Source organism: Cygnus olor, chromosome 3 (genome assembly GCF_009769625.2).
Source record: "Cygnus olor isolate bCygOlo1 chromosome 3, bCygOlo1.pri.v2, whole genome shotgun sequence".
In the NCBI taxonomy this organism is placed as follows: domain Eukaryota; kingdom Metazoa; phylum Chordata; class Aves; order Anseriformes; family Anatidae; genus Cygnus; species Cygnus olor.
Genome location: NC_049171.1, coordinates 75,441,565 through 75,729,922, shown reverse-complemented (window position 1 = coordinate 75,729,922; position 288,358 = coordinate 75,441,565). Strand labels below are relative to the sequence as shown.

Below are 288,358 nucleotides of genomic sequence, written 5' to 3'. Positions count from 1 at the left end.
GTAGAACTAGAGCACATCAGGGATTGCAAGGACTAACCAGTTCCTTAACAACACCTTGGGTTTAGTGACAATCTCAGCATAAGACCACTCATAATAATATCCCAGATCAATTGAGAAACAATGGAAATGTGCCTGGTCTTCAAGCTTAGTTTCTGTTCTGAACAAGAAATTGTTGGAAGCATTTTGAAGGATACAAAAAAAAAAAAAAAAAAGGAAAAAGGAAAATATGCAGTGTTCAAAACAATCTTTACAATGCATGTTGGTTGTGCTATAGCAAACCAATATGTAACTCCAATTAGGACTGAGAAAACTCCTGCCTGAGAGCCAGAAACACCCCAATTCCGTATCTATTTGCAGACTGCAGAGAGCTTCAATACTGACATCTCGTCCTAGTACATTTTGGCCCCATTTCTTGAAGATATGTAGGGTGATGGAAGACGCATATAGACATCAGTGAGTTAAGTGCCTAACATTCTGATGCGTGTTTCTTTCTGTCCACAGTTTTCAGTACCAGGACTTTGTCAAATGGTCTCCAAAATTTCCTGTAGCACTCCTGTGAGGCAGAAACGTCAAGTATAGCTACGATGTTTTTAACCAGTGCAAAATCAATACATAAAAGGGCAAGTATTTTGGTCATACATTGCTATCAGTGACAGAACTAGGACAATAGTCCAATGCATGCGGATGAGAAGAACTCATTTTGATTTCCGGAGGGCAAGGACCAAGGTGCCTCCCTCAGCCTCCTAGCTCACCTGCCATGAGGAAGGTGATTTCGTGATTACACAATTCTTCTGATGGGAATGAAAACTGAATAACAGTGCTCTCTGTAATAAGGACTCAAATGAAACAACAAATGCATGCTTGAAAGACAAAAAATTCAAAGATACTCTTAAAACAACCTTATGACGCAGAAATAATAAAAAGTGAATATAAAGCATATAACCTTAAGTCTGCACATGTCCTTATCAGAATGGCAGCAGGAGGACTTCTGCATCAGTTATCTGGCTCCCTGAAAATGAAGCTGATGAGAAACTTCCTGACCTGCTCTAGTGAGACCCAATCCTGCTTCCCTTGAGGTTATACAAAGCTCCCATTACTTCCAGTGGGAACAGCTTAGCAGTCCTAGTGGCGTGAATGGATGCATTATAATGTCAGTAATAACAAATGTCATGCACATTCCATGATTAGCTAGAAAAATGATGCTAGGGTTAAATAGGCATGTCTCATTCAGATGCATGTCACCGAGCTGGACCCATCACCTAGGTACTGGATGCCATCTCTCCCTTTTTCTCCTTCTCCTATTGCTAAACATGCTAATCCTACGCAGCAACCAAACATCATTATTGCAGGCTTGTCCAAAAATTATGCAGAGACAATTAGCCTCATTGAAAAAGGTATCAAAGACCTCACAGTATCATTCATCTGTCCCTCGGTGCGCACGCACACACACAGGCATCCAAGGGACTTTAAACATAGCTAAAGACAGTGTTTTCATTAGTTCACTGTGAATAGCAGTGACTTCATGCATTAAAAACTCTGCACCTCCCCCTGTGGTGTAACGCCTGTGCCCCGAGATGAATGGCTTCGCTGCAGCTTTTTGTCCTGAAAGGCTAGGAGGGAGATGCTCACCAGCCCCAAGGGAGACTGCAGCTGAACATGCCCTATTACGATCTTGCTGGCAGCATCAATTGATTGCAAAAAGCAGGTGATTGCATCCCCACCAAAATAAACACGGGGATAAAGGGAACTGAGAGGAATGCTGCTGGTTTAGCTTCTCTAGGGTATAAGTAGTCAGCGACAGTAAGGGTTTGTACTTCCAGACTGTTTTATTAACATGAACAGCCACAGTGCTCCTGAGAAGTACAAATGTCATCCTTTGTCTTCCTCCTTCATGCTATACATGTAAAAATGAGGTGTGTTTGACCACAGGATTCCCAAATATAACTCTCAGCATCCAGGTGGCATGTGGGAAAAGAAAGACTAAAAGGGTCACAAGTGGATGCAGGAAGCATCTAGATGTTTGCAGGAAATTGTGTAAGTAGTCTGTTGTGGCTATAAGGTTTCTACAGGGGGGTCTATACGAAATGGTATTATTAGAAGAGAGTTTCTTGTTTGAAAAATGCTTTAAATCTATTTTTTTTATCAGTTTTCATGACCACAATGAATATATCCTCACCTACTTTGGTTATTTTCTTGTTTGCAAGCATTCAGTGCATACTTATTATGAATACATGCTGTGATACGGTCATGAGGGAATACCTGAACCACTACAGAGCCTTCCTGTAGTGAATCAACCTACTGAATGAGACACTAAAATTGCTTCACACTTTATCTTACAGAGAACTTATCAGAGATGTGAAAAAAAACACAACTCTGGAAAATGATGATGATGGCAACTTCAGCTGGGAGACTTGGCAGAGCAGCCACAGGTCAACCAAGCTGTGGAAGCGGAGCACTGGGATCAGCCGACGGCTCTGTGCGATCCTATTGAAGAGCCTCTGGGCCCAAAAGCATGCTCACTTTTTACAGCTCTAGGGGCTATTACTGCTCCCCGAAAGCACTTCTCTGGGACCACCAAGGCTGCAACAATTTCAGCACTGCTCTCCTCAGACCAGGGTCTTTCAGTGGATGTGTCAACAGCCTGCTCCAAAAGAGATGGCCATGTAGAGAAGCGCAGCCATTCTAAAACGTCAGCTCTTAGGTTCGCTTGAAAATATGAACTGACACTTTCCTAAGTCCTTCATTAAAAACATTTACACACTGAAATAATTTACAGAGTACTGATGTCCCCTTAGCAGCCCTATGGAAAATCATTGTTATACCAGATAGGTACATTTTCACATTGGGCTGCTTTTTAAGAGTGAATTAATCCAGACCGGAGCACCCAGTGGCTGTGCACAGCCTTTAGGAATCTGCAGCTGTTAATAATTAAACTACGAACCATTTCCTAAAGGTGGTGCTGCAGTCAAAACACAATCCATAGGTAGGCAGCAGAAACCAAGGCAGAGCCACTGCTCTTCTAATAAAGAATGATTACTGCCTCCAAGCATAATGCTTTTGACAGGCTGGTCTAAACTCTTGTCGGGGTCACAAGGTTAATCTCGTAGCAGCCACAGGCCCCCTCACTGCTGAGCGTGAACAATATGGTTAACATTTTTGGAACGGAGTTAAATTTCTTTGTCATTCCTAGCCCACACCTGACAGAAGCAGCCCTCTTCTCTGCTTTCATAACCTGCCATCTGGAAGATACCAAATTCTTATCTGGCCCGTTGATCTTTTCTTCAGCCACTGAGAATGTTTCCCACCGCCGACCAAAAGACCAGAAAACAGAGTTTACCCACCTGAAATAAACTCTGAGCTTTCCTGGGGCTAATTCCTTCAGATCCTAACGTGGCTGCAAAACACAGGAATGTGTGACACAGCAGAGAGCTCTCAATGCCAGCAGCATTCCTCAGGCTCATCACCACAGCCATCACAGCTCTGTTCCTGGGCTACTGAGTAAATGCAAATAAATCTTGACAGTGTTTTTTTTGCTCACTATCTCACTGTATTTGGCTTCATTCATCAGTTTATCCTCGTGTAAGACTAAGGGTAGGTTAATACAGGATGGATGATGCCATTTAGCTTTTGTCCCAACAAAGAAGAGATTGCACTTTGCTTGAGCACCTACAGTGACCATGCAATATTTACCTTTGGTAAATTAGTATCGACACAGCTGCTGACAATTTCACTAAGGGATCTGCCTGTCCTCAAGAAGACTTGTGTCCCACAACTCTGCAGATAAAAATATTCAGACTCCAAGTCCTATCTACAGCCCCAAGTCTTATCCAAACATACACAAGGCTTACCATTCCTTCTTGGACTCAGGCAAGCTTCTTCCTATCCCCCAAATTCTAGTCAGGAACTTGAAGGTGTCATGCTCAGGGTTTCATGTCCAAACCCCTCTCTCAACTTACCTATGATTAACCAAGAAACTACAATTTTTCATTGCGAGCAGTGCAGATCAAATACTTAAGGCCCAGATCAACAAACACTGAGGTCTTATTTACATGCCCAAATGCATTCAAATCATTGATGTCAGATGCCTACGCAGGAATACACACCTGGGCTATTGAGAGCTATTTATGCTGCCAAATTTTAGGTGAGGCAACCTGTATGGTCAGTCACAGAAGGGAGACAGGCCTTCCAAGGCCAGCTAGAGGTAGGATTTTCAGTTTCCTTCTCAAACTGGTTGATGTGCCCCATCCTGGGGAAGGGGAATGTAAGCTGGGGAAAGGCAGGTGTAGATAAAGACCCAAAACTCTTCCAGAAGAGAAGAGACAGGGCACAAAAAGTCTGAGGACCCCACCCTCACCCCCCCAAGCAGCATCTCTGTTGGCTCCATTAGGAACATGACAGACTAATCTCCTAATTGCAGTTACCCTGGCTACCCCACTCCCTCTCTCCTGCTTCACATCAGATGCAGCAAACATGCAACTGCCCAGAGATATCAGCCTTCTATTTCAGTGGGTTAGGTGCCATTTCATATTTTATCAAGCCTAATTAACAGCGGGTTTCCGCTGAAAGGTTGTTTGCCACTGCAACATCTCCAGCTGCAGGGTCCTTTCTGTCCCTCCCCATATCCTGACAGGCAGTTACCTTCAAGGAAGGTGCTCTGATTCATCTGGCCCATAGTAAGAGAAACAGCTCGCTTTTTCCACAGGATTAGTCTTCTGGGGTTGGCCAAATGGATCGATTCACCCTGCAGCTGTACAGTCACTAGACTGCACTCCAAAGCAGCAGAAACATATGGCAGAGAGAGGAAGAGGAGCAGAGCATTCCTTTTGGTTGGACCAGCTTAGCTGTAAGCTGAAACCAAACCGTAAATTAGGTGCCTAAACACAGATGGGGGAATTTGCCCACTTGTCACCCAGGATCAATGCTTAGCCCACACGGTCAGCATCAAGCCACACTGTCTGCTTGCCTCCTCAGCAGGTCATGATAACCCTGCTTTTAGGTGATGCGTGGGCAACATGAGAGAGCACTCTTTGCCATGGGCATCACCGGTATATTGGTGCCAGTGATGTTCCCTGCCACCTCTGGGACATACGACATGCTTGGATGCATGCACATAGATTATGCATGAAGTAAAATGGGTGGATCAAGCCTACGTTATTTTGGAAAGACTATTTTCTGTTTCACAGAGGTGAGCTTGTGGGGGAAGACCTAAATAGCCAGATAGCAAAAATGCTGTAAGTATCTGAGAGTACTTTTCACCTGTTAGGGCAGGGACTGGCTTTCTGCACTGGACACGTGATTAAGAGTGTGACAAAGGGACCTCTATTTACTTCAAAGTACTTACCCTACTTATTTTTACCACTGTAGAACTGCAATGCAGTAAATCAAAAACTTTATGTATGCTGATGCACACAACTGGCACATGTCAGATAGTTGGAAATCAATACCTATTTCTAATTATCTTGTAATTCTTTGCAACGTAAAAAGTGATGAAAAGAAAGTATTTGTCATCTCAAAGCAAGCCAAACAACAGAAAAAAGAAATGGGGTGGGCATTATAATGTGCTATGTACCTTACTACGGCATTTCTCAATGGCCTGAGAAAGAAGAGCCCACAGCCTAAGATACCTGGCTAAAAGTGCTTTGGTGGCTGCTGAAACAAGCTCTTTCACCAGCTTGCTTACCTGCTTATGTCTACCCTGGCCAAATGCTACATCCAGGGCAGTGCCCAGAGCCCACTGACTTACCTGGGAATGAGACTTTCCCCTCAAGGAGCTCTTTTCCACACTAGCTGGGCTTCCTCCTGCTAGAACTCAGCTTTATCCCTGGAGATGGCAAGAGATAATTCTAAAAATTGCTTTCATTGCTAGGAGATGAGTATTTTCTTTGTCATTTTAATGGAAGGAATAGAACCAGCTATTTTAAAAAGTAGGACTCATTTCTTCATGGGATCATTTCCAAGAGGCTGTGGACATTTTCCTTTGGAGAGAACAATGAAAAAAAAAAAGCAAAAAAAAAAGCCAAACACACACACACACACACAAAAAAAAAAAAAAAAAAAAAAAAAAAAAAAAAAAAACACAAAACCAGCTAAAAACTCAACCCTTAATTTTGAACCAGAAGATTGAAAGCAATCACTATCAGTAACAGTTTTTATGAGACATAACTGATATCGACATAAAATTAGAGAACACCTTACCCTTTCAAGTTTCTAAGTACATTTTGGAAGCAATTGTAAGTGAACCAGGCTGACTTGGGTTTCTCATCTTTACTTGATGTATGATGACAAAAGGAGATAACCTTGGTATAGATAGCATGATTTATTCATAACTGAAGACAGTGAGACATGTTTGCAGTCATTGCAGATGAGGAACCCCTGTGTGCAAGTTTTTTATTACTTTAGGCTTTTTTCCACTTCCCACTCTTCATCTCCAGCTTTTACCTTGTCTTTGCGTGACTCGAAGTACCGTCCCTTCTAAAGGACAGAAACCAATCCCACCAAGGATTATGTTTCACAGCCACATTCTTTATTTACAAGGGGTTTTCAGTGCTCGAGACCTTTTTATAAGATACCTCAGTTGTTTTAATAACTTGATGAAATGTTTATAATGTGATGAAATTGTTTTCAATTCATAAATACTTTAACAAGGAGAGTTGCAGCAGACATGTTAACACCTCCAGGCAGCCCCTAAAACTATTGCAGTTTGGTGAAATGTGAGTATATTTCTTGATAAAAGCTTTCAATCAGCTCTGATTTTTTTCCAGGAACAAGTCATTTTTTCTTCCTTGAGCGTGACAGGTTGAAACATTCATTTCCAAGTTAATGGTTTTGTCTGGGCACTAAGGGACACATCACCCCCTCCAGAGTCAAGGCAAAACCACAAGTATGCAGGGCTGCTATTACAGGCAACCAAGCCTCTGACCAGCGAGGTGTTAGTGGTGAAGGACAGAGGCAGAGCCCAGGAGAGGGGGAAGAGAAGCAGGAGGAGGCTGCTGGAGGCTTGTGCAGCACCTTTAACTCCAACCCCACTTTCAGAGGTGAAAGCAAAGACTGTCTCACCCCCCACCCTGGGACACCCACCCAGCTGCTCTGAAAGCGCTCACCAGCCATGAGGGGAGGCCCAGTTACTTCTTTGACTCATTTACTTCAAAATACACTCTCTGGGAACTGATGCCGTATCTAGGACACTTCTCCTGATGTCATGTCCCCTATGAGCAGATATCACATAACTGTTTGCCATGATCCCCAGCTTTGCACAGGAGCTGGGATTTCATCCAAACCCCTTGCTCACCACACAGGTAATGTGATGAGGAAGGCAGTGGGACCTAGGCACCTTAGAAATTTTATCCTGCACATGCTGAGGAGAACAAGAATATTTAAGGAATGTATCTGTACAGTAGAAGATAACTTCTTGTGACTTACAATAGGGTTTTAAGTCAGGTAGAGGCAATGCCTTTTCTTCATGTTTTGCCTCGAGCAATACAAAAATTAGAAACATGCTTTAGCCAGATACTAAATTTGACCTACATTTGTAGTGACACTTGTAAATTCAAATTGTTTCACTCTAAGATCTTCACTTACTAGAACATAACCGACTTCTAATTGTTATTTTTACAACCCTTTGTTTACGGATTTCACTGTTTATTTCCTGCCTTATTATATTCCACTCCTGCTGTCTAATGTCAAAGCTCTTGCTGCTTTGACAGAGCATACCAGGGCTAATGCATAACTCATGCGTTTACTAAATGGGCAGGAGGGAAAAACAGATGAGCAAGAGCATGGTAAGCACTTGACTGTAATTATCTGTGAATAGGCTTAGGTTAGCAGCGATAATGGTAGAAATAGATTTTACACGTCAGGCTGAATTCATCCTGTGGGTAATTCAAATTGTGCCATTACTTCATGGAAATATTCAGCCTAAATGCAGCCCTCTCCCCTCCCCCTTCTCATAATCCATTTCTTATTTAAGGAGCAGGATGACACAGCCCATAAGGGAATTTATTCTCTTCCCTTAAATTTACAGTGCAGTATCCTCATTGTTGGTTTTCTCCCCGCTTTTTTCCAGTGTTTTCTCATCCAGGCTCGGGATTTCCCAAGGTGGGGGAATCTGAAATGCTGCCTGGCGGCAGGAGGTAGAGAAAGGCCAGGGCATTTGCAAGCGGTGGCCTCTGTTCAGACAATTGTTTCCTGCACGTAGGACTTTGGAGCTTGTGGAGCTGCTCCCAGGCACGTTTACCTCGTGATGCACTGCAGGCCCCCTCCCCACTCCCCCACCAGAAACACCAGCTCTCCTTTGTGTGAAGCCACAAGGCGCTCCGCAGGCAAGATCGCATCAGCCAAGATTACATTTCTTCCACATCCCGATTTGCTGAGGGGTGAATCTGAGGGAACACATAAACGCGTTCTCAAAAAATGGGAAAGGACAATGCTTTTGGCATGAAAAAAAAAAACACGGTTATTTTATAGAAGAATCCTTACTAGTTCTGCTGCCTCTAACATTACTCTAACACTTTGTAATTGCAGGCACTCCAATCATTTGATCTAGAAAAGAACACAGAAATGCAGATGAATATAATGAAAATGTAAAACAGATATTCAGTTGAAAAATAAAACCTGTATTTGATATATATATATATATAAGCTTAAGCAGAGAAAATAGTTCCAAATTATTTCAAAAGTCAACTAGTTTTTGTAACTAAAACCTTGCTGTTCCCATTAGCTAGTGGTGCTATTTTTTTTCTTTTGCATTAAAAATATTTAAGTTAGAGAGAAAAAGGGAAGAAATAGAGAACAATAGTATAGAAATAATTCCAAATAGAGCAAAAATAAGTACATAGCTGAGAGAATATAAAAGCAAAAGCAAAGCCCATGTGAAACACATCATCTGTGTATCATCAGATACAGCAGAGGCCATTACTCCTCTGTGAAGTGTGGCTTTGGCAGGATTGTCCTTAGGGGCTGAGAGGAAAACTTGCACGGAATAGAAAGCTGGAGAGATTTTTTTTCCTTAAGCAGTAAATGGACAACCTAAGGTATATATTTGCCATGCAAAAGATGTATAATTAATGTTGTGATCAAAGTCTAGCACTAACACAATAAGCACTAAGAATCCTTGGCCAGGGAATTAACAGCACTCGTGGTTTTGAAGTTAATGTAACTAAAACTTCGCAATTCAAACTGCAGCACGTGGTCAGGTAAGTCAACTCCTCCTGTGCCAGTACTGTATCAAACACAGAAAAACCCTGTTGGGGAAGAACTGCTACAGATCATTATATTTTATGTAATGTAAGGGAAGTGGCATTACTGTGACCCCAAATGGGAACTCACACCAACACCTTATGCACTTTGTGTGTGTTTAGCTACAGATAACACCTCGATGTTGACTGGGTCCTACCAGAGAGGTGATTTAAACTCCTCATGGCCAGCAGCCATGTCACCACTAGCTGTGATCTCAGGAGGCTGCGTAATGAACACAGGTCTGGGCCTGCATGCAGCTTGGGTTAGGAAACCTTGAAAGGAAGCACAAGAGGCAGCAGGAAAGGGCTCTGGGAATTTGGTCAGAGCTAGGATAAAATCATGAGCCTATAATGATATTAATGTATTGGGATTACTGAAGGACACTATTTCTCTGTTCTGCTTTAGAACTAAAATGAGGCTTGTGATCATTTAAGTAGATGCAGTCCCATGGAGACTCTGTCAAGGCTAAGAGTTACAGTCCCTGTGCTGTAGGGCCAAATGAACCCTTACGATTTATGAACCCATCCTGCCTACCCAGATTGCCCACATGGTTCCCAAAGTTTTGCAGCGTTAGGTTGCACTGGTGAGCAGCTGCTCTCTTACTGCCTGAAGGTGTCTCTGTTTCGATGGCAAACCTCACAACGACGAAGGACACCGGGATCCTCTGGGATTAAAGACTGGATGCACACTGCTTGTAAAACACCAGGTACAGTAAGGTATAATACAAAGTTGTTTCCCACTTCCTCGCAGTCACATGGCACATCCCTGGCACAGGAGCCACTCCTGAACTGCCCACAAGCAGTTTTTAGCTCTAGAGTCTTACCTTGGCCTTGCCTGCAGCATCATGTGGGTGATGCTCATCATACAGTGCGTTTGGTTCTTATTTAATGTAAACTGACATCTCAAAAATTATCAATTATAACTATACATTATGCACAGCTTATGGTATAATAATGACTAATTATAACTAATAATACAAATACTGTTATTAGCAGGTAAGCCACCGTGCAATTTTATTAGTGTTTCTTGTTTGCATGCTATTATAGATACATGTGATATTTTAAAGTTGAAAAAAAAACATAATTCCCTGTCCCAGAGGTCAAAAGTAAACTTGGTTTTGCAATGTTAATCATAAAAGCCCTAGTATGATGAATTGTCCCACTGATGCCATCAGTGATTTTCTAGGAATGAGGAAAGCCAGCAAAATCAAGCTCTATTATGCGCTGAAACCATCACAAAATAAGATTTTGCCTCAGCATGTATGCTAACAGAGAACAGATTATTATCATCTCATGTGTAATATCTATGATGTCTGTGTACACAATGACAAATATATACAAATAATTATTGCCACTGCAAGAGTTGCGTTATGCTTGGAAAGTCTCAATAACATGCAGCAGGGACCTGACTGATTTAAATGGAGGGTGCAGAGTACCGGGAGCAGCCTTTCATGCAAGAAAGTCAAGTAATTTTTTAAAAGGCTCCCCGTCAGTTCACTGCAGCCACTGCTAGTTCAAATTTTCTTTAGGATTCATTTCATGCCCTCTTTTCTGTTAATAACCCAGAGATCAATCCTCTCTCTAATGAATAGCTGACCTATTCTTCTTTGATTTGCCATTGATTTCTTCTGCTTACTTCCCAACACTTTGCCTGTTGATTAAATGCTAGACATAAGAATGCCTCGAATTTCTGACTTCTGAGTCATCCTCTCATGACTTGAACAGCTTGAAGCCAGCTTCAGCTCCCAGAGATCATTAGTGAAAACTCCTTTGTTTCTAGACACTACAAACAAGTTTCTTCCTGAGCCTCAGTGCTGCTCATGAGCTAGAAAATAAACTGTAGTAACAAAACTATTTCCTATGTGCATTTTTTAGATTATTGTAACAAGAGGAAAAGGATTCTTTTCCATGACCATGAAGGCAAACCCCAGCTTTCCCTTTTACACTGTGAAATCCTTTCATCTACATGCAGTGCAGATGAGACCATGAGCAAAGACATATGCTTATGCAAACTTTTACTTTTGCATGGAGTCCCTATGACTTCAGTGAGACTCTGCATGAGACACACATTTACAAAAGGAGCTCTACTTTCTGAATGAAGATACCAGTTTATTAGCACTCTCCTACAAATCCCCCCTCTGGCTTCCCCATTACAGAGCAAGCTGGATGAACTTGCTTATCTGCACTGCAGGTAGGAGAGCTGGAGTCGACACGTTCAGAAGACGAAGCGGCATCTCTTTGGAACACAGATATCTCCAGTCTCCAACACTTTGATGTCTCCTTCAAAAACAAACAGGCTAATGCTATCTCCATTTTCCTGCAGCTCTGATGTTTCTCAAAATGCTGCTTGTTTTCTCTAGGGTGACACACCAAGTCTGCCAATCCTAGGGGACCAGCTATGCAGGATAATTACTAGACTTCTAATTATAGTCCCATACCTGACATATTCTAACATATTCCATTCTGTCCATAGCTAGCCTAGCAGTCACAGCCGACCTAAGCTTTCCTTGCCCTCCTCAGGTTCTGCAGGAAGGAAACTCAGCTGTGAGAGCCCTGGGGTCCCTGAGGGAGCGATGAGGACCGTGGGTTAACGTGACATGCCATGAAGCACAGCCCTGCCTCAGCAGGCGAGGCGCAGTCCTTTGCTCCCGCTAAAGGATCCTGTCACAGACAGATGAACTAGGACTTTGTAAGCGAGCATAATGTTTTCTTTGATCCAAGCCCAGAAGCATGCGGCAACTGTTGAGAGCTGTTTGATCACATTTCCCGTTCTGAGCTAGCTGACAGAAAGCCCTACCAGCACCGGAGTGCCATGCTGGCTTTGCTGCAAGCTTCACGCGTTGTATTGGTCAGGTTATATAAGAACAAGTTCAACAGCAGAGCCTAAATTTAGGCAACGGATTCCCTGCCCTTACATTCAATTCTGAAATCCGTGCTGGAAAGCAAGTGAGGAGACGTAGGCGATGACATTAAAAGATGCTGACTCCAGCCTGATGGGATCGCTCCCTGAGGCCATCTAATCACCAGCACGATAGACTACTCTTCCAGCCAAAAAGCTGGGATTTTCTCTCCTTTTAGTGAGTTGGATCAGCTTAGCACTCTGCAGTGCTCCAGAGCTGGCACAAGGAAGGTGCTGTAGCCATGAAGAAAGGGAGAGAAGGAGGCAGAGGGCTGAAGGAGTAACAGGAAGGGACACCGAGACATCTGTGTGTGTGCAGAGGGGAGCTGTTACACCGGCCCATGGAACCGCACACTAGGCTCCTCAGAACAGTCAAGACGCTGGAAGGACGACTGTATCAGCCTCAGCTTAACCACAGCACAGGGCATGGGGATGTAAACTTGGTCACTGGGCCACCTCCGTCCATCTCGGACCCACGGTCCCTGAGCCATGAAGCGAGGCGCCCCCACTTCTGCTGGGGTAACAAATAAAGCCACCAGCATTTTCGCTCAGAAGGCCGCTGCGGGAAGAGAAAGGGCTGGTGATGAGACGTTCCCCGAGCTCCCTGTGCAGCCCCGTTATTAGAATCCAGCAGGGAAGAGGTAGAGGCAAGCTGCCACCTGTGCGCCTCCCCCACCTCTCCCCTCAACGCCCGCTGAGGGGAGTAACCGCCGCGGCCCCAACGCCTCCCCCAGCCTCAGCACCGCCCGCGGCGAGGCGCGCGGATTGACAGCGCCACCCACCAACCAGAGAGGTCACCGCGGCCGCGTCCCGCCCACTGCCCGCCCCTCTCCGCCAATCCCCTGACGCAACCGCCAGGTGGGCGTGCGGGCCGCCTCTCCACGTGGGCGCCACGGCCAGGGCGAGCAGGGCGGGGCGGGATGACCACGCCCCCTCCCCCACAGCCCCGCCCCCGATCGCGGTAGCCCCGCCCCTAACTGGGCTCCCCGGAGGGGCAGCGCCGCTCGGCTCGGCTCGGCCCGGCTCGGCCCTGCCCGGCTCCCGGCGGTGCCGTCCCGCGGTGAGTGGGGCACAGCGCCGGGCACAGGGGCGGCCTGCAGGGCCCGGGGTGGGGCGGGGGAACGGGGTCCGGGGCTGGGGGGGGAGTTTTGGTACTGGGGTGTGAGCGGTGGTGAGTAGAGGTAGCGATTGTTTCCTAGAGGGAGTGAGCCGACAGGAAGGGGTTGGCATGGGTTTGTCGGCTTTAAATCGTTTTGTGGTGGTAGAGAAGTTTTGTTTTCTTTGTGCCGTGCCGTTTGGGCAAGACTTGCCTATATTGCATATATATGCTTCTACCTATACTGCATATATACGCGATTGCCTATAGTGCATATATGTGCTATTGCCTATATCGCATATGTGCGCATTACCTATATAGCATATACGTGCTTTCGCCTGTATTGCATATATACATCTAATAAAGCCGATGGTGCTTTGAAGCTCCAGCACCTCTCCGTCCCAGCCCCGCCGGTGAGCAGCGTGGCCCCAGCGGCTGTTAGCTCCTGTGGTTGCGGAGCTGCCCCGCTGTTTGCCCCGCTCGGGGTGCTGGAGATCACCCGCGTGCCTCCTGTACTCCCCGGTTACGGCTCTTCGTGGGCTGCTGTACCCTAATTCTTGGCAGCGGGGTTAGTAGCTGAGCGTGGACAAGCCGTGGGCTTGGTGCAGAAGAAGTCCTGTTACTAGGAGGAGCTGCTGCTTGGAGAACGGCAGGAGGAAGGTCTTTTCCTTAAGCCATTTCTTACGCTTGCTTTGTCTTTTCCATCTCTCTTTCCTCTTTTTGCAAAATTCAGCATCGCCACAAAAAGGGACTGTTCTCTGTAAATCCGTTTTCATTCCGTTTCTTTTTTGGGTCCTGCCTTTGGTTTTCCCCATCCATTTGCCGCAGGTAACTTTTGGCAGTAGCGTGTGCTCTCTGAAGCCGCGTCTGCTCTTAAAGACCCCGCTGCTTGTGTTAATTCTGTCCAGGTATTGGCAGATCGGTGTTTTCACACTTGTAATAGAAGCAAGCTGTGCCACAGGCAGTTTTACCTGTCCTTTCTGGAAATCCCTCCATCTCACGTACTCAGAGTGGAGAGGAGTACTGATTTAGGACCAGCTGCACTTTTTAGTGGGAAAAAAGTTGGAGGCAGACTGATGGGGAACTGACTGAAGTTGGTCTGAGTGTTTAGATTGTGATTCCAGTGCCATGAGACGAGCAGAGGGCTTTCTCCTTCCTGTGGAGAAGTAGGCTTTCTCTCTCTCTCTCTCTCTCTCTCTCTCTTTTTACCTAGTTGTTACTTGGTACTAAGGCTATTCCTGTTCACAAGAGCTATTTACATAATATATTGCTAAAAACATGTCTGTTCTTATTCACCCTGCAATTCCAGGTATTGCCTGTGAAGTTATAATGATGTCTTCTTTTAAATAGTTCGCAGTCTGTTTACTTCTAGAACTGGTAAAAGATCTTGGTGAGAACTTCTTTTGCAGAGCTGTCAAAAAAATATCTTGGGTGGTGAGTGGTCTGTTCAATTCAGCCCTACCCTGCTCAAATGTAAAAATATGAGCATGGTGGAACACTTTCTGCACAGGCAGTCTTGCAGAAGCGTCTGTCAGCTGTTTAACAGATTAAACAAGAGTTTAAATAATAGGTTAAGCAAGTGTTTAATAAACTTGCTTGGGGGAAAAAAAAAAAACAGACACACAAAACACCTTTATAGCCTTAGTAGACTTGAAAAAGGAGTATGCTCTTGGTTAGAGAAATAGCTGATAGGCTTTTGGGTCCTGAGACCTCACCTGTTTCCAAGTAGCATGATAGAAGATGCTTTTCTCCTGAGACTCCAGTAAAGAGATCAGGTCTCACTGCTTGGTGCTCTCCCTGCACTTCTTAAACATCCTGACAGTTGCAGGAGCAGGGAAAGCAGCCTGCTCTTCTTGTTATAAAGCCCTTGCCGTAGCTCTCCGCCTGTGCTTTCCCTCTCCTGTTCCGCATCAATACAAAGGATGAGCAGTCTGTAGTAAAGAAAGATTTCACTACTTGGCAGAAGTGCACAGGGAGAGCAACCCAAAGTATCTCCTGTTGTTCTCCTTCGCTCTGAGGCACCAGACCGTGCCTGACACTTTCTTTACTGCACTCCTGGCTCTGCCTGCATATGCCCGTGAATGAGCTTTCTGCAAGGATCTGTTTCGAAAGAGTTGTGCCCCTGTGTTTGCATGGTGGTGAGCTTGCTGTGATTGAATGGCTGTTCAAACAATTATTTTTCCTTAATCTTGGAAAGATCTCATGTGATACTGCCTTGGTCATGCAAGTTTGCACTTCTGCATGGGCTCACTTGGCAGTGCCTTCGTGTTGTGTCACAGACACTGAGGCTGGTTTGCGTGCTGTCCTGTATTTCACTGGTTCTTTCCTATGCTTCCGCATTTGCATGAGCCAGTTGATTCTCTTAGTTGCTACTCACTCATAAACTTTAATTAGTGTGCTTGATGTATGAAGCCTGAGGAAGTCCTGCAAGTGACTCTTAATTGGTAAAAGGAGTCCAGTTATGGACTGTGCAGAAATAAACAAATTCATCGTAATAAGAAACTTCACATTGGCAGTCAGATGTGATGGGTAAATGCTATTTTTACATTGCCAATCAATGAGGAGGCAGGATCAGTTGATCCATTGCTCTTTCTGATGTTGTCAGGAGAACGTCCTTCCAGGAAAAAGGCATGCTGAAAAGGAGGTGCTTGCTCTTGCTGCAGATGTTTCGACATTGTTTCAAACGTATATTGCTAAGTTTTGCATATATTTGCTAAGACAATGCATTTTAAAAGGCTGCATACCTTTGTGTACAAAAACTGGAAGGTGCACACTTGGACGTGATGGGAAAGCTTAGTCCTTTTTGCCTGGAGGCTGTAATGCTCATTGTTTCTCTCAAAGACTCCTGAATTCAGTTCTGGTTTCAGGGAAGGATTAAACCCAAATGATTCATGCTGGGCTGTCCTCATGGGGAGTAAACTGCTGAGTTGCTTTTTTCATCCCAGGGGACAGCCAGGAGGAAGCATGGCAGCCATCCTGCGGGGTCCAGCCTGCACAGCCTTCTCACTTCGACGTGCTGCTGGAGCACGTCCTCTGGTGCTCTGTCCTCACCTGAGCCTTCTTCCTCTCCCTGGGGACTGACTTGCAGTAGTAAGGTCTGATGTGTGCCCCCAAACATGTGCCACTTGGCTTCCAAAGAACACAGCATCAGGATGTAGGAAAGCTGGCTCTGAGCAGAAGGGCTAGAGCAGCCCACGAAGTAGCATAGTAGCGTGGTCCCAGCTTAGGAGTGGGGAATTTGGGGAGAGCCCTTCTTCCCGAGCATTCTGGCTATGGTGTGGGAGGCGCAGCGCAAAAAAGAAGAGTTACAAACCCAAGAGTGCACTTCATACTCTAGCAATCACTCGTACTGCTCAACTTGAGGCAGGGAGCTTCACAGCATGCAGGTGGAGTGTGGGCAGTCATGCCTAACTAAGAGCTGTGTCTAATCCTGCAATGGGGACACAGGACAAAGCATTTTCCTCTCTATTGTTAAAGCTCAGTGTTGTTGGAGAGTGCTGTTTGTACAGGAAGAAAAGAAAAAGGATGTTGGTTGGCATCTAAGCCCGATGCTTCGCAACTTCCCCATCCCTCCCAAAAGGTATGTGGTGAGGACATACCTGCGAGGACTCCACAGCCCTGCAGTTTTGGAGGCATCTGCCACTGCTGCTTTGGAAAATGCAAAGGTGGGAGCTGGGCCCGCATCCTGACCCTGCAAGAGGATTGTAGTTGCATCTAACAGATGTTGCTAGCAGGTGCAGAAGGCCTGCTGCAGTTGCATCTCCCAGATCTGTGAGTGAGCGTGGCTTGCTGCCCAAAGGCAGGCTTCTTTCCAGGCAGCTGCCTGTCTGTCTTGCTGCGCGGCTGGGTTGAGTAGAGCTCCCTAAGCTGGTTGTGAAACTGCAGTCTGAGCCTTGTTGTCTTACGAGCCTGAGACATCCCTGGGTAATATCTGGAAAATGTTAGGAAGAGTCTTAAAATTTCTGGATGGTTCTTGACAGGACTCTGTAGGGCCAGTCTGCTCCAGTTTCATTAGGAAGATGCTCAATATTCATTTTCTGTCGGCTGTAGCAAAACCAGCTTTCCCATGATGTTTTATTGTAATAAGCCTTGCAAAGTGTGTTTCCAGTTTACGTTCCAGCATGTTTTTGAGAGAAACAGAGAATTACGTGTGCTTTTTTTCTTGATGAGAGGATTTTGTTCTGCTTTGAGTTGGCAGCCCACTGCTCTTTCATCCATTTGCTTTATCCCCTACAAGTGTGGCAATGGCAGTCCAGGAGGCTGAAATCAGGATTAGGACCCAATTCACAGTTGGCTTCGGGCTGATGCAAAATGGAGCTGCACTTGTAACACAGGTTCATGCAGAACCACAAATCGGTCCAAGTGCACGGGTTAGTCCTTTCATACAGGCTCAACCTGGGGACCTGAAGTCACAAAGAAGAGGCTAGTGCTGCTTTTTGTAACTCTTTCTTTCCCCCAAAACAGAGAAAGGTGGGTTTGAAACTTACCTACCCGTGGAAGTCCGGAAGGGGGGAAATGAACGAGTAAGCAGGAAAGCTCCTGCATCGCTTCCTTCCCCAGAGGACTCAATTTCTTGCTGCTGCTGCTGCTAGCTCCAGCAATTCCTGCTTCTACCAAACTAATGCTAGGGTTCTGCTCTGGTGCTGGGAGGCAGCTTGTGGGGCTGCGGAGAGCGGAGGGGAAGATTAGGGTTCTTCCTAATTAGTTTTTACGGCCATGTTTGAGCTGTTTAATCAGAGGAGTCTTGAAATTAATGAGAGGCTTATTGTCCAGAGCTCTGGTACATGTGTGTTTAGGTAAAATCAAATCAAAATAAACAGTGCTAAATAAACTGGGCTGTCACTCCAGGCACTAATAAGACTCCTGACTGATACCAGAAGAATACAAATAAATAGAGTCTTTCACTGTTTCATTGATAGGCTGCAGGGCCTTTGACCAAGCAATTACATCTCAAAATGCACTTCTCCAGGAGCGAAAACCTGAAGTGATGTTTTTATTTCAAAATCATACAAACAACAAAAAAACCTGTAGAGTGTCCCAGAGGCCGATGATTGACTTCAGCTTTTATTAATTCATCTGCGGTGCATTTGCCGGAGCTTTTAGGGTTTAATTGAGGTTAAGAGGTTGGAATCTGCGGTAAACAAAAGAATGGCATATGGGCAGTCTGAAATTGTGGATGTTTAAGTAAGAGCATTCCTTCTGGCCACTTGTTTTCGTTGGGCAGTTATTCTTGGCTCACAACTTTTTTTTTTTTAAAGTGTAAACATGCAGCGCTAGCGAGTTAATGATTCATTATGTTTTATCGCATTCTGGCATACCTCTGAAGAGAAAGCTGATTTAGGCTTGTGTTTGACCTCCCCCTTCAGATTAAGGACATTGCTTCTTTAACGTCTTACCTGCTGTTGAGGGGTTGATGAGCTCATTTGTTTTAAAACATGAAAAGAAAAACACCTTCTCCCTATCCTTTCTTACATCCCTTCTCCCATGAGCTACAGTTGTTACTGTAAAAAATCAAGTGGACAAAGCAAGTGCAAGGCTATAGGAAAAGCTTTCCTGAAGCCTTCTTTATTAGAGGCTGTGAGGAAATGGGATTCAGTTTCCTGAGTTATCCACAGCAAAATATCTGTGTGTGTTAATTACGGTTACTTTTAATTTTTCTGATTTTTGTTACAGGCTGCACAAATGTCTTTGTTGGGTGCGTTCTCTCCTTGCGAGTGAGAACGTGTGCCACAGTGCAGTGGCTTGACAATTATAACAAACCTCCTTTTGCTGGAAAGCCTGAGCTCATACTCTGACATCTTTATGCTATCCATAAAGTTTATGGAGCATATGACATCAGCTGACAATAATAACAGTGACCTGTCATGCTCAAGTCATTCTGCAGACGTCTGTTATTTATATACAGCTGTTAATAGTGTGTAGCCTGAAACGCAGGAGAGCTCATCGGTACAATCATATCAGTAAGAGAAGATAAATGAGAGATTTTTCTCTTAATATTTCATTGACTGGAAGCTTTTACCTGTCCCCATCCACAAAGTCAAATGTTTCTTTCTTGCGTGCTTATAATTTAGAGCAATCTTTTTTAAAAAATTATTTCCTGTTTAATTTTGATGATAAGTAATAATAATAATATGATCCTTTAATAACTCCCCCTCATTTTGTTAATACAGTAAATGTAATTTTTGTATGCTTATATAGAACCTCTCCTACGAGACAGAAAGAACTTATTAAAAAAAATGGCTTTGTTAAGAAGCATTGTATATGTCAGCTCAAGGAAACAGGTGCATGGAGCAGCTTTTACACTTGCAGAAGGTCTCTTACAGGCCTTGCATTTGATTTAAAAACAAAACAGAAAACCTGTAATGTTTAAGCTGGCTGTGCAGCGACCGCCGGCAGAAAGGTGGCAACAGGTAGCTGGGGGGAACTCCACCTAACCTCGCCTAACAGGGAGGAGATGTTGGCTGCTGCGCTTCTGGTTGCGAGCTGAATTGCCCTCTCGTATTTCTGTGATTATCGTAGCTTCAGCTCTAAGGTGCTTGTGCAGCTCCCCGGCTGCTGCGTTTTTGTCTGAAACTGAAGATCACCAAGCTGTGCCGCTTGGGCTCGGCTGTGGGAAGGAAGCAAAGGCTGTGAAGCAGCAGTTCAGCCCTGGGAGTTGATGAGCTCAGGTACGAGGGCAGCGGTGTCCCAGGGAGCAGGGCTGGGGAGAGGGGAGGATGGTTCAGATGAAGTCCTCTGTGCTGACAGCTTTCCGAAACCTCCTCTTTTGGTGACAGCGAGGAGGCGTTCTCCCAGCTGACGAAGGTGGTGCTCCCTCTCCCTCATGGGCTTTTTCGGGCAGCAGCTTGTGGTGTCATCTGTTTTATTGCTTCTGTACGTCTCCATCTCGTTTCGGGTTTGTTATTCTGAGGAGACCTGATTGCTTTATGGTCCCCTGTGTGACTCCCAGGCTATGTGAAGGTTGGCTCAGCCCGTTTTGCTCCGCAGCGCCATTAGAAACGTCAGCGGTGGCCTTGTAAAGTGGGTGAGCCGGGAGGTGGGGACATGCAGCAGGTGCCACCAGGGTTTGGCCTCCCAACACAACACAACTGCCTGCGGCCAGCAATGGGACTGAGCTGCGCCGGCAGGGTCTGTGGCGAGCACCCTGTGCCTGCAGCCTCAGGGTCCTCGGGCAGCATGGAGCTGACGCTTTCACCTTCCCGGCAGGTGCGTGGGATGAAGGGAGCCTGACGGCCATCCGAGGAGGAGAGGAGCCACCGCGAGCTGCCCGCCATGAGCAGGGCGCTGCTGGCCGGCAGGATGCAGCCCGAGGGCCGCAGCGTCTGCGTCTTCCTGCCCGACCGGGAGCAGCTCAGCCTGACCGTGGGGGTGAGTGGCTCTCGAGGGGTGCCGGGAGGCCTCGCTTCAGGCTGGGGCTGGTTGTGTCAGCTTGTCTTGTTCCTCCGAAGCCTGCTGGTGCTGGTCTGCTGACCCAAAGGCTATTAGCTAGTTTGATATAATCTGCACTCCATTTTTTATTTGAGTGGCTGCGAAAGAATGGGGTTACTTAAAACTTCTGAGGTGGGGGATCCCCTCTGCTCTTTCTGCTGTTATTCTTTTTTTAGCTCTCACCAAGTGTTTTTGCCATAAATGATAATCTGGGGTTTTTAAAATTGAACCTGAAACGCCCTGATGACTTAGCAAGCACACCTAATATACACCATTTGCTCTGGCCTTTCAGCTGTTTCTGGCTTTGCTAGCCTGTTGGTGTCTTTCAAAGACTCTACGGCAGTGTCAACAGCCACCAAGGTTCTTTTTTTTCCCCCCTCCTTTAAGTACTTGTACACACAAAAACCACAGGTAAGCCGCTTTCGTTTCTTTGATCGTCGCTTCGAATGCATGAGCGCGTGTGTGCGGGAGGAGCCGGGCCGGCTGGCTGCCCTGCACGGCCCCGTGCTCACCGCCGGGCTCGCAGCCTCCCTGTGTAACGCCGGCTGCTCCTTCCCCTATCGGAAACCCAGCCGGCAGACACGCTTCGTGCTCAGGTGACGGAGCCCAGCGTGTGCAGGCGCTCGCGTGTGGGCTGCTGAGGTTTTCGCTGTGTTTTGTGTTTGTTTTCCCCTGGGATGGGGAGGGGAGAAGAAGACAGGTGAGGCGAGCCACTGTTTTAAGCACTTGACTTGAAAAAAGGTTTCTGAAAGCATGCGTGCTAATCTTCAAAATCCACGTAGGAATTTTCCTGCTGCTGTGCCTAAAAGCGGCATCGCTAACAGAAACAGCCACAAGGGCTGGACAGAACAGGTCTTTAACAACAAAACCTGTGGCTCTTTGCTTCTATGTCATCAGTTCAAATCCAGCCCACCTACTGCCTCAAAGATGACAGCAATCTGTTGGCTTTTATGCAAGCCACAAAACGATGATTTAATTGTTATTGCAGGCAGGTGTGCAGGACAGGGGTAAAGGTCTGTAGAGACTGACCCTAAATCTCACCTTTTTATAGCCTTTATCAGCAAGGCTGAAGATGGGAGATAGCAGAGCCTGCCCTGCCTCTGTTGTGGTGCAGACCTGCATGCAGAAGAGCAGCATGTGACCAGGGCTGATGCTATTGCCGTTTGGTTTGGCTTGGCATGAGATGAGCAGTAGCTGCACTGTAGATGCCCTGAACTCTTTCTGGTCTCATTCCCCCAGTTCTGGCCCCAATATGTGTCCCTGGCAGGCACTTTAAGTGCCACATTGCACATCTGGCCCATAAGGGGACATGATAGCTGTAGGGTTGCCCAGGCTCCAGGATCTTGGGGCCATTGTCCAGCTGCAGCAGGGGCATGGCTAGTCAAGAGGTCTTGTCCCCAGTTTCTGCCTCCTGCAAGAGCTTGCTGTTCATGCTCACCTGGGCAGGCGGCTATAACTATACCCTATATTTAAAATGTGACTGTGAAGTGCCCCAGGCTGCAGCAGCTTAATAAGCTTAAGAAATGTTCTTTTGCATTGGGCTCCGTGGGAATGGAGAGAAGGTGCAATGTCCCTGTTCCCACCTGCCCTCCTGCAGTCCCTGCAGAGAGCTAAGGGTCCTTGAGTATTGCTCCCCTTTCTGTGGAGGTATCTGTGGCACCACATCCATCAATAGACCTTTTAAAGATGTTTTCCTTCATCATTTCTGCTGCTTCTTGCTTCAGCGACTATAAAGTTGTGAAAATACGTATGTGGAGATACCTGGGTGTGAAAGAGAATAGCTGTCTGGGTCAAAACATGAGTCCTCAAAACACAGTTGTGTCCTAGTTGCATAGAGAGTGAAACACAACCTCTTACAACTGGGCAAGTCACCAAATCCAGCTTTTCATTTGGCTTCGGTTTTTACCGCTACGCCCCTTCACAACAACAACAAAAATAAAGATTTCACAGCTGGTAAGGTCTTTTTAAAGGAACATCAAGGCAATTTTCTAGTAATATTAGTAGAACCAAAATTTAATTAGCACAACCACAGATGATAGTCTGTGCATTTATTAGAATAATAATGCCACTACTTAGGATTTCCAAAGCCTTTTAACCTCCTCAGTGTGGAATGCAAATATTAAATCAGCTTGCAGCTCAGTGAGGTAGGTAGGAATCGTTATCTTACCAGCAGAATAAATTATAGATCCTTTCCCTGATAAGAAAAGGGTTTATGCACATAATTCCTTTCTCCCCCTCTCATATAAATTCCATCCTTCCAGATAAGAGTTTTCCTATATGTGTTTTATGTGGTTGCATGTAGATAGAAGCCCGTTCTTTAAAATGGATTCATTTTATGCTCTCCACAGATACCAACTGACATTGAAGGGAGAAGAGTAGGAGACATTTTAGTCTGTTCCCCCACCATTAGATGTGTCTTAATTTTAGTGTCCACTGTGCTGGTTGTATAGGCCAACTTGAGGGGATGGTGGGGAGGAACACTGTTTTCTAAATATTGTTTATCAGTTAAGATAACTGGAGCAATATCCAGTTTGTTCAATTTTCTTTCTCAGTGTTCTGTCTTCTCTTTGATAGTTTAGAACCCACTGATTAATATTAACTAGCTTTTGTGACTGCTTCAATAACACTTCTCAAACTCTTCTTCACTGGTAACAGCTGAATTAAGGACAGAGACCTAGAATAGCAGGGGTCAAAATGCGTCATGAGAGGAGCAGGGCAAGCAGCTGCCCCACCAGTGCTGAGGCAGCTCCGAAGCACCCACAGCAGACATTGCCTCTTGCCTAGCTGGCGGAGGAGAGATGGGAGTATGAGTAGAAACTTGGGAGGAGAGGAAGTCTGGCGTGGTCAGTGTGCTGGGGGTGGCAGGCATAGGTCTGAAATATTCCAGTTGTTTTGTGAGCAGCAGAGATGGTGTTTTACAGTATATAGGTGAAGAAAATAGAGGTGGGTAACCAACATGTATGAATACTTGCATGCAGAATAACTCTGGAGTAGCACACGTAACCTCATACACATCTTTACTTTGGACTAAATTTCATGTGTAAAGAAGCTCTGAGTCTGACATGGAGCAAAGCTGAGTATCAGGCCTGTCAGGGGAAGGAGTGATTCACAGCGTGTTTGGGATGGAGCTTGGCACACAAACCACATGCAAAGGGAGGAAAGGCCAAAGAATTGCAAAAACGAAAAATGCAAAGGGAAATGTTGGTTGTTTTGAGTAGAGGGGAATGCAGGAGGAGGGAACCGAGACTGCAAGTGTAATCAGTATTGCATAGCTCTGAAGATTGGGAGTAAAACTGGATACAGAAGGAAAGTGCCAAAAGGAGAATGGATGAGGTGGTAGCTCACATACCTGCTGTGCAAGAAACCTGATTAAAATGCTGCTCTTGAGATGCGTGTCACAAAATGTTCCAGTGTTCGTCTCACAGAACTGAGTATTTTACAGCAGGTTTTTCTTCCCTGCCTTCCCTTAGGTGTGAAGGCATGTCACTTACAAAACACAGCTGTTCATACAGACTTACATAGTCCTGCGCTGCTGGTGACTGCTGTATGCACGCAGTCATTCTGGCTACAGGTAGCTCACCTCTTGGCCCTTCCCAGACAGGAGAGCATGCAGAGAGCTTGCCTTTTTAAGAAAGGAGGTACATCTCTGTGCCAGGTACATCTGCGTGTTGTTGGCAGCTGAGCAAATGCTGCTTCTAGGTGTGAGACTGTACCCTTACGGTTTTGGGTCTTACAGAATTGTGCGTTATCACCTCCCCTCCCAGAGCACATGTTGGGCGCACACGTGCAGGTTTCAAAGCTCTGGGTAAAGCAATAGTGAGTGGCTGGTGATGCATCATCAAGAAGAAGTAGGAAAAAAACAGTACTTAAATGACCTCCAGTTTCCCATTGTCCGTATTTAGTGACATGGTACGTCCTGGGGCAGGGAGGAGAGCGCAGCCTGTTTGTGGGGAGCATGGCCTGCCAGCCTTAAAAGGGCTTGAAGAATTATGGTGGCAGTGCTGGTGATTACATTTCAGGCAAGTTGAGAAATCAAATTCTGCCGTTTTCTTTGCTGCTGTGAAGGTACCTTCCCACCTGAGGAAGGCAGCTCCTGCTGCTCAGCATTGTCCAGCAGCAGCACAGCAAAACTCAGAGGTCATGGCTCACCCTGCTGCAGCCTGGGCTGCACTCATGTTGTCTGCCTCTGCGCTGGTTTGCTCTCTGCAGCTGCTCTGCAGCAAAACTTCTTCCCCCACGCCTCTGAGGGTTGGAGATTTTGGGGGATTTTGTTAGTCTGGGCTGCGCTCCTGAAGTGATACGATGGGGCAAGGGGAAACGAGGCTGGAGGTGGGAGGACACGCAACGGGGGAGTTTTCCAGTGGCTGCACACAGCCAGGTCTGTGCATGCAGGTAGCCTGCATCACCTCCCTGCTGCGGGAGCTTGTGCTCCCAGCAGCCCTGATAGGAAGGGGCATTCAGTAGCTGTGCCGTAGAGCCACGGGTCTTTACTGGTGACAGCTTCTGCAAATGAAGATGTTAATTGCTGTGTGACCAGAAGGCAGCAGGGGACGTTCTGGGTGGGGTACAGAGCAACCGCATTGGTACCCCACAAGGTATTTCTGCTCAATGTAGAAATGTAGTTTTGGGTTTGTCTATGTGTTTTTGTTTTTAGTTCTCCTGAATGAAAGTTTTTTTGTTTCTCTTAACCGCTGAAAAAATATTTCTACAAGAGAGCAGTGTTTTCATTTCTCTGATTAGAAACATGCTTTCTGTGAGAGCACCTGCAAGCTGCCTGGTAGATAACTGCACAAAACTGGTGCCTCAGAAGTGGTCCAAGGTCTCCTTATACAAAACTGCTAATAAATAGGAGACTTTAATTCATGTCTTACAGGGCTGATCCGCTTTGCAGTATAAAGGAATGAGAATAACACGTTGGTAATTATCTTGTGATAAAAATAATACTGAAAACAAATCTTGTTCTGTGGGGGTTCTTTTGCTATGGTACCCAAAAACTTGTTGGCCAATGTAAGGAAGGAGAATTGGTCCATCCAGGTGTGTGAGCCATCTGTAACGCTGGATTGGTTATTTCTTTCAGGTCAAAGCCACTGGACAGGAGCTCTTTCAGCAAGTTTGTGATTTAGTGAAGATTAAAGAGCCTCACTTCTTTGGCCTCAGCATTGTTAAAAGTAAGCAAACTCAATGCACAGAGCAAATGACTTGGCAAACTTCCACAGGGCCCGCTTGTGTGTATTTACAGTGTGTGCATATACACACACTGGCCGTGCCTGCGGGGAATTCGATTGTAATAAGGTCACAAAGTATGTAGATTACGGGCAGGCTTCTCGGCACTCTTTTGATCTTTGGTATGCGGGCAGACAAATTGGGAGAAGGGGGTCCTTTTGTTCTCCTCCTTTGTTCTTCTGTGCTACCTCTTTGTGGGGTTTTCTTTCTCTCCTGTAGCTAAGTTGCTAGCCAGCATGTTTGTCACTGTTTGAATTCAAAACTGTCAGTAGTTGAGCAGGAGGTGAATTTTAAAGGGACTTTGGGGCTGAAAGTGTTACTTCTCTCCTGAAGCCACATGCAAAGAATGTGCAAAGAATAGGGGGAGGAAACTTGAATGGTTTGAGGATACTGACTGCATGGAGGGGAGGGATTGTGGTTTTGAAATATCATGTGGTAAATGTGAAATGTGTTAGTCCATGAGTTGAAGTCCAGTCTGCTTGGTCCTATGTCTTGTATTGACCAGGGGATGGTGTAAGATGAAGCCATAAAGGAGCAAACCGATAGGAGGTATTACATTTCAAGACTGGTGTGTTTATCAGCTCCTCCCCACCCGCAGACATCCTAGAAAATAGTAATGGGTCTGTTGTCCTCCTTATTCTGACTTCCCACATTTCCAAAATGTGAACGGCCTTCATGGAATGGACTTCTCTTCCCCCCAAATTTTTTCTCAAGTGTTTCAGTATTTACTACTGCATCTCTAGATGCTATCAGTGAAATGGGAATAACTCTTTGAGTCCTTCTAAATGAGGTTTCTTTTGCCTGCTTATGAGTACATGGGAGAAAACTTTTTTGAGTTTACTTCTCTCGTTTTCCTTTGTTCTTTCTCTAAAAACTTTTTTCTGAGCATAGCACTGAAGCTAAGATAGGATTAAGCTGTTTATCTCCATAAGGTTTGGAGAGTCTCCAAGAGACTCCATCTACATAACTAAACCAGTAGGTGACAAATTTATCTGTGGATTTAAACCAGTGCAATTTTTATTCCTCTTCCAGTAAGGAAGACCTGAATGCTCTTAGCCTTTTTTTCACAAACCGACTGTGTTCCTGTGAGTCCCCCTGCCTTCCAGGCAGCCCTGTGTAGCACTCAAGAGAATATTGCCTATAGCTTTAAACATAGACAATCTTTCTTGCTTCTGAAAAACACCTTCCTTTTTAGGGGAGCTAATTCTTCCCAATGCTCTTAGCAAAATGACAAGGGAAAGGGTTACAGGAGCCCTATAGCCTGAACTGACCTCTCCCTTTTTGTTTTCTTGTCTATTCCTCACTCCTGTTTGATGTAGTTCAGTTAGTAAAGCTGTTTGATTGAAGGCTCTGTGTGCTAACCCTGGCATCTCCTCCACCCCAACAGGTGTCAAGATTTTGGATGAGGAGTAGAATTGTTTGTTTGTTCCTTTGTTTAAAAAACTGTTGTCTGGCTTTTTGGGGCCAGACAGCAGGAGGGAGAGAAGTATCAGCAGTGAGTTTCTCAGTCTGAATGGCCACAGCCACCTGGAAAGCTGCAGCCCACTGTTGAGAGAGGGAGCAACCGTGGTCTGTTTGCTACTGCTCACCTCTGTTACCTGCCGTCAGTCCACGGAAGTCTAGTAACCGGCTGACTGGAGTCTTGTGGGAGAGGGGTGTTTTGTTTTTTTTTTTTAAATCACTTATTTAAGTAGCTCCAGGCTTATTACTTAGAGCTGTAGCAAAGGAACTCTTTTGTTTTCCTTTCCCCAACTTGATTTCCACCCCCCCCCCCCCCCCCCCGCCCCCTTCTGACCAACAGACTGGTGACAATCTCTGCTGCTGCCAGTGCAGCTCTAAAATGCCATTTTAAAGAAACTACTGCCCTGTTTTAATAAGGGCACGTTTCACACCTTCCTAGTGTCTATTTTTGGCAGCCTGATACTGCCGCATGCAGAACAAGGTATTCTAATCCACCTGCATCTCTTCCCTTGCTGCTAATTTGTCAACAAAACCCTGACTGTCAGCAGTGGCAAGAGAATGAAAATTAAGGGATTTCTCCAGAACTGTAACCAATCACCCGTTGTGGATTATCTGGATTAGGAGCCCATTTGACCTGTAGATGTTGTACGGATACGCTAATGCTCGGTTGGGCCTGTAGTATGCGTGTGAGGGGAGAGGTTGACCTCCTAAATCATAAACAGAAGTTTAATCCCCAAGTGTGGCAAAAACGAAAATAGCACCGCTAAGCACTGTGAAAACTGCAAGCCATAAGTACTGTGAGATCTAAACTCTAGGTCTTGGAGCATGTCTTCCAGCATTCCTTGCTTAAAGGATACGAAGGGGAGGCTCTCCTTCGCTTGTGACTGTTACAAATCCTGAGGGCAAGCTTCAGGATTTAAGGCAACAGTAATAGTGAGGGACGGGGTTTTTCACTTCTTTTGCCCTTGTGCTTCTTTTTTATTCTCAAGATGAAAAGCAATTCAGCGAACTGTAAAGGGGAGAAAAACACTTCCATTTGTAAGAAGAGTTTTTATTCCTCTGAAAATTACGTTCATGAGCATGTGTTACTGGGAAGCCACACCGGCATGAAGCTTGGGACATGTTGCTCTTCTAGTTTTGCCACAGATCATCAAGCAGGCTATACCTTGTGTTCTGCTGCTTTTTTTTGGTATTTTGCTCAGTGAAAGACCCTGCAGTCCATTCAGGGTTCGTGCTGGCTCCATAGGCTTCAGCAGCTGGGTCTTGTATTGCAGCTCCTCCTGCAGGGTCAATCTTATCTCGTTGCCCTGCAGGAATTTTCCCTCCTGTTATCAGAAGGTGTTTGCAGCACCACAATTCAATCTTCCGAAACAAAACTGATTGTCAGCAGACGAAGAACAGCCAGGGTCTCCTTTGTTGTTATAACCTGAATCCCTGCAATCCTAAATCTTGGGCTTCTCTTAGGAGCAGACCTTGCTTGACCCAAGCAGATAGAAGTCTTCGACTGGGAAGGAGCAAGCACTCAACTCCTGCACCTTGCCGCTGTGTCTATCACTGTGCTCGTACCAGTTTGTCAGGCTGGCTTCAAACAAAACCAAATCCCTTTGCTTCAGCTCCCTTGCCTCAAGGATCATCCTTCAGTTATTACAGCTCTGACTTTGCCAGACCCGGGGAGGCATGCCTCGCAGTCCTCGCTGCTTGTGTGCTTAGCAAGGAGCTTGGTGGTTAACGCTATCAGGACTTCTCTGACTCCAGTTAGCTCTTCTGCTTCTGTGTATCCTCCAGTAATGAAGTTCATTGACAAAATCTGCTGTTGTGTTATATTATGTGGGTATCTGGTATACCAAGATGCCTCTTAAGAAGGCAGATGACAGCAGAAGTTCTCCAAAGTACTCTCAAATGATTTCTGCAGCCCAGTCCTTCCCCACTATCCCTGCTTCTGCCACTCTTCCCTCAAATACCTGCTGGGATAGTTGTATTTCCTTTATGAATTGTTCTATTCCATAACTGAATAAGATACAGCTGATAATGATTACTTCAATACCTAAAACAAGAGTTGCTTGTAAATGTGTGCAGAAACATGCCACCTAGGGGGAAATGTAGGTGTTCAGGTCTTCAAAAATTTATATAATGCTCCCTGGAAGTGCTTCCATAGTCTTTTCCTGGGAAAGCATTCTCTTGCCTACGGCTGGTGGCAGTTATATCTCCTTCATCCATCGATACCTCATCCAGCACGGTGCTCTCCTGTCTGAGGATTGCAAGTGGCTTGTTTGTTCCTGGGTGAGGAGTGCTGGGAATGGTTCTGCAGCTCTTCTTGTGCACTAGACTCACCTGTGATGCTGCCAAAAGTCCAGAGAGCGTTGCCTGGACATGCTTTGTTGCTAGTTGTAAGATGTCAACATAAAATTCCTGCAGAACTTGCCCTTTGTCAGGAATGACTGGGCCACTGTCTCAGTCTTCAGATCTCAGCAGTTCTTAACAGCCACACTATCCTGGACTTCTTGATAATGCCTCCTCTTATTCTTCTGTATGTCTCAGGTAAGCGACCGCAGCTACCTCCCTTGCTTTGTTCCCAGCCTCTGTTGTGACTCTTCCCTTCTTCTCTTGGTGTCCGTGTACTTGCCAGCTAAAGCCAGAAATGCAAGGTCATCCAAACCAAGTTCTTCTGCTAATCGACCAGGCATTGAAGAGTGGACAAGGTTTCTTCCTGTTGGCTTGAAAGATGACAGGAGCATTGAGAAGTTCTGCAAAGGTGGTCAGAGCAGATGCCGTACGAGCGTTGACGTTCCCAGGCCACCAGAACTTGAAAGCTTGCAGAGCTTTCCTCTCAAAAGGAGTATGTGGACCTCTTTTGTTTAATAAAAAAAAAAATAATTAAAAAATCCACATTCTGGTATTCAGGGAAGTTAACAGGTTACGTGAGATCTGTGGCGTGTGCTGAGAGGTCTTTTTGCTTCGCGTGTGTGTGTTTGGTTTTTTTGTTTGTTTACCTCAGCTCTTTTCTAACCATCTTTCCCACTACCAGCTCTCCCCATCATCCCTCTATCTGCTCCCTTTCAAGGGAGCAATGGAGTTGCCATGAGGCTTCTTGCAGCATCTGGGGGAAATTAAGTGCTATAGCCAAGGACTGTTCCCCTCCCACCTTCCTTTAAGGCAGGAAATGCCTTCTCTGTGGAAGCTCAGCTTTGCACTAATTCAGATTTTATTTGAATCCTAATCTCCCGGACGGTCTAAATATTTATAATATTAAAATGTGCTTGATTCAACCAAGGGACTTAATCAGAGAATCACAGGAGGGTTGAGGTTGGAGGGGACGTCTGAAGATCATCTAGTCCAACCCCATAACAAGGAGGGTCACGTAGAGCACATTGCACAGGATCACATCCAGGCGGGTTTGGATATCTCCACAGTAGGGTGTTAAAACTTTGCTGGGTTTCACATGTTGATGTGATTTTATTTTTGCCTTCAAGGAACTATATATGAACTTAATTTAGAGTTTTGATTTCTACATATAGGAATGGGTTGTTTGGTAATAAAGTACTCTTCATTTTAGTAGATAAAGATATAATAAGATCAAGAAGCTGTTAAGCAAAGCTAGACAATTAAAACTAGAAATAAAACACTTAACAGCAGTATTGTTTAGCCTTTAGAACAATTTCCGAAGTGTTCTGTGAATTCCCTGCTTTATATGCTTTGTAAAAAATACCTTGTTTAGTTCAAACAAGAGATAAATAAGAGAAGATGTGCAGTGCTTCTTACATCAGAGAACCTTACTCCAAAATAGTGCATTCCTGATTTCAAGTCATTTAATTAACGTTCAGTTTACTGCTTATGACCTTAATATTTGGGGGAGGTCTATAGCAAACACTACAACAGGAACGTGCTAACACTTAATTGCCACCAGGTAAGAAGGATACAAGTTTCAGGGTGGGACGGGGAAGGGTGTTTCAGAGAGGCTATTTTCCATTTGTAGTTCAACTTCAAACAATGTATATAAGCACGTGTGTTATTTTGAGAGCAACCCTCTCGACTTCGGTCTGTACGCTACGTACATAAAGGCTGGCACAGAACAATATGCTTGAGAAACTATACATTTTAGTATATTCATGGTACTTCCTGGAACTAAAATTGTGTTTCTCGACTTCATCATCATATATATGGTGTAAAAGAAAAAAAGCAATCTCTAAATGCATCATTTAAGTGTGCCTGATTTCCTTTAATCCAGCTAGATTTTGTATTTGTTTTCCCTTACATCACTAATTCAATGATCTCCTCTGGCACACTTTGACCATCTATAATTTCTTCAGTACTCACTTTGTAACCTGGAAGGCCCTCGTTATGAACAAAGCAGAATTGTGAGCAAATGAATGGTGATCCAGGTCACAGCTGATTTTATTAAAATGAAGTCAGTAAAAGTCACTGAAGGTCATATCATGAGACCCTTATTTAGATTTTACTCAAGCAAAATTCCAGTTTCTATAGACTTCAAGCACAGCTTGCCTGTAGAAAACTTTACTCTAGGTTGAATAGTTTGTCCTGAAGTAAAGAACTGCCACTTCCTGGTAGTAGGGACACAGAAATTAAATGGGTACATTACTTAAATATTAGTGGGACATTCCTGGCTGCCAAGTGGGCCTGAGCTCTCCCTCTTGGTAGGATGGCTGTATGACCTTCCTCTGGAATGTCTCTGTGCTCCTAGCCCAAAACAGGCCCATGAGGACAACAGATAACTGGCATTCACCCTTACTTGGGAACTTAGCCTTCATTTAAAAACAAAACCAACAAAAAGAGGCTCTGGTCAATATGAAATAAAGGCTTTTAAAGTAATGGTGGCTCAGAATTGATTTGACCACGTACTACAGTCAAAATCTTCTATTCCTGTTTTCCCTGCAGTGTGAATGAATGATGCCTGTTGTACATCTGCATAACTTACTGAAACTGTCACTTTATACTGATTGGAGACCTGGCCCATTAATTTTTTTATTTATTTTTATTTATTTACAACAATTTATGTCTGGTATTTGCTTAAGTATGTAAATATGCTAATTTTGCAGAGTAGGAGCACTTGAACTTTGCATTTCTGGTGCCTGCTTAATTTGGAGAGAGATTGTTATGGCACAAATTTTCCATTTCATTTGGGGGTGCTTGAAAGCTGAATTGGAGAGAAATGTGTAAGTTGCATTGCTGCAAGCCTCTTAAGAGAAGCTGGTGTGATGTTTTTAAGCTCACTGCCAGAGACAAGAGTGATGGGTGTGGCGCTGGTAGATGCTGGTGGATGTCTGCATGATTGTACATGTGCTTCTGAGCCAGCCTCTGGGGTGGCTGCCATTCAGCTAAGGCTAGCGAAGCAAGGATGCTTTGTACCTGCTGAGCATCTGGCCCTGGTTGGATCCATGGGTCGGACAAGCTCTGCCCTAGAAGGGCGACCATCTGTGCACATCCACAGGGTCCCTTCTCTTTTAGAGAAGCTCTTTTTCAAGCCAGAGCCAGTTTCAGCATCAAAGACCTCTGGGTTTCACCAGCGATCCAGTGTAAGGAAAAACCCCGCAACCCGCATAGTGCTGGGGAGGGAAATGCCTCTTTGTTTTCGTAGAGGGAGGCTTACCCCGCAGGTTGGCATTCCACCAATATTAACTTCATTAAAGCAGGAATGCGGCGCTGCATTCTTGCAGGGAGGGAGGAGCGGGAGGGCCCTGGGCTGGGCTGGGGAGGAGTGGGACCACCAGGGAGAGCTGGTGCGTGCATGGGGTGTCCTCCTCCTTCAGCCTGGCCTCTTCCTGGGGCTTGTGCGTGCCTCTTGGTAACTCTGCTGGTGACCCGAAGTTCTCCTGCTTGGTGGCTGGGCCCTCTTGGGGTTGTCTCTCTAATCTAATTAATAAGACAGATGAGCAGGGGCTGTGGGGAACAGGTAACTAAAGTCTCTACTGGGGTGGGACTGGCTAGGACTATTAGGAACCTTCTCAAGGCAGCATTACCTGATCTTAATAGACTTAGAAACAGGGGTGGCTGGGGCCAACATACACCTCCCAGAGGCCCCATATCATGCATGTATAAGTGAAGGGGCAGGTACAAGGTGCAGTCTTTGTAATGCTCAATCATCTTCCTCTCCATCTCAAAATTGCAGAGAAACTCCTGTATCGCCTACTGTGCTGTAGCACTAACTCTCACCACTAAAACCTTCTGCATTTCTGTCCAGCAGTTTTAACAGTGCTGTTAAGTATGGTGTTGTATGCATACGTGACACATCAAGCAAAGAAGTAAATAGAAACATTATTATGTTAAAATTACAGCAGTAATAGGTACGATGCAGAGGGAAACATGACTCGTTTGGGATTGTCCTCTTCGTGTCCCATGTTGCTAATACTTAACACAAACCTTCCTATTAATGTGGCTGTTGACCAGTTCTGGCCAGCACCAGGTCTGGATTCTTTCTTCTGAGGAGGGAGCTGAAGGAGATGGTGATAGGGGTTGTTTTGGTTGTGTTTGTGTGATTTTTATTTTTTTTTTAATATTGCAAAAGAGAAGTATTTGGTGCTGATCTGTAAGGATCTTGAATGTTCTGGGAAGATGGCTGTGGTGTAGCTCGGATATATATAGATCATATATATATATATCAATATATATATCATATACATCGATACCTGCTGCAATGCTGTCTGGTGCCGGTCCTCCATTGGCAATATAGGTACAAGTGCAGGCCCTCATTTGGCTCTAAACTTCCGTTGGGGAAAATTCACCTCTCATGGTCCTCCTTTTTGTTTGACATCAGAAAACCAAAGCCTGGAAGTCAGGGCTGGCCTTCAGGAGCAGAAGGGAGTTTTATTAAATTTATTATTTTTCTTCCTCCCCCCTTCTTTTTTCCTGCTCCTTTCATGTTTGTAAGGAACAAGTTCTTCAGCTTGGCACTTCTGTCACTTGTCAAAACACTTTTCTGGGCAAGACCAAGGAGTGGATTGACTAGTCAAGGTGAATGTGCTCAGCTGGCATTGCTGCTGAAACGCTCATCAGGTCTTTTTTTAAGAGACTTGAGAAGGCTAAGGAAAAAAAATGGGATTTAATAATTGGTAAGTAGCCTTACAAAGTATCGGCTATGAAAACAGCACAAAGCTCTTCCAAGATGATGCACTGCTTAGACTATCTTTTGTTCTTCCTCCTACTCGTCCAGGTGGAGAGCAAGGCATAGGCCAGGTTTTCCTTCCTTTCATTCATCTTTTTGCTCTGTGAAAGAAGTTGGGTGTGAGCAGGAGACACCACAATTTTTAAAGTGAGCATTTGGGTTTGATCCTCCTTTTCCTCCTCCTCCTCCTCCTTTCAGAGCATCCCATTCATATGCAAAGGATAAAACCTGTCAAATACCTGGCCCTGTCCACTAGTAATAAAACAAAAAACCTAGTCCACTAAACTGACAGCATGATTAGCTTGGTAAGATTATATTTATTTTCCGTAAATGTCTCTTTGCTTCATAAAGCAAGGATTCTGCATTTTTGGCTAAGGTGTTTGGGAAATTCCAGCTCAGCATCTCTAGATTTAAGGCATAGCCAAGCTTCTTTCCATACTGTCTGGAGCAGCACATGTACTGAGAGTCCCAGTGCCCTCTCTTTTCCCTGTTCTGTCTGCTCCCTGGTCAGCTTTTGTGTTACGGGGTATTGGTTGGAAACAGTTAGGGTAGTCATATAAGTACTTTGTGAGTAAGAACTTCTACTTCAACATGAAATGCTTTTCTCTCTTGTCTTTCAGATAATGAGTATGTTTTCATTGACCTGGAGCAGAAGCTTAGCAAATACTTCTCAAAGGAATGGAAGAAAGAGACCAACAAAGTAAGAGAGGTGTTTAATTTCAGAGACTATGGCTTTGGTGTTGGGCTACTCACTAAAATGAAAGCTCTTAAGCTAAGGTCCGTAAAGCATTTCTTGAAGGTGGTCTGCAGAGTGCTGTCCAGCAGCAAGATGCTGTGACTTGTGTATGGTTGATGCAATTAAAAGAGCTAAAACAAACTCCTATACAACTTTATTTGAGCAATAGTAACAACATGGTTGCTGCTTAATTGCTGCAGGAGAGAAGGTCAGTTGGTCAGTCTTCCTTTTGAAGATAGGCTAGCCTGGGAAAAGTCTGGAGACCTCACTGCTATACGTAAGCAGAAAAACCTAGAATTACCTTGTTGTGGCTTGAACCCTGCCCCAGCTGAAGTGAGGGAGAGGGCCGGAGCCATGACTTTCAGAATATACATGAAAGGACAGTGGAAAGAGAGGAAAGATTGGTTTGAGAAGAGCCTTAGTTCTTTGAGGCTAGCCAGCCTTGTCAAGGGAGGGAAAAACTGCAAGAAATAAAGACGAGCCTGTGTAACTGTCTAGCACTGGTCATTTAGAGACACGATAATGCCTGTTCGAGTTTGTTATTACTGAAGGAGCTGCAGACTAGAATAAAGTGTAATGTATAACTACGTCCTGATATCTTAATTGGTGTGTTATAACTTTTTCCACTTTCCTCAAGGGTTTTCTTTTGCAGAGTAGGCACGCTTGCTGGTTCTGCTGTGTATAGAACTTTGCAGGTTCCTAGTAAGATTTGAGGATCCCTTACCTAATACCATTTCTCCCAAATAAGCGCGGGTTACTTTGGAGGCAACCCCGAGCCACGCGGAGAGCTGTCTGTCCCCGCAGTGAGGGTTTTCCAAGGCAGCTGTTTCACATAGCTCTGGCCACCTCAGTATGGGGTGTACTTTGTGAGTGCTGTGAGGCTGGATTCTTGAAACGCTTCTTAAGTCTGGGTAAATGTTGAGTCACAAAAGTCTCAAAAAATTGCAAAAGGCTAAATGAGTTGCCATTGGCAGTACTGAAGCCTAAGACGAGTTAGACTGTTGGACTGGGATAGGAGACAGGAATTAAATTCCTATGAAGAGGCTTCAGGTGGAAAGCCTCATCCTGTTGATTAAAATAGCGTGACTCTGGACAAGATCCAGGAAAAAAAAAAAGGTAAACATTTGCTTGATGATCAAGAAGTTGCTGTCGGTATCAGATGCGCCATGCACAGTGAGATGGGTCTGGGCAGCAAAGCCCTGGAACTGTCTCTGTGAGCAGAGTTACCTGTACAAACGTTAGAAGTGAGCGTCAAAGAAGAAAAGATGAGAGAACGAGCTAATAAGATCAGATGTTCCTTCTTCTCCCTCTCCTCCTGTTTAAGCAAGCCTGTAAGTCTGAAGGGGAGGCTGTAGTTAAAACAAGAGAACCCTTGCTGGCTCTCTTCGAACAGACATCTCAGACGGGAAGCAGACAGCAGTGTCTCCCTTTGCTCCCCGGCTGCAGGAAGCTGCGAACAGCTAAACACGAGCCCTGCCAGACAAAAGGCAAGGAGTTAATATCGGGCTGGTGCGCCCCGGCTTCAGGCAGCACGGGCTGGCTGAGCAGCTCCTGCAGCACTGCGTGTGTCCCCGCTGTCTGATGTGGTGCGGAGCTGGGCTGCGTGGTTAACTCCGGGTGTGTGCTGGGAGGGCTGCAGCGGTACCAGCGTGGCGTGTTGCCCGCTGCCTGCCTGGCACGCCGGGGAAGGCCACGTTAAACGTGCTGCGTTCAGCACTAATGCGTCCAGGGTGCTGCCAGGTGCTGAGCTGGGTAACTTGAGCCAGGCTGGGCATCCCCAGACTGATCTGGGGCTCTTTTATACCTGGCTTATCCACCCGTCCAAACTCTTCAGCTCTCCCTGGGATGTTTTGCCTTTCAGCCTGTTTAAATGTTTTATGGTGCCTCACTGATGTGAGCCTTGGTGATAGTCAGATCCTCCCCAAAACTGATGAAGAGCTAAGATTAGCAAACGAAAAGCAGTATGGGGGGGGCAAGCTTGAGAGAAGAGGATGTTACAAGGTGGCAAGAGGAATTTTGAATGCTGAACGTTATTTAACAAATCTTCTCTCTCTGCTCTAGGGAACAGAGAAATTCAGCCCTCCTTTTGTTGCATTCTTTAGAGTACAATACTATGTAGAAAATGGAAGGGTAATAAGGTAAGTTCACTTCTCTGGTAGTGCTTTGTGTTTCCTTATTAACACTTCTTAAAAACTCAGCTTACATTTTTGTTTTGTTTTTGTAAGAAGTACACAGATTTCCTCAACGACCAGAGCATATTTTCCCCCTGTATCACATTCCTTATCCCTAGGTCCCTGGGAGGATGGTAACTGCTTTCCCATCTGTGTTTAGAGAGCAGGTTGAATTACAGCAGTGTGGAAATATGGTTAACAGCCTTCGTTTGCATCTTTTGGTTGTATGAAAAGCATCAGATGAATATCCAAAAAATAGGTATTTATACTCCAGAGCACATGCTAGCAGTTCTGGTTCAGGTTTTTGTATCTGCACAGTGCTCTGTGCAGTCTGCTCCTGGAAATGGACTTTTGTAATAGGACAAAAGAAATGACTTCATAAGTTAAAGAGTTTTGCATTTGAGTGTGATCCATTCACGTGGAATATGGGCTGCACTCAAAACACAGCCACACTGGCTGCATGGTAGAGAACAAAGGATGAGGTAGTTGAAAATGAACAACTGACAGAATTAATTTGCATCAGCACTGCTGGCGTGGCTGTGACCCCAGGGCAAGCCAAGAGCTGGGATAATTCAAGTAGATTAAAATCTTTACTTAATTTTTTGGCATTTGTTCTCGTCTTGAACAAAGCTTTTTTTTTTTTTCTCCCCTCTTCTTCCTCCCCCCACCCTATCCTCTCTTTTTGAATGCAGGCGAGTCTTCTGGAGTCTGTTTGGCTGTTCAGTGTTTTTTGTTTAATTTTGCTTTTAGGTACAAAGATTGCATAGCATTCTTCCAGCCCCTATGTACATATCCTTTAGCATCACATGCAACTTTGTCTTGCACTAGTAATTTAATTGGACAGGTTTGTGGAGCTATGTAGAGGTAGTTACGGGGCTCCTTCAAACTACATGCATGTTTTTATGAGCAGACTGTAGCGTTCAGCACTTTGTACATACATGTCAGCAGCCTGCTTCCCTTCAGCTCTTACAAGGGTGTGTGTACACGTTGTCGGTGATACAAATACCTTATCAGACTGTGACTGTTTAGCAGTTTGAGGAAGAACACTAAAACAAGCCCAGGGCTCCTGCGTCTTTTGATCTACCTTGCAGGGAATTAGCAGTTGAAAAGCACCTTAAGCCTAAGGCAAGGTGAAATGAAAAAGCAGTGCCAGGTTTAGAGGGGAAAGGAGGACAGGTGTGCAAGAAGCAGGACTGAGATTCAAGGGAGTTGATTCTCTTGACTGCTACAGGCTTTCCAGAAACACAGAAGCGCTTGATGTAGTCAGTCTCCAAAACAGGTGTGATATGATTTTTCTTTCATCTACCCTCTGCCCTAACTTCTTAGATCTCGTGCTCCTCAAGATAGAGACTATTGTTTCCCATGTCTGTACAATGCTTTGTGTGAGAAGACCTTGATCTTGGCTTGGGGTTTCCCACAGGCACTTAACTGTGTCATGGTGGCATGGGCAGACATCAGGGATGCCAGAGTTTAAGCCCTTCTCTCGCAAGGAAGATGCATTTGAGAGGCCCTATATTATCCTGACCTTTCTTCTTTTCCTCACACAAATCTGCCTTTGTGTCTTGCAGTGACAAGGTGGCAAGGCAGCTTTACTACTGTCATCTCAAAGAGCAAGTGCTCATGTCTCGGTGCAACCACAAAGAAGAGATCTACTTCCTGCTGGCTGCCTACAGCTTGCAGGCAGACTTGGGCAACTACAGGGAAGAGGTCCATACTGGGAAATATTTTGAACCTCAGGCATATTTCCCGCAATGGGTAAGTTTGAGAGGATCTTTCTGTCAACAAACTGCATGCAGCAGGAGCTATGTCAAGCTGGTACCTAGCTGCAGCCACACAACTTCCCCAGCTCCTGCTGACCTGCAAAGATCTGAAAGATCTGCACAACCTAAGCTCTACGGAAAACCTCTGGGCCGCAATCCCAAGTATATGGCTCTTTGGTCCAAGCTCTGCAATGCTTACTTCTGGGATGGAGAGATCCAGACCCCAAGGAGTAGTAACTGATGTGCAGTGCCTCTGGTTCCTGCTTTGTCATTCATTTGAGGCTGAACTGTAGTTAGAGAAGAGGGAAGGGCCTCGAAATGGTTTTACATCCTTATTTGTAAGCATGTGTATGTTGACTTGTGCCCTCCAAGACCTACAAATGGCTTGGAACGCCAAGAGTTGCTTTTATTGTTGAATGAAGGCAAATTAGCTGAGGAACAAGAGTTTGGGGAAAAAAAAAAAGTCTGTCAGAGCTGGTTACCTGCAGGGAGTTCTTCTCTTGTGGCAAAATGGTCAAGAAAACTGTTTTAAGCACTTCAGCATCCAGAACAATAGAAAAAGAAGCTAGCTATGTTATGGACACGTCCTTTGTTGATACTTGCTGGGGCAGGATGTTTCCCAGGACCTGGACGTAGTCTCCTCTGCAGCCTGATTGAGGTCTGTCACCTGCTTTGGGGATAATGTTCAGAGCAGTGGCAGGGGTTGTGTGAGGGAGTCAAGGCTGGCAGAGTCTGTAGGCACGAGTCCTAGCCTGCCTGCCGTGCAGTGCAGAAGCGCTCCTTTCTCTGCCCGAAGGTCTTCGTCCCATGCCCTTCCTTGCTACGGGGCACCTGGCACAAGGTAGCTAACAAAGGGCTGGAAAAATTGAGTCTGGTGCGTGCAGTTTATGGGGCAGTTAAGTCTTATCGTAGACCATTGCTCATCTGGCAAACATTGCAAAGGCCAAGGCAAAGCCTGGCTCACCTGCGTTGAGCCACAGCCCCAAGCAAGTATGTGGTGGGGTGATTTATCACTACAAAGAGCAAAACCTGGCAGTCACAGGGACGCCTCTCTCCCTGCCCCTGGGCTGCTGTGGGGGAGATACTCCTCCGCCAACATGTCCTTCTGCAACACGTGCTGGAGATCGTTGTTGGAGATCATTTGGCCAAGAGCTGCCCCAAGCCTCCTGCTAGTGAGGAGAGGCAGTGCTGCCCCAGGGTGAGCAACCCGGCTTTGAACTGTGGAGCTGAACTTCTTTCTGCTGATGTTGCACAGCTGATGGCATCGATGTTGTTCTTCCCTGAGCCCAGCCTTCCTCGCGGGAGGGCAGCTTATTTGGCACAGCATGCAAGGAGAGCAGAGGTGTTACCCGAGAGAGTAAACAAGGGGCTTAATTTAAAATGGAAGTGGGAATTGGGTGATGGGGTCTGGTTGTTTCGGGGCAGGACAGGCTGCTTCTGAAAGGATGTTCACAGGTAGCTGGTGGGGTCTTGTATTAAGCACCCTGAATGGCAGGGGATTTTGTGAAGTGAATTCAGCCAACACTCCTCTTATTTGTCACTGCTGCTCACAGCCTGGAAGGGGCCAGTCTGGCTGGGCTGCCCTGTGGTGTTGTACGGAGAGAACATGTGGCCAAGCACCGGAACTGGGCACTCACAGGGCAAGAGTGAAAAAAGGTCCAGTGCAGGTTTCTCTACTGCTTAGCAAAGCTGCATGCCTGCCAACCACTCCAGACAGACACAAAATACCTTGAGATAGTGTTACCCTCCCCTTTGACGATGGAAATGCTAAGTAAGCCTAATGTGTAGTTTCTGGTCTTTAAAGTAAAAACAAAGCAGAACACACACAAAAAAAAGAAACCACACCAAAAAAACCCCACAACCATCTAGCATTTCTGCAGCGTTGGGAGATGTTGCTGCTGATTGTGTTGGCATGCAGAGCTGTATTTGTTATCTGCCCATAAGCATTTAGGGATGCCAAGAGTTAGGGAAACTAATTCCAGCACTTGAGAATGAAAAGAGCTGACACGAGCTCTGCAGTCTCTGTTATGATTTTGCCATCTACGATCTCTTGGGAGACATCGGTATCATCGGAGCTGTTTTAAATGCTTATCCTCCAGGGGGGTAGAGGTGAACCTGGACTAACTTCTTGGGAGAATGCATGAACCTCCTCCACCTCCAATCTTGGCTTTGCTGTTGATCACAGCTGCCTCTCGTGGGCTTCACTTGAAGAGTTGCTGACTTGTTTATTTTCCTTGTGGTTTAGATAATTGCAAAGAGGGGGAGTGACTACATCTTGAAACATGCCCCAGAGATGCACCGAGAACAGCAAGGCCTGAGTGCAAAGGAAGCTGTGCTGAAGTTCATCAAGGAGTCCTGCTTGTTGGAAGATGTGCCTGTCCACTTCTACAGGCTGCAGAAGGTTAAACAAAGAGCTTATTTTAAACATCTTTCTCCTCTTTAATTGGGTGTACTGTTTCGTTTTTCACTTTCTGTCTAGTTGAAGAACAGTTGCCTCTGATTTGGAGAGGACAAACAAGTCTAAAATTTCCAGGCTGTGAGACCTGTCCCCATAAACAAATTTGCTTCCAATTTACTGGTGTAGCTGGAACATTGTTTTGTTCCTCAGCCAACAAACTGGCCACAGGGATGGCAAAACTTAATTTTTGCTTTGTCCCTGCCTGTCAGTGTACTCACACCAGGGAAATCACTGAGAAGCTGCATTTTGGTGCAGCCCATTGAAATGGCGACAGGAGGTCAGTCAGCTTTCACACAGACACCACGTAGTAACTGAAGGTGACACTGAGCCATCCCACCTTTCTTAACCCCCTTCAACACCATTGGAGTGCTGGGTATTTTTTTGGCTGTATTGTTTTTGGATTCCTTGATTGTTGCTTGTCCCTGAGTCTTTGCCTTTCCACCCAAGCCTGCTTTAACCAGATTTGCTTCACTTTGATGTGCTAAGAGTGTAGTCTAGAAATAGGACTGAAGAGAAGTTTTGTATTCCACCTAGGCGAGTGAAACCTGCTCTAGCAATTAGGAATTTCATGAACTTCTTTTCCGAATGGAGATACTCTACCTTGTCAGACTCATGATTAAACTTCTTGACTGTTTGTGCTCGGTCAGAATTCAGTCTGGAAGGTTTCTGCCTCCTTTGACCAAACATGGCAGCTCTAGTTACTGCAGAAACACAGAGAAGAGCCTTGCATTTTCCGAAGGATAAATTCCAGTTTGGTTTCCAGTCTAGGGTTAGTTTCAGTCTTTAACAAACTAGCTGCTACCCCTACCTCTGCTCTGTCCTCTCTGTTTTGATTCTAATGCTGTTAATGATGCAGTCATAAGCGGGTTGGTCACACTCGAACGCCATAAGAAATCCAGCTGGCAAGACATGGTATAATTTATATCTGAAGGCAGTGGGGCTGTGAAATTGGTTGCCCTTAATATCCAAACTTGCGTCTGACTTGACTCCACAATGTGCTCTTCTTCCTGCTGCATGACACAAGGGATCTCGTGGCGAGGCATCCTCCTCCTAGGTGACTCCTGGGCCACAAAGCTCCTGATCAAGTACACAGCGGTGCCAGGCAAAGGTGTTGGTGCATGAAATTTCAATAGCAGTCACTTCTGTCTTGCTCCCTCCTTGTGGCTGCTGCTGGGGTTGGGGACTCTGAAAGAAAACAGGCAGTGCTGAGCACCATATCCCTCCTCCAGACCAGCACTGATTTATTAAAGCGCTTTGCCTTTAGGAGGCAGAAAGCATTTCTTAGTGACTTTCAGCTGGAGTTCTGCTGGACATGGGTGTTAACAGAGGGGCAGAGGGTGAGGTAAATGTGACAGTGTGAGGCTTGTATCTTGACAAGCCAGGTGAGAAAGTCTTGGAGTGAAGTTTGAGCTCCATGACTCTAGAAATTTTTACCCAACAATTTTCTTCCTCCTCCTCCTCCTAGTAAGAAAAGTCTGTGTTCCCCTCTGACTCTGCCATGCCAGTAGAGAGATTGAGTGAACTGGTTCTGGATAGTTTGGGGATTTTTGGTTTTCAGTCTTTAAGCAAAGGAATCTCCTAATTAGAGAGGGATTATGTGGTATGAAGGTAGAGCATGAGGAAAAACAAGGCAACTTTCCAGTTCAGCCTTAAGCACTTAAAACTGTTCGCAACACTGAGATGAAAAGGTTAGGAGGAAAGTCCTGCAACTTTGGGCATTGATTAGCTCCCTCCTGGCAAATGTAAACCTGCAGTCCAGCACGTCCCAGGGTGAGAACAGCTGTGCTGTGGTAAGGAGAAGGGACAGACATCACTTCTGTTTTGGGCTCTCTGTCACCTGGAGAGTGAGAGACGTGAATGTTTGTGCAAACAGCAGAGATGGCGTGTGGTAGTAAGAGTCTGTTACAAATTGCCTCTGAGAACAGTAATGGTCTGTGCCCTCAAATCACTTAAGCTGCAGGATTCCCTCTCTGGGGCTGTTTGGGGTATGTGCTGCTGGTGAAAAGCTGGAGACTTCCAGCACAAGGGGATTTGTAGGTGTTTCTGATCTCAGAATTTTTCAGGGATCAACAAGACAAGATGCTTGTTAGAAACAATAAAAAGCAAATGAGCTGATGGCATCTGTCTGATGAGCAGTCCTGCTACCTCTCTTGCAGTAGGTGCCAGAACAAGAGTATGGTCTTTGTAGATTAACCTTTGACTCCAGGCTCTTCTGTCCTTTTAGGATAAGAAGGAGGATCGCCCAACAGTTATCCTGGGCCTGACCCTTAGAGGAATGCACATCTATCAGGTAACAGACTGCCATGAAGCCTTCTGGTGTAGCATTAACTCTGCCTGTCCTCCCCCCACCAGCACTCCTCTGCCTCCCCTGTGAGCAGCAGGCTCCGCATATCTTGCATTCTTGGTTGTTTGCAAATTCTTTGCACATCGCTGACTCCACCCTGTACCTGCCAGTTCCTGTGTCACCCCGAGTTTGATGTGTTGCAGGAGGTGAACCATGTTCGTCAGCTCCTCTACGACTTTCCCTGGTCGCACATCGGGAAGCTGGCGTTTCTGGTGAGTGTGACAGAACGGATGCCATCTGGCAGCGAGCTGCCCACCTGGGACCTGGCGAGCTGTCGGCCTGCCCAAATTGCCATGTCAAGTCCTGTAACTCATACGCACAAGACCGCGGCTACCTCAGTTAGCCACGTGGCCAAAAACATGTTCTTGCTCGCTCACTGGCATCTCTCCTCTTTATGCAGGGGAAAAAATTTGAGATCCAGCCAGACGGTTTGCCCTCTGCACGGAAACTAGTTTACTACACAGGTTGCCCCTTCAGGTCACGGCACTTGCTGCAGCTCCTCAGCAACAGCCACCGGCTCTTTCTGAATATCCAGCCAGTGTTGAAGCAGATCCAAAAACTGGAGGAGGCTGAAGGTATGTGGCAGAAGAGCAGGTGGCTTTGGTAAGGGGAAAAGTACACACAGTATGTTAGGCTCTGCTGTTGCTTCACAGTGGCTGCTCTCTAACTAACTAATGGTGTTTCTGCCTTATTGGGTAGACGGTGATGAAATAGAAGTGTTAGATTTGTTTCAAGTTCATTACTGGAAAGTGTTTATGGTTTCTGCCTTGCCTAGACTGTGATCAGAAAATATTGTATATCAGATATCATCAGTACTGGGAAAGCCTCTCCCTTTAAGAGGAGGTCCTTGCTGTCTGTGCTCTCAAGTTGTGCACGTTTGACACACACTTCTGAAAGGAAGTAGTTTTGAATAGAAAGCTTCCCATTGGGATAGTATTTTCTTGTGTTCAAGCAGCAGTCAAAATTATGAGCCTCTGTCTTAAGTCTTTAGTGCCTCTTTACTGTATGGTGTATGCAATTTAGTCTGTAGCATCCAACAGTTAAGGGTTTGTTTCTGGCACCTGCAGCTCCTGTCTGAGAGCAGATCAAAACTCCTAGAATTTGTCCTTTCTGATGGTGGGATCCACTCCATGTCCATCTTGTCAACTCCAAGGAGTTTACATCCATCTCTGAAGTGGTGGCCCATGGTTGCGTGGAATCAGTGTACGAGGCAAGGTGGCCATTGGTTTCATCCACCTTGGTTATTTCTGTCTTTTCCTTCAGTGGGGTTATAGAAGTGGCCTTGAGCTGTCTGGGAACAACTAGTGCCATGTGCCAGCAACCTTTACAAAGGCTCACTAACCAAGTGCATGTGGGCAAAAGGCTCAGATTGCTTTCACAAAGCTTTTGCATTCTTCAAAGTCCCTTTTTGGTGACCCTTTGTAGTTTACTATTTGGTCAGATAGCAACATGGCAGTACTTGTGATAATTGCAACTAAACAGGTTCAGTATTAAAAATGTTGCCAAAAAATATCTGGAGTCAAATTGAGATCTACCACTTCTCTTGGTGTATATCCTGCCACCTGATTAGCTGCTATTTGTTTTTCCTGTTTGGTAGTGGCCTTCTTAGAGGCTAGCTCATGTGAGCACTCGCTTCTCCTGGCCTTGTCCTTCAAAGAACAGATTTCCGTCTTCTCAGAAGGCTGAGGCGTGGCAGACAGCAAGGCTTCCTTGGACTTGCGCTTCCTTAGAGCTGCTGCCCTGTCCTTGTTGGCATTTTGAAATCCTGTTCCTTGCCAGACACTGTCAGGAAAGCTCTGCTAACATTTTATTGCCTGCAATTCAGCGCTTAAATAAACATCTTACAACATTGTGGTGATACCTGGGGACGTGATTCAGGTGCCCAGACACAAGTGTTTGAAGTGCCCTGGTGCATCCCCCCTGCCTTTTAGCTTCCACTTCAGGGTGGGACAGATTTCTTCTAAATCGTTTTGTATCTCCTAGCTTCTTGTGCATTTCTTGTCCACCTTCAGCGTGCTTCTTTTCGGGTAACAGAAAAGCCATGGGAGAAATCCTTAATAAATGCCAGCCATGGAGATCCCGTTCTTAGCTGTCTCCACACATTGGTGACTCTCTTGAGAGAAAAATGATGTATTCTGTTTTAAAGACTGAACACTTAGGTTAGGTAAGGAATTCCTGCTTTTTTGCATTTCCTTCCTTCTGGAAGACAGTATTTTCTGTATCATAACCGCCTCTAGCCGCTTGTCCTAATTCAGCAGATACTGGTTTTACTGTAAGGATGACGGTAGTTCTGTTACAACCAGCCGGGGACCCCAATGTCTGTTGAATAAGCAGAACACAAAACTGTCTCTTCATTTATTCGTTCAGTAGCTGCAGCCATTGTTTCTTCACCCTCAGGTTGTGCCAGTCCCAGAACTTACCAGTTTTGTTACCCTTCCTTCCGTCTTGCTTAAAGTTTCCCCCGCTTTCTCTCCTCATTCTTCCTCAGAGAAGAAGCGCTACCGGGAGTCCTATATCAGCGACACTCTGGACATGGACCTGGACCCGTGCGACAAGAACTCGCGCGGCAGCGGGAGCAGCGTGGGCAGCCGGAGGGATAACCGCCTCTCGCGCCAGTCCACGGGGAGCCACGGCAGCTCTCACACCTCGGGCATTGAGGCTGACTCGAGGCACCGAGTGTCAGTGGAAATGTCGGTGGATGAGCCCTTCGGCATCGACCGAGTGCACAGGAAAGAGAAATCCTGCAGCTCAACCATCAGCTACGGTAGCTCTGGCATTGACAGTGGCAGTAAAGGGAGGGCTGAAGATGACTCTCAGGATGATGGTAAGGGATTTGGAGATGCAGAGCAACTTCTAAGCCTGCTTCTGCTCTCTGCAGGAGAACGGAGTGCAAGAAAACGTGAAGCAACTCGGAGCAGAAGTGTAATGCTAACCCTTCTCCTGCCACTCTTTTCCTCCTAGATCTTGAGCTGGCAGTAGATGAGCCAGAGGAGGTGCCTGTAGATGAGCCTTTAGAGAGAGACCAGTTAGAGGAGACCACTGTGGAAGAATCTGTTGAATCTCTTCCTCTGGATGCTGCTAGCTGCCAAGGTGAGATGGCTTTCTGCTACTGTTGAGTGCTTTTCTTGAGGCTGTAACATCAGGAAGATGTTTGGGCAGTAATCCGAGAGATCTAAGAAAGCTGTGTCTTCTTCCAAACGAAGTGCTAGTGCTACTTACTGTCCTACCGCAGCAGTATTTGAAGTCAGCTCCTCTAGAGGTTAAAGGCCAGCACCTTACATTGTACAGTATTACTTTCCCCTTTGCTCCTCAAGGTCTCCCCTTTCCCAGTTTAGCAAGTTACTGTGTTTATACTCAGTTAACGACAAAAAGATAACTGAGGCAAACCTTTTGTAGTGAAGGATTTAAAATCTTGTATACCACAAGACAGCCAAGGGGTTCAACCACAGATTAATGGGCAAGTTGCAGGAATTAATAGTTTAAATTTTGTGGCTTATGTTACGGGGAATGCTAGACAACGGGTTCATGCAGAAGCTGTCTGGCCTTAAGACATACAGGCTTCGTAGCAAATCAAGATGGGCAAATATGGGACAAGTAGGTGAAAAGCTGTTTTCTTGTGAGCTTTTAAACGTTGCTTCTTAGGGACAAAAAGGGGTATTTGTGAGCAAAACTCTCAGAACATTGAGGGTGCTTAGTGATGTATGCTCATATTTGTAGGATAGCACTGTCTGAATGTAGCCTGTGAGAACAACTTCCCTTTTCTGCCAATAAAAACTCAAACCTGTAACACTTCTTATTTCCTCCTCCTTTGCAGCTGTAAATCAGGAGTCACTGTCTGTGGTGCAAGTCACACTAATAAAAATGAGAGGTCAAAGTGTGGAGTCCCTTCATCAGGTAAGGAGTGGTGCTTGGTAGGAAGGTCTGTGTGTGGGCGTTGAACCAAAGTCTAGTGTAATGGAGACAGCTGTAAATCAGGTGAACTTGATAGGTCTGTATTTGACTGATTGAAATGGTGTAACTGAAAGCAGCTGTTGGCCAATGACCCCTGTTGGGAGTAGGATGAGAGCAACATTTGGGTCCAGAAAAGTACAGAGAGGTTTGGAGCGACCAGTGTGGAAATCTTGCAAGCCAGCTATCATCTGCCTTAGGCTTCCAGACAGGAAATGGAAAATAAACCACTTGCAAATTTTCAGCACAACGTAGAGCCAAGACCATCCATGCAGTTTGGATGTGGGTTGCAAACTTGATCATCTTCCTGCTCCTGAAGCCAGAAGGAGCTCACATCAGAGCAAAACCAGATGCTCAAGCTCTAATAGCTATCATTTGTGTGATTATACTATGTGTATGCTGAAGTCTTTGTTGTCAACATTTTATTTTCATTCAACCCTTGAGAAAAGACAACTATATATGGTAAAATATGTCATATCATAAGTTGGACTTTGGAAAAAGCTTATTTTGTCTTTTTAAGGCCGAACAATATCTTTTTGAGTTTGTATCCACAGGGGTGGAAATGTTTAGTTTCTTTATGTAAAAAAAAAAAAAAAAAAGCCTCTGCCTCTAGTTTTCTTTCTTGATCCACATTAGCCTTATCTGCTAAAAGAATTTTAAAAATCTATTCATCCTTTTGCCCTATACTCCTAGATTTTTTTCTGAACAAGGACTTCAATCACTTTAAGACTTTTTTTCACTTCTCATGCTTCTTACTGGACCCAGTCAAAAATGATAAGGAATTTTCACTTATCAGCAAAGTACTCTGTTAAGTGCTGTAAGAGGTGGAAAAAATAACCAAGCTTTTATTTCTAAAGCTGAACGCTGTGCAGTACAAATCATAAAGTAATTATTTCTGAATTTGAGTTGAATGACTTAAGACAGTAAGGCAAAGAGCAGGTATCTTGTTTAAAGTACTGGTTTTATGTTAATGCTTTCACCAACACACGCTTAGGACGTTAATTGATTGGGAGGCATCTGTTTTATAAGAGTGTTTCTGATCAGCACAGGACTGCTTAAGCAATTAAGAGACATCTCTTCCCCCTGATGGCACTTGTACACATCAAATACTGTGTTTGCTTAGTGTTGGATGGACCATGCGGCGTATGCCTGTTTCTGAGAGCACAGCTGAGCCAACACGGATTTCCTCAGGGTAGTTTTCTAATTCCCATCCAGTGTAGGTGAGAGACTTAGTACTGGGAGGCACTCCTCTGTGTTGCTAACAGAAGTGTCTCGGCTTAATATTAAAATTAGCATGTAGAAGCTGATTATCAAGACAGAGAGCAAGAAAAAACAGGTGGGGAAGTTGGAAATGTCTTGGATGGTCAGTAATGCCTCTCTAGAGGCCACATCACAACAGCTTGTGTAGCATGACACCTTTCTCTGGGAATTACTGCTGTTTTGTTGCTCTTGTCGTCTTCATTTCTGAGCAGTGTTATGTAGACTAAAGTGTATGTTGCACTTAGTGAATTTTGGATACTAACCCATTAATTTGCATGGTTGCTCTCAACTTTCCTTTCAGCTCCTGAGACTTCAAGTAGCCTCATCTTGGTGTGTTCAAACAGTTGGGGTACTTTTTTAATGCACGTATTAGCAGAACCATGCAGTCAGTGTAAGTGTCAGGTTGTTCAGATGTTGTTAATACCTGTCCGGTGTTTTGTCCATTGTACTTGATGCAGAGGACATGGTGCGTAGAGATTAGGATCTGGTGCAGTGAGGCAGGGTGGCAGAACACACTTGTAATTTCTTAATACTTCATAGCTTCTTCATTAAGCCAATATCCTTCAGAAGGCTGGTGGGGCTGTTTGAAGGAGTGGAAGAACAATTTGGAAAATTTGAAGCATGCGTAGCCAGCATCCTTAGGCAGTGTCTGAGCTCATTATTGTTATTCACGTGCATCTTACTGAACTGGCAGGTCAAATCGCCCAAAGGCAGGAGCTGCACGGACCAGCACAGCCAGAGTTTGGATGACATCCGCCTTTACCAGCACCGGCACCCGCCACTGAGTGCCACGCTATCTTCGGACACGTCCCACAGCTACACGTTCGGCTGCAGCCTGGAGGATAAGCTGTCTATCTACGGCTGCGTTTATTCCACAGCGGACTGCAAAACCAAGTCTGCCCTTTACGGGAAGCGATCCATGAACTGCCTCTCCTTGGATCTGCTGGGAGAGGACCAGCTGCCAGAGGAGTTCGTGGTGTAATGAGATTGGAGCTCTTCCATACCAGGAAACAGCACGCCATGGAAATATATACCTCATTAACGCGTGTGATGTCACTGGGTCTTGTAGGAGATTGAGCAGCTTTGTTACTCAACTCCGTAATCAGTAAGTGGCATCGCTTCTGCAGACCTGACTACGGGGCAAATCAGCTGGAGTGTAGCACTTAATGTTGGCGTTGGGAGGGTCTGTTAAGCAGAAAATGGAAGTGGGCTGCACCATTAGTAGGGACCAAAAAAAACACCAAAACAACCCAAAACTGGACCAAAATTGATACTGAGCTGGTGAAACAAACCTTGTGTCTGAATTCATTTATCAGAAAGATATTTACAAGGTCCATGACTGTTTAGCTTCCTGCTTTTCTCTTGTGGTCCATTTATGTTAATGCTACTATACAAATAGTTTGGTTGTCTTGAGCTTGTGCTGCTGCAACACTGCCAGCAGCTGTCAGGCCAGGATATACTCTGAGCGTATTTGGATGTCTGTGTATGGAAAAGTCTAGCCTTTTCTGATTGTAATGCACAGAAGTTGCCTGTTTGCTTTACTGGGAGCAAAACTTGCTCTGCCACGAGTTTTTCTTGTTTTGTTTTTTTGTTGTTGTTGTTTTGTTTTGATGTAAGCATCCAGCCAAATACAATGTAGGTTCTGTGTTTTATTTTATTTTATTTTTTAATGCAACAAATGGAACTGTCTGTCAGCTGTCTCTACTACTGCCATGGTATAGACTGGTAAATAAATCCCTATATCCTTGGGAGAGAGAGGGGGGAAGGGATGAAACAAACAGACATCTGTGAGCGTACAGAGGACAAATAAGAGCACTAAATGACTGGCTCTTGAAGACAGGAGTGTGACTGGAGAATTTGTCCGGGCATGATCACCCCTTAAGTTGAATCATACTTTTTATGTTGTTCTTTTCTTTATTTTTCATAAAACTATTCCTTAGAATTTTTTACTCTGCGTTGGGGGGCAAGTGTGGACTGGAGAAAGTCGCTTTGGATAGGCAAAGTTCCTAGTGGCTGTGTTCAACTTTGTCCTGCATGGGTCATGCAGGTGTGCGTGAGCGATGCTGTAGGGCCTGTGATGATGGAGGCACGGGGGAGATCGAACCGGGGGTATTTTATTGGGTGATTTTGAGTCCCGTGGAGCTGGCCATGCTGGCGCTTGCCAGGAAAATAGCTGTAATTATGCTGTTTGATTAAGGCGTTTGTCTGGTGTGGAAAACACCCTGCTGCCCTGTTACATCCAAATAAATGTATAGTTTTTTGATTTCCTTCCCTGTCTTCCCCCGCTGTTAGTACCCCCTCCCCATCAATTCCCAACATTTGGGAAGCTTGTACTTAGATCCATGCGTAACCTGCTTTGGACAGCAGGTGGACACTAACTGGTTTTTATGGCAAACTAGAAGCCGAATGATGCTGTTGTGCTGATTGGGGACGTATGTTGTACAGTGTTGATCAATCAGAAGATGAAGATGGCTGCTTTGGGAAAGGAAGGAGGTCAGACCACAACGAGGGAGGGCTCAAGCTGCTGCTTTGACAGGCTTAGCAGTTGTCTGGTGAATTGCATTCCTGTACACTATCAAAATAGCAAATCTGTGGTCTGTCATCTCAGTGTTTCTATGCAAGCGAATGCGGTGTAGAGACAACATCAGGCTACCAGATGCACCTGTATTTGCTGAAGTGACATCAGTGGCTGTACATCCTCGTAGACGAATCTAGCACGAACTGTTAGCCGTATGTTTAAATGAATGAATGATGGATACAACTCACTGTAACCACAGCTTAATTGACTGTGCCCTCTTTGATCATGCTGTTCTTTCTTCTCTTAATGAACAATTATGTGTGTTCACCGTAGCCTTTTTTCCATCCTTCCAAGCAAAGCCAAAATACCTTTAGAGTACCTGAAGCATATTTACAGTATCTAAAAAAAGCTCTCCTAAGTGGACCTAAATGGTGAAAGGACATCCGGCTGCTTGTGAACAGTCCAGTCAAGACTTCTCTGATACCTGGGACCTATGTGGCCATAAGCTGTGGGAGATGGGCACCTCCAAGAAAAATGGCTCTAAAATTCAGCAGGTATCATTATTTGGAAAGGTGTCACAAAACAGGCATGTGTTCCATGTGCTCGTATCCATGCACATTTGTCTCAAAGACAATCACAGTCATACCTGCCTCAGCCTGACCAGTTTACTGAAGTGTTTATTAACCATTAAGCAGCTTGGTATTTTCCTTTCACAGCTACCAAACATTAACTAGAACTGGTGAAATGCTGCAGTCCTGGTGTTACTGGTTCACAAAATATACCAGTGCCTGACAGCAATGTAATCAGCTCTTGCATGAGTCTCCGTTGCCTTGTATCTACATGGGGGTTCCCTGTATTTATTCATGGCTAGTGGGTAAGGCAAACGCTCCAAGTCTGTCGTCATTCAGTGGTCTATGCAGCTTCCCCCAGCACTGTAAGTTACAAATGTGTATGATGGGGAGATTTTTTTTGTGTGTGTAGACTGAGAATGAATCAATGAATACCTTACAAGCACTGTGAATATCTATTATGCAAGTTTTTGTATTCATATGAAAAAAATGTTCCTGCTAGTAGTAGATTTTTTTTTTGTCTTTCTTTTATTATTTTGGTTTGATTAGATTGGTAGAGGGTAACATGTAAGCATTTACCAGCTGATGTTAGAAACTAGCTGCCAATATTTGTATATATTTGTAATATACTCGTGGTATAATCACTCTATTTTAATGGTAAAAGTTTCTCCTTTCTATGAAAGGAATTTCTTGTTTAAAAAAAAAAGTATACGTACACCTGCAATAAAGTATTGACAGAAAAAGGTAGTTGTATATATATATTTCTTTCCTTCCAAGAGGTGGATGTCAGTAGTGTCTTCCATTTGAGATAGATAGATAGGTTGTGGAAATGAACATGCTGCTGGACAGTAACCCATGCATGAGCTCAGCTTCCAGTGGAAAACCATAAACATTGCAGTCACTGGAACAACTCCTTTTCTTCCCTGCCAGCCTCGGCAGCAAGTTGCCAGAGGGGCCTCTGTCATACCTTGAGGACCCAGTCCAGCCGGTTGGAGTCAGCTGGAGCACTGATGGGGGCTGAATCTAAGTAATGAGACACGGGACACATTAAGCTGCTCGCAGTGGTTGGTTGAGAAAACAGCGTGTGTACAACTCCCAAGGGTGTAGAGAGCTCCTGTCAGCATCCCCCTGGGGGCTGCATCTGGGGACGAGCACACCAGCACATGTGATGCAAAGCGCTGCCGAAGAGCTCTGCTGTAAGTCACCTAACCTGCTGGCCTAGTGTCTGGCGTGGGTAAAGGAAAGTTTTTCTTTTCTTGGGATAAAAAATCTCTGAAGGAGTGCCCCAGTATAGCTATTCACATCTCTTCTCGAAGGAGCTTGCTGGCTGGAGTTTATGTGCAAATTCTTTTTCTCCTTTTCCCCGGCTATGTTATAGACTGCTAAAGCTAGTTTTTTTTTTTGTTTGTTTGTTTTTGTTTTTGTTTAAAAAAGGTATTTTTTTAAATGTGCTTCAATAGTATAGTGTTGCCCCTAGTCTTGCAACTTTTCCCCTTTGTACTTCACACCCCTGTTGAGGACATGCTATGTATCTACTTCATATGTACTCCAGGACAAGAGGCTTGCACAACTTTGGTTAAGGGGTTGGTAATAGAGTTTTTTATGGAGGTAAACTTAAATAATAGTCAAATATTAAGCAACCTGACTCACAAGGGCTTTGTCGTTTCTCTGTTGCTTTGCTGGACAAGTAATGGAGTGGTAGCACCTTTTTGCCTGCTAACATGGATGCTGCTGCCTGGAATATATATGAGAGCCGGTCTGTGAAGACAGGACTTCTCATGGCACCAGCAAATCCCACATGCAGGAGGAATGAAGCGACACGGCAAGGGATGGGGACGCTTTGGTGCAGAACCCAATGGGTGCTGAGGCACGCCGAGCGCAGGAGATCCTCGGAGGTAAGGTCTGAGGACGTTTAAGCAAAGCGTGTTGTGCTAAGGCTGACTGAGGGGGAGTTTTGGGCTGAGTGAGAGCAGTGAGCTCCGGGAAGCTAAAGGTGTTGCGAGAGACGGAGCACTTTGGAGCAAGAAGCGATGCCCCCGGTACAGCGGAGCCGAGACACGCGGCCATGACGGAGCCGGGCCCATGGCCGGGGCCGGGCCGCCCCCTCCCGGCCGAGGCGGCGCCGTGAGGCGGCAGCGCCGGGCCCGGGCGCGGGGCGGCGCCCGAGGAGCGCGGCGGGGGCAGCCCGGGGCCAGGGCGGAGCCCAGCGCCTGAGGGGGGCTGGCGGCGCCGCACCGTGCTGCGCTGCCCCCTCGGCCGGGCCCCGAGCCTGGCTCTGGAAGTGATGTTTAGCCTTCCTGGTAGACTGCTGTTGAAGAGCATAGCTGTGGGATTTTAAAACTCCACTTGATTTTTATTCCTGGAAATACTTGCCCCACGTTTTTATTTTAAATCTCAAACAGATTTATACCAACCCTTATTTTTCCAGTGAGATAACTGGATGCAGCATGTGCTACAGGTCCTAAGTCTCAGCCTCCCATGAGGAAAACGCCACTGAGTACTGGGGAGACAGCGGTCGTTCCCTGTTCCTTACCAGGTGCAGGCTCCAGTGCCCTCCCTGCTGGGCCACCTCAGGCCCGAGTGTCACACCTGTGTCCAAAAGCATCCCCTCCCAGGGAGGGATCACACGCAGGAGCATCCATCCTTGGCCCTGAAGCTCAGCCCAGGGTTGTGCTGCTGGGACGCCTCCCGGTTCCCTTTGCTGCAACTGCTGCAGGCACCGGTGTGGTGAGGATGCGCTGGTCTGTGCCTGGGTGATGAGGATCTGTGAGCAAAACCACACGCTGTAGGAAGCCAGGTGTTTTTCTGTCCTCGGTGCGTAATTTGGCACCCAGGGATGACAGTGAGACGGCTCTTTGCCTGCTGCTGTGGCATCCGCGCTTACCCACCACTGGAAGTAAGAGGCAGTGCAGTTTGTTGTTGTTCCTGGCCAAGGTATTGAAATCTTTCTTGTTTGGCCTGTGGGTTGCGCTCCTATATTTACCATTAAATTGCTTGCTGTAGCTGTGTGTGGGAGCTTTACCCCAGGTCTGATGGCAGGAAGCAGGAGCTGCGGATAGACTCCACACAGCCTCTGCTGAAGCGGCTCCTGAGCGCTCTGCATTGCGGGGCCAGCAGCACTGGCAGTGCCCCATCCCCTGCTCTGAGTATTGCTGGGGCCACGAGGGGTTTTCTGCCCAGATGATCTGTCTACGGCTAATGCAGACGTTCTGCTCAGGGTCTTTCTAGCCAGCCGTGAACAGAGGGCTGCCATAATCCTGCTTTTAAAGTGCTGATGCACTGAGATGTGTTTAGAGAACACCCAGAAGCCCAATATATGTGTATATTTTTGGATGTCAAGAACCAAACTCACACTTAGGGAATACCTTGAGGTCACGTGTGTGAGCACCAGGAGTTTGTCTCTCACCTCTGGAGAGCTGCAGTCCCCACCTGGCTTTGTGCATGTGCGTTCAGCTGGCCCTGTCCTGCAGCAGTAGCTGAGCAGCAGGATTTGCTGTGGGAGCAGCTGGATGTAGTTTTGCTTAACGTTTGCACTACCAATAATAGAGAGGGCACAAAACTTTTCAGTCTGCTTCAAAACAAACCACTTTGAGAGCCAAAGCAGAATTACTGCTGAAAAACATAGGGTGGGGGCGAGCATGTGAAGGGAGAGCCCTGCAGCCATCCTGCTGGCTTTTTTTCTGGTCCTGCAGCCCAACAAAGAGTAGGAGCTCATGCGGGTGACTTTCCATGGACGTTGCCAGAGCTCTGGGTGAGCTTTCAGACAACCCCACGCCTTTAAGGGTAGCAAGCTTTAAGAAAGCCCCAAAGCTGCTGCCCCAGATGCTGCTACCACCGCTCTGGCCCAGCTTCATTGCTGCAGTCCCTCAGCCTCCGAGCAGCTTCGGTAATACCAGGCAGATGCCCACACGGCTCCAAGTGCAATTTCTCATCCAGAGAACACACAGATAAAACACAGAGCATAGTGGCAGTGGGGAGAGCTGCTTCAGAGGTAACACCCTGGGCCTGGAGGAGCTCGAGGTTTGCTGGTGGCCCTGAGCTGCGCCCCACTGCCCAGGGGCAGGAAGGGCTCCTGGCCACTTGGCAGATGGCTTGGCACAGCTGGAAGCAGGTCCAGGGGGCGGGTGCCACAGATGAGCACAATCAATGCGGAGGAAACCATCTCTCCTCTGCGGAGAAGAGCTGGGGAAAGGTGGAGGTCCTTGCAGACCCACCAGCAGGTGAGTCACCAGCGGCTTCTGGCGGTGTGGCCCAGTGGGTGAGCTGCCCGGGGGCCATGGCTTGCTAAGGGCAATCCTGTCACATCCATCCCGTCCCGTCCTGTCCCTTCCCATGTGCTGTTGTGCCTGGTTGTGTCCATGGCAGTCCCAGCTGGGCCCGACCAGCAGTGCTCTGAGGGAGCGGCTCCTGCGTGTGGGCCCCAGTGCTGGACGGGGGTTAGTGGCCGTGTCGGTGGTGTATGTAATTTAATGGCGTGCTACAGACAGCCACACATCCCCAGACAACAGGTCTCTGCCAATCTTCTGCGTACACACCTCGTCCTGCCCAGGAAGCCAGTGTTTTGGGGTCACCGTGTGCTGTGATGGCATCCCGGGGTTGTGATGTTTTGGTGTGACAGGATTTCTGCGACTGGGGTAGAAAGGATTACCTCAAACCTGTCCATACTGGAAAAAAATGTTGGCCTATGGCTTGTGCTCCATGTCCAGAAAGTGGCTGTTGTGAGTTGCTTCATGGAGTATCTGCAAGTCCTCTCTCCTTGTTCGGGGGGAAATGCAGGACCTGGTACTGCTGAAGGTGCGGGTACAGCTTGCTGTGGTCAGGCATTGCCATCTCTTCCTGCCCCTTGACATGAGGGAGGAAATATCTTCTGCCTTTTGGACCTTCAAAGCCTCTGCCATGGCTTCCAGAGCTTTTTATAGCGGTGTTTTTTTTTTTTTTTCCTTTCTTTTTTTTTTCTTCTTTGTTTAGAAGAGGGAAGAAACCATTTAGTGCAGTCCAGAGGAAAATGAGAGGGAATAACATGCCTCTGGTGCTTGCCTCTAAGTGAACTGCTGGGCACTGGCTCAGCCCTGCCAGGGCAGTAATTTCATGTTGCAGAAAAAGGGCGAGAGGGGACACGTGTTGGAGGAGGTGCTGGCAAGCATGAAGCCAGAGGAGCTGGGGGAACAAGCGGCTGATAACTTGGCTTCACTTTGGCTCCGCAGGGAGATAAGAAGAGGGCTAATTTTCCGCCTGCAGTCTGTGGACGGGCTGTGCAGATCTCTCATTCCTGGAGTTTGGTAACTAACCATGGCCTGGGTTTTTCCCCTGTTGTTTCTTATCAAGGCTGTTGCTAAATACTTGTTGTTATAGCTGGAGCTCTGCAGTTCTCCTCTTGTTGTGGTGTTTAGGCCCTGGTGTTTGCGCTGTTAGTACTGACATGCGGACGTCTTTGGGCATTTCAGCATTGCAGCAGGACTTCTGAGGCTAATCTCCAAGTTTTTAGGGATGTCATACTGCACACACACGAGGTGGATTTGGGGCACTACAGCAAGTTATTCAAGTCTTGTGTTTGGGACTCCTCTTCCAAATACTTTGTCTGATCCGTCTCAGACTGCTGGGTGTGGGGAAAGGGATCATCGGTAAAAAGTGCAGGTGGAAAGGATTCATATCATGAGGTAAGGAGGCTGTTAAACAGCCTGTATAAAACCTCGTCCAAGAGCTCAGGGAGGGATTTGCAATAGAGCACAGCGGTGCGTTATCGGCTGGTTTTAGCACTCCCTGCGTTGCCCACACGGTTCCTGCGACATGCGAGGCTCCTGCCGAAACCAGGCAGGTGCTGCGGTGCCCTGCAGCTGGTGGCCTTCCCTCTCACTGCCCCCCGGCACCCTGCACCGTGCTCGCCCCTAAACGTCACCAAAGACCAGCCGGGCGCAGTTTTAGGGCGCTGATTGTTTGGACACATTGCCAACCTCAGTCAAGACCGCTGGCACCGTGCCTTTTATTAAAGATGAATCCGAATAAACAAAACTGAATGCAGCTGTCTGCTCCCCCCAGGCAGATTTGTACATGAATTCAAAAAAGCTCAACTTCTCTCACAGATTTTGTCTCTCTTATTTAGAAACCGAATACACTGCAAGATTAAAATCTTGCTTTGTTAAAATGGATGTAGGGAAAGGAAAAGATCCTAGGCAACAATTCCCCTCGCTCACGCCCTTCAATTAGATCACCCTCTGCCCTCCTTTGTATGGTGTGTGGCTCGCGTTGCCGTCTGGCTGGGCTATTTTTAATACATTGCTCAAAAGCCACGCGGGGCTTGTGAGAGGCCGGGCTACGTTCGGCCTTCCTGCACCCAGGGCCTGTCTTTCCTCTGTCTGTAGACACTGCTCCTGCTTCCTCTGGTGGCAGAGGGGTCGCAGGCCCGTCGGCTTGTGACTGCTTGCCCACAGCAGGAGCTGAAAGCCTGTCCCAGTAACCCCTTCCTTCTTGCCTGTGCCTTCTGCAGAGGTTTGGAAAAGCTCTTCATCAAATGGAGTCGGCAATGATGACTATTTAATAACAAATTAAACATTTTTGTGACCCTTCCAATGCTAATTATGGTTTTCCTAGCCTGAGCAGCCTCTCTTTGTGGTGTGGCTGCTGCCAAGGCATGAAGCCACACATGGAAATTGAATATATAACATTCAAACTTCAGCATAGGTCGAGGTTTCTTTTCAGACTTGGCCAGAGGTGCTGGCGGGTTTAATTACCGCTTTTATTTATTGATTTCTTTAACCCTGTGATGAGCTGCAGCACTGTTAAGCAATTGTGCTCATTTGCAAATCAAGTCTCTTCCCTGCTCTCTGCTGCTCAGAGCACTCCCAGGTCAGGGGGAAGCTCAGTGGCTTCTTCGCAGAGGGTGTAGGGAGCTGCAGCGTGAATTTACAGCCCGGGGGCCACATGCTCTGCCTGAGGCAGCTCCTGCAGTCAGGTGAGCTGCCCGGCATGAAGCGGACATGAAACCGGTGGCCTGGACTTGCTCTCAGGACCAGGGAGGGGTGCTGAAAGTGGCTGTGTCCCCTTGATCCCTTTCCTTTGATTGCAAGGGGAACCAACAACTGGAGGTGGTGAGTTACATCTGTAAGGATAAATCCAATGTGAGCACCAAACTTCTGGGCTGTATTTTGGACTTGTACCTTGAAAGCCTTTGTCTGGTGCTATGTCTAGACTTCAGCTGACTTTATACGGGTCTGTGTGTCTGCATGTCCATATTCTTTACCCTAGATAAACGCTTGCTGGTATTAGGACCTGGGGACTGGGCCGGCAGACCCCCACTTCCTGCACCCCCATCTCCAGATCTGCAGAAAGTCCTACGAGCTGGACAACCTCCTGCGTGGGGCAAGACGTGAGCTCCAGTTCTTCGTCTCCAACCCAGATCCAGACGTTCTGGTTTTCTGGAGGGCGCTCAGCCGGTGAGTCAGAGGCCGTGCGAGTAGGAGACGAGGAGGTGAGGGCTGCTTCCCTTCACGCCAGGGCATGAGTAGTGGCCTCCCAGCAGCTGCTGAGCTCGTCAGGCTACACACCATTTGCTCCTTGGCCAACTTGATGCTAAACTGAAATGCCGAAATATTCTCAGGGCCAGATTCCCTCGTGTGTCCTGTGGTTTGCATAACGGTTTGAGAAGGGGTGCAGGCAGCTAGCGGCTGTTGCTTGCATAGTTTGCTCAGCTCATCAGCAGGGCAAGGCAAAAGGTAGAATAAATTCTAGAGCAGCATCTGAAGTCCAGTTCAGCGGGTAGCAGCTGTGTGGTGCCTATTTTGCAGCCGGCAAGGGGACAGTGCAAGGTGCGATGCAGAACGCGGGTACCAGAGAAAAGCTATTTTGCCCTTGCAACTTTTGCCCTTCTTTCCCTCAGTTCATCGAAGCTGATGCTGGGATTGAGAAATCAAGTCTCTGTAACCCAGGAAATTCCCAAACCGAAAGTTCTTAGAGCAAAATATTAACAGTGCTGCCCTGCATAGCCTGTACGCTTCACTGCGTAGGCCAGGGAGTAATATGCTACACTGGAAAGGAAAACAGGAATAGGGAATGCTGCATATGCACAATTTGGCAGGGTTTATGTTAATGTAGAAACTTAAACGTTTGGTATTTGCTGATATTTAAAGGTTTTATTTCTCAGCTTTAACAATAGGGATGGCAGTTTTTTCCCTGTCAGACAGATGATAGATAAAGGCCAAGTTTTAGAGAGCAACTCCAGAAAAGCAAGCACAGTTCACAACAAGTTACATGCAACACTGAGGATTTTGCACTAAAAAATATTTGAGGACCTTAGAGATGCTGGTGGATTCAGCTAGCCCTCTCATGTCACTTAACCACTTTCAGAGCTCTAATCCTGGCTGATTTAGTAGCCTTGTCATGGGACTAGGGCAAGCTTGAAGCTGTCTGCTCCTCCATTTCATTTAACAGGCTGACATTCCTCACTCTGACACTTTCTTATCTGAGATTCTTTTAGGGACCGTTCAGCTTTATAAGGTCCCGTGTCCAGATTCGTTTTCTGCTACTGCTGGAATCGGGTAAAGTTGAGGCATTTTTAACCTCATGACATTATTTAGGAAAACAAGTATTATTACAGCTCTCCAAGTTGCAATGCCAATGTTCTGAGCACCAGAGCACCGCATGCAACACAGCAGCTGTTATATATTCAAGGGTGAAATTCCAATAATAGTATGCTATATAATTTCTGGATAAATATTTATGCTTGTGAAGGTTAAGTGACTCGGAGTACTATAAACTCCAGCCTTTTGGGCAGGCCACTGCAACTTAAGCCTTCTTGCAGTGACCTTCTGCTGACCTTTCTCCCAGGCTAGAGGCAGAGTGATTGCTGGAGGTAAAAACTCAAAGTGAATCCTGAGGCCTCTGCTGAGCTATAAAGCAGTGCATAAAACGCATCAGCTGTTATTTGAACGCACCTACTCATCTCAGAATCACTTCTCATCTTGCCTAAGTTTCCCTGACACGTCTGTCCATATAACTTCATTCACAAACCCCGTGCGATGTTGTTTCACTATTGGTGAATGAGTGTAAAAGCCTCTTGAGGATGACAAGCACCCTATCATGAGCTGGGTTCTTGGTGTTTTATTCATCTGATGGATGGGAGGCATGTATTTATGCTTTTAGAGTGTGCAGACAGCTGCAGTGTTGTGGTGTGGTTAACTTCAGCAATGCAACTGAAACAACAAGCAAGACTGCTACTGAAATGGTTGTAGGAGTTAGGTCCCGTTAGCCATTAGGAGCTGTAGTTCTGGGGCCTTCAACACTCATGGAGTGAGCAAACAAACAAAAACAACAGGCAAAGCTGTAGTCATAGTGAACCCAGCAGAGCTGGGATCTGCTCCAACCATTTAACCTGAGTGTGTTTTCAGAAAGCTTTGTGACCCCTCACTTGCTTCCCAAGCTCCATTCCGGAGGGATAGCAGCTATAGCCTTACTCCTTTTTCTCCATCTCGCTAGTGCTGTTATTTCATACCTAAAACCAGAGAGCAGAGCTCCATTCAGTACAGCTGATGGGTCCCTTACCCTCCTACCTGTCGACAGTGCGTTGGGAATGACCCCATCGGTGCGAGACAGAAGAGCAAGCCATGATGGTGTGTCTCATTTTAATGTAAGCTGTGAGGAAGTATTTCATTTGCTGCTCTGAAGCACTGGAATGCTATTCAGACTCCTGTCTTCTACTGAGAAAACAGAAGGCAGCCTTGGCCTTTCAAAAGCGAGCCATCCTAAATCAGGGGTCTGTTGACTTAGTTCTACTTACTTGCCTAGAGGAAACACATCACCAAAACCATGCCTTGAAGGAGCTTTCCTAAGAAAGCCTGATTTATTTCTATGAGAGTCCACCATGGCTGGTAGCTGTTGTCAATTCTTGTTATTATCTTTGGAGCTAGAACATTATCAGCAGGTTTATGGCTTACTAATGCCATGTTGAGGATTGTTTATTTTATCTGGCAGTTGATATCTAAAAGAATGGCTTTAGGACAACGATATACATTTCAGCCTGAGGAACTCATTAATAATAATTTAATCCATGGGAGTCTTAGGTTTTATTTTGCTTTACTCTGCACTGGGAGATTTTTTTTCTTGATCTGACCTCTCTGAACTTGCCGAGCACGAGTTCCAAATCCGAGAGACTGCAGAGATTCTGTCAAGTACTTCTGGTCAGGAGAGATGCACAGCATCAGCAGCAGTTTCGCATCACCTCCTGGAAGCAGGAAAAAGCCCAAACACGCTCATTTATCTCGTTATTTTCCGTAAGTTATGCGCCAGTAATGTACTGATGTACATAGCGACCAGCATAGGCTGCCAGTGCTTTTATGAAGCAGAAGACAACATGAAGAAGGCTACTGAAAACAGGCAACTCCTTAAAATGAAGCCTATGTCTAGCAATATGATGCTTGTTTCAGTAGGACAAACACTTGTAATGTAGATTTTTTTTCCCTTAGAGCATCATCAGTTAGTCTGCCTGTACCTTAAGGTCTGGACACCTCATTAAGCTTTGTCAAATGCTTGCAAATTCAGGGTCTTCTTTGTGTGACATTTGTTTGTCAACTTTGTGACAAAAAAGCAAAACAGATTTACTAAAGGTTCAGAGAATGATTAAGCAAACAGGGAAATTGCCACTTTCAACTCTTTGTCTAGACAGTGTCAGCCAGCTCATGCACCAGACGAGGTTAAAACCAGGCTCGGTGCCCACACAGCTTAGCTCCTAGACCTGTTTCTTTGGCTTTCCCCTTTCACAGGATGGACGCTAGCACTAGGTGAAATTAGAAGTTCAAGCACAGTGCATAGTCTTTTAGAAACTCTGCAGAGCTATTACCTCAGTCGCTGCCAAAGCTTTGAACTGGAGACTAAAAGCACAAGGACTGATGCTTTCCGGCAGAAGAAGAATGGACTAGTGCGTGGACTGACACCGATCCAACAGTACTGCGGGAATTCCACTTGCTTTAAAATTATTTCTGCATAGAGGAGGAGCTAGAGAGGAAGAGGTGACCCAGATACAAAAAATTGTAGCACAGTACCATGCATATGTTCTGGAGTCTCCCTCCTTTGTCTTACTGCTTCAGGGCCCAGTATTAAGGAACGTGCAAATGCATGACCGCACGCTGTAGTAATAAAGACTGAAGCTTAACTTGAGACTGTACATGAGCTGAAACACCAGTGAAGTGCAATCATTACCCTCCACTGTCCTGTTAGAGATGTGATTATTCTAAATGTATTCATAAACTGAACCTTGGAAAACAGGAGGGCTTTGCCAAATTCAGAACTCTCCCTGTACTCCCAGAGCTGTGTAGTCACACCGCTCCTGCGAACAGAGGCCCACATAGGAGGAGTGTCACTACAGGATCATCCTCTGGTTTTGCACAACAAGGGAGGGGAAAAGATTGGGAAATTACGTCTGTGTTATTAAACAGAAGTCAGAATACTTCCTTACCTACAGAGTCCTGGAGCAGATGCGTGAGTTTGCTGTTTCGATAAGGGACGTGAGATCGCTGCTCCGCTATTGCTGCAAGGACGTCGGCCAGGGCAGACAAGCTGCGGTTAATGAAGGACGTCTCTCTCAGTGCTGCGCCTGTCACTCCAGACATACCTAACACGTTAAGAAAAAGGCAATGGTGAGAGTAAGTAAAGCTGCTTCGACTGTAATCTGTGAGAAATTCTGGTGCTGTATCACACACTTCTGACACGATGTTTTTAAACACAAATTCTGAGCCACGACTTCCAGTCCACCCATGCCACAGGCAAGATGCAGCGGTTGTTTACTGCAGACGCTAACCCATTGTGCAGCGTTTCTGCTCGTCTGAAGGAAGGTTAAAGAAGGTTCAGTGCCTGCAGATGGTTTGAAGTACCTCATGTTGAAGTTGATCTCTCCAGCTGTACAACGCATCTTGGCTCCATATGTATCACAAACAGGGAACTGAGAAAGTAGGAACACTGTAAGGTCGGACAAGACAACACTGCTTTTGAAAACACCAGGCCACGGTGCCTTGGGAGAGAAGACTGGTGTGTTCCACCATTTTTTATAACTGCTAACTGCCCAGCCTGTAACGCTTAGGAAGAACGAGAGTGGCACTGACAGCATTATCTGCAGAAACAGAACTGTACAGCAGCCATACGTGTGAGAGGTTTACGCTCACCAAAGTCTGTAAGATGCTGTTCTTTACGGTATGATTTGTTACAGTTGGTCACACAGGAAAACGATGCCCTTTTACCACCCACCCAGCATGGTGGTATGTAACTAACTACACTGCCCTCAAGCAACACTGCAAAGGGTGTTGTCTGCGCATCAAAGTTGCACCAGTTTACAAAGGCACTGCGATCTCAGCTCATTGATCAGTCTGGATGAGTGTCCAGTTAAGAGTAATTTCTCCTGTCCTTAACTCTACCATTTGGGGATGAGAAACTTACTATTAGCATTTAGCATCATATTATTCAAATTCAGCCTTTCTCCAGGATAGTGGAAGAGCTACACGTGGATCTGCAATCATTTATCACTACCCAGAGTGCAGGATCCATGCTAAGCAGAGCTGATGGTGGGGTCAGAAGGGGCTTGCGGTTTCCTTAACTGCCTTCTGTCCTGCCTCCAGGCAGAAGAAGAGGCTGTACAGAGAGAGGCCATGGATCTTGTTGTCCCTTTAGAGCAGCATTTTCCAAGCTGGGAGAACAAGAGAACTGTTCAAGAGGCAAATGTGGAAAGGTATGGCAAGAGCAAAAATAACCACAGAAGCCTGGGCAGAGAAGGCTGGAGAAATGTGACCGTGGGGCAGGATGGAGCTGGAATGGTAGAGCCTCTTGGCAGAGAGGCACAGAGCAAAACCGTTTGGAAAACCCTGCCACAGGGTGGACAATAATCTGAGCTACGATGCATCTCAGACTGACTGTAGACTTGGGCCTCTGTCTACAGCAATCCCTAGACTGAAGAGGGGCTCCTAAGAGAGTAGCTATCACCGTAAAGCAGAAAACTGCAAATAGGTCAGGGGGGTACGCATTTAAACCACTCATCTCTGTATTTGGTCAGATGAACTTCCCCAAAGCATTTAGCTGCTTTCAAACCGAGCCTGAGTTTGCTAAAAAAGCATCACTTAGCTTGGAACTGGTGTAAGTGATCAGGACGGCTGTGAAACTAGCAAGCCAAAGTGCAGATGTACATCTTAAACGAGCGTGATGGCTGCTGTACTTCTGCTCACTTAGATTTGTCTACATTTAAAAACAATTACGAGTTAATAGCTGCCCTCGCTTTTATCAGAGTAAGTCTGGCATCTTCAAATCTCTACCAGTGCAGCCAGTGGCAGAGGTTAGTCTACCACATGTGCTGGACCACATCTAATGCTGATGAAAGTGAGCCTGCCGAGCCCCAAACCAAGTAAATGTTTGTCCTGCTTGAACTGAGAGAAGAAGAACCCACACAATATTGCTCAATTACATGTTTACCAAACAATTTCCAGTACTCAGAGCAAATGAAAAAATAATGTATTATATTAGGCTTTTCTGTAGAACAAAAGTTTAACAGTGAGGAACAGCAAGAATTCTTGGCAGTAATGTAAAGGACTCTTTCATAATACTAGTTCAGTTTTCAAAACATTATTTCTGGAATGGTACGTTTGGCTGCATGGCTTTTCTTGGTAAGAAAGCTTTAGGAAATAATCAAGTTTCTGAAATTATTGTGTGCACAGAGGAAGGGGGAGGAAGAAAAAGCTTTGAAGAAACAACAAAAGCAATATTATCTTTTCAACACTAACTTCCTTCTTCCTTTAAGACTTTCTCTACACTAAGGCAGAAAAATAGTGATATCAATTATTACAGATATATGTAATATTTAAATAATTTCTGCACTTTAAACATTCCTGTACAAAGACATGGTAATTTTCAGAGTAGAAAAACAGGCCTAATAAAACCAATCTGCACCAATAATATACTTACGACAGGGGTAACTGCCCTGGGCTTATTTCGGGCTTATGCAGTCAGCTTTTCTGTTAAACTGTATCAGTGTAAAACTGGAACAATCGGGCCTCAAAACTTTGTTATTTCAGGATCTGTGTTTAAACCACCCCTGCGTGAAAGCAGGGTAGCACATATTTCTACACGAAGAGCTCAATGTAAATATTTTAATCCACGTGTGGGAGGATCCATGCCCATCATTCCTAACAGCTTTGTCAGAAACGGACGCGTTTGCTTACCGACACACTCGCTACCCGCCAGATCCACCAGCTGCAGTCTGGTTTTAACTTGCTTCAGTTTCTCAGTTGCTTCAAGCTGTGCGGGGGAAGAGGCTCTGGAAGAAGAGGTGGATCTATTCTCTCTTGTTTTTTGTGGATAGGTGCAGGAAAACTCTTTATTTAGTCTCTGATTGATTTGTTCATCTTCCCATGAAGTACCTGGTTAATGGGAAAAACAAACGACAGCTTCATATTGGCACTGGAAATCGAGATGGGGAAAGAAGCGGGGCATCAATGGGGGAAGTACGATATCAGGCTATTCTAACTAAAGCATTATATGAGTCAGAGTCAATGGCATGGGCAGGCTGAAGAGCTTTTTATATCTTATTTAAGGTTTTCCTTATCAAACAGACTATACCAGTTGGTAACAAGACTTGGTGTAGGTTGTATTGTATACAATATCCTCACTGTTTGCACTTCAATGCGGAAGACAAGGAACAGGAGTCCATTATGGACTTTAAAGAGGCACTTTTTCATGTTTTAGACTGACTGCAAACAAAGTGTGATTTTGGATGCTTGGGAGCAGTAAGTTCTGAAATCTGTTTCTCAGCATTTGAAACATTCTCTGCTGGTGCTCTGGGGGGAAGAAAAGAAAAAAGGAAAAAGTCCATCCTGTCTCTTCTGTTCTGTCTTTTGCTTTAGTTCCCTCTGGACCTCCTTCAGCCATCATATCCCAACTGCTGCATCTTCATATCCTTCCTCTTCCTTAGCAGCAGCATCTGGCTTCCTCTGTCTGCCGGGAAGGAGGAGGAAGACAGGTTCTCTGGAAAAGCTGCTGTGACATCAGCTTAGCAAGAATGTGTGCAAAATGGCTTTCCCTAAACAGTTTTTTTTCCTTCATCGTTTTTTCATCTGCCCCCCCCCTCTCTTTTGTGAGGAAAGACAGATAAGAAAAAAAGGCACACCCTCTGCTATAGGTAATAGAGACAAGAGACTCTCTCGAGGACTTAAGAGTCTAGTTGCAATAACAGAAAGTTCACAGCTACAAAACTTACTTAAATAAAAAAAAAAAAACACACTTAAAAAGGAGACTGAACTGGGTTGTAGAGCTCTGTACCTCTCCAGCTCGGCTGTTGCTAACACCCAAGCTAGCTGTTCACTCTGTAGATTGGGCAGCTGTGTTGGTTTACACAAAATAAATGGCTTCAGGACAACCGGTGTAAAAATAAGTGTTCTCAGTCCTCTTCAGTTTGAGATGAAGAAGAAAACTAACTCCTCTCCTCAAACAATAGATATTACTGAAACAAAATGTTAGAAGACCTTCATCAAACCTGAAAAAGTGATTGCTTGTCAACCTGGCTTTCAGTGGAGAACTCATCAGAGGCTTTTTATTTAGTGACTTAGATCTCCAGTTTTGAGATATTTGACAATTGCACCTGGATTGTAAATCAGGAATTGCTCCTTATAAATAGACAGAATGCAGTGTCAAACTGCTGCAGAGATCCCATTTGCAATGCTGCTTTCCTCCCCTGTGTTGCTCACCTTGCACTATAAGCTGAAAGCCTGAGTCTGCATTCACCTCGAACCAGAGGTGTCTAAGGAGTTTTGTTGCCAGACGACACAGTGTAGTAGGGTGACAGCAATTAGAAAGGGCAAAGGGAAGCCTGGACTAGACAAGATTGCTGGTGTGCTAGTGGTGCGAACACTCTGTGTTTTGAACATCTGATTGACAAGAATCTGGAACTGGACAGAGCTAACATCTGGAAAGTTAGAGCTGCAACATCTGAAGTAACTGTGTCTTTTGGCAAGGGCCATAGGTAAGCAAGGGTACTATTTGTTCTGTTTTGCTAATATTGTCGGTTTAATTTCCGATAGCAATCTAGGGGAAAAAATGTTAAATATTTTCCACTTTCTAAAACCATATTGTTGTTGCAGAGTATGAAGGAGACGGACCACAGCACTGGAAACAGAGTCTAATTACAACATAAGCAAAAGAAAACAAAGTTAATCCCCCAAAGCCCAAGTTATTCCTAAAGCAATAAACTGGTAAATCTTGGTGTGGTAATAAAAAGTAGAAATACAGGTTTTGCCGCGCTAAATAGGACAACTATGTTGTCTGTTCCTATCGTGGCCTGTTACTAACAGTTCAAGAGATTCCAAATTTAATGGACATTTTTGCAAGGCAGCAGGTAAAAAATAGTTTTCTCACCAACAGCTTATGCTGATCCCTAAAACACATGGTTAGCTTCACCTCAAACTTTGCATGAATAACGCTAAGTTTGCATGAGTAATATGATACATCATACAAAGTGATTTAACCACTCTATTTGAGCATCTATCTTACTGATACTATTTATTTAATTAGTTGTTTCATGCTATAAAGCTTCAAGAACTCTGTAAGTCAAGAGATGTGAAGTGAAAAGTTTCTATGAAAGCTTCTTAGAAAACCATTAGCATTGAGAAATCAAACTGGTCAGTTATTTAAGAAGGTATTTAGAAGTTAAAGAACTGAGGGAATATATTAAGCATTGGAAAAAGGAAGAAAGACCACTATGAAAATCTCAAAGTCCACAGGCTGTTTTTCAAAAAGAACTGTCTCACAAAGTATTTTAGTAACATCCTACTTACCAAAGTTATCCCCAGAGACAATTGTGGTTATGGTCAACGTAACAACCAGATGAGAACGGGAGGAATGAGCATGCACTAGCGTTGGGTGCCTGACTCGTAGCTGTAGGCCTCTGATAACCAGATGCAAAAATTCAGATGCATTTTCAACAGTCCTAGGAAGTAAAGAAACAAGCAGAAGGTTGAACTGATTCACAGTAAAAATGACACGAGAAAGCTGGCAACTCAGATTGGAATTTGAGCATTTCCACTTCTTGCTCTTCTAACTCCTTGTACTCTTCTTAATTCTACCCCAGAACTAATCTCAGTTTTGAGCTGCACAAGCAGCTGTGGTATAGACCTTTTTCATTGGGAGTTATATAGTCCAAGATGAAAATTCAAGACAAAAGCTGTGATGTAGTATGAAAGTGCTGAGCAAGTGGGCTGCCAGCTTTGCAGGTCTTTAGATACAGTATCTCAGCAACAGGAGGGACTACTCCTTCATGCTTTGGAAAAAAAAAAAAAAAAAGACAGATTTAGACATTCTTGGTGTCTCTGGTCTTAGAGATGTGGAGTTGTCCAGTTTATGTTAAGGTAGCTCTTGCTTTTTCAGAGGTACAGAATTAAGGCAAAAAAACAGGAATTTTAATGGACCTTTAGAAACTGCAGTTCACATTTGGAATTAAATCCAGAATCCTTAGGAAAAGTTGAGTTCCACTGTCCAATGAGCAGGGACTCCAGCACAGCGTCAGAATAGACAGGCATCAGTTTTTGTAGACCATTTTATCTTATCCATTTCATCTTTATCCATTTTATTTTCCAGCTGAAATACTGCAAATATGACCAGCTGTAGGGAAGAAAACCTGATGCAGAGGGTTAAATCAAATGATTAGGCAAAGTAAAAAAGACACTATGATTTTCCCCAGGTTTGCAGTGTTAAAAACAAATGAGGCAAGATTGCCTACCTGCTCCTTTCGCTGCACTGCTTTCTTCAATAATCACTCAAATTGCATCATATAAACATTAGTTTCTAGATGGGGATATAAATTATTAAGACTGCATAGCACAGCCTGGTTACTGAATACTTTGAAACACACCAGAACCCTCAATAACTCTCCTAACAGGCTGCTCACTACAGACCTGGTTCCACATCGCTGCAATCAGCAAAAACAAGCATGTGATAAAAGGCAAGGCCTTCTTGCCTTAGATTTGGCTGTGAAAATCACACTGGGCACAAATATACTTTGTGATATGAAGAGCACTGCTTGAAGAGTTCAAAGTAAAAAAAGAACTATATTCAGATAAAACAATTTGCTCTAAAAATAAAGCATCTGAAGAAGAGAAAAACACTTAGCTACACCATACCTACACACACTTAAGCAGTTCCCTTGGTAAACCAGCAACACTAAACTATGGCTGCAGGAGCTAAATGACCACGACACACTTCAGCCTACCAATCCTACGCCACGAGTGCTGGCATCCTGTGCACTAGCTCTGCCCCTGTGCCCGTGATGTCTCCCTGGTTCAGCTGAGCTGGCAGCAGCAGGGAAGCTGTGGCTCTAGTTCCTACCGTCAGAGAGGGCAGAGCCTCACACTGGGGAATCTGACTGGTGCCTCAAGTCCAAGGTGACAGGTCCTGCCTTCCTGAGTTCTGAGCTGCATCCTCCAGTGGCTGATCAGCCAGGACTGGATGCCCGGAGAGGTGAGCAGCCTTCGTGAGGACGTAGCAACAGGCAGTCGGCTTCTGCAAGCTGCTGTCGCTGTGCACGGGCAAGTGGGCAGTGCTGCAAGCTGCTGTGCTCCGAACAGTTTGCAGAAGATAAGCCTCGGGGCATGCAGTCAGTGCTGGTCACCTACTAGGAAAATACAATTGACTTTGGAGCTGAGCAGCGTCCCCAGCCCAGTGCTGCGTGCCTGTCACAGCAGCTTCTCAGCAGGAGCGATAGTAAGAGCCTCTGCTACTTTATCACGCTCTGCGTACCCCGTGTTCCCGAACCAGACTCTACAAAGAGAAGCCCTGTTGTGGTTAGGTTAAAAATTTGATGCTGAATGTTCTCCAAAGTCAACCAAGTCATAAAAGAAGAAAGAGAGTGAGGTTTTTGTCATTCGGTGGGATGTCCGTGTTAACAGGAAAGAGACTACTGTACTTTAATGGACATACGGAGAAGCCAGTGAGACCCAGCAGGCCAATATATTCTAGATGAAATATTATCACAAATGAGGATGTGTTTTTATTCAAAGCACCATCCGTTTACTTTAGATTTCAGGCAGCTGGGTGGCTTCATTCAATGGTTCCCTTACTTTGTTTGGATTTGCCCTTTCTTATTAACCTTTCTGTGTAATTATTAATATAACTTGTTTATCAATTGGACTTTTTGCTGCTTGCATTGTAATTGAGATACAAGTCCATATGCTTATTTATATATGCATTAGAATTGAGTATTTACCACGTGATTGAGATGTGTTCTTACGAGAACATCATCTTAAGCTTATCTCAAGGCTCCAGGTTCTTTAACCATAAATTAAAATTTAGAGAAATAAACATTGCAGCCATTTTATGAAATAGAAGATGAAATGAAACCTTATTGCTGATTCTAGTTCCTATCTCTGTGGCACAAATCCAGTGATACCTCTCCCTACTCCAAAGCTTAGGAAAAGAGATGGGTCACCTGCTGACTATACAAAGCTCCCTTGGGAAAGGGGGTAGGCTTCTTTCAGGAATGAGTCCAGGACAGCATCTTGAAATACCATAATTAAAAATTATTTGGAGTTTCTGGCAAAGCAAGAAAAAGTATTCAACTTGCATCATACCCACACTATGTGCACCCATTTTCATTTCCCAAGTCATACAGTTCCTTTCTTCTCCAGTCAAATGTGCAAGGCTAGCTCCTTCAAGAAGGATTCAGCACACACAGGTTAGGCTCCACACCAATCACTTCTGCAGGAGTTTTTCATTTTCTTTTCATGTTAACAGAAACGAGACTACTCTGTACTTTAATGGACATATGGAGAAGCCAGTGAGAGTGTATTTTTATCAAGGCTTTATGACAGTATCATGAACCCAGTGAACAAACAACAACTACTCTGCTTATGTGGCTTAAGTCCCACAAGATAAAAATACTGCCCTCAGTACAACAAGTAGAGCTGTAGTCTTAATTCCTTTAGGTCTCCCTTCAATGCCACAACGCATAAATAAGAATCAATCTTACCATATGCCTGCATGCTGGGAAGGTTCAAATGCCAGCATATCAATTCCCACTTTAATGCCTCCAGTTATGAAAACAGAATACTAAACAGTGCAAGATGGGTATTTATATTTAAAGATGACTTTAAATGATCTTTCTAAAGTATTTTTTTAAACCCAATTTGTGTAGAGAAAGCTAACTTTACAGCTGCTTTAAAACCTAAAAAAGAAAAGTACACCCATTTCTACTATAATCTGTAATATTTATCACTTAGTAAGACCAAAGGGAAAGTGCTTTGTGATTGGGACATTACTTCTTTTCCTACAGCTGACAAGACACCCTAGATTCAGCAGCAATGAAATATACAGCTATCTTCAGATATTCTGAGCGTAAAGTACCCGACGCAGAAGTGTGACCAAAACTCATTGTACTGTTAATACTGAAAGAATTTTGACATTTTCAGTCTCATAGACAGCGAGAGCCATCCAGTTTTTCATTTTCCATATGGTAAGAACTCATTGTTTAGAAGCAATCCCTGACATTTAAAATGGAATTTTATGACAGCTGTGCATCACACTGGATCATGATCAGATGATAAAGATCAAATTGTGCACTCACTCATATGTAAGCAATGGAACGTTGCTCTTTCCTTCTCTGGTTGTGACAACATCACGTTTGACGCCAAATACTTTTCCACAACTGTCTTTGGCCAGAAGATCAAAAATTTCATTATTATACACTTCTACAACAGAAACCTCAACCCAGTAACTTCCTGGTGGCTTTTCTGAAATAAGCCTGGAGAATAAAAATAGAAAAAAAAACACAAATGAAGAAAGCTGAAGTCAAACCTCAAGTGGACAATCTGTAAACAAAGAACTATTCTTTAATTGTAATCTAATTAACAATCTGATAAAAGCGCTTATTAAATATCCACAGTCATGACTTTGCCTCACCCACATGCTAATGTTCAGCTGAAAAATCAGAATATACAGTTAAATTATACATGAAGCACTAAGTAAACATTCATTTTCCAAACAGCTGTGCCAGCTTGAATTGTTTTTCTCTACTAACCCCCCACTCTCCTCTAAATTTTTCATACCATTGCTCTGCTGGAGGTTACTGCATTCAAAGCTCAAGGTACGATAAACTCTACCAGAGTGCAGGCAATGAGCAGAGAGAGATGCTAAACTGCCCAGCTAGATCTGTAATGGGTTATCTGTCCACAAGCTCAGAAAATTCATAAATTAATTAGGGGATTTTTTATTCAGGAGAGTATTTACAGTTAGATACAATTATTCTGGTGCAAAGTTGGCTCTTTTGATTTAGTTTACACTCTTCTCCAAAGGAAATAGGCTTAGCTGAAAAAACCTCTAATGACTCTTCTATTATAACATAGCAGCACATCAGTTCAAATCACACACTAGGTTCAACTAAAAAATCTAGTTTTCTAGAGAAAACAGATAGTGGTTAAAAATTCCACTACCATTCTTGGGGACTGGGTTCTATCCTGGATCCTTTTCATCTATTCCAACTGTCAATTTTCACAAAACTTCTAAGAACTTAATTATCATTTGGACTTGCACAACTATGGTTGAAACCTATTCAAAAGTTAAAGGAGCCTGAAAGACAGATGGGCAGATGTACACAGTAAAATTCCATAATTGCATAGCCTTATTTTCTTAGAAAAACAGACTAAGCTAGAGACTAGAAATCTATCGGATCTCTAATATGGATTGGTAGTCAGAGATGCTATAAATATTAACAGTTGTGAAACTGATATCTGTAAAAATAAACACATTACAAACATTATTTCATCCTTTCTATAAAGTTTAAGGTGAAAAGTCTGTAAGCAAGCCTTTACTTGGGTTGATATTACCAGGTTAGTGTTACCTGAACACTTCTTGGGTAGCTCGAGGAATAATTCCAAGTTCTGATTCATCTTCCAAGGCAAATGCAACGTTCTCTTCTAACTGTGGTCCCAACATCGTATATGTCTTTCCACTCCCAGTCTGCCCATAAGCCATAATACACACATTGTACCTGAAAATCAAAAGGGCCTTCATTTATTTTACCATTACCAAATGTGCGTGTAAGCTACCAAGTTAAAACCCAAACAAATTGGGAACACTAAATGAAATAAATATAATAAATATACTGCCCCTGCAGCTTTCTTTCTGGCTATCTAAAAATATGACGGAAATTAAAGTACTGCTTGTAACATCTCCTAAATGTGTTTTTATTTTTTAAGCACATTTGAAGGGCAAGGAACTGACAAAAGCAGGGATGCTTAGCTTGGAATGATTGATGATGTTAGACCGCCTGTCTGCCCAACTTCCAGTTCATGCACTACTCAGCTCCTTGTTTATCAGCTCCTGAACTGCTGCGGTTTACAGTACAGTGTTTTAAAGTAAACCATCACTGGGTTTGATTTGTCTTACGGTGCTGCGCTGCAAACCGCAGCACTAATGTCTTAACAGCTGGGAACAGTAAACTCTTCAGCCCTCACAGTTGTTTCAGGAAGGCTCTTCAGTCAGAACCCTCAGCCACTGGAAAAGATCAGACAGCCCTAACAGTACGAGGCACAAATTTTAAACCAAAGGCATGAGATCAATAAAAGGATGAACATGACTACTCTGCAATAATGGTGGGAGGAACTGCTCTGACATGGACTTGTAGAAGGTGAAAATGTGCAATGTCACTGCAGAGGTACAGGCACCTGTGAAATACAATTCATCATCTTCTGAAGTAGACATGTGAACTCTGAATTTTTTTCTTCTGTACTGGAAAAAAATGAATATACACATATACATATATAAATTTCAGAGCCTTGAGCTCAGGTGTAGAGGGCTGTGACAGTGGCACCTGAATTCAGACATATGAATCCTATCCCCAAGTGTGTTTCTGAGGTAATTGGATCAAACATCACAAGCAAAACAAGTGGGCAGGTATGCTGTGTCCAGCCACAGTACTACTTCGTAGTGAGGATCAAGGCTGCCCTGTGCAGCTGAGGATTAGTCCCTGCTTGGCTGTGTCTACTCTGCAGCAGCTGCCAGCACCTTGGTGTTGAACACAGACCTGTGCCAGCAAAAACTCTTGGAAGACGTGCAGTTATGCTGACAGGACTGCTCCTTCACTGGTCTACCTATCTAGCTTGTTTGTTCGGAGACACAGCATTAGCAGGCTCTCCATGCGCTAGGAGTGCTCTGCAGCATGCTGACATTTCTGCTCGACTAGAGTTGGAAAAATGGGCTTGCTCCTTGTTTGGCAGGAGGTAAAATTTTACTGCTTAAGCTCTAGCTTCACTATGGGCAGACCTGAACAGCTGCTTTTGGTTATCTGATGCTTCTCCTCTTATCAAAAATGTTGTTTCAAGCACATGCCAACAAATTTCAATGAACATCTCATCTAATTGTGTTAAATTTATGGTTTTAGGTCATCAAATACTTATATTGCCACTGCAGAGAAATATGTTTGCAGGTTTTTTTGTTTGTTTGTTTTGTATATTAAATATGCCTAGAAGCAATTCTTTTTGGAGGATTACTAAGAAAGCTTTCTTTCGTTAGAAAGAAATGTGGGCAACACAGCAAATACCTGCATACCCCTTCTGGGGAGCAAAGTCAAAGTTGCAGGCAGTGAACCTACGATAACATCTCCCCACATCTTCAGGAAGCAGAGTATAAACTAGAAGTCTAATCATAGGTATGGTGAGGTAAAGGAGAGAACTGTAATTGAAAATCAAGAGCAGTATAGCCAAATAAAATGTGCTAGAAATTAGAGTTGTAAATCTGAAACAAGGGATTTCCCTAAGTATTGACTGTTGATGTAACTCTGATTGCATTTATATCACTGGAAAAGCTTCCAGTAATTTTGGTAGTCTACGGCTACCTTAACAACAAACGATTTTCAAAGTGCCCCCCCACCCCTCCCCATAGCACACTGGCTGGCCAAGTCATAGTTTCTTGAGACTTCCAGTCCCTCTTCAAATTCAAAAAGAGATCTTTGAAACTAAAAAGGGAGCCAGAAGGTTGCGAGTAGTTGTATTCCTTAGGAAAAACAGAATGGAAGTCTTTTCAGAAGTCTCTGAGCTTTCATACTTTCATATAGTCCAGTATTTAAATTTCCCTTAATCACTTTTTGTTAGAAAGTACACGTGTTGGCCAAAATAGTTCTGACAATATACAGATGATATGATCAAAACAGGCATGGTACTTGTAACCTTGAAGAAAAAGATGCAAATGAGGAATAAAGCCATCGATAACCTCTCCACCAAATCCAAAAGAGTATTTCAGCAAGCCCAAATGAACTTTCACTTGGGTGATTCAACAAAAGGACAAGCAGCAGCAGAAGACTGATTGACATTTATCTAGTTTACTTTGCTGATGTTCTGCTTTCGGCATAGCAGTTTCAAATAGAGCATGAAGCCACTTGTATCATCAGGCTTCTAATTTGAAAATTTCAGATTATGATTCACCTATGTGCCAACATTTCTCTTTTTCCACTCTACTTTGTTAGTTATATTATTGTTTAAAAAAAAACTTATTGTCAAATTATCAATACCTTCATAATATTCCTCTCCTGAGAAGAGTGGGGCTGTTCACTATAGGGAACTTAGCACTAGGAGGAAAATTATCGCTATTAAAGGAAATCAAAAGAGTATAAATGTATTATTCCATAAAATAAATAAATAAGGTTGCTTCTTCAATGTTGTAAAGAAAGCAAATATTTTCTTGGTCCCTTGCTGGACCTGTATTGCTAACTGTAAACTTTGAAGCCTGCTGACCTTCATTTGTTTTGCGTATGGAACAATCTTTTCTCCGTGTGTATTTATACTGAAAAATGAATCGATTAATTAAAAAAGAAAAATAAAGAAAAACAGTGGAACGCTCTTTTCTACTTAAGCTTTAAGTTGTTACAGATCACTTTGGAGACCAGACTAAAACAATCAGGAGCAGCAAAGAAGTTCAAGGTTCAGACTAAGTACGTCTGTTTCACATTTACGATTGGAAGGCTGCTCAGAAACGTGGCTCATATGCACAGCCTCTTCTTCCCTGAAAATCTGCTTCTGTTTAAATGACACTTCTGGAAGAACAAGACAGCTCTTTTGTTTTCAATAACAGAACATTTCCTAAATGAATATAAAAATCCTAACTTTTAGGGCAGGATTCTTTCAGTGTGCCAATTAGAAAGTAGGAAGTCCAGCAGATCAAGGTACAGATCGGGTATGTCCGAATACACATAGGCAACATATCGAGCCAAAGCAAACTTACTTTCATTGCAAAAGGAAAGGTTAGAAAAAAAACAACAGTGGTTATAAGGACTTCTGCAAAATCCTTCAACCTCGTGGTCCCTAGATTGCTCAACTGCAGAAACTGTGGTTACTTATCCTTGGTAAAACAGAACAGTGCCTTATGGGCCATACAGGACTCCCCTTACCCCCGGCAGCCCTTAAGGGCCCTGCTGTGGCATGTGTAAAGGGTTACCAGGGGGTTCCCAATATCCACAGTATCCTGATAGGCATCTGCTAGGCTGCTTTCAAATATCAGTAAGAAAAGGAGACTTGGAAACTCCAACGTGCAGGTTGCCAGGAACTGGGATTCCCACTGTTCAGCTGTGCCACTGTGGATGGAAAGGGGCTGGCTGCCTTTCCCTCCTCAGGGAGCAGAAGGACCATGACAGGTCTACAACAAACACCTATAAGTGAGCAGTATCAGAGCAGGGGTGAGAAGAGAGAGAAAGAAAGGTTAGAAAGGAAGCTTTGCTTAAATCTTAGTTCAAACCTCAAGGCTTATAATAACAGGCACTTCAACGCTTCTTTGCGAGAATAGCTTGAGTTTGCTCTGGTATAAATGAAAAAAAAAGTCACACTTAATGAACTTCAATGCCTAAAAGTAATTACACATATTTGCTGGTGTTTGTAGCTGATCACTTCTGTATTCAAACCAGAATTCTGCTTTAACCCCAATGCCCGAAGGGTGTTAGAACTACAGCTGAGGACGCTCAATTTTGGTTCAACCAAGAAGTGATTATACAACCTCCCATGGCTTGTGCTATGTAAAACAACAGAACAGATGATCACAGAGTGTCCCAGCAGGCATTTTATATATAAATGCACTGCTGGAAAAGATGTATATAAAAGATGTATATATTATATTGTGTATGCAACTGAAAAACATTTATAGAACATAATCTACCAAAACACAGCAAAGAAAAAAAGATAGCATCCTCTATCAGAAGCACTTTTCTTCCAAATTTGTCTGCTGTGCTAAACTTTGGAAAGTGTTTTCAGTGCTTATATGGGGACACAACATTCATTCAGTGTTCGGTAGGAAAAAAAAAAACACAGGAAAATGGAACTGCAAAGTCACAGAACTTGACTGGACAGCCACTACTAAGTAATTCTTTTTCACTGATGGATTTCAGCAGACAATGATCCTTTAGCTTTCTTACCCCCACCTTTTAACTTACCCGTCCAGGAGAGATGTTAGCAAAGGGGCCACGTCTGCAAATACTGTGTCTTGAGACTCAAAAGCACTGTAAACTCTGAGGAGCAAAGTACAATGATTAACTGAAGAAAAAAATATAAGTATGGTGTCATAATACAGGATAACAGACTAGGAAAAATGTAGGCCTATGATATAAAACTTGTGACCTGCTGACATTTCTATGACAGCATTTACAGATTGGGTTTTCAAAGACTTATTTAGCTTGGCAATATGAAGCTGGCATACCAAAACTGCTTCCTGCTGCTCTAAACCTGACTTCCTATGCCAGGAAATTAAAAGGTAATGCGGAAGAGCTGAGCTGCCATGGGAGTCACCACTTTGTTCAGTAGAGGGAAAAAAGCGGTACATTGACAAGTCCCAAAGGTTGTGTAGGAATGTCTGACATGCCTCTGGTCCATTACAGAAAACAACCTTGGAGCGGGAGAGGGGCCAGGATTCACCAAAGAAGTTCTTTTTTTTTTTTTTTTTTTTTTTTTTTTTTTTTTTTTTTTTTTTTTTGTGACGCAGTCCAGAGGACTGGAAAGGAGAATTTCAAGGTTCTCTCCTGCTTTTTTTGGAGTGTCTGCTGCCTGCACTGGAGGGAATGATTTACAGGTGTACACTCGTGGTGCTCTGAGCTAGTTTTAATCCTTTTGTCAGCCTCTCTGGCAGACGGAGTCTTTTCCAGGCAGTACAGATCCATCTTTCTTTCTCCCACATACCAGACTATGAGATATCCCTGCTGCCCGTGTTTGCTTTGTGTCACACTAAGAAAGCAAGTGGTCAAGTTGTGCTTCTCCTTTAGATGTGAAAGAAGACGTACAGAGGCTGCAAATCTGCTCTGGGACTTGTCTCAGAAAAGTCAGTAGCAGAACAGAAATCGGAGGCTCCTGAGGTCAAGTTTAACACTGAAACCACCTTTGTGGGCAGCACCATCTTCAAGTATTTCCATCCTCGCCCCTGCTGAACTACCTTTTCTGAGATAAACATTTCTGACCATGATAACCAGAGGGATGACTTTCTTTTATGTCATGATGTGGATTTCAGACTAATTTTTAAAGTGAATGAAAGACAATTTAACTGACTTATTCCACCTGTTAGAAAAGAGCAATGACAGTATAATGCATGGGCCAAAATAATGTCTAAAACAATTACGTACATGTTTTCAAAATCAAGAAAAAATAAGGTAACAGAGGGCTGTACAAGGAATTTTTTCCTCCAACCCTTTCAAATATAACTTCATAAAACATAAAGCCAAGACCTGAAAATAAGAAATCATCAAAGGCAGGAAATTCTGATCATAAAACATGGGTATCCGGACGCATTCATTGTTTCTCTAGCACATCAAAAAGTAACTTCCCCAAGACTAAGGCCTGTAACAAGTGCTGTTTATAGAAGATGGACAGAATCTGAAACACGAATACCATAACCACCACTTAAGAATCTGAGGTATGAAGAAGAACCTTTGGAAGAAAGCTTCCTTTTCTATTATCTTTCTGTTGTGAATCTGTTTTGGTTGGTTGGTTTGGTTTGGTTTAGTTTGATTAGCTCTCTTTTCCAATAAGTGGCGTGTATTTTCTATAGGCTATAGTAAAATGACTAACTAGAAACAGGAATTTTGGTAGCACCAAAGATTACAAAATGTAGTTACTTCCCTGTGTATACAGTATACTAGTACACTTCGCTAATACATGATACTAAGAGCTTAACTTAGTGAAGAACACCGTTTTTAAGCATTTACTCAAGTCTCCTTGTATGTTTGACCAGGATCTGGCCACTACAGTCTGGAGCCTGCACAAACATAGATTTCATTTTCATGTTCTCCATAAATAAGACTGTACAGAGGGATCACTGATAAACAGATATAGAATTAGACCTAAACCACTTAGTTCAGCATTTTGTTTCTGACAATGGCCAGAAGAAGAAACGAGAAACACCGTGGTGGCTGGAGACAGAATAATTAATCTCTGTCTCATCCTAATCCTTAATAGCTGTAAACTGCCCACCAAGCTGAAATATGAGCTGAATCTCTGCTGGGAAAAAAAAAAAAAAAAAAAAAAAAAAAAAAACTATTAGCATTAGCATTCAAGGTTTTTTTTTTTTGCATCTTGCTGAATTCTTGGCCTGGCATAACATCCTGTGGCAACATGTTCCACAGTCTAATTGTAAGTTGTATGAAAATGTACTCTCTTTAATCAGGAAATGAGCACTTTTCTGGCTTGACAGACAAATACTGCTTGTCTTGCCATTCCGCTGACATGCTGTCATACTAAACTGAGAAACCAACAAATATGCAGAGATGTGGCACAGTTCTTACTGGGACGACACAAGCGCTGAATACTCCATCCTTGCTTTGCATGCATACATGCACATGCTTCAATAAGCTTTACACATCAAATCTTCCAGGCCAATATAAGAGCAAAAACTTTTCCAAACTCTTTTCTCTGCTTCCTTTATCATCTAAAATCAGTGAAACATTCATTAGCACTAACTCCTGAATTTTAACCCACTAGGGCTCTAACTCGCGTTGAAACTATATTTTTTTCTTAACACATCAAAACATCTCCCTCAGAGATATTACACTAAAAAACAAAACAAACAACAACAAAAACAACCACCAAATTTAAAACATATTTAGGGGATAAGAACATTTAAAAATTCTTCAGTTGCTCTTGAGGGCTTTTGTTGTCTACTAAAGCAAACATCGCAACCAACCAACCATGTTTTGTGGTCTTGTTTGCACTGCGAAGCAGTATGGCCATAGCGAACTATGCCAGGTTCAGGTACTGGTAGCAGTTCAAAGGCATGGGGCTCCATGTTACAATAACTACTCCAAATATTTACTCAACTTCCTAAAGGCGTTTTAGCGCCACTACTTTAGCTGCTGTGCTTCAAATACTACCAGGACCCAAATGAAGTAGTTTAAATTTGGCTTCAACTAGTTTATGCTACACTGTAATCACAGCACTGGCTAAAGCAGGGACACACAATTAGCTATCCAAGACCATGAAAGATATAGCAAATCCAGAGAATCTGTTTCTATAAGCTCAGTTATTTTTACCAGAATGAAGACAGATTTGTCCCTGTGTAGTGATTAATGTTAATTTCACCTTGAAAATTTTGAGCTTCTTTTTATTTTGCTAACTGATTCACCAATAAAATTATAAAAGCATAACATGCTGAAAGCTGGAATTTTCTTCCTGAGCTGAAATCAAATATTTTGACATTTATTAGTTCCATAAAACATTGCTAAAAAAATAAACATTTTTGAGTTCATAAGAACCATATGCTCTTCTGTTTATAAAAAAGAGCTGTGCTGGGACACTGAAAAAACATTCCCCAAGAACTGCATTCTTTGGGGGATTTACATTTTTTTAACCCTTTTCCTGATTATCGGGATCTACACCACATGTCCAGAGTCACAGCAGCTTTGGCATCCTGTCTCGATACCATTGTTGCTCTGGAGCTGAATTCCAGCATTATTCTGCATTTATTTCAGCTGGTATGGCTGTGTTAGGTATAGCTAGAGGGTGAAAGGAATTACTTCAAGTAGCTTAGCAAACATGCGAGAAAGATTGCACACCTTGAGAGATCACATATGCCCTGTATCAAGGGAGTCCTGTAACCTATGAGGTGAATAAAGGTTCCCCAAGATTTGCATTATCTCAGGAATTTTCAGTCATTTGGCGGCCTACACAATAGCAGTCCCCAGTCTTCATGAGCAGAAAAAGGCAGCATCTTAGAAAGACACCTCAAAGAAAGGGTGAATAACTGACAATGTTTAACCAACCAACAGCATTTTGGGCTGAAAGAGGCTCAGAACTTAAGTTTAGACCAGGACAAATAATTCAAGTTGGATACATTTGACTTTAAATCAAGTTTGCCTTCAGCAAGGAAGCACGGGATTGTGCTCAAATGTCTTGTTTCCAGAGGGTTTTGAAGCATGGTTCAGGGGAGAAGACATACTGTTTGAGTTATTGCAACGTACGGACATAGCTCAGTAAAGTAAAATTTCCATTTGAAAAAAAGGCATCGGGTAAAATTTTGTATTTTTTGGTTTACAGAGATTTTGTATTAATTTAACTCTTCACTCCTGTTTTCAGAGGTTCAGGTTAGCTCCATTCTGAAAGAACTTGAGGCACCTTTCAGCCTGACTCCCTGCAGTTTCTGTTTTGTGGGCTGAATCCCCAGTGTCTAGTAAGGCACAAACACCAACGAAAACCCTTATCGCAGCTGGTGTATTCAAAATCTCTCGCAACTATATGGGTTCTTTGGCATCTAACAGGGAAAGTACCCACATTACAGCCTTTCTCTCAGGGGAGCGCTAATTTACATGCCACCACTCTATCCAGTTGTCTATTTCCAGCCTACTTTAAGTAGCACGACTGTACATTGAAGCATAATAGTCCTCAGTTTGGCTCCTGGCTCAGTAATGCTTTATGTCTAATGCTGAAGTCATGCAATCCACCTCAGTTCTGCACCTTGAAAGTATGGATGATGTTTTGCTATCTCACAACATGCTGCAAGGAGATGAGGAGTACTCAGACTGTGAGAAGGTTCAAATATGTCTCTAGACAGGTTTCAGACTCAGGCAAATCAGTATTCTTCACTGAGAAGGAGGACTGAGGGTGGCACCTATATCCTGAAGTGCATTATTCTATACTGGAAGGAATGTGAAAACCATATAAGAATAAAAAAATAGTAAATAAAAAAGAACGTTACTTTCTAACCAATGTCTGTGAAAAATTTAACCTTCACTGTACAAATCTTCCAGCAACCAAGACTGCTACACAGGACGACCCACCTTTCAAACTGAAAAGTCTTGTTTATTGATGCATGACCAGGACGGCTACACTTTACCAGAACAGTTTCCTAGGAGAAAAACAAAACACTTACAGTTAATATCATAGTCACGTGTAAAACTGAAATATTTATTTCACTGCAGTGAACTAGCAAGACCGCAAGAAAGGATCTCAGAACTCATTCAGATTATTAAAGAACAACCAACACAAAATGTGTGCATTTATGTTCACAAGAAAGATCCAAACCATTACCAAAACTTTTTATGTGCCTAGAAAAACACAGGCAAGTAAATCCAACCTCCCTAATTACCACCAAAGGTAGAAAAATGGCAAAAGAGCCTTTTTTTATTATGAGGTCAGTGCATTTTCAGATTGCTTTCGTAAACGTTTGTGCCAAGAGCAGAGCAGAAGATGCACATTTCATAGCATATCATGCTATTCCACCCTGTGAGGAAGAACTGCAGTCACACAATTGCTAGATTTTCCATGAGTTTTTAGTAGAAATCACTTTCCATATGGATTATATAGTAGTTTTTTAAGTCGGACAAATGTGTCAGCAGCCCTTTAAAAGCTATTACCCGTAGTAAATTCTATGCTCTTTGCTCCTCATGGCGTGTCTTGCTTAATCGCAGAAAAAAGTAAAGAAAAAATGTGAGAAAAAATTATCATTTCCACATTTCAGATGGAAGCTCCTCAGCACACAAAATGCTTCACTCAATTCAAAGAGGTTTCCTGGCTTAGTAACCTTTGCTTATATTACAGCATTTGATAGGAATGCTGAAGTTTGTACTGCTCTTCCAACAAGTAGCTTAGAGTGCTAAACTGAGGTCCTTCAACCTAGTATTGCCACTGAATGAAGTAGTAAAGAGGTGAGCAACTTATGACAGCATAACAGTATGCCTAGCATGCAGACGGCTAACAAACCCCAAATTTATTCTTTTAAGTTTACAAATATTTCTTCCTCTTTAGGGAAAGCCAGTGTACCATTATCAACCTAATAGCAGCAACACTTGCTATAGAATGAGCTATGTTACCCATTCCAGTACAGGCAAATTTAGCAGCAGTATGGATGTGAGCACGATCCTTTGCTACAAAACGGCCTGACACAGACATTGCGATAGGATCAGTAATTAACAGCCTCTGGAGAAAAAACAACAGCAAACGGGAAAATGATGTAGGGTTATGGAACACCTTTCTGATTCAGATGTCAAATTTACTTGCAGACCAGCTTCCCTAAGGCGAGAAACGGGATAGAAAAAAAATATCTATTTGCATAACATAGAAACATAAGCATTGTTAATAGGCAGAAGTTTCATATGAGCATTTGTCATGACCCTCCCTTCTCAGGAGATCAGTATGGGCTAGGATACCCGCGACAGCTGCTGGCATACAAAATCTCATAAGGTGATCCTGTCAATAGTGCCTGTGAAATCCTTACAGCTGTATCACATGAATACTGAAGAATATTTTTCTTCACCCCAGAGCCACAGAATACTCCTGGTCTGAGTTCTTTTAGGGTAATATGAATCATGCAAATGGCAAACGGATAATTCATAAACATTCACAAACTGTCCTGATACCCAAGTCTGGGGAGCTCTTCAGTAAGTGAAATTCCATAAGGCAAAATACAAAATTTTAAATGAGGCATAAGGAATTGTGGATATAGACATGATCACAAAATTCAGCTGTGATAATTATCATTTCCCAACCCTTGTTATTGCATATCTAGTAAAGGCTATTGCCCCACTTCCCAAGGCTTTTCTCTACAACACAGCCAATGAAAGGGCAACTGTGACTGCTCCTCATCTGCTTCCCTGTCAACTTCAGTGCCACTGGCTGACACAGCACTGAGGCAGACAAGGACAGCCTAAAGGATCCCCTGCGCTGGGTAAGCACCAGGGGAAGAAACCTTCGGATGGGGATGGTCATAAGCACCTGGGGAGTGATAATGTATCCTACTACTATAGCTACATCCACCTGATCTAGTACAAAATTCTCTCTCAAGAAAAGGAGTCTTCCTGTGTTAATTCCTATCTTCCCAGTCCTATCTTGAAAAACCAGCAGAATCTTGCACCTTCCCTGATATTCAGAGCAGCCTCTTTGCCATTCCTTTTTTTCTCCACTACTCACAACTGAAAACCTTTTCAAAACAATTTGAAAGAAATTAGTAACTTGGAAGCAGCCACCTTCTTTTCTCCTGTGCCAAAGGAAGTTGGATTCAAACAACATCACTTCAGGTATTAGGCTAGGGCAGGTGCCTGCCCTAGCTTCGTATCAAATCAAACCGCATAATTTAATCTGAAAATTGCATGTTTAGCCTATCCACAAGCATAACACCTACACTAGTTAAGAGCAAAAGAAACAGGCAATAAATATTGTTTTCCTTTACTTCTGTTAGCTTACTCTAGAGTTACTGCTTTTTGTAAAAAGTCAGTTGTACTTTATCTTCCCTCATGAGCTTCAAAAAAACCCAACCACGATTAAAAAAATTCTATCAAGAAACTAATACAAACATGCAAGGTGTTTGATCAGAACTAGAAAGCATTTTAACCAAATAAATGTCAAGGCAAACCAATAAAGCATTTAAAGGCAGTATTATCTTTTCCAAAATCAGGGAGATAGTATCTTTGCACTTGACAATCTTGAGGGTCTTTTGCAACCTAAGTCATACTATGATCTTGCATGTTTCATTTTATAGTTAAGTCCATGCATACACTTATTTTCCTGGAATATCTCATACAGACTTTTAAACATGAGAATGGGTTAGTATCCTGAAGGTTACCAGTTCGCTGTTACATACAAACTAAAACTCCTAAAACTCATATAATAATGTAAGCAAGCAGAAACTGCTTTGCCTATAAAAATACAAATACGGTAATATATCAGATATCTATATGAAATAATCCCAAACCTAAATATTACCTAATTTCATCTTCATATAATAAAATTTAGCAGGTCAGAAATGGTCAAGGCGTTTTATAGTACAATAAATCATAGAATCACGGCATCCAGAACACTACATCTACTATAACAGATCCCTGCTTTTTATCTCCTGACATATTTACTTGTTCTTAACAGACTCTTCATGAGCTCCATTAGTTTCCTAATTGCATATATATATATATATATATATATATATATATTTGTGTCCACTTTATGCAACAGAGATCAGTCTAATGAAGCTATAATTTTGGAGATTTAAATGCATACCATACTTTAGGTCACTTCAGCAATATTTTATGCGTCATACTATCGAAGAGAATTTGGCTAATACATAAGTAACAGTGAGCAGCTGACTAAGAACCATGATGGCTAAGAAAATTAAAACTCAAGTTAATACTTTGACCTTAGCTCACACGACTATGGCTTTTTAAATTTTATATCTCACTAATGGCCTCAATTAATGCTGGAATGTCATCTGGATTTGCAACCTCAATGCTCATTCTCCTTCTCCTGATGGATGGATCTAAGCCAGGACACTTTAACATGCTTGACTGCTGTTCCACGTAGGCTGTTGTGGTTCAGGAGATACCATATTTCCCTGCTAATGCATTAGTTGGGTTCTAATAATAAAATGAAAAAGGCCTAACGTAATTACAGAAATGGTTACAGTAAATACAAGTGGCTCAAAGGGACTGATTGCAGGAAGTCTGCAAAGGTTTGACTACTGCAAACATACAAGCTCCAGTTCATGGATGACTGCACCAGCAGCAGCTCGGAGCTACTATTACTACAAAGACTCAGGGTGAAATCAGCACAAATCTCCTGCTATTGCACCCATGGGAGATCAAAGCTGGGCACCAGTTGACAAGAAATTACCTAATTCCTTTTCAAACCTATAGTTCCCAGGTCCCATCGTTTCTCTTAAAGACTATCTGTAAATGTGCTCTTGAATTTCACCATCAAATATACTCACATCATCAATGGCATATGCCACTTTTTCTGAGAAGTTTCTTTGCCTGTAAGGGAAAAAAATGCCAATGGGATAAAAAAGGTAGCTTTCAAACCTAAATGTTCCATTTAGCTCAGGAAAGTAAAGGCTCAAAATATCTGTGAACTACACATAGTCTAAATAATACCTTCCAGAATTTCCATTATTATCATACCACATGAACATGCTAACACCACAAGTTATTTGTGAATAATAATAATGAAAAAATACATCAATATGCAATCAAGCAAAATAATCTTCTTAAAAAAATTAGAATAAACCCAATTAAGACTAATTCACATGCAAACCATTATGTTATTTTGAGATTGTAATATGAGCTTGTAACAGGAGGTTTTCCCTTTAGCACATTAAACTGAAAAACATCTTTTTAGGTATTTGGCCCTGATCCTACAAATACAGTCAGAAGTAATTTTGCAACCCTTACTAGTCCAAAAAATGACTTGGATTGCTAAGGGGCATAAATGCATTCAAATCTTCATTCAAGTGTTTTCAAAATCAGCCCTTAGTTTCACAACTAAGTTTTATTTAAATTTCTTTGTGATCTATTAAGAAAAGTTTGTCTTAATAATTATGTATTTAGCCCAGTCCATCCTGTTTCACACCATGATTTGGCACCTAATTGAATACAGCAACACTATTCCACACAGCAACGAAAACAGTGATTTGGTTCCTTCCCAGGTATATCAAGCACAGGTTAATGCAAGTTTCCCCTTCAAGCTCTTTGAAATTGCTGTCTTGTCTAACATTTCATATTATTTTAATTAAAACATTTTTTTTTCCTAAAGATTTGGCAAAAGTGAACAAATTTTAAAACACTCTTTTAGAAGTACCAGCTAGTAAAAGTAAAATAAATGCCCCAAATAGTAATTTTCTGATGGGTCAGATGATGATATTACTGTTTTCTAGCCACCCACCTAGTTTTCCCCTTCTTTCTCCAGTTGTGTATGTTTCAGTTCCTACCTTTTTTCATAGTAGACATCTATGGAGAATTCAGCTTGTTGTGGCACATTCTTGCACTTAATCCCCCTTTTCCTTTTGGTTCTAGGGATGTGTTGACACTTCAGTTACAGTAAGTGTATTATAAACTAGCGATGTAGAGCCAAATTATACTGAAATAGAATTACCAGTGTTTGTGCTGACAGCAAATCCATTCTGCAGCATGACAAAACAACTGAAATGCTGAGTGTTTTTCTCTACCTGTAACTTCTGACAGTTGCTATTACATTACTGTATCCCAGGCTTTGTACCAGATGGTGAATATACTCTACACTGATTGCAGGTGTGTTACTTCTGCCAATCCACAGATAATCCTGGACTGTTAAACAACTACGGACTTCTATTCAGGTGGACACAATTTTAGACTAAGGGATAAGATTGACTAATGCCAATTTAGCAGGAGAAAGAAGAAAGAGTAATTAGTTTTTTACCACTCACGACAGATATAAAAACAGAAAAAAATATAGAACACAATTGTTCTTGTATATATGTGACTATTATTTTCACTTTATATTAATTATGAGTCAGACAAGATATAACACAGCCATAATAAATTACCTATCTTGTGATATTGAATGTTCGTCAGCATTATCAAAAGGTAGAGATGGCCGGATCCTGCAATGGACTCTGATATTTCCTCTCAGCTCCTAGGATTAGATTATTAACATTATTTAACACAAAGTACTGTAGAGGACAAATACACTCATGCAGACATGAATGTGTTTAAGAAAGCAGGCAAATTCGCAGCCTTAGACTTAGACTCTGTGGAGAAAAAAAGATTGTATCAGTATCATTTGCTTTCTCCAACTTTAATTGAGAAAGTATAATCTCTTCAGAGCTCTGAAATGGTATAGTCCTCTCCAGTCTATATGAAAAAGAAAAGACGCCTTCAATGAGCCATTTTCTCCTCTCAATCTCCTTCCTCTTCATTTGAGCTTCTTCACTTATATTAACTCAAGAGCCAAGACTAAACAATGCATTTCTCCTCAGCCAGCCCTCGGGAAGATACAGGATATAAAACAGTTTGTTCTTTTTTCTCTGCACTGTATGTTCATACATGACTAAAATTGATTTTAGTATTGATTTTTCCCTTTAGGCTGCTTCAGACTTTTCCTTATCTAACCTGATGATCATTTCCTCTCATTGTGTATCACTGAAAACAGCTTGCTTGTGGTGAGGTGACTAGTGAACACTGGCATTAACTCCCCACACAGCCTTGGGGAATATCCTCTCAGTAAACTGCAACACAAAGCAGAGTTTGGAAGGTAAGTACTTTTTAACAAAGAAGTTTCTTTTTCCCAGGTAGAAAAATTTAGAAGAATCTTGCTTGAAAGTGGCTTGTCTTTCTAAAAATCAGGTCCTGAATCAGGCAACCCAAAACTAGTCATCTGGGGGATGGGCAGAAAGAGTAAAGTTAAAGAACAAAAAGGAAAAAAAATGAATCTCAAACAAACCATCACTAACATCTGAGCAGGATACAGCTTGATATATTTTCCAAAAAAAAAAAAAGGAAGACAATTTTTCAATTTCAAGTTGATTGCTTTAAGAATTCTGAAACAATTTCAGAGGTATATTTCCAATTAATTGAACCTGAATTGATAAAGCTTGAATTTCACATTGTGGAGGAATTGCTAGAAGAGAAATGGCATTTTCCAGAAGCTACACTTAAAAGTGTATAAATATAAATAATAAAATATTTATATTTATATATATAAATAAAGAAATAATAAATAAATAAATAAAGAAACTCAAATTTTGCTCACTATTCAAAATTTATGATATTCCTTAGGGCAATATAATCCAGGAGTACGTTTAGAAGATGCTTCTGTAAAAAGAACGGACTGTGGCTTACTGTGAGATGAAAGTGCCTCAGCAAAGAAATGCTCCTTATATAGAAAAGTTGAGGGTGAGGAGTGGTAAGTACACTTATAAAGGACAAGTATATTAATTAGTTTCATTGGTGATGAAATTATTGGTATAATTACAACAAAATAAGAAAATGTTCTGTCATTGAAGATACTTACAACTAAGCTGTTATGTAGAACTCTCCTCTTTTCCTTTTCTTTTTCATATCTCTCTGTCACCTCTTGTAGGGACTGCTCAAGATCAAAAGCTTTTATCTGAAACACTGGAAGAAGAAAGCTGTTTCAAAGAACTGACCTCTGTGACTTTACAAAATAAATTTTCCAATAGGAAATATATTTCCTCATGAAATATAAGCATAAAACTTTTTAACTTCTTCCAAACTTAAATTAGGAAGATTAGTTCCTGATTTACCAGACGCATCAGAAAAAAAAATCCTTTTCTTCTCACTATGAAATGTCTATGCACAGTTAAAGATAACTAGCACAGGTACATGTGCATTTTTGAAAAACGATCAAAAAGAGAAGACATTTAAAGGCAATTCAAATGTGAAGCTTACTTAGAATAATGTTATCTGTCAGTGAAGCCTGAAATCTAAGCCTGAAGCAATCTGCTTCTGGATGGGGCTGTCACTTGTGAGGTTTATGCCATATTTGCAGACTATTAGATTCATTAACCTATCATTTATCATCAGTCACATTTACAGCGCTACTAATCCTGTAAACAGCTCTAAGGTTCCCCTTTACGATTGGTACATTCACTTCATGGGTAGGATTTCATAAAAATGATTGATCTTTTGAACCCTAGGAAGTCTCCTTCTGAAAACCGAGGAGAGCAGTAGGGGGCATTATAAAAGCCTTCTACCTTCACAAATGGTTTTATTTCAGCCCAATTACATTAACACTGAGCAGGCCTAAAACAAACATACAGTCCAGAAGGCTCATAATGTGACTGTAAACTTGTGTAAAAAGCAAGCTTTTAGGAACCCCAGTGGGAAATCAATTGCTCCAGATATTAGCAAACAGTTCAAAGATGACAAGCAGCAAGCAGTCAAAACCATGGCCTGAGAGCTGTTAGCAGGATAGCCACCAGCCTGAATGTGTTACCTTACAAAAAAAACCAAAAGACTTAAAATTTCAGCATGTCACATACATGATTTATGTTCTCTGAAGTAGATTAAAAATGAGGTAACTTCAAAGGACATTTGTCTGCACTAGAGATTTCTCAGATGTTGTCTTTATAGTTTCCAAGCTGTTCACCTCCAGCTCATGATGTTCCTTCACAGCGCATGCACACAGGGGAAACATGATGTTAATAGTTGGGGAGCATAAAGCATAAATGCTTTTCTTGCATACTGTATGTGGACTAACATTAGTTTGTCTTCATATGGAGAACCACATGCAAGTCTACAAAAACAAATTGTCAAAGGCGACTCTTTTATTCACTGACTCCAAATCATACAGTATTTTTCAGAATAGGAGGTGGGAATCCATTATTTAAATAAGCTCCGTAAGAAGTATGCTAACTTATAAACTTGCACACACACAAGCTTTCAATTCTTGAAGTCTCTTGTATGAGCAAAGTTAAAGATAAGCAATAGGTGCTAAGAGTACTTACTCCTTTCAGTCTTCAAAGAGAGAAAAAAGATTGTTAGGAAAACAGGCCTGTAACAGAAGAGTATTGGACACTTCTCTCTTATCTGAATTATTGCTATTTATATTTCACTGGGAAAGATGACAATAGCCTGATTTTCAGACAATGACTAAATATTTCTAATGAAGGGACTACCTAATTATTACAGAAAAAAATTTATAGTTTGCTGCATGTCTATTACAGCCTGAAAATTAACCTACTTAAATGTTTTTTCTATAGTTCTCTCATTTTCAGTCTCTACTTTAGGATTAAACTGATAACATATGCTCTCTCTAGAATACACACTTTGGGCTTTTTGTTTAGGAAAGATTATATTTAATTTCAGGACATCAATTCTGACTGTAATATTTAACCTTAAAAACAGAATCTTCATTTGAAACATTTGACAGAGATCTGAAAAATGGCCAAATTAAAAACGTCACCCACCTATGTACCAACACACAATTTTGTTACAGGCAACAAAGCCTCTTCTGGTTATAATTTCATAGAAAAAATGGAAGGTCAGTTCAGTCAACAGGAATTCGCAGGGCTTCATAAGGAATATTCACTATTTATGTACACCACATCAGCTCAAGTGCCAAATCAAACCTCCTATCTGTTCCTTTAGCTCCCTGCTTCAATAAGGGGAACATTCATCTTCATCTAAGGTTAATTTTATATTTTTTCTTTTTCCAATTTTAAAGGTAACTTGTTAAAGCATTTTCTCTACACAGATAATACAGTAATCTACTCCATTTTAATCATAATATAATATCTAACATACAGGGACAAGTCGTGCAACACCTGTCACTGAGCATTCTGTTGTTGCTGTTGATGTGAGTAGCCCCATCAGAATCAAACCAGTCCCCAAATTATTTCAAGTAAGTACAACAGGAGGAAAACGTACCTTTTATATGGCAACACAAAGATATCAGAGAATCACACAGGGACTCTTGATTACAAATTTCTGTATTTGTTGTAAGTTCATCAGCCTCATAAGCTTCAAACAATTAAAGTCCCATGTCACAATCTGGTCTGTGTCGTGTTCTCAGACCTGGTACAAGCACCACCAGAATCAATTAGGTTGGAAGCAGGTGCCAATAGATCCAGGTACAGGACCAATGCACTTAGTACTCAATGATGATGGCAGAGAGTACCAGTGCATTGCAGGGTCTGCTTTATATGTACACATGAATGAGGACCTGAATTCTGAAACAGAATTCAGAATTCTGAAACGGAATTCAGGTAAATTCTGTTAATTACCTAGATAATTCTAGGTAAAGAGTATTCCCTATGGTGTTGTTTTCCACAGACCAGTAAGTGGAACTGGTTTTAATTTCAGAGTAAAATTTTCTCCTAAATATACAGAAATATTAAAAATCTGGTCTGCCCTAAATTCAGATATTATTTTCAGAAAACTCTGAAATCACCTAATTCCTTATTTGGGACAGTCAAAAGTAGGCAAATTTCAGCTAAAGCAACACATTCATTACTGAGCTATTTTAAAATCATCATGATAAGAAGCCTGAGAACTTTGGTTTAAAAATGTTACAGCTGAGCTAACTCAGTAGTCTAGTAGCAGCTGCAAAAAACACAAAAGCTGAACCCAAATTATCGGCCGTATTTCCCTGAGAAAATGCAGGGTTATTTGTACTCTTTCTAACATTTCAGGACTCCCTGATGATCAAACATCAAACAAAACCAAGTGCTTATATCTCAGAATCAAACTCAATCTTTCAATGCTACTAACATTTGCCAATGACATTGTTGATGTTACACGTTTGAAATGTAAGTGCAATGAGCCTTACTTTGCATTGCTTCATTTTGCAGCTGTATCTCTTGGAGTGCTGTCAAAGCTTGGTAAAGATAAGCCTTGCATTGACGCTGAAAGTCTTTTGAAAGCTCAAGAGCAAATGTACGGAGGCTTTTCATGTCTTGCTTAAGCCTCTTAACAGCAAGAAGAAAAAACATGTTATAAAGACACAAAAACAGCCATTAAGGAAGAATCAATATAACCACAATACAAATAACAGGTGAGATATCACAATCAGGAAGAACCCTCTACTTGATGAGAGGAAGTCTTTAGGAGTCTGTCTTTCAGCACAGTTAGAGAAGAATCTTGCAAAATACTCACCAATGTCACATCCTAAAGATTTCAGCAGGACTTTAAGGATCCTTACTATCTTACTCGATATACAAGGACCATCACACAGCTTTGGGTATAACACAATATTGTTCGTATTTCATCAAACAAAAACAAGTTTGTGTGTTCTGTCCACTTAAAAGACATATCCAGAATTAGCAATGTAAAACTGTGATCCATGTACCCCTTACAGCATTCATTTTCAATGCTTTGATCAGGAGGTATATGTTAAAGTTCTCCCTAAGTCGTTTTGTACATGAGCCAGTTCTATGCCTTCCTACGAGAACTGAAGTGTTTTGAAAAGATCAGAAACCTTTATTTTTCATGAAATATTTTCATTATTAATGTAACTCAGAATATTATACATGATGCAACTTGTTTATAATGATGCAACTGTTTATAAGAACAGCTTACATTCACTTAGAAGTCCAAATAAAGTAAAAATAAATGAACTTGATTTTAGGATTAGGACACTTCATGCCATCTTAGTCTTGGAAAGGACACGTAAAGCCATCTGCAAGATGAACTTAACAATACCTTCTCTCGTAGAAACACTGTGATGTTTCATTAGTCAGCCTTGTACAAAAGTGTCACATATTATTCTGTGACATTTTATTTTTCCAGTTTTGGTACTGACTTTGAATTAATTAACTAGTTTCAATGATAAAACAATAAACTAAACTAAAGGGAGAAAATCACTGTAGTTCTCCTTCTCAGAACATAACTGCAAACATTTTTTTATTATTTTTTTAATTACAGGTATAGGAATGCTATTAATTTAGACTTTTATTTGGAGAGCTTTACGCTCTTTTAGCATTCATTGATCTCTGGCTGTAAACCATCACAGCCACTGATATTGTATCACAAGCAGTTCTGCCATTCTAGCTATCCTAAAATATAAAACTCCACTGCAAGACCTACCAAGAAGTATTGCTATAATTAAGCTAAATCCTTTTGCTTGAAAGAAACAGATTTCTTTCCTGATCTATTTTTGCTACCCCAAGCTATTCAGTGCTACCCTGAGAAAAGCTGATGTTTTAAGTATCCCTAAAAGGAACACAGTGTTCTGTGGAGTAACTTAAGGAACATGTACCTCAACAAAGAAAAATATTATTGTACTAGTATTGGGACAACAGTTCCAGTATCTTTGTTGCAAATGAAGACAACCTGACTGAGAGAACAGGGAACTAATCCTGATTCCGAGGTCCTCCAGAACAGAACTCTCGGTGAAATGAATGGAGCTCTCCACTGCTTTTGTTAGGATCTGGCTACCTGGTTAAATGATATCTCAAGTATTGTTTCTTATGGAATGTCTATATGATAGTCATATCAGGGATTCAAGATTTTGACTACTAAAATATCTAGTTCAGGTATTGATACCAGTCTATACATGAGATCCTGGAACTCACAAGCAGCCACTTACCGACTTCCCAGGTAACTTTGCAGTTATTGAAGCAAAATCACTACAAGTTTTAAGCTAACTCAGACACTGCGACACTTGCTGCAAGAACTGCTATGAATACAATAAAGCCATAGATCAGGTTCAAATCTGACCATTTTCTGTTTTACTATATTTCATAAGCATGTATATGTTTATGGCATAGACTATACCTACATTATTATTAAATGTCTTTACCTTTATTGCCTCGTGTAGGTGGGTTACAGCAGAACCTCTCTGCAATTTCTGCTGCTGCCCATGAGCAGAGTAGAGCTGCAAGACTTCATTAGTGCTTCTTCCAGCCAACCATTGATACTGTTTTAAAAAAAAGGAAAAATCACCTAAAAATCACTTCAAAGTGCTCCTGTTTTTTGTTGTGTTTTGCCCCCTTTGTCCCTTTAAACATTGGTAAGTCAATTATCTGATTACACATGATGTCCTAATTACACAATTTCTTCGCTTTTTACATTATTTTTTTCAGGATCATTTCTGTGTAAACTGGCTAACATCACAATATTCTACTTCTATAGGGTGTTAAACCTCAACATGAGACTACTAAAACATGAGAAACATAAGAATACTAAAATGCTTTTGCAATACTTAAAACCCCATACTTGTGCTTGAGGTGGATCTAAGCTAAAACCATGCCTTCACTCACAGAGAAGGGCTGCTTACATAGCTAGCATCCAACTATATTCAACGCAGAAAGCTCTCTCAGAAGACATAAAACAGGATGAAGGGCACACCAGCTAACCGCTAAAGTCCTGAAAGGATGGCGATACACAGCCCCCAGCTTGGTGCTCATTGCTTTAGCTGCCTGCCAACACCGACTCCATCGCATTCAGTAGAGTTGCAATGGTGCAAAACTGCACGTAGCTGGGTCTTCAAAGTAATCAAAGCAGGTTTTTTTTAAGGGAGGTGGAGGAGAATGCTTTCTAGTAATCTAAAATATCCTATTATGAAAAAGCAATTTTTATGGCTAAATTTTTGAGATGTTGAACTCAAAAGAATAACAGAAACAATACAACTTTAAATATGTCCAGGCAAGAACAGAGGGATGAAATCTACGTGGAACACTTGTGAAATTCTGCAATATGACAGAATCTGTATTATATTAAAAACTGCATTTTTGTCATTTATTGACAACCCCGGTACTTAAAATCAGCTGCAACTTCTTCACCTACCTTTCCCAGCAACCAATTGACACCTGTCATTCCTTAACCAGAACTGACAGTCTCCTTCCTTATGTTTGGGATGCTCTTGTCTCTGGCACATACTTATTTCCTAGCTTATTCAGACCATAAATTCTGTGACTGCAGTTCCCTGCTATTTAAATTAACAGAGGACAGAAAAAGCACAATGGCATGAAAGAGGAGTTTGATTTAATTCCAATCACCTGACAATGACAGGAAAAAAGCTAAACAGATTTAATTATATTTGAAGTTTAACTACAGATGACATCTGCAAAAACAACAATATAATATTTGGGAGATGTTAGAATAAAGAAAAATAATATTTTCCAAGAAAAATATTTCACTTGTCTAAACCAACTTTTTCATAGCCTTTTTGTTTGCAAATGCAACTGGAGGCCCTGCACAGCTACATAACATTTTAATGCTAATACAAAAAGTGCTTACATAGAAAAGAAAGAGCAGAAAGAGATTATTTTAAAAGTATTCTTCTCTTTTATTACAGGCTTTAAGCTCCCAGAAATTGAGACAGCTCCTATACTGCTGTTCCTGTGTTCTCTTACTCCGGGGATTTTCAAGCGTCGTGTTACTCAGACACAATATTTATAAATGTGCTTGACAAAAATGCATACAAGCAGTGCACCAGAATTAATATTTTAACCACATATGAAAAATTAAAGGTATGTACAAGCAGTTATAGTACTGAAGTGTTGTCATTAAATGAGCTTAAGTTAACAAAAACCAAATGTATTTTTAACATCTAATATGTTTTCTACCACCTGCATAGGTTCCCCCTGACCATCCTTTTTTTTTTCTCAGCACAGAGGACACAAATGCAATGGTCAATTCTGCCTTCACTGCAGTCAACTTCTCATCCCTCCCACTGTCAGGTTTGGCATTTTTGCAAATGCTGCCATGGTTTTGAGGTTTTCTCCATTAAAATGGCTTTTGCATTCATCAGAATTCTTTGCAGGTCAAAATTTGCAAATCTGGCCTTGGGCATGAGAAGACAAAAAACTGACTATAAATCTTCTTATTATAGCTTTATTATAAACAGAAGTGAAACCAAACTACTTAATAGCATTATCCAAATTGCAGTCTCAGTTCTGCCACCAGACCCATTCTGGCAGACTTGGCTTTATGTGTCTGCAGGATCAGGACCTCGGGAGCTGCAAACAAAAGCAAGGGGTATGCTGGTAGGCAAATGTTTTCAAATAGGCAAAGGTAAGCCTACAGACAAAGAATCTGACTTTTTATGTTCAGTAACAACTCTTATAATATGCTGCTAAGAAAACAATATACAAGGCTGTAGAAAACAGTGGCAGTGCTGTTTATTCATGATTGTCCTGAAGATATAGGCAAGGAAAGGTCTATCGCAGGAGATAACATTTGTATTAGACTGGTGCAACTAACAAACTTCTACACTGCAAATCCTAATTTAGGGCCGTCCTCGTAAGTTTGTCTTCAAAGCTCCGTATCTTGCTTCAGCCAAAATGAATCCAATTAGCTTTTACAAGTAAAGCATGAGACCTCTGCTAACCCCCATCACTACGCCTGAACTCGTCTCAGCTCATTCAGGCAGCTCACCAGCACACCAGAAGGGTTAGCGACGGATAGCTGAAGGCAGCACCTTTTCTTCACCAGCATAACTGGTGAAAAAATGGGAGAAATGGTGCAACATTCACAACCTTATATTCATCTAATTAAGGTCAGTTTTCTTTTAAAAAGAGACTCTTCAGTTAAGGTAAAACTATTTTATGTTAGTGGAGTTCACACTGTCAGATTCCTAGGCCAAATTAGCCAAGTAAAATAAAAATTTTAAGTGTATTTACATAACAACCTGAGTAGAAACATCAGTGCAAGGCTAATTACAATGCATTTCTGCTAATCATTTGACATTGCTTCTGACTGATGGTGATAACACTGGTATGCTCCTCATTTTCTGTAGGTGCTCATATCTTCCAGCACCTTTTGCAATAAACTGAAACAATGCTGTTTTTTTTTTTTTTTTTCCCCCCAGCAGCTACACATTTCATCTGTAATGGAAAAGCTGGGCCATACAGAGATCCAAAGTGTCTGGCTCTGGAGGAAATCTTATGTTATGCATACCTACTGATGGTTTCTGAAGGAAAAAGTCATTTGTGGTTGTGCTGTCCTTGTGTCTGCCCTTCCGCGCCCTTTTGTCAGTTTCAGTCGCCTCTGACAGAGGAAATAGACGTCTCAAAAGGCTGCATTTCTGCAGCACATCCCCACAAGCGATACAGCTCTGGAAGCCTTATGTTTCACCAGCCAGCAGGCACGTGGAGCTCATTCACTGGGCAATGGCAACACGTAGCTCCAGCCAGCACGCAGCCAGACCTGGGTGAGAGGCACCATCTCCTGCTTCTGGCCCAGCAGAAGGGCCAAACAAAAGCAAGAGACGGAGGTGTCACTGAACTGGGGAACGTATGAAGTTGAGAGAAACAGGACCGACTCAATGGGCTTGGAGGGTAGCTGGGGGTGTGCAGGAAGCAGAGGGAGAGGTGCCCCCTGCAGACACATTGAGCTCTTGAAGGGTTCTCCCAGAAACGTAAACGAGAGGTGCAAGCTCTGCAAAGGCTGTGACAATAGCCTGTCAAACAGTAGAAAATTCTTTAGGATAAAGTAGATTAAATGTTTTTCAAAGCTTGATTGCAGGCTAGATGATAAATCTCAGAAGATTTTTGATATGTACACAAAACCTTTCCCTGTACTGGCAGTAAGTACTTTGTGCACATTCCCTTGTGTATAACAGGGACTCCTGATAATGCAGTTAAAAATCAATTAACCATGATGCATGAATCCATGGAAAACAAGGCTTTATTATCTCATACTCAGATAGCTACATCCTACACCTGAAGCACCTTACTGACTAGAAAAAAATCTTCTATTTGTGAGAGTAAGAAAAAAGCTGAAATATTTAAGATTTTTATTAAATATGATAAAGCTGAAAAAAACAACAGAAACATTTTCTCAGAATAAATTACAGTATTCTACTGCATACCTAGCAAAACTCATTTCAGATGTACCGTCTGGATTCTAATCAGGCTTTGAAAACTGTTAAACCCACTTTTATCCACAGGTGTTAACAGACCCACAGGGAGGCCAAGTGGCTTTCCTGAGGTCACACAATCATTTAATGCTTCAGAGCACATTAGAAACTCTTGGCCAGCAGTCTCTGTTGCAACTAAATCTCACAGCTGGCTCTAGTCTAGAGGTATAAATAAATATTCAAAGTTCTCTAGATCTTTGAAGTCTTACCTTTGAAGACACCAAACGTTATCACAGGCTACTGCTTGTTGCAATAATGGTCTAGAAATAATATTTCCTTCTGAAGAAGGATATAAAGAACTGAGGGCATCATTATTGCTGCGTGCTCTGTAATTGACTTCTGCAACAACACTGCCTTTTCTAGACAGCTCTAGCATTAGTGCTATTAAGACATGCAAAAAGGACATCTTCGTCTACACAGAACGAAATACGGCTCCTGTAGTCTACGAACAGTGCTTTTTAAAGCATCATCCAAATTATATCTACAAAGTATTTCTTCAAAATCTACCCCCGTCTTTTAGGCAAACATGTTCACTGTAAGCGGAAAGCAAAATTCTGTATTTCATTCTTGTAGAGTCTGTCCCTCAGTTCACTTTTGCAGATTTAAAACAATGGCAACTATTTAAACGTGTGCCAGCTTCTAGTTACTTAATCAATCAGTCTATTGTTATTGCTACCATTCATGATTAAAATAATACAGAAACACTGAGCCTTAATCTTTTCATAGATTTCCCCCAACAGGAAGATTGCAAAACATGAAAATATGAAGGTTGACTTCAGTGCCTTTTTTCTGTTTCCACAATAATTCTTTCTGGAAAAAACAAAAAATAAATACCTCTGCAAGTTTCAGATGAAGAGCAGCATTTTCAGTTTCCAGGACAACTATTCTTTCTTCTTTGGTCTAAGAAAACAAAAACAAAAACAAACAACGCACCCAAACCCACAAAAGTAAAAATAAAATAAATTTGAGTCTGATGTTACTTCATTATATACTTTTTGTTGTTACATACCATTGTTTCTCAGTCTCCTAAAATCAAACGAATACCAACCCCAAATCTTCCCAGCAAAATAACATTTGTCTACAAGCACATAAAATTAGGATGAACTCTTAATGCTCCTTTATTGTGTATATTTTTGCTCATTTTGCCTGCTTATGTGAGTACGCATATGTAAAAAAATTTTAACTGCTTTTGCTTTACAAATCATCTCCTGACATCCTCCAGATCTATGATCCTTAGTGAAGTGCTCTTTTATTTATTTATAAATAATCACATAAGTTTCCAGTTTCCTACGCTGCGCTGTTAGAGACCTTCCATGGTATAGCAGCAAGCCTATTCTGCACTAGTGGTGTCTGCAGAATTAGCTGGCTCCCCGTCCTGCCCAGCAGCAGGCCGAGGAAGGACGGGCACAGCTCTGAGGCCCAATTTCTAGCCCAGCCCCAGGCGGAGCAGTCCATCCCCCACATCAGACAGCCTGGCAAGTTCCCATTGAATCCTGGAATATCCTGAGCTGGAAGGGACCCACAAGGATCATCAAGTCCAACTCCTGACCCTATACAGGACCACCCAAAAACCAAATCACATTTCTGAGAGTGCTGTCCAAATGCTCCTTGAACTCCATCAGGCTCGGTGCCGTGACCACTGCCCTGGGGAGCCTGTCCCAGTGCCCGACCACCCTCTGGGTGCAGAACCTTTCCCTAACACCCAGCCTGACCCTCCCCTGTCCCAGCTCCATGCCGTTCCCTCGGGTCCTGTCGCTGTCCCCAGAGAGCAGAGCTCAGCGCCTGCCCCTCCGCTCCCCTCATGAGGGATCTGCAGGCCGCCATGAGGCCTCCCCTCAGCCTGCTCTGCTCTGGGCTGGACAAACCAAGGGGCCTCAGCTGCTCCTCAGGCATCGTCCCCTCTAGGCCTTCATCTTTGTAGCCTTCCCTTGGGCACTCTCTGATAGTTTTATGTCCTTTTTACACTGTGGTGCCCAAAACTGCACACAGTGCTCATGGTGAGGCCACACCAGCACAGAGCATAGCAGCACACAGAGCGCACACCTCTACCAGCTAGCAATGCCGTGCCTGATGTATCCCAGGGTACGGTTGGCCCTCCTGGCTGCCAGGGCACACCACTGCCTCATGTTCAACTTGCTGTTGACCAGAACCCCCAGCTCCCTTCCTGCGGGGCTGCTCCCCAGCCTCTCATCCCCCAATGAGTACATACAGCCAGAGCTGCCCTGTCCCAGGCACAGAATCATGCACTTGCTCTTGTTGAACTTCACACAACTGGTGATGAGCCAGACCTCTAACGTTTTATGGTTTCCTGCAAGGCTTCACTGCCCTTGGGAGAGTCAACAGGTCCTTCCATGTCAGTGCCATCTGCACACTTACTCCATATGCCATCAACTCCTGCCTTTACAAAAACCTTGAAGAGAACTGGCCGCAGAGCGGAGCCCAGCAGAACCCCACCAGTGGCTGTCCGACAGCCTGATGCGACCCCATTTACTACAACCTAATTGTAGCCTGACCCAGTCGTTCACCCAAGTCGTTTTTGTCTAGCTGCGTACCCAGCGTTCTGCCCAGAGGGATGCTACATGAAACAGTATCAAAAGCTTTGCTGAAATGTGAACAGACTGCAAGTTTTAACCCTTAGAAATATATGTTTAATAGGTAGGGTAGAAAGAGGAGCAGCAGGCTCGCTGCGGGAGCCAGAGCCATCAGGTCAACCCGAGTAACACCGGCCCCGCCCACCCCACCAGAGCCCCCGCCCACTCGTCCGAAGCCCCGCCCACCTCACAGGAGACCCCGCCCGCTCAGCCCCAAGCCCCGCCCACCCCGAAGCCCCGCCCCTCACCCGCAGGCTGCGCTCCAGCTGCCGGACGCGCTGTGCCCACACGGGCCCCGGGCCGCTCCCGCCGCGCGGCCGCATCGCGCTCGCCGCCGCCCCGCGCCTCGCTCCTCCCCCCGCCCCCCGGGGATTTAAAGCGGCCAATGAGAAAGGCGGCCGGGGCGTCCGCGGCGCTGCCACGGTGACAAGCACCGCCCCTCCGCCGGCGGGCGCTGCGATTGGCCGGGCGGGAACCGTAGCCCCGCGGCTACGGCGGCGACTTGAGTGGCAGCGGGAACCACCAATCGCGGCGCAGGGAGGGCGCTGGAGGGGCGGAGGCAGCCGGGGGAGGCTGAGGAGGCTGCCCCAGGCAGCTCCCCCCTATTGGCGTTGAACAGGCGTTTTTGTTTTTATTTATTTATTTTTTGTTTGAGAAACCCCAACCAGCATCATAATCACGAAGGAATCCCCTTCTGATAGTACCCGTCTCTCACAAGCTCACCCCAACAGCCCTCCTCTCCCCCCTACTGCAGCCTTCTTCCCCCTCTTCTCCCTAACTCCAAGCCACTTTAAAAAGAAAACGTTCCCAACTTGTGCGATATTAAGAACCTTAAATGATGAGTCAGACAGGATTTTTTTTTTTTTTTTTTTTTTTTTTTTTTTTTTTTTTTATCAACAGCAGCTAGTTTTGGAAATATTTTAATAGCCCAGAGGTGTAACTCGATTCTTGCCCTGGAGCTCTGGTTAGTAGATGCCACAGCGGTCACATCAGAACAACCTTGTTTTCCCGATGTAACTCAGCTTCACCGCAGGAGGATGGTCCCTGAACCTTAACGGTTTTCTCCCCTAATCTCTGTTTTTTGGCCACTAGAAGTAAGATTAGAAATGGGGTTCCTGTAGGCCATAAAAAGAGAACATTCATTATCACTGACTTTGAACTAGTGGCCCCAAATCAGACATGCATATACTACGCTTTACTCATTTCTTTGTGCAGACGTGAATGTTGGATAGTACTCAAAGCTCAGTCCCAGCTGTATCAAAAAAAAACAAAACCCTGTGATCTGTGACTCACCCGCACTGCAGCAGTTCTCTTTGGGGATGTTCCTTCTGTATCCAAAGCTCAGGATAAGCTGCTTGACAGGGAACAAAACAGACTGGCAGTGAGATCTAGGCAAGAAACAAACAAAAATCTGCCGTTTGGAAACACTGCAAGGCTGAATGTCAGCATGCTTTTCTACACTGATCCTTTGATCTTTGAAGAGTCTCATTTTTTCCGCAAACTTCTACCAATTTGATTTTGTCTTCTCCCTGCAAAAGAAGAGTCCTACCTTATTAGAGATGCTTCTGGGGAACCAGAGGGCCAGAAATTTCATGGCATTGATTGAATCTACTGCACATTTTACTCTATTAATTCTAACATCAGTGAAACACTACAGCGGATTATAAAAGCTAATAAATTAGCGTTGTGTTGAATACTGCTGATGCATTTCATGTTAACCCCAGTAGTGGAAACAAAACACTAATGGGATCCCAGCTTCAGCATTCTGATATGAATTGTCCATTACACCATTCCCAAAGCAGCAACTACAAACAAAATAGGTAGAAAAACACCCAGAAAAATACTGAGAGAGAAGTTTGCTTTTGTGCCAAACACGGAGATTCTCTGCTGCTTGCCTTCATATTTTCTACTGCCTAAATGACAACACATTTGCCACGTTCAACACAGCCTATCCTTTAAAGCTTCCAAAGACACCATCCACTTCATTTCTCAACCCAATTTTATTTAAATGCCTCTCATTGTTCTATACAGACACACTTGTAGCCAAGGGTTGAAGAGAACTGGCACTAATTGCCTGCACGGGTTCTCCCTAAGTGTTGACAGTACTACTAACATTTAAGTGATCCTAATACTCACAAACCTGTTGGTTGGTTCAATCTCCTGTAGATGAGTACATAGTTTGTCATCATTCCCCCCCAACCCCTGAGATGAAGAACAAGTGAGCTGCACTTAAATCTGTTTTATTACAGTTTGTATAATTTCCCCCCTCCTTTGCTCTTCCATATAAAGTCCTGCTATCATCTTGCATTGTAGAAAATAATTACAAGCAATGTGCAGCCTACAGCTCCCAGGAGTACTATACAGACGGAGGAGGGAGTGAGGAGTAAGGATGAGGATGTTTGACCTCATGAGAGGAAAAGCTACTGAAATTTTATGTCTGAAGAAGAGATTTTTGCAAGAGAATTATCTCACTTTGCTCCAAAAGAAAAAGCTCTTGTAGTAAAAATACAACTAGTTTTACTCTGGTAGTAAGAATGTACTTTTAGAGAACTTCATGTTCTCCATACATTAATGTATTTACACTCAAAACGCATTAGTGAAATTAACCCATCCATGCACACACAATATTCACTGAAGGTGTAAATACTTCATTCCTTAAGCAAGACATTACTTCAGTAGCTGTAAGGCAGTCCTCAACATCCATCTGCTACTAAGAATAAACTGGCTTTCTGCAAGCAGGTGGATTACACGTTGGTCTCCCTAAGCAGTTTATCTGCCACTGCAGCCAGGAAAGAAGTCAGACTGTTTAATCTGTATGACTTTGCCTTCTCCACCACGCAGTCCCTAAGCGACTGTTTGAGACAGTACTATCATTTCACAAAACAAGAGGAAGAACCAAATGTTTGCCTGATCTTATTAGCAAAGTCATGTGAGTTACTATATGAATTTTAAGACTGTTCTTAGTGAAGCTTATTGTTATCACAATTTTTGTTGTAATTTCTCATAATTCAATTAACTAATTGAATTGGGACACGAAGGAGAAAGATCTTGCTTATTCTGCTGCTTGTATACTCATTGCTTGATCTACAAACAACAATCTGTATGATCAAGAAAATGGTTTATTATTTCAGTAAACTGGATACATCTTATGGACTTTGTCAATTTCTTAATTCCTCTCCCTTAAATATCAACAAGGCTATAGTACGAGCAGCACATAAAAGCAATATGTGAATGAGAGGTGCAGAAGGGAGAATATGACACATTTAAGATAGTCTTTGTTGGGAGAGCAGACTTGCCTGTGTATTTAAGTGTCATTTACGCATAGCTGTTGTCATAGGGGTTATAACCAACTAAAATACCAAGAGCTATGCTACTGAGGATGATTCTCCATATCCCTAAGACAAAGCAGGTGCTGCACTGTTCAACAGCATCATATTAGTACACTCACTTTGCAAATCTGACCTCAACTGTGTAAGGCATAGCTCAAAACTTGCAACAGTGAGTTTTCCCACTGAAAATGCATTAGCACTGATGCATACCATACTTTCACCACCACCATCCCATTTAGACTTGTGTTTTTTTGCACGACACGGAACTGGCAATGACTAGTTTCATATTAAAAAAATAAAATAAAGCAGCACTTTCTGCTTTGATTTCCTTGCAACATCCCAAATAGTGCTTTTGGGTTTCTGTTACTCCTATAGCTTCTCCCCTGCCTTTACATACATTCATACTAAAACCCAGAATGTCCTCATAATCAATTTTGAAAACTCCAGCGGCAGACCCCACAAGTCAAAAGATATAGGTACTCACCAGGAAAGTGCTATACAGTGCTCTTGATCCTGGCCACAGCAGCCATTCAGCTACAGCAGCAGGAATCTACAGCATTTCACTGGGGCCTTTTCCTGCTGCCCCCACACCGCAAGCAGAACTTAAACTGTTGGCTCCAGTCAAGAAGCAAGTCATTTAATATTACTAATCCAACAATGGGAGTACCACCATTCTTAAGTCCTTTAATTCAACCTTCATGCAAAACCACACAGTGAATTTGAGTCCACTCCTCCAGCCGTCAGCATCAGACAAAATTTTTTTCAGAGACTTTGTCAGAAAGTTATTCCGTGTTCAAAATAAAGAGATCAAACTTCAACAGAATCCACAGACTGCATAATCGATCCCACCAATACTTACTATTTCATAAGTTGCTGGATAAGCTGGAAAAATCACTTGTTCAGGTCACCGATGCAGGTATTGAACACAAACATTAAAAAGCCACTTTGGTTTATGATAATACGGCTGTAAACGTAGAGTCAAATAACGAACAGTACAAAAAACATTTAATGCAAAGTTAAATACAATACAAACTTTATTAAAAATAGGTTGCAAGTGAAATACAGTAGAAATGGGAAACTACAGCAGTTTTGATGTTTTTCATAATAATGCACAGACAAATATGAAAAGCACTTTTACACATATTCACACTTGACCCGAATGCCCAATAGCGGCCAAATCCACTCAACTGAAGGTTATAGATTTTTTTTTTTGCTAAGCCTTTTTCAGATTCTAGCAGCAACAGTAATTCAGCCACAGCATAAGTTTTTTTTTTTTCCTAAAGAAAAATTTGTCACTGTAAGGCTGCTAGTGTTCTCAAGATAAATTGGGAGAGGCTTGCTTTTCCTGATTAACAGACATAGCAAGCATGCAGATCCTTCATTAACACTTTGAACCAGTTTAATCTTCTACTTCATATTTAACAGGTGAAACGGTAAAAGCACACTTTCAAATAAGAAACCTGAAATACGTAAAAAATATTTACACTCCAATTTTCATTAACTTGCATTTATTTATCATACAACTCTTATTAAAAGTGATTTCTTTCCTAAGGCAGTGAAAGTCTACCCCTTTGTATTTGGAAGTGTGCACAATTCCCTAAATATATATTTATAAGAGAACAATATGATACAGGAAAAAAAATCATCTAAAGCCAGTAAAGGGCTTTGTCAAATAGAAAATTTGTTTGGAATCACAATATATATTGTCTTAACATCACACAATGAGAAAAACTCTGATGAGGTCCTTATTCCCAACATCATCAGCCACATACACATAGCTGAAGACACCGTGGGAGGAAAAAGATTAACAATTTAAAATTAAATAAGGCTATTACAGTGTGAAAAAATAGCTTGAACTGCCAAAAATATTTTCAGTACAACAGTAACAGGATGTTAGTAAAGCCAGCTAGACTAAAGAAGAGCTTACTAGCACTGTTTCTTCAGCATGAGTAGAGATGGTTTGCTGCCAGCAGACCAAGTCTCACCAACATTCCCACTCCCAGCCAGCAGCATCATATATCCAATGCTTCACACTACAGTTTTTTTCTTTAATATGCCAGTTCACTTCTCCATAGGAAAAAAAAAATATTGCTGAACTGCTAATAGCAGACTGATCAATACCATTCTATTTCTAGTTTTTTAGTAACTTCTAATCTACCTTTCTCGGAAAACATACCTATCTGTTCTTCTAACCTTGGAACTGGAATTCCTTGTTCTTAACATGTTACTAACATTTTGGTCCTAGGGTCACTAGTGTAGCCTACTATCTATTGCTTATATAATTTTTAATGAAACAAATACCCCAGGTTTTTCTCCTTTTCACATTTTCAAACATTTGAAGCACATGTAATGGGGATGCATCAACATACAGACTTTTCCATAACTACACATAAACTCCTACACAACCAGTTTAGACCCAACAAAGATGTAAGAGTAAAAACGTTTGATTCCAAGGCTTTACCTACAGAATGTGTGTTATTCCAATACTAAATAACGCTAAGATCTGTGTCGATACGCTGATCATTGTATGAACACCATACAGTATGTAAAACTTGCATATAAAGTCTTAAGGTGGCCCAGATATTGTTGCCTTAACTAACAACCTAAAATACTAATTTCTAGTGCACAGTTTAGTTTAGGCAGTTCAAGCTATTCTCACTCTCTCTGCTCAGCAGCTAAAACAAAAGTGTGTCTGTAAAACACCAGGAAACAGAACTTATCTTTGACAAGTGCTACTTGGTCTGGTGCACAAGAACTTAACCCCCCAAAACAGAAAAGAAAAGAAAAAAAAAAAGTTACCTTCACGTGATTCATATCTTTAAAATTTTACAGTGCTTTCATTGTATAAGCCACAAGCTCCTGGCAAAGTAATCAGTTTTCTTGCTATTGCAACATCTCTAAATCTTAATTAACAGTCTTAGATATAGAGGAATCAATGTCACTCCTTTCAGAAAATATTCATTTTCTGTTCATTAGTAGTGCCCCTCATCTCAATCCCTCAATTCAGAGATCTTCAGTTACATCTGATAAGGTGCTTTAATCTTATTTTGTGTTCAACTCATTTTCCAGTTCCATTAGTTTCCTAGAAGCTTTTACTTTATTGGATACATCTTGACCCTGTGAAAAAAGTCGCTGGCGTTCCCTGAACGTCAAGTTTTCTGGTGCTCCAGGTAAATCTGTATCTTGACTAGAAAGGGGAAAAAAATCATCGTTGTAATTCTCATTTACAATATCGTTAAATATAGTACTTCTCAGTGACATGTATTGACTGGTAGCTTTTTTGACTACAGCAAAAGAGGCTTAGTTTAGCATGCTGCAAGGTTTTGTTCCCCACACATACCTTTAATTTTGACATTGGGCAGTCATTTAGACAAATTATCAGAAGCAGCTCATGGCCATTTCTGGCACGTAAACAGGAATGTTATTACTTGTCAATTTTCACAGTGAAGTACAGGTGCCACAAAGGCTCTGTCTATGTTAGCATACTAGCAAGCTTTCCTACAGCAGCACGTGCCTAGGAAAAAGCACTGGAATATAAAGCTCTTATGGATGTTTACTTCGTTGTAGCACTGAAATTTGCTGTTGTAAAGTAGTACTTCAGATCATCTAAAAACTTGTGCAGACCTTACTTGCATTTCATTATAACCCAAGACACTCCACAGACAGCTGCAGAAGTCTTCAATAGCCCCCAGAGAAATGACAACAACCGAAAGTACTGCAGAAGTTAGCCACATCCCATGAATAAAAGTTAACACTTAACAGACTCCTGCATGTCACCTTTTAGATCTTTTGTCTCTTGGATCCCGATAAACTTCATGGGCCCCAACAGTTGCTCCTGTAGATCCAGTGTATGAATTTATTCCTTGTGAAAAAGGAAGTTGAAGGACAGCAGTTACAACATAGAAGTTTTATACTGTATTTCTTCAAAAAGGTGCAGTGCTTCTTTTAAGAAATCATCTCAATCTGGACTCAGAAATTAAATTTACAGGGTCATCTGACTTGTAGAATGTTTTAAAAACAATACTACTGAATTCCACCCCCTCAAAACAGCTGTAACTTTTTATTCCTGATTTTATTTAAGTCAGAACACATTTTGTCTAGATTATCCAGCACATACCTAATCATGGTCTTTATCCTATTACGGTTTACAGCAAAACAGACATTAAAAGTTCAAAGAGACTGATGGAAAGAGCAACACACTTCACTGTCCTGTAACAAGCTCTACAGGACATAAGTTAGTTGCAGCTGCTCTTTCTAAGAAGCTAAAAGTAAGCCATGATTAGTATATAGCATCTTTACAATTCAGCAATCAGAACTTTCGTCTCTTTAGTCTGATTGCATTAGCTGTATCACTCAGAAGATGCTCCCCCCTCCTTTTTTTAAAAAAAATTTCAAGTAAGTATCTTTCAGCACTGCACCTTTAGTTTAAGTTGATATAACTAACACACAGGTTTTGCACATTACATTAATTCTTTTTAAAGGCCACAAGACAAAACCTTTTCTTTCCAATCAAAAAGTTTACTAATTTAATCTGCATTCAAGACCATATTTTCAACGACTGTAAGGAAAGGAGTGAAAAATAAGTGCCAGATTTGTCTTCAGACAGTTCTGGTCTCAAATATTGTACGTGTTATGTCTTGTGAACCTTCTTTCATACAGAAAGAAATGTTTGCTTCTTCCACTGGTGTATGTAACTTCTTACAAATAAGCAATAAAAGAAAAGAGGAAGCTGGAAGACAGGTAAATTTAGCTAGCGTGTTGTTAGCTAAACATTATTCACCACAAATTTGTAGCAGATCAAATCATAATAGGTACACGAGGTGTATGAAGGCATTTTTTTTTCCCTTTCAGACGTGGGTCTTATATGCATCCATTCAATACCACCCTTCCCTACTTTGAAAAGTGGATCCACAGGTTGTGGTTCACACATCCACCTACTTTCTGACAGTAGTTTTGATTTTGGTGTTGGCTTTTTTTTTGGTTAGTTGACAGAGCCAATGGTTTTAAGCAACCCAGTGGAAGAAGGTTACAAGAGCAAAATTTGCAGAAGCGTGGTTTACTAGAGTTAGCATTCAGAACAGAGAAAAGCCATAAAGGACAGGAATGTAACAAGAGTCAGTGAGATGGGAGATGGTAAACTGCACAGTGAATTCTGCATTTTGTGCAAACGGCTTTGTACGTTACGCAGGCAGTCTTCATAGAAGCTTGAGCAATCAGGTGAAGTTAACCTGTTCTCATGGCTATTTTAAAAATTATGAAATAAGAGTATTCAGAATTAGTTGTATGGTTTATGAATTAGGTTATTATAGGTGAAGCATCATACTACAGTTCTCCTTAATTGTTACCAAAAACCTAACCAAGTCTTTGCAGATTGTCCTTCTGATTGTTTTCCAGGAAAAAACGAACACACGAAAACATCACCGAACATTTCACTTTCCTGAGATTCATTTTTCCATAAAAGTTCACGGAAAGCAGGATTGGGGAATGCAATTAAATATGAAATGGCATTCTGTGTTGTGGATGATGGAAAGCAGCAAGAGTGGTGGTGACAGCTAGTGATGGATGGCTCTATAGTTACTTAATTTATTACATGTACAGCCTTCAAAGTGCCAAACTAGGAAGGGAAGAAAGGGCCTTTGGAAGCCTGTGTTGTGACAGAAGGCACATTTTACTCAAGTCTGTTTCAAGTAAGAATTTCTAGAAAAAGAAAGTAATTTGAAAGAAGAAAAATTCAGTATAGACATCCAGCACAGAAGTTCCACTTCAGAAGCCTGTTTCAGCATATCCTTAAAGGCAAGCTGGCAATACGGCCACAGTTTTTTAAAGAGAACCTGTATGCTCTGTATGTTTCTCTTCGTTCTTTAATTTTAACTCCTTAATTCTGTGCCATATAAGGAGTTCAAAAGCTAAACTACTTCTAATATAAAACAAAGATATGAGATCACTGGCTATGGGTTTATCAGTAGGCTTGCATGCATTATAGGTACGTGGAACTGAATTATCTGCATCTGTAATGTACACATGGCAGATACTATACAGTGTGTCTACTTATGGTCCTGTTTTATGACAACACACTGAAAAGCAAAACTTTTCCTCACTTTCTTTTAAAACTTGGAACTCCTGATAAAGCAAGAGACGAGTGACTGATGGGCTTCTGGAATCCATAGGGACTCGTACATCAAGAGGTCTCACAGGCAATACCAGGGTAATTTTTGTTTTTCTTCCCTCTTTAAATGAGTAACAGTATGAACGTTTTTTTATGTAACTTGGGTGCTGTACTGACCCCAACCAGTGAAACTGGTAAGCATCAACTGTATCAGTTGGGCAGTAAGTAGAGCTGAGCTAAACTACAGATGTTTCATGAATATTAAAGCTACAAAATGCTGTGCAGAGCCTCCCTTTGATACTGGAAACAGTCTGCATCAGAAGCAAATTTGTCCTGTGAAGGACAAGATACCTTGCTGGAAAATAACTTGAGCCTCAGTTGAAAAGGATGCAAGCAGGAAGCTGAGAGCATTGTATATTTGTATAGTCTCATACATATCCTAAATCATATTCATACACTACTGTAGCTGGATTAGAAATGCTTCTGATAAATGGAACCTATTTTGCAGCTAGCAAGCTCCCTATGACCAGAGAATACCATCTCTCTGATTGAAGTAGTTAAGTACTTTTCACAATGCATTTGGTGGCCAAAAAGGTAAACAGGGATGTGCCATACATAGGCTTCCACATTTGTCACCGAGACTCCAATCTAGTCAGCAAGACAGTCATTGAGCTAGAAGCCAGCATAAGCACCTCCCTTTGCTTTCTTGGGTGACTTACTACCCTTTCTACCCTTTTTTTTAGAAGCATGATTGGACATGCTGGGAATTGGTTGTGAAGACAGCTATTTAATTTTAACACAAGTGAAAAGATCAAACAAGGAGAACGTCGGGGTATCATTCCCTTCAGAAGAATACAGAAGAAGAAAAATGTAGAGAAAATGCTAGCAGATGACACTAAAGACAAAATCTTATATTCATAACCTGCAGATAGTGTGGGATCCATCCATACACATATTCAAAGAGTAGAGTATGTAAGATTTCTCCTGCAACAGCAGGTTCAAGAAAAATTAACATGGAACTTTATACCGGATCATTGTTGAATTAATGAGCGTAGCTAAACTGATACTGTGCAGATAAAATGTGGTGCTGAAATTAACGGCAACTAGAACTCCACTCGAAATTTAACTCTGTTATGGTTGCCCACTTGGAGTTGTAAGAGAAACATGATGAGGAGGCAAAGAAATAAGGGCGCGGAACGGAAGGGAAGGAGCGAGGCAAAAGGCACTAAGATTAAATTTATCTTTTTGTCCCTCTCTGTAAGAAAATTGCACTGTACAAAACTGAAGTACAGAAATGGTGCTGAATGAATTAAACTTACTGCATGGTCTGTATGTCTCTTGGTGCTTGTACATTTAAGAACCTTATCTAGAAAGGTCATTTTAAAGCCATTTGCACACGCTAATAAGAGATAGAAACCTGGTACCACAACCAAAAGCAGAGGATAGCTCTGTTCACGAGCCCATTAGAAAAAGATTCCTGTGTTCAAGAAAGACATACTTCCAAGATGCCCTGAGTAACCAATGGTCAGTCATACAAAACAAATCACTGAAAGATACAGAGTGAAAGCCAAAACCAACAGTACTTTGGATTGGTTGAGTAACAGTTAAAACAATTTCTAATTCATTGTATGCGAAAGATGAATTTTTACTTTTGAAGAGTTGGGGTAAGGAACAAGGAAATTTGAGAGATCAACACAATTAAAAATTGGAAGATTCGCATTAACATCTGGATTTAAGTTAGATCACCATAGTGAAAATAGTGATTAAGTGAAAAAAATCACAAAGGAAGTGATTCGATCTACAGCACCAGAGTTGAAGACACGAGGATAGTTCTGTAGAGAAGACTGATTTCATAGAGTCTACCTTTAGAGCTGCTGGCATGGATGAAACTCGGTTTGTTTGGTGGGGGCGGGGGCTGGCTTTTTTTGGCAGCAGTACTGTTGGCATTGACTGGAGATGACTGGAATGAGTTGGAAAGAAAGAGGCCATCTGAAACTGGGCGAGGCTGGCGGGAGGGCTGCTGTGGCTTAAGGGTGGCAGGAGGAAAGTCACCATAAGATTTTCTTGTGCCGGAGTACTTATCCTGACCTGCTAGATTGGAATCCTCCTCCTCCTCATCATCATTGTATGCAACAAACTTGGCAGTATAAATCGTGTCAGGGGAGAGGACCTGTGTTTTGAGGTAAGAGGTGTTTCGCTGAGGTGGGGGAGGAGGAGCGTTAGATGAAGGGGTTGGGGATGGGAGTTCATATTCCCGTGGAAGTGGAGGTCTGTACAGACCAGGCTCGTCAGGTTCCAGCAATCTCCGCTCTGCTTCATCATGCTGCCTGCGCCTTTCAGCCTCTAAGCGATTATAATACTCCTCTTCTTGTCGCCTCTGCAAGTCCAGAGGGAAAAAAAACACAGTAAGACAGACATTTCAGCCTAAGGAATTTAAGTTTTCCATCACTGCTACAAACATCTTTTTTGTCTCCTTTTTTGGCAATGAGCAATGCATCCATATGAACTCAAAGAATATTTATTGCTAGGAAAAAAAACACCATTCGTCCTGTAACACAGCATTGCTGTTATTTCTACATTTACTACTGCCTGTGGTAACTAAGGCAATTGCCTAAGTGAACCAAGAGCAACTCCAGCATTTATTACTGAAAATGTAACTACAGTTAATAATGAGTATATTTACTAATGCTGTAAAGAATCTGTGGGAGAGAAAGTAACTAAAATTAGCTACCATCTTAAAAAAGGAACTCTATAATTCTGCTGCAGCCTTATGCAATGTCAATTAATCAGAGTGTTGGAATAGATGGCTCCTAATGAAGCTTTGAGTATGATCAGCTGGAAACCTACTTTCACATAAAAATCCAATTACAAAGAACTTCTTTAAAACAAACATTTTTAAAAAAACACATTTCTAAAAAAAACATGCTAATGATACTTATACAATGCTGCTGACTATTTAAATGGCCGTGAAATATCTCCTATGTGTTTTCCATTTTAAGACTTCTACTGGTTTTAAACTTTATAGCATTTAATTTTGCTCAGTTCTTGCCTAAGCCACATTGTAAATTTATACAATGGTTTATTCTGTAGCTTGTCTGATTATAAATGAAAATGTGTATTTGGACACCATGAGTTAAAAAAAAAGTTGGTAGAAGCATCTTAGTTGAGATCTCAGTGAAAATGCTTTCAAGCATGTTATCCACGTGTCATTTGGTAGCATTGCATCACTGTCAGAAAACGAGACAGGCTGGTTTTGATACATTTTTTCTGCCAGCAAGCTGTTTTTTTTCTTCCTACAGTGTATGTTTACATACTTGAGTCCAGATACACCTTCCTTCCTTCTCACCTATCACCCAAGTGTCAAATGAAGTGCTTTACCTCCTATTTTTGAACAGTAAAGCTTCTCAACTACATGTATGATGTTCTCAAGCAATCTAGAAGCCTGGATTTTTAGAATTTGTTTACACAGTGATTTATCTGCTAAAGTTTTCTTCCTTTCTAGAAACCAATTAAGGAAGTTCTCTCTCCTCCCACAGTTGAAACGGGAAAGATAATATGGAGTACTCATCTCCACTCTATTTCATATTTTTTTCTCTCTAATGCAGTTACTGCAAAAATACTTCAAGTGCCATCTCTGAGACACAGCAAAGCCCAACACCACTAACTCAACCATTATACTACAGAAGTCACATTGGGGCTACAGAAATCCAGGAGATACAATTGATTTGTGCTGTAACTTTTAGAAAAGGCTCTGAAAGTCCTTTTTACTCCTGAAAACCTCCAGCTGGTATGCCTACTGTATTATTTCTGCAATACCACTGACCTGTAGCCACCACAAATGGCACGTTTATTGAATCACCTTGTTTTGTATTGGTAAAATGAAGACATGGGCCAAGACCTTAATTGCTAGGCTAGTGCATTTAACCCCCTGATGGCCCAAACCCGAGCTGTTACTGGCCAGGTAAAAGAGGAGAGGCCTATAAGAACTCCTGCAGCACTCAGGAGACCATAACCTTTTCTTCAGCCTCTCTCCTGGTTCGCTCCTCCTCTTGCTGCCGGCGCTCTTCTTCCTGCCGGGCCCTGTCTTCCGCTTCCCGCTTGCGCATCTCTTCCAGCTGCTGCTGCCGTCTGCGTTCTTCGTCCTGTAACTAACAGAGACAAACTTTTAACTTCCCATCCCTCACGAAGATAAGGTGGTTCAAAAAGCCTTAACACAAGTATTTACATCTAAAAATAACTCAATTCAATAGAAAATGCTGTACTACCGATACAGTAGTTTTCAGCTGTTAAAAGCACGCTTTACTACACTGTTTTCCTTCAAAGTCCCTACAAAAACAAAGGGGGGGGGGGGGGGGGGGGGGGAAGAAATGCACAGAACTACGTAAAAGCAAAAATAGAGACATTTTTAGCATTCATATACGAACCCCTAGCAAAAGACTGATGTGACTCATGCTCCAGACTGCTTCAGCAATCAGTCTCATAGGCACAAAGTGAAATTAAGTACTTGGAAGCAACAGCCCCCAACTCCAGCAGCCAATTGGTTTTTCATTTTGGATTAGTATTTAATCACCGGAAAATCACAACTCATTAGTCAAAGGGTCAATCCATTTAAAGTAACAGGCTCATTCAGCAAGTCTGCAAATAGTCTCAGGAGATAAATAAAATCTCCCACTGTATCTGCAACAGATGTGTTTTGGAAAAAACAGAGAGCAAGGCGAAGAAATCTTGGACTATTCAGATTAAACAGCTCAGAAGAACAAATGTCCAACAGACAATGCTATTTCATGCACGCTTGTGATAAACACTGCGCAGATAAGAGAAGTGAACAAAAATCCAAACTTTGCATGGTTCTCTTAAGCTAACAGCATCTGCTCGTGATGGGTGGGAGTACTCACTGGCACAGTAATATTCAAAAATAGAAACTAACTGGACTGCATGCTGCTTTGCTTCTTACTGTGACATATGTTTTAAAGTATTTTTTTTTCTTTTTCATTAGATCTTTTCTACTGATTGGTATACTTTACTACACGCTTTAATACTGCTATTTCTCCGCTTCTAGATTTGTTTCTACAGTCCAGTTACATTTATACAGAAAGGGCCTTAAGACACAAAGCAATCATGATAGTAAGAGAAATTTAGTTTTAATAAAACTTTTCGAGGACAACTTCCATGTAGTTGTGTCGTCCCCCTGCCCTTTTAATTAAGAAGTGTGCTTTAAAGCATATGAACTTTGTATTAGATACTGTCCCAAGGTTTTCAAATCAATTTTATAATCAGTTCTAAAAAGAACAAATTTTTTTAATTTTACTAACTTTCTAGTAATTATTTACCTCAGCTGTAAGAAAAATGCTACATAGTGATCTTACAATCTTATACAACAGCATTTTGAAAACAACTGCGTATCTATCTTAGAGCAACTATTCAGACTAACCACAGCAAAACCCCCTCCAATTTGAAGTATTAAGAACCACTATGTTTGAGCATGAAAGCTAAAGAACAAAATAATAATTTAATTTGGACAGGAGTCTGGGAAACATATACTCAAGAATGCTACTTCTGAGTAAACTCCTCTTATTCGGAGCTACAACTTTTCTAATTCCTAACTGAAAATCACATAAAGATGAAGCTCAGTATATAATGTAGAGCAAGGAATAAAGTAATTAACCTACTGCCTACTTGTATTAAGACCCTGTCAGTCTTGTTTATTAAAAAGACATTATTTTTGCAGAGGAGATAATAGTGTTGTCAAAAGGAAAGACAGCTACTAATTTGGAAGAGTTCATACAAGAGAAGTAATTTCCTCTAAAAAAAAGCAAAAAACTGCACAGTAGAAAAAATACCACAGAACTCCTTGACTCTGTCCCAGTCCCATTACAGAAAAACTAAACACAGTAATTACTGATCCCCAGTTACTGCGTGGATACCTTGTTGCTTAGTAGCAAATACCCCTATTCAAATGTACTTGAACAAGAAAATATTTCTAAATAAATTAAAGTGGAAGTAGGACTGATTTGTTTTATTTTCTTGTGACCTTAACTAAAGAAAGAAGGGAAAACTGGGCAGGGTGCCATGTGGGAACTGATGTCAACACATGACCATAATAATTGTGGAAGACAACCCATCTGAGTGGGAACATATTCTAAACATAATACCTAGGAAAAAGGCCAGAAATGATATACAAGGCACAAGTGGGAATACAGCAGCTATCACAGAGGGACAGTTCATTTCTTTAACAATTAGTAAACTAGTTTCTGCTTCAGAGCTTTCACAGACCAAGGCAGGGAGCACTGGGATGGCAAGGCGTGCCAGAGAGCTCAAAGATGTGCATTGGTGATTGCATACAACAGCATGCAATCCAAACTGAACTCACACATTTTCAAGATCCCTACACGGCCCTCAACTGAGGGTCAGAGGAGAATAACAGGGAGAGAGAAGTAGAGAGGATTCTGGAGTATCAGAAATGTGAAGATACGCATGGGACTGGCACGCATTCAGCAAGTCTCAGATTCCAAATAAAATGAATTTCTCCAAGCACTGCTTAGAATGCTTTAAATAAAGCTCCAGATGAACTTGTCATAAATAAGTAGGTATAGATGTAAACTGAAGCTGGGTCAGACTTGTTAGTGGCCCAGGGATTTTAAAAACACAACCACTAGGCAAGCTGTCAATTCATGCATTATTGATTCATCTGCTTTTATGTGCCATTTAATTAGCAGAATAGATATCACCAATGCTCATGTCAAACATACAGACAAAAAAGCATTGAGCATTTTGAACTGTACTTGTTTTTCTAAAAAGAAGGAAGTTCTTGAGTATATGAAGTGGCATAGGAGAGATGCAACTATACCCAGTCATGTGAACAGTATGAAAATCAGAAAAAAAATGAAATTCTAAAAAAAAAAAAGAAAAAAAAGAAAAAAGGAGGTATTTGCTGGTTACGGCTTTCAACATAATCTAGTTCAGAACTAGCTTTTTTTTTTTTTTTTTTTTTTTAAAGGCTACATTTACGATCACCATAAATGCTCTGCTGATTCAGGCCACTGATCCATTTGACACAGTATTCCGTGTCTGACAAGGGCAAGGAGAGCTGCACGTGAGCCTGGCCATTTCTGTGATCCATTCCTCTAGTATTTCCCCAGCACTGTAGTAGAGATGTCAGCTGGTACACCCTTGAGTAATCCTCTGATTAGCTACTTACAGGCGTGATGTCTATGCATTTGTCTAATCCCTTTTTAAAGCTGCTGATACTGTCTGCCTTCATAACCTTCTGTAGCAGAAAGGTCCAGAAGTTTACAGCCTGCTTGGCAAAGGACTTTATCTACCTGGTCACAGCTCCACAGACCAAGGCTTAAGCAAAAAGTAAATAAATAAAGGAGCAGTGATAAGAAAAAAATATTGACAGATACTAAGTCTGAAAGATCCATGACTCCTGGCTTGTCCAAAGCATACGTGCTTCACCTCTTTGACACTGATATACCACACAGAGACAAAACTGAACACCTCAGATACATTTACTGAAGTATGCATATTAAAAGTGCTTAATATCCAAATCCGTATTTTGAGCAGTGATATTTAGAGCTTTTTCCAGCACCACAGATTAATTATACTAACAGGACTTGCAAGCATTTACCCTTCTTTCAAGCTAGGGCACTAATTACAGAGAATACACCGTGAAGGTGATATATTTCCAGAGACAGAAAACGTTTTTTTTCCATGTACCCATTTCCACCGAGAGCAATGAAATACAGAATTAACTGAATTCATAGCAGTTACTTACCCAATTTAAAAGCCTGTCATATTTCAGATGACAGAGAATGGTATTAACGAATTGAAATTGAAATTTAAGAAAATAAAATATGCTAACTTAGTAATTGCGTTTTTACATGACCTACTTGGAAATATTAGTTCAGAAGTAATTTCTGAGTTTACGATCCACTTTTACTTTAATGAGAAGATTTTAACACCTGTAAACAGCAGGTTTCAGCATGTGCTGAAAGAGTGTGTTAAGCCATCACAGGGTAGGATGGGAACCTGACAGCCGATATGATAGGCTATGTTAAGTTTGTTATCAACAGAATTTAAATGATCTATATTAGTAGGCTCTCAGGACAGTTTCACTTCAAATCAGAAGGGAATGGTGTTGCTAAAGCTTTTCTAAAGCCTGAAAGGGTGGAAAGAGAAAGGAAGAAATCTTACCTCACAATTTGTTCGTATGAACTGCTTAGTAGATTTTATAAACACAATTACAAAACATCAAATACACAGCTTTATATCAGAGCACTGCTACAACAAACAAACCAAGCCTGCAAGCAGAACATAACATCTAAAAGGAGAGAAACACAGGGAAATGAGTCACCACATCTGGAAACATTCAAATGCATGCGTACAATTAACTTACTGTTAATTGTATCTAAATGATTTTTGAACACCCAAAGATGGCAAATCATCATCCAAAGCACATAGGATGGTTATTAATAATCAGAAATTGAAACATGAAAGAGATATTAAAGGGAAAGAAACATACCAAATCTAGAACAGAGATTGCTGGCACAGCAGTCTGCTGCAGGTAGTAAGAAAGGGGAAAAAAGAGAGATGCACAGTGAAAACAAAGATAGGTTAGACTTGTTCTATTTTAAAAGCATTTTCTTTTATTTGTTAAGTTGGCTGCTTTAGAAAAGGAACTGAATTTGGCAAATTCCTGAAATAAAGAAATGCAAACAATCAAATAATCCATTTTTTTTTTTTTTTAATATCAGTACTGGTTTGACTCATTGGAAACTCAGGTTTTCTCTAGAGATGCTATTTATTGCATCTCTTGTAGTACAGACAGTGAAATGCAACTCAAATGCAAACTTTATGCAGTTCAACTGAAACAAACAGACAACTAGTAGTTTTTAGTTTCAAAATGTTCCAAAATGAAGGAAGACCTTTATGCACAAATAGTATTTTAAATCCAGCACTTGCAGAGAAGACAGTTATTTTATGCAACACAACTGGCTTTCTATTAACGACACAAGACTTTTCTTTTTTTAAGCGTTGCTACAGTAAAACGTTAAAGACTGTGTGTAAAAATGGCAGTTTTATATGGATAATTTTTATGTCTACAGATAACTGCCTATGTGCTACAAGTAACATATTATTAACACAATCAGTTTGCCAATTATACATTTAAACTTTCCTTTCTTCAGTTTCCAAGCTTGAGGTATCTATTGTTTTAACCAGCAATACAGTTAGCCACAAGAAAAAAGGAAAGCAATGCAGACTGCAGCAAACGTGAGAAGAGTAAGTTTAGGAAATCAAGCGGCCAAAACAGTCCTGAACTCAAATCCTACTCAAGCTGATAGCAATTTCTGAATGTCAAAATACACATGCAAACATTTCTCAACAAGTAAAAACCGCTTATCACAGAATTAAGTCAGCTATTCAAGATAAACAGAATACAGTGTATTACAGAGCTAGTTTTTAAGCCTTTCAGAGCATAGCTATTGGTATGCAACTTTGGTATCAGTGCTATTATTCAGAAAAGAGAAACAGATTCTCCTATAGGAATTGCTTCCCAGTAACAACAGATTTAAGAGATTCTGAGAGACAACCACCACCAGTGGAGTGATAAAAGCTTTATCATACTATTCAGTTGCATTACCTCATTAATTATATTATGAGCTTTCACGGTACTGAAGGTAAGGTAAGCAAACCTTTTCAAATACTGATTAAACTGTACACTATGCAAAATCTGGCTACATTTGAGCTGGAGCCCTAGGCAGAGTACACGAGTTGTTACAACACCCCAAAACCACGAGGCTCATACTAACGCTTCCACCCAGCACTGTTAGTGTCACCACTGAGGTGGTGGTAAATGTAGAAGTAACGTCTGCCTCATACTCCAGCCTCTACTTGGAGAGGACCAACATGGTGGAACCTCAGTTCCCTGGAAACAGGAGGTATTCAGTCTTACAGGTACAAGACTATAAATAAGAACTCTGATAGGTAACTCTACCTGAGGAACAAAAAAGAAATAAAACAGGATTTTTTTGTCCCCAATTCTGCTACAGATTTTTGTAATTTCAAATTGTTTTGCTTGAGTTCCTGTAAGCGAATTCCATCCCATATTTAACTTTCTAATCCTGCTCCAGCTACACAGCAAAATCTCTTTATCTAAAGAGAATTTCTACACCCACAACCAGAAAAGTAAATTTGACCGCCGACTTAGATTCTCTAATAGGTAGCTATGGTACTTTCATCACTTAAATGGTAAAGCCACTGTAAGCTAGTGATGGCTCCTATAGCGATTTTAAAAATCAAAGACATTCAAGACAGCTCCATCCTTTACCCTATAAGGACATCAAAATACTCAAACAAATCCAGAGAACCCACTGAGATAAACATTTACTATGCTTTTATCTAGAAAGGATTATCCCCTTTTACCCTTGCTCTTCTTTCTGCCTCCAGTCGCTGCATGATGAGCATAGTATCCACATCGTCGTCCTCCTCTTCATCATCATCTTCATCCTTTTGCTTTGACTCTTGAAGCCGCTTTTGGAACTGCCACTCCAGCATGAGTTTGCGCAGACGGTCATTCTCTTCGGCTGTACGATCAGGCTTGTTCTGAAGGTCCTGAATCTCTTTGCTCAGCATGTCCACGATGTGCATCTGTTGCTGCTTCTCCAGTTTCTCCTTAGCATCACGTTTCCAGGGATCTGGAGAGAGGCTATCGCTGGAGGACAGTTCTTCCTTGCTGATCGTAATGTACTGAAGATCTCTCCGCTCAATAGTCCGAGGCTGCTGCTGTGGCTGCAACTCTCGAATGACTGTTTCTTGAGGCCTCTGCAAAGTTGAAGGTTTTTCTGATTTCACTTGTTGGAGGGAAACAGGAGGAACCACAGGCTGAGCAGGAATTAGGGGCTGAGAGCGCATTTGGCCCAGTTTTCTCTCCTGCTCACGACGCTTCCTTTCTCGTTCTTCTTCCAAGCGTGCCTTTTCCTTTTCATACCACCTCTGATGCTCTTCTCTTTTTTTACGCTCAGCAGCAGCCACCTGGGAAGACGCTTGTGTTCCTATCTGATTTGGCAGAGGAGGGGGAGGCAGAGGCAAATCCATTTGTGGTTCATCAAATTCAGCTGCATAATGCACTGGAGGAGGTGGTGGTGGCGGAGGAAGATCTGTTCTGATGGGCTGGGAAATGGCCACTGGAGTGGGCTGGCTCGTAGCCGGAGTTTTCCAACGGCCAGGTCCACTTTTAGTTAAACAAGAACCAGGCGAAACTGGTTTGGATGAATGGTTCAGGTGTTCTTGGCTAGAGGTGCTGGAATCCACAGATGAATTCATCCACTGATCGCTGTCTGACTTCCGATCAATGTACTCCACGTCCTTCCGTATAACAACTTCCAAACGATTCCTGTCTGGCTGGAAAACTTTATCTCGGAGTTCTTCCTGGGAACGAGCCACGCGCTGGAAAAAATTAAACAAAGCATCTATTTCATGGTCTTTCTATATTAAAACATATTTGAAATCCTAAAAGCCTAAATGGCTCACAAACTGCATTCTTATTGGTGAAGGTAATTGCTTTTAGTGAAGTTCAGCATTTCCATGCCCAGTGAGTTTCCCAAAACCAATAATAAAATACTCTTCTCAGTCCTTTTAGCTCGTACAAATGATAGAAGATTTTGCAACCTCTCAAATGGCTGGAAACCTGGACTGGGAGGAAGGAGGAATGCAAATGGAGCTTAAGCCAAAAACTTCCCCAGCTCTCACAATTTCTCAGGCCTCTCCCTGACACCCCCTCGTACCCCACACAAGAGTCCTGGCAGCTTGCACAGCAGCTCCAGCACACCAGCTCTGCCATTCAGGCTTCAGCTGGCTTGATGAACACTTTTCCTGTTGGGAGGACAAACAAAGACAAGGGAGCCTCTGCCCACCCTCCTCTGTTAATAAGGGAGATGACCCAGCTGGAAGCTCTCACTATGACAGTCATTCATGGGTGTGGAATATCATCACATCCAGTTCTACCTGCATTTGGGGCACAGACTTTGGTCTGTGCTTTTATCACTTTCTTAGTGTGTCAAACACCCAAGTCTTTTTGTATTCAAGCTTGAGGTCTCACTGCACCGTACTACCTCCTGAAAGGGAATACTGGGCCATAAATTAGGCTTATCAAATCTGTTAATGATTTTCTTGAAGCAAATATTCATGCTCTGAATGTTAGGAAGTACTGAGCACTGAACACATAATGTACCAATTATCAACAACCGAGAGAAGACTAACAAAGCAAACTCCTTTTCTTTTTCCCCCATCAGTGACCTTAACTGTGACCTCAAAATAATGCCTTCTTTGAGATGAACAAGTGTATTTTTTATGCTCTATTAGTCCAGCAGATCTGAACACACAGCTATTTGTGTTAGATTTGCTGTAAAGATGCACCTAAGAAAACAGTTTGCTAATGCGTTCAGAACAGAAAACAGGCGTTTCACATCAGTCAGTAGCTTATGGCATCTTTTACAAGCCCAGCTTTCACTGTAAAGATTTAACAGGTTTTATTTATTTATTAGATCTATTTTCCTCTAATGTCAACTTAGAAGTATTGCATGATGGGGAAAAATTGTGTACGCTTCCAATGCTTGTAGGGAGCTAAAAGCTTCCACTTGCTTGCTTTATAAAAACATTTCTTCCATGTTCTCAGCCTTAAGACCATACCTCAAATTCAGCATCTGTCAACAACTTTAACAGATGGGGTTCATCTCATCAGTTTTAACTGCCTCATTTAAGCTACTCACTTAAGCTTGCACCTTAAGCAGGGGAGAGGTGCACGTCCAGATGGCAGCTCATCCCATTAGGGCAGAGATACTACTCTCCTTTGCTTCTACGATGCAGTATCAAAGTAACTTAGATGACACTGCTTTTCAAAAAGTAACAACATACCAAGCCTGGTGTGAGGCTCAGCTTTTATCACAAGTTAGGAACAGCAACAACAATTTCTCTCTCTAAATACGTATTTTTGAGTGATGATGCTGTCTCTGGTGCATTAGGAGGAAAAAAAAAAAGATGACGCAGTGACTGGATTCAGACAACCAAGATTACTCAAATCCATACAGGAAATGAAAAGTCATCATTTACAAAGAATAGAACGTTATCTTTCTTTTGACTTTTATAAAGGTACAGTGATTGTAAATTCATTTTAGGTCAAGAAGTATCTGCATTTTGGTAACAGGGCAGGATCAATGCAAGCAAAAAAAATCATGCAGCTTTAAAGTTTTTTCCTTTTTTATTTTTATTTTTTATCTGAAAAGGGAATGTGTTTCAGTGAAGACCTTGGATAAGTTTCAAAGTACTGTTCTGTTTAATTTTTAATACTTCACTGTCACTTAACCAATGCGCCCTGCAAGCGAAGAGATTTTTCCACATAAACCTTCTTAGAAGGTTTAGTTTACTTTTCAGAAAACCACAAAAACATTTTACAAGATAAACCATACTACTGTCTACTCTCCATTATCCTGAGTAACAGGGACTTAAAATATCCCAGATAACAGGTCTGCATAACTTGATAACACAAATTCTGTGGAGAAAAAAAAAAGGTAAAAAAGTAGGGTTTCTGAACCCAGGTCAGCCTTGGCAGAAGCACAGTTATCCCCTCATCTGTGGTATGGTTTATCCTCAACAGCTCTGAGATCATAGTGAGTTGCTGCAAAAATGCTTTCAGCAAACGGGAAGTGGAAATCAAGCAGTTTCTGCCCCTCCACCCCTCCCTCCACCCTCCTCCTTTCTTACAGTGAAAGAAATAGCTTCTGACCTGCATTGTACTATTGATCGAGTGATTACTTTCTGCCTGGACCTGTGGTTTCTCTTCATAATTTGGCCACTGACTCTGAGCTGGACCCATTCGATCCTGGGACTTTGAAGCTGGGAATGTGAAATATTCCCTAGTATAGGTCTGTGTTGGGATGGGATAAGCTTCAGGTCGTGGAGGCAGAGTCTGTTCCTGAAAAAGGTAGAAAGAACATAAGATAGAATTTTTCTTATCATGCAGATCTCTACAGAATGTTATTCTAAACATGCATTTCCTATAAGTTTTGTTTTGCCTTCCGAGAGCATTATTTGTCTGGAATAACAGATATGGAGGTTTTCCAGTATCAAATATAAACTGTGGTTATGACTAATGTTTTTATGGTCTGAAAACAAGTAGGTAACAGTGGCATAAGCCAAAGAAATTGCAGTGACAGCTTCGTGAACAAAATTTCATGAAAATCACCCAAACTTTTCTCAATCTTTCATTAAGCTTTAACAAGCAAAACCCCCCACCCAGTCACTAGCACCAGCGTTATGCTGAAATACTTAAGTGAGACACTGGTTTGACTCAAGCACACTGATCCTATTGATAGCTTAGGAAAGTTTAATAGCCAGCATTTTGCTTGCCACTTCTGACCTCTGTACAAAGATTTCCAGTCGAGACTGAGGTTATTTTGGTGGTAGTTCCAGATGCATAAGCATTCTTTCCCCCAGGGCTTGGAGGCTGATCTGTTGGAAAGTTAAAGGAAGCATTTATGTGCCTGTTAATATTAATTTACATAACTTAATAAAATAACAGTATTCACAACATAAGTATGATTTTTCGTCTGAATAGCTCTAACAAGAGGCTTGCTCCAAAAACATTGCTACTACATAATTATTTTAAACAATCAATTTTTTTCTTTTTTTTTTTTTAAACAAACAAAACAAAAAAAAACAATCACCCCTTTGGAATTCAACAGTCTTTAAAGTTAGTGGAAGAGGCATCTACCTCTAAAAGAAGGATAATCTTTCTTACTTGCTACATTGGGGCTGGAGCGATGATCGGCTCTGTTCTTCATTAATCTATCATCCCCTGGCAGCTTCTTTGGTTCACTGTACTCTGTCCATGGCAGCTGAGGGCTCTCCGGTGACCCATTTTGCGTGGAGTTGTTATACAGCTCAAAACCTTCACTCTTTGGTCGGGGTTTACCTGAGCCACGGCGGTCAGAAACTGTAACAGTTGATATATATTTTCCCCCTTTCACTTATATTAACTACTGTCTAGCATATTCCTTCCAAGAGTTCCCTTGCATTTAGAAGAAAAAATGAGTTTCTGGTAAAGCAATTATTAAAATCTTTGCTTCTTCAGATATGCAATTCCACTTTTGTATCAATGGTACAGGATTCCTTTGATTTTTATGGCTTCAAAAGAGCTTTTGAAAAGATAAAACAGTATTTGGTAAAGCCAAATGTGCCTTACTAAAACGTCTCTTGCTGACTCATAGAGGCATATGGCAATTGGGATGGTGTTGTAAACTGTGGTAATAAGGATTTATTCTTTTAACCCATTCTTTTCTATTCTATAGTACACATAGAAAAGGACTTCCTTTATAAAAATATTTTATGTAAGACTTGCATGTTAGCTCTGTGAAGTACAATGATAAAAACATAACATTGGAGAAACGCTGAAGAATTTATGATCAGACACACAAACTTGAGAAGATAGGTTTCAGTATTTCTAGTTTAAAAACTAAATAAAACACGTTCCAGGGGTTTCTGTTTTTGTTTTTCTCTCTTTGTAATTACATTACACTCTCTGGTTACAAGGAAGTCATACTCCATGAGGAGGAGGGAAAGAAAAGCTATTGAAGTTATAAAGATGTTTGTATTCGTTATATTTCTTTAATTAAAATAAAAATTATTTCAAAGCCAGGCCTGTACTTAAATTCTTTTTTTTAAAAAGGCACAAATGCAAAACATTTATTAATGATTAGACTAGTATAATTTTAAGCAGTATTTAAAAAATCATATGAACTTTTGATAAGAAAATAAATGCTTCCATTCTATGCAATTAAATTTCGTCTGATTTAATGCTTTAGTAGTATTTGGCAAGTTACTATGAATTATTGTGTTTTCTGCATTCTAAGTCATACAAAAGCTGTTATTCCTATATATAATATTATTATTTTTGTTTCTTTACCTCTTTGCATCATTGGGGATGGCTGATTAAGCAAGGTTGCCAGACCATGGTAAATTGCTCCTTGTTTTGCTACTTCCAGTGTTACTACAGAACCTGTCCTTGTCATAAGTTCTGCTGCCCTGCAATAGAAGTCAGAGCAAATAAAACAAAATCAGGCACTGTATTACATATTTCTCCTTGTCATCATTTTTTAATGTCACAATTCCCTCATATTTGTTCTAGTTACCTTTTGTTTGACAAAACACTATTTTTTCTGACTAATACTTAAAATCAGTTGAAAAAAATAGGAAAACAACAGCTAGAAGCTAGTCTGTTTACTAAACAGACGATACGCTTACATATAAGTATTTCCAGCTTCTGCAGGTAATTGTCAGAAGCCAAAATATTTAAAAATTAGAGCTAAGAACAGCTTGCTAAAAGATACAGCCCAAATGTGTAACATCATCTCTGAGCTGAAAACTCTTGTTACTAAGATAACACAGAGAGAGTCATTTAAAAAGGAAAGAAAAAAACAACAAAGAAGAGAGAAAGCCTAAGGGGGGGGGGTACGGGGGTGGGAAGCCCAAGACCTTTTTCAGTTAACTACTACTCTAGCATTTTTTTTTTCCATGTAAAGACACTGAGTGAAAGCATTCTGTACCTTTCCTGGGACAGGCCCACCAAACTTCGACCATCCACACTGAGCAACTGATCCCCTGCAGCCAGACGACCATCCTAATTACATATTCAAGAAAGAAAAAAAAAAAATCATGCACCAACGCTAACTTGGTGTAAATGAAAACAATTCATTCACACTAGCAAATAAAGGATTTAAAAGTATTTCCAAAGGATTTTTCCACCTCTGAAATTCTGATGTTTAAAACTATTACTAACCACATCTGCAGCACCTCCTTTCACAACAGACTTGACGTATATTCCAAGTTTATCTTGACCAGCACCCTACAGAGAAAAGGATATTATTACATTTATATTTAATCTCTTGAGCATTCCATAAATTTTAATAAAAATTTTTATGGCTAGATAAACCTCTACTTTTTTTTCCTCCCCAAACCAGGAAAACAAAAAGTTATATAGAAGAGAGTTAAGTTCACTTAAAATCAAAAGAAGGCTTTAATATTAGGCCTCTTGAACCTGCAAGCTGGTAGAAGCAAACAATATGTGGTCTTAATGCAAGCTTCAATAATCAAGAAAATATGTCAACTAAAATTTACACTTTAGGAGTTTGTTTTAATCCCCTTCTAATGAGAAATACTTATTTGCACTTTTGTATGCATGCTGTTTGTTTATTTTAGATACCTGTGTATTCTTATATTATGTTCCAAAAGACTGCAGTGTTACCCTTGCTAATACCCAAATCTAACAAGGTAAATTGCAGATTGCCTATTCTGCTTTGAGAATTAATGACCAAAAGGAATAGAAATGCTTTTTACAGGAAAAGTTATTAGGACTGTAAAGGAGCTAGCAAAGAGGAACAAACAGTGCTTCTGCTTTTATAAACAAGTAGATGTTACAACTAGTAAGTATTTCAGAGTTAACAAAACCACTGTTTAAGTCTACTGCAGAACTATACAATTTTGTTCATAAAAATCTGCCTCTAAGTATCCCACTAAATTTTAAAAGGACTTAACACTGAACATATTGCTAGACAGCCAACAGATTTAAGGCGTGAGGACGCGAGCATCTATTCAAGCCATGCTGTTGCATCATCCACGTGCTCCAATTTACAAGACACCACACAAGTCTACGTTAGTATCACAAACCTTTAAATTGTCACTTATAATGTAAGACAATCACTTGTGACTACACTATTTAGCATAGCAAGCCATATCATTTAAACTAATCTGCATGTCACTGTGAAAAACACTACAGAACTACTGTTAAGTTTTCAGAGCACAGATTTTGTTTTCTACAATAACACCCAGGTTGATTTTGTACTGAAAATGCAAATTCCTCATCCTCTCCCCCCCACTTTTCCAACTCTACTTCTTTTGTCAGCAAAAGCATTCATGGCTTTCATCATTATAATGAAATAAAGTAGAAAAGCACAGATTTTCTTCAAAAGCAAGCATTATACTAGATTTTTCTAAGCAGATGAAGGATTACATTTTTATTAATTAAAACTTGAGTTAATTCCAAATGTTTATTCAAAAGCCACAGAACAGGATTTACTTTGAGTCCCACGATTCAAGATTAACATTCTATATGTCCAAATTTTTCAGAACAATTGCATAAGTTGTACATAAAGGGGAAAAAAAAACTTCAATAAAATAACTAAAGAAAAGACATTTTCTGTGTCTAGGAAGAACATAAAGGTAATTAAAATATATATAGATAAATACACTCTTTTTTTTTTTGGAAGGACTCTAAGGAAACATTCAGACAACTGCATATTATTTTTTAACTTTATACCAGAAGAATCAGTTAAAGTTATGAGAAATACAAGTCAGAATACAGCTAGATAAACGCAATGAAAAATGAAAGCCATGCTTCATAAATCTTTTTCCTCAAGCAACCAAGAAGCACATGGAAAATGCTGATCTGGCTGACAGAACATCTAGCCCTCCAAAAAGTATGTGGCAAGATCTCTTACTAGGAATTCTTAAAGAATTTAAAGTTGTCATGGGATAAGATGGAAGTTGTCCATGCACATTAGTAACTAGTTCAACAATGGATAGGAAGTTTTTACTTTTCACAAGGAATGGAAGCTCTCAGAGAAGACCTAAATGAATGTGCTGTTCACCAGGCTCACAAGTTTTTCAGAAAAAAGGGCAAATAATACTATAACTAAATTTGCCGGATAGAAAATGCACCAGTCAAAACCAAGGGCTGGAGAAGAACCACGTGATACTGAGCACTGGAGTAATAGGGGAAAATGCATTTTACTGGTCCAAATGTGAAGTAATGCTTCAACCCTGTAGGGGGGACTGGTCCCCATCAGGGCAATTTTGGCATAAACAGCCCAGAAAAGTTATCACCTCTCCTTATTGGAAAGTGAAGATTAAGATGATTGGCCTCCTTCCTCTGCCTCCAACCACTAAATATACGTAGAGGCATGCTCCTTCTGTTCCAAAGGGTGAAAGAGTCAACAGCAAGAGTCGTCCATCCACCCCCCTTTAAGTTACAACCCCATGGATCACAGTCACATGTAATCGCAGGGATGAAGCAACAGCTTTTCTTGCAGCCAGACTGACCAAGACTGATCAGATATCTCTAAAGCTACCTGGGACTGAAGCTGCTTTATTCAATCCTAGCTTCATCAGCTGCTAGCAAGAATCTCACCCTCTTGGCTCCAGTGAGTCCAAAGATCTGCCTAACACAGTCAAAGATAAGGTGAAAACAGCAAGCTGGTGGAAGAGCACTGCCACTCTAAAAAGTGCACACATTAATCAAGAAATTTGGGGATCACGAGTTTGCTAATCATGACTTACATCATACTGTATCTGTATGTGTCACCTTTCTTATCCTTGACTACGATCGTACACTTTAAATGAAGTTGGAACCTTCTGTTAAAGCCCGTGTTATCTGCACTGTTTTTGCAAATAGTGATTAAGACAATCATTTGCAACTGCACAAATACCCATACAAGAGTTTCTAAACTGGCTTTAACTGTTCAAGAAACATCTTTTTAGTTACTGTTTTCAGAGCAATCGTTATATATCAGCTCAAACGTCTGGGAGCCAACAGAACTATTAGACAAGAGCAAAGAAAACACAAAACACTGTGGTCACTACGCAACTAGAGGTTTCATATTTAGAAAACTGTAATTCTGATTATTCCCTTACAAAAAGGCACCAGCAGAACCACGAGGCTCAGATGATAACAAGAATGATCAGGAACACAGAGTTACTTCCTTGAGAGAACCAAATATGGACTCTATGGACTCCTCAGCTTAGAAACAATCAAGAGAGGAAGCGAAGGTCTATGGAATTACGAATGGCAGACAGGATTATTTATCATCTCTCTAGTCAGGCAAGACAAAACTTTCTTACTCATGCTATCAGGTAGCATATTTTATAAAGTCAACAACTCCTCCTCCCCACCACCCTCAAGGGAAAAAAAACACACCATGAAACCAACAACCTTTTTTCCAAAGGATTTCATAATTCAGTTGGGAAACTGCCAATAGACTGCTGCAGAGGCCAAAGATTCATGGTAAGATCTTCCAAGGGCTTTCAGAAAAAGTAATACAGATGTAATACATGCTGGAAAAAAATCTGAAATTACAGAAAGCTAGAAACTTGGAGGAAACATCTTACATGTGTTCTGTTACACTTTCTGGCTAAATATCTGTTATTAGACACAACTGAAAGATACCAGATCAGATGGATTTTTTCTCCAACTGTTCTTGCACTCTAAACCTTACACTGATTCTTCATGATGTTTCAAGGGAGCTGACATTTTGCTCACTATTCCTTCTTTCCTAAGTGTTCTTTTGAAGCCTATACAGTTTGTCAATCCTTTTCCTGTGTGCCTTTTTTTTTTTTTTTTTTAAGACAAGTTATGAGCAGATGCATTAGCTCCAAGTCACCTACTTAACACAAGGCTAATGAATTTTAAAAGTACAAAAATGATTTTAAAATAAATCTCTATTTATTCAGATTACATAGAACATCTTTAGCGTCTACCACATCTACTCCCAGAGTAGGACAAATACATCTTTTCTTTCCTGTGTACTTTATACACCATTTAGTATGTTTCTAACAAGATGCCTACTATTTTCATTTATGCTTAGGCAGACCTCTTACTAAGCATCATCTAGTTTAACTTATCTTCCTGTGACTTTTCCCCTAAGCTTTATAGTCATTGGAATCCAAATTCTTAATTTCTATTGAAACAGACTTATTTTTGCTCCAGTTCCATCTTCCAGGAGACTGCACATATCTTTTTTGTGTCCTTAACATGTAGTGAGCCATGCATGCTAACCTCCAAAGTGAGCAAAATACTCATATGTACCACGTGAATTTTTCTCCTATCACTTATTGACATTACAGTAGAACAGGTTTCTTTGTAGACTGCTTATTAATCTGTTTTTCTTTTAAAGAAATGTGAAGGTCAGCACAATTAAAATTACTCTTCCATAAACAAAGCAATTATGTGTACCAGTAGCAGTAAAACTGAAAACGTTCTTTCCAGTCCATTTTAGTTTCTCCAATCCTGAATACCAAATGCATGTTTACCTGTAAAGCTGTGAGATGGAACAGAAGAACACAGCTGTAGAGAAGTTAAATGACTGTGGAATGCAATAATGTGGTAAACATAAAGAGATGCTTTTTTCCCTCTCCAGATTAATATGTTGTAACCTACAGCAGACTTCCTCATATATCTATATACAGATGAGAATATATATATATTTTATATATATATATATATATATATATATATATATATATTATATATATATAAAATATATAAAAACAATTGCAATTCCCCAAAACATTTTCAAAAACTAGTTCAGTAAATTGTAGAAGCAACAAAGTAGTTTAATCTACAGTAGTAAACTCTCTAGTGGTACCAATCTGTTTTTACAATCCTTGCAGAAAGTGAATAAACAGCACCTGTTTTGAGAAAAAAAAAATGGAAAATGCTTCCTATAAGTAATAATTTATGGCATTTTTCAAGGTGTACAACTGACAAAATAAAAACTACTGCTTCTTCTTTGCTACTTCCAAATTATCATCTACACTGTTTAGTCACAGTTTTCAGCTGAAAAAGCCATGTATGAAGGGTTGGTAAAATATGAGGGGCTTAACAGAAAGTGAGCACAATCATTATGTCAGAAGTAGTCAACACGAGCCTCACCATAGGTTACAGCATTCCTAAACGGAACTGCATGAGCCCAGTACTCGACTCCGAAAGATCTTTTCTGTTTACTTCTGAACGGTTGCTACTGCTACAATGCATAGCCAAAGCAGACAACCATATGGAAAATGTTTTATATAGAAGCTATTAACCAATGAGAATGAGAAGAACAGTAAGTTGCGGACTGAAGAAAGAGAATTATTACATGGTATTTATGAATTCTGATACCTCAAGTACACTAGACCTAAGCTTCAACATGAGGAACACCTCTACTCCATGCTTTTACAATACAGTTTTACAACCAGTACAAAAGAACAGCCCAGGTCATAAAAAACACATAAAGCACAGCTAAAAAGTTTAAGGCCAGCAGTGTAGCAATATTTACCTGGTTCAGTACTGAACATGCGTTAAATTCACTAAAATGACATTAGCTGGGCACTGACACATAGTGTCAGACCAAAATCCACCGGCCTGCTTGTGCTCTCCGATGCTTCGCGGCAGCTCCCAGGCCTGGCCTGGCCTATCCAAAGGTTAAGTTGACCTGCTTCCCCAACCCCTGCTCCTAAATAAGCACTTAAGTCTTCAACCAAATCACTTTCCTAAAATTGTTTACAGCCCAGCGTAAGACAGATCATAGCCATCAAGAAAGGGGGCTGCCAGGAGGCCTTTGTCCATCAGGGAGGGCTGGTGACATCCTCCCTGCATACAGGGCTGGCATCAGGTAGCCCTTCCACATCAGACCCCGAATAGGGATTTCTACTGTAAGAAACCCAAAAGCCCTCCTTTAAGAAGGAAAATTATCACCAAGAACTGTTCATTTTTAAAATGTCAGAACAGCTCACCCATGTAAAGAGCACACTGTGAACTTGCACTAGGGAAGCGTTCTTTTTAATGAGCAATACAAAACACATCCAATGGAATTTGACCTAACACAGGGTATTTCAGTTTAAACACTGCCCAAACAATTTCCAAATGGGTTAAAATAGCGTGACATAAAATAATCAGGTTTGCTTTGCAGCAACCTCAGACTCCATTGTTCCGTGAACGGCATGATGTTTTAACCCAGCAACTTAAACCGCATCAGATTCCTAAATCCTGCTACTTGTCACCCATTTACTCGTGAAAGAGCTCTGATCAGTGTCTGCAGAGCAACAGTATTCTAGTGGAAGCCAATTTACAAAATGTTTGGGGGGGGAGGACATCACAAAAAAACAAACAAACAAACAAACAAACACACACTAAGCCATATATATGTACCCTGAAAGAGAAAAACTAAACAGGAAGAAAAAAATATATTACAAATGATTGAAATTGATCTTTTTTAACTTTTTTTGAAGCCTGCATGGCAAGCACACTCAAAAGACACTTCCCAAGTTTGCCACAGCCCATCAATTCCCCTCCTAAACATAAAACATTTTAATTACCCTAATTTTAGCAAGGGATACACATGAATAGTGTATTTAGAACAGAAGAAAATACATCCTGTTAAGAAAAAAAAAAATCAAAATACCTTTACTGATGTAATTACACAATGGGATAAATGTCTTTTTTTTTTTCTTCCTCCAGGAACCTTAATTAGCTCTGAGCAAAAACATCAAAAGACTCTTGAAAGTAATCTCCATGCTTGAGCTCACTCATCTTTAAGATGGATGTACACAGCCAACTCAGGTGGGAAACTGAGGAAAACAATTAGGTCCAGTAACCAGACCAAAGCCATGCATTTCCAAGCAACTTAATACCTTCAAGTTTGGTTTTTTATAATCATCTTACACATCTTAAGAAGTAATTTAATACTTTAAGACAGCACAAGTTGAAAGATGTTAACATATTGCACTTGCAAGTCTGGCATGCACTTAAATTTAGTAAGAGTATTAGAATAAGTAATCCTTAATTTGCTGTGACTTACAGGTTGCTGCAGGAATTCTATGACAATGGGGAACATTCTCTTGCATTTAGAAGGAATTTTAATAGATCTTCTAATCCTGCTTGGGAGGTAAAGGCAAACACAGGATACTTCTGCATACAGAAGTCTGCTTAGAATGGTAACTGAGGTCTTTATCCTAAATCTAAATGAAGAAAAGAATGTATGGGAAAAATATTTGTTTAAGTGACAAGACTGCATTGTAAAAAGTAAATAAATAAACGAGTTGTCCTCCAAGAAACAGACCGAGAACAAAAGGAGCTACAAGTCAAAAGAATAAGCAAGAAATGGACACATGAAATGCCACCAATAAATCCAGCAATTAAAAGTCACCAGAAATTCTATTTCCCTTACATCTGTTCTTATTGCATCCGTGTGGTTTACGTTTAGTGCATAACAATACTTAAAGGAGGACAGAAGACAGGTAAGGTTTTAGAAGAGAGGACTAACTTTATTTTTGCCATAGTAGCCCTGTTTCAAAGAGTTCTTATCACAGAAGAAAAACATGTTCAGAAACATAAGATGGTGTCTGAAATTACAACCTGAGGATATGGAGATAATAAAAGCAAGGAAGTAAAACACAGGAAACGCTTCTTGAGTTTATCACTCATTTGGATGCGATTGTTGGGAGCATCACATCAGTACTGTTCGTAGGTTGCGTAGCTCATGAAAATCTAACTCTTCAATAATTTGAAGTTTGCGTTTAATTTCAAATAAAGTGGTACTAATCAGGCCTTAGTTTATTGTTCAGCAACATCCAACTACATTCAACTCTGTCAAACGCACATACCAGAAAAGTTAATTATAACAAGAGAGACTTTTCTTTCTGCTGATTTTTAGTTGAATTGACAATGGACATTCTTAAGTAACTGGGTAGACCCTACATACAAATTGACACTATCTTCTGCATATGAAGTCCACACGAATATCATAAGTCAACTCTCAGACCCTATAAAATACATAAATCGTGTAAATTCAACCCCAAAACACGCTATAAATTTGATTAGAAAAAAAGTGATAAGTCCACGCTGGTACCTACAGATTATTTTGCAAAAATACTTATGAAAACTTCTTAAACCAATTATTTTCCAGCAAGAAATCCTGACCTGTTAAAAGAAGAAACTAAAAATGCAGACTATATACCCAAACCACAAAGTAACACATAAATACTTAAAATAGCAGACAACTTAATGAACAAGAAAATTGCAGCTTATGAGAGAAAAATTAGCAATAGCTATCACTTCATTTGTTTCAGGACAAAATGTTTTATCTTTTCTCTATCACAATGAATCAACAAAACAACAACAAAAAACCAGACCAAGACACATTTACAATACAAAGAGAACAACATCTGAAAATACAACAAAAAAGATTGCAGAGCACACTTAACCAATTTCAACTTCAGTGAGAGCTTTCAGCTCTTCCAAAAAGCTATCTCAATGAACAATGAATTTGGAGAGACAGGGGCCAGCAGAAAATGGTCAGTATCAAAATCTGACCTGAGAAACAACTATTAATTACATGCATACATAATATATATGTTGACATATGAATGACAGACATACGTTTATATGGTTGACTTTCTTTGTTAATTCAGAGAAGAGTAATCCCTAAACATTTCCTATAACATTTAAAGTTCATTAAACTGTAACAAATAGGAATTTTACTAACCTAAAATCTCAAAATTTAAGCTGACTTCACTAGGGCAGACTTACGCTTAGTAAATTAACATAAACTGCACAGACAAATTATTTTTCAAGGAAACATCAAAATAATACAGACTGTTTTTCTACTATTAAACCAACACAATTATGAAGCTCCTTGTTAGAAACATTTCTCAGAAAATATTATTCCTTGATCACTGAATTTCAAGAAAGCATAACCAAATTATTTTCTGTATTATTCAAGCTAGTTTCAGTTTCAGAAGATGACAAACTCTATTGTAATGGGTATGGCATACTGTATTTTCGAGCCTTTTGTTTGTATGACTTTGCATTTTTTCTTCTTTTAATTACTAGAGAGAAAGGAAGTCCACTAATTAAGATACCAGAAAAAGCATGGAAGTAAGCCCTGGGTAAATACTTCTATTTGGAAAATTAAGAAGTAACAAAAACACTGTAAACTGCCATTTATAAATATCTTCTAAATAAGCAGAACAACTGGAAAATGTAAGCTAATATCCCAAGACACATCACCAAAGTAATTTAGTCAAGATTTTACTGAATAAATGAAGAAATAAATTAGTTGACCAGAAGACCATTCTGAAAGGTCTGCAAAAGTAGAAAAGAACAGAAAATTCATGCAACGACAGCAACTTCTCACAAGTTCCAGAACAATTTTGGCATCTGTAGTCAGTGCACTTTCAGTCTCTAGAATGCTGATACAATACACTTAAGTCATTCCATGGATACAAGAGGGAAGGAGGGAGGTGGCAGGGGGGTGAAAAAAAGGCGTTCAAATGCTAGATTTCCACATTAAAAATGCACCTGGAAGGTGAAGAAAAATACCAGCCTTCCAAAATAGCTTTATTTAAGGAATTCCAACTCTTCAAGTCAAACAGGCTGCAAACAGAAAAATCTGCTAATTCACTGGCAGCAGAAGGATGGAAGAAAAAACAAGCTGATACTGAGAAAAGCCAATCATGCATTTAATGCACCAAAAGAAAAATACAAAAATATGCTCAGCTGACTCAGATTTATGTCAGAAAAACTTATGCAAAGATTTTATACATATTGTCCAAATGGACATTTCTCTCTTCTAATCCTGCTATGATTCTCTGCTGGACTACAAAAAATCATATTAATCATATGATTGTGAAAAATCATATCCTTGAAGCCAAAGGACCAAGCTGCATAATGCAACCATTGTAACCCCAGATTTTGAGACAAACTAACCTTTTTTTTTAATTATTATTTTTATTACATCAGCTTATATGTGTCATCTATCAAACAACACAACAGTCCATACTTGTTTTCACATTTAGCATTGCTTTGCAAGCACCTCCTTGGTCTCACAGGATTGTGCTCAGAACATTGCATTTGCTTCAAAACTTACAAGAACTGTAGAAACAGAAGAGGGGGAATTTAAAAAAAGTAATTTTTATGGAGTAATCAGACTGAGTGGTAATGAAAACAATATGAAACTACAGTGACCTGAAAAAAGATGACTACTCTGACATAGCAGAACAGTACAAAACTGTGGATGGACAAGACTACAGGATTAATGAATTAATAAAAATTACAGAATTAAAGCAAATACTTAATAAGAATACATTTTACTGCTAGAGTCGCTATGCCACAAGACAGATGAGTTTTATTAAACTTCCTTGTAAGTAGCGAGCACAGGAAAATTTGGCTCACATAGATCACATCCTCCATACAACTGGAACATAACAAATAGCGCAACAGCATGAACAGTAACATCAGATATAGCCTCCCCAGTGGCAGCACCATACCCAGCCCCCAGACTGGTTATTCAGTCACCACGGAACCATTAAAAGCAGACAGAAATTTCCGCCCCCACCCCCTCCCCATGTTGCACTTGCCAGGATAAGCAGCCACGATGGAATGGTGGAAACAACATGAAGCTGGGGCCCAAAGCCAAGCACCCACGCCACACAGAGACCTACAGCCAGTAGACACCAAGCTGGCCCACCGGTACCCCAGGCTAAAGGCCGATGGGGTGATAATCCCTTAACAGTTAAGCTACTATCCTCCTCCAACTTGATGCTGCACTAGAAGCTCTGGTGGAACAGCAATGAGCTCTACTTTCTGCTAGGTTGGTAATATTCTTGCCGTTTCAGTGGATCTGTAAGGTGACCCAGTTATTTTAATACCCATGACTTGAATTAAAACATGAAAACACACACTTTTCCAGTTGTTAGCAAAATTGTAGTATGAAATAACTAAGGTAAAATTAATGCATCTGTAAAGCATATCTATCTGCAGGTACCGTGCCTAACCAAACCGGTAATTCTCCAGACAACTGACAGTAAGGTCTTGTCATTACTTGTTCTAATCTATCATCTCCCCATACCGGTTTAGATTCATATGCTTTGTTGGAGCAGTTTTATTGGAGTGATGAACAATTTTCAATAAAAACCGCCGGAATCATGTTTGATTAAAGAAAAAAATGCATTTCAATAAAAATATTTTTTTTTTATATTAAACATTTACAAGAAATTCAAGAAAGTCTTCCTAATGACCTTGCAATACCAATTTGAAGATTTGTCTTCAGTACTTGAATATTTAAATATTTGCAAGTATCACATACTTTGTAACATGCAAAAGCAGTCTTGAAGTGTAGGCATCTTTACTCTCCGGTTATAGTTTGGCTGAATCTATTAAAACCCCAAAAAGTTACCAACCTTTTTCAAAGCAGCTTTCAACGCATGTAGCCTCAGCTATCAAGACTACTTGTCAAAACACTCCAGACTGCAACTTTTGTTTGCACAAACCAGATATTTTTTTAAAATTTCCAAGACTTGCTTGGATTTTGCATAATCTTGCAAAAATTAAATTAAAGACTACTTTATTTTAATAACGTAGATTGCACACAGGTACACACACACACTGCTGAACCATTAGGCCCTGGCATCTCTCATAATAGTTCACGGATGACACTGCTTCCCCACGTTGGTCTTTTTCATTGATTTTATGTTTAACTTCAAAAAAACTACAGTTTAAAACAGAATGAAACTCTGCAACTGAAGTGTGTTTAAAGAAAACCATAAACTTCTGCCCCATGACTGAAATCTAGCTATCAGGCCCGAAATCTTTTATCTGCCTACACCCAGAGCAGATTGTACTGATTTTTATCAGGACTAATTCTCTGATTCCAGACTCTAAGTTTACACAGAAGATCTTCGTAAGTTTTTATAAACATCCTTAAAGGCAAGTTTATGCAGCAGAGTCAAGTCTCAGTCTGACCTCCCTGCCACGTAGCTGGTCCAGAAGCACTGAAATAATCCAAGCTTATAAGCACTTTAAAGAATACCAGTTTACTAAAACTATGCAGCCAGTTTACAAATGTACTCTTTGCAAAAAGTAAAAGTTTCTGAACACTCCCTCTCCCTCAAACACTCATTCCCTAAAGCTGAATGCATTTTCTAGTCTGCATCTGGCTGAGAACAAGCATATTTATCTGCTTTATGTACAGAGCATAGCATGCCTACGATTCACTGAGCTACTTGCTGTCAGTCCATAGGCCCGCTCTGTAGCTGCCCAGCCTGCCTGCAGCAAGGGCAACCTTCTTTCCCGTGCAAATCAGAGAAAAAAAAAGTTTGGCAGAGGAAGGGAAGGCCTCTGCTACCTCAAGACCTACTTGGAAGCTTTGAAAACCTGTCACTGTTAGACAAAATATTTTATAGCGTGCTGTACAGTGAAGCAGCTTACTGTCTGTTAGTTGTGGCCACAGCTGCTGTGAGTCGTGCAGTAGCCTGGATTAAAAAGAGTTTTAAAATTGACCCGTGCTTCATATACGTAAACGTCTGCTTTCCCCTCTCAAACTCTCCTCTGTGGTGGTGGGAAAATACCAAACAGTTTCAGAGTTCGACAAAGTACAGTCACAAGCAGAGAAAACATTTCCAATTAAACTAAACGGGAAATGGGGATTCAGCCTGTGGTGAAAATCAACATTATTAGCAGGCAAAGAAATATTGCACAAATGAAAAATACATGACTTACAATTCAGAGAAAAGTTAGACTGCAAGCTGTACAATATAACTGGATTCTGAAGCATCCAACATAACCTAGAAACTTTACATCCACATACCTATAAGCTCTATTTACAAATAGATTCAAAAGGGGTAAATATAAAGGACTGAAGAGATTTGTTGTTCTCTTTACTGGAATAAGGGTTTCCAGTTAAGTGGTTGTCACATTTTGTTTTGTTTTTGTTTCTAAGTAAAAGAACATTTGCAATCAAGATTGACTTGGGTACAAAGCAAGTAAGTAAATGTATCTTTTATCTTCCTAAAGTTTGCTCCTTCCAGGAGACCAAAGAACCTCATATGTTGTATAATGGACTTCCTGAGACAGTCAAAATAGATTATATAGTATTGTATGTAGTCTTGCATGTATGTAGACTTTCTTCATTTTCTTTAAACCAAATTACAGCATTCAGAATCCCCCATAAGACAAATAGATAAACACGGGCAGCAGGCATGCAGACACAAAAAACTGTAACATCGCCTGTGCTAGGCAAGAGTATATGACTTTCTAACATGATTTCTCTTGTACACTGAAAATTGAGGGCTTCCAAAAGATATCTGGATGAAAACCAAAGCAACTAAGTCAACTATTAAAAGTAATTAGCCTAAAGTCATATTCTGAGATCGAAATCAAGCGTGCAACAGTTTCTACCTAACTATACTTTATTTTTGCTCTAATGAAACACAAACAGTAGTAGGTAAAGGCATAAAATTTCATACAATGCCTTCGTAAAAGACTACGTAAGTTTTAGTCAGTGGTCTTCCTTAACCTTTCACTGTTATAAATGCTGCAACTTCAGATTTATATGATATCGCACAAACCCATAAAGGCACGTTTATTTTTTAACAAAAGAAATTAAACACACAAGCCAGTTTGAATCTACTTAGCTTGTGTTTCAAAGGAAAAAAAATCTTTTGCCGAGTTCAAGGAATACATATTGCTTGAGCTCTACTGCCCCAAACAAGAGTTAACTTTTTACTGTATGTTTGCTCTAAATTGTCTCTGAACAGCAGCATGCTAAGGGCTAGTTAGAGTTCAGTACCAGGAGAAGTTGTATTGAACACTCCATGACACTTCCCTGTCGAGGCAACCCAGAACTAATGCCTCAGCTTAATTAGGTCCGCGGACAGAATAAGAATGTCACGGCTGATCTATTTTTAGGGGAAAATAACAATAATTAAAAATATATATAACTGCACAAGTGTGTGTGCACGCATACTTTTTCAAAGTAATGGCTCTTGGCTCTGTAGCTAAGGAGAAATTACAGCAGAAAATATACAGTATATTACTCCACACATATTTGTGCTTCTTCACTTTCAGGTAGATAGATACATCTTAATCCAGTATCAGTGGATACACTATCAGACCCTATTAACAATCTAAATCTCTACCCCAAATCAGAGTATTATTCACACAGGAAAAAGTCAACACAGAATTTAACTTCTTAAAGTCTTCTTCATCGATGGGAGTAGAAAATTTAAAAATAAAATGCTGCGTTAACATGCATTTAAAATACATTTAAATTATTTGAATGCCAGAATGGAACATAGCCTGGTAGCGTAATTCTAGGTAAAGACTATGTGCACCGTAACTTTTGTGGGCTAGCAAGTGCTTGCATATAAGGTGTTAGTACAAGGAAGAATTGGCACTATAATAAATAAAAAAATAAAAGCCACACAAACGAACCCTTTGTTCCAGAAGACATAAAATATAACGTCTAGGTGACCCATTTGCAATATCAATCTAAATATAAACAAGAAAAAACACTCTACTTGAGCAAAGTTGCGGTCTCAACTAGTAAGAAGAAAAATCATGCTGTACTGTCATAAGCTTTAGTTTTTACACAGCATATGAAAACAGTAGCATTAATTCATGCTGGAAGGAAAAGGCAAAGATTTTCCTTAAGTATTTAGGATGTGCAGACACAAGAAGGCTGTTATGAGGGAAGAGTGAAGTGTCTGAAATTCTGTCTTAAAGACCTGGAACATAAGTAAAGAGCTAATAAACAAAAAAAATAAGTGTCATTAACTGTCTGTATTTGCAAGCTTACAGTAGAGAGAATTATGTTATGTATTATGTTATCCGTATTATTTGCAACTAAAACCCTAACTTTCAATTAAAAAAAAGATTTAAAATTAATATTAATATCTTTTCTTCCTATATACATCACCTAACAGGTATTTGTTCAGGAAAATTTCACATTGAAATTGATATTCCTGTTAGTCTCAAACCCTCCTTAAAATTAACACTTTACATTGACTTAAATATAAAATGATGAGGAACTCTTTAGACAGTAAGTCATCTCAGGGCGATTTCATTAAACCTTAAGATCAAACAAGGTTGCCAAATAACACAAACTATTTACAAGTAAGAGCCCACACACTTGTTTTTAGAAAAGTAACCCCTTCCCCACTATAATTATTGATGAACTGTTCCACTCAATATTTGAAATGCTTCTATTAAAAAAGAAACATCACCATCTTATCCCTATTTCAGGAAGTGCTAAGAAAATATTTGATCTGACTCTCTCTTGAAAAACCTTGAAAATATACTCTGGATCTATTTACTGTAGGACAGAGACATTCATACATACTTTAAGGTACATGCATATATTTTAAGGTAACTTTTTCCATTATAGTAAAAAAGGAAGACACAGTAAGAAGCAGAAATGCACTGTATATTTTTAAGAACTCAATCACAGAATATTAATGAATGTAACCAGCATGAGAAGGTAAATCCTCAAAGTCAGCTCTAACACTTGGAAGAACGCTGGAATCCTCTCCCTCGTGCAGCAGCAGTCTGAACAGAATTGAAATGCCTCTAGTCTGTGAATGTGTTAAATATAGGATATCCTAACTGCAATGTATTCACATGTTCTGGTATTTTTAGAAGAGTCTAAAAAGAGTATTAAAAACCTTACATACACTGTTTGGGATGTCCATTTTATTATTCTACTAAGACTTTTAAGTGAAAAACAGGCTTTTAGAGGAATCTGGATTAAAGCCAACTAATACGACAAGTAAACATATCACAGGTCATGCTATTCATGCTCTTCCACAGTAAAACAATAGTTACCACACCTGAAACTTTAAGTATTAATAGCCACTTCCACAAGTTTGAGAAGTGCATATCAAGAACAAGCTAAAAAATTAGTTAAGCTTTTTCTTTCTAGATTTTGGAAAGTTAGCTATTAACATCTGACTATATTTAACTGCATGCTATATTACACTGTTGCTACACGAACAAATCACTACTGGCAGGTTTAAACAAGCAAGAGAGCAGAAAAAGTACAGGGATAGCATTTAAAACTTAAGAGAAAAACAGTCCCGACAGAAACCTGAACAGACTTACCATGGATTCTGTTCTTCCAACAACAGAAAACCACATTTTGATCTCCGGGACTACAGATCCTTGAAAGAAAAAAAACAATTCTCCACTTCTCTTTCAGCCCTCTACAGCAACCACCACTCTAGTCTGCTGGATTTTCCAAGATACCCATCAAGATAACTGAGCTGGATGCTATGACACGGTATAGCATTTATCAACACCAGCTATAACCAATACAATATTCAGACTCTTACGTAATCAGTTATGCCGTTCTGACTTTCATTTGCTTTAGAAGCTTTATTAAACTTTGAAAACTGCTAGAAAAACAAAAAGGGAGCCCTTTTGTAGAAAAGACAAAAAAAATCTCCAAATTAAACAGGAAGTAATGTGCTGGCCCACAGATGGCTACGAAGTCACATGCAAAAGCCCCCAAAAAGCGATATATTTTTAAAGTAAACTGCATGCACACTCTGCTTCCAAATCATCTGGATTTCATAAAAACTTAACCGCAATGTGGTTGGAAGTCAGGCAGCTTTTAACATCAAAACATCTTTCGGGGTTAGAGCAACCAAATTCTGCACACAACCTCAAAAAGCAATACTGTTCCTGATGCCCGACCACTCCTACCTCCTCAATTTCCATATACCCATTACAAAAGCTACTGCTAATAAAGCTACCTGAGTATTACTATAAGAAAACACGCAACACCTATGAAAAGGTAGAACAAGAAGTCACTGTTTCAGGTCATTTAACATGTGAAGTTATAACTTTAAAACCAAACAAAAAAATCTACGTATAAAGCATTCAGTTTAAGAAATGCTGCTAGGTATTTTCCCGACTTAAAACAAAACAACCACACATGAAACTGTTTACAGTGCTCTGGCACCTAACAGTTATTGCATAATGAGACGTGTTTTATCTGGCATGCATGCATACAGCATATATGCTTGCTGCATGGTTGCTCAACTATGCTCTGGGGCTGTCCTGCCTCAGAAAACACCCTTAGAGCAAGCTCAGGTGAACAAGCTGATGTGTAACAATTGTGCTCTCCCTGACATTCCTGGCAGGCCTATAAAACTTCTAATTAAATAAAATATGAGCAGCTGTGAAGTAGAAGTAACACACAAACATTCTGCCTGTCATTAGGTGGAAAGAGGATCAAGCAGGGGGTCTGTCAGTGACATAACGCTGTCATACACTCCTTGACTCACCTTCTTCACCTTCTTGGTTTGCTTTTACATTAATGTCACTGTGTTTGCAATCAATCCACCAGTATCACAAAATGAAACCATCTATGCTAAGAATAAGCAGGTATACAGTATTTCAATGCAAGTTGTGTCACTTCTCTGCTTGTAGGACCTTAGCTTCAACACAATCTTTTTAGATTGCTGCAGGACAGGAGTGACCATCACTTGGTAATTAAGAACATTTAGCATGGAAGGGGTATGGAAGGTATAGTATGCACCTTACCCATTAAAAACTCCTAATTGGCACAGACTTTATTTACCTACTAAATTCTGCAAACTAATAAAAATCCAAAGAATTATCAAAGCATGAATTAGTTAGATGTTTCCTTGAGGATGAGCAGATTACTACAAAAGGGAAACAGTCAAAATTATAGTAGAAAGTAGAAGTTATTTTTCTTTATAGACATCTAGAGATGGGTAAGAAATGCAGATTCTCTGAATACCATTTTAACCATCTTTATACAAAGCCAGAGACAAGTATCAAGAGCCCACAAAGACTTAACATGACAGGCAGGTCTGCAGTGAACATGCGAAGCGTTCTCACAGTGTGCTACTGACAACAACTATTTTGTCACATCCCAGGAAAAAAACAACTGTTTTCCTAGCCACGCTGAATAGTTTCAGAGTTGTATTTCACTGTTTAGGACAGTGCCACCTATTGACCAGCCCCTGCATTTTCTTTTAGTACAGCACTTTTGAAGCACACTGGAAAACAGAAGTTAAACAAAGATAACTGGGTTTGCAGCCTAACTCGGATCCCATGCACGGCATCAGTAACTGCATATTTCTGAAAGCAAGTATGAGCTTTAATTTCTTCAGCTATAAGGTACCTTCATATGAACACGTGACAGCCAACCTTTTAATACTGGAGAAACCTAAATCTATTCTTATACTTGCCTCTCCCTCTCATTTTAGATACTGTCATATTTTAAAAGTTTAGAAAATTTTAAACAATCTATTAAATTTCTTTCCTCAGCAAAGGAGAAAGTGAAAATTTTAATTTTTATGCTGGTAAGAGACACATGACTTGAGATGCGTTGGAATAATTATTAGCAAACATCAACAGGATAATGATAGAAAGGAAAAAATCCACCCATTATTACTAGCTTCTCAGCCACGCTCACTCAATTCTCTAATATATTTTGCCCTGCTCAGCTTGAAAAAAAATAATGCCTTCTTCCTTAGCCTACTGTTTTTAGGAAGCCTGTTACAGGAAAATTGTGCTATTATTTGCTTACAGTTAAGTAGCGTACACCCCTTGAATTAATTGCTTGAAAATAATCCTATTTAATTACCAGTGCAACTTATTTCAACACAATGAAAGACAATTATGTCTAGCCAACAACTTGCTGACTTAAATTAAGCAAAAGTTTCTATTCTACATATGCTAAAAGTAAAGATCTGTCTCTTGCTTATTTAAGATCAAGATTCAAGACATGACCTTTTTAAAAACAGAATTCCAATACGTGGAAGGCATGCAGCACCAAGATGACCTGCAGTCACTGCCTGGCCCACTGGATGTTTCTGCAACTGCACATAAGATGAAGAGTGCTGCTTCCATCACTGATCATGACACAGAGGTATCACGAAATGTGTTAAATAATTTACCAAAACAACAATGAAAAAAACCACTAAATTTCAAATCAAGTTTACACACTGACCAATAGCATTGTTATGTAGTGACAATGGAAGTTCTGAGTGTCAGTTGTTAAAGCAATGTATGGGAGAAGCCAGACAGCTCCAGTGAAAGTGGGAACTCCCCCCCACCACCAATAACCTGCTTTTCTCTACATTAGAAGCTAGATATCACAGTTTAAAATGAAAAAAATTCCACTGCATGTTTTGAAACATTCAACAGAAATGCTGTCAGAAGGCAGTCTGAAGTCCGATACATATTTAGTCTGGCATATCGTAAGATCTACTATTTGCTTCTCAAATTATTAACCTGCTCGATAAAAATAGGAGCAGAATATTGAGTTACATTTGCCAGGTCCCGAGTAGTTTTGTCAGTAATAACTGATTGTTAGCAGAACATACCTGACATCTGGTATTCCTTTACAGAATGTCAGAAATAAGCCTTTAAAAGCCAGTATCACACAAGATTATCATTTCAAGAACTGACTATGAAATGAGCAAAGTTGCAGGGAAAAAATGTAGTGCTGTTTAGAAGTAAGTAACTACATGAAATAACTTAAAAGATGTAAAACAACTAAGTCTTCAGCGCATGTACTAAGCGGCAAGGAAGAATAGATTGTTCTGAAAAGCTTCATGTACTAGCGAAGGCATGTAAAGAAAAACTTGCTCTACCTGTACCTCTATGTACACTACACAATAACAAGAAGGACTTTTGGATACCACAGTTACATAATTCATAGCAAATTTAAAATAGAAAGATTATGCCTCTTGTGCAACCAACTTGATAAGGAAAAGTCAGTCAATTAGTGGAGTCCTCCACCTGGTGGCTGGAGTTGTATGTGCATTCTATATATTACCACCAACAGGAGTACCATACACCCAAGATTCCAGTAAGTCAGGGCAAGAGTTATTATCCCTGCCTCACCAAACTACATAATATGCTGTAGCTCTCTACTATAAAGAAGCAAAACTGATGTCATGTATGCAGCTATATACTGTGCAAAAGATAAGGCCTTGCCTTCATAGCAAAGTAGAGACAAACTTTATTTTAGATATTTTTATCCATTCATCTACTACAAAAATTACTGCACATACTTTATTCTATTTACTGCTTTTCTTAGCCAGATACTTCTGCTGTTTTCAGCAAAAGTGCTAAATAAACTAGTTTATTAATTCAATTTAATAACATTGCCAATTTTTGGCTTAGAAAACTGCCAAATAAACCTGCAGTAGAGCTTTAGACTTAAATGTCATAACTACTACATCCGTATGTTTTTTCTTGCATTATGTCTGTGTATTTTACATAAACATTTCCCAGCTGGTATAAGAGTATGATCAATATGACACGCACGACAAACTCAAGGGAAACAAGTTAACGTTTTCCACGAAAGGTAGATCAACCCCTCCCCCCCCTCCAAGAAAAAAAAAAAACAACACACAAACAAAACACTTTTTTTTCCTCCATAACACTTACACAAACTGACTTCCATACCTTGGCAGCTACAATGCTGAGGCCCATTCCGTTTTGTTTTTTCAATGTTACAGTTATAATTTCAGGTTCTTTCCTCAAAGGCTGAGCCTATCAAACAAGGCAAAAGAAAGAAAATGAAAGATGACAGGAGTTCACATGCACTACCAGGCTATGAAAATTATTGTGCAAAACAGCTAGTCTACAATAAAAACTAAGCTGTTAAAGCAGCAGCACATCTCTAAATCTCATCTCAGATACCATGCCTGAAACTCCATTTTCAAGTTGGAATCCCTTAACGCTTGATAAATATGAATTCACGTTATCAAGTATTGCATCTGTGTTCTGAACACTAACAAAGTTATGAAATCTACCTACTGTTCTCCTCCAATTCAGTAAAGAGATGATTACTGATTCACTATTTGAAATGTTAATGTGTACAAATGTAATGTCTATAAAACATTACAAAATGTTTTCTTTTAATGAAAGCCAAAGTACTGACTCAGTAGGCCACTGTTAAAAAGATGACGGTAATCTACATGGAGCTCAGTTTGTAATACTTTATCTAGAAGATAATTTTGAAAAGATATTAAAGGGCTAATTAGTTTTAATAGCAAAGAGTTGAAGCCTTGAAAGAATGTTCAGAAAATTTTCACTTCTGAAAACTCCGTAAGTCAAATAAAACTCAACCCCCCGCAAACATTTTCAGTAATTTATTTGCATCTTTGCAATATTGCCAGTTCCCTGCTCTCAAAAAGTTGCCAGTCTTATTTAGCTGAAGCATATAAATTTATTCATGTGCAACCTAGTTTGTATTCATATTAAAACCCGCCAAGTGCAAGCTCCACAAGACCCATGAGAAAGTAGAAATAAAGCAAAGGAAATTAATTTAAAAAATATTGACACTGAGTAAGTTCAAATACTACAAAAGCAAGTAGATTTCAAACTGGTAAGATTCTAGCACTCTTGTGCCAAAGTCTGCAGAAGTACAGAATCTGCTTCTACTGTAATCAGGATTTATTCCATTAATTTAAGTAGAAAATGTATTAAACTAAGTCAAAAAAACCCATACACTGGAAAAAGTTAGCCACTGGGAACATAACATCATAATTAGTCTATACCTGATTTTAATTTTTGTCTAACAATAGAAGAAATTCTTCAGTGAAGATCTGAGAAGGACGACCTATCCTAGGCAATACCCCTGACTACCTCACCAACTATAAAAGGGGATGTTTACCCAATGTTTAGATTATGTGGACATGTTGCACCAAGAGGTGGTGTGTGGGCCACCACCATGAACAGACTTACTGTGCTCTCAAACATGGCACATTCAATTAACATATATGCACCAGAGAAGAATGCCTAAATTCTGTTACCTGGACCATCTTAAAGGGTATTGATTTCTGTAGAGGAATTAAATAGTAGCATCTTGCATTTCTTTGTGTAGCTTTTTAAGGCACACTGGCCAGAACTCTACTTTTTCTTAGTTTGAGGAACAGCAAGTACCTAGTACATAACTTCAGATGACTTTTGATTCCACTAGTTCTAAAAAAATGCATTTCTTTAGAGCAACAAAGGGAAGAGGAAGAGCAAATCATTTCAGGACTGATGCATCATCTATAGATTTAGGAGATGCTCTCTTCTGTTTTGGGACTGAGGCCCAAGCACATTCTTCAGGATGCTAGATGACATAATGTCATCTAACAAATGCTGGGTTCTGAACAGAGCAAATGAAGCTTTCAAGTCCCTCTGAATACTGAGGAGTAAGCATTTCTCTTAGAGGGCCTTAGGAAGACAGGTAAATTCCAGTTTACAGTCACATTAACAGTTATTTACAGATACACGTCCATATACACTTTTGCCAGTGTTTAAAAGGAGTTTCTTTGCTGTTTACTCCAAAGTGGTGGGGGAACACAACAAAATCTTATGTGAGAATTCTATCATGCAACAACCTAAAAAAAACCACCACACCTGACTCACAAAAATGTGCAAATAGTTCCTTAAATTTACCAAATCACTCATGAACTACATGTTTAATTAAGCCTGTTCCTCCTGACAAGAATTAAAACTTACCACACGCAACACAATGGCTTACCAAGAAATCACAATTCAATTTTCACCATTATTCCCTGAATTAATACTTACTAGCTCAGCATTCTCATGTGACAGGTGACTTTCATAGTCTGCACCTTCAAAGTATATTGTCCATGTGCCTGGTGACCGTGGATGAGGTATTAGTCTACAAAAACCTGAAGGAGAAAGTAATGTTAACATAGGCTTGGTATTTTGTCAACAGATTAATTAAAATCAAATAGCCTGCCACCAGGAAATAATCAAACAGAAGTATTCATCTTTTTTATATTTCAAAGTATGTGTAATCTTGTATCTTATATGCAATTAGGTGCTTCACTACAATTTTATGAAACCTGCAAAATTTTATACTTCTACAGCTGCTGCTTCTGAGAAACGTTTATTTGAAAACATTAAGAACTCATAAAAAGCTCTCGGGCTGTAAAATACAGCTTCTACCAACAGGAGATGTGAAATATCAAGCCCTCTTGTAGAACATGAGCAGCTATCACTCAGAATAAGACAGCACCATGGAAAGCTTCTGCTTTGCACAGAGTCTAACTAGCCAGTCTAAGCTTAAATTTGGCAGAAGTGAAGCTTTGCCTAGACTTTAATATTCAGTGCAATTCTGCCACTAAAAACAGGGTTTTGTTTACACAGCAATTTCTAGAATAAAAAATAAATAACTACATTAACTGAGAGGCTAGGCTGGTGCTTTGTCCATTGGCAATGTCTGTGTCAGAGACAGAAATTTAAATGAGGCGCTTCAGTCAGGTGATTTCGTTATTTTATTTTTGAAAGTTATCCATTGTTCTCTCCTAAATCAAGGAGGGTGAAAATCCACATTAGTCTGATTACAAACCACATCATCCAAAAAGATGAGCTTCTCCTCTTCACAAAGATCATCTTTCAGCAATTCAGTTTACACTGATTTACTGCAAACCAGTCACTTAGAATAATTTAAGAGATACCTTAAAAGTAAAAATTTGCATATACGCATCAAAAAAGGCCTTGTATGCAATAACTATACAGAGATTTTTAAAGCAAATGAATTATACTTTCTCATTACTTTATTCTGCTAGTCCTCTTCAGTCTCAAGACTATATCCTCTGTAACTCACTTTCCAAACACTCAGTTTCCTAGCAATTGTGGTTTTTTTGTTGTTGTTGTTTTTGTTGTTTTTTTGGGGGGGGTTGTTTGTTTTTAAATGCAAGAATATGGCGTTTCTATAAACTAAGCTGGAACTGACAATTGCAAAACTTCTGTTGGACACAGTAGTTCTGCTTCGTATACAGCTTCCTCTTCTGTTCTGCCTGTCACGATATTTCTGTGGAAGGTTTTGAATAACCGTTTTAAAACAGAAAACTTAAGAAATTATGTAACAAAAAAATGTAATAAAATTGAGTAGCACAAGATAAGCATAGTGGATGAACAAGTTACGATAATTGCCGTGAGTCAGACCCACTACTTTGCTTTCTCAAGTTTGATTTACCCAACCATACTAGCTCTCTCTGCTCCTCATTTGAAATTTGTTTAGACTGCAAATTCCCTAGCCATATATTCTTACAGTGAGATGAACATTAACGAATTATTTTAAGCTTAAGTGTTTTTTAATGTTATATGAAAGCAGTTTACATGTAAAAAATTGCCTAAACTATTTAATTCTCATTAGCTTTAAAAGACTGTTGATATTACTGAAGTATTACAAAATTTACATTTATGTATTTTTTTTTTGCAGTTCTAGCACCAAAATAAAAACTAACAAAACAAAACAAAAACCTTTTGGAGCAAAGGCAAAGCCAAATGTCAGTAGACACTAGTAACTAAGCAGTGCTTTCTCAGAACCTTGAAAGCAAATGAAAGGGATGGGGAAAAAGTATAAGAATTCAAGAACACTGCATAGCTTTTATGGGTTGCAAAATTAGACAATACACTATAAAAAAATCGAAATACACATAAAGAGAAAGTCATTTACAATTAACTAAAATGTATTTTGCATTCTGTGCTCACTACACCAAAAAAGAAACTCATCGTAAAACAGAAGAACTGACCTCTCTGACACAGAGGATCCAAGAATTCTTGTAAACCACTTGGAACATTTCTGACAACATCACAAGAATAGCCATCTTCTGGTAAAAGAAAAGGCAGCTGTAAGTCGGGGTCCTCTTCCAACTGGACTTCTCTGCCATCGCTGCGAGCAAGTTCATCAGCTGTATTTTCTGCAACAGTTACTACATTTTCTATCAGCTCCTGGACAGAGAGTAGAAAGACACTTGTTATAATGAAAATTTAAAATAACCCCTTTAAGGAAAAAATAAAATAAGAAAACATTAAGACTTCATGAAAAGAATCTGGGAAATTGAATATCAGAGATTAAACTTCTTTGGCTCCACTTTGTACACAAAGGATGCTGCACTGCTTTATTTGTCAAATCCCATAGATAGTACAGTTAGCAAATAAAATTCGACAGCATTTGTTTTTATTTCAGTGTTTTCAAAAATTGTGTCACGTTTGTACTTGATAGGACAAGCGCATTTAAAAAACATCTAATCTAGAATGTGCATGTTCAAGAGGCAAGTTGGAATCACAGGCAACTTTAAAATTTTGACAATTTGCTGAGTATACTCTGTAAGACTAAATATATAGGAAAGAAACATATGACTTATGTAAACCGGTATTTTCAGCTCCATCAGGACACACATACCCCATAAAGGGCCAATGGCATATACAGTTGCCTAGTTTGGAAGGTTTATAGAACGAAGTCTTTAATTCTACACGCCCTGTGAGCTCAGTGCAGTACAGAGAACCCCGTTAAGATAGATAACTATTTTTAAAATAACAGTAGAAGCATAGGGACATAGAGTAGAATCACTCAAGGTGCAGCAAGGAGCTGCAGATATTAGATTTGGCACTCAACTGTTCTGCTTAGTATTGCAGAAAGTTCTGTGAAACTGGTATGGTCTTCACGTTGTAGCTACGGTGGTGGCACAGTGTGCAGCAGTCTTCCTACTACATTTCTGAGAGAACTGTAAGATTTCAACAGGGTACCTATCACTAGATTGTATGGATTGATAAGATTAATACAGAAGTTAACAAAAATCAATTTCCTAACAACTTCACAAAAAGGTCCAACCAGCATGCAGTTTCTGTATGCTTCTATTCATCCCAAATTACTCAAGAGTACACAATGAAAAGGCTGCTCTCTCCCACCCTCCCCTCACCCCAACAGTTCCTTTGTTTTTCTGTTACTTTAAATGCCTTAGGCAGGTAAAGACAAGTTTTAACATGAAAGTTTTCAGTTATTACTTTTGCATTGTACAGGAAAAATAAAACAGGCAACTATTAAAGTGATGCAACTCATCATTCTCAAGCACTTGGTGTCTTCAAAGTTATGCGGTTTTCCTTAGGAACCAAGGAATCACCTCTCATTTGACTCATCACTGAATCTAACCGAACGGGAAGAATTAATACCTAAATGTAACTTTACTGCTAGCATTGTTTTTGGAATAGAACTTACCCCTGAGATGTATGGTTTTCCTGGCATTGAGTTGCAATTACTACAATTCATTTACCTGAAGCTGCTACAGATATTCCATGCAGATTACCTAACTGTAAGTATTCGCTTTACTCAAGATTTGTGTGTGATTTCCAGTTTCATTCTACAGTTTCTACTTGACTCCCAAAACCAGCTTGGCAATCGGGTCTTAATCTCATTCCTGTTATGCTATTGCGCCACTCCAAATATGTAAGCCTAGTGTAACAACTTTACTACTTGGGCACAAAGCAGCATACAGTCATGACAAAAACATACATGTGTTCCCATTCGAACGTTCAGTTTCAGCAAATTTCAAGGGGGAAGTCAGATAAATTCAGACTGTCTTTAGGAAGTGCTCTCTGAGAAAAGCTTTTTTTTACTGTAAAAGGTGCTAATTTCTAAAAGGATTACATCAAACTAAAACATGTAAGCATAAATACACTTACATTCCTTTGAGCAGATTCCAAGACATGAAATTTTTCAGATTTGGCAGCAGTAAATCAGGGTTTGAATGTACACGTCTTTTTAATAGCAAGGAACAAAGAAGTACCAAATAGCACTTCATTGCAACAGGGAAAACTAGCCATACTATAATCCTCCTCTGACACTATAATCCTCCTCTACCACAGTTAGTACTGTGGTTCTTTAAGGTCCCTAAAGAACAATAATTAAAAAAGTGGAATTCTACCTGTGTAAACAGGAAATATAAGCTATGTTCTTCAGCAAAAGACTTTCGGGTTTGGTAATCAATATATAAAAATCAACTGTATCCAAACCACAAGTCAAGTAAAGACCTTTAGAACCATTGTATTAGTACCTTTGATTTAATAAAGTGATATATCCACAGTTATTAAAAAATACTCTTTGTACACAATGGATTCAGTTGCATAAAAATTGGATTATCATCACCTTTTTAGACTTTTGATTTCAGTCAGCTGTCCTGTAATCATGTTTTACCTCAAGAATTCTCATTCACATATGATTACACTTCTGCAAGGAACAAAAAACCTCTTTTGACTTTTGTCAAGAAGATTCTTCCCATGGATAAGAGTTGGAATAGTCACTCATCTTAAATAGCAAGATAATAACCAATTCAGAAAGCAACGTATGTATGTGTGTGGGTATATACATATACACACATACAAACATCTACACATAAGAGTTTAAGTTTCATGTATCAATGTATCCAAAGGTGTTGTCCACTGCTTTATGAAAGGATTCAAGGTTCACAGATTTTCATGTTCTACATGTTAAAAAAAAAAAAGGAAAAAAAAGTGTTCCAGCTTCTTTCATTTGATCTCTACAGTCAAAATTTCAGTCTTTGTTCCTTGTGGTTATACACAGAGCTCGCTTTTTGAAGTGGAGTGCTCTTTGTGCCTCTTTTCTACCACCTTACTGGATTTCATCCACAAATTCCGTAAAGTGCAGCTACACCTCCCTGAGTTTGCTCAAGATGTATAGGTGTTACCATACCTTCTGATTTGGTGCCTGAAAGATTTGGTAATATCCTGCTTGAGCTGCAGTGAAGTATACACAAAGTTGGTGGCCAGAAGCATGCCAGTAGCACCAATGCTGCTTACTGTAGACTGCCTGCAGACTGCCTGCTCTGACTCTTTATCTAACAATTCCAAATCAATCAACAACAACAAGATAGCTATTTTCAGCCATGGTGTTTTCACCTAGTCTATGTTCCTCAGGTATGTTAAATAGTGCAGCAAGTGATAGAAGAGACTTACTGTTGGGATAAGTGGTTCATCTGGAGCACAGTGATAATTCTGCAACAAAGCTTGTAGCTGCAGAGAATTCAGCTTAAAGCAAGTACTGTTAATATTTGGAACATCTGCATGTGAGTACTTGTCCATCGTAAGCAACGTGGTTGCCTGAGGGGAAAAAAGTCATAGTAGACAAATCCAAATGAGAATGAAACCTTAAGTCTTGCTTCAGAGTTTTCTTTAGTAAAGAGACCATAAACAAAGCAAGAAGCCAGATTTGCTACAAAAGCAACTTAAATATCCCCCAAACAACCACTAAATACACCTCCTGCACCTGTAAGACAAATGAACACTAAACCTATCGCAAAAGAGGCATACTGATTTTTCCAGGTACTCTTGTCTTTTTCAGTGTTTATTTAACTTAGTGTTATAAACAGAAATAGAACAGCATGTTGGCTAAAATCACCAAGTATCAATTTTACTTATAGTTTTAATATTAATGAGGTTGAACATACATTTTGTATCTTTACATGCTACCCCAACAGTCCAGAATAAACTCATACAAACTATGCTCACCTACATGCTGTTCTCTAGGAACATACAATGGAGAAACATTCTTTTCAAATACAGAATTGTGACAAGTGTTAATCAGAAATACACTCACCTGCACTATTCTGCTTAGGTGGCAATCAGCAGCCAGTTCTAAACCTTGTTTTTCTGCCCAGGCTTCAATATGGCCCAACTGTTGACGAACAATAGCTCCCCAATAATGTGAACACAGCCCTGAATCTGGGGCTGTAACTAGTCTGTTAAAAAGCCACATGTTGATAAAATGAAACAACTGGGAGAAGAGCTGTATAGTCAGCGCAGCATTCACTCTACATCGTCGCAACAGGGACATAGCTCCAGTCAACGTATGCAGCACATCATCTACAGAGATAAAACAAAGCAAGTCAATTCACATACCACGATATACATACAACTGGTTTAGGCCATACATACTTAGACATATGGACACTCAACCCAAGTTAATGAATACTAAGTAGAACCTACATGAGTTTAAGTTACACACACCTTCAGAAATAAATGTATTGCTTCATATCTCTTTAATGGCTTTCAAGATTAAGCAACGTTAAACTGACAGCTGAAATAAATATTTAACTCCTGAAGTGAAAGTAAGTAAAGGCAAGTGACTGACAGGCTAGCTACAACGACATACTCTGATGGACCTATGGCTCAAACTAGGAAGAGGTTGGAGAAATGAAAGCTGAAGGCTGCTTTGGCTGCAGTGCCTGTAAGATGTAGGGGTTCAAAATCCTGACAGAAAAAAAGACAAATAATAGAATTACAGTTCCAGACTTCAGGAGGGAATACTTTGATTCATCTACTCAGATTGGCATGTTCAGGCACGGGAGACTGCCCTGGAGGGCAAAGGGGCCCAAGATAGCTGGCTGATCATTTAGAACCAAAGCACAAGAACAGTCAGTTCTAATGGGCAGAAAATCTAGCAAGCATGGCAGAAAACAAGGAACTCCCAACGGAGCTCAAACACAACAAAGAAATACAAAGGTGGAAGTGGGGATGGGTTACCTGATAGGAATACAGAAACAATGCAAGCATGGCATTTAGAAAGCCAAATACCTGTGAAAATTGAAACTAGCAGCAAAGGATGCAAAGTGCAACAAGAATGGCTTCTATTAAATTCACCAGCAGCTTATTGAAAGCTAAGGAAAATGTGGACCCATTGCTCAGTGGAGCTAAGTACCTAGTAACAGACATAAAAAAAAGAAGCTGAAGTACTTCATTTTATTCTCTTTTTAATTTGTTTAGTTTTCACTAGTAAGGTCCTTTGTGCATAGTAGCAGAGGCTGTGGGCATAGCAGTAGAGGAAGATCAAATAAAGGACTACTTCATCTGACTGGACATGGTAGTTAGCCTACAGGGTCAGACAGGATGCATCTCAAATTGGTGAGGGAACTGGCTGACGTCTTTGCAGAGCTATCATTATTAAAGTACTATGATAATGGAGGAGCATCCTGATGACTGGAAAGATGCATTGCATCCATTTTCACGAAGGGCAAAAATAAGGACCAGGGATCTGCAAGGCCAGCCAGCTTAACTTTAGTCCCTGGGAAGGTTATGAGGTAAATCCTACTACAAGCCGCTTCCAAAGCATACATACGAGGTGTTTTGGAAGAGCTAGCATGGATTTACCAAGGGCAAATTATGCATGACCAACCTGACTGCCTTCAGTGGTAAGATGACTGCCTTAGTAGACAAGGGGACAGCAGTGGATGTTGTTCCTTGCCTTGCCCTTTAGCAAGACTTTTGTCAGATTTTGCCACAGCATCCTAATACTGAAATCATTGAAATAAGACTGGATAAGCAGATGATAACTCAGGTAGAGAAGTGTCTGGATCACTGGACTTGGTGGATTCGTGGTTATATAGTCCAGCATTAATAGTTATTAGTAGCCAGCTATTAAGTGGATTCCTTCATAGATTAAGGCTGGGATTGATACTGTTTAATGACTTAATTAGTGACCTGTGTGACTGGATGGAGTGCATTCTCAGCAAGTTCACATAAGATACCAAGCTGGGGGGAAATATTGACATACTGAAGGGTAGGGTTATTATTCAGAAGGACCTCAAGAGGCTGGAGTAATGAGCTGACAGGAACTTCATGAAGTTCAAAGGCTTCTGGGAAGGTCTATCTGCAACAGCATAGCTGGGCGCCATCTGTATGGAAAGCAGTCTTCCAGAAAATGATGAAGAGAACCTGGTAAACATTAAGTTGAATATCCTGGCCTGGAAGGTGACCAGTTGCATACTAAGCTGTTAAGTTAGCAGCAGTGCAGCCAGCAGAAGGGAGGGAAGTGATCCTTCCTATCCATTCAGCATTTGTGAGACTGCATGGAGCAAAGCATCCAGTTTTAGACTCCCCAGCACAAGGAAGATACTGATTTAATGGAGCAAACTCAGAAGTGAGCCACCAAGATGATTAGGGGGCTGGAAAAAAGGACATAAAAGAGGAAAGGAGAAGTGGATTTGGTTCATTCTGAGGAAAGAGCAGGCTAAGGGCAGAGCTTCCTGCTGTCTTCGCCTGTCTAAAAGGAGGGTTAAGAACTAGACACCTGTGAAAGGTGCACAGTGATAACAGAGCAACAGGCAACAAACAAAAATTGGAGCACTGGAGATTCCAACTAGATATATTAAAAATATTTCCACTATGAGGATGGTCAAATGTTGGAACAGGTTACTCAGATGTTATGGAATCTCCATCCTTGAATGGAGATTGAAAAACTCAGTTGGGCAATACCCTGAACAACCTGATCCAGCTGAATCTGCCTTGAGCATTAGGATAGATTAGATGACATCCAGAAGTTCCCCCTGTGATTTTAAAAGCCAATACAGATCAATCATATGCCATTACTGTCCTTTCCTGTTTGAATCAGTTTGTTATGAATGATAACTCTCTCACAGGTTAGGGCAACTTGTATTTGTCATATCATTGTTAAGAAGAATTCTATTTATTCGTTATTAATTGCATAGTTTAGAATACACAAGAAAAGTTCAAGCAGTCTAACCTATTTTAGGCCTCTGAGGATTATTTTCCTCTGGATCATCAAGGAACGCTGGCATATAGTTATTAAGCTCTGACTGCAGACAATGAACGAGGTACCTGGAAGGGAGGAATGGGGGTAGGGAGGGAAGAAGGGAAAAAAAAGAACATTTAAACATTTACATTTTTTATACGTTTATTATTAATGCTTCTAAATAAGAGATCTGGAAAATTACAAAATTGCTGAAATCAGTCTTAGGTCTGTTACTATAGTGATCCGAGTAATATTTTTTTTAAAGGATACAGAGAAACCAGTTCTCCTGTGACTTTCCTAGAAATACTGGAAGAAGAATTAGATCATCAGGGAACAGACAGCCACTAAAACACAATATTGCTACCACAAATATAAGAGAAGGTCATATGCTACACAAAGAATGCTGTCAGGCCAATCTTTAGGTCTGTAAGATTAAAAAAGTAATTTTCCCCTGAATAGAAATGCACTTTTTCCATTTTAAAATCTACCAAGAAGAGCACTAAACATAATTTGCCTGTTCTGAGCCAATGCACAAGATCCTGAAATGGTCCCAGTCTTCTGTGACAAGAAATCTTTCACTCTTGCATTTCTCTTTCAAACCAGTGAAATGAAAATTTTTAGTATTCTTTCACTTCTAATAATTAAACATTTTCTTTAACACTGCTTTATTGCAAATCATTTATGCATTTTTTTTTTTTTTGTTAAGAACTGAAACTAAAAGGGAATCAAATTTTAATTACATAGACAAAGGAAAATAGTTCATGGATTTCTACTACTCCCCTTTCTGTTTCTGGTAACATTTTCATCTAGAGAACAAAAGGGATGGCAATTTCAACCAACTCTGGTATATGCCAGTTACTGCCATCAAATAACATCTTCACAGCAGACTTCTTTCTTTTCATGATTCTGTTATGCTTCCTTATTTGTCTTCTAAAAATACATTTCACAGCTCTTTTATCCTAAAGTGTAATACATCCATTTGAAATCTTCCATGTTACAGTGCACTTAGGGGAGAATTCACTCACAGCCAAAATTCATAAATACCATTTCTCATCCAGCCTGCTCATGTACAGAGTAAAATACAATGCCATTTCTTTCCAGCCATGGAAGTATTCAGTTAGCTAGACAGTCATTGAAAACAGAAGTAGCAAGACATCAATTAAAAGTGATCTGTGGTGAAGAGGCATAGGTTCATTAACAGTTATTAGTCACTTAGAGATGATATAAAAATGGAAAGACTGTCAAAATAGCTACTTACTATATCTTATTTACCCATAATTCTCCTTTTTTTAAAAAAAATCTGTGCTAGTACATGCAAAGTAGTTTAGCGTTTCTCTGATATTTGTTGAATGTTCTGGAAGGGATGGTAAAGTATCACAAAGTACAAAGCTCTTTAATAATCAATCCCAAGCCATTAAGCCCATTTGAGTAAATACTAGACAAAACGTCTGAAGTGCTGAGTAGAGAAGCGTGTTCTTAATCTAGATGTTTCTAATAATAATAATAATAAACTATAGAAATTACACAAGCTACTAACTTAACAAGAATCATGTTTTTTCAAGAAAACACGCACCTTGGATTACGTGCACACATTAACCACCACCCCCTGGACCTTCTCATCAAGGCTGCTCTCAACCTGTTCTCCGCCCAGCCTGTATTTGTGCTTTTATCTAAAAAAGTATCTATTGTGCTTGTATCTAAAATAAACACCCTACAAATGGGGGAAGGGTGTGTACAAGCCAACCAAGGTACACTAAGCCTTCTCTAAACATTAGTTTCAAAGGCAAATTTGCTGAAAAACACTTGTTCAATACTGGCTTAAAAAATAAAACTAAAAGGACAAAAATTAAGCCTTTCTTGCTGATTATCACCGTGCTCACTCAGTGCTGTTATCTTTGTTTGAGGATATCTTTATTTGAGCAACCTTTCCTCAGAGGATTTCCCTTCCCACTGGGTACCTCATTTAATTTTTCTTTTAATCAGTACTGTAATTACTTGAGTTGACTAACATGGGTTGATTTTACTCCAAGCCTAAACTTGTCTTTACATTATGTTTTTAATAAAAACATTGTGCAAATTGTTATTTATGAAAGGAGTAGATTGTTAATTTAATCAGAAGCCCCGAAGAGCACAAGGTTCATTACATTACAAGCCCATAAATATTTAGGTCCATGTACTTAAACACTAGACTTAAACACTATCAGAAAACCTAATCTTTCTCCATACCTCTAAAAAACCTTAAACTATGAGATAACAAAATGTTGTTTAAATTAGTTCGCTAACTAACACAAGAATAACTACAAAATATTAAGCAGTTCTCTAAATGCCCTGAGATTAAAGCTATGTGTTTTAACAAATGTTAACCAAAAAAAATTCAAGTATCAAACTACAGAAGAAAACCTCAAACTTCAAACTACAGAAACTTAGTACTAAAAACAGTGACTGGCCACTCAACATCTTATTCAACTAGCTATGGTTCAAAGCCTACCAAACTTTCCATACCAAAATGGGAAATCCAGACAGATTGTTATTCCTTTAATGAAGAAACACATGAAAGTGATGCAGATGAAACTCCTGGCATAGCCCAGTCATCTCTATTCGTAAAACAAAAAACTGTAAAATGTAGTCTGGTCTGTCTTATAAGCCCTCCTCTCAGATATTTAACAAGACATGAAAGACATTATTGCTGTAACTAAAATTTGTGAAAAAGAGAAGATATTCTAAAAAACACAGAAATAAACTGTCACATTAACATATAGAAAGTTAAGTGAAAAAGAAGTTCATTAGCCTTACTTGAATGCCATTTGAACCAAGTGTGCCAAAACATCTTGTGCATCCACAGTAATTCGGCTAAGGTCTCGGTCTTGCTTTATGAAATTCAGTAATTCAGATGCATTTGCCATCCAAAAGGCAAGTGCCCCAGCAATATTCTTCTGTTTCTGTAAGCAGAAAGAAGCAAGAAATAATACAGAGAAATAGCCCTCTGATGAAACACTGCAGCTTAAAAAGGCTTCAAAAGATAGACCAGTACCTTTTTCCATTTCACCAAACATACCCCAGATACCAGATATTTGCAAAATGTTTATATACAACATTGCAAATTGTTGTAACTGCTAAGTTCAATTTTAATGTTCTCTGAACATACAAAATTCTATTAAATTGCCAATAGCGGTATCAATAAAGCCACGGCATTAAGTACCTAGTTATACAGTGCTGAGAGCTTAACTGAATGCAGTATCTGGTAATCTGTACGCTTTTAAGCGCGTATTCCCTGTTGCCCCCTGCCACCCTGATACTGCACTCACTGGCTTTGATACCAGGTGGTACAGTATCAAGTACTGATCTATCTCACCATCTCCCGACCACAAATGCCAGGCCAGGCAACCTCAGATGAAATCCAAAGAATAGGAACCACAAACAACAAAAAGGAAAATAAAGGGAAGAAAAAGAACTTTGGTCATTTCATATCCACATTGAAGTGCGTTAAGCAGAAATTATGGAATGCCATAAAAGTTGCAAAGTCAAAAAAGGATTTTAGTACTGCATGTTCCAGTTGCTGAATGAGTGTTATGAACTGTTCAAGTCCAGCTGTTTGAGTATTGTATTTTGATATGGAAGCAGCATGAGAAACTGAGCTAAGCCAACATAGCTAGGATCAGTTCCCAGCAATATTTCCTACCTGATCAACCTGGTCTACCTCCTGGAGAAAAACGGACGAAGGAAATCAAACAGAATAGAAGAAAAACTTGTGAACAATCATGATAGCTTTAGAAATCAAACACTAAATATGAAGGTACAACACTTACGTTCACAGTTATACACAAATGCATTAATCAGTAGCTGTGATGCAACTGAGCTCCTTTAAAAAAAAAGGAATTATTTCAATAGGACTAGTAGCACGACAGCTAAGAACTGAAGTGCCCACACATTGTGATTACTTTAGGGAATGCCCTATGCTACTTGACATCCCGGAGCAGTTGGTTATTCTACACTCAGTGCACCACAGAGACCTCGCAGCACATTGCACAGGCAGCGGGGTAACTAGCCCTATGAGTAACACAGCCAGGGAGCTACTTGCCCACACTGCTGCAATGAAGACAATGTACACACACAAAGGGGGGACAGAAACCCCCCACTAGAAAAACGAAACAAAAACAAAACGAAAAACAAAAAAAGAAAATGCAAACCAAAAACCAAAAAACACACGAAAAACAAAAGCACAAAACACATTTAACATAAAACACCTATACACAGATTTAATACATGGCTTTTCAATTAAAGAACAAAAAGACCATTTTAAACAACAAAACAGAGTCAAATGAAATATCACACTAAGAGCTTAAATACTTGTATATATAAGCTACGTTCACTTGAGTGAACAAAACAAAGAAAGAAAGAAACAAAAAACACATACTCCCACCAGGTACGCCTGCCTGATTATTTAAAACTAAGCTCTTCATTCTTTTGTATTTCTAATATCACCCTCCTCACTCCTGCATCACAGTAAGCTTAGATGAAAAAAATCTGACATATCATTTTCTGTCACTATAAGTTAAGTTGGAGTTCAAAAAAAAAAAAAAGGCAAAAAAAAGCTGAAAAAAGCTGCTACTTTTCTGTTTCTTCTCCCTTTCCAACCAAGCAAGCAAGGGACTCTGACTGAAGATGGGCTGGTACAGGTTGAGAGGAGCTGCTCTGAATGTTGCTCTTTCTGAGCTGTTAAAATTTGCAGAGGATCAGAAATACTATAGAATGATTTGAAAAAATCAGAATACACAAAATTGACTTGCTTATATGAACTTTCTACTCCAATATTTCTATTGAAAATACTGAGCCTTTTCAGAGCTCTCTCCAATTTTATCCCTATCCCATATGAATTCTTCTATAATACAAACACTAATGCAAAGACTACAGAAAGCCACAAAATCAAGTTTGTTAGCAAAACACTTCCTCAGTAACTTCAGAAAGTTAGCAAGTCTCCTTATGGTCTAGGGCAGAAGTTTTAATCCTAATTTTTCTTATTTTCAGTAGAGTAGAAGGTTTTGTGCATCTTCCTTTTACTTTTGCTCTGCTTTGGGAATCTCTCTCTCCTTGCCCCATGTCTGTCTTCTCCATCTTTCACACCCTCAGATCCCTTTCAGTGCATGTATGCTTTACAGCCAAGACATACAAAAAAAGCTATCTGTGACACAAAGTTATTAAACAGTAATTCAACTGTGACAGCCATCAACACACTTATTCTACAGCCTAGATGAAGTAATTTGACAGCTTAGCTAGTATTGTTTATATCCCACCACAACGGGTCCAAATTAATGAATTCTTCCTGGTTAAGCTTTAGAATCATAGAATAAAATCATCTAAGTTGGAAAAATGGAAAAAAGCTTAGACTACCAAGCTCAAGCATCTGAATCAATGCAACCTACTTAAGATTTTATTTTGTTGTGTCTAGCCTGCATCTTCACTGATGTTCTACTCTTCCATCACACTTGCGATTTCCTGTTTTCCCCGTTCCTCCAGCTTTTTCAGCTTGGGATTTGGAAGAAGCTCATCCCAATTTTTCTTCAGTTTTCAAACTACAGCTCCCTACAGTCTATTTCTTGCCACTGGATAATGTCTTCCATTAATCATAAATTCAGCTACCACTTCCCTGTTGATGTTTTCCCTAAACTTCAGATTGGAGACCAGATTGCAACCACAGAGATGCAAGGCTGGAGAAGTGGCCTTTCACAATGTCCTAAGTCCAGACAGACACTTAACTTTAACAGTTTCATGATACTATCAGCAGGATTATATAAAATACATTTGCTTGCAACAACTGCAAGGCTGGACTTGATTTAGGAAGTCTTTCTCAGTGCTGTAAATTAACGTTTTCACAGTTATTCTGTTTTTGAGCTTTGATTTTATTTTTTTTTTGAAAACTGATGCTTGAGCTTGTCTCTCTAGTATCTTTTAGCAGCTATACGGTTATCCATTTTAATTCAATACAAAGAGAATGTACAGCTTTATCTTTGCTTTCCCACTGTCCCAGTCCCTCTCACCCCAAAACTTTTTTGGGTCATCGCTACTAGTTTACCCCAGTTACATAAACTGAGTAACTTTCTTTGATTCAGCTCTGTAACTTCCATGTTATATCTGAAGCCTTCATTGTTTCCCTTCCATTCTCCCAACTAAATTGCTTATGTTCATTTTCTTTGCATTTTCTATTCTCCACTACTGTCATAATCTCCCCTCCAGCTTGAACAAATTCACTCTTCCACAAGCAGATCATTTGTATAGCAGAAGTAAATTTTTAAACTTTTGACACCATCTCAAGTTTAATCAAATATCCATTTACAATGGCATCGACACTCAAAGTAGTGTACCAGTTCTTCACTTCATACTCTAACCACCTTTAACCTCTCATCAACACCAGCATATACAAAGTCTAGTTTTTTTTTCTTACTGTGAAATGTCTTCAACATCGGCATTTTCTCCCGTTCTTTCTTGTGAAAGGTGAGAGCCTATTGCAACTGTTTACAGAACTACCTAATTACAACATCCTCCCTCCTGAAAACTCCACTAAACCTTTCCAAAACCTGAACAAAAGCTGAACAGATTGCGATTGCTGTGACATTCGTGCCACTATTTTGGTGTTACTTTCCTCTTTTCCCTTAGTCAACCTGTTTTCCAACACTTGCATAGTGAATTCTCTACAGTAGAATTGATATATTTGTTATGCTTGTACAGTGGCTAGCACAGTAGGGTCCGTGCTCTATATGGACTACTATGGCAGCATTTTTTGCCACAAATGAATGTGTTTTAATAAATATAAAAATATATTTCAAAAATGTATTTTCATATTTTGTATTCTTTCCTGTGAGGAAAATTTGCAGACAAAAGTTAGAAAAACTGATTAGAAAGGATATCTGAAATAACTTTGCGTTCTTAAGAAATTACCCCTACATTTGTCAATATTTCAACAATGCAAGGTATTGTCTAGTTTCGTAGACAAACCAGTGGATCTAATCCTGTACAGGAAACAGAACTCCCTCTGTGCTTCTGTGGAACTCTTGCATATCTAATAGCAGTAACACCACACTAAACATAAGATACTGGAACATTTGAGAACTTACATTTCTCTTTCTAGGGCAATTGTGTTACCTTGGTTCAAGAAGTGCGGTTTTGTTAATGTTTTTGTGATTACAGAAATTGTAAAAGTAACAAGCATAAAAATTCAGGAGTATTTTTTCTTTTGAATATATTACTTTCAAGCATCAAACAATGCAAACATTCACTATTAATAATAAGTACATCCAACTTGTTTCATAAGAGCTTGCAACAAGAAATGCTTGCAAAGGTTTTATCTTCTAGAAAACAGAAGAGTAACTTCTTATCATAGAACGTGTCTTCAGAGCAACAGTCCCTCCCTAACCTCCCACATTGCCCAGGAGAGCATTTCTTCCAGCTCACATTAGTCATTGACACACAACAAATCTTCACACGGGAAATCAGTGCAGTCTGACTCTTACCAATAGTAGGTTAAACCCTAAGAAAAAGACTAAGAAGGTTACCAAATTATCTATAAAATATTTAATTCCAAAATTTGTTTTTGCAAAGAAACTCACCTGTATAACTCCTTCCATCATGTTCACCATCTTGTTGACTATTGCAATGACTTTGTGAGTACGCTCAGTAGGAGTGATGTCAGGTCTGTACTGGCTTGACAATACATACCGACATGTCATGTACAAAACATATGTAGGTGACAGCTTAAAATGAACTGTTGAGCTATTTGTGTAATTTATAATGGCAGATAAAAAGGCATCTTCAGCTATGAAGAAAGAAGAAAATAAAAACATGCCATAAAGCCAAACACTGGAACAAAATTAAATAAAACAATTTCATAACTGGTGGTGGAAGGTTCTTGAGGAGGAGAGTAGGGAGAGAGAAGCAACATACAGGAATTCTAAATTAAGTGTCTTATGTGCTACAGTTACTTAGGCACAATAACAAAGCTAGAAAGTGTGATCACTGGGAAACATTTCTATAGTATTTTCTGTCTCTGTTGAAAATTTGCATCTTCAAAGAAACAAGATAATGCAAGGCTTCTCTCATCTACTTCAACAAAATTCCCTTATTATAGGATATTGTAAACTAGTAAAAAAAATTTGTCTTTGCTTGCTTACAAGTCTACTGAGTTTCAAATATCTTAAGTCTGGACAATCTCTGATATGGTGTTTTTCTACCAGATCTGAGACCTTAAATAGGGGGGCTAGGATAATGAAAATCTAAGTACTAAACGAAAATTTAATCTTCACTAGATTTTATATTTGTATCTTGGTCAAGATCCATGTTAATGTAGTATTGATGGCATGGGGAACTCTATATAAGAGAATGAATTCAATCTATTCTTTGGGAGGTGGGATTAAATTTTATTTTACTTTTTTTTTTTTTTAAGTGAGGTTTGAATATCTGAAGATGAAGAGTTGAAATGCAACTAGAGTAAGATATGCATGAGACTACTTCAGTACCACTTCATCCTCCCCAACAAAATCATTTATATTAATGGATAGGCTATCATCTGTTCAATCTTTTTTTCTTTCAGTGTTTACTTAAGTTACCTTTAAGTTGTCAAACTGTCTGAAATATTACACTACAGAAGAACACATCAACAGGTAAGTGTTTATAACTTGATAATTTACTCACAGCTTTCCCTGAATTCAATACTGGCAGGTAGGATCAGTTCTGGTCCATGGGTATCCTGAGATCTACAGAAAGACGACAAAAATTGAATCAAACAATCCACATGGGTGATATTAAATTCACTGTAATACAACAGATTTCACCAAATACATTGGTTCCAATTGCTGTCACAACAGCTTTCCCCAAAACAATCCTTTCCTTTACCTGTTCTCTAGAATCACTCAAGCTACTTTTGTCCACAACACAACAGATCACAATACAGACTTGAACTGTGGAGCCTGCATTATTAATGAACACCCTCCTTTGTGCTCCATGGAAGACTGATAGGATCGGGTTGCCATCTGCCATCAACAGAATTCAAATAGCAAATTATTCATGGACACATGAAAGAAAGTGAATCAAACTCCACCTGAAGCACCAGCTCTGCTACTAAAAGCAAAAAAAAAAAAAAAAAAAAAGTACTTGGTCAACTTATTCATCCTTTTTTCTGGCAGGGAAATGGAAGAAAAATCTAGCCCCTATCCTAACGTGGTTGCTGAAATATGACATTAAGAAACACAAGTCATTCCAAGAGCCCCAGAACTATTTCTTCACTTAAACTGACTGCAGAGTTCTTTTCTACCAACACCTATCAGAGAACTCACAGAGGAGAAAAAAATGAACAGAAAATTGATTTTTCTGGTGTCTTCAAAGGTTAAGCACATGCTTCATTTCTCCCTTAAGCAAAAGAATTAATTGGGCTCTTCTCTGTAGTCAGGCACCTACTTTCAGGAAACATGTAGAAGCTTAACATCTTTTCCATGTGGTAGCCATTTTTAACCATATTTAACCCAATAGGCAGCTTTCTTCTTACCCCAGCAACTTTGAGAAATAAAAGGATATAGAGTGACTACACAAGCCTCACAGTCCTAAGAAATCAGTCTAAACTAAAATTTTTGCTTGTTATTCCACAAAGCAATGACAGGACACTCCAAAATTAAATCAGAGAATTTTATTAAATCATTTAAATAATGACTTATTATAAAAAAGAAAAGCTCAATGAAACTAAGCTCTGGGGAGCTGAAAGTTAAGGAACAGGTGTCCAGGCACAGCAGGGCAACGTATACTCAAATGGTTAAGTCTTATCTGAAATCTCATTGTTTGTTTGTTTGCAAGTCTTTATTAGTATTTCAGTTTTTCACCACAGCTTGGAAAAAGTAGCATTCTGCTTGCCATCATTCAGGATACTGTGGTAACACTGAATGTCATCATACATAGCTTTTCTTGATCAGGAGATATGACATGTTTTTAAACTTAAAAATGAATACTTAATTTTTGCTTTTCCAACTCCTCTTATTTGCTTTTTCAATCTCCTATAATTTGCAACGTAAATGCAATGTGCTCCACGCCATTCAAATCTAATTTGGGGTTTTAGGCATGCACTTATTTTCATCTTCTCTTCCAAAAGTGAACTGTGCGAATTAGAACCCAAGGAAACAGCAAGGAGCTGAGACAGGGGAGGGTCAGGCTGGGCGGTAAGGAAAGGTTCTTCACCCAGAGGGTGGTCAGGCACTGAGACAGGCTCCCTGGGGCAGTGGTCACAACACTGAGCCAGCTGGAGTTCAAGAAGTATTTGGACAACGCTCTCAAACACATGGTCTGGTTTTTGTGTGGTCCTTTGGGGACCCAGGAGTTGGAATCAATGATCCTTGTGGGTCCCTTCCAACTCAGGATATTCTACGATTCTATGATTTCCACAGTGACAGCAGACTCCTTATTAAGAGCACTTTGCTGGAGTTTAGGCTGTAGCATTTTCTCCATTTTTTTTTTTGCTATAAATTTAAACTGAAGTAATTTCTCACTATCTCCCAAGCACTGAAAGTGCATTGTCTTCACTGAGAATTTAATCACTTCCATAAAGGAGTAATTACTATTAAAATAGCACTATAGCGATAACTCTAGAGATATCTTTCATTTGTCATTATAGGAATAAGACACAAATGTTTCAACAAAATGGCTGCTAAAGCACATATGTCACATGCTGATTTTATTTTCTTTAGAATGAAGAGATAGAGAACCCTTTCAGCAAAGAGGAAGGGAACGGGATTATCAGTTTTCCCTCCAACACGAGAGGGAGCAGCAGAAGATAAGAGAACTGGTACGTATTAGTGTAGGATTGCTTACAGACAATTTTGGAAGTTGACTTTTGCACTAAGTCATTTACTTTTAGCTACATTAATAAGAGTTTACTTCAACTAACGTACCATTTTCTGCATTCCCTAAGTACAGACAAAACACTCGAAATTTTACAGAGAGGAAATTTAAGTTAAAATAACTCTCTGCTTCTGATACAAGAGTAGCTAGCCAACCTGCTTTGTTACCAGATACTTTTCAGGTATATTTTGTCTTTGCGCTACTGCTTTTATAGAAACACTATCTGTAAGGTAATGAATTTCACAGAGCTAGAGCAGTCTCAAAGTCTAGTTAGGTATATCTAGCAAGGCCACACAGTATTAGGGGCTCCCTCCTCTAGTAAGTATGGTGTCAGGTAATATTACACTTTAAAATTGCATTAAAAAAAATACAGCAACGCACTTCCCAGTTATTTCTGTATTCTCCTAAATTAACTGTATAAGACAAACTGTGTAGTGGAATAAAATTCTCTGTCCTAGGTGGTTGTTTTAGCCAGCATACTATGTATAAATTTTGTAAGGCATGTTAAAAATCAGGAAACAGAAAAGTGTCTGCATTCCATTAACACCACTTTCACACCACTATTCTCATTTCAATCAAACACATTTTCAATAACTCCTGAAGGGTATCTGAGGCAAAAAATTATCTTTTTTCTTTTTGATAATATGCTTACTCATGCTAATTGAAGTCAGTTTTCTAACAAGGATGTCATACTATAAACCTTAACTCAATACTCATTATCTACATTTTTTTTTTCCTCCTGGAGACTAGAGATGAATAAATAAGGCAATCAAGTTCTAACTTTTGCTCTGTAACCAATTCAGTAAGTGACTGGAAGTCTTCCTTGCCTTATTATTTACTTTCAACCAGCAGTGATGAACACATACAAAAAGAATGGAAAGGACACTCACTACCCGGGTTGACTACTTGTTCAGTAACAAGAACCTGGTTGAACTGCACAGTGGAGAGGTATCCCCCCTTCCCACACTGAAGCAACACAGCAGTTACTTTACGCCACAATTCCTGTCCTTACAGTTAACAAAATGACCAGAATTTCCTAGAAGGAAACCTAAATAAAGATTCACACAATATACCCACAAAGGGGAAGAATTCAATTTACCTCGGTAACTCATTGCCTAGCATTTCCTAATTTGACATAATTTGATAATCTCACAGTGAGTATGTTTTAGAGAGAACATGTAACAGAAATGCTTTGTTTAGATAAAATAACTCTATATCCCTATCAAAAGGTATATAGAAGTGATACTATATGAGCATATTATGCACACAAATACAATATCATTGTTGGTGCTGACAAGAAAGATCTCTGCAGTTGTAGCTATCACAAATCTAAAAGTAATTTGGAAATCTGTAAAAAAAAAAATTCTACACACAGGTACCAGAAGAAAAACTATGTATAGTAACGGTAAGACTAGTATGTGCATTCTCTTTGGAAGGAATTTTAAAATTTTAAAACAATAACAAAGCCAACATAGAGCTCATAGATGGCCCTGTATATTTGCAATATACAATTATACTGCAAGAAAATCCTCTTATTTTAAGTACTCTTGCTGAAAGGCAGATATACAGAAATTGAATACATCATACACATACAAATGAACAGCTAAGATTCAAGAAACATTAACGGTAGAAGCTCCAAGAACTGTCAGGTTATAAAAAGTTCACAGGGAAGTTGTGTTGATCTTTCATGAAAGAGAAAAGTTATTTGGAATATTAATAATTCAACTTACTGTACTACAGAACTGTTAAATCTTCAACAACCTTAATAGAAAACATTCTGAAAAATACACTCAAGATGCCCGGGCTCTCTGACAAGAGTACAGAGCAGAACCAAGCTGTATTCTACCATAACTTCACTGAAAGCATCTAAAAGATGCCCCTGCTACAGAGCATTTTATCATCAGAAATGCCATTCAGAACGAAGCACAATTTTCTGTTTTGGTTTACCGCTCACATCTCTAAACACTGTTTTCTGTCTAGGGAATAATAACAACCCATCTAGACGTACCAGAAGCTTTACAACTTGAACCACTGTGCTTGCACCACATATACCTTACCTTTCATCCATTTATCATAGCAGTTGCAGCTCAATTTAAAAGCAGATTAATCTAAGGCAAATCCATATACAATCCCGTATTTTTTAAGATTTTAAAGAAATTCTTTTGACAGAACAACGGAATGACTGAGGTGTGAGGGGACGTCTGGAGATCAACCAGTCTGCTCAAAGTAGTGGCAACTTGAGCAGGTGGCTCAGGACCTTGTCCAGTTAGGTTTTGAGTATCTTCAAGGATGGAGACTCCGCAACCTCTCTGGGCAACCTGTTCCAGTGTTTTTATCACCCTCACAGTAAAAACACACACACACAAAAAAAGTTGTAGGTTTAAATGGGATTTCCTGTAGATCAGTTGCTGCCCATCACCTCTTGTCCTGTCAACAGGCACCACTGAGAAGAATCTGTCTCCATGTTCTTTACTTCCTCCCATCAGGTATTCATATATTACATATACACACATACACCAGTAAGATCTGCCCTGAGCAGATCTCTTCTCTCTAGGCTATGAATTTCCAACTCAGAGTCCCCAGTCATTCTTTTCATATTTAGGTCAGTTCTGATAAAAAGAATGAGACTCCAGAGAAAACCAGTAACACAGAAACCTAAGTTTAAAGGGACCTCTAGAGATCAGCTGGTCCAATCTTCTGTTGTAAGCAGGGCTTTGTATTTGGTTATCCAGGATCCTGTCAAAGTGAATCCTGAAAACTTCTAGTGAGGGCGATTCTACCACTTCTCCGGGCAACATATTCCAAAATTCACTGTGTCACTGTGAAAATTTGTCTTTTCTGCCTTACAGTCAGACAATTTTTTTTCCTGAAGCAACTTCTGCTCATTGCCTATCACCCAGCATCTTTGTGATGACAGCTACCCCATCTTCTCTGTAACTACCTTTTTGGTATTGGAAGACCGTGATTAGATTGATCCCAGGCCATCTTCTCTTTAGGCTGAAAAACATGATCCCTCCTTTCTTCGTATACAAAGTTGTTCAATCTTCTAATCATCTTGATGGTAATGTCCTTACACAAGACACTTACCAATTTTTCACACTCTTTCTTGAACTGGGGGACCCAAACTGGACACTTCCAGGTGTGAACTAACAAGTCATGTAAATTGTAATAAATGCATCCCTTGATCTGCTGGCTGTATTGGTGCTGATGTAGCCCAGGACACAGCTTGCCTTCATTTCTGCACGGACATGCTTTCTGACCCGAGTTTAGCTTCTTGTATATCAGGACTCCATCAGGTTCTTTTCAGCAGAGATGCAATCCAAATGGTCAGACACCAGTCTGTATTGCTGCTTGGCATTTTTCCATCTCCTGCCCAGAATTCACACTTGTTTTTCTTAAGTGTCATGACGTGTTTGCTGCATAGGTCTTCTCTGAACAGCGGTGCTTTTTTTCTGTCTTATTTGCTCTTCTCCAAGTCAGGTATCCTCCAAAAACTTGGTGAAGATACATTCAATCCTATCATCCAGATTGTTTACACAGATACCAAATAGTATCAGATCCAATATCAACCTTAAGAAACACAAATTACAACCGTTTGGCAAGTTCAGACTTGAGCCATTAAGCGTCATGCTTTCAGCTTGACAGTTCGGCCAGTTTTTGTCTTAACAAGGTTGTTCTGAGAAATTGTATGAAGGCCTTGCTAAAACCAAGTAAATGGTATGATGCCCAAAGCTCTCCTCTCATTCACTATGCAAGTTGTTTCATCACAGAGGCCAGTCATGTTGGTCAAGCGTGTTTTATTCTTGGTAAATCCATACTGGCTTTTGCTAATGCATTTCATGCCCTTTGTGTGCCTTGGAATAGCTTCTACAAGGACTTGTTCTACAATTTTCCTGGGACTTGAAGTGAGGCTGACTGCACTGTATTTTCTGGATCTTCGATTTTGACTTTTCTGTAGATGGGTATGTTATTTGCCCTTTTCCAGTCATTTGGTACTTCTCCTACCACCTTTCAAAGATGAATGGGTAGCTTTGCAATGACATCAGCCAACTCTTAGCTTATCAGGTCCTTTCTATTTATGACAGGAAATAGCATTGCTTCAAAAATTGTTTCTGATCATAAAAGATTCTGTCTAAAAACGAGTTGAATCTGTATGGATGGACACAAACTGCATTTGAACAAGATATTATGACACATGGAGACTAAATAGCAGGAAAATGGAGTACAATTTTAAGTCAGTGCTTTCCACCAGGGCTTTGGAAACAAACTGAATATGCAGTGCATGAAAAGTGGCATTTTGCCCCTGAAAAAAACAACTGTGAGCAAAATGGGATGGCATTCATCTGCCTAACTACTACTATAACAGAAAAAAAAATCAAGATGCTATCCATTCTTATGAATTATATAACCTTGCACAACAAGCACTCAGGGGTAGCTAAAATTCTTGCCTACACAATTTGCTAACTACTTGTTATCAAAATAGGAATGACTTGGCTATTTCCCTATCCAGAATCAGTCACATCACCATGCAACTGACAAATGAAAAAAAAAATCAAATCATTGTATTTTTGTTATTAATGGCATTCCAGATGACATCCCTGACCGCAAGTCAACAATGATGTGACAAGACTATCAGCTTAAGCTTTACAAAAAGAGAACTATAAACAGAATACTGAAACAAAAGAATACAATTTTCTAAACATTCTCCTAGGTTTTATTTGGAGTGAGATTTTAAAGGAAATATCATTTTCCATAGGGAAAGTCAGGTAGCCCAAAATATTTTAACACTGATTGATCTATCACAAAAACGCACCAATTTTTCCCCCCCATTATGAGAAGTAACAGATAACATGGTTCCTACCTGCTATCCTGTCTGCGATAATCTTGCTGTTCTATTCTAATCATCGGCTTCACCATTCCTCGTTCGGCTGTGCTGGATGCTGATGATGTTCTGTCACCATCAAGCCTGCTGGTGCTCTAATTCAAAACAGCAGGACTGGTGTTTAGTATTCAAACATTGGATTAACAAGTATTTGTGCTTGGCACTATTAAAATGAAGTGACAATCTGAGGCTTGAAAAGTGATGGCAAAACAGAGGAGTGCAGCACACAATATGGCAACTCAAACAGGTGTTTTCATCACAAAAACATTGAAGGGTACTCTCGCAACTCAAAAGATCCCAATCGTCAGTTAAAGCAGGTATTTGTTTACGTGTTGCCAGAACATAAGAAAATTGTGAGTATCTTTATTTAGAAGTTGCATAGATACCAACACAAACTAAGAATGAATTGCCTCTTATCTGAGGTTTTCATTAACAAAGTTAAATATGTTTCACAGATTTAAAAATTATGCTTAAAAAGATTTTAAAACTATTTAAATTAGATTTAAATCTTATCCAAATGCTTACACTACTGGTCCAGGCTGTAATTTATCCTTTCCTTATAAAAAATGCCTGCTCACCCAGACAGTACGTAACCTTCCAGGATAAGGGACAACTCAAGCCAAGCAAATTTTTATGCACAAGATTGTTTTCTTCAGTGTTCAGCAAGCTTTTGATTTCTGCTTTCTAATTACATGTCAAATTCTACCACGAAGAGGAAGAAACACACTGCTCTAAGCAGCAGAATTTCTTTTTTCCCCACTATAAAACAGTTGAAAACAAAACATGAGTAAAATATGAAGTGCTTCCACATTTTCTAAGAAATTTCTAGGACTAAGTAACTTGCTTCAACACAAGTAAACCTATCAAAAACTGAGAATTCAAAAAAAATATTTCTTTCCAGTACTGACATGCCAGACTATCAATCACTGTTCATCATTAGATCTCAGTCACTTTCTTTAAAGTTTGCTGTTATCCCTTTTCCAAACAGCAAACTCATAAGAGCAATTGTTAGAAAACTAGTGATGCACCAGTGATTTAACAAGATTCTCCAACTGTACAGCTCAAAAAAAAAGCTGTCCAATCTTCCCTCGGTTCACTGAAGTATTTTTATAGTGAATTTGAAAAGAATGAGGTGCACTATTTAATGTTATAATGTCAAACTCCAATTCTAAGCAATTTTGAGACATTTAAGTATTTCAGTTTTTTTTTTCCTTCCTTTCTTCAAAATGTCACTCAAGTTCTTATCAGAGTTAAAAAATGCATCCAAGATGCAAGAAAGCATTATCACAAAAATATATAAAGATAGGAGAAAAACTGAATCAGAAGTCTGTGGCAAGAAAAAAAAAAAAGAAGATAAGTATATTTAAAAGCTATCAGAGCATTACTAATACATATATTGCCATATCATGAAGTTTCTTTACAAGTATTTCAATTTGTTAATAGTAGTAATGAAGCAAAAAATTCATTTCTGGGAGGCCTGCTACATTACAAAGTGCTGAAATAATTCATTCGTTCATTTCATCTGAGGCATGTGATCAGAGCAAGGCATTAACAGTTGTGTCATTTTACTCAGTTTGTTTACTCTTGGAAAATGCAACTTTGGCACAAAGTCTATTGACAGACAGCGCAGAAAAGGCAAGAAGAGATCATCACCTCATAAAATGTTCATAACTATGATTGCAGAGACAGTTTGTTTTTCCAATATGGGTACAGGAGCTCTATTGAAGTCAAGTCACATCCATTAAATTTTAAAAGCCCAGTTAAGATTAAAACTGAACACCCTTTCATATTTTATACGCCCTATAACAGATGCTAGTCATAGGTTACATGAGATATTCATATAACATTTCTAATATGAATCTCTATTCACATGTAGTTAGCCTCTGATTAATCCATTTCTCCTAGCACTTTATTCCAGACTTGAATCTTGAAAACTAAGAAAGTTTTCCTTTCTAAAAAAAAGGAAAGTTATTAGTCTTGACACAGAAAGTGTGCCAAATGCCAATTTGAATTTAAAAAAAATATGCTTGTGGTGAAGAAAAAATACATAATGAATATAAAAATAATAAATACACATCATACCTAATCCCATATAAACAGTAAATGGGGTAGGGAGAACAATGAACTGGAAGCACTTTAGCAATAAATAATAAAGAACATGCTAGCTCAAAATTACATTATTGGTAGGAGTTGGTAATTTATAATATAATTTATAATACCTTGCTTACTGGTAATGCTGTTCCACTGTGAACATCTCCCTCTAGATCAAATGTGGTTTCCTGAACAGCTCTAGAAGACAACATTTGAAGTACTTTTTAGAAATTATATAGGTAAACATTCAACAAACAAGGGACAGAGCAGCTAAAATTAGTAAATAAAAACTCAGCGGGATATACCACGATACCTATTAATAGCACCTTTTAACACACTGTATCAATTCTGTATAAGAACACGACAATAAATTATCATCTTTGGCAAAACAAGTTCTTAGTTACATCTTTTACTAATCAAGTGAGAAAATACCAAAATCAGTGAAGTATTTTTAGTGTATTATATTCACTGTAGTAGACACTGTTTTTGCTCATGTTTTCAACATTAAATGTACAACAACTGTGTTACTGTAAATCATTTATAAATCACAGTAGTGCATTTTATTATCTGTTTATTCTAAAGAATGAATATTTTAAAACTTGATTGTTCAAGCTGCAATACCCCTCCGCCAGAGATTTTACTGTCCAGGCGAAGCTCTGCAGTAGTACAGTGCTTTGCAATTGATTATAAGAACCTGTAAAAGGAACTGCTTATTGATCTGCAGGCTAGATGTAGACAGAATTGAAGATTTTAGAAGCATCATACGACAGTTAAATGGCTGGAAGTCTGCCTGCATACAGCTCTTACATCCTGCCCTGATCTGAGATTTAGTTCACAAACACAACTAAAACTTGCACATGGATTTTCAGGGGTTTGTTCTATGACATCCTATATTTTATCTGTCTTGAGCAAGAAATTAGCATAAAACACACGAATATTAGTGGCCTACAGCCATTAATAAGCTGAACAGAAAACAAGGGGATAAAGCCAAATAAAAGTGGGAGGGTGAGGGTCAGGGATGGGACATCCAGTGTAATACAACCTTGCACACATGTAAGACATCCTGTTACAGATAAGCAGTTCATGTTCAGAAGTACCCAAACATGTATGGACAAGTAATCACAAGTCACAGAATTTCTTGGATGGAAGCAGAGCCACGAAATAACCAAACTTCTAGTAACACAGAAGTCCCCTTTACAGATCATTAACCCTCTGACTTTAGGTACCAGAAAACAAGTCTACAGACACCCTGAAGAGAAATAAAGGAGTTCCTGCACAGTGAATTTCAACCTACCACTCTAGGTTTCCAGAGCCTGTAACAAAAAGCCTGCTGAGACTGGGAACGGAACTGTGTATTTATACCTATTTCATTCAAATTGGACAACAAATCCAGTAATTAAAAATAAGTGTTTTACTCATTACCAGGACTGAGCAAGTAGTCAGGGGTTCAGAGAGAAGAAAAAGGAGTAGAAGCTCTCAGTCGAAGACCATCAACTTGTGGGTTTTTAAAGACTGCAATAGTCCAAAATACTGTCTTGCAATTTTAAAGCTTATCAGCCAAAAGTCACCCTCTCCAAGTTCTGTCACTTTTTGACTGTTTGCATAAAGCTTCCTCCATTTTGTAGCTAAAAAGGTGTTAGAACTTTCACACGGAAGTTTGATTGAAGATCTAGATGGACTTTTTCACCTGTCATTAGTCAAGTTTTAGTATGGCTGAGGCAAAGGGCTTTCTTCCTCTTGCAAGGAAGAAGCAAATCACTGGACATGCCAGCCTCCGGCTTTAAAAAAATGCAAGTTATTTCCAAATGGCAAGTGCCTCTTTGCATGCTTGGTGCATTCTACATTGTTTAAGTAGAGGTATTAACTTCTAAAAACTCACAGTAATTTTCTTTGACACAAGAAAAATTATAGCCTATGGATGACTTGAATGAATGAGCTGTCTTTTACTCATAATGAAGAACAGGAAAAACACCTTCTCTAAAATTCTCCAGTGTTTTTTAAAGGAAGCATATGATAAAATTCCACATTAAAATAAATAGAAGAAAAAATATTTAAAATAGACATCTATGTTAATTCAGCAGATTAACCAGAAGAGACTTTCATTCTTCTCCAAACCATTTTTTTTTTCCTTTTCTAACCTACTATGTACTATGATAGCTTTATTTGGACCCTGGTAGGACGGAGGATATATTTTATTTCATGCCATCCAGTCTGATTTTAAGATTGTTTCTTCTAAGCATTTCTATAGCCACTGAATAGAATACCTGAGCTGCTATAAGTCACTGAAACCATAATCAATATTTTCATTATGCATCTATTAAAGAGATGTATATACAGAGAAGCAATAGGATGGACTTCTGGACTGTTAGTCCTTGCAACACAGAAACTAGAAGACAAGCAATCGTGCTATAGAAACGGTTGGAGTTTTAAAAATTGACTTCTAAGGAAAAATTAAAAAGTTTTCTAAAATCAGCAAACTCTCTACTTTTCCTGGAGGTTGGATGAATCGCTTTGAAATACATTAACACAATGCGTTCAATTGTTTTTAACAGAAAAGTGAGCTTCAGGAAAACTTATCTGAATACTTCATAATGAAGCAGACACTTGCTAATTCTAAAAAAATTCACAAGGTGGAGCTCAAGTATTAAAATAGTTATTATATATTTAATACTTAAAAGCAGCTACTAGGAACGCATTTAAAATCATGCTGTAATCATAGGCCATTTATAATGCTGTCATTCTCTATTTTTCCAAAGCTCTCCCCTTCACCTTAGATGGAAGAAAATAAGTTGTTGTACTCACCCTGTTTTGTGTCTTGGACCTTTGACCATAAGACTTGCATCAATAGGTCTTTTAGGAATAATATGGTCCTGAGTGGGATCCACAAACTTAAATACATGAGATGACCCAAACTGAACCTTCATTCCACTTTGCAGCATAGTGGTTTCTGAAATACGCTGACCTTCCACATATGTTTCAGCATCAATGTTTCTTGGGGTTACAGTAACAACTCCATCCATATTAGTGAGGTCACAATGATGAGGCTGAATTCCTGGACCAAATAACTGGAAACAGAAACAATTAACACGGAATAAATTAAATTAAACTGCAGCAGAAATTAAAACAAGATTAAGCTGCAGCTTAATCTATTTGCAGACTAGTAACAGAATTCCACTTGCATATGAATTCAACATGAACATTTGGTACTAAAAATCAGTCAAGTTTTGTTTAACTAAAACGTGCAGCAAGAATCCTTTAATGGAAGAAGTTTTTCACCTTTTTATCCATATGCTGTTTAGAACTATGTTTTTCTTCATTTGCTATTTCAGCATAAAATCTCATGATGTAAGTACTTAGAAGTCAACTAGCCACACTGATGTGGATGCAGGGTGCTTAACAGACCCCCTGGCATCAACTTCTTATAACTATGCTTGCTTCATACATTTAGGAAATCCTACCCCACTCAGACGGATTGACAGACTAGGACTTGAAAGCCATTAAGCAGTTAGGATAATACTAATAGTACTAGTACTATTTGATCCAGTGATTAAAAAAAACATCCCATTTAAAATAACGAAAACCTTATTTTCCTCTTCAAGCAAGCCAGAGGATATAAAATGCAACAGAGTTATGACCATTAACATGAACCTGGAACTATAATCTGCCCTCCATCCCTTGAAGGGTAACTTGATCTGTTCTTCATTAATACGAACCTTATAGTAAAGCCTGATCAATGTTAAAAAAAAAAAAAAGATTCAAAGTTCACAGCACATTTAACTTATTTCCACAGTTATACAGAATTGACTGAAGGTCAGATCAGTTGTCATTTGATTCTGCTTTTTCTCCATACCTGAATGGAATTCTCATCAAACTTTTCAGTTCCAACTGCAGTGACACTTAATTGTAGACGATAAAGCTTTGGTTTATCTCTGGAGTCAGAACCATCTGTAGAGCAAACAACAAATATTATTTTGCAAGTTATTAAAGCTCAAATGAGTAATAATATTGTCTTACTGAAGAGTAGAAATATGCACCAAAAAAATCAAAAAGAATGACATTCATTCAAGATTTATTGGGTTGTTCAAAGTAGTTCATCATAGTTTAAAAACATGGAAAGTAAACAGAGCCCGGGCAACAGAGGGCTGTTATCTGCAAGTGCAAAGAACAGGGTAATCAGGAAGTACTATTCTGAATATACCTTGAAAAACTATTTCCTTGGTAGTTTAAGCAATACAATTTTTGTTAACCTCTTAAGATTTTGTTTTCAAGTATTGTTTTAAATGATTTTGAAAATAAGGTATGTTTAATTCTGTAATAACAGTATTTATAGATTTCACTAAAAGCACATATCAGCAACATCCACCGTCATGTGACTGACATGCCAAACTGTTTCCTATTCAACAGATACTGAAGTAGGATGATATAAAATTAGAATTGTAAATAAATAAAAAGGTTACCTATGACAGAGCTTTAGTCTTGATATACAAGACAGTAGCACTCTTGGCCTTATCTTTAGAATCCCACTGATCAACATTTTCATCTCACAAAAATGCAGTCAAAGTTCATCTTCCTCCTCTCCCCAGAAATACACATTCTCCAAATAAAATATAGCAATATATACAGGATGCAGCATAGGATTTAGCTGTTATCTTCATAGGCTCAAACAGATGGGTTTTGGCACGTATGTAAAATCCTCCCCACTTCCCAGAAAATACTTCAGACACTAAACTAATACTGTCACTTCTCACTTCCATCCAATTTTTCCTCCAAAGGGAAGATGCAAAAAAAGGGAGGCTGCAAGGCAAAGACTGTCTTACTTATGGACAAGAGCAATGGTTTAAAGTCATCCCAAGAAAAGTATTAGAGAGTATTACTAAAGCTACGGCCCACATAATGATACTGTCTTCAGTAGAATACTAGTCAACTTCAAATTTTAAACGAAAGTCAACATAAAGAGAACCTCTGTAAATCTGTTTTTTTTTTGTTTGTTTGTTTGTTTTTTAACTCCCAGCATTACTGGCAGGACCTCTTTACTCAAGTCAGAATGTATGGCGTTTAATCAAAAGATTTCACTTAATTTACGAAGCACTTGATCCATCCTTCAATAAAAACTGTTTAAATGGATTAAGAGTCAACAGCACAGAGAAGAATTAACGGTTAAGAACTTTACATTGATCACAAGTAGAATATACAAAGGAAGGCAACAGGATAAAAAAAACAGAACAAAGTGAATGGAGGGGGACAGAATCACCAACAGGATTTTAAATTATAATACAGGAAGAAGTGCAATAGGTGTTCCTAGCAATAACCTTCTTCTGTGGGTGTTGTGATGTTAACGGGCCATCAAGACATCAGGCAGAGATAGTCCACAGATTAGTAATCCCAGTATTCGATTCTAGAGACATACAGCTAGTAACACTGTACACTAAACGTGGTAATGCTAACAGTATCTGCAGCAATTGTGTACAGTTTTTAAATACTTCACAATGCTACACAGAAATTATACACCTGCACCTTCAACATCACCAAAAGCAAACATGCAATATGTTACTGAATATATTTGGCCACTTAATCCCAATTCTCTTGTTAGTTTCTCTCTTCAAAACTCACATGTCAAAGCCTACAATGGCTCTTTCATTCATTTATTTATTAATCCAAAACATTTCCTCCTTCTTCCTGCATTCTAGTTTAACTGAAATGACACCCAGAAGATAGAAAATTCAGTTTGGAAGCAAAAGACATTTATTCTACAGGCAAAAATACCAGAATTTCAAAGTCAGTGCCACAAAATTCAGGGCTAGTTACCTAGGGATTTTGTTCTTAATTTCTTATGACACTTTCTCGTAAGCCCTTTATATACCGATTAGAGGCCAGTCTTTACAGTAGTGGTTTGACTCCTAAGCTAAACATACTTCTCCCCCCACCTCTTATTTCATTTTTGGCATCTTAAAAAACAGTAAGTTCTAAAGTATTCCTACAGATTTCTGAAATACTGTTAAAAGCATGACAAGTGTTATGTAAGGAAGTGTTCATTTGAGATAACTTCTGGATCTCATCCCAGAGTTTAGCGCTTGTGAATAATCAATCAATACCAAATTAATTCTAACAAATGTTTATTTCACACCACGATATAGCCTCAATACAGATGCATGTTGCATGTTTGTTTTTGCATATGAAGTACATCGTAGTACCATGATGTTTCTGCTGAGGCAAATTAAGACTTGTTTCTCTGGAGCATCCACTCCAAAAGGAAAATGAAACAAACCACCTTACTTTAGAAACTACAGCACTAGATACAAACATTTTCTTTTTTCCCAGGATGATGAGAAAAAAAATAATCTAGGAGTTACTGAAAGCTTTCTGGAGCACATAAGTAACCACCCATCAGTAAAACTCAATTTCTACAATAAAAGATTATCTTGATGAGCATTACCACTAGTTACACAAAGTATAAAAGGTCTTTAAGAAAGTGCCATTTTTCTCTGGGAGAGGGGAAGGATGCAGGTAGGAAGACTATTATATAACAGCATAAAACCTTGTATTTCCTGATTTTTAACAGCTAGAAGCTCATCTAAATGTTTGAAAGGTATTACAGCAGGCAACAGCTTCTGCTATATCTGCAGGAAAGTCCATGCTCCCCAGCCATCAAAGTCCAAGTAAGCTTTTCTTAGCCTTTGAGGGACAAACTACAAGACTTCTGCTGGTTCAGAAAGGAGACATATATTACCTCAGTCATATGTCTTAAGGTCCAGAATTTGGAGGTAATTTTTTTGAGCTAAAAAGATAACGGAAACATACATCTAGAGTTTGTATCTGACAAATTAATTATTTTCTTTTAATTCAGAAGTTTTTCAAACTTCTTTTTTTGACCTGAAAGGTCAAAGTCTTTGGGAAAGATGGGCATCAATAAACAATACAGAAGAAGCAGCAAAAGGTATAAAGGTAATGTATGAATTCCATACAAACTTGTTCACTTTATATATACGCATAAGTAAACATGTGGCATGGATGACCTGTATTCTCTGACACCCATGACCTAACAACATAAGCAGAGCTAAACAGGTGAAGACAGATTCCCAGATTCCAGTGTTTTCACTTGGTTGGTTGGTTTTTTGTTTTGAAACTCAGAAAATTGAATTGGAGCACCTGCCTCACAAATAAAAGCTGAGGACAATTATTCAAGAAACTTAGTTAGCCATACATTAAACTTAGCTATCTACCTGACAAAGCTTTCCTAGCAACACGACACGAAGCTTCAAATTAACTTGGTACAATTCGCCTTTGAAATAAGTCTCACAAGTTGTTCCCCCCCCAAGTCATGACAGAAGTATGGATACACAAACATACACATCTGCTTATCGTGTCGAAATCTTTTATTTCAAGAGGTAATCCACAATCGGAAAGGAGAACTTGTTACCTAAGACAAAGTAGTTAAGATTCAACACTACACCTCAAACAATGCTACAAAAACATGTAATGAATGGAAGTGAGCAATCACTGTTAAGTACATCAACTCAGTGATTTTTAACATAGATGTCTTTTTCTATTGATCAGAAATGTACAATACAGGTCTCCCTTCATGGATATAGCTTTTATGGTGCAGTAATTCACCACTAAAAGGTGAATGCTGCACGGATGATGATTTAAAACTGATTTTGCTAATCCGGTGCTTGAGACAATGCTGAGGAAAAAAAGTAACTGCTTAAAACCAGACTAACTGAAATGATGAAACAGATCTCAGAAAATAAATGAGCCCAAAGTTGAACAGAAATACCTCCACAGGGATTGTACTTAAAACTTTGTTTAAGATTGCATTTAAAAAGTATGAGATTTACTGCATAAATTACTATCTAAACTCTTAGCACTTTCTAAGAAGTTTAAAAGATTGGTTTGGCAGATTTAAAGTATCTTGCCAAAGTCAGGATATAAAGAGTGCTATTGAATTTCAGACAAGATGTGCATTGCTACCAGAAAGAGCCAACACTCAACATCTGTGGTAAAGGAAGATTCAGAGAGGAATGCGACAGACAACTAAAAGTAATGTGGAAAAGTGTTATTGCAGTTCTGTTCTCAGAAAGAAGGTTTGGCTGGGGAAACTGCTCTGGCCAAGGCTTTCAAGCTTTGCCAACTTCTTGTAAATCTTCTTTCTTAGTTGCTATACCTGCATGTTCTCAGCATCTCCCATTGCTGTCAGTTCTACAGTTCAGAGTTTTTTTTTTTGTGATGAGGGAGGGGAAAATGTTTTAGAGGTTTGGGATTTTTTTTAAATCCTTTACAATTTTTATCTTAGGCTGGCAGGATATATGTCCGAGGCTTTTGTCATTTTTCTCACCCTTTAAATACTGTAACTGAACAACTGCAGTTAATAATATCCTTGAAACCATCAGCAGCCATATTGAGATAATTTAGAGAGTATCAGCTATTCAAAGTGCTGCCATATCTCACTTCAGTCTATTTCTGTTACTATCAGACATGTTTCTTGGTTAATTTACAAGACTTGAAAGACAAAGAGACAATTGCCAACTGCCATATTTACACAAGCTACTGAAGTGCATCCTCTACTGTACTGTGCAGAATTTGATCTTCAGCCTATAAAACAGTCATAAAACCAACCAGCAATATAAGCAGCTGTGAGGAAGTAGAAAAACGGGATATAATCCCAGTAGCAAACACACTGAATTAGTACAATAGCACAGGGTGTGAAACTGAGGTTTGCCAGGTTCTACAAGAACAGAGATGTCCAGTGTTTTGATGGGAGCACACTTCTACGGGAGTTATTTCTATAATAAATACAAATATCTTGAAATGCACTGCTCTGAAGAAAGAGACTCTAAAGTACCAAGAACTCTTTTTCAAAATAAGATAATTTCAAAATAAGACAAAAATTGTTTTCTCTCCCCCTCCAGTGAGATACAACTAAATGCCAGGCTTTCTACTTAATGATCAGGTGTTCCTGCAAAGAAATCTATGTTCATTAGTTCAGCAAACTGCCGAAACTTTTCTGCTCTCTCTGCAGTAATGATTTTAATGCAACAGAAGTCTGAATTCAAAGAGTTGAGCACTGAGCAGGAGGGACAGAAGAGTTCTTTAAGCCCGTTATTGTACCCCACAGCCATGAAAAGATGAGAAACACCAACATATATATAATATTTTATAGCAGTCTACAATAAAAAAGATGAAACTGATGCTAAAAAACTAATTAAAGGAAATAGTATTTTGGTAGAAATTTCACCATCTTGATTCCTAATGCAAGAAGAATGGGGCTTTGTATTCTTGTCTATTTGGCAAAAACAGGATATATCTGCACATTACACTTACCTATAAGGAGAATGAGAGATCTGTGATGATTTGTAGGTTAGCTTATAAATTTCAAATGCTACAGATAAAATTTAACAAGACAGCTGTCTAGTGTGGCTAAATTTCTTTGATGTACGCTGTTAGACAACATTACAAAACAGACGTTAGAGATACAAAAGGATGCTACGAAACTCCACAGAATAAATTGAAAATTGAGGGCATTTTCCAGTGGTTCAAACACCACTTCCTATAACAAAAATTGTCACTGATTACATCATCAGCATATCAAACATTGAAGAGCACAGTTCCATGCCATTTACCCAATTCACTTTTTAACTATGAATTCTGCAAGCAGATGGATCAAAGAACAATTTCTTTCTACCACAATACTGTTGGTAGAATGTTCTATGAAATTTGTTAATCTTAACAGGAAGGTTGAGCTCTTTGGATAGCAGCACATTGATAATCTACTTGGTATTTGTTCACAAACAGAATAATTAAATTGCACCTGACAAGACATAACTATCTCACAGAAGCAGTCCCTTGGAAAAAAAGAAAAAAGATAAGCAAGATAGCCTTTTATTTGTCAAAAAGAAACAAAAGATTTAAAGCCAGTGATGTTTTCAGCGACTAATGAGAGAAAAGTATTAAATATAGAGTTACCTTCATAAGCGTGATAGTTGTAGTAGGCAAAGTGATTCCTTCTCCCTGGGGTTAGAAACACATGCAGAGGACCCAGGTGAAGGCAGCACCAGCAGGACAGATACCATGCAGAACATGCGGAAGAAGGCAGGAAAAGAAAAGACAGGAAAGGGTGAAACTGTAGCCAGACCCTTACTCAATTTAAAAGGATGAAGTGCATTTAACTCATTCAACTTTAGAAACTGCATAGCATGTAAAGACATCAGTACTACAAAGCTACTGGATGAAACAATTTCTATTATTGTTTAGAAGAGCGACAACAAGCTGTTAGAAGAAAAATGTGAACAATAGGTCAGTCCCACAACGTGCAAAGGCTCTGTGCATAGCCTTGCCACCTGTGTCATTTCAGATTGTTTTTCCTTTCTCAATGAATGGATTTCTTGCTCCACTGCCAAGGCACAGAGTTTTAATACTAAAGCAACTAGGACCCATGAAGAGAACAGAGAACAACATCAATAGAAAGTATTATTAAAAAACACAATATTCACATGTGAATCTAACTTCAGCCTCTAGAATACAATACAAACTGCATTTAATACTGTGCACTGCTAGTTTTGTCTGTTAATAAAACAAACAAAAAGCCCCCCTACTATTTGACTATAATCAGAACTACAAACAAAAGGTTAGAGTAACCTTATTTTCAGGAACAATTTCAACCTTGCTTCCTGAAAGGTAGGCAACCAAACTTAAAGCTGTGAATCACTTGTTTGGATACACCTGAGTGTATCCAAGTTAGAGCTGATACAAAAAAGAGCTGCAAGTAACTAAATCACAAAAAAGTAAAAAGTCCACATCCAATCTTTAAACATGAAGATAGTAGAAATTAAGAGAAGTTGTATGTGTTTTTAAATGTTGTTGTGTTATAAACAAGCTCCTCTAGATGTTCCTAGATCATAAAATTGTAATTATGAAGCAGCAAAAAGAGTTGTAATGAAGCCTAAAATAAAGCACAGACTTGCTAGCGACTTGAAGATTTCACATAGGCTGGCAATTTTATTTAGCGTGTTCGATTTAAACATTCATGTGCTTGTCCTTCTAAACACGTATTTTTAATGTATAGCACTGTCAGATATAACTTATTAGGTATGCTGCAGTATGCTTCTGAACATAAGATAAACCACAGTTAAGCAATGCTTTTCTGTTCCTCCCCTTCCAAAAAGACATATTTACAGCAAAAAGTGGGACCGACAGATTCTAAGTGTTTGAAAATCGTACACATACGCATATTTTTTAAAGTAAAAATTTCAAAAAGCAAAGCCTCTGTGCACTTCATCTTCCATAAGAAGTGGTGGATACAAGAAAGCAGTAAGGTAGAATCTTACTCATCTTAAATCCCAGGACAACGTATTAAACTGTTCTACTAATTATCAAGTTTTAAACCCTCATATCCAAAGGAAGGTGAGGACTGAAGGACTGGTTTTTGTTTGTTTGTTTTTTGAAACACTTAAAACTCCATATGCGTTTGAAACAATGCTAACAAACTCTTAGTTAAATGTTTCCCCCCTTCCACATTTTTTACTTTAGACTTTTTTTTTTTTTTACTAGTACTTCAATATTACAGTAATATGCAGCTCTGCCTCTAGATTTTCAAATTCAGACACTGACATGAGAAGAACTGAAGTGACATTCACTCACACTGGCAACATCAGATTTTTGCTTTCAACGAAAGTCTTGTTTTCAGAAAGTCTAAATGGCTACAAAATACTGTAATTTAGATTATTAGATAAGCAGAATTCTTACCTGGGCTTAATTCTACCAAGTATGGTAGTTTCTCAGGAGGAAGGCAAGAGCCATAGCCGGACCCGTCAACTCTGTCCTTCCCCTTTAATGGCTTTCCATCAGCTGTTTTCTTGGATTTCTTTGGGACATAATCAGGAGGCCGCCTTTTCAACTGAAATACTAGTATTCCTAAAACATATTAAACATCATTTGAGTCTTACTGTCAATGAACACATCTAAACATTTTTTATTTTTAAAAAGTGTCCTATAGGATTACTTTCAGCTTACGAAGTTCATTTATGTAGTTACTTGGAAGTTAAAACTATTTAAAAGATTAACGCTTCTCTATAGCGGATAATTTTAAAACTTTAGGATGAAACGTAAAACTGTCTAAAGATTTACTACTATAGCCAGTACTGAATAGTACAGTCAATAAATAAAATCCTTAGAAGCATGTGAAAACCAATCAGTTCAAAAATACATGTTCCCATTTCCTGCTTTACAGGGGTCCACAGACATGGCTTACAACACCCAATACACAAAAATCTCTTAAAGCTGTTCAGACATACCTTTATCACTAGGCCACTCCCTGAATATCTGAAGTGGACACTCATCATCATCTAGAATACTTTCTTTAGCACCTTTATCATCAGAGTGCTGAGCACCAGGAGGCAACATGACCTAGAAAAGAACAATTATTTTTCAGAGGTGTTACTAGACACTTGGATTATTCAGGGGTACACCTTCCAATTTATTCAGGTTGTGTCAGGAGATAAAGCAAATTAAGTAAGTAACTTGGAATGCATTTTGCTTTCCAAGGCTGCTTCTAACTCCTTCTTGCCTTTTGTTGCGGTTAACCACGTTTCCCAGAACACCAGACATGTAAAAAACAAAAGAAAGCTAGTTACACTTAAGCTACACAAGCCCATCTTCCAGTAACAAAATTAGAATAATTTCTAAATGGTCAAGAGAGAGAAAAAAAAGTGAAACATCAGTGGAGGAGATAGTTAAAAAACAGAACTAAAGTTTCTTTCATCATCTTATACACGGGAATCAGCCTTTATTTCTGCTAAAGCCATTCCACTAAAGCAACATGCAAGAACCCTTAGAAATAGCAATTGTGATACTACCCGTATCCTGTTGTACCTAACCTTCACCTGGTCCACACAGAGAACAAGTGCAAGACTAGAGCAGTTGACAAATGCATTATGCTGTCTAGCTACAAGGAAGAACCAAAAATAAGTGTACTTTGGAAACAAACCTCAGTGTTAATACGTTTTATAGCCGCATCCTTACAAGGCAGAGGAAGAGGGAAACCCTGATTCATTAGTTTTGACTCTAAAGGAGACGCAACCTGTTATTTCATACACATTTGCATTACTGCTCCCTACAGTGATAAAGCATAAAACCAGTGACAGCCATTATTACAGTGCATGACTAGCTTCTAAATTAAAAATAGATTTCTCAAAGCTGAATTAAAAGACACTTTACTACCTCATTTGTGATCCTAACAATGTTATTTAAATTCATAGACAGCTCTATTACAAACAACCTACTTAAAATTATTTCAATCTCTGAACTATGACCTAAGTAACACCTTCTGAGTAAGGCAAGTATTTGCTGCTGCATGCTACAGTGCTGCAGCCCTCAAGAGGCTTCTAACTCTTATTTGTCACCTCCTCTCCACACCCATTGCAGTGTTAGCTAAGTTCCCACAGATCCACCTCAAATTTCCTTTCATCTTCTTCCAAGCAGGAAACAAGTACATTTAAGATCAAAAGTATTTAATTGAGTCATTGGCCTTTCCCTAAAACCTTTTCTATGCAAAACCTGGCTAAACATAGGTCTAATTACATTATCTTTAATTAGATTTTCAAATGGACAACAAAATATTAAAATTTATAAAACCAAAGGGAAACAGAAACACATCTGAACTCGAATCTTATCTTGCCAAACCACTCTTTCCTACTTCACATTTCGGATTTTAAAATCCATTATACCTACAGGAGAATTTTTAATTGCTATTAAAGTAACATTGTGTTTCAAGCCTTGTACAATAAGTAATTACTTTAAAATTGCAAAGCCCTCAAGACTGAATTTAAATAGTTAAAAACCAAAAGCTACATACTATAAGCATGCTTTTTGAAGGGCTGACCAATGCTGGATTAGAGAGCAACCCAAAGTAAACTCAGATGCACTGAAATTAGAGGACAGATGACTAAGAAAAACACAAGGACTACAACATGACCCTGCTGTTACTTTTGCCTTGGAACACGGATGAACGCCTCTACTGGTGTTTGGCTTAACTAGCAGCAGCCATGGCCAACTGGTGAAGTTACAGAAGAGCCACAAAAGCACTAATCCCTTCGTTCTTCCAGTCACTTACTATTACTTCTGTTTCACAAGAAGCGTGAGCTGATGAGCCCAGACATACACCGCTTAAAAAAGAAAGGGAAAAAAAAAAAAAGCATGTGACCTAACCTTGAGCAAAGCAAAGGCACAAAACACAACAACTCAGCTTATGCAGGCCAGAGGCTCGCAATCATGATGAAGCAGTTTTAGAAAACGTCTTTATGTTTTAGGTGAATGCTGCCTCTCCCTCTCACAAGGCCAAATTCCCCATATTTCAAAATAATGAAAAAACATGGAATAGGTTTATATTATGATCATTTCTTGGCTCACAGCTAGGGATTTGCTTTCATACCAAAAAACAGAAGATGCAGTTTAAAACAAACAGGGTGCACGTATTCCCCTGATTTCTGCAATGCAGTAGGAATTGGAGACGGATAAAAACTATTCCACTTTAAAAGTTTTACTGCTTTGCTGCATGCCTCAAGTCTTATGCCCTAATGAAGCGAACAAACACAGGTAGCTTGGAAGACTGTCTAATTAATTTGACATCTTGAGAGATGTGCAGTGAACCTTGTACTATGCAGGGGACTCAAGCCAAGTGAACTGAAACAAACACAATGTATATTGGAACAAACCTGTGTTTACTTGATTACATGGAAAAGCACTTCGGAACCAGGCATAAAGATGCAGCATGATTAGTGGCAAAATGGGATATGAAAGAAAGTAACAGGAAACTGACAACTCTTAATGTAAATGGCAATGTTAAGCACTGAGAGGAAAAAATCTTAGTATTCATGTTTCAATTGAAACTTCAGAAGTGAGTGAACTTTATCACAGGTACTCATGCCGCCGTATAAAGGTCTTGCCATATAATTTAAGATCTACTTTAAAAGTTAAGTAAATGTCAACTGGCTTAAGACTTATTTGAAGAACTTCACCTGCCACCCAAAGAGAACAAAATATTTACAAATCCCAACCAATAGGAAACTACAGTTATACTGTACACTGCTTTTAACTCAACAAGAAGTAAAAAAATACCAACATAGACAAGACAGATCTGTCTTCCACACTGTAAACTGTCAAAAAAATAAGGAGTGTGTATGGGGGAAAACGCTGAGAGAGATAAAGAACAGCTATGGTTCTTCAGTGAAGTTATGTGAAGCTGCCCTGAAACCTATTTACCAACATAGTTGTTGGTTTCCAACCAAGGAAACAACATTGAAAGACATGTCAGGCTAAACCTAGGGTATTTTAAATATTTCAAGCAATGAAAGCAACTTCATAACGTATCTGGCAAAAACTAGATTTTAAAGTTAGTTTATCTTAAAATACTCATCTTCAGTAAAACAGGAAGGATTATTGTATTTTAAACCTAAACACTGTAGGAACAGAGTCACTGAGAAAAGTTGAATAGATTTTTGACAATGACTTTTGATGAGCAAAACAGTCAGGTCTTCTGCACTTGAGAGGTATTTAAGAAAAATTTGCAGTTAGCTAACCAATACGACTCAAATATTTAAAATGTGAACACAGAACTTATTTCAATATAGAAATTTACTGTACCAAGAAGATGTGTTGCTCAGAAAAGGCAAACTGTTTTCCAGCAGTGCTTTCCTAGAAACTAAGTTAAAGCAATTTACTTCATAATAAAAAAAACTTTGTTAATCTCTCAAGATTGATACTATTGGACTATTTTCTACATTAAACATTCCCACACATGACTGGAGAACAAGGGGAGGTGTAAGAGGAGAAACACCATGACGACAGTAACTTGCAAAAATGTTTTCGTTGTATACAAGCGTGCAATCAGTTCAATAAGTTTTCTAAAATATAAATATTCTGCAATACATCATCATACGCTCAAACTCCAAACAAAATAGACCAATGGAAAACTATCTTCCAAATTCTGAAGATGGTCACAGTGTTTCTGCTGCAATCCACAACTCTCTCAAAACAGCAGAAAAACTAGCACGTCAAATCAGCAGCCTGTTTAATAACATTGATGACTGCAAATTGTAGATTTCATTTATAGAACACACAACGTGAAAAATAATTAGCGTGATTAAGACTATACATAGAAAATACTTCACAGCCAGAACTGAAAATCACTTTTAAAATGTACTGTGTCATTTAAAAAAAATGCAGTAACTATTACTTTAAAACTGATTCCCTCTTATAATAAAGAACTATTTAAAATTTTACTGAAGTTAAACTTTAACAGTTGGAATCACAATTACAGGTTAATGAAGACACGGATAAAACGTCCAGAACTTCATTAAAGATGTGCCTAGAACTAAAACAAAAACGTTACACAACAAAAACTAGAATTAGTTCACTGCCATGAAACTACAAAAGCACTACCTTACAGTTTCCTTATTACTAATTAGACATTAGAAAAGCATGTCAATTCCACACTAATTCTACCATTACAGGCTGTAAGCACAACAGAACCAGACACAGATTTCTCAGACTATCAAAAAACAAATCTGAAAGCAACCTGAAGACCAAGGACAAAATATCCACATCCTTTAGAGTAGACAGAAGGTGTGGGGAATAGCAAGTTTTCTTACTGCTCTCCAGTGGCACTTTTGGTACTGGAGAAAGGGCAGGGGAAGGAAGAGACAGCAATGTAACGACACAAACATTTTTCCCTCTCTTTCACCCTTTTAAGGAGCCATAAATCCAAGTTTATTAGACAACTAACAGACAGAAATGTAATCAAAGATTGGAATCAAACGAGGATCAAACAAGTCTCACTGTTCTCCTTCAGAAGATGATACGGACAAAAGTTTATAATTTTTAATCTGCACTGTCCATAGGCCTATTTGATAAAGCTTTACCTCTCAGAAATAGTGGTTCTGTAAAATGAACTTAGAACTCCTAAAATAATGAAATTCTGAAAGTAAGTGCCAGTTTCAGTTAAATGTTTAATCTTTCCTGATTTGCAGTGAGGATAAACTAACACTGAAAGGCATAAGGCACCTTTTATAATGGAGTAAGGACTGAGCACTTTTGCCTCTGAGCAGACTCATTTAGTTCAGGGGAATAGCTTGTGCACAAACAGCACAAATTTCAGAATCTGCAGGATTAACCATTACTTTATACATCTGTGAAGCATAAACACACTTGTGGCATAAAGCCACAGTGCCAAAACCAGAAATATGTTCCGTTCATTATCAGTGTTCATCTACATAGCAAGTAATAATTTAAGATGGGAAGATTTATGTTCTTATAAAGCTTTAACTTTACTTACACGAGCAATACAATAATCCTTGGGATTTTCCTTCTCCAGGCCATATTTCTCCAGTGCTTCAATAACTGCAAAGTCTGCAGTATCTGTAGTAGACAGCAGGATTGTCTTGTATGGTATATTTGGTTTCAGACTGTCTGCATAAATTCTCAGTGTCCCACCTTGGAAGCAAAATTTAATAAACATTGCTACCACTGAATATATATACATAAAAAGCCATTTATTGTATATATTTTTTAAACAGAATGTAAGAAAGGATGCCTTTAGAAATCATTTAGTCAATCCACCAATACAAGATAAGTTACATAAAATCCTCAAAATGTGTCTCTGCCATTGCTGATGCTTTATTCTATAAGCAAGCTTTTTCCCCCAGTGCTTCACCCTCTTTACCATTCTTAGCATTATGTGAAGTTAAAATGAAACAGTGAAAACAACTGGATGAAGAACTGATTCTTCTCATCTCAACTGCCAGCTCATGCTGACCCTTAGGATTCTCTCCTCTCCTTAAAAAGCCCATTTAAGACTTTCCTCCTGGGCAATGTTTTCTATCCTTGTTCTCATTCTTCACTACTCTTTCATTGGTAAAATATGTTATTTGATGTTTTATCAGTGCTGAAACTGTTCCATTTGTCTTACACTTAATGGTAACGTTTACACAAACACGATGATCTTTACACCTACCCCAACAACATGAAATACTCGATCACTGCGATCCACCATATCTACCAGAACCGTATGGGCAGAGCTGAACAATTATTCTGTGCCACCTTGTATTTGTGCTACTGATTGCATTTTTACGTGCTGATCACTCAGTTTGTTCTTAGTAAAATGAACCACATTTATTTCAGAAGACTTCTCCCATTTGTCACTTTCATAAATCTAATTCTGTCCTTCCTTCTTCCCCAGCTTAGCACTGTCAGCAAGATCGATAAGCGTATTCTCTCCCATCAATTTGCCCGTAACTCTCACTAATCACACAATACACTCCCACGGAATCTTACCTTCACAAATCTTTCATTCAATTACACTATATATAACTTTTTCTTTCTCCAGTATTTTTTTTTTGCCCTTCAAGATTAATTTAAGTCAAATGTACAGGAGCTGCTGGCCTTAAAAATACTCTCTCAGTAAACAAATCAACATCAGCTTAACCAAAAGAAATCTATGTACCTGAATCTGGTCTGCCATCAGAACTGCGAAATTCCTGCATTCTCTTCTCTAGTTTTTGCTGTCGCCGCCGTTTCATAACCACCTCAGGATTAGATATTGTGCGAGTGAAGCTGGTTTCAGGCATGTCTTTGTAAACCTCAGCTGCAAGGCGAGAATTCTCACTGCCATGTTAATTTAAACAAGGAGAAAAAAATTGCCATTAATAGCTTAAAATACATCACCTCCTCACTTCATAAAGCATAAAAGGCAAGTAGAAACCATACATATAGGAGATCAGTTAAGTTATTGGTAGAAGGTTTTTATATGAATTGCACTTTTGCAAGGTCTAGCACTGTTCATGTACACCTGAAATAGCAATCAATTTAAGTACTCATGATTGCTACCTTTCAAGAAATAAAGGAGCCTTCTACCTCCTAGGAAAAAAAACCAAACAAATAGATGAGGCATTACAGAACCTTACATTATACTCCTAACTTTGTTGTGAGTTACAAACACTGCAAGTCATGTGGAAGCAGAATTAGCATGTGCTTGCAGCTCATGCTTTTCCTTTAGTTCATGCACTTAAAATACATTTCTACTTCAATTTTTAAAAAAATTGAGATCAAGCTAAATAACTGTATGGAACACTGGAAAGCCCATGCTGACATCTGAGGAACAGTGCAAGCATATTCATGCATAGCAGTACTACACAAATGAAAATCAATCTTGGTCTCAAAAAAATGAAAAAACAGAAACAGGCTGTGTAGCTAAATCCTCTGTCACGTGTCAAGCAGTCAACTAATTTCTTTCACTCCTGAGAATGTTAACAATTAGTAAGTTTTCATTGTTCATTTTCTATGTTAAAAAACACCATTAATGACTTTTTTTCTGGTCTACTAGATATGAAGCCTACAGAACAGAGAAAAAGTTGAATTTAATACAGACCTTTTTGCATCTTTCTAGTTTTACATAAATTTATTCATGCCTGACTCTGTGTCACAAAATTAATGTATGCTCTGCCCCCAATGAATTAGGAACATCATATTTAGGAGTAAGATCTGGACAACCTAGAAGACTGGCTATCAAAACATGCCTCCCAGAAAAACAAGCTCATAGTCAGGTGGTAAGTCAACTGCAGCCACCTACATAGACTACTTTTTCTGTCAATAGACAAAACAATCAGAGAAGTGAATAGACTGACACTAGAGTAAGTGCTCAAGAAAAAACATACTGAGGGAAGTCCATGTCACCAAGCACGTGTTGATTTTTGTACAAGAATAAAGAGGTGAAAAAAGGTTCATGGTTTGAAAATAAGCTTTGCAGCAAAGCGTACATACAAACCACAGAATTTAATATCACGTTTTGGTTTATGATGGTATCATACTTAGGTCAACTACTTACTTCTAAAAGAAGAAAGGACTTATTTTGAAGAGAGAAGGAATCCTTTGAAGTAAGATGTAGGTTGTACGAACTGACCAAAGTTTAGAACACTTACATATCATCCCCATGAAGAAATCGATCATCTTTATCTGATGCTTGTCGCAATGCCTCTTTTTCACGCCTCTTCTTTTCTTTTTTTTCTTTTTTTGAGAGAGTTCGTTTGAAATTCTGAATTACTCCCTCTTTTTCTTGTTTTTCAGGGCCATTACTCTGAGTCTTCTGAAAAAAAAAGTTTAAAACAATTTCCATCATTTTTAGTTTAATGAAGATTTAGTATTGCTTTTAACTTTCCATGCAAGTCCGATTAAGACATAGCATCACTAACATGAAAACAGTACTCCTGGCAACAATACTCCATTACACAGGGATGGGACTGAAACTCTCAGGAATAAGACAAAAGGCCAAAATAATTTCATATTCCAAAGAAGGTATGAACTGCTTAAGTACCCTGTACTCATGAAATGTACTCAAGCAAATGAAAACCAAAATTTTACTTGAATAATGCCTACTATCTACTCAGCCTTAAAGATTAACCAAAGGCTGCAAAACCAATTTCCGCCTCCCAGTAAAAACTGCTTCACGAAACAACACTACATTTAATCTGTTTTCAAGACAACTGTGTTGGAACATCAGATAAGAATAAACTGCAGAAGGAAAAACATTAGAGAGGACATTTCCCCTATGATGTATTTTTCTGAGTTGTCCTTCCAGCGTTCTCTTCTCCAAATCCTGCTCCTTGTATACACAAGATACCTGTAATCTTATGCTCATTTGCCTTCTGTAGAGAAAATAATAAAGATAAGCGAAAAATGATGCAGAGGTTGTTTTCTCCTTTTTTCCCCCCGTCTTCTATCAGAAAGTGAAGAACACAGAAGGAGGACCGCGGATTACTTAATTCAATGAAAAGGTAAAGCAAGACCAGTAAATGTAGTGCAAGACATCATTAATTTTCTTTCCCCATGTCTGACAGATGCATCCTATAGTTAAAAGCATAGCGTAAGCATAAAAATAGCTTATGTACTTATAGCACCTTTAAAATTAAAAAGCTATAATTCCAGGAGTAAATGAAATTCAGTGCTCAGCCCAGGATGAAAAACTTGTCTGAAGATAGATATCCCCACGCTAAACAGCATATTTTCCATAACTATAAATACCCAAGTTAGAAATTATATATAAAGTTATATGACTTCAGGAGCCAAAATCTGATCTAACTTCATGTTACTAATGAAATGCTTCATGACTAATACAAAAACAACAAAAAAAAGAGGAACATCAGTCATACAAAAACTTCTTTTTCTATGTTGGAAGGAAAAAAATCCCCCAAAGGAAAGTCTCTCACCAGTTTCGTTAAGAAACTGGTTACCAAGTTTCCCAAGTCGTTACCTAGGCAGGTAACATTTCTTAGTTACTCAGTTCTCTCTGGCATCCCCCTCTAAGGGCTCTGCAAGAGGTGAGATTACCTCTTAGGTGTTTGGCTTCTCATACTATTGTAGGGTACTTTTACTTCATCATATTAGAGCAAAGCAAGCTAAGTTTTCTGGGCACTACATGCTGCAGTACCAGACAGCTGCGTAAATCAAAGCATCAGAAGTCCTCTGAAAGATGAGAAAAATGCCATGTTGGAAAGATCCATTTTAAGGATTTGAATAGACTTGCTCTGCATATACAAGATCATCGCCATCATCAATTGTTTTCAGGAATTAGAAAAGTGGAAGTTTTACTATATGAGCATGTCCCACAAATTGCAAAAATGCTGTTACCTCTACCATACTCCTTGAAGCCTCACCTTGGGAGGAAGTGTATCATTTTCGTTCTTGAGAACAAATCTTCCTTCTCGATCATCTTTGTTCCAGTTTAATTGTACAACAAGAGGCTTCTCATCTACATCTAATCTTCTTTCTTCTTCAAAAAAGTGAAAAGCGGTAAGTTACTTGGCATCTCAAGAGCAAAGAGATTTAAAAACAAAGTTACAGTTTTGCTGAGCTGTAAACCATCAGTTGATGCTTTCCTGTAGGTAGAGAGACAGAAAGCCTGGGGGAGTCCGGAGACAGAGATGTATGTCTTCTTTGCAGCAACCAGCCTAAGTGAATTCCCTCTATCTACGTAAGATAAAGGTCCGCAGGAAGCAGCTTTGTGCACTATCAGAACTGAAGTCTGAGAATATATGATTATAAACCAGGAGAAGATATTTCTGCAGCCAAAATACTTGAAACTTTGTAACTTAGTAAGACCCCCAAAATATTCATCTTGTTCATTTTAATGAGTCTGACTTTGACCCAAGAACTACTATTCTTGAAAGACTGCACAAAAACAAATTAGACTATAAAATAAAAAAAATTATGCAAATATACTAGACAAACTGCATTTAGTGTGTTGTATCTATTTTAAGTACACAAAAAAAATCTGAGAGGGTAGTTAAAAAATTAAACAACTTTTGCCATTTGATCTCCGTCTGGAAGTAGGAGACAATATATACACATAGCAAGACAATGATGTCTTCGCAGTTATATTTTATGTAATGTGAAACACTCATATGGAATGAAGTGCCTCTCTTATGAGCCATGTTTTAATCAGGAACTTGCCCTGCGAAGGAAACAATTTCACTTTGAGTACAGGTATGGTGCAAAGGGATTTAAAACAAACAAACAAACAACTTAAAGCAGAAAACCCATATAGTATTCATTGCTTTAATTACTGATGACACATGTACTTTTTTCTAATCCCTTGTAACTCACGCCATCACTCATAGACCATGAGAAGTGACATACACCCCAATAAATTTCCATTCTCTATCTCAAATTATATTAGTTTTGGTTATTCAAAAATAGAATTTAAGGTAGTTAAACCACTTTTGTGTAAGCTTCCAAAATTAAGAAAAAGAAAGGTTGATTTCTCATATTTCTGTTATGTCCCATCGTACCTCCTTCCAACCTGGGGGGGGCGGGACAAGGGGACAGGACAGGGATGACATCAAATGCTAGCAACATCAAAAGGCTATTTAGAAGTCTAGGTAACCCTAAAGGTTCTACTCAAGAAACACAGCAGCTTCAGATAATACTATGTTGAACTTCCTCCAATTTAGCAGTAAGAGTATATACATCATAAGGCTACCTATGAAAGGCCCACAACATCACAGAACTGAAGACATACTCAGTGCTCCCATTTAACACCTCCATTCTCCCATTATAAGTCTAGCCTTTACCGACTAGCCCTAAAAATAGGGACCCTCTCACAAACGTCAACAAGTAACAGGATATCAAGCACAGCATTTAACAGATTATAATCAAAATTTACATGAACTACAGGCCTGACATTTTGAAATACCACTCCCCTCACATTACAATTAGTAGCAATGTATTTGACATCAACAATAACAAAAAAACCACAAGTCTGGTGCCTCAGAATCTGGGAGTAAAATTTAAGATATTATGGCGATGGGTGTATAGGAAAGTGGTGTGGCTACAGGAAATAGTGAAAAAAAATACTAACCTCCGCTGACATGCACCTCATAAAGCGAGTACTTAGGGGATGACAACATTCGCATGTCTGGTCGAAACTTCTCTGCAAGCGTTTCTATCACATCTTGAGTCGTGGCAGTACTAGAGACACGGATACATTTTGTTGCAAAGTTTCCAGCTGCTTTGTCTTGAAAGTAAAATCGCATTACTCCATGAAACTCCAAATCCTGGAAAAATAAAAATAAAAATCTGATTGATGGCTAGCAGTTCTAAGTTTCATAGTTCAGTTTGTTAGTTAGAAATATTTTATGAAGTCATAAGACATTCAAATATTGCAGTGGTTTTCCAAAGTTTGAGGACACTACAGTTTACTGACCTGGACACTATAAACATGAAAAAACACACAAGTTTTCTATAAGCAGAAATCAAGTATCCTACATTACTGAAATACTTAAAATTTGAATCTTTAAGTATTCAATTTTTAACTTGTCAGGTTTACCTGAATAAGAATTAATATACATTTTTCCCTACATAGAAATAGGTCTTGAGACCAGTCTCAATCTATTTTGTTACCCACAGCCCGCCTCTGTATCCCATGCCTGTAAGAACACAAGGTAAACATACTTGACCAAGTGCAGCGTGTCTCAAAGAGAACAGCTTTCTACTCACAACAGTCCTAAACACCATATTTTCCCTCCGCTTCACCCCACCATGTGCTTCTCTGTCTTATGTTGGTGTCTGTTTGTCCAAGAAAGAGCCTGATTAGAAAGCTAAATCATCTGAATTGTGTTTTGTTTTATACGTTCAGAAGGGATAGTCTTCAGTACAGCTCCCTACACACTCCGATGCTGCCAAGTTTATTCTACAGTTTGATAATTACTACTCCTGTCTTCTCTTAACAGAGACTTTCTTTCTAGTAGATATATCCTCTGGTGCTGGGTGCAATGCCAGGTTTTGCATAAGCACAGTCCTTTCCAGTACTGCAACTGATCACATAAAAAAAAATCAAAAATACTATCTTTGAACAGCAAAAAGTGGAGACATTTACTGACACTACTCTATCAGAGGACCCAAGAAAAAAAAAAAAGGTCTTATAACCTACACTGTAAGATGAACATCTCACTCACCTAGATACATATAGAAGACAAATTCTACAACCATAGACACTGCTCCTCCCAGCGCATTTGAGTCTGTACCACCGACACTCCCTCCATGAATTCTTCCAAAACGTCTGATATTCCTTCTAATTCCTTCCACAAGCTCTACAAGGCTTGAGAATCACCATCTTTTCACAAAGCTCTGCTGACCCAGAGTCTCCTTCTCTGGAGATATTCAAGGCCCATCTAGACACCTACCTGGGCAACCTGCTCTAGGGAACCTGCTTTGGCAGGGGGGTTGGACCCGATGATCTCTTGAGGTCCCTTCCAACCCCTACAATTCTGTGATTCTGCGACCCTTCCACAGTTTATTAGAACTACCACGTGTCCAGTAAGGCTGCAAGTTACTATAGCTTCTAATCAGCACAGACAACATTCTTGGTAACCATCCTTTTAATTACAGCTTCACACTGCATTTATATCCAAGGGCCTAGGGGTTGCTGTGTGCCAATTCTTCCAGCCAGCCGTTAAAGTTACTTCACCTCTCACTTTGTATAGTTATCTGATGAATATTGCCCGCTTCTGGGCTCTCATGTTGTCCCTTTGTTCTCTGAATTCTTAACGAGCACTGATTTGAAAGAGCTGCTCTGATGAGTTACCATAAGAAGGTTCTTGGCATGGCAACTTGTCCAAGATTTTCAACAGTGAACATAGAAGCAAATTTTTTCTGCTATCACCTTCTGAAGGTTTCTTCTACGAAGTGGTCATCCCATTGCCCTGGGGCTTGTGGTAAATTTGCTACTACTAATCTGTTGAAGGAAAGTTATTATTAAAGACTTCACAAGTTATTCAGCAAATTCTTTTGTTTTTCTTATGCTTTTGTATTTTACTTGCTACATTTTCTATCCTTACGATTTTCCTCATTGAGATACTACTTCAGCTTTGTAACAGCTATCTGCCTGATGTTCTGCCAAGCCAGGTTCTTTTCACACTTCCTTCAACAGCTGGCATGAATTCGGTCTGCACCTCCTGCATGGCATCTTTAGTTCTCTGCAGGTGGCAAGTACTTAGCTACCCGTTGCCTCTTTTAGCTTTAAAAAGCTTTCCCAGGGCAGCTATGCTGGATTTTCAGTTGGGCTGGAAAATTTTGCAGCTCCTTCTGACAGTAATGTTTTGAGTCACCTCTTACACACCTGTTTGCACCAATTTAAATGGTCGCCTCTTCTGTAAGCACTCCTTACCCATGATGCTTTACAAAGCAGCCATGACCATTTCTTATCACCAACTTAAGGTTTTGCTGCGCTTGCTTGGTCATTAAAAAAGGAGAAGACACATGAGCTTTCTGCAGAGGTGTCATGAAACGTAGCCATATCCCATTTGCGACATTTATTTCCCTTTACACAAGGTTTTCCCCAAGGTACTGCTGAAGCAAGAATTAAGTGAGAAAACGAGCACACCACAGGCCTCTTTTTCCAGGAGTTAAGTATTGTGCGAATTCCTACACACAGATAAAGAGCCAGTTGATTTTTTTTATTCTTTTTTAGAAGAGAGAAGATCACTTTACTGAGAAGTTCCACTGCCCAGTAGCCGTGTGTTTAATCCTATAGATTTTATTAGTACTCTACTACAGCGTAGCAGTGACTGGCAGAGATTCAAGAGCAAAGGAACGCAACATAGATCCATTCAGAGAAGATCTAGAAAACAGCTCAAGAAGCGCTCCAATCTATCAAGGGTTTCTTTATTACTATGTTTTGAAGTTTTGCTGCTAAAACTTACTTCTACTTCCAGGCACTAACAAAACAGAGATGCAACAACAAAACTGTATTGTGAATACTCAAGATACAGTACAAGTATAAAGGGAGTTTTGTTCTCCTTTCAGAAAAGCAGTAATGTGTTCCTCTAAATAACTCTCACTTGAGTTTTGTTTCCTTGCTTTGACTATCTGGGTGTGAAAATAATTGAATGCGCTGACCACTGGCTGCCCATTTCCCCCCATCCTCGTTTATGTCCGCTTCTCAATCTATATCCCCACAAGCTCTGCCTCCCAACCCAATTTTCCAAAGTTTTCTGTTAAAAATAAGATAAGCTGCACAACTGCATCACAACGCTCCACAGTATAGATACATCTTTCCAATATAAAGCTCTAGCTCGTTTTATGTTCCATTTGAAGTAAATCCCAACCTGCCTTTGGGCGTTACTGCAGTATTACAGTGTTTAAATACAAGTGTTCAGTAACACTGAAGCAATTGGTTTCACATTTCAAAAAATTAGGAAGGTGGGAGACTACAGAAAAACACAGACTTATTATTACATTTATATATCATGTATGTATTTATGTCCAGTTTAAGGCACATTTAGCATCTTGGCCAAGTGCTTAAGAGCATCAATAACAAACCCGTACAAAGACTGATATCACCACCCACAAGACAACATAAGGTAAGGTAGGCACCAGACTTCAGTTTCCACTCTCCACTCTAAATCTGCATTAAGGAGTTTGAGAGGTACATTTCACCTCCAAATCTGCTCACTTCTGAATTTCTTTGGCAAAAGTGCTAGCTAGGTTCACTGCAATCTATAACATGGACTCGTGTCAAGAAGAAAGCCTAAAGACGAAAAAAAATATATCATCATAAATTAAATAGATATACCAAATATCCAAGTATTACTACCTAATGTATACTTGTAAGCGAATAAATCACCCCAAAATGTTTACAAATCTTTCTCTAAAGATAAGGAACTGCCATTTATTAATCGCTAAAAAAGAAGTCTAAGTGTTTTCTGGATTTCAAAAGAGACTAATTACGTAGCTATATGAACACTCTCTTAAGTTTCTCTCAGGAATTTACAAGCATCATAAGCAGTTTTGGTTTCTCATCTAATCCCGTTTTAAATATTTTATGCATCTCTTGTGCAAGTCCATGGTTCCTTACATAGATAGGAACATGAGGATACAGAACAGTCCTTGGCAGCACAAATATAGTCAATTTCCAAATTTAAACTCTCATCATCCACAATGAAATAAGTACATTTTAAATCACTTAGCAAAAGTCAGCTCCTTTTAAGCTCTTCAAATCATAAAGAACATTTTCCTTAAATAATGAGCCTAACTGTGCTTTTTTATCACTGTCAGAACGTGGAGTAATTTCCAAAAGTATATACTATACGTATATATATATATATATATACTGTGCATGTGTGTATATACAAAAGAAGTTTCAAACTTGCATAATAAAAAAATACCAGTTAGCTGACATTTATTTTCTTTTTTTTAAACAAAGAAATGGAAGTGAGTTGGTATTGTGTCTTTATCAGGCACAAAAAAGAAAAGATGCTATGCAGCTGCACTATTTCTTGCTGTTTGCTGCATAAGAGGACTGATGGATCAGTGTGATGAGGGCTGATCAGAACGCCTGCCATCACATCCTTGCTTCAACTACTTAGTTACAACTTACTGTCATTGACATTATGCAAGAACTGGTTCAAAACTAACAGGCTAAGTGTTCCAGAAGTCTGCCTTTAGAAAAAGGAAATAAACATAGAAAAGCAGCAGAGTGGCACACTTGAAACAACAATTTCACAATATGAAGCTTTCAAAATTCTCCAAAGTCTTGTGAAAAGCTTTGACAAACATTCCTTGAGAACATCTGCACTGCCAGTGCTATGGCCCTCCTCTGACATCCTCATTGACCTCAGACCATCCCCAGCTGAAAAACAGCACTACAAAAGCAGGAAACAAACTTGAATACATAACAGAGTCACAGAACCACTAAAGTAACATTTAAAACTGAAAGTGTGGCATATAAGTTAAGTTTTCAAAGCAAACACCATCATTTAAAGTTCTCCATGAAGCTTCAAAGTATTTTCTAAGTTTTTTTTTCCCCCCTCTTCAGATCCAGCTCCCAGTTACTTCCTATCAAGTAGGTATTTCTGCTTTTAGCAGTAATCAGGAATGCTCAAGACTATCGTTCATTCAAAGTTACGTACAGAAGCACAAATAAACCAGAGAGGCAGAAGAAGAGTATCTCAAGCTTGTGTCTGTGATTACTGAGACCAGGTAAATAACTCACTGAAGTATTTAATACCGTGATTTTCTGTAACTGTTAACATTCTCAGTTATTTGGAAATCTCTATACAAAATCAGCTCTATTTTCTTCCAACTGTCCCGGTCTTTTTACCATAGGAGAGTATAGTCAAGAAAGACTGAAAGAAAAACAAGTGGGAAGAGATGAAAATAATGCACTGTAAGTGAGGTTTGGAAAAAGTCTCCCATGATACAATGGGACTTGCAGCAAGGAAACCTGGACTTCCCGAAGCATGAAAGAGAGGCTTCTGCAAACAAAGCAATAATAGCCAGACGCAGTAATCCACAGCAGTGCTCATGCGTGAGAAAGGAAACCCCTCCTTTCAAGTGTCAGAGAAGGTACTGACAAAGTGTTATTCCAATATGTAGGATGCAGCAATGAACGTGGGTCAGGATCACTGCTCCCACAAGCTAAGCAAGCAATACCAGTGGGCTTTTAAACTACTATCCCACTGGTATCAATCACGAAATCAATACACACTTCAATACTGAAGTGTAAATACATTACATGCTATCTATTTGGAAAACTGTTTGATCTCTTGAGCAGCAGAGAATATGCAGGCTTCCCTTCAGAAATCCTCATAACCCCTGTAACCCCTCCAACAGCGTATCTTTGAGGTTGGTTTCTTAGCTGCATTAATACCACTGTGTCTTTCAAACTGCATTCTGCATGACTGGATCTAGAAAATACCAAAAACTGGCATTAAGAACATCACATCTTTCTTCCTGCCCCATTCAAATTCCACAGGCAAAAATCTACAGAAGAGTAACTCCTAACTAAGCTGCAATTATTATTCAGATACATGTACTTGTTGCTCAGGAGTTTTGCTACCAGAATATAAATCAAAATAAAACCAATCCACAGTGCAACAATTAGAACTAAAGCAAATACAAGCTGATTTTAAATGAATTCAGGTCACAATATTGATATAACAGGTCAACATAACAACGTTATCACTACAGGATATCCTGAAACATTCACGTAACGCCTTAGTAACTAACCCAGAGTAAGTCTATGGAGGAAAAAAGGAATCGCTTCCTTTGCACACTTCGGGCTTTTTGGAGAATTCCAACAAGTATTTAAAAGAAAAAAGAATTCCTACAATATTTTTAAAACAAACTAACATTAAATCAATAAAGTAGTAAGCACTGAAAGTAGACGAAGCTGTAGCATGCGTTCCCAGCAGTTACACCTACTTGAAACTAAAGGATAGATGATATTCTCATACACAGGCTCTACAATCAACTATTAAAAAGAATTCCACATAATCTTAATACAAAAAAAAAAAAAAAAAAAAAAATCGAACTGTTAAATGTTATAAACTGTTTTCCATCTAGTGGAAAAAGCAAAATTTTTGCTAAGCTACAACTTTTCAAACACTTTCAAGAAGTGCAGTTTGAAGATTAATGGTAGAACACCTTAAATGGTTCCAAGAGAAGAGAGGAAAAACACTACAGATGGAAAAACAGGTCCTATAAAAAACAGCTTTATTTCCTTTTCCAAACCTTTGACACCTGGATCAACAGAAATACATTTCACTACAGACTGACTCATTCTGCCACAGCTGTATTTACGCACACTGTGATGGTCACAGAAGCAGGACCAACAACAGAGTTGTCTATCAGAGAGAATTATCAATACCCACAGCAGAAGGTGGATAACCAAAAGAATTCACCTTTTATTTTCCTGAAGAAAACTACACCCTAGGAACCAGCCTCACTACAAACTGAAATGAAAACTCAAGATCAAAAAACAAGGGTTTGGTTTTTGTACAAATATTTTTTTATAATATACATGTAGTGCAATTAAGTCAATGCAAAAAAAAATCACTATAGTCTATGACAAATACTACATAAAATGTTAAACTAAGGTCAAAAGACGTTTCTATAAATATAACTAAATCATACTCTAAGAAAGGATTTACTTTCTTAAATAAGGTCCACATGGCCATTCAAGCTCTAAATCATCACTGATACAAATATGCAAATGTATATCTTGTAAGCATTCTCCCTACTTGCCATCAGTAAACTACCTACATAATAAGAATGATTAATATAATAATTATTGGGATTAAACGAAAAACATTATTGTAATCCTGAATATTTTCCTGGCAAGATACACCTCGCAGTTCAAAAAAAATTAAACTCCATAACTGACCCATCCACACTAAGTAAGTTACCAGAATATTTCATACCTACTTCAAACCCAAAACAAAACCCAGTTCAGTTCAGAATTGTATTTTGCCAAGGCCAGACTCAGCATGCAGCAATCAACCATGCTTTATTCTGAAAACACTTGGGTTTTCACAACCTTCTACAAAGGATGTTGTTGTGAAAGCATCACGAAGCGTCTTCAAGCATGACTTATAGCTCCAGAAACAGCTACCATGAAAAACAAAAAAAAGTGCCAAGGGTGCTCCCCAAAAGCACTATAGGCTTAACCCTTTAACTCTAATTTCCCAGTCTATGGTAAATGATCAGGAAAATCTTAACAGCACTTGCAACACACAGCAACTGTCTGCCACCTGCAGGATACTTTTTGTTATGCTGCGGTGTACAGCATCATTTATCTTTTCACAATTAACCAGAAGAAAATGCAGACTGTTCTTTCTGCAAAATGAAATCTGATACAGTTTACTGGAAAACACTGACATTCTATGACTTTCCTAACACCATAATACTGAGGATCAGGCAGTAATCATAAAGAGACTTTGGAAAAAAAAAAAAAAACAAATCACAAAACTTATTATTTAGAAAATTGATTAAAGAAGGTGACATGACAGAAAGTGAAAGTAATTGATGTACATGTTTGGTCTACCAAAGTACTCTGAAACAATCTCCAACAAATAAACATTGATCCAGACAGAGTTCATTGATATTTGAAAATAGGTAAGAAGTCAAAAACACAACCAAGCCTACGCTGAATTAGTCATGACATAAGAGCAAAAGCAGAAAAATCAATATTGACAGGTCTCAAGGATACATTGCTTACCTTTTTCCTATCTGCCTGCATCCTGTCACCATTGCAGAGCTAAGAACAGAGTGCTTACAAGCTATTCCAAAACACTCAAGAGAAATTAGAAGCACAGACTATCCACTATAGCACCTTTTACATAGGTCTTAAAATAGATGAATTAAGTCAGGGTTCTCATTAATTACTGTGTTATAGACTGTTCCTTTTAAATGGTTTGATTTGGAGGAAGAGGAGCTCTTCAGTACATCCACCTCAAAGCAAATCACAAAAGGAAAATGGTAAGGGCGAGAATGAAAGTTCAGGCACTGGAAGTCTTATTTTTCATGGACATTGCTACTTGCCAATGACCTGCAGAGTTGCAGCCCCAGTACTTAAGCATCTTTGGGCACCAGGCAGGCCACAACAAAGACTGCCCTCAGCTCATGTTAACACTCAAGTGTGTGCACGCAGCCAGCCACCACAAAGCAAGACCCCCTAGCTGCTGCACAGCGTCCTTCCCCATACCGAGCCGCTGACCCCACCGCATCCTGCAGCTGAGCAGCAACATGAGTCAGCGTTAGGCATCCAGAAGGGATTTTTTCTCTTCTTCCTCTGCTCCCTGTCAGGGAAGCTGTTAGTGCAAGCACTTGGGTGAAACCGTCCTTCTGCTGGCACCTTGTATGAACCTGAAGGAACTGTGAAACAGCAGCCTCGGCCAAGCTAGACACTTCATTCCCACTCTTGCAGTAGCATCAGCACACACCTGACCCTGCACAGAGACTTCACAGCACTGTCAGCTGCACTGCAATCCAGCAGAGACATTTTTTGTTTGGTTTCGTTTCAGGCTGCACTGGCTTGGCATGCTGCAGCTCAGACCAAAGGAGGGAGCCAGGCTGTAGCAGCCCATCTATCCAGCCCAATCTGACCGCTCTCCATTCCACACCTGCTCAACCACATGGCACCATCATCACCATCAGGATGTCCGGTTGACTTGACAGCAGCCAGGCAACCCCTAACTGTGCTTCTGTTTTCTCACACAGTGTTTATACATTTCTGAAGGCAGTTGAGAGGCTAACAGCACGGCAATAAGGTGTTTCTGTGTACACTGACAATCCGATGTTCAAAGCGCAATTTCTAAAGCTAGAGGCAAACTGGTTTTCAAAGGAACGTTTTGAACTTCCATGTAATAAGGGAAGATCTGAATGGAGGTTTTTCAAGGGAAAAGTAGGTCTAGCTCATCTACGGTGGCATCAGCACCAAAAATAAAAAAGGTCTCCTGAGCATGCTGATGCTGATATGGTGGAGCTTTGTCTGAGAAGAGACTGACAATGCTGATGAGCTAAGTGGAAACATGACCTGATACTGAAACAGCACATCTCTCTCAAATATTTTGAAGGCTCATTCCACAAACGCATGAAATTCAAGAAAATAACTTTCAAGAAGTCACAAACTGAAGTTTAGAATACTCTAATCTTAATGGCATTTCCAAAACAGACATATTGCAAGGTATATTTCATAATATAATTTATATATTATTTATGCAGGAAACAATTCAATAAATTTTGGTAGAGAAACTTATCATTATGAGTCATCTTAAATCCATAAAAAATGTCAGTAAAACTAGTTTTTAAGTTAATCAGTGAAACTGCTAAAAACTGAAAATAGAATTTTGAGGTGAAGTTTTGAGATCTTGAGGTGAAAACAACACAAGCAGCAATAGATACAGGTAAATCAGCATTTCTGTTAGCTAACACAGAAAGCTACATTATTAAAAGATGCATTTTCACCAGCAATCAAACCCATGAAGTTTAGCTTCTTGTGGCTGTCCTTCCTGACTTTGATTGTGTAGTTTTATTAGAGGCAGCACAAGTCAAATTATTCACATTCTCTCCCTGTGTAGATTATCCAGTGTCCAAGAATCTAGAATCATACAATCATTCAGATCGGAAAAGACCTCTAAGATCATCTAGTCCAACCTTTAGTACACACACTATAGCTGCTCTCCATTGTGGAAACTAAATGTCATGTCTTGTCTCTGACCACTCACAGCAGTAACTTAACCTTCAGCCTACCTCAGGAATGTGAAGTCTTAACAACTAACGGGTCGATGAAGAACCCCAATTGACCAGCTGGTATCCACCAACAGGCCTGGACCCCCACTTCAACCATCTGACACAGTATTCATTTACTCGCACTCCATATAGTCTGTGGGGGAAAAAAACAAACCTCACTGCATTACAAAAAATGTGTTATAAACAATCCTTTAAGCCCACAGACATTTGGATTAATTTCTTGCAATCAGCAGCGTATTTTTACTATTTTAGTATCCGGCTTCAGTATGATGCAACAGGGCATCAAGAGAGAACATGAAATAGGGTCAATTTGCATAATACAACCAGGGGGCGTATTGTATTTGTTCTTCTGCTGACAGAGCCAGAAAAGACCGACTTCCCCAACTTCTACCCTGCACTGATAAACTCGGTTGCATTTCATTAGTTTCTCACCCTTGTTGGATAAGCTGCAGCCTGCGCTATAGAGGGTTAAGACATCCAGCTACACTGACTGAACTAGAAAAACGTGGCTGCTATCTGATACTCCGCATGCAAGTGCTCTGGCAACCAGGCTAATTAGTCAGGAGTTTGAAGTAGGAATGCTAACAAACCTAATGGGAAACAAGCACCTGATTCTCCGAGAGTAGACAAAACTGCAGCAGGGAATCAACTTAAAAAAAAAAAACACTGAAGGCTTTACCAACAAACAAAATTAAAAACAAAGCACAAAAAGGCACTTAGATCCTTACTTTAATACAAAATCTCTTGACTAGACCCAGTCCCCACATTTCCCCATCTATCCACCAAGACTGAGCAGGCCCATTTTAAAAACAGTTTAAAAGGAGAAAAGTATTTACTTCTTTTCTGAGGCACCTCAGTGCAATTATGAAGAATTATACAGCTAAAGAAAACATAAGAGGATGCTACCTGACAAAACAAAATATAGAGACCTACAAAGGAGTACTGTGTACATAAATCTGGGGAGAAAGGGGTCCTAAACAGAAAAAACTCTCAATCTGTATTCTCTTGTTTACAGCACTGTTAAGAGCTCACTGCCAAATTGACATTGCTTAAGGTTTTATAGCAGGTCAAGATCTTGCCAAAAAGCAATGTGATAGCACAGGAACTGCACCGAACAGTTGCCAGCTTCATTAACCTTATTAACAGTTCAACTACCTCAAGAGACACTAATGTGCAACATTTAAATTTGTTCCAGTTGTACAACCATTTTTGCACCGTCTTGGAATTTGGTCCACGATCATTAAGTTCATGCATTCCAGATAACGTTGGTTCAAATCCAGCACTTGACTGGATTTCAAAAAGTTATTTTCCACGTATATTAAGTCAGTCAAGCAGGTTTGAGGGAATAATACCCTTTCAAAACGTAGCCTAGATTGCAACCTTTGCTCTAACAAATGCTCTCGATAGAAACGAAGAAAGAACCTTTTTTTGAACTACTGCTGTTTTTACTTTCTACCTGAAATACTTACCTTCCCCACTTGTCTCTCTCAGAAAAGAGAAACGACTTCGGTTTATAAAATCGCCAACATCTACAATGTTATTTCTGCCAAAAACAACAACACCAAACAAATGGAACAACAAAACCAACAACCCACCAAAAAATCCAAGGCCTGCACTGCTGAATGACGGTGGCTCTGACACACTTAGCTGATCTCACTCAGATGTACAACCACAGAGCTCACACACAGCTTCAGTTGGAGCACACAAACACACAAAAGCTAAGACAGCCTTCCATTTACTTATGCCATACATCCAAAAAATAGATATTCATTCACTACAGATACAAAACAAGTAGCCAAATGAAAACAATGCAATTTTAGTCACGATTAAAGCATTAACTATAACCTTTCTGAACATTTAAAAGAAAAATTGGGTCCACATTGCAACTTCCAAATACTAGAGAGGGTGTCCAAAAAGGCTGGGTTTTCTTTTTAATTCTGTCACTCACAATACCCTACAGGAGCCATCAGTTTGAATGGCTTGGGGTTTGTTTGTTTTGTTTCAATTAAAGGAATCAGGTCATCTCTTAAAGTTAAGAAGCAGCTTATTAATGCCATTAGTTATCTAATGGAGTCTGACAAGACTATCCAAGGACACAGATAGTACAGAAAAATCTTTACAATAGTTGTAATAGCTTGGTAAAGTTTATCTGTTGATGGCCTTCTCCCTGCAAATCCTACTTAATCCTGTTGTATAATCTTTGGCAACATTTTTACCAGGCACTGTGCTGGCTGAGTGACATTCAGCTTCAGTTAGCTGCATTCAAAAACAATGCAACTTGCTGACAAGTTAAAAAGGGGATTTCTCTGCAGTAATGCCATTTCAGTTATCTTCAGACTGATAGCGATTCTGCACTCACTCTTTTGTGAAGCTTCCCTTTGACTTTTCATGCTATAAACAAACTCCTCCGTTCTACCACAAAAGCTAGTTCAAAGTAGCCCTAAACATTTAAACAGACTTCATACTTACATACTTATTCAACCAAAATATTCCTTTTTGTTCCCATTTCACTGTGAAACTTGCTCTCTATCTATTTTTAGATCTGAAAAAGATGATATAGCGGTAGCTATCAATGTAATAACATGCTTTACTGATGTGTTTTGAGCTGGTACCCCTCTTCTCATCCCAAACCATTTAATCTTACAACTATTTACTAGTTTGCTTTTCTCCTAGGAGGTTCCACATTCGTTCCTACCTCCAATAATGTCTATTTTGCCAGACTGGAAGCAAGTTTATCGGCGGAAAGGTCCTTCTCAGTAAACAGATTCATTTACCAAGAAAGTCTCTGTACCTCAGCTGTTTCTTCTTTTACGTATCCCCTACATTATTACTGTTAGAGCAGAACACAGAATGTAATATACTCATAGATCTGGAAATAAATTCCCTGGAAGTCCTCAAGTGCCAATTACTGGACAGAAAAATTACTCTGCACGTCCTGTTGGCATGTGGCAGCAAGGGAGAGCACAACACTAAGCTAACCCAAGGGCAAGCAGCGGGGACATTTGCAGGGGCTTCCCTCTCCCTTTCTGCCCTGCCTCCTCTGTCATTGCCTTTCCTTCAACCCAAGCATTTCTTTGAACCCTGATGGGCTTTTACCTCTGAAACAGCTCAAAGACAACCAACCCTTTCAGAAGAACCTCACCATGCACTCACATAAGGCCCGGCCCAACCCAACGCCACCATGACGGAGGGGTTACAGGAGGCCCTACTGACGGAAGAGCTCTGGCTGCCGGGAAGCCATTTCACTACCTGAAGAACTGAACATGGACTCACTTGCTCGTACTTTTCCCCTGTGTAGCTACTGGTATTCAAAATAAAGCCAACACCAATATTTCACAGAAGCAAGGAACACCTCTGCGGACCCAGCACGCCAGCCAACTGGGACGTGTATCAGAGGCCAGCTCTAGCAGTATATAAAGGTAATAACCTGGTTACGCATGGGAATTGAGGTACTTCATCATGCCTATCTAACATCTATTTCACCAGCCTAAGCCTCCACAAACAGAACATTTTGAAAGTGATACGGTACTTGAAACTCAATATAACTGCCCTCAGAAAGACTATTAAAGTATAATCTGGCTATATTTCAATTAGTAAATCACTTAAGAGAATAGAAGTATTTTTATTTATAATACTGAAGGACATAGCATTTAATGTCTAACAGTAACATTGCATAAAATAATACAGCTTCCTCTTATCTCACAGTTCAATTAATGTTATCAAATACCAAGGTGGTGTTATTTTCTACTGGAAATAACTTTTCCCCAAAACCCTTTGGAACCACTGAGTACAGACTACATTAGAGCCACAGTCACCACCTGCTAATACTAGCCTCACAAATATTTTTCATGTCCTGGACGTATAAATACAATACTGACGTGGATTCAGTTAATGTAGGAATGCCACAAACAGCAGAGGAGTTACTCAGCGATGCCAAGATACCTTCTGCAAAATACTACATCAGCTATTGTCCACTCACAAACATTGTGTTTTATGGTCCTCTGAGAGTCTCTGACTTCCTGCAGAGATCACAGTAGCATCATTTCAACAAAACAGGCCAGAAGAGGAAAGTAATCAAAATTATTAGAAGAAAATAACATTTGAGGAAGCCATCATAATTCAGAAAGTCAGTCCAGAGACACGGTAGGTTAAACGTGTTTGTAAAGTTCAATTAAAGCTGCTAAAAATAACCTTCAGTTGTGCCACAAAGTAAGTCATTAAACAAAGAAGCACTTCAAAGCACTTCATAACTGTATGAGTCAAAACCTACTCTTTTTAGAACCATGGCCACTGGATTTTCTCTCCCTCCTACTGCTTCAGAGTCTCTATTCCATGTTCAGGACAACAATGCAAGTTTGGTGAGTGTGAGTAATGGCCACCTCCATTCCCGATAGGGGAAACAACAGTTGACCACTTGATTACATAGGAAGCTCCTCATTTCCTGTGCAATTCTCTTCATAATAGCGTAAATAATCTAGAAAAAATACCATGTGGTACAGAAAGACTGATGTGGATTTTTTGTCACAATGAACTTGGGCAGAAATCACCCTTAAATTTTTAAACAATAGAGCTGAGATATATACCCAAGTTCAAAAACATTTTTGGTACTATTTTAGAATTGTTGATCTTATGCTCCCAAATATGTTGGGGTTATGTCTCTAACTAGATTTACTGTTCTGTTCAAGACTACCCTCATTTTATGAAAAACTTCTGTTTCTGAACCACAGCAAGATCTCTCTTTTCCCACTTATTAATACTTCTTTATAAATACATAGAACACTTTGAATCATCACTTTGTTGTGATATGAGGTAAGATAAAACTCAGGCTTTACTTCTCGTCTCAATGAGGATTTGAAGGATGAGTATGTGATTGATTTGCTTGATTATGTGCTCAAAGTTTTAAATAGCCAGTCACTTACTTGCTCACTTTTCATTTAAATATCAGAACAAATCCACTCCAACAGGTCAGCAACTGAATTCATACTGCCCCATCATTTGTGGCTCTTTGCTCCTTTTTCCACCAAGAGCTGCCACTGGCTGCTTACAGAAGACCAAGGACGTTTCAGAGGGCAGTTCAGGCAGATCAATTACACAAGTTGTTGTATGGAGCTAGGAGGAGATGGGAACAATGACTACTGAAAATCCAGATATTTAATCATCACATAAGCATCCTTCCCATTACTGCTTTCTTCTTCACCCTTCCTATGCATACCTGGTCTGGAATAATGCAGTTAACAACAAGCAATACATTTCTGTATTTTAACTTACACAAAGCTGCAGCTCTGCAGCTTCATTCCTCAAACTGAGAGAACAGATGGCTACAGATCCTATAGAGTACAACTCAATGCTTCCTTCACAAATTTGTTTATTCAATGTTAAGGTTTCATATTGTCATAATATAGACAGCCTCTCTCTACCACGCATAGCTGCAGCTGTGTTCAGATGAACAGTCTCCGTCAATGAAAGGAGACTTCTGAAAGAGTATTTTTCTTGACGAACTCTAGATTGTCATCACTGAACTTCTGAGACAGACCAGTCCTGACCTAGTGACTTTCCAGAGTGTGCAATAAACCTTTTTTACCATGTTTATAGGTAGAAATCTAAGAACAAGCATCCACAGCAGGGGGATATCAGCTGAAGTAGAAACTTAGCTACTTATGGAATGGATAACAAGTTTCTACCAATATAGGTTCTAATATAACAAGAAGGAAAGGTGATTTAAAGTTTGTTTAAATTTAATACCAACATGTAACATTTAATATTGAATTTGGGGGATTTTGTATGCTTAGCTTATTTCAGTTTTACGCTCCTGCTATGTTAATACTGTCCTTGGAACATTTACAGAATTAACAGATTCATAAACCCAAGTTTCAAACTTTAAATTTTAATGGTAAAAATATTTAATTGAAGCAAAAAATAGCAATATTAAACATTTGCAGCCAGATAGTATTATAGTGTACTTAGAAGAATTCTAAGAACTAGTTTCAATGAAAAATGTTACACTATCAGCATAACTGCTTTTCCATGCAATTGACCTAATCTCCAATCTAACCAACTATACCAGGACATTTTGAAGTTTCTGATACCATGAAAAAAGATTTTTCTGTGGTTAAAATTAACGTTTCATAGATAGAACTTTCTGTTTTTAAAGATCACAAATGCAAGAAACGTTGAGCAGCTACTGCTTGCCCCACGCAATGCACGCTGGTATTTAAAGATTTTCTTAGACATCATGCAGAGATCTGTATCACCAACAGCAGAATTCAAAACAAAAAACAAGAGATTCAATATGAAAAAAATAGCTTGTTAACCATTATACTGCACAAAATACAGAGTTATAAAACTAGCAGTAATGAGGAGTAAAAGCAATTACTACAATAAGGACATAACAACAACAATTAAAAAAAAATCTAGTATAACTCATCCACTGCAATCACCTACTTCAGTAACTGCTACAGGCTTCCATGTCCTGAGGAAGAGAAAATACGGAGCAGAAAAGAGTAACAGAGCAGAGTGGGATTAGACAATGTGCAACCATGTCCTGCATATTAGGATCTGTTCACTCTCTCCCCCAAAAGCTCTCATATAGCTATGTTCCCTCGACGTATGCCTATATCAAAGGATCTGTACAATATATCCTGAAACATTAAAATACTTTTGGTCATAGAAGGTGGGCAGCATAGAGGTAGCAGAAAGCTGTACTTTAAGTACTCAACTTCAACAAAGCATCTAAACACTTCAATATCCAAAGCACTCAAGCACACAGGTAAGCGTTTCACAAAAAGGGACGTTCTGGCAAGGTGGATTTGGTGGTAGCATCCCCCTGCCCTTCTCTGCTTTGGGTTTTCTGGAGGGGAGCTCTTAAGGTTTTTTGTTTGTTTGTTTTGCCCCCTTTTTTTTTTTTCCTCCTTCATTTCTGATTTCCATGGAGTTCAACGTGGACAAAAGCCCTGCCCTTGAAAGGTGTAATGTATTGCAAGAATACACTCAGGAATGACTGGCCAGGGATCAGCTCTGCTAAAAAGGAACGGGTGATCTTGGTGGGCATCAAGCAGAAGGTGAGTCAGAAGCATGCCCTGGCAAAACCGGCCAACAGCATCCTGAGCTGCATTAACACGATTACTGCCTATAGATCAAGTAAATGCTTATCCCCCTCTACTCAGTCTAGTTTTGTGTCACTGATACAGGAAAAAAGAGAGAAACTGGAGCAAGTTCAGAGGGCCACAAGATGGTCAGAAGGATGGAAACCTGTCTTATGAGCAGAGTTGGAAAAAACTGGGTTTGTTCCACCTGAAAAAGAGATGGCTTTAGGCAGACCTACAAAGCAGCCCTCAATATCTAGAGAGCCATCAAGAAGGTGCAGTAAGGATCTTCACCAAGTAGTGAATGGTGGAAAGACAAGAGACAATAAACATAAATTGAAGCAGAAGAGGATGTAAGGAGAAGTTTTTTCCCCATGACGACAGTCAAGCAGTGCAGGAGGTTGCCCAAAGAGGTTGTACAGTACCCAGTTTTGGGGGGTTTTCAAGACCTCACTGGAATAAAGCCCTCAGGGGCCTCAGGGCTACCCAGCTTTGAGCAGGAGATTGGATTAGAGACCTCCTTGAGGTCCCTTCCAAACCAACTATCCTATGATGTTATTTAAACATCCATGGAGGACGGGTTTTGGACTGATTTTCCAAATATATTCTTCCACAGAAAACAATTATACACCAGGTAGATATCCTTAGTTAATACAAGCTGAGCTCCAAGCACAGAATAATCAAGGACTAGACCAGCAGGAGAGCACTGTTACTGAGATATCCCAACACGTACGTCCAGGAAGGGCCATGACACAAGGGATGAAAAAAATAAATATGGTAGTTTCAGTAGCAGCATAATGTTTTCCAATTTCTCTTCAGGTGTGAGTCCAACTGACAGACATGAAGACACTGAAAACCTAGATGTGTGGTTCTGCTACGTATCTCAAGTCATTTCTCCATCTAATGCAACGCAGTCCACACCAGAATGGAAATGAAATCATCTCAGAGATCATCAGGTGAAACACCGCATAGCAGCTCTAAAGAAGCTTGCTTACACTATTCACCACACTAAGACTTAGCCTCTAACTCATTCTTCCTTTAAGGATACAAAGTCGTACTTTATCACATAAATAGCTTGTCAGTAGCTGTCAGAATGATTCTTTTAACAGGTAAGTCCTGTTCATTCTTCAAGAAAGATTATACAACCATACAGCAATGAAAGATTAGAAAAAGCAAGACACACCCAGAAATTTTAAGGCAAAGATTCAGAAGCAGAGGTGCTCAAAGAAACCAAAATATTAAGTATTCTGCCCCATATCCTCAAACTGGTGAGATTTTTTTTAGTTTGTATATGGTACTTCTGACATGCTTGTTTACCAGAGGATTTCAGACAGATTTTTATTTAAAAATAAAAATCACACGCTAATCACAGCAGAAAACTTCTGAAGGTGAACCACACAAAGCAATAGAGTATCAGAAGAAAAACAACTAAAAGCAGGAACAAAAGGAAAGTGGAGCAAAGCAAGATAGGAGAGATACGAGAAGAATGAAGAAACACTAGTCTAGTTATATTAACGGTCCAGTTTCAAACTTATCAACTCGTTCACTTCAAAACAAGGATACATCATGGACGGAAACAGGCCCAAAATGTATCTGAACTTCAGATGTTAAAAAGAATGTTTTCCAGGTTCTCACAAACAAGAGAACAAAATGAACAAAAGGCCCCAAATCCACAAGAGTTAGATGAGCAACTTTCCTCTTTTTGAGGAAAAAACTCCTTTTTTAAAAAACAATGAAGAAAGGCAAAAATAATTTGGAAAGAAGATAACAGTCTATTCTAAGGAGAAAAATATATAGTACTCTTGTGGTTGACCTTAACCAATCTCAAAATACTAGGCATCCAATTCAACTTTAAACCTCTCCTTAAATTACATTCAGAAAGTAAGACTTCTCTTCTGCAAACTGAGTTTAGCTGGCACACCAGTATGTAGTAATAAGTTGTATGCAATCAAAAAACGTCCGGTCTTTTATTTCTACCTGCCACTGTATAATTACAGCTGTGTGACAAAGGAGATACTGTTCAGAATACGCTGGTCTAGGTCCTGCACCATGTGAATTTTTCACAGCACTGGTTCTAGAAAACAACTACACTAACAACGAAGATGTTCTAGTCATTCTAAATAATTCATGATAAAAATTCTCAGGTAAATACTACCCCTTGCATTTGATACTAGACCAACAGTGATTCCTTGAGAAAACAATATGGTATTTCTCCATCTGTCAGTAAGGAGTGTTTTCCAAACTGTAAACTGGATACCCAGAGCTTTCGAGATGACAGCTCATATACAGAGAGCATAGAAGATCATGCCACTGACACTACTTTTCACATCTTGATCACCTTGCTGTCTTTAAGAGCAAATTGACACTTAGTAGTTGTCGCTGGGTTATCACTGTATGTCTGAAAGATAGGTAACGTCCACAAAAATCACAAGCGAAACAGAAACATGGTCTCACTGTCAGAAGCGTGGAAATTCTCAACACAGAAGACAGGTGGGTGACAGTTTCTGGTATCGGTTTCTCTGCAAATGATGTGATGTAAAAATGAAGGGTTTCTTGATTCTAACTGATTAAGCTAACCAAGCACTGAAGACGATGACTAGCTTGGATTTTATTTTTATTTTTGGATGTCAAGAAAGAGAACAGTTCTTTATTCGTCTTTTGATTCATTCCTTTCAAATGCATATCCAAGAGATAGCATGTTTTAGCTCCCAAAAGTTATGGTCCCAGATTTATTATTATTTTTAAGATCAAAACTGTATACAGCAGAAGCTAGGAATAATGAAGTGACTAATTATTTAACCGTTCTAGAAGATAGGAATCTCGAGTCTTCTGTGCTGAAGTCAAGCTGCCATACATCACAAAATACGTTTGTGCCTTTAGAGCACAAACACACAACCAAATGATAAAGAGTCTTGACCAAGTATAAAAATTCTTCCCCCTCAAGATGTTAATTTCCATGATGGCACCTCCACAAGGCCTTCAGCCTGAAATTTTAAGCTATTTAATGTCTCAAATTGCTAAAGGGAAACAGAAAAGCCAACAGAAATAGAACACTTTTTTGCCAAAGCCATTTTTTTTCGGATGTTCTACAGAACAACAGAAGAGCAAGTCCAATTTTCCCTGTAATGATACAGGTCTCCATTTTGCAACCCTCTCCCATTTGGACAGAACCATACTGAAAAGTCAGATGGATTACTTTGCAACCTCAGAGTCAGAAACAGGAATTTCAGCATCCACATTTTTAAGCTGTGATCAACAAATACTGAGCTCAGACACACACTTCTTCCTGCGTCCATGAAGGACCCATTCTTTATCATCAGTGAAGTTTACATTGCAAAGCAACGAACATTTTCATGCCTGTTTCTAGAAGAATGGATCTCAAAAAGCAGGTTTTGATAATAATCAAGTTGCAGAATCAATTTATTTATTTTTAAAACAATGGCAAAGTAAGTTTTTTTGACAACTATTTTCACTACTTCAAAAATTCAAAAGCTCTGAAATACACTTCATCTTGGGAAGAAACAGTTTGAAATACTTTTCAATCTGAACAGACAATGTTACCTTTCAACGAGGTTTGAAAAGGTGATTTTGATTGAGAGGCTTTTTAAATTACATAAAGTCAAAAACACTTCCCCAGCCAGAAAGTAACTTTGTACTGGGGAATCCACCCTTTATATGGCACTTTGATTACCAGAGGAGCTTGTGTTTCAAAAAAAAGCCCTACTGGCTCTATTTTAAGGATTATTCTAGAAGATGACAATTACAGTTTTTATCACGTAGCACTGGATTAGCAAAACCGGTCTCTGCAGCACGTTAATCAGGACGTCACCAAAGTGTTTCCCAATGCTATTGTACGTGAATTCCTATTCTCAGTAAGTGGTGCCACTTCTGCCCAGTAGCTAATTTTTGCAGTCAGTTACATGACTTAGACATCCAGTTAATGTCAGCTAAGAAACTCACACCTTCACTGCAAAAACTACGAAGACTAAAAAAGACTAAAATGAATTGCCTGCTTACTTTCAAGCATTTTCTTGAAATGCTTGAAACATTACACAGTTCTATTAAATAACCTTTATTTTATTCTTATCAAAGGGCTGTCATTTCAGCGGCACATGAACCAAGGACAAGTTACAATACAAACATTAATGCAGATGATTAACCGTGAACAGGAGTATTTCGAGTTTAAACAGGCTCAGATTACAAAAGCATTTAGTAACTTGGTTTGGCTTACTCAGATATTAAAACTAGTTAATGTAGGGCGATACTACCCTGTAAGATTTCAAGTATCTTCTGACTCACTGCGAAACAATTTAGGCTTTAACTTAAGATATTATCCAAAGAATCCTAGCAGCAAAACGGAATTAACGCAACTGTGAAGTTGTGCTGAAAGACAGGTCTAACCTCTTGTTAGTGACTGAGTGTGTCACAAGAATATGAAAAGATGACCTGAAAAAAGAGTCTGTAAAGAAACAAAGACTGCAGTAGACAGAAGTGGAAGGGTGTTTAAAGTAGGAGGCACCTCTAGCCCCTTTCTCTCTTATTTAAACAGCAATCAATAATCTCTCCCAGTGCAGTTTGTGCTAACTACTGTTTCCTTTTCCTATTTCTGCAGACTGCAAATTTTTCCAGGCTTATTTGTACAATACAAACAAAACATCAAATACAGATTTTTTTTTGATTTAATATGGTGTTAACTAAGAATGTACGTGCCTTTTTTTTTTTTTTTTTAACTATTATCCACAAAGAAAGCGCGCCATCTTTAACATTAGGTACTTTGAGTAACTAGTTCAAGAAGCGTTGATTTTTTTTCTGTTTTATAATTACAAATCATTTGGGGATTTTGAATTTCTCCTGCATTTGGGATCGCTTTAAGAATATTAATAAAACATAGATATATATATATAATATATATATATACACACTTGTCTTAATTAACCGTTGATAATTTTCCCTGGCATCTTGAATACCAGAAGTTACACATCTGGAGAAGAGAAATTATTCAGCAAGTTCAAAAGTAACAGTTACCAGTTTACCGAGGTGAGACCCATCTCATGTAAGCTTGATATTTCAGTATTTTTGAAACAAGAATAAAAGATGATTCAAGTTTTCTATGAAGATGCATAATCTTTTTCACACTGTTTGCAGGGTACCAAATGGAGAAGAGGGCATTCTCAAGCCATGCCTATACAGGTCAACTTAAGACTTAACTGGGATGGGACAAATGACATGCTAGATGCGAATAACTCTTTTTGGCCACGTTTTATAAGATGAAATCTCAAATTAGTGTGACCTAGCAAATAGCAACGCATACATGAATAAAATCTGGCGTCTATTTCTGGCTCTGTAGTAACCAGATTTGCTACATCATTTCACATGTTACTTCCATAGTATGCACTGCTATTTCCCATCCTATTGTCCTGTAGCCATTACAACAAGTGAGAATGCTAGATGTCTTTTAACAAACACAAGACAGATTAAGAGAAGGCCACATCTACAACACAACAGAAGTCACGGATGATTTAAATCTCATCTGTTTAATAGCATCTTCCGAAGCATTCTAAGCAAAACAATCAGCAGTATCAATGGTTTCCAAACATTTTTGATCATTTGCCTCTTCTCCGAGTTACAGACTCAAAATTCCTCATTACCAAAAACAACCCCCCCCCAAAAAAAAAAAATGCACCCCATAAAAATAACCAGCATAGCTATTCTACCTATGAAACACTTAATCATTACTTACGTATAGAAAGAAGTAGACTACAGTGTGTTGTTTTGTCCTGACATAGATGAACAGGAAAGGTCAGTAATACAAAAAAAAAATCCATTTGTATACGGCAAGTGAGTATCTTTTCCCAACAATGCGGTACGGTTTGGCAGGACCTCAACTTGTCAAATGTCTTTTTCATTTCAGTTCGATTTCACGTATGTAAGGAAAGGAACTTTTGAAATAAACTAAGCACCAATTAAAATGTCATCATTTAACACCAGCCAGACATTGGGAGTGGAAGATAATGAAGAGAAAAGGCTCGCCAAAGTTTTTGAAAGCCACAGCAAATATCAGCAGACAAATTTAACTGATACTATTCAGTATCTCTGAATTCTGTAAAAGTGGTAAGAATGAGGTTCAGCAACTGCTGAGCAGCAGCAGAAAAAAAAGCATCCCTGCCTTTCACCATCACCACGTACCTGGAAGAGAAAGAGATGGACAGCTCCGAGATGCAGAAAGCAACCCATTTGATGGCAATCGGGTGGCTGCGATGGAAAGAAGGCGACAAACACTGCCATCTTCTTTCTGTACCTCAGAAGTTATGAGAATTGGGTGAAGAAGGGGCTGTAGACAGAGTATGTACATACATAAGTACTATTCATCCTCTTTTACAGCCGCTGAAGTTAGAAAAGGCTTCAGACTGCTTAAGCATCCATCAGCCATGCCAAAAAGCAGTGTTCTTCAGTATTTTACTTCAGAAATCAAGAGTATAAAGCTATCAGAAATATTCTGGTATTTCATTCTACATGCAGACTTCCCAAGATGCAATCCAGAGTAATGTTTAGCTGAGGAATAGACTACTCTATCTTATACTGTTACGGTATTACCTCATAAGGGACCTGGAACTTGGAAAAAAGTCACGCCTGTCACGGATCAGAGCAAATGCCCTTGCCATATTGCACCAGAAAGAACCACCCTGCTTATCCTCACGATTTGGCAAAAGCTAGCTCTAGCCTGACTGCTGTGAGTACGACCCCAAACATCTTCGAGGGGGTTAGGACAGAATTTTTCCCAGTGGTGCAGAATTCTCTTCCCAGCAGCACGGAGGGAAATGTGGAAGAGAAGGGTCCTAAGCGGACTGGTACTGAGAGAGCCGATCAGTGCATTCGTAACAATGTGCACAGGTACCTATGAGCATCCAATGCACACAAGGATGCTGGAAAGAGCTGGAGACAAATGTGGAACACCAAAAACAGACACTTCGGGTAAGTGCTGAGTTTCAGTAGGTTTCTACAAACCTCAGACTTCATTATCAGAGTGCTGTACGATACTTCGCTTTAGCATGCGACTGCTTCATGTCAGTACAATGCTGTCCAAGTTTTGTGCTGCTCCCTGACACTTGTCACTCAAGATGAATGAATATTTCTTTGAGAAGGCAGCCAAAGTTTTCAAGTCGGTTAATCTTAATAAACTTGATGCACTGGTTTCTGAGTTGAAGACTCGAGAAGAATTGATCAAACAGAAGAATTCTGGAGTTTGTAGTAGACTGCAAACAACTTATTTGGAAACAACAAGAATTAGCAACTCTTTCAAAACTAATACTGAAGATACAAGAAGGTATCATGTTGTTAAGCGATTTTCTTCATTACTACTTTGGAAAATTCTACTAAAGTTTTGAACGTTATAAAATTTGAACACTAAGATCATCACAGATCCTACCTTACAGGCCAACTTTATTCAAAAACTGCATACATATAGACAGAAATCAAAAGGTAACAAAAAAATTCTCAATGTAAATCCTGACAAAGTTCAAGGATAAAATCTCTCTCTTCTTCCACATTTTTTCCCATTAAAATGCTAAAACACCTGAGAAATTTCAAATCCAGCTCACATCTTGAACACTTACTGGGAATGTAACAATTTCATCACTTTGGGATGATTAGGTCTCTAGATACTTCTAAATGGCTTCAGTGAATACGCCAATAGTCTGCATAAAATTACTTTATTGGTCTCTTTTTCATAGCCTACGTATCAATCCTTATCTGCCTGAAAACAGTTTGTTACGGGCGCTGAAGCTGAATTTCTTGGAATAATCCTTGATGCACTACAACAACAACAAAAACACTGTTAATAATAGATGCATTTGCGGTATTTCTGGAGATTTTATCAAAAGTATTCCAGTATCTCTCTATTACAAATGAAAGAAGAACTTCGTTAGAACATCTCAATAAAAAATTTAGAAAGGAAACAGTTGTTTCTTAATCAAATATTTCAACAAAGCAAAGGAATTAGAACACAAAATGCAACAATCTTACGTAATTCCACTTTTTAGTTTCCCCACTATACAGCAAACACTAGATATATAAGCAATCAACCAAAATCAATTAGCAGGATAGAGCAATGTTTTCGTTAGCATTGTCTTTCCACCACAAATATCGAATTCTTTTCCTTGTCTAGATGTGAAAAATATCTCAGTCTTTGAATTGTCAGAATACATACAGTAAGTGTTAAAGAAATCTTTTTACATTTCCATCTGTCCACATTGGAAATCAGTAGTACTCATATACAGTAAGACTAACACTTTATACGGAAGCAACTTACATGTTTCCTAATAAAATCCCCAGTATTCTACAAGTAGTATGAAATGTCTGGATATAATCCAAACGCTGTAAATATTACTTATATATATAAAGTGTGTGTGTATGTGTGTGAGAGAAGGTGCACGTACGACTGATTTCTCCAGATCTCTCAACATAAAAGAAATTGTATTATAAAGAAAATTTTATCAATGCAAACTTTCCAAAACAAAACTTCGTACAACCTGGTCTGTTTCTACATACGCATTTTCCTGTCCAGGAAGTCACAGACAGCACTATGCTGATGCTTTTGAAATGAAGCACCTAGAATAATTGCTTTTACAAAAAATGAAAACAACAAAATGGTTAAAAGCTTTTATTACTATTAGATTTTAATTTCAAACTGCTGCAATGCTCAAAGCAGAGCAGCTTCTGGGAGGGCAGGGGGAGAAGGGGACCTTTTGTTGCTGTAGCCACTGGGGGAGGAGAGGCTTTCTTTGTTGTTCGAACTCTTTTGCCCAACCATAGGCTACGCAGCAGTCGCTAATCTGCATTGAGAAGGGGGATTCTGATCTTCCACTGCGTTTTGTCAGCAATACAATGATCATATATGGAAAAGCATGACACTCCAATTAAGTTGTGTCTCTGCCTGTAAGAGAACACCCGAAGGTGGACTGACAAGGGAACTCATCTGACCAAGAGAAAGCTATGCTAAGCCACTCCTCCAGTGCTTGAAAAAAAATGGGCATTGAAACTTTAGATCACAGATACTGCTATGGGCAACATACTTTGGCAACAGTATTTATCTGGCCAATAGACAAACAACTCTTTCACTTTTTCCCTGTTATAAAGGTGCTTTCACTATGCAATAGACCAGAAATACAGCCATGCCCTGGGACACAATTCATCGAGGGCAAGTCTTAGGAGAATTATCAATAAATTGTAAACCTAGCACCAGATAGTAAGTTTTTGCAGGAGTTTTCATATTCCTCAGTTCTAGCTGAGGAACATGAAAACAACAACTCGATTTGTGCTAACCAATGAACAAACAAACCAAACCCTGAAGCCACTAAACACACAACATCATTTTTGTTTCATCGTGCCAGCACTATATAGCACCAGGGCTGTACTCCACAAAACCTTTTCTAGAATGTTTACCCAAGAGTTGACCCGGCATTAGCAATCATGTATTCAAACACGCACTCAGCTTCAAAATACAAACCAGAAGGTTTTCTAATGTCATCGAATATAATTACTACAATAGCTCCTATTTTTTTTTTAAAGACTAGTGCATCTTAGAGTACACAATCTTAGAGTACACAAGTAAAATCAGAAATTCATCAATAATTACTCCTAAGACATACCGAGATGTACCATTAAAAAGAAAAAAAAAAGCAAAAGTTGATTATTTGTGATTTCTGCTCTCAAAAGTGTGACTGGAACAAATGAGAGCAACAAACTTATACAAGATGAGTAATACGCAATCTTCATCAGGACATTCATAAATTCTACTACCAGACTTCTCAATTTATATGAAGAGATTCAAAAACCAGTAAGAAATGCACTTAAGAAATGCACCAGTAAGAAATAGCCAGGCTAGAAGACAGTCTGAAGAGGAGCTGAGCTAAGGGCCTAACGTCGAGGTGAGCACACAAGGAAAGAGAGCAGCTCTACAGAAGGTCAAGAAATATATCATAACAACACCCACCAAGCATTTCACAGCTGATCACCTTAAGACTAAAACCTGAAACAGAGGTAGATGGCCATAATCCCTAAGTACTACACAAAATGTTTTTACCAAGTTATACACCCCTAACAGAGAAAGAAAAGAAGTCACCTATGCGTCAGCAACCCAGGTAAGTACTGAAAGAAAGACGACGATGATGTGTGTGGACTTCATGTCAAAGCTGGTTCTCTTGTGAGACTGAAGGATCAAACTAGACAGCCATGAAAGGCAGAGCAATTAGATGATCGAGGGCAACTAACCACATGGAAAAACCTACCCTCCCACTGCAAAAAGTTGCTATGAACATACAAAACTTGTTCATTATGCAGAAGTTCACAAGGAATGATATGGTTCATGAAGACAGTGTTACTGCTAGACCTGAACTATTTTTCATCAATAGAGTTTTATCTCAGTTGCCTCCCGTCTTCATCTTGGATTACCAAATTTCTGGATAGGTAGTCCCAAAAAAGCAGTCCTTTATCCACAATTAAAGATTAGGGGGAAAAAAACGTGCAGTGTTTAAACTCTGACAACATGATTTATGAGCTAAGTCACGTATATAACCGGAGAAGCCACCTAACACTTAGTTTGGTTTATCTTGATTGAAAGAATATTTCAATCTTAATTTTATCTTTACAACTACGGGGCTAAGACAATAAAAGAGCCAGCTCTGATATACAGCTTGGCTACAGAAAACACACTACCAACAACTTGGAAAAGATTTGAACACTTGATTTACAGAGTCCACTGAACTGAATGAAAACACCAAAAATTTGTGTTGGTCTTGTAAATTTCAGCTTCAGTTACCATATTCTTAACTGTTTGGCAAATAATAAAAGTAGCATCTTGATGCAAATTGGGAAAGGTTACATTTCCTTCCTTGAAATAAAGGAACATGGAAGGAGATGAGAAAATGAACATATGGAGGGAAAAGAGAGCAAAGAAAAAACAAAAATTCGGAAAAAGCACTGGCCTTTGAGTACCTTCCTTTTTAATGAACTTGCACTTCATTCAGCAAGAGAAATGCATCATGCTCTATTCTTACACAAACCTCAAGAAATTTGCAGTGAAACGCATGTTCAACATTATTTAATCATTTCAAGTCTTGTACAAAACTATACAGCAGAAACTCCATGCCAGTTGGTTATACTGCAATACTTAACTCTATGAGCTACACATAATGCAACATGTGTTGCCCACTTGTCTTCGTCTTAATTACTGAAGCAATTAACGTTATTGGAATATATTATTTAACACTTATTGAAATCATTCACTATGTTGATACTCAGTTATAAAACTATCCTCCTAAAATGCTACAGCATTTAGCTACTGGCAACTATTTTAAGTTAAAAATCATTCTGCAAGAAGAAAAGATGGTCAAAACCAATGCAACAATCTTAACAGCAGAAATTAAGAGGTTCAGATCTTTTCCACAAACTAAAACCCCATACATCTTTACTCACTGAAATAAGCATTGCTCAAAACATATTTTATATGTAAATATTTTTTCTAGCCCCAAATCTCCCAAACCCCCAAATTATCTAAGCAATGCTTACTCAAGTGTACTTCAGAAGAGGCTTGCATTAGCTTGAAGTTCTACATTTTGAAAGAGAGAACAAGTACCCCATGACCTATCTGGAACATCTGCTAAGTTTGACTTCACTTAAGTATCATAACATTGAGCTTATTAATTCATACTGTGATTTTCAACTTCATCTTCAACAGAAACATTGGCCAAAACCTGAAGTTATTCTTTAATGGAATGCTCTGAATTTTGGATAGTCATAATCTATTTCCCTTCATTTATAACAAAGCGGCTTTTCAAACAAAGATCAATCCAGAATGCTTTCTCATGATCCACAACCTTATCACAAACACCAGCTCATGTAAAATTTTAACACCTTCCATTTAAGTTCTAGTTCTCCTTATGCCACTTGGATGGATATTTCTTATGGAAAAAGGTGAAATTTTGTCAATTATAAAACAAGTTTGTCCACAAACATCATTAAACTGTGTTCCATTTATTTTGTTTTAACCCTTCTGAAAGGGAGAGAGTTTTGTCGGAAAAAGCACACTTACACAAAGTAAATCCCTGGCATTTCCAGAGGGGTAGGCTTTCTTCAATTGGAAAATAACGCTTGTCAATGGCATTTTACTCAGGCAACAGATTCACACATCGGGAGGAAATTCTTGAAGCCAGTATGTCTGAATCGTATGGACCTAATTAGCTACTAAGTCAAGAAATAACTTACATAAGGAATACTAAAAGCATAGCACAAAACTTCTTCCTAAAAGAAAAGTATTTCCATGTTATTATGTTTGTTGTCTGTAAGATTGTAGTCGAGATCTTAGTCCAAACTTATTATCACCCTCTAGATAGCAGCAATTATATTTCATTTGTAAAGACAGACTATTCACTTTTACTCAGTTAAAGCAGAACTGATCTCCAAGCAGTCCTTTTAATGCAAATGAGAAGACCTCTGTCCATGATTTCTTTTCTTCAGACATTTTAATGCAGAAGCCAACAATCTCAGTAAGCTGCAATTAGAAATTGCTAACCTATAACTAATGCTTCAGTGTTTTAACCTCCTCTTTAACTGCGCCTGTTCAGTGATAATCAGAATATATTCTACTCGCTAAACAGTGAGGGCATCAACCTTTTAAATTTCCAGGACACCTTTCCAGACTGTCTAAATATTACCTTAAACATTTGTAGCAAAGACAATTTATTTTCCATATTATGGGTTTGGTATACTTAAAAAGATAGCACTGTAGATCTCATTGTCAGATCTGTTCATCGGCTTCTTGGTACCCACACACTTTGCAGAGTTCCACTAAAATCTACTGGAAGTTGTGGGATCCGAAGCATGGAGAAAGCACAAGCATCTTTCCCATTTATATGATGATTACCTAGTTTCAGACTTGCACTTCCACTACCAGTCTCGCCCCCACTGCAATAGGCAGTCATTGGTAATCCCAATCTTAAAACACGAGTTCTTTCAAAGTCACAGAGGCAGATTTTTAAAAGCGAATGGGTGAGCAACCATGCAGATAGGAATTTGCAGGGGTTTTAAAAGATCCCAAATTCTTATTGCTTTAATGGGATTTGAACAACCAGCTTGCATTAACTATTCTGGAAAGACTACAAACTCAGGGCATATACCAGGCATCCCCATGATAATTATTTGCAACACTCTGTGAACCAGAATCAGATCTGAATCCAAAGAATAAACACAAAAACTGTATCAGCCTTAATGTATCCTGTTATCTGCTGCACTGTGTAAACACCTTCCTTAAATAGATTACTTATTTGTATTTAAAGCCTGTGAAAAGAATTTAAAATGTACTGACTAGACCAAATACATATACAGTACCAGTAGATGGGGGAAGTCGGTATCAAAAACAAAACAAAGAAACAAACACCAAATAACACCCAAGAAACACCCCCGCACTGAGGAGCTAGAGAGTTATTCCTAGTACCTTGCTGCTGTGCCTACACAAGTTGTTCTCTGGCAACAACAACAACAAAACAGATAAAATAATAATAAAAAAAAAATCACTGAATTTCTTCATTTACGGCTTTGTGGCTTGTTTTAAGCTAGGGCCATTTAAAAATTAAATACACTATTACGAGTTATTCTCAATACAAAGCCTGTTACTTCTCTGAGTTTTATTAGACTTTTCTACATTTGTTAATACAGAGGTATATTAGATCAGTTCAGAAAAGCTTTCTCCATCAGAAAATGAAACAACAACAAATCAATGCTTCTGACAACAACCCCTGAGCCCTCAGGCAGTTATGACAAAAACCCCAGCCATTCTAAAAAGCGTCCTTCTCAAAAAAAAAAAAAAAGAAAAAAAAACGAAAACAACACATACTACTCTCATTCCTAATCCACAAACCATGTTCAGAAAAAATTAGTGCTTCTCTTTTTCTCTTATGCAGTTATCAAAGCATACATTAAAGATGAAACTGTATGTTGTCATTAAGATCAACAACAGTTAAAATGCCCAGTTGATGTATGGCATCTTAAACCAACAAATCTTAAATGCTTTCAGAAGATTTACATTTATTGTATTTGAGAGTGATAAATGCACTGGTCTCCAATGCTTTTGCTTTCCTCACTCTCACCCAAAGCCTCCATACACACTTTATATAATCAATCACTATAATTCCAATAAGCAACGTCATTGAAGAAAAAAATTGCATTTATGCATATTTTTTTTTGATCTACGAGCTTCTGAACATTATATGCTTGTTATCAAGTCATTAGTTCAAAGTTTTTCCCATTTGGAAACTTTGGTTACTATAATCACCTAAGACTTAAATCAAGATCAAAGCCTCAATTTACTTGCTATTGCAAAAGGTCTGAAGATTTCTTACTGTGTTTCCATTCTTGGCCAAAAAAAGGGAAAAAGCAAGCCAAATATTAAAAGCATCCAAAAACTTGGTAATAATGCAGAGAAAGGCAAGGGGAAAGTGGAACAGGAAGGGGAAACAGATTTAAAGAAAATGATTTACATACTGTTTCATTTCCAATTTTCCAACAAAAACATGATTCATCCCACACTTCCCAAAAACCTGCTGTATCTTTTTTAGACTTGCTGAAGTGAGTAGTTGTCTCATCATTTAAAGTGGAGACAATAAAGCTTGCTTTAATGAAGTTCAAATTACTCGGCATTACACAGCCCTTTAGCAAGGATCTGTACCTAGCACCACTCTGGACAACACTAGGGTTTAACGACTATTAGCTGCTAAAACTTCAAAAACAAAACTTTGACTTTATTCATTTACAAGCCCCTCAAGCCATAGAGCTGCTCTCAACTAATTTCTGAATTAAAAAGTCTTCAGAATGAACAGAATGCAAACTATTCACAGATTTCTCAGAGCAGCAACAAGTGTTAAAATAGGTAAAAGCCTAACAACATTAAAATTATCTTGCTCTCAAGCATGAGCCCACACGTGACTCCAGTGAAAGCATCAGTAGGTAAAGATAGGAAACCCTCGCTCCCAAGAAGACTCACATTTCTTCCTCACATTTCTTCTCTCACAGAGAGAAAAATACCTAATTTTGACCACTGAACAGAAGCTCCCCTGCTCCCTGTCTTGCTAAGGAAAAGTAGCACTGAATGACTTAACTATTCATATCACATAACAAGCTAGGAGAAAATTAGTAATACAACTCAACTCTACGCCCTACCCAAGGCTCTTGTTTCCCACTATCTCACCGGCAGCACGCTCTAAGAAACAACTCATGCCTAACTCTGAAGAGAGGCAAATAGAGAAGTGGATACCTAATCCCTGAGGGCCAGTCCACACAATGAAATATTAACAGGAATTCAGACTGATTCATTTCATGAAGTATTTCCCTGAAAAACAATCACACATTTAAACTAGGTTCAGAACCCTACTCTGGACATCCAAAACCAAGTCACATTTTACACTTTTCATTGATGCAGCACGGACCCAATGGACTGGGAGCATTTTACATTAGATTTCACTTCTCTTTTTGGAATAAAAGCTACTTTAAACCCTACTGTTAAGGAAGAGATTAGCTCCTCTGGAAATGCCTACCGTCTGTACGCAGGAAACTCAAAGGAGAAGTCACTTAAGGCAGACTGTTTACACTGAAGGGATGCCTGGTGAATGACTGTGAGGCAGCAGGTCTCGATATTCAGAACATGATATATACAATCAGGAGCTCCTGGGTGACAGCTCGCAGCGCTGGCACGTGCTCGCTGCCGCCTCAACGCAGCCTGCCAACAGCCGTGCCTGAACAGTTTAAAACGACACAACCGGAGCCGGATCAGGTACACCCGAGCAAAAGCCACATCCAAGCCACTGTGTCTTCACAGAAGCTACACCTGCTGCAGCCTCCACGGTAAGTACGGTGTGCCTTATTTCCAAGCCGAGCCAGAAACAGCGCGGAAAACAAGAGGGCTGGCATCTCTCAAGCAGTCTGGTAAAAGGGCTTTTATTTGAGCCGATAAATAGCATGCAAGTCAATCACACCGTCATCTGGGTTGAAAATACTGCCAAACTTGCATCAGCTCAGTGTAATGGTGAGACAAGCGTGAGCTTTTGGACTCGTAATTATCTGGAGGGAAAACATACTTTACTCCAAAACTGTTACCCGCTGTCACTTTATTGTAGACACCTGCAGTCTTATCAGAAGTCGTTAGACGCAGTGCTCTAAAAAGCTCAGATGTTCAGAGATATCCCTGCACTTAATTTTTACTATCAGTAGTTCAACTGAAATAAATGTCATCGCTGACAGCAGTAAGTATGTTCCTGCACAGGTTCACAGGCTTAAACCACAGAAGTGTGGAGCTAGCGCAACCAAAATCGATGTTTCTTTGCATAGTAACTACAATGAGGCCGAGAGCTTTTGTGCAAAATCTAGTTCAGTATGACAAACACACAAGGCTGACCTAGAACATGGTAACATTTGTTAAGCCAGCTATTACAAAAGGATATAAGTACAACTTCTCACAAACACAAAGAAGAAAAGAGGTCGGAGTTGGAAGGCATGGGGAGCGGACAAATGCATGACCCAGACAACAAGCCGGCTGCGGACAGCCAGCTGCCAACCTGCAGCTCCACAACAACCGTGGAGGCTCCTTTGTGCTACTATCAGCCCAATTTTTGGAACAAGCAACTGCCAGCTAACAGCAGTATCGGTAAAACCTGAGCAGCACGACCAGTGCTACGGTGAGCAGCGCAAGGGGCAAGAACCCCCACACCGCCCTCTGCCAGCGTTCTGGAAGCGGCGTGCAACAAGCACCGCAAACGTCCAGGGCGCTCATTTTCAAGCTATTGTGACTGGAAAAAAACAACAACAAAAAAAACCAACAACGTGGAGTCGCACCCAAGACTTTTCCGCGGCTGGCCCAGCAGCCTGGGCGCAGGAGTAGGCTGCGAGGCCAAGCCTCCACGGTTCACCGGAGACTTGTGTTAATAAACAACCCGGATCAGGGCCAGGCCAGGAGCAAGTGTGAATTTCCTCCTCCTCCTGCCGTGGGCACACGCGTGACGGGCCCCCACGCCGGAGGGGGGCTGCGCTGCGGGGCACGGCCTGTTATTTTTAATATATTTTCTTTAAAAAGTAAGCTCAGCCTGCCTGAACCCCTGGAAACGCCCATTTCGCCGGGAAGAAACGACCCGCTGTGTTTTTCCGGTACGGCCACACGTGAACCGGGGACCTGCTGCCGGTGCCGGGGGCTCCCGCAAGCCCCCCCCCGGGGCCGGGCAGGGCAGGTCGCCTGGCCGGGGCTGGCTGCCCGCACAAAGCCGCGGCAGCACCGAGCACAAAGGCCCCGGCTGCCCTGCCCGTGCCGGGGGGCTGCGGGCACGCACACACACGGGGACCCCCCGGAGGCGCCCGCGGGCGGCTGGGGGCTCGCCGTTCCCCGCCCCCCCCCCCGGCCCCCCGCGGGCTGGGGCAGGGGCCGCGGTGCCCCCCCGGGAGGCCGGGGGGCGGCGGCGGGCGCGGCCAGGCCCGGGCGCGGTGCTGCACCTCCGGGCGGGCCGAGCCGAGCCGTGCCCCGGTGGCGGTGCCGGGGCCACCCGGGGGTGCCGCCGGTGGGTCGCTCACCTCGGTGGGGGCGCTGATCTCGAACAGGTCCAGCCGGTTCGCGTTCCAGTGGTTGATGATGTCGGCGAGTTTGCGCCGCTCCTCCTCCCGGCTGCCGCCGCCGCCCGACATCCTCGCCGAGCCCGGTGCTGCCGCCGCCGGGGAGCCGAGCCGAGCCGAGCCGAGCCGGGGCCGCGGCCGGGCCCTCTCCGCCGAGCCCCGAGCGAGGGGCGGAGGCGAGGGGCGGGCGGGGGGGGGTCCCCCGGTGGCGGCCGGGGAGGGAGGGGCCGGCTCTGCCCTCGGTGGTGGCGGCCGCCACGGAAACGCCCCGGGTCGCGGCTGCCGATAGCGATCGGCCCCGGCGGACGGCGGGGAAGGAGAGAAAGAAAAAGGGGGAAGGGCGGGGAGGGGGAGGAGGAGGAGGAGGAGGAAGAAGGAGGAGGAGGAGGAGGAAGGATGCCCCGACTCGGCGGCGGCCGCCGCGGTGTCTCCCGGCTCGGCAGCGCCCGTCCCCTGCCGCCTGCCCCGAGCCGCGCCGCCGCCTCTCCCCGCCCCGGTATCGCCCCGCCGTCCCCTCCCGTCCCCTCCCCGCGCACACCGTCCCGTGCGCGCCCCCGCCCGGCGGCCCGCGCGCCCTCCTCCCCGCCCGCCCGCCCGCCGTGCGCGCGCGCGCGCGCTCCCGCCGGCCGCCACCTCGCGGCGGCGCGCACGGGGTCGGTGCCCCTTCCGCGGCCGGTCCGTGAGGGGCGGCGGGGGGCGGCCCTCGGCGCCGGGCGGGCCCCGGGCGCTCGGCTGGTGTCTGTCACGGGCTGGCTGCTGGCCTCAGGGTGTGGGATCCAGCGTTTGGGTCTGGCTTTGTTTGTCACCTGCCGGGCTCGGCAGCCAGCCCTGGCATCGCGGCTGGGTTTGCACCGGGCGTCCTCTGAACGCGGGGCTTGGTTACCTGAGCGTGCACCTCTTTGGGGGGGGGAGTTTCAGGTGGTTAAATGAAAGGGGGAAGTCCTGCTTCTTTTTAGTACGCCTGGCAAAGCGTTCCGAGTTGCTCTTTGCCGAGGGGGTTCAGATTAGTGGGTTTTGCTGATGGAGTTTTGATTGGCTGGGTTGTTTGAAGAAGGAGATTCCTCAGAGGCCTTGTCTACATTAAGCAATTAAATTATTGTTTTTATCCGGCAGTATAGGTCCCGTATAAGTACCAGCAGTTCTGGTTTTACAGGTGAAGGTCAGTTATACTTCTGCCCTACATCTGTAACTGTGCCGTGTGGGAGCTTTGCAGCCCCAAGGACGCCAGGGATCCTATTTCTCAGGTCCCGAACTCTGGGAGATGTTCAAAGGCCTCCTGAGAGCCCTGAGAGAATTGGGGGGACGAGGGAGGGCACTTCTAGTAATATCAGACTCCTAAAAATATCTTTTACTCCTTTTAAAAGGAAAGTGTAGGGAGAACCAAAAAAAAAAAAAAAAAAAAAAGAAAAGATTATATAAAATTATCCTGGATGCTTTTTTCCCATATCCAGGTAGATCGTGCCACCAGATAACGTAGGTTGTTCTGGCAGTGCCTACAAAGATCAAGAACCGGCATGGATCTGCAATTCAATAGTCCACAACCCAGGCAGATAGCTGCATGCTCTGCTGGCGGACAACATTTGGAGAGCAGTCTGTTGATTTGGATGCTTGGCTGTGTCTGGATATTGGTAAAACTGGATTGTTCGAGACATAGGGTGAGAAACAGTGGCTGCATTACTTCAAGATCAGGAAGGACACTTCTAGGTACTGGTTGTGCATAGATCACCATTTTGCTGTTGCTGGCTACACAGATAAAAGTGTTTCTCCTGGGGAAAAGAGGTGGTTGCACTGGGAAAACTGGCTACCCAAAGTAGTTAAATTAGCATTGCTGGCATGCCTGGGTTCTCAAATGCTGAGGAGCACCAGGAATAAACTTATCACTGTGCTGTACCCACGTGGTGTTATAATCAGCTGTGAATTAATTTATTTCTTTTTTAACTGCAGCTAGTCAGCATTTCTGTATACTGTATTTCTCTATACTGTAGCTAGACTCCAGTCTGGATACAAGCAAGTCCTTCAAACTGAGCAGAGCTGGAGCAGGCTAATAACGTTTGGATGTCATTTCCCAGAAATCCCAAATCACTACAAAGTATTTCAGTAGTGGCAGGAGCACTGGAAATGCTCCTTATGATCAAATAGCAGCAGCAACCACTCTGCTAATAAACTGTGCCCTGAGCTGGACAGTGCTGAAACAGTATTAAAAGAAGCGAGGCCCACTTGTCCTGCAGAACAAGTCACTGCCATCAACAGCCTAACTGCAGCAGCTTTAGTACAACATCAAGGTTTAAGAAAAATTGTAATATACACACAAAATTAGCTGTCTGAATGAACCAGCAGGACAGTATGTATATGGAGATTGTACTGTTTGAGATAAAGCGTAAGCTCTGGTCTCCTTGGAAAAACTAGTGTGCAGAGAGCTAAAGCATGAAATTACAGTGCACCAGCTATTTTACAGTGGAAAATGTGTGCTGCTTCACTTTCAATCCCTATTCTTTTCATAGGGTTACTGCAATGGGAAGTAGAACAGCTGCTGTAAAGCCTAGCAAGTGACATGATTCCTGTGAACAGTTGTAAAAAAAATCTCAGAGCTATTTATGAATGGAAAGCATTATGCAAATAAAATACATTATAAACAGGTTGTGTGTTTGAGCTCATCAAGGCATCTTCCATTTAAGGTATTGCATAAAGTTACTTGAAACCATTAAATGAAATTTGTCTTCTCCATTCTTTCTGAGATCTGTATCATTCACCTAGTGAGAAGACAAAATTAGAATCTTATTTGAGGACTTCCCAGTCCAGCCCAGCATTCCTGTAGGTAGTCCCACTGAAGCCAGCGGCGGAGTTAGATTTAAGGCCATGAATAATCACATATTTGATAAGAAATAATAGTGTGAGAGAAGCACAAGAACAGAGAACAAAAACTGCTTTATTTGCAAGTGATAATGGAAAAATGATTTTTACTTCTTTCCTTACTGAACAGTGTAAATTTTCTTTCTTTACTTTTTTTTTTTCTTTTCTAAGGTGCTTAAGATACCTAAGCTACCATCAGCCATTTTTGTGATTACTTGTTCTCAGTCCTCCGAGAATAAATAATATGCATTTTACAGAACAAATAACATAAATGCCCTTTGCCATAGAGCTTGCAAGATAAATTTTGTCACAGATGAGAGCCACAACTGCAAAAGAGGTCCATAAAGAAGAAACACGGATATATGGGGAGGCCCTTGCAATCCTTTCCATTTCGTGGGACATCAGGAAGTGCAGTGCCTATGTGGTTACCTGCCGCAAGGGGATCTTGTCTGCACAGCTTCGCTCGTTAATCATATCGGTGTGCATCTGTCCCAGGAGAAGCCGGTGGTTGTAAGTCACAAGAATGTAGAGGGTCCCTGTATTTCGGCTCCTTGGCCAGCGCAGTCCATGCCACGGATGGCCAAGGTTCTCTTGCGCAGAGAAGGTTTGCGTGAAGGTAGGGCTGTGCTCTGCTGGTCTCCTGGCCACCCGCCAGCTGCCCATATGGTTGCCAGAATGCAGCATTAATTTTCTGAGGCAGCATGCGTCCGAAATACACTGCCACGCTGTATAAATCAGCGCACTGTTGGAAGTTATAAATTCATAGATAAGACTGAAATTGTTAAAGTAACCCTTCCCGTGGCTTCCTGAGTGTGCACACGTTTCTAGAGCAGAACCATCGGAGTTGTAATTTTGCATAACGCAATGCAAAAGCTTACAGTTGAGCTGCATTAACATTGCAAACCTGGGTCATCAAGCTGCAGTCCTTACATAGACAACACACCCACTGAGGTAAATAAATTAGCCTGAATAAGGATTGCAGCCTGGGACGGTATAAACACACATGAGTCAGGGAAGGAAAAAAATTTTTGTTGCGCCATTATCTCACCTGCATGAATTGCACACACTGTATACATCAAAGTATCAATTTCATAGCCTAATTGGTAAACAAACATACTACAAAAAGCCTACGTGGGCAAATTCATGCTGCATGAAAAATCTTTATGTTTAGATCCCACTTTTCTTACTGTATGAATGTAAGAGTTTAACAACCTTGACCTCTTTAAAAAATAAGTAAGGGGGGGGGGATAGTAGAAGGGAAAGCAGGGCAAGTGTGGCAAGTTACATAATTATTTTTTGGAAATCTTTAGTTTTTCAGTTCAATTAGCCTCGCTCTATTTTTAGGGGGCAGGAGGCAGAAAACTGTATAAATGGCAGCTAATCAAATATCTTTATAAATTTATCCTTTGTTTGATATGTGGATGAATTACAAAAACTGTCAAAAGAATTCCCGTAAGGTAGATGCTTTTTTTTAATAAAAAAGATCTTTCCAGATAATGTAAACATTTCTTAGCTTAAGACCCCTCAAGTTATATTTGTACTGATAAACTAAAAGGCGTAAGGGACTTTTACTAGTCCTAGACCAACAGGCCTAGCCTGGATACTTCCATGTTTTTAAATGGTTTTAGCTCTAAAAACCTGGTGTCTGCATGCAGATTGCCCGCTGGAGTGGTCCCTGGCACGTGCTGTCTCCTAGTCTGTGCCCAGGAGTTCATAGCCAGACCATGCTGACAACGTAAGGTAGACACGGCCAGGCACAAAGGAGTGGGTCCAGATGCTGACAACATTTGATTTAGCAGTGGGGAGAGAGCCTGGAAGCTGTTCAGCTCAGCTGACTTCCAAGGCGGGGACGTGTACCCAGACGGCATGCTCAGCCATACCTGTGTGTGGAGGGTCAGAGCATGGACGGCCTCGGTGCAATCTGTATGAAAGCGTGCTCTTTGGTCTACGTGCAACAAGATGGACAAGAGTTTGACTGGCTTGGAGCATGTGAGTATTCACATCGACTTCAGCAAGATGTACGTCTGTCTTCAGATGAACCAGTCCTGGAAATCAGAAGCACATGTGAGTCTGTCTCACAGGAAGAAAATCAGGTCCCATTGAGATGTCTGCAGTCAGTGTCAGTCTAATGCTGGAATCCTCCTGGTATGTTCAGATTGATGCTGAATGCTTTTCTGGAAAATGCTTTTTACCCAGGGAGTGTACGTAGAGGCATTTAGGAGAAATTTAATGGCTGGTATACACATTAGATTAGCAGCTGGTCTTGCCTGCCCTTATCCCAAATAATTTAAAATGCAATCAGTTAAAGTTCGGAGAAGCTGTAGATACAACAAAAGCTGTGTGCTAGGTTATTTTATTTTATTTTTGTTTATCACAGACCTCTATTTTGCATTATTTTCCTCCAAACTGCTGTGTCCTGAAAGAAGACCAGAAATTGCCTGACCCTGAGAAGAGAAAGAAAGAAAGAAAGAGAGTCTATGTAAAGTTGCCAAGTGGACGGTGTAAATAAACCATCATCTCCTATCCAGAAACTGAGCTCCTCTCCCTGTGCTATACAGCATTATTTGTATAAATGGTAAGGATGCTTGGGTAGAAGTTACACATCTGTTTTAAACTGAGGTAGCTCTCCAATCGCTGGTCCAAACTAGGCTATTAGTTACAACAATGTGTAATCATTTCAAGGCTCTTTGAGCAAGACGTAGTGGGTGTTGGGTCTTGTAATTAACCCACCGCCATTGGCCATGCATTCTCTCTACCCTGTAATTACTTGACTAAAAAAACACCACCATTCAAAGCATACATTGTATAGAACATTAAAAGAACATTCATTTTAATCTGTTTTTACACTTACACAATGATTATAACTCATTCATACATTTCACAAGCAGAAGTCATTTGGCTGAATCTGAGCATTTTTTATAAGAAAAATTTGATTTGGAAATAACCTGGATCAGCATGCACAGACCCATTGGCTTTTTGCATTTATTGCACTTTTTTAGAAATAATCCAAAATTACTGAAGGGATTTTCACTTTAAATTATCTTACCAATAACCTAAGAATGTAGTGGCTATTGAATTATTTGCCCCAACAAAATGCTGTTCTTTTAAATCATAGAACATGGGTAAGTCCTGGATGCAGAGAGCTTAAAAAAAGCTCAAAAGAAAACACTTCAGGAAGCTTGTAAGTGAAAACAAGGGGTAAGCCTGTGCAAAGAAAATGCCTGCTCAGCAAAAAACAAATAAACAAACAAAAAACAATCCTTCCCTCAGCAAATTTTCTTTAGTAATGCTTTCTCCTTCTCTGAGGTCTTTGGCCAGAATAAGCATGGAATAGAAACAGGCTTGTGTGTAAGAGTAAAAAGTAATAGAAAGCATTGGGAATGTTGTGTGTAGAAACCTGCAGTGAGATTTCTTTTATCTAACCTGAATTGTTTAAAAATTATTCAGTGAAGGTGAGCATAGACTCCCTCTATAGGTAGTGGAGAGAAGCAGATGTTTCCGGGAAGGAATTCAGATGTCTACCCTGTGACAGGGTTAATCAGCTCATAATTTAGTTCCATACCTGAACTTTTACACAGCTGCAGAGAATTGAGGTGAATCCTTGAGAATAATGCTTCTGTCCCTCAGCTTCTTTAAATCTTCAATTTTTTCTTTGTGCTTCACTTCGAAGCCCACCTTTGCTTTAGCCAATGATGCCATTTTGTATCAGGCATGCTATATCCATCTCATTTATACAAAGACAGAGAATCCCTCCATCTACATTAAACTTCATCAAGCTCAATGAAGCACCTATTTTTCACTTTCCAGATATCACAGCTCAGTCCTGTGCAACTGGGTGAGGAAAGGAATAGTGGAGTGTGGGGGGAAGCACATTAGAAAGCTTATTTGCATTGCAGAACATGACACAGAGATACATGGGCTACATCTAAAAGCACGTCCTTTTTAGCTGGCTGAACTCACCCATGTGAAATTCTCTGCTGCCTCACATCCTAGACAGCTCGCTTGGGTATCTGCACTCAACACCGCATCTGCCAGCACAAAGAATACTTGGTAATTATGCTTTGAAATAACCAAGCCCTGACTCTTCTCTGTGAGGCCAACCTTTAATATAAGGCTGTGCATTTGTTCCTCAAACACCCTCACCTTTCATCCCATGCCACTCCTTGGCTGTGGGAAGAGACCCAGCCAGTATCACACAGGTGCTTCCTTCAGATCCTTCTGAACTCACTAGTCATGGAGCTTGTGAACTACTACCCTATGGTAAGGTACTTTGTGTTCTTTGACCTCTGCTTGTTACTTTAACCACAAGCCTCACATTTTTACCTTGTTCTCCGTGTCTTTCCCCTTTCTGTCTGGTCCTTATAGTCCTTTCCTCCTTACTGTGTTTCAATATGCACAGGGATTTGTGTGTTGCTTTGAGGAAGGGATCATCTCCTCATTGCACACATGCGCAGCATATAGCACCACACAAAGCACTAGGGCCATCACCACATGATAAATATTAAAGCTTGCTAGAAAGCAAGTGTGACTACCAGGCGCTGGTACAATAATCATCAGCATTTTGTATGTTTAGCTGGACCATTTTGTCCCAGGAGTGCAATTTAGTACAACAACAGCGAATGGAAAAATCAGACCATCTCCTGGCAGTACAGGAAGGCTGACACAATGGCAGCTACAGCTTGCTGTTAATGAACCCACAATGTACAACACAGAACCTCACAGATAATTTAAGAAATGTGTAAGGGCGTCCATCCTTGCTCTCACCCAGCAAGGCATTGGGGGATCTATTTAAGCAAATCTCAAACACGTGTACTCTACCTTATATGCACCTTCAGGGTCAACACCTCTTATACAAACCTTCCCATATGCAGTTCTTCTAAATGCAAAATCTCTGCTTACAGACTGTTGTGCTCATGTTGTAAAGAGCACTTAGCAGTTACCAACCAACCAAAACAAAACAAAACAAACAAACAAACAAAAACCATAAGCAGTTTGGAAGTAGATTTGACATTAACAAAGTACTGTTTCCAAGGCATATATATATTCATGGAAGGTTATCCAGATCCAGCACTGCAGGTCAATCAAATGAGAAGTTAAGAATTAGCAGATCATTAAGACAAAGATTATGGAGAAGGACAGCTCTCCAGGCAGAGGATCCTCTGAATCACAGTACTTCTACATTTCAGAACAAGAGGATCATCACTTTCCCTCTTTCTGCCTAAAGTTAGAAACATATGCACAGAAATAGGCACCTAGATTAATGACCTGTTTTCCAAAATGCTGTAAATTCCCAGCCATCAAAGGCACCTTTAAATCTTCACTCACAAATTTAGACCGCGAGGCACGAAAAACGTGTCGTCTCCCAGCAGCGTCTCCCCAAATACGGGAATTCAACAGGAAGGCTCTGTGAAAAAACTTCACCCTGTCCGAAATGGCTGTGGTGGGTGGATGTAAACTGCGTCCTGTGACACGTTCCTGGAGTCTGTGGGTGCTGCTCCGATGCTGGCATTTGGTACGTGCTGTGAGGCTGCAGGTCACAGAATCACAGAGTGGTTTGGGTTGGAAGGGACCTTAAAGATCATCCATTTCCAAACCCCTGCCCTGAGCAGGGACCCCTCACACTGGGTCAGGTTGCCCAAAGCCCCATCCAGCCTGGCCTTGAACACCTCCAGGGATGGGGCATCCACAGCTTCTCTGGGCCTCCCTGGCTCCTCAGCCCTGCCTCCAATGCGTGGTGGAGTCCAACCACGCTGGGCCTACCTGCCTGGCATTTGTTGCCTTGTATTTATGACTGCCCTGGGTGAGCAAGCCTTATGAAGCAGAGTCAAGAAGTCAGGCTGGTGGGCCTCCAGTTACACCACCAACAGTGCTGTAAGGACAGGATGGTCTTCCCATGGCAGAGGCACCTCTGCTCAAGGAAGGTGCTTTGAAATGCCCAGCCTGCTCCGGGTTTCCTGGCAGTTACTGACCCTAATCTGACCACCAGTTACCATCACAAGGCAATACAGCCTTATGATATTACAGCTCCTTCCCACTGCTGCTTTTGATCAACATCAGGTGAAGGAAACATCACCTGCTGAAGAGATGGAACAAAAAACACTGCACCAGGCATGAGTGGTGACACAAAAGCCCTGGAGCAGAGGGAGCAATGGAAAGACTCCTCGATACACCCATGGGTTGTGAGGCAGAACGAACAGCAGATCTCTTCTGGTTGTTTAATACAAACCATAGGATTTAATTCAGCTGTTCTTTGGATTAATTCAGTGACTTGCATTTGGTGAAATCCCATCTTTCAAAAAGACTTGAACTGGAGGTGGCAAGAGACCGGGGATAAAGGGCCTCGAGGGGGTTATCCCGATGGTTCATCTTCTTTGCCACTAAAAGGTGTGTCGTGTTGAATGTGTCCAAGTTCACCTTCCAGGCACTAGCCCTTGTCACGCATTCTCTGTTTCGTTCAATAACCCTTTGGTATTTCATATTTTCTCCCTTTTAACACACTACCTTACCTGCTCTTTTATAAAGATACCACTTTATCTTCTTCTTTTTAACTGGCTAAACAGATAACCCTCTCTTGCAGTGTAACGTGCTCTTTCTAGCTCAGAAATAAGTACTGAGGCTCTTCATTGCACTTGCAGGCATGTCTCTTGATTCTCCTGAAAGGGGATAGTAGTACCCAGCAAAACACCCATTTGTTTTTCTGGCTGTGGGATCAGGAGCACTCCCCAAGCCCTTGGGGGCACAAAGGTGAGCTCTGCACATCTCCTCCCAGGTGCCTCCCGAATTGCTTGGCTGAATTGCACTGTTTCAACTCAGAGTACAGAGCATTACCAAATCAATAAAAAAGTGTGTATTAAGGAAACATTCCTTTGTGTGCACAGTAGTAGTCCTTCTAGCCATGCATCTTATTAACAAATGTAAAATAGTTTAAGGAGGAACTATTTAAATTCTGTCTGCAGTACTACAGCTAATTTAGCTCTTTAAAACAAGGTTTTCTGACATCTGGAAGTGCAACAGAGCTTCTACACACTTACAAGTCTCCCTATAGAAATAAATGTCTACTCAGTATTACTATTTTTTTCCATGTCATGCCTTTAGGCCAAAAATTATGTGCTAAGATACATTAGGGATGGTCTAAACTCAGTCCTAATAATCTGATGGATTGCTTATAGAGAAAATGCTAAAGCATCCTTAAGGAAAGCAATGGTGGTGTTTTTCAGCGGACCAGAGATCGCTTGCAATGACTCCCAAGACTGTACATAGATGTGATAACAAAGCAGAGGGAAAGAAAAAAAAAAAGTGTTCTTTTTAATATAATTGTTTTCCTTAAGTAACATCTTAAAGAGACTGCAGCTGCCCAGCCTGGCTGTGGTATCTGTTCAACAGCCTGTTGGATTAGTTGTACAGGAGATTTAAAAGGGTTCCAGGTTTTGCACCAGTGCTAGAAAAATAAAATTATACCAGACCCAAACTGAATTAAGCAGTTAAGAGTCCAGGCTAACATGTTAAAATGACCTTCTTGCTGCTGATTTAATGTTTTCCAAGCAAAGCCATGGTCCTTAGTCTCTGATGTAAATGGATTTGGTATTGACTGTGGCAAGAACAAAATTGAGGTTCATCTGTGGTTCAAGACTTTTTGCAAAGGGATTTGGCATAGTTACTGCACAGTGATGAAACAAAAGCAGTATTGAATGTGCAATAGGTACACAGAGAAGGAACAAGAGTGGAATAAAAAAGAAAGTTGTCAATTTCAGAAGGAAGTCCCCCTTCCATTTTTCCTCTTTAATTTTCCTCCCTCTTTACCCTTTCCCTTCCCTTCCCTTCCCTTCCCTTCCCTTCCCTTCCCTTCCCTTCCCTTCCCTTCCCTTCCCTTCCCTTCCCTTCCCTTCCCTTCCCTTCCCTTCCCTTCCCTTCCCTTCCCTTCCCTTCCCTTCCTTTTTTCTCATTCTACAAGGCATTTAAATATTTAACTTCCTTTTAGTAGGAAAGTAACTCAGCTCATGCTAAGTTACGCATATGCTTAAATATCTTTCCTGTTTATGTAAAGTCAGGCTGTAATTTGGATCTTCAAGGATTTCTTCAGATGATAAGGAGAAGCTAAGGCTGCCTTTAGCACAGAGGAGCTGTGGCTTCTCCGTTGGAAGAAAGAGAGACCCAGGGTCATGGTGCACTTGTTCTGAATCAAACCAGGAAACACATACATGAGGAATGAGAAAGAGGAGAAAATAGCCATTTGTGCTAGAGACTTGCATCATGCTGTGCTGCATCCTCGATCACTTGGCCTTTTCATGGGTGTGCTCCAATCCACCCTGCTTTGGCTTCCGCCTTGTTCCTGTGCTTAAGTACCTAATGAAGCAGTTTTCCTAAAACAAATGCTTGCACTGCTCCTTAGACAAGATAGAAGGAAATCTGTCTACCTCAGAGGGAGATCCTGTCTGACGAAATTTGAATATCCAAGTTGGGCAGACAAGTTCCCTTGTGGGAATGCTCCTCTTCTCCAACATGCCAAACCGGTGAGTTCGCCTTCTTTTTTGAAACTGCCATACCTCAAAGAGTGGGCTATAAGCCTGCCACATGGGAAGGTTCAGTATTCACTGACTGCCGAGCCTCTCCAGAGCTGGGTAAGAAGTCAGATCATGATTTCAGTCTGGCTTTCTCTTTGGCAGAGCTCTTCAAAATCATGAACGAGCCTAATTGTTGCTTATGAAAATTGGGGTATGAAAGTTAATCATAACGTGCATTACCTCTTTTCATCTAGCTATCAGAACTGGGAGTGAGCTTAGGAACTCCCCTTTCACAGAGGAGGAAGCAGAAGCAAAGTGAATCAATGAAACAGGAAGGGAAGGCAGGCTCCTGGCTCCTCTCTCTCCTCCTTACCTGCTCACCCACTGCACCGCTGGTAGGTACCTGTCATGCTGCTTTTGGCTCTCATTTGTGAGAAGTGTTAGTAAATGACCTATTCTTAGCTGTCCCTGGACAGAACCTGTGGTTGCCACCCTGGGCTGAAGTCATGTACCCTAGATGTGTCCAGGGACTTAGGTAAGTGCTGGTCCAAATGGCTCACCATATCTGAGGAACCACAGAGCGGGTGGAGAGGAGGGAAGGTGCAAGTACATTTTCCATACCCAGCAGCAGCACCAGCCTCAGCATGCCACCTGCCTGCCTGTTCTCAGATCCTTCCCAAAAGCACTCTGAATGAGGATCTCCCCACTCACAATCTGTTTCTGAGGCATAGTACTCGAAGGTGAAGAGTTTTGTTATAGATGGATCTGTTAGCAAGGGAAGTCAACAAGAAAGAGTCTGGATCTCAGCAGCAGCATCCTGACTTGCACCGTCCTCAGATCAACTGCTCTCAGGCAGGACTTCACCACCTTCTTGTGACTTATTCAGTAAAAGGCTGAAACAAGTTGAGTTAAAATCAAAGAAAAAAGCTCCTGTTTAGGCACCGAGTGGAGATGAGATCCTGAAAGTTCAAGCTACGCCTTATGAATGAGGGCTGAGGGATGTCTGGAAGAGGCGCTAGCAGCCAAATCCGCAACACAGCAATGCCAGAAGGAATACATTGCAGGTCTCAGAGGGAGTTTTAAGGGTTACTCAGATTATGTACTCATGTATGTCAGCAGTGCTGGCAATTTGCCTTCTACATAGTGGCAGTGAGTATCATCTTAAATCTACTTTATGGCTCCCTACAAAAAGCACGCATTAAATAAATAAACAAATAACATTTCTTAGAAGAGCTTTAAAGAGAAACAACACAAATCCAATACAAATTGACCTGTCCTTTAGACTGGAAGAAATCAGCCTGTTATTTTGTTATCAAATTCAATAAAAATAATTACTTTACCAAAGCATAATAATACCCTGATTCTAGCAATCAGATAAGCAAAAACCTTAGTCGTATGGATGAGATCTGGAAGAATTCATTAGCAACAGAGTGGCAATTTTAACAGCTTGATTTAGTTTGATTCCCATGAATTAGTTATTAACTAATTTGATTAGTTTGATTCCCATGGCAAAGTTCATATGTTATTCACATCTTCCAAACAACAACAACAAAAAATTGTCAGTCCCATAGAAAATAGTATATTCAGATAGACTCGTCTTGCTTTTGCCTAAGCTTCTTTTGATACACGGAAATACATTTGTTGTTTTATGATGGTTTTGAACTCAGATGTAAGTGCAGCTTAGGTCATTCAAGGTCTGAAATATATTCACACCAAAGTCAAGGCCACACATTTCAGTGGAGCTACACTGATTTATGCTAACTGGAGATCTGGTAAGGTTTTAAAGGCTCTTTTGCAGTGACATAAATATAGTGCAAAGTCAGTGTGAAATCATGGATACATAAGAATTCAGATATTTGGCTGTAGCTCATATGCATGTGGCTATGTAACTAAAATGCATGAATATACATTTCACTCCCCAGTGTTTGTCATGGGATTTATATAAGGGAATGCAACTAAACAACTCAGAGTCCACTCATTCCTTACAAGTGCTGCTCACGGTGCCACTGCATCTGCAGATAAAGGTGGGTGTTTGTACAATACTCATGTTCCCTCTGTATTGTTATGGGAGTTGTAGCTCAGCCAGCAGTGGCAGCTCACATAGATATAAGTGCCAGCCCCAGCAGTGGCCCATCAGCCTAGGCCTCCTTCCGTTGTGGCTGGGACAGGGGGAAACACCACAAAAGATGAGAGAAAGAAGGAAAGAAGAAACATGAATGTAAAGAACAGAGAAGTAAAAGAGAGGGAGAGAAGGATGAGAAATAATACAGACAAGAAATGCAGGGTAAAGCATGTAGGAAGATTAAGAAGCAAAGAGGACATGGGAAGAGAGAGAGACAACAACAAACTGTGTCAGGGCAGAGGCCAAAGAAACACGAAGGGTTTCTAAGCAATTGGAGGGGAAGCCTTCCGCCAAAATCCAGGTATCACAGCTCTGAAAACATCTCTAAATTGTGGTTCTCACCACTGCCCCTCTGATAATTTCCCTGGGTCCCCCTACAGCCTGCAGCCTTGGTCCTTCTTGGTCTTGGAAGTGAGCAAGCAGATTTGCTCTTCATATCGCGGATAAATGGCAAAATCTGCCTTGTGGAGAGTCTGCCATGGGAACAGTTTCTCTGTAAGAGTACATGTATCACAATAGTACTGCAAGCAGCATGGATTAGCTCTGTTTTTCAGGACACACAAAGAATTACCTGGTATTTTTAGTTCTATTCACGTCTAAGAGTTGTCACAGGTGTAATGTTTGATGTTTTGCAAATTCACCAGCGCAGCATTTGTTTTCTTCTGTTTGTTCTGACTTGGGACAAAAGGTGGCTTGCTCTATGGCATGCAAAGGCAGTATCACCAGCAGAGAATGAGGTAAACATCTACGTGGATTCATGTAAATACTGCCTTCTACTACCTGTGGTACTGGCAGAAGGAAATGTTCCCATGAATGCTGTTCCCAGTAGAAATGCCACAAGGTAAATAACTTCTACAGTATTTGCTATATACTGCAGTGATTCCTGGTGGTCAGCAACAGAGATCCCGTGAAGCCTAGACCTCCTGCAAGGGAAGAGCAATTTAAGGAATGCAATCTTGATATACCATTTTTTCCTCTACCTGAAGTTCACTCCTGATTGATTTTAAAATAGCTTTTCCCTTACAAAATGAAATTTCTGGTTTACAAACAACTTGACTTGGAGCCCATTTGTGTGTTAGGAAAACACTGTGTATCAGCCATTTCTGAGAAAAAAACTCGCTGTAATGAAACATATTTTAGAATAACCGTGCAAAATGACTCTGATGAGCGAATGCTTAGTAACTAATGTTTATCAACATTGCTTGTTCTTTTGAAGTAGTGACTTCTATTTTTATGCTGAACTTTCTCTAAATTGGTGACACAATGTTATCTCAAGACCTTTTAGCCAGATAAGACCATGCCAGTTTCCTCAAAAATGGTCTTCTGTCTATGAATTTTGTATATATTTGGGGCAGGGAGGCACTGTGGGAAGCAAAACATAGACTATATTTAAATTACTTTAAAGCAGAACTCTTAAAAGTCAACATTGGTTAGGGAGTAGCCCTGAAAGTTTGTGATAACTTGCCTAACTTTGAGATAGGTCTCATACCAGATTTGTCCAAAGACTGGAAAGATGCTCTGGAAGGCAAAAAGAACCAGCCCTGAAAAAGAGATAAGGAAAACTGATGTTCCAAGATCTCTGTGACCATCCACCTTGGACAGAGAAAAGTCACAGGACTAAAAAGCACACCCCACCAGCACATGACTAGTCATCCTGAACTGAACAAAGTCTGTTCAAGAGATGTGATGTCCAGCAGATCACCATCTGGCTTATTGGCTGCAATCCTAGGTCTTACGTTGAAACAATCCAGAAGCCTGAAAGAGATGCTATGTTTTCAGGCTTCAGATATCATTAGAAGTTTATTATTATTATTGTTTTTTCCTACTCTTCTACACTCAGAAATGCCTTGGTCTTTATATGTTCCTTAATCTAAAGCAGGCATATCAAATGCATGCATATGAGCACACGTAGAAGCAATCTGGAGATGGCTTTGCTGTTCAAATATTGTTCTATAAGATTGTTTTTCAGCCTTTGTTGTATGTTGAAAAGTTTGACATGAATCAACCAATTATCCTAGGTGAATAAAGTTTTCAAACTTCTTATCAAATCAATAAATGTTGCAAATTGTGGAGGCAGGGAAAGGTAACAACTAGAATTTCTGGGTTGTCTGTATGATTTTCAATAGCACATGAGTAGGCTGTCTACTTAAGTGCTTACCCATTTAAGAACATAATCCTAAAAAGAAAGCTTTAATAATCATCCCTGAGACAATCAGATTGTCAGATGGCAGTTTTATGTCAGCACGAAGAAGGTTACCATTTTCAAACACAACTTGACAGGCTTTGGTAAAATTCTCCAGTTGTACTTTCTAAACAAAGGACATCTGTCTTAGATTTGTTTAAAATGCATAAGGACTGATAATTTTTGAAGTAATTTGATTAAATTCCCATATAATATTGAGACTCATCTGACTTTGGTATGACAGTTGAAATTAATTCTAAATTTAATATATTGGTAATAGTTGGATTTTAACAATATTTCATCTTTTGCTTAAGTGTTTGAAGTAAGTAATAGAGTAGATACTGAATTTCATTTCTTACAACAGGGACCTATGTTAGCTGGTCAACCTAAACACCTGACCACCTTTCCCTAATGTTTTTTCCTGATCCCCATTCAATTTCTTGAGACTTTCCCACCTGCTGAACTGTGCTGATTGAACTTAGTCATTGGTTTAAAGCTGATCAGGAACAGCAAAAAGCTCTGATTTAAAATACTTCAGTTTAAAATGTTCTGCATTAAGATAAAGACTAATTTTCTTTAGCCGAAAGCACTTAGGAACAGACTGGAACTGAACCAAAGACAAGATGTGCCAAACCCATGAGTGTTTGAAGGTAATGTCCTAGCTGCCCATTCATATGTCCTTTGATGTGGCACTGCAATCACTGGGGACCAGCATGGATGGATGGGGTTAGTTTAGCTGCTTAGCATGGCTTTGACTCACAAAGATTCTTCCTCACTGCCTCTGCTGTCCTGTTTTCCACACAAATGCCTGAATCACTCATGAAACTGTCCTGCTGCTGCCATTCACAATGGGAGACCTTGAGAAAACAAAAATTAATAAGGGTTTGCTTTCCACCGCCCAGCTGGAAATCACGGAAACTCAGACCTGATTCATAAGTATCATAGAGCCAGGTGTGATCGGCATGGAGAAGACATCTAAGGCATCGTTCCCCATAAACCAGAGACTCAGCCCCTTGTACCAACTCTGCTGTGGGAATGGTGGTGGCTAGCAGAGAGGTCAGGAACCATCTGTGCTGTGAACATCTTAACCTCAAGAAAGACTCGGCAGGTGAGTCTGCAGCTGCCAGATTAGATGGGAAAGACCTGGTACATAGAGGGAGCCTTGCTGCAGACTGGCTGTCCCTAAAGTGAATGAGCTTGAACAGAGTATACAAGTATTATTTTGATTTTATTTCTTTATTCCTAATTTCTGGGATGAAGACAAGGGGTGTGCTTCTGGTCTGCTTTATGTATTCTGAGTACCATCTGCATTCCAAAATATCTAAGGAGGGAGTGCTCATTAGATACACTAAAAAAGTGTTAGCATTTTATAGAGATTGTTACATGCATTTCACTGAAGTGACAGGCAGAGCACACTCCTACTTTTTGGTCCCCATATGTCAGCTGCTTTGGGCAGAACGGGTGAACCAGAAAGTTCCCAGAAGTCCCTTCCAGCCTCAGTGGCTCTCTGATTCTGTGGCTCTGTGATTTTACGGGTAAAATACCAATTCAGAGGAATGCTGTTTTCCAGCTATGTTCCATTTTAGCCTTAATCTGTTCAAGCAACTGGATTTGCTTCTGAATTGACAGCAAAATGAAGATGCCGATATAAAAAGAAGCACAAGCAGGGCACTTTCACAAATTCTGAAAAGGGTGGAAATGAGAAAAATCACAGTTGCATCACTTTCACCAAAAAGGGAAGTGAAAACCACAGGGGAAACCATCAAAACCAACAGTCACATCTTCCTGTGTGCAATTGTTAGCTCTGTTATAGTGGGTAGCTGGCACAACATTTATTTCATCTGATTGCCTGTTGGAAGACAGCTGTCAAATACCAATGTCCACAAACCATCATTTGTTTACGGTGGACATGTCTTCTCTCCTGTTCAAAGCCTAATGTCTGCCAGTCTGATTTAAAAAAAAATTTTTTTTTTTTTTTTAAAATTTTATTTTCATTTAAAGGAAGATAAAAATGAAGATTAAGGAAGAGTACTTTAAAGCACCTTTATATTGCACTGGAACTCAGCCATATGTCTTTGCTCTCTCTGGAGAATTTTGCCTCTCCTCCCTAATGTCAAATAATAAGAACGATGATTTGTGTTTTGATCGAGTCTGCTTTGTCAGAGTGAAGAGTCTGAAAATGAAATTTGTGTATTGGTATCTTCTGAGCTTAGCTTAAAAGACAGGTTTTGGGTTCCTTTATCACTTTATCACTCTTTGCCTGCTGCCCACGAAGGGATGACCACCCAACCCAGCAGCGATGTGCTGGCACGCCTGCTGGCTTCGCTCCGTAGGGCCAGTGAGCGGCCATGGACCCCGGCCAGCAGCCACCCACATCAGCATCTCCACTTGGATCGGAGGAAGTAGATTTTGAACTGCTCTGTTTCATCCTGGATCAAAAGGAGGAGCAAAATATGTGTTAATTTGTCCTACTGACACTCCACCTGGAGTCTGCCGGCTGCCCCACTGCACAAGTCAGGGACCAGAGCGCTGACCTTGCTGGCTTCAGAGAAGGATGTGTGAACAGGGAAGTCGGCCAGATCTGCGTACCTCTGGTCGAAATGTGGTCTTCTGGGAATACACCATCACAGTCACAGGGACTGTGCGGATGGAGAAATGCTCATGTCAAAAGAAAATGCATCCAGGAGGAGGAACAGCTTAGACAGAAGTCTGCCAGTCCTTTTAATGTGGCATCTATACAGCACTTCTTATCGACACATCTCAAAGAGCTTCCCCGCCTTTGATTCCAGATCCATGTCTGCTCTTTTTTTCACACCTTACTATCAGTCCTCCAGTGAAGGATTATCTGCCGTGATAATTTCAAAACCCAGACTGTTTTCGAAGGTTTGGATGGGAGAGCAATAGAGCTCCTCGAAGACATGCAGGAGCTCAAGACTTGGAGTTATTAAAATGAGCTTTTTTTTCCACATTTTGTTTGAGCCTTCTGAATGTCTCCTGTAGCCTTCCTCTGTGGCCTGTGAAGCCTTCCTCTGACTTCAGCCTTCCTCCGACCGGCCTGGGAAGGAGGCAGAGGGGAGCACTGCGGGTACCTCAGCACGTTGCCCAACCTCCTGCCTGCTGTGCTGGCCTCTGCCTGGGACAAGGCCGCACTCCTGCTGACCAGACCACCGGGGGGGGAGGGGGAAGGCAGGAGAGGAAGCACACGGAGGAAGTTGTCAAGTCCTGACTTATATCTGAACTCACTCTTCCTGGCATCTCCCTCTCAGGTTTCGGCTCTCGATTGCTGCACCCTGCTGTGTGGAGGTGCCTCTTTCCACATGCTGATGAACTGTACTCGAGACGAGTGTGCTGTTTTTTCATGCTGTGCTCTGTCTGGACTTGCGTTCAGTGTGGCAGAACACATGGCTAGGAAGACTTACTGCTATCGACAGGTTGTAATGGGTGCCCACCAGCATGCTGCACCCACTCTCCCACTGCCACCTACTGAGGTTGCACTACTGCCACATCAAAGACTGCTCGAACATAGCAGCAAGAGGGTCAATACCCAAGAGACAAGACTTCTGCTCATCCATAGTTTTCCCACCAAGAAACTTTCTCTGGGGCTTCTCTCCCTACGCTGGTATCCACAGTGCAGATCAGCCAAGGGGTTGAAAATACTCCCACTCCAAAACAGTCTTGCTGCCTTATTCCTTGTACTGCAGGAAAGCCTGTTTTTGTCCTCTTGCCTTTTCTCGCTCTCACCTCCATCACGAGGAGCACTGTGACTTGTGCAGTTCACGTGCAGCCCCTGAGGAAGGGCTCAGGGCCCTGTGTCGCTCAAGCTCAATTCCCTGTTCCTCCCCCTGGGAGACCCTGGGGGTGGGAGGGCAGGGGGAGAGAAGAGCCAATGTGAAGGATGATGAATAATGATAAATAGTGATGTGAAATCAGTAAATGGCAATTAATAGCAACTTGCTAGTAGCTTAGGATAGTGGGTGAAGGATGATGAACTTGCAATCAATTAAAGGCAGTAAACAAGCTATCTATTAGAGTCAGCCAGCACATAATCAATCAATAGCAATGCAGAATTGGAAGATGGGGAATAATACTAATAGCAGAGAGATAAGATATGTGCTGGCCTCTTGGTGGGATGCTCCTAGAAAGACTACAGACCTGCACGTGTTTGGAAGCCAGGGCTGCACAAGGAGAGGAAGCTGACGGGGTACTTCTGCACATCAGAGAGGTGTAGAAGTGGGCTGTTTGCCGAAACCCCAACAGAAATCCTGCATCAGATTTCAGATGCGTTTTGAATTCATGCCACACCTTGAGGAGGAAGGCAGAGGTGCTCATAGAGTTGTCTTCCTTCAGAAGATACTGTCGGGGGAGAGGCTGGAGTGTTTTGTGGCAGACAGGTAGCTCTGATAAACGGCTGGATTGTGACTGCAATTTAGAGACTCCTCCCAGCCCCAGTACCTCTGCAGGGAGTAACAACTACCTTTTTTTACCACTCTGGCACACAGAAATGTTCTGATCTTTCATATAAAATCAACGAAACTGACACCGGTCAAGAAAGTGTTACCTAGGTTTCTCTGTGACCACATCATCCCCTGATTTCTTCCCTAAAAATGCTGCCACGTGTTCTCCAGGACTCCTTCCGAGTTTGGATCTAAGACCCCCTCGTAGCACACAGGGAGGATGTGATTAGTCTGAGATGAAATATCTGCAGTTCAAGATAAAATACAGGTCATCGTTAATACCAGAAAAATGACAAAATCACCCACAGAGATTTTTTTTAGTCACAGATTGTACCCAGAGGACTTGACCCGAGTGCCTGATGCACACCTCTGAAATGAGCGATGACATCCGCTCCCATTTTAGCTGTAGTCTGCAACTCCACTGGATTCCTGCCATGCCACCAGAAGTGTGCTAGGTGGCATATGCATGTCTGCTGCGCTATCTCCCAAAATGTGTCAAAAAGACTTTTTAAAGAACATGCCAATGGCACCCCTGCCTCCTGCACCATCCTGCCCTCCTCCCAGCCAGCCATTTCATGGCATGCAGTTTGTCTGCTGGGCTGGGTCTTCCAGCAGCCCATCGACCTCCTCCAGCTATAGGGCTAAGTACATCTGGAGGGACATCAGACCCATGTTAGATGGCAGACCCAAAACCCGTCATATTCACCACACTAAAAGTGTAATCCTGGGAGAAAAAGTGGTCTCCATGTCTGGTTCTCCCAAGCCTGGTCCTCCCAAGCACTGAACAGCACAGGAGCCCTATACGGTGCTCTCTCATCATCTGGATTTCACACAGTTAGTGAGAAATTACAACCAAGAAAAGCAGATCCTTTTTCTCTGCTCCGTACAGCTGATAATTAACATTCTGCTTGCATTTGGGGAAAGGGGAAAGACTTCATTTCTCCTTGAATCCATAATTTATTCTGCTGGTGACCAGCCCTTTGAATGTGTGTGCAAGGAAAGAGAAGTGGAGTTTTTTGTCCTGTTCCACTCTGGAGCTGCATGCTGGCCCATTGTTTTACTGCTCCTGAGTTACATTAAAGACGCTGGAAGATCCTTGTGTATCACTAAAACAGACTGAGATTCTGATTACAGATGCTTGGTAGATGCCTCTTCCCATGTAACCCAAAATTGGCAAGCGCAGTGCATGTCCAGGACAATGACTTAAGTTCCTCCTTCTGCTTCTCCTCTTCCTCTTCCCTGGAAAAATGCTCCCTTCATTCTCTGGGCACCTTGAAGAGTGAAAATTCAGGTACTGGGCACCAAACTGAATACTTGCTTTGGCAGAACAGTTAATGAGACCCAACTATAGATGCACCTTTTCTAACTTTGTCTGGACCAAACACACTTAAAAACATAGACAATCTTATTACAGTAAGTATTAAGTAGTACAGTAAGTATCTGATTATATCTGCTACTAGGAGTCCCATCATTTAAATGTGCTGTCTTTTTTTTTTTTTTTTTTTTTTTTTGAGGTCAAACTATGCTTTATGTTGTGCACTGTCTTTTCCCTCCCCTTAGCAGTGAAACAGCAAGAGCCCAGGGTGAAGAAGGCAGATGTGGAGAGATTGAAATATTTTAACCCCTGGGAAATGCGAGCTGGCTGAAGATGTGGCCACAAGCTTCTTGGTGCTGGCAGTTCCCAGTAGGAACTGGGATGGGGGATGAGGCAGAGCATTCCTGGAGGCTGCCTTGCCATATCCCTCGTGGGATGTGCTGTATCCCTGCCACAGATGGAGGAAAAACAGTGGCTCTGGTTTATCAGTTCACAGAGCTGGGAAAGTGCATTGGGCTGCTGGGTCAGTGGGAGACAGGAGGACAGAAGACAAGCAGAAGGCTGTGGCCCAGGAATTAGGGGCTCTTTTAGAATAGAAAAGAGAGAAAATAAAAAGGGACAGCCGGTCATCCAGCACAGTGAGCTGAAAGGCCAGAGCATGGCCCAGAGGGTGAAGGTATGTCCCTGCATGGAGTTACCACTTCTCGGATTGTATTCTCTTCCACAGTCCCTCAGAACAGGGGGAGAAAGAATAAAAAAAGAAATACTCTGTTTTCCCTATTACAGCCTTGATACATCTCAGCAGACAGCATCATTCTCCTTCTTGGCAGCCAACTCTTTTTTCTCTCCCAGTAAAGCAGCCTCTGGAGAGCAACTAAGACGAACAACTTGACTGGAGCGGCTTAGGACAGCACGTGCCGCCCTAAATGGCCAGATTGAAATCTGAACTCCTGCCCCCTTCCATGTGCATGAGTTCATATTTTGGCAAGTCTGCAGAGTTTCTAAACAATTACATGTTTGGTTTACTTGTCCAAAAGGGGAAGCCACTGCAGACAAGTAAATAAGATACAGAGATAAGTTTCTTGAGAAATAAAGGTCTCAATGAATACACAAATATACAAAGGATGTATAAATAAATGACATTTATAAATAGTATACTCAGCATACCATTATTCATACTAGTTCTTTTTTCTTCAGTTAAGGTTTAAAAGAAAGTTGTTTCATAAGGATGTTTTCCTTAAGTGCATTCATGTTGTCCAACACAAAGGCTTTAAGTATTCATAGCACACAATAAAATGATGCTGCTTCAACACAATAAAAATAAACACTGTTGTATGATGTCTCTCATTTTAATTTACTGCATTCAGTTGAGTTATTAGTCTCATTCATGATAATCCAATAATTTGTTTAATCCTGTTTTCCCCTTACTAGTAGCAGGGAGCAATGTCAGGTTGAAGAGTAGGGGTGTGTGTCTTCCTGTCCCGAACACCACAGCCCACATTTACTGTGGAGGGTAAAGAGGAAAGGAACAACCAGAAGAAGCTGCAGCTCCTCCATGCTCTTCAGCTGCCGCATTACGAAGTCCCACTCAAAGACGTTCCTGCCATGTTGTCTGGTAATGAAATACGATCTGGAAAATAAGCATCTGCTCGTAACAATGCTCTGTAGATCCATTTTGTAGGTCTCACCGGTCTATTTTGCATGTGGATGGTACCATACCCATGAACATTGTGCCAACATTTCTCCTCTGCCATAGGAGCATCAGTCATGCAGGCAGTAGCACTGAGGCACAGAGAGTTTTGTGGACCATTTCAAAGGGGGTTATAACGCCCAGAGGATGAGCGTTATAATTCACCTCTGATCATCCTAGCACAGGTGACTTGCTCAAGGTCACAAAGAAATCAGTAGTGGGATTGATACTGAAAGTGGCAGGATCAAGTTCACATCAGTCTTCTTAATTGGACTTCTTCTGACAAATAATAGAGCAATACATCATTAACTGGAAGATGACATCTAAGGATTTTCAGAGTATGCTATTCATTCCTGTCATATTTCATGATCTGAGTCCCAGTTTGAGAAAAAGGGTCCAGTTTTCAGAAGAAAAAAAAAAAAGGCACTTACTGACAAACAGGCTTTTCAGATTCTGTTGAAGTAGAAAGCCAAAATAAGAGGCAGCTCAAATCACTAGTCAGTTTTGCAAATCTTTCCACCTTGCAAGATTTTAGCTATCATTTGCCTTTAGCCCCGCCTCTCCCCCCCAAATAAAGGGGGAAAAAAAAAAGAAAAAAAAGAAAGAAATGGAATTTCATTCATTTTAAGAAGCTTATGATGTCACATGTGAAATGTCAACAGATAGCAACTTAGACTAATCCCTAAAAGATGACCTACTTGAAGGTGTTTGACAGCCTATTCAGTCTCTCTGCACAGCATCAGTAAATGACATATTTATGAAGCCAGATTTTAAATGCATCAGATTTCATACAAACCAGCTGATTTATTGTTGGATCAAACTCTGATTTCTTAGTCTAACGTTTAAGGAAGAGCGTGTTAGAGACACTTTGTATTCCTTCTCCATAAAACTGCCTGAAAACCTGAAGCTTTCATGTTTCCTTAATTCATTTTTATCTGAGCTGTTCTCTTTTATTACCACAGATATGAAGCTAGAATTTTCTTCTAACTGCATTTCTTTCCATGGAGGTCTAACGTCCTCCAGCTTGAGGGCTTTTCTTTCCCCGCAATCGAGGGAGCGTTAGCCACAGACACTGGTGGAAGCAGGAGTATATCCTTAACAGACATAGATCAAAATCACAATGTTACGTATATCATCTGAATAATTTTAAGAAAATTCCATCCAGTCTAGACCTTTCAAATAAACAGGGAAGTTTTTTTTTGTTTGTTCCTTTTTTTTTTTTTTTTTTACTTTTCAGCAGACGTATTTTTCCACCTGGCACCAAACCCAAGAGGTGGGAGATTACTTCAAGACGGTAAAGATGTTGGCTGAACAAAATTCACCTCTGCCCAGAAGGCCAGCCCAAGGTCTTATATGATCTACAGGCCTTGTGCTGATCCCTGGCGCAGGCACACTTTTCACTGTCATGCAAACAAAGATGAATAGTCTTGCCTGAGCTGAGCTAGGGAAGGGCAGGAGCCAAGAGTGGCTATACTGATGGGCCATTAATTTTTCTCTATTTTCTTCTTAATTTCCTTCCTCATCAGTGCTTTTTTACTTAAATATAATGTTTCCTGGATGTGCCTTTAAGAAATATGCCAAATAGGATACATTTGGGCTGGAATAATTGCACGAAACCCATGGACATGTTGGTTGTGGAAGCTGTAACCTGGGTGCAGCCAGAAGGGATGCGCTGCAGAACAAACCTCAGAGCATCACCCACCCACCCCGACATGCTGAGCAGGTGAAGGAGATTCATGTCTAGCTGCAGCCTGGTTATTGAGTGTGAAAACCTGCTTGCCAGGTGTGGAGAGACCTCAGAGATGCTGGCTCCAGGACAAGAGAGAGCAGCTGAGGTTTAGTTAAAATGGAAAAAAAAAAAAAAGTCGAAGAAAATAGTGCTAGGGTACTGGGGCCAGCACTGTAGAAACAAGAGCTTCTAAAAGGTAGGATCATTTCAGGAATGTTTACGTGACAATGCTATATGACTAATAAATTTTATAGCATTAAATAAATAAATAAATAACAATTGATAAAGAGCATCCAGTAAATAAAACATAATAAATATGCTCAAAGCTGACTGAAATATGTGATGTTGACTATTTACAAGACCGAACTCTTATTCAGGCACAGCTTCCCTGTCTTAGTGAGAAGCCGAGGACATACACAAACCTTGCAATGCAGAATGAGATTTATGCAGGTTTGAATTCTTGCCTGTGTCTTTTGGCTTCAGTCAAAACTGAAAAGCAAACAAGAACGAATGTGATCTCCTCTTAAAAATGCAGGAAGAGTACTGAAAAAAAAAAAAAAAGAGGCCTTCTGGAATGTTATGAGCTGTTCTCCACCTCTACAAAGGGAGGACTCCTTTCATTGCATATCACTACTACTTTTTCCAATAAAAGTAAATCCTAGCACTTTTGTATGTATGTTTTATGGATCTCATCCACCCACTGTGGATCTGCTAGAAATAACTTTTTATCTACATTCCTACAGGTAAAAAGTTTATTTTCTTCATTAAAAGAAGAAAAGAAAATTTGAAACACCGGATGAGCAATTGTTAAGAAAATTGGGACTTATGTGCTTATCACATTAAATTGTATAGGATTGCATCTTTACTATGATATACAATTGTCAAGGCAATCTCACCTGCACCTATTTGCATGTTGCACACTTTCCACAGTCAGTTTATCAATATTTTACCAGCAGTTTGCTGCAGGGACTAGTCAGACCAAGGCATAAAGCAAATGGGGGCCAGTGGGATACTAGGTCTTAAAGTGAAATAAAGACAGTGATTTTTGAATCTTAAATTTGCAATGATGACAAAGCTTGCAATGGACACAAAGTCTGGATGAGAAAAGAAAGCAGCCTATTTCTTTTAGCACTAAATTATCCAAGCTGCAGGATCAAGTTGAGAGCAGCTAGCTGGTTATTTTCCTTCAGTCTTGTCATAATCTGCAGTTCAACTTTCTGCTCCATGATCTCTGACTGTCTCACTGAGCCAGTGAAAACCTGCTTACCGTTTGTGATTATCTGCCTCCTAAACGCCCAGTATCCGCGAGGCTGTGTTATTACTTCCAGCACAGTCAAGAGGAGGGCTCAGATTATTTTTCCTTTTGAAAATGGTGTGTAATTTGTGGAGGGAGAAATCATTATGACCTTGCGTGAACTGGAATTTTACAAATACCTCGCTTGTTTTGGGAATGAAGGAAAAGCCTACACTGACAATTTTGCTTGACTGCAGAATGATGTTCACCTTTGAGTCTTCTTCAGAAGACATGCCTTTCTTTTTTTCTCCAATATTACTTTACACATACATAACAATTCAGATCTGACTGATGAAATACTACTTTTATTAATTGCCTTTACTAACAGTCTCTTATAAGAGATGGGAAGCAAATATGATTTTTAACTGCACTCTTTGATATAAATTACTATGCAGACTTGGCTTTGTTATGTTTTATATTTCTGATGTAATAGCTGGGGTTTTATGCAGTCTGCTGTATAATGCCATGCTTATTACCCATCTTGGATTTTTATATATATATAGTGCATATATATGTGCATATCTATACACATCCATGTAAATTCACATGATGTAGAAGGGTCACCTACTCTTCCTCAGCATATTTATCAATTTTGAAAATTGTTAAATTATGACAGAAAATACATGCCCTAAGAAAGGATGTGAAATCATTCAGACTCAGGGTTGTGTCCCAAGTTTGGTCTAACCAACTAATAAAAGACAAACAAACTTATTTTTTGGTGAAGGGACTGTTTTCTAAAACCATCACATGAACAGGGAGCTTGTTAAATGAAACCTTCCTCAGCTCTCCCAGTGTCGAAAACGCAGAATGAAGACAAAGTCATTGCTCTCTGAGGTGGAGAAAAGATGGGAAATGTTACTCATATTTCTGCTTGCAGCAAACTGGATGAATTATGGCTGGCAGCTAGCCCCTGAGGACATTCTGCATATTTTAACTCTTAGCCCCTGCCCTCTCTGAATAGGCACAAGCTTTGCAGGACCAACGGGCAGGACCACTCTCTGAAATGTGCTGGTGATTACATTTTTTAGGCAGTCCAGAAAATGCCAAAATAGAAAAATCATTTTTGAATATGTACACACACACACATGAAGTGACTTCAAAACCAAGATTTGCATGGAAACATGAAAGACATTGCAGGGGACGTTATGGTGCAGTTGAGCTGGTCACTAAGACATCTTCTGAAACAAATATTTCTTAGGTAGTTGTAGGAATCTCCTCTAAACAAATTCAGGGATTTCAGAATTCATTCTCAGACAACTGGATATGGAAGAAAAGAGGAAGAAACAATTTGCAAAAGAAAGCAGCTATAACTAGATTCATTGAATTGGTTTTGTGTTTTCTTCCAGCAGCTGCTTTATTGTTTGCTCTAGGATACATGGACAAAACATTAGAGTGGCAGAAGCTGCTCCATAGTTAATGTCAGTTTTTAGGCTAATTTTCTCTCTTACACCTTCTCCAAAAAAAAAGTTGTTCCCAGTAAAAATCCCAGCTGGCACATCCCATCCCAATGAAAGAATGCCAGGCAGCAACCCTCACGTGGCCTTTTAGAGAGAGGCAGTCAGCTCTGAAATGTCCCTTTTCTAGCTGTTAAAACCCTAAAGCTCTTGACATATTATATCTTGCTCACTGTTTGATCTACACGGTGCTATTTTGTTGTTGTCTTGGCTGAGACATATTGTTTACAATGGCCAGGGTAAATGGAGATGATTACAAAGACCTTGCGTGCTAACACCTTTCTAGTTTATATGTACTAAGGTAGGCAGCACAAGAATTAATTACATGTCGATTAGAGCAGTGATAATGAAGGTACAATGAAGCTACTTTAGAGAAAGCTTTGAGGAGAACTATATATATAAAAAGATATCCAACAAAAGCTCGTTTGACGTATGCAGAATAAGACTGCCAACACCCTGTGCATCAAAAAGGCAAATACCAGATTTTTACCTCAGATTCTGGATGCCCTGCTGAATTTTTTTCAGATAGCTAGCAAGACAGACTAGCCTAACTGGATGCTGGCAAGCTGTCCCTGTCCTCCTTTTCTGTTTTTTATTTTTAAATTCTTTCCTACCTCTGTTTTATTAGCTTAAAGTTAACTACTTTCTTCAATTCAAACGTCATTGTTCCCCAAATGGAATATACACGTAGATTTCTGAACACTTGTTTTTCCGGAGGGTGATTTGGTTTTATTATTCAATACCAGCTTTCCAATTTTCCTTTTTATTTTTTTTTAATTATTTATTTATTAAGGGTGCACATCTAGTCCTTTTGTTTTATTTAAAACCACAGAAGCTCCTGGTAATGGCAGGTGTGCCCGTTGTTTTTTTGCTCCTGATGCTTCCTGCATCTGGTAGGATGGCAACCTTCTGGGAGCAACCTGGCCTCATCTTTTGTGCACATGTATGAGGATACAAGTTCTGAGGATAATCAGGCCAGCAAAGAATACCCAGAAATGTGTAGGTGAATGTCAACATGAAATCCAGCAAATGCTGATTTATTTTGTGCTGCATTTGAAAACCACATGTGTTGCTGGCTAGCCCAAATGTTCTTGATTTCTGTCAGGCTTTGGGCTACCAGCTAGGCTGAAGTGCAAGGTGTCTCCCTTGTTTCAGAGACAATAAGTGAGACCCACACCCCCTAATAGGATAAAGGTCAAGAAAAAAAGCCTCAAATTGAAATTAATTGGATTTCCTTACTTCAGAAATATTAGAGAAGCCACAGTGGATCAGACCAAGGGGCCCTGTAGCTCAGCACGTTGCCTTGGACTGGAGTCAGTGGCAGGTGCCCAGGGGAAGAGCAAGAGCAGGGCTTACATGCAGTGGTATTTTCCTGGAATATTTTCCCAGCTTCCAGTGATTCTTGGCTCAGGGTTTCTATGAGAAAGAGGAGGTGCATTAATATTTAATAGCCCTCAGTGGAAAATCCATGGAAGAAAAATCACTTCTTAAGCCCCCTTCTCTCCTTTCAAGACATGTCATTACCCAAAATGTTGGAAGTGAACTTTTGTTGTGTACTTTTGTTCTTGCAGCAGCTAAACATTTGCAGTTCTTGGCAAGGGCCATGTATTTATTGGTGATTCAGCCTTCAGCAATCAGCACAATGGTGACACTATACAGGGGCAGTGCAGGGCTGAACCTGCAGATCCTACCAGCACCTCTCCTCCTTGTCCATCTTCCTTGTTATGAGGTGGGAGGAATGATATGAAGCCTTCTCCTGACATTTAAATACATGAGCTTGTGAGTTATTTCTGAACCATATCCAAAATAAAAAGGATGGTGAGAAGACACTTGTTTCTTCCTACTAATCAGCTGTAGCAACTTTTTGTCTCCTAGATTCCATATTAATATTGAATCCCCTACTCTTAGCATTTAGATTAATCATCCATTTCACTGCTAACATTTATATTACTGCTTTTCTTTCTTTCTTTCTTTTTCTCTCTCTTTTTTTTTTTTTCCTGGTCACTTCCTATAAAACAGAAGTTTACTTACATGGAAAAGGCCAAAATCAGTTACTTTGGATTCCCCCTGGGCCATGGCTCCATGAGTAGTGAAATGGAATTTTTGGCACCTGGCACTGTGTCAAAAACCTGACAGCCACAGGACGTTTATCAGTCTGAATAGACTCTGCTGATTCAGATGTGCTAATGGCTGATAACATTTTCCCAGCAGATCTGCAGGACTTATTGTCTGTAGGCCTTTGACTGGAAATCTCATGGTCTTTTCTTGCTACCTACACCCTGTCTGCTGCCAACATGCCTCAGTTTCCAGTTGTGTCCGATGCATAGTATGGGGAGAGTGGCTCCACTGTTCTCTCTGTGTCTGCAGGCAGAAATCACCTTCCATATGTCCTACCTGCATCCCAGTGGACCCAAATACAACTACATGCCTCAATGGAGCCAACAGACATGTCCACACACTTGGCTGTCACTGCAAAACCTGTGGAAAAATACCATTTGCCATACTGTCCCACAGGGATAACTTAAACACTTGTTGTAGAGTCTTTCAGATTAACCTACTCAGGTGGCCCTACAAAAACAAAACAAAACAAAACAAAACAAAAACCCACAGCAACAATGGGTGCTACCAAGTATTTTGGTCCTCTTGGGGCAAAGGAATTGGACTGCATTACAAGCTGGGACATAAGTATAGCCCTTGAAATCATCACAGAATCTTTGTGGGAGCATTTTTCACCCCCTTTGTTCGGAGGCAGTTGATCTCTTCTGAAAAGGACGGAGAGATAGGGGCATGAAAGACCACCAGCTGTACACTGTCTCAATTTACCTCACTGCTCCCCATCACAGGAGCACACTTGCTGTGATGCTTCGGCCAGGCAAGAGATGTGAAAACCCGACTGTTGTGTAGCCTGCCAGACCAGCAGAACAAACTAGCAATTGTCACTCATGGTGATTCACAAGGTCCTGGCACAGAACAGAGGAGAACAGAGAGAGGCAAAGGATAGGCATCTGCCTCTTCTCAGCAGTCCCAACCCTAGAGACACCCATATGAGCAAGGCCTGCCACATTGTCCACTTGCTCATCCCCTGAAGAATGAGTGGAGAATCTTCTGGATAGTATAAAGCAGCTCTGAAGTTGTCTTGCTGGCTGTCCAGTTTCCACACTAAAGCAGAGTAGCAGCGTGTGGTGGATAACTTGTCCCTTAATACTTAGACTGGCTTTAGTCCTCTACAGGCAAGGCATCAGGAAATTTAGCTTAATCAACAGGAACTGTGTGAATCATCTCTGACAGGTGTAGGGATGCAGTGAGGTGTAGATTTATCCTGTTACTTGACGTGATTTGGAAATATCTTGCTGGACATAGTGCTCAGCTTCTTCCATAGACCTTTTGCAGGTAACCAGTGGAAACACATGGGCTGGCCTTAAAACTGGGAGGCTGGTCCCTGGAGGTGCCACCTCCAAAGATCCCCTCAATGCAGCTGGGACAGTGCTCTCCAGTCACAGAAAAGAGAAGACAAAGAGAGGGCAACTGCAATAGCAGGGCGGCCAGGTCATGATGGCCTGGCAAACTGACACAGGCTCCCTAAAGTACACAATTACTAACCTGAGAGAAATGTAGCTGAGGGCTTGCTTCTGATCTGGATTAAACCTCTGCTGCCAGATGGTGTGGTAGATACAGAGCTGGTATTAATGAATGCTGAATCACAGATCCAGTGAACAATACCTGGGTCAAACTCTGCACTCCAAGCCCATGTATTACTGCTGCTGCTGTGTCCCTGATTATGCTACTCAATAAACTGACGCGATGAGATAGGAAACACTTTATTATTCATACCATCTCAGTCAAGAAAGGGGCTGCAGGTAAGGAAGATAAGAACAGCCAGAGCGGTAATTAGAACTAATACTATTCTGAATGACCTGCCTTGACATTAAAATGCCTTGGAGAATTTGCTCTGCCCTTAAAAAGTGAAGGCTTTGCTTTTCTGCATAAGTCTGATTAAAAAGTGCCAAATTTCATGCATATGCCATTAGAAACCTGCAAAGATACCTCAGCAGGTCCAGGCTCATCCTGCTAACAGCAGAACTGTGTAGGTAGAACATCACCACTGCCTTTAGGGAGCAGCAGAGAGGGATGAAAACATCTGCATTATAAGGAGGTAGGCTGCTATTTAAACTAACAGAAAAAGGTAGCCAACATTAGTTTAATTTCTATTTTAGGCAGCAAAACAAACAATTCCACCAAGGCAGCTCTTAAAGCAAGGAGCACAGCTCTTCTGAAGCTGTTGTCTGGGTGGGGTGTGTGCCATAAGCCCGTGGAGAGAGTGAAGAACTGCACAGGAATTTAAGCAGCTCTCAGACTCTGCTCTTCCCTTCTGCAGCCCAGAGAGCTTTTCTCTAGGCTAGTGGGGTATTTGGCAAGCGATGGCATTTATATGTCAGCTTGTTTATCATAACAGTTACATTCAGCTGGCTCAGCACAAGGCATATGCTGGCTCGTAGGCTCAGCTGGTACAAAAAGCTCAGTACAACTGATGCTCTGGGTGTTGAGACACAGGAAGCAACAAGCTTGTCCAGACTCCAAGGTGTTTAGATTAGTATAAAGAGAAGTGGGACAAACCGTTAAACAGGAAAAATACTTACAGGAATGAATTCAAAGTCCTTTTTCTCTGTCAGTTAATTTGTCACCAACTCAAAGTGAAAATACATTAGGGTTCAAAATGTATGTTATTATATTAAAAAAAATGAAGTGTTAAAGCTAGTGCTGAAACTGAACTCTGCTATAGCCATAGAGGATACAGTGCAGATAGAATGGCTTGGCTTAAACACAGCAAACCTCCCAGGTGGGATACCTATTCCTTGTCTACACTGCAAATCTTGATACAGATGTCTTGGCAAACCCTCCTCGTTCTTACAAATCTCCAGTATTTTTACAGACGAAAAAGCGGGGCATGTCACAGCATTTAGAGAACTAATTATAAGTGATAATAATCCAAAAGGTGGATGCTGTTTTTTTTTTTTTTTTTTTTTTTTTTTTTTTTTTTTGTACAGTCTAAATTAGGGACACGTAGCAAAGTTCTCTTGCAAGGCCCCTGATGAGACGAACCACAACAGAAGTACTTCCCCCTCAGCAAAGTGCCATGGAGCACCAGCTAACAGAGTTGCAGCAGCTACCACTGCGGACTTCCCACACCGCTGACAAAACTTAGAGATGGACCAGGTCCCAGATGTTTCTATGATTTCCCCAAGTGAAACAATGACTTTCCAGTCCTTTGGCTAGCTGTGCTGTGAGGATGCGCTTGGCAGAGGGTATGGACTAATCATGATGATCTTGGTGGCCTATGTATTTTATCCAAGCCCATAATAATCCCTTTGTCACCTTGCCAACAATTTTGCAGATAACAAATAGTGATGGAGTCTGCTGCCCTAATGCTCCTCCTGCCCAGCATTTGGGCATGGGTGCAACCGCTGTGGCAGGGTGGGTATTGCACAGCAGGGCAGCCTCTTCTGCCCTGCAAAACATGACCCCCACCCATGGAGGCGGCACCTCCCACGCCACATTGATCACTGCTAGGAAGTTCTGCTCTGGATGCTGCAGGGTGGCAGACCAAAGGGAGACGTGGATCCCATGACGTTGGCCCTGGGCAAGCAGCCAGGGGGTGCTGACAGTAACCTCTCTGGCTGCCGCTGAGGTGATCTCCCCATAACTCCCTTTTGTTTCCTCTGTCTGGTCTTCCAAAGGATGCTGGGGACTGTACCTGAAAACTGGCTTTGAAATGGTGCAAATCAATGCCTGTTATCCTCAGTGATATAGGAATGACAGGGATGCATGGGCAACATCACGTGTTCCTGGGAGTTAGCCCCATGAATCTGCAGGTCTGGGAACTGGGAGGACACATACATCATTTGCAGGGCAGAAACAGCTTTTGTACCCATTGAGGACATTATCCATTTTAGCCAACCAACATTTAAGCCTATAGTTAACACACAACATAAGCTGAAGCTGCTCACCATCTTCAGTGGGTGGGATTTCACCTGCGGTCTGAAGTAGTGTGCTGCTACTGAGTCTACTGAGCATCACTGCTCCTGGGTCTCTGAGGCCCTTTTTTCAGCAAGGCATTAATTTTATGGTTAACACAGGCAGCTGCCGATTGTTACACTGGGATTATGCATGTGTTTATGTTTCTTGCTGAATGGGAGTCTTAATACATTATGGGGAAAACATTAAGGAAATTGACTTGAAGGCTTAGAAAAATCATTATTGTATCTGATCGCACTGAATATACAAAAAAAGTGCTTACCTCTTCCTTTTTTTCCAGGTAATTACCAGGTATTACTACAGGGTAACTTACACTTGAGCTATCAAATCTAACACTGACCATTTATTCCCATTGATTAAAGGGAACACTATAACAGCAGATGGGGTTTAAATTAGACACATTTATTAGATTTGGGATGAAACAGTACTTTTTGAGGATGTATCTGGTATACTGGTTTGGGGGTGGTGATGAAACAGTGCTTAATAGTTCTCTTATCTAGCTTGCTCATCACACAACAATCCAGCAGCAATTAACCAGTATCTACTGGCCAGCAGCAGGAGCTGATGAACTCACCGAGCCAGTCCCTGGGCACCAGGCGGATGACAACAGGCAGAGTCACAGGGTGCGCTGGGAGCTGCCTCTGCCTTCCCCGCCAGGAGAGCCGCAGCCTGCCCAGAAGGCAGCAGGAAGGGCTCTTCTCGTGGGGGATCCTGCCCACGCTGATGAGAAGCCCTTTATCTCTCAGAGGCCGGAGACAGACTAAAAAATCCAACGCCTTACAGCCTCGAAAGAGAGCTGAGCCTTTTCTCCTTTATCTTCTGTATTATCAGCTAAGCTCCTGCTCCTTGGTTCCAGTTTTATCCATTCCCTCCATTTTCATCCTTCATTTACCATTTTCGGACTAGCTTCAAGCCCACGGGAGGCATTGCAGGGGCAGTGAGCAGTGGGGAGTTTGTTCTGTCTGCCTGAGCCTTGTGTGCAGGCAGAGATGCCACAGGCATGAGCAACCAGAAAAAAATCCTAAAATCTAGACAGCTGCTCAGTTGCAAGACATAACACTCCCATTTATAAAAGGCAGGAGACACACCTAGAAGAGCTAATTTAGAAATAACAATAATAATACAACTTGTGACCTATACACCCTGTGCGAAGGGCAAAAGCAGACTGAATGCTTAGGGGAACAGTGGTTCTGAAACCTGGCTATTACTCTTGTTTTTCCAAAACAGAGTCTACAGAGGAAGATCAACAAGGCCATGGTAATTCTCAGGCTGGTCAAGGAGCTCGAGAATGGTGACACATTATGCTGAGATCTGAACAAAACTGCTCCTTAGTGACTCAAAGCCTGGTCCCGGTTTGTGTCAGGTGATCAAGATGCATGGTGCAGCCCTGTCCCACGCCTGAAACCCCTCAGTGCCTCTGGACACCTGTGGCAAAGCAGGGGCAAATGTCCCCCCACCAGCCACCTCTGTGGCTCCCAGGTATCTGGGGATAAGGTTGGCTTCATGCTTCCCATTTGTTTCAGAGAATGGCAAGGCCCGGAAGGCCCACCGGAACCCTTGAGCTCAGCCTTATGTAGACTACTTCCCTGAAGACATCCGAAGGAGTTTTGTTGTCTGCAACTTTATCATCTGGTCAGAGGGGAACTGTGTCTAGTTCATAGGAGATATGACTGAGTTTCTCAAGAGCAGAAATACACTGGGCCAAAATATCTCTTCTCTGAAGAAAATGAAGTACAGCTAAGACTAAGATTAATAGAAATCTTGAGGTTAACCCTGACATTTGGATGCTCCAGTGCTGTTCAGATCCACATTCTTTTTAAAGCTGGTGATGCAAATAGTGGCTGCTTTCAGAGATTAAATCAAGGGATGGCTCAGATTTTGAACACAGCTTCACTAGGGAGAAATGCTGGATTCCCCCTAGTGCGAGAATTTTTCATTGTCAAGTACTGGAATTTGCCATCTCCTGCCAGTACAAGTTTTGTTTCTGTTGTAAATCTAATTTATAGCTTTCACCACAATAGCCCTTATATTTAAAATGGCAAAGTGTACTTCCTCCGAAGTATCTTGGTTTTGCTCACCCGTCACACTCTGGGCAAAAAATATGTCCTCCTCCTAAAACCTGAGTGTGGAAATTTGCAGCCAGCAGGGAAGGTATGGGGGTTAACATTGCCAGAACTTCATGCTTTCTGACTTACTAGGAGAAAAAATATGCAAAGCGCATTTTACTTTTATCAGGGGAGGGATTTTTTTCTTTTTTTGTAAGATAGGTTGGTGTGTTGCTGGATTTGGAAGCCCCAGTCATGTCAATGATTTAGCAGGGCAAAATATATGCTCTGGTCCTTCTGGAGCCTTAGAGATCCAGCTGTGCTGGGGCAGTCACCAAAGCAGGGTCAAATTTAGTATAGTCACTACTGAGCAGTAGGAACAATGTATCCCCATTCTTTTGCTTGTGAATGCAGCAACTGTTCAAGAATTTTGGGGGGCAAAACCTCACTGAAAAACACATTGGTGGCACCAGAAGGGCTCCCTGAAAAGAAGAATGAGTTTGGGATATGTTATTTAAAATCCCAGAGTTATGAAGGATTACCAAACATGTTTCTCACTCACAGAATGAAACCCTTGACTAAACTCCAGCCCATGCAGCTTTCTGCTGCCTCACGCAGTTGAGCAAACATGCAATTATGTGCCACCAGCAAGGCTGTGCAGTTACGTACCTCTGAAATTGCCAAAGAGTTCAATTAGCTAACCCCATCATAATGCATTTAGCACTGTTTGTTTTGCTCTTACCTTTCCTTTTAAACTAAAAGGGTGGATGAAATTAAGTAAACATTCTGTTTATTAGCAGTTACCGTCTTCACTTCACAGATCTCAGGAAATGAGCGCTCCGCGATAACCGGCAGCATCAATTGCCGATTTACCAGGAATCCCCTGCAGTGCATCTCTGCATGAGCCAGTGGAGGCTTCAGGATTGCATTGCCAGCTCCACCTGCCCCCAGCTAAATTAGGGTTGCATTGGACAGGATGTGTGGAATGCCAGTAATGCCTATAATTTCGTCAGGCTATTCTCCAATGGCTCCTATTTCTCCAGGTAGGGAATCCTGAGTGGAAATAAGGGTATGAAATACATGTGTGGGGTCAATTAGATATCCCAGACCTGTAGCACTTATCCCACACCAATATATAATAACTGTGGAATCTGGGACAAACTGAGCTTATAAGATGTGTGCTGTACAGCTAAGTGCTGTAAATCAGGGGTGTCAGCAACATGCGGGACTTGCCTAGGAACTGCAGGTCAACTGGGCAGCACAGACACAGAGGGTTTGCCATGAGCATGGTTGCTGTAAGACTGTGCGTATGGGGGGGTGTATAATGACTTTAGCCAGTGTGAAGCTGCCTGATGAGAGAAAATTTATTTGACATCTGCAAATCCTGGAAAAAGTCCAAATTCCCATGTTTTTTTCCCTGCTTGTACAAAATTTGTAGGCTGAAAAAGAGGACATGCTCACTTAAACCCAGAATTATGGGTCCCTAAATTCAAAGTATTTAACCCTCCTGAAAGTGCTTGTATGGTGCAGCGGGGGACATTTTAGTACTCGACCCAGCTGCTCCCATGGAATATGGAGCACTTCATTTTCTGAAGCTCGTAAAAAATAATATTGGGCAGGCTACAGGTGCTTCGCTCACACCTGTGCTGCTCTCCTCAAATTAAGTTGCTGGTGATGGATGTGTAATTGTGTGTGCAGATGTGTATCTGACAGGATCTTAGAAGCGTTTGTTTGTGAACAAAAGGAGCAGCACCCAGCCCACTCCCCTTCAGCTGACTTGGCTCCGCAGGGTGAGCTTGGGAAAACAGCACTTCAGACCTGTCTCAGACTTGATAGTGATGGAGATAGCTGCATTACCTGCTGCATATTCAGCGACCTTGTAGTGTTTGCAGGGCTGTGGCTGTTGGGGGAGATTTTCAGAGATGCCTTTTGACTTGTCAAGCAAGCATATCTGATGTGGGAATCCCTGACAGACAGTGAGCACACAGCCCTGCCGTTCCCCCGGGGCAAAGATTGCCACAGCTCCCTTCCCTCCGCTCAAGGCCCAGCTCCCAGGTCCTTTCTTCACCCTGCCCACCCAACCTGCTCTCGGGCCTCCTCCTTCTCCCTGCTCGCTGCTCCACGGCATTTCCCCTCATCTCTGCTCGGTTGGGGTGCTGGGGGTGCCAGATATTTCTCCTCCCCATGCTCCTCTGGTCGACATCCCCAAGCCTGAGGAGAACGGGGCGCGTGTGGGCCGGTGAGGGCCGCCGGCCCTGGCAGGAGGACTCGGAGGGAAGGAGAGGAGTAGCCCAGGGCTATAGGAAAATAATCTGTTGTGTCTGTGGAATTAATCTGTTGTGTCAAGGCCAATATTAACCTCTACCCCTATTCTTCTTTTCATTGTGTTCGCCAAATGAGGCTACGCAATCACACAACACACGGAGTGCCTCCACCAAACCAGGTCCTATCTGTAGGCCCCCCTTCTGCTCCCTCTTCTTCCCTGTAAAATAGATCAGAAATATTCTTAATTTACAAACTGTTACTAGTCAGTAACTCAGTAAATATGTTTTTCAAGGACACAAATATATAAGAGATTCCGGGCATGTCTGCAAAATCCAATTGTTTTCAGTCAAGAAACCATCATTTTCCATTACTGTGCTCACTCCAGATTAGATACTCATACTTTTTCATCTTATTTTTTATTCTACTGCTGTGTACGGATTTACAGCAGCGGAAGACCTACTCTTGTTTGAAATATCCACTGTCATTGATGAATTCTGCATGAGATGCATAATTAAAAGTTATTTAATTTTTTAATGATGTCCATAAGTGTATATGAGTGGTCGCCAGGCTATATAAATTTCCATGCACCAACACTGAGCAATAAGCAATTCAAAGACCTGATGTACTAAACAATTCAGATAGGTCAGACTATCAAATGTGACTGTTCCAGCTTTAACATTTATGGTTTTTGAAGAACAGAAACAAGCTTACCATGCATGCAAAAGGAAATCATTTCTTATTTGATTTGTACTACAAGCATCACCTGGCAACTTGATTGTAGCCTTGCCTTTCAACTGAGTACATCTGTGTTGATCCCTCCTTTTGCAAAAACATTATGCCTTTTACCTTGATATCGATCTGTTTCCCAAGGATTAGCATAAAATTGTACAGCCCTCTTAGAGCTTTATCATATCTTCATTGCAAAACCCATATAAGCCCTTTTCTATTATGACAGAAGAGTCTATATCACATCCCTTAATCTGTCAGCCTTCTGTAGGAATGAAAGATGTAGATATGATTACAGAGTTTGAAACTCATTCCTAGACCAGTCGTGCTGCCAGGCAAAGAGGATATATATCCGTCCATCCCACTCACCTCAATCCCTCTCGCAGAGTTTTGTAATGCAAACTGCATGCACACGGTGCTTTAAGCACCCGGTCCCCAGGTGATCATGAGTCTGTATTGTTAATTATATATTGATAAAAATCTCCTCCTAAGACTGATTTTACACCCTTTTACCTAATGTCTATTGTCAAAAGTGACTCTTCTAAATAGAGGAGACTTCATAATCTCTGATGATAAATATTGTTACTACATTGGCATAACTGAAGGATCAGTGAGACGACTCCCATATGCTGCTCAAAGACTTTAGGTGCATAACTGCACTAGAATTCCCTCCACGGTATTCCGCCTTTTCTGCAAGCCCACTATTTGCCAAGGATGCCAGGGAAAGTATTCTTTTTCCTTTTAACTACACTATTCTGCCCTGTCTTATGCACCAGTACTGTATTGTTAGGAGAAACTGGACCAGAGTATAATGTCAAACTATTCTAAGCACAGCAAATTAAATGTTTTAAAAAAAAAAAAATTAAAGAACTGTTGAAGAGGTTACACAATATATTTTTTACCTTCATACATAGCAAGGAGCTCTGCTGCTTGCTTTCTCTGCCACTATGCCCTTCTACTCAGGTGTCTCCTTCAATTTGCCACATCTTTTTTTTTTTTTTTTTTTTTTCAGAGGAAATAAATGAAAAAGGAAGCTAGCGGTAGTTTTTTCTCCAGTGATATACACTGCAGTACTGCAAACCCGGCCCTGCTGTGTGCAGTCACCCATTTTTCTAGGCAGGACTTCCTGTGAGTTTAGGGCTGACACACTGAGAATGCCCCGTGTCACGGTGACACTGGTGTTCATCCAGTGACACTTCATGAAAGGTGAGAAAGCTGTCTGCAGAGTGAGAAACTCTGGATAAAAATAGCAAAGTCCCCTGGGCCCCTTGCTTCCAGAGGGTGATAATAACAACTAACATGCCAGCCTTGCTCTGGGTGGACACTGCAGAAGCTGGTGAAGAGGCGGATTAAACGATAGCCCTGAGAAACACCTTGTGAGCGGCCGAGTGTGCACGGGTAACTGGGCAGGGAGGGAGAGGAAGGACAAAGACCAGGGCAAGATCACCCCTGAGCAACCTTTTATCAAGACTGGGCCTTTTCAGGTGTTACCTTTCCATGTCCCACTTTCCTAGCAGAAAAATATTTCCATGGACATCTTTCTCCATTGATCATGACCGCTTTTTCTGACCTAGTGCTATAATGGCAGGGGTGTGTTTGTAGTTCAGAGCCCTACAGGGGTGAGGGTCCTTCCTGGCAGATGCCTCAGGGTGCCTCCAGCACGTGGGCTATTATTGGTGTCCTTGGTCCCCTGCCCTGCTCACACAGGTCTGCATCAGGCACGCCTGCTGCCCGCTGACTCCTCCTGTGTAGGTCCTCAGCCAAAACCTCTGACACAAGCAGCGCCAGTATGTGACAACACGATGCTTAAGCATTCAGTCAGTTCATCTTCCAACTCAAGCTAGCTGAAGAATAATAAATGACAAAACGCTGGCTTCCCAGCACATTTGGCTCCTCTACCCCTTTATTTCTGGATCTAATCAGTATTCCAAACTAATATGCATGCTGTCTTGCATTTCTACATTTTTGTATCTGTTCCAAATATCTTGTTCTGCATTTCTGGAAGCCACTCTGCTTGTCCCTCTGCAAGGATGGTGACAGCCGTCCTGGGGCTGGCTGCTGCACCCCATCAGTGGGAGCTCTGGGCTGGGGGAAAGAGAAGTGCCATGCGGGCATGAGAGCTGAATTTTGCCTATGGGTAGAAAACGGGGGGAAAATAAAACCACAATCAGAACACAGGCTATATCAGAATGAGCCTGGCACATGGGCTGGTGGAGGCTGGGGGCAGGGATGGCGCTGCAGACTGCTGGGCAGCTGCTCACTGCTGCCAGCTTGGCTTGCCAGTGCTCTGGCTTTACGTTTTCATTTCCTTTTGAAATCTCATGAGGGGTGAGAATCTAAAGCGCAGTGAAAAAAAATGGCCTGCAAATCACCAGCCTGCCTGGCTGTAATGATCGAGGGCATGATGCTGCAAGTGCTTCTCCATCTGCATTCACCTCCAGCAGGCTCCCCAGCCATGCTGTGCCATGCTGTACTGTGCCGTGCTGTGCTGTGCTGAGCCATGCTGTGGGGTGGTTGGGCCTGGTTGGGCCTGGTACAGGGAAGGCACAGCCTGCCTTGTAACGATGCCCTGACATGGAGAGGAAGGGAGACCCAGTCCTAATTCCTGCTCACTTGCTGTTTCACATTGAAATCCTGCAGGAAAAGGAAGGGGAGGCAAGATGGACAGGTTCAGTAAATCCCGTTGGCATTGACACAATCCCAGTTGGGAAATACCCTGTGTGCTTTCCAAGATCCCTGGGCAAAGTAGGGTATACATTTCTAAAGCAAAAGCTGGTGAATCACCACAGCTGGAAACAACCTGCTCATTCTGCCCGGTGGCAGAAGAACATCCCAGCCAGCACATCCTACAGAGCGCATCCCAAGGGACTGAAAGGAGCCACCCTATTGAGTGCTCAGGAGTTATGTCTGACTCAGACGCAAAGCAGAATAAACACATGAACCTTTCCTGAAGCCTGGAAAGCTTTGGAAAAGCTGGTTAGGCATGCAAATAATGGGCATTTACACATATGTGTGAGATGCATGTCCATCACCCTGCTGAGGTGGACAGACTGCCCTTGATGTGTGGTGTAGAAGACTCCTGGACATGGCTGCAGGACTGAGGCCTCTGCACTTCAGATTCTTTTTTCACTGTCTTTCTCACGGCATCTCATCAGCAGCCAGTAAGCTGCATCAGGAAAGGGCCCCAGGCACCACTCCAGCAAAGCAGCTCTTTCCCTCTCAGCAGGCTTGGGGTTGTTCTGGGGCTCAGCCCTTTGCTCCCAGTGGGTCACGGTGCCCACTGACCACATGCAGTGCAATGTGGGGTGGCACAGAAGACCTAGGGAGATAACATCTCTCGGACATGATGCTGTCCTGCTGGGCATGTCCTTGGAAACCTGCTGGCAGTGCCAGGGTGTCCAGCAGGCAGCAGCACCGGGTATAGGCACATCAGCAGGGGTTCTGTCTAGAAAAAAATGACTAGAGCAGCTGAAAGGAGGACAGGGAAGGGCCTCCATCTGCTTAATTTAAGGTTGCATTCAGTTTCTTGGCAAGGAAACCCAAAGAAAATACAAATATTTTTCAGAGCCCTAGCTACTCCTGAAAGATTTGGAGCTGATATGGCTACCACTTCTTTCTGTCCTGAAACAAAACTGAGAGAAGGGAGGGTATCTGAGATGCAGATCTAAGTGTCGTGACTCATGCTTATCACCATCCTGAGAATGCATCTAATTTGGACAATAAATTTAGACTTTGTGTAAACCTTCCCCACATTTCTTTGAATGCAAAACAAAGCCTACTAACCTCGCCAGGGGTGTATAACCCTCGGTCTTCCATAATTAACTTCAAAGGGCTGTTGTGCAGCTTAATTTGTTACTGGATACAAGCTACAACTAGATCTCAGAGCAGTTGTAATGATGTAAAATAGACAATTAATAATGAATAATGCCTCCGTAATCTGTGGGTCTCCCCTCCTTCCCCATGTGTTATCCTAGTAACGAGCACAAAAAAACACAAGCATTCCTTTATGTCATCTAAAACCACTGCTCTAACAGTTTATTTCTGTTCATTCTTTTTCTCCAGGTTATTGCTACATGTTCAGACTACAAATGATATCAGGCAGGGACCTCATCCCCATTATATTTGAAAAATGTTTTTTTTTGCAACAGAATAAAAGTGTTCTTACAGAACAAACGTTGCAGTAATTAAGTATTCATTGAATTTTAGGACCCACTGGTAAGCGTAGATGCATTAGCTGGTCCCCAGAGACAAAGATAAGCACCAGCCTTCTGCACCACACAGCATGCACTGCTGGGGAGCAGAAAGGGTAAAAGTGATTGCCAGAAAGACGCTGTGGGGAGGAAAGCTGTGAAAGACTGGCACAAACTCTGCTCCTTTGTGGGAGGCCACTGACCCATGAGCAAGGGCACCCTCAGAGCCAGAGGAGCTCACCTATCACCCCTTCCACTACAGATATCATTGCTATTTGACATTACCACCATTCACTGCAGACACGGCACTGCGTAGCCTAAGTCAGGCAGCAGGCAGGGATGTTAGCTACTTCTGCAGACTCCGGGTTTGTGCCTGCCGACTGCACTGCATCACGGCAGCAGCAGGAGAGCAGCTGGAGGCAGCAGAAGCAGCGGTGCGGGTCTGCTGTTGCTGGAGAGCCACCAGCAAAGGTCCCTGCACACTGCCATGGGCTGCGACGTCTCAAGATGTTGAGACTAGATCCTCCTGCACGTGTCCCTCAGAAGCCATGGATGCCCTTCTAGTCACGTCAAGACAGCAGCTGGAGGAAGAAAGGGCAACGATAGTTTTTTGTGGGCCGACAAGTGCCTTGAGAGCTAGTCACAACACCCTTTCATCTTTTTTATTTAGCACTCAGCAAATGCAGAGCCATTTATTGTCCATTGAATAGTCTGTAGAGCTCCGCATTTGCTGAGTTGTATATGGAACTGAGCCAAAAGGAGAAGAAATAATTAAGAGTCTGCCCTGTCCATATGTTTAAAATACACTGCAAAATGAAAACAGTCCTGTGGAGAGCTCTCTGCATTAAAGCTTTTCCATCATGCGGAGTTGGAATCTTTTCTCTGTTCCTTAGGGGAAGACTTAGGACAATATTTGAGAAACCAGAGTTAATAACAATTTTAAGAATCTTTCTTTCCAATTGTTTCAATTCATTATTCATACATTGTATGCCTGTATAAAAACAGAACTAAGTTATAGTACATATTGAAATTATTTCAGATATTCAGAATTCATAAGAATAACAAGGAAGAACTGAAACAAATTTGGACTCTGATGGTACTATCTGGAAGAAGGAACAGTTCATGTTTTAAAACAGATTTAGACCGAAACTTTATGGTTTAGACCCATTCATTTAAAATGGATCTGACGTCACCTGTCTCAAACCCACTTAAAGTAACTTGCTGGGTTTGAATTTCTTAGGAACGAAATAACATGCAAAAGCCTGTTAATAATAGGGGGTCCTTGTACAGCAAGGGAGGAATTCATGTCGATCCCTATTGACCTTAAATGAGATGTAGCCATGTGAATGCTGACCATTCCTGTTTACACAACTAATTTCAGAAAATCTCCCTAGGAATCAACATAATAGCTCCTCCGCTTCTATCAGTGCCTGTTGGACTCATTATCAGGCTCATTGCAATTGCATTCTGGTGAATCACCAGTGCAAAGCAAACAAGATCCCAGCAGAACCAGCCAGAAAGCGATCATCACCTCACTGAGCAGCTGTGACTGACCACACATCCAATTCCCCATGGCTGTCCCCAGAGTTTGGGACAATGGTCAAGTCGTGTCTTCTAGCTCACCCTCAGGGGCCAATTACCCTTGGTCTGTTCTGTGCTCATCAGCCCTTTGCCAAAGCTGGGACAGAAAAATCATGTAATAAAATTAAGGCTGTTTGGCTGTTTTTGTTTTCACATTAAGGACGTGCACAAAAAAACAAACTCTCCCCCCATCTCACCCTAAGTTTTTCTGGCATCAGGAGTCTATGAAAGTTAAGTTGGCATAACCAGACCATAACTAAGACAGAGCCCAAGGCCATACATCTGACAAATGCCAAGAGTTATCCTGTTGCTAATCTCCATGGAAAAGCCAGGCGCTGAACAACCTGCAGGCCAGGCCAGCAGCTGGACCCTTAAGCGGGCTCCTTTGGGCTCATGTTCAAGTCCCCTAGCAGAGCCAGGTGGAGATTTTGCTGGGACGACCCAGGCTGCACCTGCAGATTTTGATCTCTCTGATCATTCATTCATCTGGCACCTTGGAATGCAAATACTCCAAGCCGACACGTAGCCATCAGGGTTGGCTGGACAAGGATCAAATATCCCTTGTGGAATCCCAAACATCCACCTGCGCAGGCACTGCTGGACTGACACATGGGCTGTCCTCAGGGGAAAGCCACATATCAGCTCCCCAAACAGCTGGGGATGGTTATTGTATAACATCGGTGACCTTGCCGAGCTCTCCATGCCTCAGGGGCCTCTTCTGCCTGTGGTCCCTTGTCCCACGGCTCGGGCTGGTGGGGCAGGTTTGCATGGGGCTGTGCTCGTGGGGCACGTGCTGGCAGAGAGAGCACAGACAGAGCTGCCTGGGTTGACCTTGCGGACAGTGAGTGGAAAAAACTTCAGCGTCAATCCTCTGCTTTCTGGGGAAAAAGTGCAAACAAAAGGTCACTCGGGCAAATGTATCAACCTTTCATAGGACAGGCAGCAGATGTGACAAACCCTTCTCCTCTGCATGCACAGGGCAGATAAAATGCTCCTAAAATACTCTTCCTCATTTCCTACCACACTCTCGCAGCTCAACCCATGTGGCCCTCCTCACTACCCCAGGGCCTCTCTCCCGGCTGTAAATGCCAGAATACAGTGGTATAACCCAGATTTCACCTTTCTTTTATTTCCCTGATAATTGAAAAACAGATTAACAGGTCAAAACAAATCGAATTAAAGAACTATGTGGGGAATTCAGTAATTAAAAGCTTGTGAATGAGTGTAAAAGCTAATCACAAAAATAAATAGTTACCCAGTAACTCCACTGCATTAAGGTAAGAGGCATATGCTGCACGATACAAGAGTGGCTGAGGGAGCTGAAACCGCTGAGAAGCCATAAGTCACAGTCTGAATCACAGGAGAAAACCCATGTTGCTGTGGTGGTTCAGGCTCCATAGCAATTGGGGGAGCTGAGCTCTGGGCACAGATAACATCCTGACATCCTCCTTAAATTGCATGGAGTGCACGCCTTGGGTACCATCTGGCCAGCTGAGGGGTGGGGGGCAGGTGAAGCGGTGGGGACACAGGGCTGGAAGTCTGTCCTGAAGTAACCAGCCTGTGCCCTAATAAGTAGAGCTGTTTGTCCTGGGAACCAGGCTGCTGAATGCCACTCTCCACTCAAAGGGGAAAGAAGGTTGTGGGGAAGTTAGAAAATTCATTGTCAATTCAGTAGTGTCACCTAAATCATTCTATCCTGATCTCATCCAGAGAGGAAAAGCCTGCAGGCATCTCCTGACAGCAGAGTAGGAAGGTCCTGTAGAACAAGTTGCACTTCTCCCTTCCCATACACAGCAGGGTCGAGCAGAGAAGAGCTCTTTGGGCATCCCAAGTATTTTCCCAGCATCCCCACTGCTGCTCAAGGCAATAGGCAACCACTCCTTCAAGTTTCAGACACACTGACACAGAAAATAGGGCTGGATGGGAGTATCGAGGGTCACAAGCCCAACAAAGCAGAAGCAGCTGTCCCGACAACGGCCCTTTGCAGACAGAGCTGTTGTACGAAGCAAGCATAGCCTGGACAAGAACAGTCAGCAGTCTACGGAGAGCTATCACGTAATGTTTTATAGATCTGGAGGTGTCTCACAGCCTAAATAAGCAGTGCCTAGATTTTAAAACAAATCAGAAAATCTTTGTTAAGTTGGTAATTCTCTGCATCTTGCAGGTGGCTGTTGAGCATCAGTCACAGAAAGGTTTTCAGCAATGGCGAAATCAGCCTAAAGGTAAGCAAGGGGAAAATATATGTGCAAGATATTAAAGTAACACCAACCTTTTTGTTTAAAAAAGGAAGCACACCTATTTGAAGCAGCTGGAAGAAGAGTGAAGCCTTACTTAAACTGTAGGTCTCAAAGCTAGAAGAGGCACTTCCATTATGTTCTGAAGTGCATTCTTCAGGGAGAAGCAGATGTCAACAATTGTTTGCAATACTACTGACACAGGGAAAAAAGAAAGCTTGGCTGTTGCCAAAACTCCTAATATTTTCTTTCAGCTAAATCAGTTTGACCCTGCTGGAGTCACTGGATTGAAACAGTGCTATCCCTTACACAGTTAAAGTCCTGTAGTCCTCGGTTGCTGAATTTTCTACTGATCCTTCACGGCAGCCAGTCTAAAGCAGAAAGGGTAGAAGGGTGCCTTGTCCAACCTTTTTTAATTTGGATTTATGGCAGTCAGTACTGTCCTTTACCACTGCATAGCTAGGGGGAAGGGAAGAGAGCTGAGCCTTCAGCTGCGGGATTTCAGTAACCTTGGTGTTTAAACACACAGCCAATGCACAGCAAGAATCTGCTCTGCCTATTATGTGCTTTTCCCATAACACTAAATGAACTTGTTTTCTTAAAACTGAGATCTTTCCAATGCAAGGATCTTTTTTAGACACAAACTCAACATTATGAAAGATACCACATCACATCTTACCTTAGTAGGTTATGGAATTAGAAGCCATCAACAGCTGAATTTTTTTTATTTTTTTTTTTTGGTGCTTAAACAGCTATATTTCCTGAGCCCAAATAGTAGTTGTGTTATTAATAAGTAGAGCAATACAGTCCTATCATTTCCAAACCCACATCAGCTCAGATATCTTAGTAAGCTTTGGAATGAAGTAACACAGGTTGAATATCTACTTTGTGTATTCAATCAGTTTTAAAAGGGGAGGAATACATTTTAAAGCAATATGAAGGGAAAAAGAAAAGTTATCAAACCAGTTGATTAGTAGGAGAAATATAAGTTTTCTGAGTCAGTTCGTGTTTGCAACAGTAACCTCCACCGTAAAAATTGTACAGTTCACCCTAAAACCTTCACATTGCCGGTCCTCAGAGTGACCCGACATGTGAAGGGTGTGATACTTCCTACAGGCCTCATTAAAATTACTGTCTTTTGGATAGGAAAGGCCAGCAAAGTTACTGTGTTGGCACTACCATTATTTCTCACTAGTTTGAAAATCTTCTGAGCTCACAGATCCAGGAGTTTTGATCACTAACTAGACTCTTATATGAATCATTAAAGCACAGCACGGACCCCCCAGTTGAGCAAGATGCTTAAGCACTGAATCCAAGCTTTAATGCCAAATAAACAAGCGTATCATACTGTTATGCCATTTAGGCTGCTATACAAACCGAAATAAAGCACATCTAGCTTAATGTGTGCATTAAACATTCTGTATAAGCACACTAAATTACGATCTTAGTGTTCTGTAATGAAATCATAACGGCTGCCTGCAATAATCTCAGCATAAATCTTCCTGCTTTCTCAATGAGAGAGTGACAGACTCAGAAATCTGTTCCATAAAAGCAATGAAATCATGATATGGGGGAAACGGCAAACCAGAAAGGTTGGTCAGGACTAAGTTCCCAGCAGAAAAACATTTTCATTCTCCTGGAAGTGAGGTTTCCATCTGTGTTCCCATCACAGGATTCCTCTCCATAACATCCCTTCCTTCCAGCACACTCTTTTAGCTGTTGACTGGAAGATCTCACAATACTCAGCATCACTACAAATTACGACTTCATTCCCATCTATTGATATGTGTAGGTTTATGGCTTTTTGCTGACCTCTTGGAATTTTGATCCAAGACTTCAGTTTCTCACGCATGAAAGCCAGGAAACTCTAGATATCATAGAATGCCAAAACATCTATCTTGGCTTTCTTCATAAATCAGATGATGGATGGATGGTCAGCAGTATTTACAACTGCTGGACACCAAGAAACCCACAAAGGGCTTGTGTAGGTCTTCTAAAAGCATGTGCTGAAAAGTTTTGGTGATGTTTGTTTCTTGCAAGAAACATAAGAAAACTCCCTTTTCCATCACCAAGTCCATGGCTTTCATTAATGATTTTCAGACCTAACTAAGCAATCTGTCTGCCCATCCCTGTCACACGGGCAAGCCCAGATCTGAGCACAGTGGAGCAGAGCACCAACGGTCTCTATCCACCCTTTGGGCATTGCTGCCCCCTGCGCAGAAGGGAGCGCTGCTTTCCCAACAAGGTGCATGCCTCCGTAGCTGTTCAGAGTAGAGTTACAAAGCTTGGCTTAGGACAGATGTGCGTGCTCAGGGTCTAGGAGGCAGCAGGCTGAGCTTCATCCCTGCTGGTTCCTGCTGGAAGGCACCAGTGTTAGCCTTGGTGCCACCCCATAAAGTGGTGGGAAAAGTCTCAGCCAGGATGGTACTCAAACCTGTGCTTACCCAAGCAGTTAGACGTGCTCAGGGAAACACTGGTGAGTGCTCTGAGTTCCACTTGTCTTCCACCTCTGTTTTATCAGCCTTCCTCCTTTAACATGAAAGAGCTCAGAGGAAATGTGGTTCATGAAGCCTTCTTGCACCTTGTGCTTCAGTGGCCCCAAGCAAGCTTCCCTTTCAACTCCTTCCCTGGTCTGCCAGTCGAAGGCAGCTGAGCCCTGTGAGCTGTCAAGGCCTTGAAGCAATGTCTCCTTCTGACCCTAGGGAGCAGAAGGCCCCCATCTTGTGTCGGTGGACTCTTGATCTTGGATGCCTCCCAGCAAGGCTGGCTGGGGAGCTCACTGAGCTCAGTCTGTATACCTGCTGGGCATGCAGCCTCTCCCTGGGGTTAACGAGCCCTTGTGTTCCCTCAGCTATTGCTGGTTTAAAAACAAGGCTGGGGAAGCAGTGTTTTGGTTGGGAGGGATGATATGCTAAGGAAGCATGCCTTAAGTAATAGGCCGTTATTGCTTTTGCATTAAGGTTGAGAAGCGTGGCAGGGGAGGCAAGGAAGAAGGCTGGAAAAGCAGACCTAGAGCCATAGGAAGTGGACAGACCAGATCTGTTGTGCTAGACGATGATAGCAGGGATGCTGCTCTTTCATCTGCAGGCTCTGTGCTTTTCTGATTAGCAGAGTCACACGTAAACAGGTGGTGGGGAAGCCTGACATTAAGCTAAAAGCAGCAAGAGTTGAAGCTGCTGGCTGATTGCAGTATTGCTTGGAGCCTCATTATTTTAATTTTGTCTGGGGTTCAGCTTTTGGGCCTGAGCTTAGTGCTTTTGGAAAACCCATTTCTCATTCTGCGTTGGAAATATGCTAGCCTCATGATATTACAGAGCATATTTGGAGCATATTATTCAGCCCACGGCTTTTCCTGCAATTTCTCATTTTTTTGTAGTCTTACGTGTAATTCTGTCTGTGGAATATCAATGCTACAATAGCCCTAAGGAGAAAGCCTTAATTTAAAAACAAAAAGCACAGAGGCAGTTTCACAGAGATCTTTAACTGTGTCTTTATGCCAGTGGCTAGCTGAAACAAGTGAAATGCAGTGCTGTATTCCTTAGCTACAGTCAGATAACACTATGCCAGAGAAATATTACCTTCAGTTAAAAAGAAGAAAAAGAGCAAGTTTGGGGCACCTGAAAACATTTGCCAGCTCAGGCAGAATGTGTCGCACCTAATCTAGTTGAAACAAGAGGAGAAAAATTGAGCCATCATTTCAGTGTTCAAATGTTTCCAGTTTGTTTTAAGCTGAATTGTAGCCAAGTTGAATTTTTAAAAACATTTTTGAAGGAAAAACAATTGTCTGGATTAGCTTCATCATTTTCCTCCATTGTTTTCATTCAGTCAGGGACCTGAGGGGTATGAGATCCAGCTACCCTGAGAACCAAAGAAAATCGCTGTTAGCTATGACCTGCAGCCACCGTGACACAACAAAATGACGTCCATGACTTGGTGCAGGCCTCTGGAGAGCATGTTTTAACACTAGGAGAGGCACTGTGTGTATTTTACTCCAGATCCTTAGTGGTTCTCAGTCACATAAAAGCTGCTGAAGCTTATGAGCACCTCCAAGGGGCTGAGTGCTTAGGGAAATTGCCCAAGGATCAGCAGAAGGCCTCAGTGGCCGTAGGACAGCAGCACCTCAAGCTACTTCCCTCTCAGGCCATGTATCTCTACCCTGGAGGGACTGTCTCCTGAGATGGAGTACAGGCTATTCTCTACATCCAGGACCCCCTCCCTCCCCTCATTCTTTAAATCCATGTGTGCTCATGAGGTGGGTCGGTGCCTCCATGCCCCCTTCCTCTGCTGTGACTCAGCAGGAGACCAAGGCCTCGTCTGCTTGGGCAGCATGCCAAGAGCAGCAACAAGCTCTTCAAGCTCTTTCCATCAGTGCCAGAAGAACACAGCTGCATTTCAGACCCTACCGGTTTATGCTTCCTGAATCTCTCTGACCCCCAAAACCAGAATGCATTGTCTCACCATCTGCCTTTAGCCTTGCTGCAATCCCATTAAATGGGAAAGGAAAGTGGAAGGGAAGCTGAACCCAGGTTGGTTAATGCAAAGGGCCCGAATTTACACCTAGTGAGAGGGCTTCCAGCTTGGTTTCCAGAGAGAAGGATGCATAATTGATTTCACTGCCTCCCGTTTTGTCTGTCTCTCTGTCCCACCCCCTAACAATCTTTTAGACTACTGGATGATTTTAAACACCACTGAAAGCAGTAATGGCCTCAAAGGTGTTCCTAAAAGATTCAGAAGGATCAGCAGCTGGGAAGAGATAGGACAAAACTAAGCTTCATTAGTTCTGCTGCTCAGAGAATGGCTTGTAATATTGTAAATATGTTTAATTCCTTAGTGCTTCTGCCCTAGGGATTTGCATTTAAAAGAGGAAGGGGAGCCTGCGGATTCAAACGTGTAGTCAGGTCCCCCTGATTTTATTATTCCAAATATGAAATTAGGTGAGAACACTGTGCTACAGGCACAGGAACAACCAGGCTTTAATCTTGTGTATATGAAAGCTAGAGAATTTAGTGGCTTCTTAATATGTATCACTGGAAAACTTAGGTTTTATTCCAGAAGAGAAGCAGGGAATTGCATCCAAGGAAGCCTTTAAGTGGCTCACTGACACATGGGATTAACATAAAGAGTTATCACACAATGAGCTGCCGCTCAAGGCGCAGAGATTAATTGCTGAGGGCCAGATGGGAGCGGTAGGGGTAATACTGCCTTTTGTTGCTGACGGAGGGTGAGGGCTGGGCCTGCAAAGCTGCAGTGACCAGGAGGAGAGCGTGAGTGCTCCCGGGGATTTCTTCTTGGCAGGGCAGATGCCGGCAGGTCCTAGTGGAGACCTGCTCAGGGCTGAACCGCTCGTATCTTCTGCAGGGAGGCAACACGTGAGCTGTCCCTCATCTGTCAAGGTAAGGGTGGCAATGGCTTTCTCCCAGCCACCCATGGTGCCGCAAGGCCCAGCACCAGCCCTCTCGGCCGTGAGGCTGGGCACACCAGCGTCCTTGCTCCTGGCGCTTGCGTACACGTACGGGCTCGGAGGGGAAGGATGCAATTTGTGTTACTCATGCCGCTGTCTCTCAGCTGGCAGAGTTGAAGAACCGTTTTTTTTCCCCCGCTTTCCTTTTGCCATTCCAGGACCTGGCCTACTTCTTTCTGAATTTCATGGTATTTGGATCAAACTGTTAACTGGCCTATGGATATGCCACAAGTGTAAAGTTATATTTCTTATGGACAGAAATTAAATGCCAACCAGAAAGCAGTCTTGGGCAGCCAGTATAACACTGCATTTTATGACACCATTGAAACAGGAAGGTTTTTT

The 288,358-nt window shown here is 40.8% G+C and overlaps 3 protein-coding genes and 1 long non-coding RNA gene across 33 annotated transcripts; 2 read left to right on the top strand and 2 right to left on the bottom strand.

Annotated features, from left to right (window-relative positions):
* The first annotated feature begins 13,070 nt into the window (after positions 1 to 13,070).
* Positions 13,071 to 52,052, top strand: FRMD1 (FERM domain containing 1). 7 transcript variants are annotated; one of them, XM_040552631.1, is made up of 14 exons: positions 13,071 to 13,192; positions 20,435 to 20,596; positions 25,734 to 25,824; positions 35,078 to 35,157; positions 37,255 to 37,331; positions 38,933 to 39,119; positions 41,370 to 41,525; positions 43,807 to 43,872; positions 44,070 to 44,138; positions 44,327 to 44,501; positions 46,415 to 46,750; positions 46,888 to 47,016; positions 47,741 to 47,820; positions 49,829 to 52,052. In XM_040552631.1, exons 2-14 carry the CDS (start codon positions 20,501 to 20,503, stop codon positions 50,114 to 50,116), a joined length of 1,830 nt encoding a protein of 609 aa, XP_040408565.1. In that variant the 5' UTR covers positions 13,071 to 13,192; positions 20,435 to 20,500; the 3' UTR covers positions 50,117 to 52,052. The 7 variants fall into 7 exon arrangements, with proteins under 7 accessions (XP_040408565.1, XP_040408570.1, XP_040408568.1 ...); XM_040552636.1 differs by lacking the exon at positions 13,071 to 13,192 and adding an exon at positions 13,812 to 13,888; XM_040552634.1 differs by lacking the exon at positions 13,071 to 13,192 and adding an exon at positions 14,078 to 14,136.
* A 10,209-nt stretch (positions 52,053 to 62,261) lies between these two features.
* Positions 62,262 to 102,687, bottom strand: KIF25 (kinesin family member 25). 3 transcript variants are annotated; one of them, XM_040552841.1, is made up of 17 exons: positions 102,583 to 102,605; positions 100,578 to 100,643; positions 98,783 to 98,872; positions 96,668 to 96,809; positions 95,682 to 95,798; positions 93,711 to 93,849; positions 90,432 to 90,535; positions 88,966 to 89,054; positions 87,376 to 87,418; positions 83,462 to 83,529; positions 78,641 to 78,715; positions 74,066 to 74,215; positions 72,794 to 72,970; positions 69,015 to 69,166; positions 66,408 to 66,605; positions 63,665 to 63,820; positions 62,262 to 62,434 (listed from the first exon to the last, which is right to left on the bottom strand). In XM_040552841.1, the coding sequence occupies exons 4-17, from the start codon at positions 96,695 to 96,697 to the stop codon at positions 62,277 to 62,279; spliced, it is 1,656 nt and encodes a 551-aa protein (XP_040408775.1). In that variant the 5' UTR covers positions 96,698 to 96,809; positions 98,783 to 98,872; positions 100,578 to 100,643; positions 102,583 to 102,605; the 3' UTR covers positions 62,262 to 62,276. The 3 variants fall into 3 exon arrangements, with proteins under 3 accessions (XP_040408775.1, XP_040408776.1, XP_040408774.1); XM_040552842.1 differs by lacking the exon at positions 98,783 to 98,872; XM_040552840.1 differs by lacking the exons at positions 96,668 to 96,809; positions 98,783 to 98,872 and having other exon boundaries at positions 102,583 to 102,687.
* Positions 102,688 to 106,679: 3,992 nt separating this feature from the next.
* AFDN (afadin, adherens junction formation factor) lies at positions 106,680 to 236,042 on the bottom strand. 22 transcript variants are annotated; one of them, XM_040551040.1, is made up of 35 exons: positions 235,852 to 236,042; positions 200,994 to 201,189; positions 199,291 to 199,406; positions 197,560 to 197,723; positions 196,086 to 196,246; positions 194,919 to 195,076; positions 189,883 to 189,994; positions 189,335 to 189,502; positions 187,556 to 187,600; positions 181,446 to 181,540; positions 180,398 to 180,660; positions 177,724 to 177,793; positions 175,484 to 175,599; positions 168,433 to 168,494; positions 167,352 to 167,557; positions 163,430 to 163,450; positions 162,544 to 162,689; positions 159,742 to 159,836; positions 156,820 to 157,085; positions 156,180 to 156,323; positions 152,960 to 153,158; positions 150,984 to 151,087; positions 148,863 to 148,949; positions 128,604 to 128,669; positions 128,371 to 128,444; positions 127,731 to 127,849; positions 126,567 to 126,761; positions 126,186 to 126,277; positions 125,553 to 125,741; positions 122,195 to 123,217; positions 120,294 to 120,329; positions 115,783 to 115,917; positions 113,633 to 114,146; positions 109,441 to 109,525; positions 106,680 to 108,850 (listed from the first exon to the last, which is right to left on the bottom strand). In XM_040551040.1, the coding sequence occupies exons 1-35, from the start codon at positions 235,960 to 235,962 to the stop codon at positions 108,706 to 108,708; spliced, it is 5,778 nt and encodes a 1,925-aa protein (XP_040406974.1). In that variant the 5' UTR covers positions 235,963 to 236,042; the 3' UTR covers positions 106,680 to 108,705. The 22 variants fall into 22 exon arrangements, 21 of the variants coding, with proteins under 21 accessions (XP_040406974.1, XP_040406984.1, XP_040406990.1 ...); XM_040551050.1 differs by having other exon boundaries at positions 113,858 to 114,146; XM_040551056.1 differs by having other exon boundaries at positions 114,050 to 114,146.
* Positions 132,265 to 137,422, top strand: LOC121067049. The gene is made up of 3 exons (XR_005818080.1): positions 132,265 to 132,980; positions 135,096 to 135,197; positions 135,438 to 137,422. It is a non-coding gene; the product is annotated as an uncharacterized LOC121067049 (long non-coding RNA).
* Positions 236,043 to 288,358: the final 52,316 nt, after the last annotated feature.

Bases quoted from the DNA above. Each gene is read 5' to 3' on its own strand.
- KIF25 (XM_040552840.1), bottom strand. From the start codon at position 102,657: ATGCGGCCGCGCGGCGGGAGCGGCCCGGGGCCCGTGTGGGCACAGCGC. The intron at 95,799-100,577 runs GTATTTATTTTT...TTTTTAAAACAG, and splicing joins TTCATCTGAAACTTGCAGAG to TATCAATGGTTGGCTGGAAG. The intron at 63,821-66,407 runs GTAAGCAAACGC...TTAACGTGTTAG, and splicing joins GGCGGGTAGCGAGTGTGTCG to GTATGTCTGGAGTGACAGGC.
- FRMD1 (XM_040552631.1), top strand. From the start codon at position 20,501: ATGAGCAGGGCGCTGCTGGCCGGCAGGATGCAGCCCGAGGGCCGCAGC. The intron at 44,139-44,326 runs GTGAGTGTGACA...CTCTTTATGCAG, and splicing joins TCGGGAAGCTGGCGTTTCTG to GGGAAAAAATTTGAGATCCA. The intron at 47,017-47,740 runs GTGAGATGGCTT...CCTCCTTTGCAG, and splicing joins GGATGCTGCTAGCTGCCAAG to CTGTAAATCAGGAGTCACTG.
- AFDN (XM_040551040.1), bottom strand. From the start codon at position 235,962: ATGTCGGGCGGCGGCGGCAGCCGGGAGGAGGAGCGGCGCAAACTCGCC. The intron at 168,495-175,483 runs GTAGGAACCATG...GTCTTTCTGTAG, and splicing joins TATCGCAGACAGGATAGCAG to ATCTCAGGATACCCATGGAC. The intron at 159,837-162,543 runs GTAAGGCTAATG...CCTCCCTTCCAG, and splicing joins TTGGTTCAAATGGCATTCAA to GTACCTCGTTCATTGTCTGC.